General features: G+C 36.5%; 1 protein-coding gene across 1 annotated transcript; it reads left to right on the plus strand.

Moving 5' to 3' along the window:
- The first annotated feature begins 42,494 nt into the window (after positions 1–42,494).
- On the plus strand, positions 42,495–219,137 carry SGCZ (sarcoglycan zeta). The gene is made up of 7 exons (XM_087813731.1): positions 42,495–42,689; positions 125,694–125,795; positions 160,425–160,512; positions 180,036–180,158; positions 206,123–206,195; positions 210,653–210,776; positions 218,949–219,137. The coding sequence occupies exons 1-7, from the start codon at positions 42,495–42,497 to the stop codon at positions 219,135–219,137; spliced, it is 894 nt and encodes a 297-aa protein (XP_087669857.1).
- The last annotated feature ends 69,221 nt before the right edge of the window (positions 219,138–288,358 follow it).

A 288,358-nucleotide genomic window follows, 5' to 3' on the forward strand; every position in this document is an offset into this window, starting at 1 on the left:
GCTGCTGCTTGTTTGAGAGATTTTAGGAAAGTCCTAAGCATGAGGCTCGAGAGGCCACTTGCACAGAAAAGCCCCTGGAAACGGCCTGGATGAGCTGCAGGTGGGGAGGGCGGGGCCTCCGGGAATCACAGGGCGGGGCCAAAGGTGAGTCAGGTGCTGGCGACTCAAATATGGCGCCTGCCTGCGGGCTGTGTGCGGGGAGGACTCGCCACAGGAGCCATGGCCTCCGCCAGCCCTTCTGCCTGGAGGAAGCCGCCCTCCGCCTCTCGCCCGGATCTCAGGCAGGTCAGTTCCTCCCCGAGTGTCCCGGGTCCTTTCAGGCCGCTGCCCGGCGCTGGGCTCAGAGGGAGCGTCCGAGTGAGTCCGGGCCGGGCCCTTTAGAGGAGCTGCTGGGGCTCCCACAGCCTCCGTGACCCTCAGCCACAGTCCCCCTGGTTTCACAGCCCAGAGTTGTGGGGACGTCTCTTCCCGGCCTGGAGCCCTGGGCTGGGGGCCTGCTGTGGGGCTGGGACCCCTCCCTCCTCCAGGAAACCCCCGCCGCCAAGATTCCCTCCGGGTTTACCCCGCGGCACCGGGTGTGGGCCTGCGGCCGCGTCTCTGAGATTCAGCCCCAACCCCCCCACGTCTCCGCCCCTCCTCCCGCTCTCGGTGCTTCTTCAGGTCCCTGGTTGTGGGGCTTCTGTTCAGCCAGATGTCAGGAGGCTCTGAGTGACGGTGGTTCTGTATTTTGTAGTTTTGATGTGGTTGCGGGAGGTGGCAGGCTCAGCTGTTACCTATGCCGAATCTTGTTTTCGTCCTCTCCTCTTGTATTTTAAATTATCAAAACATTTGCATGATAATTTCCAAAGTATAAGGGGTAATTCCCATTTATAAAGATAAGTTATAATTGAAAATTTAAAGAACTTATTATAAAAATATTTTTACAGCCAAAATTTAGTATAATAAATTCAAAAATTATTTAAATATATTTTTTAACATTTTGTTGTTTAAATTGCAATTTCAACTGCATTTAAGAACTTTTAAAAGTCAGTGGTTTTCAAACTTTAGGGGCCATAAGAATACTCTAGGATGCTGGTAAAATAGATATGTTTTTAAGTTTCTTCTAGAAGGCTTGATTTAGTAAGGCTCAGATGCAGCCAAGGACCTGATCTTTAATAGATACTTCAGGTGATTCTGATGTGGATAATATACCAGGACTGTAGTTCATAGTCTAAGAAATACTGTTTGAGGTGTTTTTTTGTGCAATTATACAGTGACTTTATATGTATGTTGAAGTTTTATCATCTAAATCAGTGAGAAGGAGATGACCGGTGTTATTGGTCATCGACTCATTTGCCAAATATCTCCCTTACAGTAATCAACCAATTATCTGAATGAGTTTGCAAGTTCACTCAACAAGTAAAACTACTTTTGTTAGCTGCCCAAGAACACGGGATGAGAGGGAAGGAGAGATAGGAGAGAGATTTTAAGGAGTTAGCACACATGATTGTCGGGGTTGGCATGTGTGAAATCTTTGGGGCAGCCTGGCCAACAGTATACTCAGGTAAGAAGCCAGTTAGAAAAAGACAAGTACCACATGATGTCACCAATATGTGGAATCTAACCAACAAAAATAGGCCCAGAGTCCTGACGGATCTAAGAAGGAAGGGGGTGGGATGGGGAGCCAGAAGAGATTAACCAAAGAATTTATATGCGTATATGCATGACCCATGGACACAGACAATAGTGCAGTGAAGGCCTGGGGGTAGGGGGGAGGGCTAAAGAAACAGTGGGGAACATATGATATTATAGAACCTTATTCTGGACAGAGAATTAGATCTAAAGAGAGCCTACTAAGTTATGACACCTAGGAAGTTACTGGTAACTCTACTATGGTTTTCATGAGTGTGTGTGTAACATAATCTAGCACACATATATTGTTAGAGGGCCCTTCCTTTGCCAACATAAACTATTTAATCTAATGATAAGATTAAATCACTAGAACCTCCTGAAATCATGCCCATTTCAGATATCTTGTTTCTATTTGTGCTCCATGCATGCATTCTTTGGTTTATTTTTGTATGTACTCTGACTGAGTATTGAACCCATAACCTTGGCATGTTAACACAGTGCTCTAACCAACTGAGTTACCTGGTCAGGGCCTGGGAAAGTTTTGAAATGGAATGTTCATGATATTTTCTATTCCATTTCCTGGAACATTTCCCACAATCTCAAGATCCAATTGAACCTTGTATTTTCCTAACTGGCTTCCTAACCAAGATGTTATTCCAAAATCACTTATGTTTCTCTTGGAAGAAAGCCTATTTCATTAAAGTGATTGCAAATAAATTTTGGGTTCTAAATAATGTAATTGAGCTATTTTATTAATTACTCCTTAACCTTTGGAGCTATTTGCATTTATAACAATGACATTCGTGAACCTAAACAAATCTCTCTCAGACAGCATTTCAGGTACAGTGACAAAATAAAATATTATAGCCTGCATTAAATTTGAACAAATGATGCCACCTCTGAGGCCCACCAGCCCACAGGTGGAGCGACTGTCTATTCTGTTATATAATAGGGAACAGCTTTCTTAATTTCCTCTGCTTTCTTCCTTAGTCTATTTGCCACTCATTGTCTTTTCAAATTTATTCTTTTAGAAGAAGTGTATATGGAGAAAGGAGAAAAATTCAATTTAGTGCATTAGTATAGTGCCTTTTCTTTATAGAACAGAATATCAAAGTCAAAAATATATTTATTTAACAAATAATATTGAGCACCTTCTCTGTACAGGTAACTTTTCCAGGAGCTTAGAATACATCAATGAATGAAATAGAAATTTCTCACACTTGGTGTATACCAAATAATATAAGTCCGAGCAACTTACTGCTCTGCACTTTAAAGGCCATACAATTCCTCCTTTGTTTTATTAGAAAATCATGCTTCATTTTCTTAAACATGCCAAGTTACTTATTTTCTTAAAACTTATAAATTTCTAAATCTGGTCAAGAAATTCACTATTTAAAAAAAAAAAATAGACTAGTTCTCTGATGTCTGTATTGATTTTAAGTAAGAACAGCTTTGCAAATAAAAAAAAGAAGCTACTTATGAAAACTTGGGTAACAGTCGGAATAAAAATATTTACCACATAGACTTATAAATAACAACTGTCATTTTCATCTGGTTGAGTGTTAAACCAAGGTGTTAGAAGCAGCACATATGTGACATAACTAGTGACGCTCTGTGATAATCTCTTTAGAACAGAATCTTTCTAATCACCCAAAGGAAAGGGCTCTGTGTACAGGCAACAAGAATGGATGTGGCTCCTTTCAGGCTCATACCCCTTGAATAGGCGTGAAAGAGTGACAACTTACTCGGATTTCTCCCCTACAACTTTATACCCATCATAAAAACACAAATAACAGAAACAAAAGTGATGTTGTTGCATTTATTTTATCCACTTTTTAAATTATTTTATCCCATGGGAGTTTTTTCATTACGTTCTCACACTCTCGGAGATCAAGGGAACATTCGCGTTTGAGTGTTCTCATTGCCCGTGACTTAGATATTGGACTGAGCTGAAAGGCCAAACTCTCCGACTCCCAGTGCTTTTCCATTATTAAAAAAAACTACCAGGTGAATTGTACAAAGCAAAACAAAAACAGAAACAAAACCTTTCTTTCATTTTGTAAGTAGTAAAGCATCATAGCTAAATGGATTTATTGTATAGCAGTAAAATAGGAAAAATAGCAGACTATCTAGGTCAACTTTTAAGGCCCTCCATCCCTAGAGCGATGCACCCTTGGGAAGTAGTTAGCTTTTGTTTCAAAGTAATTTTGTACATCATTAGTACCTTTGTCAGCCTGTGTGATTTTGCCGGTTCTCGCTACCAGCCACTGAGAACAGTAGAATTGCACCAACACGGACTTCGTCTTTTGATTCCCATAGGGGTGAGTAAGCTAGAGTCGGGGGAAGGACTCCAGATTTTCTCCAGCTCTCAGCCTAGAGAGTAAGTTTACAGTTTCTTGAAATTTGTGTAATTTGAACTTCCTAGAATAGGTGATCATTCCAATATCCTTCAGGGATGAATAGAAAATATGTATTTATCAATGAAATGTGTTGTATTTTGAAGACTGTGATTAAATGATTCCTGAGTAACACTTATGTTACCTCATAGAGGATATATTGTTTTTCTTGTGTCTCTGAGCAAAGGATAAGTGGAATGGAAGACTGCTGCTGACTTGGAAACTCGAAACTGTTTTAAATATGGGTCTGGCATTTAGAAGTTGTGCAAAATCACACACTAATTTATATTAAGCTATAGTTATCTATGGTGATATGTCCTTTCTTGGAGCAGGTTCTCTACCTAAATTCCTTTTAGGCAGTTGGGGGATGGTCAAAGGTTTTTCCTGAGTCTTTTGTTTCTTAAAAAGAACCATTTTAAAATCAGTATTGCAAAGGGCATATTTTGGCCCCCCTCCTAGGCATCCTTGGTCGTGGTGCCCTGCACTGGCCCCTGGGCTCCTGAGTTGTTCTCTTACTCACATCGCACATACCCTCAGCAGAAGTCCCTTCTTATCCCAAGGGCCAAATTTCCAAACCTACCCTCTCCTGACAATTCTGCTGCAAGCCCAAGCTCATAGGACCAGTTTCCTGTTGTAGCTGCTGTTCCAAGTTCCTGTTATAATTATATGACTTTTCCTCATGTGGGAACTGGAGCCCTGACCTTCACCGCTGGCCCTGATCTCTATGCCTGGGGCTCTCTTTCTTTAAGACAAATGTCCAAGAGGCCACCTACATGGATTTGTGGATCGTTTTCTCCTAGATGTTTGAACTATAAGAGAAGTCAGGAACAGAATATACTTGCCTGTTTATAATTTCCTAATGGACTTCTCAATTTTATATTTCTGCATTGCATAAAGAAAGCTTTCACATCAATATTACCCTCCAAGAACAAAATAAATGAACAAACAAAATTGAAACAGATTCAGACACAGAGACCAGACTGGTGATTGCCAGAGGGGATGAATGTCGGGCGACTGGGTGAAAGAGGTGAAGGGATTAAGAAGTACAAATTGATAGTTACAGAACGGTCATGGGGATGTAAGGCACAGCATAGGGAATATAGTCAGTAATAGTGCAGTAGCTGCATGGTGACAGGTGGGAACAGGAAATACCGGGGGGGAGGGACACTTTGTGAAGTTTAAGATGGTCTAATCACTATGCTGTACACCTGAAACAACACAAAATAATACTGAAGGAAAATTGTACTTGAAATATTAATAAATAAATATATCGAAAAAACAGAAAACAATGAAATGGCTTTAAAAAATATTGCCCCTGTGGCCTTCAGTGATAAGGAATATATTGTAATGACTCCTAGTCATGTCTCCAGATCTTATCCTAGATATGACATTTGTCTTAGTTGGCTGGAGCTCTTAATTTTGTCTACCACACCCAAAGGGCTCAAAAGTTGCAGGGACTCTAAATATCAGTAGTGATGGGATGCGCTTGCCTCTCTGGATGGAGAATGAGCTATATGAGGGCTTCTCAGATTGGAAGATGCAGGATGACCTTGAACTTCAAGAGATTATCTAAGTAAAACTTTAAACTTAAGTGCAAAGTTATTTTAATTGTTTTTACTACTCTGCCCAGTTTCCTGTTTCTTAATATCATGATTTAAATTTAATCTTCCCCTAAAGTTAGATAGTAAATGTAAGTAATATGTGCTAAAAAGTAATAGTAACATTTTAATAGAGGACCTTTATTAAGAAACAATTTTAATGTAATACATAAGTATAGATGTTTTATTCTTAGTGTGCGTAAAGACTTGAGTAGACCAGGGACATTTATTTTTCTGCTCTAAGTTAAGTATTCTCTTTCATCTATCTGAATTTCTGGTACAGAATCTCTAAGAATAGCTGTATCAAGTCGGGCCTGCTGGAATCACGAAGCACAGAAACGCAGTTTCCTTGGAATTTCCCCTACTTCACCTAAAAAAATAGCCTTTTACCTGAAGTTGATTTTCTATCTCAGTATAATTTTAAAACATGTAGAAGTACTGCATGGCGAACATATTCATGTTAATAGGCCTTAAACATTATCCGATACTATATTAACAAATAGTACTACTGAGGCATTAGCTTTCTGTGTTAGATTTTGAAATCTGAGTTTCCTGGGGGGGAAAAAAAGTACAGTAACAGTGATTTGATTTATCCCCTTGGTAATTCCTAATATCATTATGAACTTCTCTATTCCCTTGTTAAAGAACATGACCCTTAAAAGCTTTTGCTCTTTGACTTTATGAGCTCATTACTAATGGAGGGAGCTTGAGGAAAGTCATTCTTAATGGCAGTTCTCAGGTGGCTGTTAGGAAGAACATACTAGCAGTGAGCCCTAACACAAGTGGATGGCTACGATGACTTTTAACAGAATTCTTCTGATTAGATTTTTACTGACTTTCATTATCTCTGGTCTCACTTTTTCGAAGCAGTATTCCTAAAGATACTTTTTCTGTATTCTAATATCATTGTCTTCCTTGTGGTGTAGTATCATTGGTGCAAGTGAATTACGAGATTTTTTTTTTATATGGAATATGTTTATTCTTTTACTATGTCAGCATATGTTGAGTGCCTAACATGATTTTGTAACTGTTCTAAATGTGGAAGATAAGAAATAAATTTAAAAATATTTGCATAAAATTCACAATGTAGCTCACACGAGATTCTCAGGTTAACTAAGCATTAAAATCTGTAACATCACAAAACAAGGAGTGCTTACCGCTTTGCGGGGAGTAGAAGGGCTGAGAGGTCTTTTAGGGGAGGTGACACTAAGTTGAGCCTGAGGAGAAATGAGTGCAGCAGGCTGGGAAGAGGGGAGTCTCATTCCAGAAGAGGCTAAGAGGGTGTTTGGGGGTAGCAGCGAGTGAGTTTGTCCAAGGGGGTAAACTAAGAACTAATGTGCTAAGGAGTTTAAATTTGTATTGTACGAGGTGAGGAGATGTTAATTTTAAGAAAGTGATTGAATTAATTAAATTTAAACTTACAAAAATTACGTTGGCTTCCATTTAAAGGATGAGTTGAGGAAGGAAATGATTTCTGCTGGGTGACTTACTGAGAACGCGCCCTCATAGAGTGAGGCAGGTTCTGCTCATGCCTCCAGCTTTGCGTGTCACTCGGTTTCGTCTCAGCTCCTGTCTTACCGCTGGATTTCCTTCAGTTCCTCAGACATCTCCCCTCTAGATCTTTGTATCTGGTGTTCCAATTACTTAATATCCCAATATTTTCACTTGATTAATATCTTCTCAATCTCCAGGCACCTTTTCTTCTGCAAGCCTTCCTTAGCTAAATTAATGTTGCCTCTGCTGTCTTCACACATCACCAGTCTTACGTTACCTTGCTTTCTTATACAGTATATAGAGCCCGTGTAAAATACAGTTTCTATAAGGTAGGAAATGTGCCCATTTTCTCTCCATTGTAGCCCCAGATTCATTAGAGTAGCTGGCAAATAATAATTGACCTATACATATTTTATGAATATATTAAATAAATGAGGGAGATATTATTATGATTTAATATGAAGAATAGGAAATTAAGAAAGATCTTGGGTGAAATGAGAGTGGCTTTAAACCCAAGTACCGTGGAAAGTATTTCTAAAGGTTGGAAAAGTGACCCAGGAATTAGGAAAGGAGAAAAATTTGAGCAAGTAAATTGAAATTGAGATATAATACTTAGTTTCTTAGATTGGGACAAGATGATTTGAGTTGGTTTACAATAAATATCTATTTTACTTCATAGGATTCCCTGACAGCTGTGCTAGGATAGCTTAATATGAGCAAAGTTTCATCTGAAAGTATATGTAAAGCTTCAGCCTTAACTATAAGATTTATACCTACATTTTTATCATAATATTTTAATTCAATATAATAATATTTAAATATAAAATTTAACTGTAATAATACTAACAAAAACTCAGGCGTAAATTTTAATTTTCCCTCCAAAAAGCCATTTAAATATCATGATGCTTTAACTAAATTTTTTTAACTAAATTTTTAAATACTTTACTCAGTACTTCTTTATGTAAATGTTTTATAATTAAATGAGTTTTATCATAGGTGATATACATAGAAGAAATATATTTATCAATGTAATATATCAACATTTAATTTCTTTCTGAATTATTAATTTAACAATTTTTTTTAATCCCCACCTGAGGATATTTTTTCCATTGCTTTTCAGAGAGAGTGGAAGGGAGAGAGAGAGAGAAACTTCGATGTGAGAGAGACACATGGATTGGTTGCCTCCTGCTCAAGCACCGGCCAGGGTCTGAGCCTTCAGCTGAGGTACATGCCCTGAGGTGTGTGCCCTTGGCCGGAGTTGAAACCAGGACCCTGCAGTCCCAGGGCCAGTGCTCTAACCACTGAGCAAACTGGCCAAGGCAGTAATTCTTTCTTGATTTCGGCATCAGTATTTATTCCTTGTTCTTAGTGATACCAGGAAAAGTTTATAAAATTTTACTTTTCCACATGTACCTGAGAGCCATTCATTCCTGTCAGGTTCCTCTTAATACCCAGAGGGAGTTCCAATGAAATTGAAAACCTCAGTGGTTTCACTCCTGCAGGGCATCTTCTTTTCATAGCCATTTCTCATGTAAGCTGCCCGGTTCCACTTAACTAAGTAAGGGTTCAGTCTGGTTGGTTTAACGTATTTCCACAAATATCATAAAGGAAATATATTTTTAGTGTTTTTCTGCAATAACTGCTATACCACGGCTTTAGGTATTTTTTAAATTTGTAATTGTTTAAAAAACAAAAATAAACATAAAAATGAAAACAATACCTCTTTAAAAATGACTATTATTTTGTTTTCTTAAACAACACAAACACTATTTCTCCTTCAACTCATTATTAAGTTTGATACTCTGGGACACAAATATATTCATTATAATGCATAAAAATATTTCTATGCCAACTTGATAAAAATTGGAGATTTGAAATAAAACTGTATTCAGGACTTTCAAAGTACTTCCTGAAAAAGAATGTGTCAGTAAAATAGCTATTTTTCTTTATTGAAAAATATATAAAATGTCAAACTGTATATCATCATGTCTAACTTAAATTGTGTCCTTTTTGTCAAAATTTCTGAAAAATGTATTAGAATTATTTATACTGGTAGTCTTTGATCACAGCTGACAGAATGAGCACTATTAGCATTCATCTCTTGACTGCCAAAATTGACCCTTGTCATTAAAAATTATTTTGTTTAATAATAAAATAATCAGAAGGCAAAGCATGTTTGTGAAGTTAAATGAATGTTAATTAAAGTGAACTAATGAATTTAGCTTTCATATTTAACTTTTAGCATTGGAACTTTTTTAAAAATGCAAGCTGTGCATTTCTGCTAGCCCTACTTCCCTTTGGGCTAATATTTTTTTGCTGAATCCACAGACCAAAAAAATAAAATAAGCCAAAAATGAGAGATATATGAGTAAGTCATAAATTTGTTATTATTGCCCTAACTAGATAAAAAACAGCTGCACATTGTGGGCAATGCATTTTCCTTTCCCCACACAAATGCGTGCAACTTCGTTCCTATGATCATTTGCCAGCTTGCATTTTTTGTGTTAAGAAACAAGAATGATAATAAATAATAAATGCTTCTGCTCACAAATGCAGTTATTTTGTTTTAATAATTTTTATTTCATGTTTGTTGTGTGTCATTATTTTATTTAATCAAAACATCTTATAAGTCATTATGTCCGTTTTAGATGAGAGAAAACTGTTTATAAAGCAAGAAACAGGGTGCAAGACAGGTGACTTGCCCACAGTCACAGCTAATATAGAGAGTGCTAGAATCCAAACTTCAGTATATCTCATTTCCAAAGATAACTTCTTATCCAAGGAACAGAAAAAATGAGAGCAAGAGAAGTAGAATAATCCCAGATGAATAATGTAGGCAGTAAATGTTAAAGGGTGCATTTGTTCATAAAATATTAATGCAATTCAATTCAACAGACATTCATTGTATTGCAAACATTTTGCAGACACCATCGTTATGACAGTTAGAAAGCAGGTACAGGGAGGGAATCCATGCTACTCCACCACTTCTTGGCAGTTTGGGAAACCAAATTATTAAACAAAAATTTCTTTTTAAATAGTATTATATATGATACATTTATTGATGACTTAAAGCCAACGCAAACGTTTTTATATGTGCTTTCTATTGAATTACTATTTGCTTACATAGTGGTCTTTTTTTATACAATCTAAAGAATTTAACTGAAGTATTATTCACCACATTTCCTTTTTCTCTGTGTAGAATGCTGTGTAACTCTGTTTTCATCCTTTAGAATGACCCATTTATTTGGACTTTAAATAAATATAGGGATAGTCTATTAGATCTCAAAAGCAAGCCAAGTTTTCTTGAACTCACACAAGGGAAATATGCCAAAGTGCAACAAAACATTGGACAGGAGCAGGGAATGAACAGAAAATGTCCCAGTTTTGAAACTTACCTATTAGATGTTCTTAATCTGCACCTATAAATGGGTTTGGGCAATTGGTGATTCCTCTGAATTGAAGGCACATTTAGGCAGATACAGCCCAGAGATGCTGCTGTTAATTTTAGTCCCAGAAAATGTACTAAATGAAGGTTTAGAGAGTTTTTCAGTAGAAAGACTAGACCAAAGTAGAGAATTTATGTTCAGCTTGCACATTCCAAGTAATCCATAAATTATTTTCAAATAACAGAGATTTTGCTAATAAGATTTATTGGTAACTTGTATTTTAATGTGAATGAATTCTTTTCTAAACATTATTACATTATTTTCCAAATGTTAGGTTCACGATTGGAAAAGTAGCTAAGAGAATGAGAACTATGATTTGGAGAGCAACGATTTTGTGTTTTACACCATGTTCCATTCTTTATAAACCTTATATAATTTAGCTTTTACAAGAACCTAAAACAGTAAGTCCTGCTATCACAATCTACAGATAAATAATATGAGCCAGTGCATTAATTTTCTAGGGCTACCATAACATAGTTTCAAAAACTAGAGAGATTAAGCCACAGAATTTTATTGTCTCACAATTTTGGTGGGTAGAAGTCCAAAAATCAAGGTATCGATAAGGCTTGGTTCTAGGAGGGAGAATCTGTTGAATGTCTCTCTCCTGGTGGATTGCCATCGAGTTTGGTGGTTCTTTGCTTGTGGTGGCACCAACTCCAGTCTTCACGTCTCACTCTCTTTGTGTCTCTGTCCTATGTCTAGATTTTTCCTTTCTCATGAGAACAATAATCATATTGTCTTAGGGGCCCAGCCTACTTCAGTGTGATCTCATCCTAACTTAACTAATTATATCTGTGATGTCCCTATTCTCAAATAAGTCCACATTCTAAGGTACTGGAGATTAGAATTTCAACAGAGAAATTGGTTGTGTGAGGAAAATTCAACCCATAACAGCCAGGAACAGGTATTAAATCTAAATCCTTCGTTATCTAAATTGAGAAGAAAGAAGAAAGTGTATTTTGAGGTCCTTTGAGATTTTTCAGGGGATGTGAGGAAGAGGGGGAGATAGCAAACAAGTTATACTCCTGAGCTATGCTAATCATTTGACATTTTGCAGACTTATATTTAGCCTTTTAGAATGTAAGCCGCTATTCTCAAAAGTCAATTATAGCAATAGTGTGTTACAGTCTTTTTATTTTTGTAAATTGACTTTGGCTTTGGGTGGAACATTGCTACCTAAATTCATTTCTTTAGCACCTCACCGTATTTTCTTACAGAGCTCAAAATGCTGTGAATTCTATTTTGACCTTTCAAGGTGATGGTAATTCTACTGCTTTCAGTGTCATCTTCAAATTTAATGAGCCAACTTTCAACCTTTTTCATCTCATGGCACCTATAAACTAATTACTAAAGTTTTGCAGCACACCCCAAAATATATTTTTTTGCTGATCTGAGAACAAAAATAGGTATAATTTTGATTCATTCACATCAGAAGGCCATTGTTGTGTTAGCTATTGTCATTTTTGTTATTTGACAATCTAAGGGAAAAGAGGTCAGTGGCCCTGGCTAGACAGTCGGGTAGTGCATGTTTTAAAAATTCTTGTGGTGCGCCAGTGTGCCGCGGCACTCCAGTTGAGAATCGCTGAGCTATGTCCTTAATACGGAGGCTATACATTATGATCCCCAGTATTGAAACTTGGGGAACTATTCTGAGTTTACCTTCAAGTAACGGTCAGTTATTGATAGAGAATCCTCTGGGTAGGAAGCCCCCTCCCCAGATCATCTTGTAGGACCATAAGAATACTATGCAGTAAAGCAAAGACAGCCAGGTGCTGATCATAAGTTGCAATAGAGCAGAGACTGTCTCTTTTCCTTGCCTGTTTGCCTGTCCTCTGCACCAAGTGGCCATGCATCAGCAGAAGCTGCTACTGTAAAATGTCACTGGATGATCCATGAAAGGAAAACAGTAATCAATTACAGAGATTTCAAAATACGCAGTTTAATCAAGACATATTGTAGTATGTTCAAAATATTTCAATTCTACTGAAAGAATAATAATTTATTCTTAAATTACTGAGCACTAAACAAAGTAAACACATTTAAACAGCCATGCGTTATATGGCAACAACATTGTGATCCGTTTAACTGTCGGATCAGGTGGCAAAATTTGTATGTTTACTAAACAATAGTATAAAACAAATAGTTTATACGCTTAAAAAATTGACGAATACATAGAAGACACATGTAAAATGAATGAAAATACCAGTGGAAGATACAAAGGAGGATTGCCTTTTGTGAAACTTCATTTTTATAAGAATTGATGTCGGGTATTTGATCATGATGGTGGTATTAATGTTTTCTTACAACTCCTTTTACTTTATCATGGATCTGCATAGGAAAAACTGCCGGCCTCACTGATACGTGTTTCCATTGAACACAATTATCTTTTATCAAGTCCTCTATTATTAATGTTATTTGCAGACTCGCTAATTTTCTATTTCCTACTACCAAATAATTTGATGTGTTTGCAATGAACTTGGCACAACAGACATTAGAACCCTACAGGGTCACTTCCTTGCCATGAAAAATATCTGTCACTGGGGAGTTCCTGAGGCTTTCAACAGAGATGAACATTCCCTTGAGGCCGATTTACTTCCGTTGTGAAGTCTGATAGTATAAGCAATTTAGGAAAAGAATGGTATTCAATATTTCTTCATCGGCCCTTTCAGAAGTTAAATATGCATATGTAAAAACTGCTCAAAAATGTAAGGGCTGATAAAGGTACTTAATAATCTGGTACATAGTAAATTTTGTTGAATATATAGTGAATAAAATGGAAAGTGGTGTGTCCTTTATGTGGGGAAAACTGTGCGAGGACCTGTCTGTGGACTGGTTAGGGTTATGCTAAGCACAGTGACAAAGAAACTACGAAAAGGCCTTGGCTGAATAGAACAGTTAATTTCTCCCTCATAGACAGACCAGAGGTGGGGGTGCCTTCCAGGGTGGGGAAGCTGCTCTGTTCCCCGTGACCTTTAGGAACTCGGGTTCCTGCCTGGGCTCTGCCTCTGCCATCCTGTAAGTTAGTGACACATTCTGCGTGTGAAAGCTGGCTCTCAGCACCTCCCGCCTCGCAACCCCGACCCCGAGAAGGTCGGGAGTGGGGGGCAATCAGCTTCCTCGCGGCAAAGGCCGTTCATCACTCACTGGCTGCGCGAAGGCGCTGAGAAGGCTGGAAAATACAACCTCTGGCTGACATTCTATGAAAGGAAAAAGACAAGAGTATTTTAGGTCAAATTTTGAAATGTCTATTTAAAGACACAGGAGGTGATTTTTTTTCTCCTGTGGTCCTCATAAGGTATATTAATTCTTATGATCCTGGGAGAGACGGAGGCCGGAGGAATCTGCTTCCTGAGGCTGCTGTGTTCTCAGCAGTGGGACGGCTGTTTGCTTCCAGGGCTGTTTTACCTCGTGCGAAGAGAGGCTCCTCTCGATCACAAAGATATTCTAGTATTATTTCTGTACTTTTCCTTATTAATTATGTTCTGGTGCAAACTGATGTGGTAAGAATGTTGCTTTCCAACGACTCGTTTTCAAGCTTGATTTGAATTTCTGGTTTTTGTTTGCGTTAATGTTATTTTCTTTGTCGTTGGCTATTGTTATTTTCCCTTCCTCTGTCTGCACTCTTTGCATTTTAAATGCCTGGGATACACATCGCCACGGCCAGACAGACTGAGCGGAGCTCTGAGCAGGCCCACGGGGGTGGTTCTTGCTCGCTGCGGTCAGGAGCCGGAGAGGGCAGGGCCCGTTCCAGTGCACCCACGATCTTCCGTTCCGGGACCGAGCTCAAGTGGACGCATGGGGTTCAGCCTGAGCACAGAAGGCCGCCCGCCACCTGCTCTGTTTCAGTTCTCCGCTTAGCTCACCGAGGCAAGAGAGGAAATGTCTCATTTTATTTAACTAACTTGATTTAAAATTTAGTATCAACTCGAAGGCATGAATTACATCCGTATAAGTGACTCTAATTTATTATTGGCACCATCAGTCTTCCTGTTTTCTAACGCTCACCTCTTACACTCCTCTCACATAGCATCCCTTCCTTGTCAAAGTGTTACCGCCGGCACTTGCCTCCTTTCAACAGTCATCTAAGTTTTTTCCCCTTCACATTTTTATTGGCTTTTAATCTGTCTTGAATAACTAAATATTTTATTTAAAAAGAACAGAAAAATAAGAGAACACAAATAAGAGCACACTTTCAGACGACACCTGTGTACTGTTACTTATCATAGAGAAATTGCAGGGTCCGACTGTTTGAGCAGTTCTGTATTCTGATAGCACGTACCTAGAGACTCAGTTTTTTTGATGGAGGGAGTCCCGCCCTTGGACTGTTGCAAACTCCACTGAATTACAGAGAGACAGACAGATAGATAAATAAACAAATAACTACAAACATAGTCTTGCCCTGAGCAAGCTCATAGGAGAGTCTCATGTTGTTAAACTCAGTGGTCAGTACTTAGTAAACATAGCTGCATCTGATGGTTGCTCACGGCCTTATGTGATACTTTATTTTGTTTTTGTTTTGAGAAAACACATATTCTGAGTTTTCTCCAAATTCAACAATGAATCCCTTTCGGTAGACTTTGCAGACTCCTGTCCTCCCAAACCTCTGAAAGGCCAGGAAGTTAGTTTATGATCGATCATTGAATAGATTATTCCCATGTTACTGAGAAAAAGTCAATGTCTCTAGACTGCACTCTTGTTCTTTGTAGAAGGGAATGATATCTGTTTTCTCTACTTTCTGTTTTGTGGTGGTGAATTAAGTGTGTGGTTATAGAAGTATTTTTACCCTTTGAAGTCCTACACACACAGAAGGAATTATACAGAATTACTGCCCCACACTCTTCGAGACGAACGGTCTCTAACCGGAAAGGTGTTCACAATATTTCTTTTCCCTTTTTCTTCTTCTATCACAGCGTCTTCTCTCTTGCCCCGGACACTTTGCTTCTCAACCTAGCTAAATACTACCTCTTCTCAAAGGCTCAGGAAAGCCATTCACATAATTTGCAGTTTCCCTGAATAATCCACTTCACATTCGTTTCTGTGCTCTTTGAACCTCAAGTGCATTTACAGTGAAGACTGAAAAGCTCGAAACAAGTATCCCTGGCTTTTTGCCAAAATTCATTTCTGGAAATTGCCTCATACAGTTCATCATTTTAAAGCTTAATGCTCTAAAGATATGATTTCTGGACCAAGGACACAACTTAAATAAATCACAACTATGATTAATGGGACAGCGTAAAAGTCCAAATAGAAGAGACGTGATAATTTAGAACAGTAAAATGACTCCAACTATACCCGTTCCATACCAATGGTATAAAATAGTCTACATATTGATTTTCCACTCATGCGCCGTATAGTTACAAATAACACATATGAATAGAACTTTCTTGTATCATAAATTTAGTATAAACAGATATAAGTATAAACATACCTGTTAAAAATAGAATTAATACTTCTTTTTACTTTCTTAGTGTTCAGAAAGGCTTTGGGGAATTAACAATAGCTATCAAGATAAGTTTAAACTGACACTTCCTTTCCTTACAATTTTCTGTTAATCAAAATTATTCCATCTTTTCTAGAACTCAGCTCCATCTTAGGATCCCTTCTTTCCATAAATATCTAGAGTCCCCCTTTCTTATTACTAAAAGGCACAATCATGCATAACCTTGTATTGAAGGAATGTGAAAATGGGGAAAAGGGAAATAAATGGCTGTTTAAAATAGTTGGGAGATAGGAAAGAACAAATGAATGGAATTGTGCTGTGTCTCTCCAATTAAAATTTTAAGTTCCTTGAGGACAGAGCTGAGTCACTTTAGAGTCCAGATGGCCTGCCTGCTTTTGTCACTGAGCCTACTCTTGAGCCATTTCTCCAGCTGGAAGAAACAGATCGTTTTATTAGTTTCTTGACAACACATTTAATCTAGATGCAAGTGAGGAAAACTGTACTTGATGACATAATTTAGTGCGATTTAATCTGGAAGACTAAGTCTATTACTAGTCACGTAACTCACTATGTTTTCCAACGAGGTTCAGGGAAGGACTCGCGTTCGCTGAAGGCACCAGCTGCGCTGACGTCATTGAAGCTCTAGTGACGTTAGTTAAATGTGAATTTCTCAGTGTCCTTAACAAGTCAGCCAGTTAGTTGTTTGACAGCAAGAGATTATGTGCTGGATTATGAAATTCTTCACTTTCTACTTTTTTTCATAACATCAATCAGTATAATGTAAGTGGTCACCATTTTGGTATCAGTTTTTCCTCCTAGCTATGGACGGCCAACTTCTTAAACTTCTTCTCAACCTTCACATCTTTTTCAAACCCTGTCTGAAATATATGCCTTCAAGTCTTTGTAAATTGCAAAGTGATTCAGCAGACTTGGTTCAGGTTTTTTCATCAATGTCTGATAGCTACTTTCTTATAGCCAATTACACAGTAAATGGCTTTACTTTCATCTCCCCGATCTCTCTCTGTGCTTGGCTTTTTTACAGAATGCTGGCTTTCTGTTTAGTATGTTGATTTAATATTAACTCCTTTATTCCTTTATGTTAGGGGGTAATTAAATAGTTACTTTTGTTTTTTCCTAAACTAAGTTTCATAATTATAATTAGGTTTTAAATTAGGAATTTAAATGTTTAAGAGTTGTTGCATTCCTTTTTGTTAATTACTCTTACACATTTAAACGTTATCTTTGCCTTGGAATGTAATTGTTTTAAGTGTGGTTTGCATATTGTTTACGCAACCTAATGGAATTTCACCTTTACAAATGTTCATGCATGAATGATTGGGATAGTGAGAAATAACTATCAGCTCCTGTCACACAGTGACAAACAAAATACTATTTGCAAGAGTATATCATTTTAAAATTGTTATTCAATACATCTCAATTCAAGCTTCCTGAATTCCGTGATTCCAAATGAGTGGGCTTTATAAACTTTCCCCAAAGAGACTCTAATATGACATGTTATTTTACCATTTCTTTTATTAATGATCCATCTAAGTATGGTTCCAATTACAAACCTGTGAACTTAGTTTCATTCAGTGCAAAGTGATTCAAGCAGACTTGAAAATGCACTAGAAAAGACAGATTATATGGTTATGAAAAATATCAATAGAGGGAAGTAACAATGTACATTAAATTCTAAACTTAGATTCTAGTTGAAACATTCTAGTTAAAACGGCCCTGGGGCTTCTGTGTAAGGTCGCCCAGGCTCTGCGGATGGCATCCGTCCTGTGCTACCTCTCGGCAGGGTCGCTCCTGGGAGCCAGGGGAGGGCTCAGGCGCTCTGCTTCTGCAGGCCTGGCCCCTGGGCAACTCCTCTCCCCATATGAGGAGGGCTCTTTCTTTCTCTCTCTCTCTCTCTCTCTCTCTTCTTTCTTTCTTTCTTTCTTTTCTTCCTTTCGCCTCTCTGTTGTGCTAAACTCACTGTCCTCATAAAAATCTGAACTCTTCCAAATCTGTGGCTTTTGGGGGGAAAACTGCACACACAAAAAACTAGGTTCTGACTAATGCAAGCTTAGTGGCTCTAAATCCTAAACCCTCTTTCCTATCATATAAAAACAAGAACAGCAACAAAAACTTTGCTCGTGCATGTGAAACCTCAGATTTTCATAGCTAATGCTTCCTGAAACCCTAACGTGGAGAAAAAGCTGAATACTATTTTGTTGTTGTGATTGCTGTTGTTCTTAACGGGTATTCCTTCTCTCTCTCGAAGAAATGATGCTGTGGCCTAGGCTAGAGCAGCAAGATACCAAGAATTAAAAAACATACCCCAAATGACTTTACCATATATATTTACATATCATGCTTACATATATTTTGCAAAGTGCATATGCCGTCTGTATTTACTACACTGACTCGTGAGTGAAAAACCTTTGCATCACGCAAATTTGTTTCTGGTTACTTAATGGCTACTTAATAATCTACTGTGTTGATAAGCCGTTACGTTATTAAACCAGTCTCCTAATATTGATTTAGGTTGTTTCCAGTTTATTGGTAGGATGGGTCACATTAGCACTTTAACTGCATAGTGAAATATTTCTCTGTAAACAATACTGCATCAATAAATTTCACGAACATTCTTTTCTGAATTGGAGATTCTACTCCAGAAATAATGTCCTCATTAGCATTTTACAGTTTTATGCTGAAGATATTTTTCAGCAAAGGACAAAGAAATCATCCCAAATCAATGTATAACTCTTTACTAATTCATGTTAATTTTATTTATTAGTGGCATTATTTGTTTGTATAAATTTTAACATAAAGACCGATAGAAACAGAATTTAAAAGAACTCTGAAATAACCTTATTCCCAGGAACAATTTTTGAAATCCAGTAACCCTTATATGTGCCTTTTTTTTCCCCAGAAAGAGTTCCTCAGTGCACCTCCTACTTGCACATGCGCAGAGATAAACACACACACTCCCTTAACCTACCCCCGTGGCATAGTAAACACTGTTTCCCAAAGAAAAAACAATAGACCTGTTAATGTGGAAGAGTCAGCGTTTAGATATTTCACATAAGTATCACTTTGAAGTCAAAGATTTTTAAGTGAGAAATTATTAAAATGTAGTAAAGATCATAAATAGGTATTTTAAGTGATTCTAATCCCTGGTTCTCTATTAAGCTGATGATGATTTTTGACTATTTTGAAACAAAAGATTCCTTCTCCAATTTTTGCTTATTTTATTAATTATTAAAAATGCATTTAAGTCTTTTGTGGCTGATGCTATCAAACAACTCAGCACATTTAATTTTTAAAGGAAATAATTGATTTGAGGTTTCGATGTATGTCATAAACATCGTTGGGTGGCTGTTCCGTTCATACCTGGATATTTAATTGTGACTATCTTGCTTTCTAATCCTCAGCTTTATAGTTTGGTTTCTGAAGACACGATTTGTGCCTTCCGGCTTGTGCCCCTGTGAACACTTACTTAACTCTCCAGTGATTCCTTCAAATTTGAATCTGCCCTCATTCATGGCAATGTCTGTGCACTGAAAGGTCTTACGACAGCTGTCTCTGATCTTTTATCTTTTATGAAACACATTTTCTGCCTTATATATAGTCATCTCTATGAGCCCTCCATCCCCACTTAAAAGAGTGGCCCTAACTTACCGTCTGCAATGTGTCTCACTCATTGCAGATTTTCCGCAGGGCCTGAGTCAGCGCCTTACACTGAGCAGGGCTCTAAGTTCCCAATATCATATTTTCTTATTTATCTTGAGTTTGTTTGGGGATTCATTAAACAAATCAGGGTGCTCAAATCTGTAATACTGATTATGTACAAAAGAGTAGGAATATGTATAAATGAGTAACTTTTCTTCCCCATGTTCCTTTCCTCCTGCAGATTATGTTTCTTATTTTAGTACCTAAAGAGAAATGAAAGTGGATATGAACCACTGCTCTTTGAGAAAGCACCCGGATCGCGCCTTAGACACTAATTTAGCTCTGGGTTCAGTTCTGGGTACCAGATGATGTATCAGAAATGTTGGTTTTTAAAGTGCTGAACAGTTCTCTTATCTAAACCTCATGCAGTCTTGATCTTGATCAGTGGATGAAATTTACCTCAATATATTCAATTACGATTTGGTTTTTCATGGTGTATTTCTCATTATGCCAGGAGGCTAATTAAGACTTTCTCAAAGACACTTACGGTATTGCTTACCTAGCATCTTCCTTCCAGGGATCTCAAAGTGACTTATAGACATCTGGTGACAAATATTACCAATTGAGAGCTTCTGTTGACATAATTTGGGACTGTTCCAAGGTAATTGCCAAGAAACTAATTTATTTTATTATAATTCCAGTCTTATTATTATATAACATTGAAATAAGAGAATAAATAAGTTAGTAAACTAAACATCCACACAGGTAAAAACCTGTTTGTTTTGAAATACTAATGAGTTCATCTCCATATTATTACAATCTCAAATGAAACCTATATTTAGCTAAAGGCAACCATTGAGATCTTTAAATTGTCTTTCCTAAAAATAAAAGGATACATAATTATTTAAAAGGTTTAAAAATAGTTCATAACAGAATGAAACATTTGCTCTCTTCATTATACGAAACAAATGAAACAATACCAGTAAAAATCCCTCCAGCATCTGTAATGAATTTTAAATGCGGAATTATTTGTTCCAGTTTTTTCCTACTATGTAGTCACATGAGTCTAATTGTATCAAAATTGTACAAAAAAAATCCATTTTCACCTTGGAGAATTAATGATCTTGGAAAAGTGGGATATTCTTTTTGATCTTTTTATCAAGATCGAAACTTTAAAATGATATGCTTGTATTTTCCACACTTTTTCCACAAAGTCTCAGGTAAAGCACACAAGTTGAAATGAACTGGAAGAAAGCTGTGTTTATAGGTCATTTTCATTACACCCTGAGTAGAGTTTTGGCACATCATTTTTGAAAAGCACCTTTTTAGAATCTTTGTATTGTAATTACCTTTTTGTTACGTTCCCAGTAATCAAGTGACAGAGGAGCAGGATGTACTTTTCCTGCTGACAATAACTGATCACACTACAACCTTAGTCTTCATTCTTAGGATCACATAACCTTTCTTATAAGTCATTGGAAACTCAGAAATCGGGTTTTGGTCCATTACAGCAGGAACAATTATTCCTTTACAAGTAGCCCAGTCAGCTTTCTAACTATAATTTTAAAAATATTCTAGAGTAATACTCTGAAATCTTTTTGACAATATTATGAAAATATATTTATGAGTTCACACAAGGCACATGTGTATAGTTTGTATATGTGCTCCCGTCTGTCAGTGTTAATATAATGGTCAAGAAAAGCCTGAAGTGCTTGTTCTCTTGGGCCCTTTTCATTTTCCATTTCTCTTCATCATGTAAATCCCACAAGTTGAGATAAAAAAATTTTTTTCTAGCTATTTGGTAATTTTCACTTTATTTCATTTTGCTAGGGCTCAGAGTTTGGATAGTGAGTTGAAATTGTTGTCAATTTGGGTGGCATTCAAAAGTGCATGCAGTTTAAAACTGCTGCCAAATTTTTTTGCATAAATGTTATAAAGAATCAGTGTACCATATTGGTAAGGAAATGTTTGAAAATGAATTGTTTTAAATGAGGACATTAACTGTTATTGAATTATCAAATTGAATGAATGACTAGCATAGGAGACAAATCCTGTCATAGACTTTGAAAGGTAAAGAGATTTCATACAGGTTATGTTTAAGCAATCTTGGTACAGAGATAAAAAGTATCAGTGCTGGAAATTTGCACTCTGAAGGACAGTTAACGCTTTGGCAACCAAACGCAACTAAATGTATGTTGATAATCATTGGGAAAGAGAAGAGAGAAACTCTAATTTAATTCTTGTTCTATGCCTGTGGCTTTATGCATATGGGCACGTTGGTCAATATCCAATAGAGGTCCATAAGGTAGAAGTTAATAAACCTAGTTTACAGAGAAGAAAACTGAGGATAAAGCACAATCAATGAACAGAGGAACCCAGGGTTTAAATCAAAGGCTGTTGGACTATCAACCAATGGTTTTCCCACTTCGGTATGCTCCCTGACTATATGACATACATGAAAATGGTATCGTGTACTGTTAGAAGCAACAGTATTGACTTTGGACAGTGAACTCTATCCTTGCTTCTTTACTTAATCCTTAAGAGCCTGAACTGTAAAATCTTTCCACAAATAAGCAAAGGACCCATCGCCATCACAGGACAGTAACACCACCAACCACGGCAACAGTGACAACCATCAGCCACACCACAGGATTCCTTGTTCATTCCTCCCACAAATAGGTATTTGTCACTCACCATATGTCGGACATTTGGCTGGATACTGTGTGTACTGTGGAAAATAAAATATCTCTGCCTCTTTCTATTCAGAATTTTAGTTTAGTGGAGGGAAATAGTGAACAAACTTTTGTGTGTTGTTTTGCTTGAAGGCCTGTGACAAATTAGATAGACTGATAGGAGAGACAAATGGGGCTAATTTAAGTGACACAGTCACATGCCATATGGCAGGTAAACTGATACCTGAAGATGTAGGAGGAAGAGAAGGAGCCATAATGCTGAGAAGTGGGGGTAGGAACATAACAGGCAATGGGAACAGCATCCGTTGGGGGGTTTAAAAACTAACTAAGGACCACAGCAGAAACCCCTTGGTGAGAGGCAAGAAAATGGCCTAATCAGACATAGTGATAGAAACAAGTCGTAAGTAATGATCTGAAGGTGATGGGACAATGCGTAAAAGAGGTGAAAATAAAGGGGTTATTTTAGCAATATTCATATGGCTTGATTTTATTTTATGTCTACATGGTAGGAGAAAAAAATTAGAGAAAAATAGGTATGTCAGTGATACATTTTAAAGGTGCAGTTGTCAAAACTTGTTGATAAATTAGGTGTAGTCCTCATGTAGAGGGAGAGATAAGGAATGATTCTGAGTTTTCTGGCAGATTATAAGAATGTTTATAGAAACTGTAATTGTTGACTTAATTGTAAATAAGGTGAATAAAATAGCAGAATTGCAGGATAACACTATATCTTTTAAACAAATATCCATCTAATTCATTTATTCTTTTTTAATTGCTACCTAAAATTCCAGGATGTTTTCTAACGTGAGCATGTTAATCTTGACACCTCAAAATGATGTTACACAATCCAGTCCCTACGGGAACATTGCCTGTATCTGCAGACAAGAAATTAACCGAGTTGTCTTTATGACTGCTTCTCTTTGATAAAAGCCATGAATGAGTAAAATTCTAGAATTTATGAAATATTTTTTTCAGTGGAAATAGGATTTGCTTGTTACTTATGGTTTGTTACATTTGAATGAAACATTTTTCTGGGTAAAGTGATTAGTGTTCTGTTGAATCTTTGTCAAGTTCATTGGAACCAGAGTATAGTCCAAAATCAAGACCCCGAAAAGCATCTAAAAAAAGTTAGAAATGGGAATTGGACTCATGTTACTAAGATTAGGTTGAAAATCAGAGAGCAAGATTGGGGTTAAAGCAGACAGTAAGTAATCATAAAATCATTAATTATTGCTTGTTTGGTACAAACAGCACTTTGACACTTATTATTGGTTTGTGTGATCTCCATGTTCACTGTTAATGAGTGGTCTGTTTGGAGATCTTACTCTGAAATAAGGGGACAGCAGAAGGCTGCGAAGTCAAACAGTTTTTTAATTTTCATTTTATAAAATAGAGAGTCCCATTTTGACATCAAAGAACATATCAGAATGCATATAAATAAAAGCAACAAATAATTCTCTTTTAGCTATATTAAAAAATGTTCTGGAAGACAATTATAACAATCTACCCTCCAAATGGCTTGACATTGGATACAATAGTGCAAACGATGACGTTCTATTACTTTGAAAATAGTATTCCGGGGCATGACGATCCTTTCAGAGGTCTATCATCACTTCACTGGAACATGTAGTAAACAAGGTTCCTAAAAGTCGGGGTACATTCTTAGAGTTTATTGTACCTGTCATGACATTCATCTGGCAAGATATGCCTATCTCTTAATAATGAAAATGACTACATATTTTAAGCTCTGCTGCACAGATAAGAAAATTTATGATTTATGCATTGTCATTCACTCTCCTGTATGCCACGGCAGACATCAGTAATTGATCTTGGCACGCTTTCCTGCTGAGCCTACACTAGGCCTCAGATTCCTCTGGAAGAAGGACACTCCAGGCAGCCTCTGACAGTCGATGGAGGCTGGCAATGGAATGAAAGCGATTTGTCATTCACCTTCTATAGGAGTCCATTCCTACCTTGCTTGATATAGAAAATGACGTCCACACATTCTGTTAACATTTTGACATATGTTTCATAGGTTAAAACAATAACATCAAATGAGACTGATATATTTTAAGTAAACAGTAATAATTTCTCTGGGAATAAATCATATCACTTTTGAGCTTTCGTGGGGCTGTATTTTAAAGAAAATTGAGTAATTGCTGGGATTTTTTTTAACTGTGGTAACAGTGTGAGATGCATTGTCATGCAGTCTTACTTTGACAACACAGTCAGCAAGTCATGAGTAGCTGAATGATTTCGTCATATAGTTTTTGAATAACTACAATGTACTCAGAAATTTCACTGGAGGAGAGCAGGTTTGGGGTCTGAGGTGCCAGGGTAGTATGGCGATTATCTCTGTGGATATTGAAATCATCAGGAATTAATAGAGTAGTGGTGAGAGAGACAGAGAGAAAGTGAGCCTAATGCTGAAGTCTTTAAGGCATGGTGGGAGGTGTGCATGGCCTGGAGTTCCCTAGGTGATTGCTTGCAACAAGGGGGGAGTCATAGTCTTTTTAAAAATTTTCTTTTACGAATAAAATGGTACCAAATTAGGAAAATACTAGCAATTAGAAAAACATTTTTAAAAATATGACAAAGTCTTGATAAACAGTATATAAATGGCATCTACAAACTGGTGGGGGGGGAACCCAAAACCATTAAATCCAATTTTTAAAATGAACAGAATTTAAAGTAATAATTCAAAGAGGCAGCACTAATTGATAATAAATATGTGAGAAAAATGCCTTACTTGAAATCAGATAACGTAAGTGTTATCACCTATAAAATTATCTAAACATTTAAAAGGATAACTCTCAACATTTTTGCATGTCCAATTGAAATGGGCGCTATCTTCTCAGACCTGCTATTGTATAACATTTTTGAATATCGGTTTAGTAATATAGAGCACAAACATTAAATAGATTTATGACTTTTGTCTTCTCTCCAATAATATTGCCTAAAAAAAATCAGCGGTTTCAGACAAAGATTTATGTTCATATGTATTCTTCCAAGGATTATTTGCAAAACAGAATCATTGGAAATAATGTAAATGTTCAGAGATATATGTACCTTGTTTTGAGCGTTTACTCTTTAGGCCACTAACGTCAGAGAAAACAAAATGTGACTCTGTACAGTTTTACTGGTATACAGTGTGATACTCCTAGCTGAGTCAACCTTGGAGAAGAAAGTGACATACAGAGAAAAGGAAATCACCTTTTTCCATTTTCCTGGGAAAAGGCTTGTATCTGTATAATCTATTGATCGAATTATTCATATCTGTTATTATTCTTAATACCTTTACTCTTGCACTTTAATTTTAAAATCCTTCAACTTGTTTTATGGCCTACAGATAGGACCTAGCACAGTGCTATGCACTAAAGATTCCTCAGGAAGCGCCTACTGAATACCTTGGTTGAAGAAATAAACTAGCAGCGCTCTCAGAAAGCCAAGTTTTGTTAGGAGCATTTTGTTCAATTAAAAGTCTTTTAACATATTCTAAATATAGTTAAAACTAAGAATGTATGTAAGCAGTTCATGGCTGCTTGTGGTTGAACTTTTGAAAATGCTGTAGTATTGAAAAATACCACATGACCTCAGGCATTTAACAGCAGCTCTGAGTTGTTCTGAATGCTCTAATCTATTACTATTCTCAGGTTTCAGGGTCTCCCTAAGGTTGATGACAGTTTTGTTTTTGTTTTTCTTTGTTTCAGGCTATTTATTTTTAACTAAAGCACTTCTAGGATATTCTGTACCAATTACTTAATATTTTCAAAGTTGATGCAGTTACTGTAGTCCAAGGAAACTGCTTCAATTTGCAAAGAATAAAAAAAAAATAAACAGTATTACCAAAAAAATTCTATAACCTTCATTGCTTTTAAAGCCATGTGAAAATGTCTATTTATGTAAAATTATGGTAAAATATATATTTGGTACATCAAAATGCTAATCATTCTAGTTAAAAGATCAAATTATTTTTATTATTGAATGATTAAAGTATTTTCTGCCAAATCTGCTTACATACGAATGACTTTACTGTTCAATCATACTTGTTCTGAAACATTTTTATGGTAGAGCTATCCTATGTGCTAAGTAGAAGGAGGTTAATGCAAAGTTTCTACTTCTGCCATGAATTCCTGGTCTAGTCGGGGAGGCTCTGTATAATATTTAGCTGGAAGCGAGTCATAAAGGACCACATCTGGGGCTCTCAATCCATTTAAATGAAAGGCTTACAAACACCACAGAGTATATTTTCACCCATCATCATGACAGATACTACATAAGATGAAGACTCCAACCTGTCCCAGGGATTCAAAGACCATCTGTCTGATGGTGGCAGGTTATATTCCTCTCATTATTTAACGTTGTAAACTGATGTGCCAGAGGGCCAAGGGCTGTTCGTTCCTGCGGTGTCTTCTTGAACACACAGTTTTCATTCCTTTTGAGTAGGTCTGCAATTTTTCCTACATACTAAACAACTTAAAAGTTTTTCTTTGGTCAAATTGTTATAGAGTTCAGGACATCTGCAATGTTAACATGACAGACCTGTATTTTTTAAAGTATAAAAATTATCAAAACAACTTAATTTACTGCTTACTGAGTGAGGTTCCACTCTTTGTTTTCTTCATAAGCTACTGTATAATTTTCTCCTGAAGACACTCTACCAAGACCAGATCACAGGATATTCAAAATGGAAAAGGCTCTAGAAGTTGAGCATTTTGATACTTTAATTGGTATAGAAGAGATAGGAGGTTGCAGACAGATGGGATTTGCTCAAGGCCAACCAGCTGCTCATTGGTGGAGCTCTGTTGGATCTGCGAGCAGCCACACTTACAACCCACTGTTATGTCATTAGAACATGCTGTGTCACTGCTGTTCTACCAATGGATCAATTCCTTTTCCCTTTCCAGCTGTCTATCAGTACAATGTGTGAGTGTGCACGTGTGTGCATGTTATATGTTTATATATGTGTGAGTACACACACATACACATAAAGACATAAATACACGGCTACTCATCTTGTATGTACTTGTTTTGAAGCTTGCCTTGTAGATGTAAAATACCTTGACTTCGACAAAATATTTAGTATATTCTAAAAAAAAAAATCACTGCTATTTTCAAATGATTTGTATTTAATTTTGCCTGAAGGGCTTAAACAAAGGGTAATGATGACAGGGTTCTTCAGGAGAAATAAGCCTGATCGGAAACATGAACGAGGAGTACTAATCCCAGCTGCATTCGTCATCATTAGTGATGTTGATAAAATTTTAAGATGATGATAAATTAGAAGGCAAAGCGCACAAAATAAAGACATATGATATAAAAAATTAAAATGAGATCCAGTATTATATAATAATTTATTATTGAAAAAGTCTAAAGTAAGTAAACTAGCGTTTTACTAATTAGGATAAATAAATATCTCCTTTTCTCCATAATGAGCTTCCATTGAGTGTTCAGCAGTGGACTATAACAGCTTAGTGTAGATATAGCAGTGTCACTTTAATAGTAGTAAACACAATTTATCAAGATCAACTAGAGAGCTTTTCTAAATACAGTTGGGCCTCACCCTCAGAATTTAGAGTGAGAGTCTAAGAATTTGCATTTTTAACAAGTTTTTGGATGATGTTAATTCTTCTGACCCAAAAACCAGAACTTAAGAAACCCCAAGGTAGCAAAAAATAAGAAACACATAAGATCTGAGTTCATATCTTTGTTACTTTCTAGCTATGAAGTTGCTTAACTCCAGTAACTTTCAGCTTCACTTTTTTGTCCAAACAATCTCATAGGTCTGTTGGGATGTAGGACTGCATCTCAGTCTTAATACTTTGGATGTAGTATTAATTTTACTTAATATTTTGGATGGTTTTCTCTGGCTGGATATAGTAAGTATCCACTTGCCATTTTTCATGCTCTTTGTATGTATGTTGGTTACTTTGAAGTTAGAAAATATGCATGAATGTTTGTATGTGTGCATGAATCTGTGTGCATGAGTGTGCATTGTGTGTGTTTGTGTAGATATTATAATAATTAGGTGGATTCGAATCATTCATTGTTTCCTGAAAACTGCTGTCTGTCAAATAATTAGCCACTATTGAAATTCAGCCTGTTCCTTGGCAGGCATAGGCTGTGACTCTGGGGATCCAATCAAGTGTAAAATGCTCCAATATATGACAGGTTCCAGTATAGGATCATTTCTCAGTAACAGTATAATATTTTTCATCATTTGTCTTCTGTAGCTTTTCTTTCACGTAGCAGGTGTCTCAATTATTTTGGAAACTCTTTTATTTTATTATAACCATGCTTTCCAAATTAAAAGTGAATACTTATAAGGCGAGGCCAAAAGAAAATAATTTTGCGATTTCTTGGTAAGCAGGTGTATTACCTCCCTGTGCTGCTGTAACAAATTACCACAGCCTTAGTGGCTGAACAACACAGATTTCTTTTCTTACCATCCTGGAAGTTAGCCATCTAACATCAAGATGCAGGCCATTCTATGTTCCTTCTGGGGGGCCTAAGGGGCAATGCATGTCCTTGCCTTTTCAGCTCCTTAAGTCTGCCCACGATCTTAGGCTGGTGGTCTTTTTCTCAAATCACTCAAATCACTTGTTTGTGGTAACATATCACATATCTCTTCCTAATAATGCTGATCTTCCCTCTTTCTTTATATAAGGAGCATTGTGATAATTCAGAATAACCTTTGTGTCCAAGATCCTTAATTTAATCCCTCTGCAAAATCTCTTCCATATCAGGCAGCATAGTCATAGACTGTAGGGATTGGAACATGGTCATCTTTGGGAATAGAGGGGGCCTATTCAGCCTACTGTATAGGGGCAGATGTAGTTGAAATTACTTATTTGGCAAAGGTAATCCAGTACCACCCTAGTCGGTGTTGTTCAGTGGTTATATCTTCGGCCTGTACACCTAAGGGTCATGGGTTCAATCCCCAGTCAAAGGAACATAAGTGGGTTGCAGGTTCAATCCCCAGCCTGGCCCGGGTGGGTGCGAGAAGCAACCAATTAATGTGTCTCTCTCACATCAATGTTTCTTTCTCTGTATCTATCTATCTATCTATCTATCTATCTATCTATCTATCTATCTATCTATCTATTCTATCATCTATCTATCTATCATCTATCTATCTATCTATCTAATCTATCATCTATCTATCTATCATCTATCTATCTATCTATCTATCTATCATCTATCTATCTATCTCTCTGTCTGTCTCTGTCTCTGTCTCTGTCTCTGTCTCTGTCTCTGTCTATCTCTCTATATCTCTATCTCTATCTCTCTCTATCTCCCTCCCTCCTGTTCTCCCCTCCACTCTCTCTAAAGGTGAGGATTAACAAACAACAATAAAAGCCAGCTCTCTGTCTGCAGGACTATGTCATAGGCAACATAAACAAACAAAAAATTCATTCGATTCACATATTATAGACCTCATACTTGGAGTAAATTTATCATTAAATTACCTAATGATAGCCCCAGCTGGTGTTGCTCAGTGGTTGAGTGTCAGCCCATGAACCAAGAGGTCATTGGTTCACTTCCCAGTCAGGGCAATGCCCCGGGTCGCAGGCTCAGTCCCCAGCAGGGGCGTGCAGGAGGCAGCCGATGGATGATATTTCTCTCTCATTGATGCTTTTACCTCTCTATCCCTCTCCCTTCCTCTCTCTCTAAAAATCAATGAAAACATATTTCTGAAAATTACTCAGTAATAAATGATTCATGTTGTTGTGTAGGGAGTGCAGGAAGACTGCACTACACTGTCATTATCTCTCTCCTGGTCTAACTCAGCTCTGAGCACCTGTAAGGGACAAGCCCATTTCCTTCAGTAATTCTGAGCTCGCTGAGCCCATCTCAGTGCCTGACATGTAGCCAGCAGTAAAATTAGTGAAATTGAGTTGAATATCGATGTAACATAAAAATAAAGTTTTGTAGCAAAACAGTCTTGACTTTTGCTAGAGAAGTTGCATGACTGTTAATCTTTGACTTGTCTGTTAGAAAGAGCTTTTTTTAACCCTCATTCTTGCTTTTGAGAATAAGTAAAGTAGTAAAATATGCCAGCTTTTTAAGGCTCAGTCATGTGCATGAGATACATTGTACCAAGGCAGATGGCAGGAAGTAGAGCTTAAAACTCTGAAGAGATAAACCTTCCATAATTAAGGAAGGAATCAACTAGTATGCCAACTGAAAGTAGAATTATGAATAGGAATCCTTACATGTATAGTTTAAAACTATGGTGCTAAGAAAAAATACTGGGCCGCATGAGCATACAATGTAAGCTTCAGTTCTAAAATTGGTATTGTTGTGAGCAAACAGCAATCTAATCAAGAAGAATCGTCTCATTATGCTTCATTGTTACACATTTATTTGGAGGCATATCAGATATCCATAAATTCTAGGTCTCCCTAACTTCACACTAGGAATCCACGGTCTGGAGATAATATACAATCTGAATTATGTTTAAATGAATAAATGAGAAACAACCGCTCCGCAGTACCCTTCCTAAATCAGAATAATGCTAAAAGCAAAATTTCCATTGCCTAAACATTTTTAAAGTGTTGCTTATCTTTTGTCAGATGATATAATGGCATAACAATATTTAAGACAGCAGCTTTTATTGCCCCTGTGCAGGCCGTCATTCCAATCGCTGTTTAGTAGTGCTGGCATCATAGGAGGAAAACTGTGTACCTCAGCTGCTGCCTCCCTGTGCCTGTAATGAAGTCCCTGTGGTAATATAATTGTATCGACTTAGCAAGAAAGTGGGATTATAATTGACAATATAAAGCCAAGCAAATTGCACTATCAGAAGAGACATGCTGACTTAAGTCCTGTTGACATGAATGTCAAAAGTACTTTTTTATCATGGCTAAAGTTTGCTTTCTCTAAATTACCCAGCTTCAGACATTAAAATTGTGCAAGAGACTCGATGTTTTGAGTTAAAACTTTGAGTTTTATGACTCACTGCCAAACTTCGATGATTTAGAAAATGTTGATGGACTTTATCAATATCCATTTAGGCTAACATCTTACAAGATCCATAAAATATGAATTCAAGGATAAAAAATAATCATGGAAATGTTTGCATCACAGATTCTGATTCCATTTGTATATTATTTCCCTTTGAGGGATAATACATCTTTTCTATATTTTGAATATATATTCTGTATATTTCTATTTCTTGCACTTTTTGAATTAAGCTTATATACCTCAATTAATAGCTAGGCGGAACTATATAAAATCTCTGGAAATCAGCATTTTGAAATGAAATATAAGAAAAATAACATATAAGTGGTTACTTCAAGGGGGACTGGATGGTTAAAGATAGGAATTTCCTTAAAACATGTTTATTTTGTAAGTAGACCTGCTTTGCAATTTTTTTTTTTTTTAATATGTTTTTAGTGATTTCAGGAGAGGAAGGGAAAGGGAGAGAGAGATAAAAACATCAATGATGAGAGTCATTGATCAGCTGCCTCCTGCACACCCCCTACTGGGGACCAAGCCAGGAAACCCGGCATGTGCCCTGCCCAGGAATCCGAGGGTGACCTCCTGGGTCATAGGTTGATGCTCAGCCACTGAGCCACCACACCGGCCAGGCTGCTTTGCAATCTTCAGAGGAATTAGAGAACCAGCTAAAGCTCAAAAATAAAAAAGGGGGGGGGGGTCATGGAGCTCCAATTTGATAGATAATTTACTTGATATTATTAAAATAATTGTACTCCTCTCAATGATTTGGCCATTGTTTACAAAGAAAGAAAATATAAAGCATTGAAATAATGCATAAACTTCGTCAGATACTTTGGCCTGTGGTTTCTATTTCTCATTTAATATTGCACAACTTTGAACAAATCTCTTGAAATCTCAGTCTGGAAATAATGATGGCACAACTTTTATATAAAGCAAATAGTGTTACATAAAGCTGTGTGTGTGTGTGTGTGTGTGTGTGTGTGTGTGTGTGTGTGAATATCTCTCCAAAGAAAACACATAACTCAGTCAAAGATTGCATTGGCTTTGCCCTATGTTCTATTTTCATAAATTAAATTTTAAAACAAATCCTGGTCCACTATTTGAATTAAGAATATAATTGAGCCCTGCCAGGCGTGGCTCAGCAGTTGAACATCGACCTAGGATCCAGGAGATCGAGGTTTGATTCCTGGTCAGGGCACATGCCCGGGTTGCGGGCACAATCCTCAGTCTGGGGCGTGCAGGAGGCAGCCAATCAATGACTCTCTCATCAATGATGTTTCTCTCTCTCTGTCCCTCTCCCTCTCTTTCTGAAATCAATAAAGATATATCAAAATAAAAAAATATATAATTGAAAAAATAAATCATAGAATAAAGTATAAAATAAAAACTAAAAAATAATTTTAGCCCGGCCGGGCGTGGCTCAGCGGTTGAGCATCGACCTGGGATCCAGGCAATCAGGGTTCGATTCCCGGTCAGGGCACATGCCCAGGTTGCGGGCTGCAGCCGATCAATTACTCTCTCATCATTGATGTTTCTGTCTCTCTCTCTCCCTCTCCTTTCCTCTCTCTGAAATCAATAAAGATACATTAAAAAATAATTTTAAAGGATAAGTGTGATAATGTATCTGAGAAAAATAGTAATTTCTTGATTTTAATTAACCTTTATAATGTGCATTACAGTGCTGTGCATAAAATGGACCACAGAAAACAACATTTCTTGTCCACTGAAAATGCATTCCTTACTTCATTTAGGAAACCCTTCCTGATCATTGAATATGGGTGATAAGCATGCTTATTGATGAATAGCTGAACTTTTTCCTCTAAAAATATTAAACAAATTAATCACAGAATATTTTTTATCTCTTCTGGGATTATTAAAGAGGGTAGTGACTTCCAGGAGAGTTTTATCTGAATGACAGACCCTAAAATATATGCGTATATATCAATATATATGTATATGTGTCTGTGTCTATATAGGTATATACACACTTCTTTGGCAATTATGTATATGAAAAGCAGTTGGACTAAAGTTTTTTTGGAAGTAGTTTACTCTAGTTTTGCTTTTTGCTCACTAATTTTTCCTTATTTGCTCATTTACCTTCCTTTATTCTCTTTAGAGTGCTCTGGCAGACTTGACAGCTTGGAGAATTGTAGGAAGTACCTTGTAATTTTTCTTAACAAAGACTAATAACTCTTGATAAAGCCATTTAAACTCTGAAGCAACATTATACAAAACTTTAGTGATTCTGTTCTGTTTCCAAAAACTAGTGTAGTTCACTCTATGCTTTTCCCATGAGCTTATTGCCTCAAGATGTGGGCTTGGAAGTTAATTATGGACTCAGATTCTGAAGTATTCAGTCATTAATGCGCTCGGAGCACTGTGAAAAAAACATTATAACGAACGTATGAGACAGTGCTTTCCCTAGCCTTGAAATGTTACTATTTGAGAGGAGAGTATCTCAGGGAACCTGTGTCAGGGTGGGACAGTAGATATGATTCTCAAGACAGGCATTTACTTCTGAAATTACAGTGCCAGTGTCCGACTTACGTCTTCCAAAGACAGAAAGGACCATAAGTATGAGCAAATTGTGTTTAAATGAGTCAGCCTGCTGTACAGTGATTAAGCATTGCACTCCTTCCCCTGCAAAGGCCCTTCCAACCCATCTCTCCAGCAGCTACTACCAACTGATCAGAATGAGCACATGTGATGTAACCAATCCCTGTGTCAAACAACTCATGCAGCTTGTTTAAAGTATCTCTTTTTGACCCAAAAGATAGTTACCAATTAATTACCCAAAGTTGTTAAAATTTTTATTATTTTATTCTAGTCCATGTATTGATATATGTACCTGATTTCTGATATATCAAGTGATACTACTTAATTTTTTTTCTCTGTGTAAATGTGGTTTTATTTATACAGCCATTTATTTTTTATTTGTCAGTTTATTTGTCTATTTATGTACTTAATCATTTATACTATCATTATCCTCTAAATATTTCTGTTAAAGGTTTTCTTCAAATAATGGTTTTAAGAATGATTTTAATAACAACGAGTAGACTTACACTCTTATTTATACACTAACTTCCAGTGCTTTTGAAAGTTTCTATTATAAGGATCCTTCCATTTAAAGTATTATTTTTTAAAATTTTCAAAATAGTTTTCTTGACACTTGTTCAGATACATGAAAATCGTCATTGAAATCAGCCCTAAGTCTACGACGTATTTTAGTATGGGATAATATTTCTAATTTTGTATACTGATGCCCTTCAAACCCTGTCCGACTCTTGGCCCCGTTTTTGGTTTGGCTGCTCTTGCCTTTTTCTTCCACAGCTTACTGAGCATTCTGTGTGTGATTTTTATTAGATCTGTTCTTCTACAGGACCTTTTCTTCACGCTGTCTTTGTGATGGGTGGTGGTAAGACAGGCTGCGCATGAGTAAATCTTCAACCAGGTAGCCCTGCGGTGCTTCGGAAGCGCTGCCAGCGGGCGGCACCGTCATCACCTTGTTTCACAAGCACAGAACTAGATGGAACAAAAATGCACAGCTTAACCCGTATCGCTCTCTGGCATGTATATATAACATCCGCTTAGACTCGGGGGCACTTAGGAGGATTTTTCAGTCTGTCTAGATGCAGATACCTAAACAAGATATACAAATGAATCCTATTTTATTCACCTTAATTAATGAAACTTTTTGGAGAAAATTATTAAAATTAGAAGTTGTCTACCTCTTCATTTGTTGCTGGATTTACCTAAATGGAGCTCATTGTGAGAATTTTTTTTCAATATTATTTGAACGTGGTTTGTAATATCAGGGTTTCTGTAGTATACAGAGGGAAATTCTAGGATACAGGGCAGTGCATCTTCAGCTTAACAGATTTTTTTAAATAGCTCTCTAAAGTGAGATACAAATTCATTCTCCTATTAGTGTTTTTGAGAATTGCTATTTCACCATATTTTTCCCAGCAGATTACTTGGTAATCTCAGTAACTTCAAATTAACCATATCTGTGGGTCCACTTCTGGAATTTCTGTTACACTCCAGTGGTTTCTTTTACTACCCCTGAATCCGCATCGTGCTGGTTGAATGTAGCTTTATAATAAATCTTGGTATAGGGCAAGGCAAACAATGCTCTTACTCTTTCAAACATTTCCCCTACCCTTCATTCATCGATGTGAATTCACTTCCATTTCAAAGCAGAAAATAAGTTTACTGTAATTCAAAATTAGAAAAATAATTCGGTGGACAGATATGGGTGCAATCTTATCAAAATTATTTTCTATAAAGCTACAAACCATCCTCTCTTATTTTTAATTTTTAATTTCTCATGTGTTCGATATGTTGGTTCTCAAGAGGTCACTGTCATATTTTCTTTCTCACACAGCTCAAGATTCTTCAAATATGCATTACAAGTTTTGCCCTGTTATCTTGCTATTTCTTTGCCTAAAATGCCACCTGGCTTATTCATTGATCAAAATTTTAAAGGTTATAGGATGCCTGCATCAAATGCTCCTATAAAGCCACCTGATGTCCCATCCAGAGAGTGATTATTTTCTCCATCAAATTTCTAGAGCACCTGTCACTCACATGGAGTTGATGAAAAGTGCCTGGGCTGCTGCCAGAAGGCCTTTAAGAACTAAGCACCTGCCTCGTGCCCCCTGCAGTTCCTGCTGGGTGTTCTGTGTTCATTTCCATCCAGACGTCTAGTGTCTCCTCTGTTCCTGTAGTTCTAGAGGCCTCACTTCTCAGAGTTAGCCCCTCTAATCTGCAGACAGCCTAGTTAGAAAACTCTTCTGTTTCTTATTTATGGTGTTTGGGGAACATTCACCACTTCCTACAAGCTTTGGTTTTTCCCCATGTTCGTATGGCAGGTGTGCTATTTCTGGAATCTTACGCTTTAAATAAACTCACTGCCTCTACTTAAATGAGCCCATAGTTAAAGGAAATTTTAGATCAATGTAGTAAATTGGAATGAGTTCTCTCTGCCAGAAGGTAACAGGGGAGATATGGCCACTTTCACCTGCCAGAAGGTAACAGGAAAAATAAATAGAATGTAAACAAAACAAAGCTAGTACATCTCAACTAGACAGGGAATGTTTGCCTGAAAACATTTCCAATAGTGTTGTTTTTTCTTGGGAGGGGGTTGGCAGGGGGAGGGTGGATGGAATTTAGGAATGTGTTTACTAGCATAAAAATTACTTTCTATGTGACATACTAAGAAAACTTGGAAACAAATATAAAAGAATAGATTTATCTTTATATGAACCAAAGATGTTCAATGTCATGTTTCACTATTTGCAGTGATTACCCTTGTCACTTAAAACAGTTTCTCTACCATCAATAATACAAATCTCACATTAGGAGAAGCATGGACTATACCATTTGCCTGTTTGTGGATTTTGGAGGCAGTGTAGCATATATTTAAATATATGTAAAGCACTGTGTACTAGGTATTTAGTAAATATTTGTTTGGAAAGTAGTTTGGCTTAGTTAAGGAAATTAAAACATCAGCAATAACTCCCATGTTAATCTACAGACCTGAATCTAAAAATGATTTACTCATTTGTGAGACTTTAGTATGTTGACTTTGCGGAGTTTTAGATTGTTAATTACTAGAATGGGGCGTTTAAGACTCACTTTTATAGTGTGGTGTTGATGAATGAACTAGATAACCTATGAGAATGGCCTGCTCTGTGTTTGGCCCATAGACAGGGTAGGGTCTGGCTAAGAAAGTGAGTTCAGGGATCAGAAGGTGACTTAACATTTCTTGCCCTCACGAGCTCTTGCCCCTAGTAGCTCTTGGAGAAATCTTCTAACCTCTTCAGGCTTATTTTCTTTATCTTATAAAAACTGATCACAACAGCTTCCCTCTCTGGGTTGTGATTAGGACTAAATGAGTTAACACTGCTGGGCATTAGTGTCTCACACATGAAGATCTCTACATAATCGTTTGTTGTTGTTGTTATCATTTTTATTAACCCCCCCCCGTTTTCCTCTTTTGAATGAAGGATCAGTCCGTGTTAAATGTGCTATTCCTTTTTAACCGAAAATAATTCTTTCTCGTTTTGTTGTAGAAAATAATTTGAGTGGCTATGAATAAAAATGAATTACTCCGTTTCTCGTTTTCAGATTAAGTAGGAATACTTAGGCTTTTCGTGTAGGAATATAATCAAGCAGGGCTGGCCACAAACATCTCCGGTCGGCAGCACTGATGCCCTGCAAACCCCGCAGATGGCACAGAACACGCGTTGAGGGATCTCACCTCAGTACCGAATCATGGACATAACCGAGCGAGTAAGCGCTGTGTAGTTACTCATGAAATCTGCGTGATATTTCAAATGAATTTTAATATGTGAGTTTTTCTTTATTCAAAAAAGAGTTTTAAGTGTTTTAAGCAATTAGGTGACTTTATTTTTTTAATTTTTTTTTAAATATATCTTTATTGATTTCAGAGAGAGGAAAGGAGAGGGAGAGAGAGATAGAAACATCAGTGATGAGAAAGTCATTGATCGGCTGCCTCCTGCACGCCCCCTACTGGGGATCCAGCCCGCAACCCGGGCATGTGCCCTGACCAGGAATCGAACCCTGATCCCCTGGATCCCAGGTCGACGCTCAACCGCTGGGCCACATGGGCCGGGCCAATTAGGTGACTTTAATTTTTGTTCCTTTTCCTGTACATTCCAACCTATTTTTTCTAAAGTACTATGTGCAGAACATAAGTAAATAAATAAATACGTGTGTATGTAAATGCATAAATATATATATACATAAGTGAAGGATAATATTGGCTACTAATATTGTCAGTTATTCTTAGAACCAGCAATTGACATGTTTTTGTACTTTTGCTTTCGTCTAAACTCCCTATTGGTGCTGTTTTTGGATTGTAGCATAACTAGTTTTAAACCAGTTACATGCAATTTACAAAGATCACCAATTTGTAATATGACCAAGGCCTTCTCAAATCAACAGGTCGAAGCCTAAATTAGGTACTGTGGCCTGGAATAAGCTTTCCAAAACTTTGGTGAGAATGCATTTTAAAAAAATAAATGATTTTGTACAATGCAATGAGAAAGCAATTTATACATTCAGAGAATCTGCAAACAAGTCTTTAAAAAAAAAGTTTTTATTAATCTCAGAGAGAGGAAGGGAGAGGGAGAGAGACTAGAAACATCAATGATGAGAGTCATTGATTGGCTGCCTCCTGTATGACCCCATTGGGGATCAAGCCCGAACCTGGGCATGTGCCCTGACTGGGAATCGAACTGTGACCTCCTAGTTCATAGGCTGACACTCAGCTACTGAGCCAAGCCAGCCAGGCATGCAAACGAGTCTTGATACAAGCTTCGGAGAAAGCACTTTGTTCACCTCACAGAGGGGATGTTCGGATGGAGGCACAGCTACCCTTCTTAAGCTAATACAAGAAACAATCCCAGCCAGGCTGGCGTGGCTCAGTGGTTGAACATCCACCTAGGACCCACGAAATCACAGTTCAATTCCCAGTCAGGGCACATGCCCAGGTTTCAGGCTTTGATCCCCAGCAGGGGGGTGCAGGAGGCAGCCGGCCAATGACTCATCACTGATCTTTCTCTCTCTCTCCTCCTTTCTATCTCTGAAATAAATAAACTTTAAAAAAAAAAATTAAAAAAAATCACAAATAGCAGGAAGGAATAGAAGGAAGGGGTTAACATATACATTCTCCAGAAAGCTCCTCAGCTTACAAGGACAATCAGTTCATGTTTAGTTTCTTGACACTAGCATTGAAAAGAAGATGGTTTGTGTTACGTAAAACAAGAGAGAAAAGTGTCATCAGTCCTTTCCCTTTTTGTTTTGCTCCTCTGGTGGAAAGGCCGCTTACACTCACGACCTTGGTGTGTCCAACGAGGCAAGTAAGAGAATGATAGGTGGGGAATTCACCTCTTCTCCTGGCTCCTGTTCTTACGTGCAGCCGCTGCTGAGCCACAACAGGGACGAGTCAAAGGATCAGGGCCCTCTGCGATGACTCTTCATTCAGCTTCTCACATCCTGTCTTCCCGCCACTGGGTGCTGGACTGGTCTGCATTTCCCCTTTTCCTTTAACTTATTACATCTTTTTTATCCCTTTTGAAACCTGAACAACTCAAGAGAGTTGAAGTCTAATTCCTGGCCCAGCGGCTCTGCCTTCAGCCAGGTAGTCAGCAACTTAGTAATGCGAAGAGTGAAAGCTTGTTTTGGCTACATGACGTTGCTCTTTCCAAGTTCATCTTTGTTTAGTTCATTGAAAGCAGAACATTCTAGATTACAACATATTCTTTATGAATCTTCCCTTTTTCTTTATTCCTCAAAAATAAGACAACAAAAAACAGAACACATTTCTTAAGAGTTCATTTACATGACAGCAAATTTGACTACACTATAAATAAATTAATCTGGCAAAATGTAACTAAGGGTGTTCATGTGGGGACACAATGAATTTCAATAGAATATTTTGAAATTTGTTTGTAAAATTTTTCACCAACTGTGACTCTTTCCACTTAATCCTCAAGGCTGTGGAAGCTGTACTCTACCTCCCTTTTTCTCCTTGAGCTTTTCTGCTGGCTCTTAAAAGCCAATAAACCTTAGACTTTCTGTGATTCTCTTTGTTACCATTTTCCTTTAAACATGTTTTGCTGTTGCTCTTTATTGCTTTAGATGGTGTGGGCCTTCCACTTGCCCAGTTAAACTTTCCAGCTGTGTTCCTGGCAAATTTGTTTTTCCTTAAAGATTTTTCTTTTCGCCTGCTCCACATGTGTAGCGGTGCTTCCAACCCAACGGGCCCCTCATGCTTGTAATCTTAGTGCACGTGGTGCTCATGACTGTCTATGTGGTTCTGTTTCTTAGTGCTAATATACCTGAGCCGACAAAGACCTGCCAGCCTCCTTCAAATTTGCTTTAATAGCTAAGTTTCTCTGTTAATATTACATGAGAGGATCTGAGAATTGAATTCCTTCCGTGTTAGGACCCTAAATCTAGGTCTGTGCCTTAATGAAGGCCAGAAACTGTGATTGAGTTTCATTCCATTAAATACTGAGGAATTACTCCCTAAATAACTGCTTAAATTTAGAGTGCATGAGGTATATAAAATAAGAATGACTGTGGCATCACTGAAAAATCTCTCTTTAAATATCCACATTTTTATAAAACTTTCATTCATCTGAGGATATGTTTCCCTTTTAACGCCCATTCCACTTTCTTTTCTCTGCCACTCTTCCACTTCCTATCTCAAGAGGCTGCGCATTTGACTCAGATCACATTTTTCCTCATTGTTGAAATTCAGTGGCTAGGCTCCCTCTTTTCTAGGCTGTAAAACCTGACTACAGCATTTTCATAAACCAACTGGAAAAAAATCCATTCCCAATAGACATTTTTCTTAAACAGCAAACATTAACTCCCATCAAGTTGGAATGTACCTTTGAGAATTCAGTATCATGATAGGGGAAGTTTATGTCGCATGGTAAGTGGACTTCACCGTATTATTTTCAGTCTCTCTCCACGCTAGTAGCTGTTTAGAGACTTGTTTTTTGGGAACAGAAAAAAATGCCTTTCTGCTGTATAAACTTCACACAATATAATTTGGACACTTTAAACATTTTGTTTTTAAAGTTATATTTCAATAATTTAAAATAATCCCGATAGACATACTTTGCACTTAAGTAAAAAACCTTTAGCTAAGGGGTGGATAATAAATTTTAAAACAAGTATTTTTACCATTTAAAATGAAAAGGGCACGTTAGCATCTGCTTTTCTACTCCCATATTGCTCTCATATAAGTCAATGTAGTATTCATTTGAGAGCTGAGAAAAATAGGGCACGAAAAGCTACGTGAGTTGCCATAGGAGCACAGAACAGAATGGCGAGGCTGGGCTTGCAACTCGGCACGTAAATCAGGGACTGCATTTAGTACATGGTGCTCCATCCCTTGTCTGAACAAATAACAGACAACTGTAGTGTTGAATCTACCCGATCAACACCTAATGGACAGTGACACCAACGGGGTATTTACCACCTCATCTAGAGGATGGCTACTCTCAGGAGGTCAAGGGGTTTTGGAGCTGAGATCCAATTTTTATGGTCACAGAGATGTTTGCATGCGCCACGTGCTAGCTCCTGATCAGAAATGAAAGTTTTGCGAATTGTCGAGTTTATTTTCCAGAAGACACATGCTTCCTTTTATATTCTTATTTCCCATAATAGAGAACACAAGGAACCTGTCTATGCAGAAATTAGATGCTCAACTTATATTTTAATATTAAGGAATCAAATTAGTGAGTGAGATAAACAAATACTTTACTCTTTCCTTCCAGTCTTTGTGCTTACATCTCTGCGTTACACCAGTGTTTATGTGAGTAGTATTGTAAAATGGTTAAGTGAGATATTTAAGAAAACAATTATGTTGATTATATCACTTGCAATATAAAATTAGCTTCTCTTAATAGCTTTATCATCAGCTTGGTAATTTAGTGGTAAACCTGGACTGTAGATAATAGGCTCTCAATACCTGTAGTATAGGGTAATATAGCATACTGTTTCATTTTTTTAGAGATCATTCTGATAACTCGTTGAACTACAACTAAAATAACCAACAAAGTTCTAAAGAAAGTTTTCAATAAATAGCTGTGTCTATATAATTCTAAATAAAAGCATATTTTCTTTCCATAGGTTCTTGCAAATACACTGTTGTTTTATTAAATCATATACACTGAGCTACTTTTATCCTAAGTTTTAGATAAAGGCACATAAATTCCTTGTGATACAGTTGGTCTCTGTCTATCCCAAAGAATAGGTTTTCCTATTCCAACGGTATCTTGAATGTGCATCGAGTTGTTGGGTTTGGACAACTGAAAGTAGAACTGAGAGTCTTCAGAGACTCCTAGAGAAAGGGCTGCTGTTGGGATTAAGCGAACCTGACTGAGAAAAAGAAAAATGTACCTTAGAAATATAACAATTAGTGAAATAGCTCTAAAAAGCAACACTAATGCTAATGAGTGGAGGGGATTTGTAACATTCAAACACTTTAAATTAAATAAATGAATAAGGAATTTTAACTACATAGCAATAATTACTTGACTACTCACTACCCATTACTCTTAGGTAGATTGTGCCCTTTGATTAAAAAACAAACAGCAACACAACATTGGTTTTCATTTTGAATGCCTCCCTCTTCTCTTTTTGTTTTCCAGATGACACGAGAACAATACATACTAGCCACACAGCAGAACAGCCTGCCGCGGGCGGAGAACGCACAGCTGTACCCCGTGGGGATTTATGGGTGGCGCAAGAGGTGCTTATACTTCTTTGTCCTTCTCCTCTTGGTTACCATGATAGTTAACTTAGCCATGACAATATGGATATTGAAAGTTATGAATTTCACTGTGGTAAGTACCACCATGATTTTATTTCACATCTATTGCTTTTGGTTCACAGACAATACAACTGTTATTTCTTTTTTAATTGAAAGTGACTCATCGTAATCTTTACATGTAGGTGTCTTGAAATTCCAGAGGCTGTCATATATTGTTTTAAGGCTGCATTCGATATGTGTATTCATGAACCCCATCTGGTATTGCTACCTGCATTTAAGTTTGGGAAATTTAGTTAATGAGACAGCGGAGCGCATTGATTCACTAGAGACTTAGAAAACTTTTAACCAATACACAAGAACTATTGCTTGCTCTACCTGGGAATCTAAGAAATGAGTCTGATATTTCACAATAAAATTAGATGATATTTCACAATAAAACTAACATCAGATTACAAGTACCTTTGGGATACTTCATATAGAATATTTGCCTCTCCATATCTGCTTTCTATGTAACATACCTCATGATCAAATACAAACCTTGGGATTTTGCCTGGGCTGCATGAGCTTATGTCTATAATTGTGGTCAGATGGTAATCTAATTTTTTAGTGCAGATATGGTAAATAGAAGATAAACCAGAAATTAAATCCAATTTTTATGAAAATTAATAACAATAGTAAAATAATTTTATAATTCATTGATGAATTTAGAATGTGTACAATAGACCTATAACATGGCTTAACTGGAAAAAATAGCTACTTCAGCAAAGTCTAGCTTAGCTCATTTTATATTTTCTGGCTAACCTTTAAACCTTTTGGCTTTTGCTTAGAGACCACAGATATCTTCACATCCAAGCAGGTATCTTTCACTTGCTGGCAGTGTTCTTCAGAACTCTGCATCCTCAGGGCAAGTGTAAAGCTGGCATTTGACTTCACTAATCTTCCTATATTGGATATCATTGGGAAAAAAATGAAAAAAGCCCCACCTCTGCTATGTATTGATTTAGCAAGAGTAGTTTCTGACTTCACTTACATCTAACTTTAAGTCAAAAGAAATCTCAAAAGGAAAAATAAGCCAGATCTGTCCATAGCGTGGGCACTGCGGTTGGATGCAGAGGGAGCCTGAGAGGACAGGTGGCCTAACTTTTCAGAGAGAAAAAAAACATGACTGTGCAAATCATGATAAAACAGCATATGCTCAAAGAGAAAAATAAGTTGAAAAAAATGAACAAGGGTTCCATTTTGTCCGGTTCAGTGCAAATTTGAAAGGGTGTTTATCAAAAAAGAAATGGAAATCAGAGAAAGGATGGGCAGGAATCAGTATGTTCTAGGATTTGAGAAATTACCTCTATCCTTAACATGGATACATGTTCAAGGTCACGTGTCTAGGCCTGTGAGCCTGTGGGTGGCTGAAGGTGGAATTGAGGGCTACTAGGCCAGTTATTGCTTTCTGAGACTCTCTGGTAATACATTGACCGTTCCTTTGTCTCAAGAGTTGGCTCAATCAGTCCTCTCCTCCCCTCTTCCCTCTACACACACTTGGAAATGTTTTGGCGCAAATGTCACTAATTCTACCCCTAGACTTTCTGTTCCCCTGAGCTCTGCTCCTACCTTCTCTTGCTCGTGTCTGGGTTTCATTAATGATTTATTTATCACATTAGTAGGGGCAGTGTGTTTACCTCTGCGAATTCTTCTATGCTGTCCTAAGCATCAGTCAAACTTGCAGTTGCTGACAGCAGCTTTCTCAACTTCATTTTCTTAACTAAAAAAAAAAATTAAAAAATTAAAAAGAGATAAAGAGTAGCATTTTCTCCAAGTTTTGAAATTCTGAGCCTTCAATTTCCTGTACCAAAAGGCATCTTTCAAAAGCTCATGAAAGATGTGATCAGTTCTCACGCCAGGGAGCCTTGATTCTATCCAGTGACCAGGCCCTGGGAATTTTCAGATTCCAGCATGTAAGCTTCTCAAGCATATTTAAATTAATTAGGAAAATTGACTTAAATGCATAATTACATGGCTGCATGCATCAGCCTCCCAATACCTTGCCCCATGCTGAGGCCACTGCTAGATAAGCCATTCAAGGAAAATAATTGAAACAATCACCTTTGTCCTCAGGATCCACACAGGCCTCAGGGTGTCTGTTGCGTATGGAGTTATCTAATTTGAACCTCAGCTGGCAAAATGGGAAATGTCATCATATTCCTGGGCATAATGAGAAGGAGTCTATTTCCATAGGAGGCTTGATATATATATATATAAAAATAAAAATTTGGATATATCTTACTTATTTTGAAATTAAAATTTTAGTGTTTTATCATCAAAATAGAAGACATTCCTTCCTTCAGCCATGTAAGCTCTTTGTATGTAGCTAAAAGAAAAAGATGAAATTGTAATTACTGCGTCAAGATCATCTTTGTAAGGTAACATACAAAGTTTCCCTATCTCAATACAGTAATTTATAATTGTTCGGAGAAATTTCAAATTACTTAAGTAGTTGCAGAATTTGGCAGTCCTGAGTTGTACGCCTCAGATTAAGTTGTATGTACTCGAAAAGTGTAAAATAATTTGTAATCCTCTTACATTAGAGCAGTACCAAAAAAAATCAATTTTATATTTTCCCTGGTACATTACCATTGTATCTGTCTCCAGAGTAAATGCCAAAACCACTTGCCACAATACAGTAAGAAGTCGTAACTGATGTGTAAATTGTTTGGGGATTATTATTGATCTGCACAAAATGTGTATCTCTTTTATTTTAACTGTTGCCATCCAACACATAAAAAATATGTGACTGGGAATATCTTTTATTTGAGGAAACTGGGCATGTTAATGCTATCAAAATATTGGGTTTTTGGCACAGCAAAAGTAGCTGCCAACCTGTTCTATGGTACCTCTTGGAGCCCATCATTACGATCAGTATTATACATGATCTGTACGGTTGATGTGATTTCATTCTGTTTCTCATTTTGTGGAAAATAAAATCTCTCTGCTATTGAGATATTCAGCTGCAGACAGTCAAGAGAAAGGAAATGAGTTTATACTACAGGGCGAAAGAAGAGATAGATATAAACAATAATTTCCTGACTATGAAAATTGATAAATATAGGGATAAGTTAAAGAAAGAGATTTTAAAAGCCCATTCTCCCTCAGACAGCATAACCCCATCACCCGTTGTTGCTGTTGCTGTTGCTGTTGCTGTTGCGCGGTTGGTCGGCATATTTCTGTGGTTGAAATTAAAAGGACTAGTCCAGGAGAGCTATCAAAACCCGGCATTCTGTGAGACAATATCCTTTTCTTGGTTCAAGCGCTCCTTCTAAGTAAATATGTTCTATATTTTAAAAGCGAAAATTAATATAATGTTAAAGCATTCTTTTTAATCACAAGAATACCAAGTAAAAGGCATGGCATTTAACTGCAACTTAACTTGATTAGATATGTTAACTAGCCATCAAAAGAAAGAATGGAAATTTAAGTGCCATCTATTTACCAAATAGAAAGAGAAAATTTCTGAGTGTTGTGACTGAGCAGTTGGGAATACCCATGCAGGTAATAATTAAAACAATCAGTTAATTGAACAAATTGGGAAAAATTCTTAGAGATTTGTATGATCAGTAGAATGAATGTTGGCTGAAAGGCGATCCCACAAGAAGTAGGGTCAAATATCATAGTCTCTTAGGGATTGTACAGGAACTGGATAATTTTTATTTCAACCTTTCACATATTGCTGGAGGTCACTCTACAATATTTCCTCCATTCGATCAATCAGCATCTGCTTAAATATTCCTTTGGATGATACACGAACAATCTTATTAAATCACTACACAGTTTTATTCTTGTTAAATATTTTGTTATTTGTTACAGTCTCCTTGTATATGATTCTAATCAGGGATCCTAGTTACATTCTTTCAATTTGACATGAATTTATTAATTAGTTTATCAAGTCCACAGTATGTCCTAATACACATATAGATAAACACATATACAAACATATATATATATATATATATATATGTATATATGCAAATACACATACACATCAAGGATATATATTTTTCTTTTATGTCTAAAAATCAGAATATGTAAGAGAGATTCTTATGCAATCACTTTGGTTTCTTTACTTGCCACTTGCTTTTCTTCATTTTTAAATATTATCTGTACTACATAATTACAATTCTATGTTTACAATACTGTCAACCCTTTTAAGATATTTTTCTGTTTATAGCTGTTGACCATAGAGTCATTGATATTTTTTATCATATTTTCTTTCCTTTTCATGTACCTTTCTAAAGTTGAGAGTATATACATTATATTCAGTTTCTGCTTTCTAACTTTTTAAGCTAAAATTTTAAAAAGTTAATTTGGGGGGAATGTAGAACAAACATTTTCTGAGTCTTAAATCCTGTGTTCTTTCTAATATGTTGGTTAATGAAGTATCACATAGCCCTATCTCACTCTTGTGACTATTACTTCTTTATAATCTTCATCATTAACCCAGTGAAGATTATCCGTAGCCATTTCAATCTACCTAAGGTGTGTAAAGCATATTCTCGGTGTGCTATCATTTATTAGTGCGTCTATCCAAAAACTGCTATGGCCACAGCTTTCTCCATTTTACACTAATTGGACCATTCCTTTGGAATGCACTTTCATCTCTGTGTATCCAGCCAGTTCTCAAAGCTGAGTCTTCATCCCAAGTGCATTTTATTTCTTACTCAGATTCTATGGATATACACAGACCTATATGAAGCTTAAATATCAAATAACTATAATTTGTAACTTTTAATTACTTTGCGATCTTGTTTATTGCCTTTCCCCCCTTCCCACAGATAGCATGTAAGCTCCACAAGGCCCAGAGTTTTGATACTTTTCGCACCACTGTATTTAATGGCTCTGTGGCCTATGCAGTGGCCTTTATTAACTTCTAAACTGAAAATACTGTTCTGTGTTCTAACATTAACATTATGTTTAATAATCTCTAGCAGCCCCTGCATTTGAGACCTAACACATTCCAGGGAGACAGGCCCAGTCTTGATTACCCATATCAGTAGTGAAGAGAGCTGCCGTTAATAACACTTTAATTTATTTATTATCCTACGAAAAAATGTATATATACTATATATTTAAGGCATATATAATACCAATAATAATCAATAAAATGAACACTTGTGCCACCATCACCCAGATGGAAAAATAAACTTTATCAAAATCTCCCAATTCTATTTAGAGAGAACCACAATCCTAAATGTTTTCCATGCTTTTATTTCATTTTATTTGTGTATATGTGTGTATAAACCTCAACAGTATACTGTTTTTAGTTCCTCAATATGTTTGTGAGATATATCCCTGTTAATGTGTGGCTGAAATTTATTTATTTACTGCTGTAAATTTTATTGAATGAACATACCTTATTTATTTATCAATTCTCTTTTTTATTTGTTTCCAATGTACTGTTGTTGTTGTTGCTTAAATTGCTCTCACAAACAATAATTCTATGAACTTTCTTGTATATTGATAATTGTAGTTGCACATGTACAAGAGTTTCTCTAGGTTCTAAAGTCTAAAGTGTATGTCCAGAAATATTGACTTTCGATATTAATTATTCCCCAAAGTGACTGAATCAATTTTTACTACTGCCAGCAACCTGTATGAGTCCCTAATGCTCTCTTTAACTCTTAACAGAGAATTGCCAGCTAAAATAAATGTCTGCCTCTTAAGCCACAAATCTGACAGCCAGCTGTCTCATGAAGATCCCCTTATTTATTGGTTTGTTTGTTTAGGTGTCCCTTTATGACAAATTTATTCTTACATCTATTTTTATTCATATGTCATATCTCTGTGATAGGACTTACTATGTTGTGTTAGTTAAATAATTATGGTTCCTCTAAATGTATGCTCTTCCCACCCCCCCAACTTTCCCTTAGTCTCATTAACGTGGAAATTCCTAAAAGATTAGGAGCCAGTCTTATTGTCTTGTTATCTTGATTACTTGTCCAAGCATGTCATAGATGCAGCATTATTTTTAGTTGACTTTATCATTTTAAATGATCTAGATTCACTTTTAGTAGAGGAAGCCTCAAATTTGATGTCTTAAATTTTCTACCTGTTTGTAAAACTGCTTTGGGTTCCAATTGGTTTCCATTTTTATGATGTGGGCATTTGTTTGTAGCTGAAATCTCCCCCTCTGCCATTAATAGAGTGACATTCCTCAAGGCCTTCCGCTGTCTCAGCAAGGCCACCTGCTGCCCCGTCAGGAAGACAAGCATAGAGCTCTCTCCCAGGATCCCAGAGCACTTAGGTCAGGTAGGTTTTCAGTGAGAAAGCATAATCCTTTGATGCTCCAACTTCCAACTCTGATGGACTCCTCAGTAATAACTACAATACAATCCCAGTGTGTTTTCTCTCTCTCTCTTTCTCTCTCTCTCTCTCTTTCTCTCTCTCACACACACACCCCTTGGATTTTATGTAAAAATATTCCTTTCTTATACCATCCTGCTTCATTTTCCTTGAGCAAGATCAGTTGGTAATCAAGAGGGGCCATAAACTGCCAATTACTTGGAAATAACCACCAAACTTCAACTCCTCTGTGCCATCTCTGTCTCACAGTCCCTCTAGAATAACTATGGGGCCCTTGAGAGTGAGAGAAATAGCTGCGTTCCTGGCTCCCAGTCTCTGTTGGGAGGGCACCTTCTCCTTGGCACTCCAGCCTGCCCACGGCCATCACACAGAACTTCCCCAATGCCTCCTCGGTTAACAACTGAAACCAGTGAAACATTGAGATTTTCTGTAGAAATTTGTTGACCTAACTCAGTCTCTTGTTTGGCATATTTGTGATTTTCTGAATTTACTTTAATAATAAATAAATAAAAGATACACACACAGGACAGCCAAAATAAGCCCCCACTAATATTAACCTCATGCCCAGTGACTGGAGAAAGGATGGAAGGGATCCGAAACGGCAGGAACTAGAAAGGGAGAGGGATCTCATTCGAGTAGCCCACAAGGACAAAATAAGGGGTGAGGGTTTTAAAATTGCATTTCTTATAGAATGATTATAAAACATGAACTCAAACTTATACTTTAAGAACATTCTGAGCCTCTTTCTAATAAGCATTCATTCTTCTCAAAAACCCAGAAACGTATCCGCTGTACTTTGTGCATGCAACAGTTTACAAACATAAAATGAATTCACTTTATGTTCAGAAGTATTATATTACCAGGGGAAATGCTTGGGTCTCCACTGCCTGCCGTTGAGGTGTCTTCCCACACTGTACAAAATAGTTGTCCGTGGAAAGCTTTCCTGAGATGGCTGGTGCGGCCCAAACCACCTCTCGTCAGCCAGCTAGCTTGGTTCAAAGGACCCACCCTGGCACCGCACCCCTGGGGCTAAGTCCTCCTTTTGATGTTTATTTAGCTCTGTTACCTCCGGCAAGTTATTTAAACTGTGGCTGTTCACTGCTCTGTAGAATGGGTGCAGTGTTATTATTTATTTCATTAGATTGCTGTAGAAATCAAAATTAAAATACTGAAAATTCTTCAGAAGTGTCTGGCATAGCCTAACAGCCACCTGAGAGTTTGCTATTATTACTCCTGTTCATTTTCTGTTGTTCCAACTTCACAGTTATTCCAACTTCACAGTTGTTCCAAGCGTCGTGTGAATTAACGAATCTTCTATTGAAGTTGAGTATAAAACAGTCCGAGACACAAAAGGGTCTTAATACATTTATTAAGCAATAAATTGTAAATAAATGAGGGTGTTTAGAGGCGTGTTCATCCTAATGACATACTTAAAGATTAAAAGTGTGAGCGTTGGATGCACATTCTGGCTCAGTGACGGCCCCTTAGCAACATGACTTTGTGTGAGTTACTTAACCTCTCTAACTCCAGCCACTTTCTTCATCTGTAAAATGGTCAAAGGCTTTGACCCGTAAAGATATTAGAAGTATTAAGTGACTGAATGCTTGTAAAAGCACTTAAAATTGAGCCTCAGCGTAAGCACTCAGTTGGTGCCAGCTACGCATAATGACAAATATGATTTCCACTCATTATTAGCTGTTCGTAATTAAAGTTTTCTTATATGACACATTTTATCGCAGGAAATGTATTATCTCCTCGGGATGATGAAAGAATCATTAAGATTTCTTTTGAAATTCTAATTTAATGCTGCGATACAGAAGAGTTTACCTACAACTTCTAAGAGGAATGTTCAGCTATCAGAATCACCATTCTTTTGATAACCCTAAGCTGTTTCTTTTCAGAACCCACATTACTTGAAAGTGAACCTACTGGCCTGTCTGAATGAGAGCTCATTTGCCAGAAAGTGCTAATCTCTTCTTTGAACCATTTTGAAACATGTAGCACTTAGAATATGACCCATGGTAAAGTGGGATTTCCGTTCTTAAGCCTGAATATTCTGAGATTCTTTAATGTCCAGAGTTTTAAATTATTACTGGATTGAGATACTGTAATCTGAATTATGTTTCTATCAGCCTAAATTATAACCCTTAGGCTATAGCTCTTCAGTTATGAGATTGCAGTTTATGATGCCTGGGATCCCATTTTTATTTAGCATGTAGTTTATATTTGGCAAGATCATGTGCTTGAAAGACAAGGCCTTATAGACTTTCACAACAACCTTCAAAGTAACTAGTATATCCCTGTGGCAATTGACAGCACAGAGATGTAGGGAAATTAAATAAACTTAGCTGGGTCACAGTGATGAGCAGCATCAGATGCAAGGGCTGTATGATTTTAAAACTCATGCTTTTCCCGTCACATTTTATTACATTAATATCAGTAAACTTAAATGTAAATTTGTTCAATTTTTTTCATCAATGACTTACTTCCCTGCATTGGTCAGTGCATTTAAACGCCACCATTAAATATCTACCTATGACATCACTAATTTTTAAATATACTTTGAATTTGTTGGACAAAAGATACCTCAATCCCCTCAGCTATTATTAGTGTAATGAAGGAATTTTCCCCAACTCTCATAGTCAGTGAGCAATTAGAACAGAACAATGAATACTCTGTAAGTTCCAGGCATGACTACACTTTTGAGTTTGGCAGAGCAGACATTGGGCTTTGATTTCTGGATGGAGCCATGAGACTTATTAATGGCACCTTTATAAAATGGCCAATGATTTTCATAAAGGCTATTTTTCCCTATGATTCCCATCTATTTATTGCCCTGGTTAAATTATATTTTACTGAGGAGTAACTAATTGGCCATAATAACAGACCAATCGGAGGGTGATCTAGGATCAGAGGTTTTGTCCCCTCTCCTGGGCTGTCGCTTCCACCTTCCCAGTGAACTCCTCAGCGCATGAATCACGCTGCCGAGTCCACACCAAGTGAGACGCTACCTTCTGTGGCCATGGCCACCCTGCAAGAGAGTGCCAGGAGCGGGAGCCTGCCTGCTGGAGAACCATCAGGCCTGCACCACCCCTCAGTGTGGTGTGTGTGGATTTATTACAGAATTTATGAGAGTCAATGATATAGTTAATGTTGCAAGACCACTTCCATTATAACTCTCTGTTTGCACCTCCTCATAATTTTCTGACAAATTGCCCCTCTCAGATGAAATCTTTCATGCTTAGTCTTAGACCAGCAGTACATTTTCTTTCCTTGAGTTTATAAAGAAAAATTTAGTCATTTTTCTCCAGGTTCAAACCAGTACCAAGTGGTGGTTTGTTTTACTGAAATAAATTACAAAAACAGTGGCATAAGATAAATCACAAACGGTATGTAGCGTGTGTAAAATGAAGTACTTTAGAATCCCAGATATTCTGAAGGGTTAATAAAATTGGCCATTGAATAAGTTACAGACTTGTTAGTTCATGTTTATAAATATTTTTATTTATTTTTCAAATAGTTGACATACAGTATTATATTAGTTTCAGGTGCACAGCACAGTGATTAGAAATGGATCCACCTTATGAAGAGATCACCCCAATTGACCTAGTACCCACCTGACATCATACATAGTTATTACAATATTATTAACTAGGTTCCCTGTGCTGTACTTAACATCCTCGTGGCTGTTCTGTAACAACCAGTTTGGACTTCTTAATCCCTTCACCTTTTCACCCAGCCCCCCAGCCCCCCTCCCATCTGGCAACCACAGAAATGTTCCCTGTATCTATGAGTTTGTTTCAGTTTTGTTTGTTCATTTATTTTGTTTTTAGATTCCACATATAAGTGAAATCATATGGCATTTGTCTCTCTCTGTCTGACTGATTTCACTCAGCACAATATCCTCTGGGCCCATCCATGCGGCAGATGGCAAGATTTCATTCTTTTTATGCTGAGTCACACGTTTAATAGATTGTATACGTTCGGGAGCTAGGAAGGATTAATTCAGTGGCCCCATTTTCCATAGTAAAAATGGAAGTCCGGGAGACAAAATTATTTGCCCGTGTGGGTGACTTACAGGGAGAACATAAAATATTTTGTTAGATCACATTGACCCTAACGAAGGTAATATCTGCATGTGGCCTTATTCTCACGATGATAGCATTTGCTGTGTCTTACATAGTTTGTCTATTTTAGTAGGAAATTGGGGGGGGAATTTTAAGCTTTAAATTGATATAATAGTAATTATATCAAGAGAGGTTGTTAATGTTTTGCTATTTTGTAAAAATAAGGTAACCATTTGATTTTTAAAAACATAGTTTAAATGTCATATTTGTTATTTCTAAGTAAAGATACTATTTTAACAAAAATAATCTTATTGGGCAAGAATTTATATGAATTTATTAATTTAAATGATAATATAATTATAAACCTTATTATTGTTAGTTTTCAAGCATATCTCATTTTTATAGGGGCATGACATTGAATATTTTCTACTTAATTTCGGAATGAAGTGAGGTTATTAATTTAATCTCTGTTAATATTAATTTATATTCTGTTGCTGTATTTTTCTTTTGATTCACTATCACATTTATAGCATATTAATTGCAACAAAACTACAGAATAATGATACTTTAACTTTTTCTGTCATTTGTGCAAATAAAAAGTGGTCTCTTATCTGAGCACAGTTTTAATCTTATAAGAAATTATAGGCATATTTTAACTTTTTATGTTCTAACAGACATTTTAAACATGCACAATGTATTGGTGATCTGTTGCCACAAAAATGTTATACAGACAGAAATTCAATAATTTAAAACAATAAACATTCACTTAATTTAGGTACCTGTGGGTCGACTGCATTTCCCATATCCAGTGTTGGCAGGCCTTCCTCATGTCAGCTGTCTAGTCATCTTGTAGCTGTCTAGTTTAGGATGCTTCATTCCCATATTTGACAGATATTGGACTGTTGACTGGAGCTACTACACCATGTCTTTCATCCTCAGTACACAAGCCAATTTAAGCGGGTAAGAAGTTACAAGGAAGAGTGTTGATAGATGCAAGACCCCTGGATGCCCAGCATTCAAAACTGGTTGACAATCATTGCTCAAGTCTGAGAGCTCTGTTCACCAAAGAAAGTGACAAGTGCAGTTAAGATTCATAGAATGAAAAGAGTTAGATGTTTATACATTTTGATGTTAAGATCCTGAGTTTAGTAGCTTTGAAAAATAGCTAAGTCACTAGTATCAACAGGATATGTCTTTTGTTATGTGGGCATTGCCTGCACACATGCATTTGATTATTAGCATTGATTATAAACTCAGGTATTGAGGCACTAAGCTTTGATGATTACTGCAATAGAAAATTTATGCCGAAAACCGAAACTTTCTGATATTCCTGGTACAGTTGATATTATAGTGTGTGTGTGTGTGTGTGTGTGTGTGTGTGTGTGTGTGTGTGTGTGTGTGTGTGTGTGTGTTGCATCAGTCTAGGGGGAAAAAATGTTTGGATGCCTCCCTAGTGATTTCACAAAATAGTATTTGTTATTTCATAAATTTACCTCAGTCTAAGCTATAGTCTTCAAAGTTGTAAACTTAAAAAACTGATTATATTATCACACCTTCAGGGGATCCATTACTCAGTGTTAAACTCACATTCCCTATCTTTTGACCCTGATGCTTAAACTTAGAATGCAAACTTATTAACAGAAGAAAAATATAACTGTCTTGGGTACCAGAAGACTCAATGTCTACTTGTATTTCTCCCCCTAGGCAAATATACAAATCAGACTCAAAAAGTTATATAATGAAATAGAATCGGAGCTAGGGGAGTAAAATGAATTCTCTGTTTAAGGTCATCAGGATAAATGTACCTGAAATTTTCACTGACCAAGGCTAATGCTCCCCTCTATGGGTTGGGATTGCCAATTTTACCTTGGGGCTTTTCCATAGCAGGGCAAAGTGGTTTCTGATTGACCCAGTCTTCTGTTACATAGTTAATATGTTCAGTCTGGTAAATGGTAAATCTTGGAGGAGAGAAATTTCTGTGGGCAGTATTGCTAAATGTTTAAAATCACCAGCTTTGAGTCGATGCCCTGACTTCATTAGCTGGCCTTGACATTTCTAAGATATTTGACATGGTACAAATCCTTTTCAAATCTTAGTTTCCTTTCATGTAAATCAGTGTGATGATAATAAGAGCAGCATTAAGTGGCTAGAGCAAATGAATAAAGGAGCAGGAGTCAGGATTCATTTATCAGAGGACTTCACTGCAATAAAAGAGTTTGGTGTCAGTAAATTGCTAGCCATTGCTTCATCCCAATAAAAGAAAGAAACTCTAATCTGCTGATTCTGGGTTTTTTTTAATATATCTTTATTGATTTCAGAGAGAGGAAGGGAGAGGGAGAGAGAGATAGAAATGTCAACGATGAGACAGTCGTCATTGATCGGCTGCCTCCTGCACGGCCCCAGACTGGGAGACTGAGGATCGAGCCCGCAAACCGGGTGTGTGCCCTGACTGGGAATCGAGCCTCCATCTCCTGGATCCTGGGTTGATGCTCAACCGCTGAGCCATGCCTGGCTGTGCCTGCTATGATCCTTAAAAAAACAAACAAACAAACAAACAAAACTGCAAGAAAAATAAGATTAGTGTTGTGCAGCTTAGACTCTTAAGGAAATCTATAATCAATTTACATATATTATCTTTTTAGTTTAATCAATATTAATGCATTCTGATTTTAGAATGGCCAGTTATTAAACAGGTGCTTAACAATTCATAAGTAAAGTGAAAACCATATAATGATGGCATTTAAAATCTCATTCTATAATCATTTTATATTTTTAAATGAAAAATATTAAGAAAGATGTTATCTCTATGTTTCCAATGGGTTTTTATACTCCTTAAAACTACTTATAATTAGATTGGAATATCCAAAGGGCAGCCCAGGAAGAGCAAATTTTGATGACAAATAATCAACAATAATGAACTTAAAAGTCAGTTAAAACAATTGGCAAAAAATGTAGAATATTATTCTCAATAAACTAACTTACAATAAGTAGCAAATGACTAGAAGTTTTCAACTTCTGTATTATAAATAGGTCATTTAAAAATATTTTGTATGTAGTGACACAAATTATAATAAAGATGGTACTGTCTTGCAGATGTTTGTACATCTTTTTGCTCCATGCTTACATGGGTTTCATTCCCTTTTTAATGTAAATAAATGGTCTGTTCTTGATCAAGTGTATAAATCAAAGCACATTTATTTTAATAATCCATGAGAGTGGATTTGAATTGCTATTGCCTAAAATGGTTTTATTTAGACTGATTATAGTGGAAGCTTGAATGTTTGGGAAGGAAGGAAGGAAGGAAGGAAGGAAGGAAGGAAGGAAGGAAGGAAGGAAGGAAGGAAGGAAGGAAGGAAGGAGGGAGGGAGGGAGGGAGGGAGGGAGGGAGGGAGGGAGGGAGGGAGGGAGGGGGGAGGGAGGGAGGGAGGATGCATGGATGGATGGATCTCCTGCTCACACTCGTAGCTTCTCCATTTAATTCTTGCTTTTCTCTAAATGTCTATTGCTGTTGTTATTTCTTAATTCCAGTGAGCAGATAAATGGGCAAACCCTCAGAGTGCCACATTTTGTTGCAAAATTAGGAGTTTAAAAGTTAGGCCAGTGACTAAAGGTGACAGAAGGAACAGCCTTAGAGTAATGATTGAGAGATGAAGCATCTTCTTTACAACCTATGAGCTGAAATTATCCACGTGATCCAACCAAATCCAGTGAGGTCTGTCCAACCACCTTTGTGGAAGATTTCCCCAAGGTGATGCAATTTTGCAGAGGATATTGTCATTTAAAAACATTTGCAAATGTCCACTTTTAAACAACAGCAAATAGAGATGTAGTCAAAGATGTCTGGGTAATTAAGCCTAAATATCTCTGCAACTTGAATATTGAACATTAGAAATTGCAATGGAGGTTCCAAAGACTCTGAAGTTAGTACTGATACCTGGAAGTAGTGAGCCTGAAACACAGAAAGAGACCAAGATTTAAGATGAAGACATAGCCACAGCTGTCTAAAGGTTTCGAGAAAGCCCCGGGGAAGAGACAGCAATCACGTGAAGCACACCCATTTGTCATTATATACATATGTAAATACCTGTGAAGTGTCTTACCTCAGGGAGCGAACAAGCCCTCTTTTACAGGACTTCTAACTGGTTAAGTCATGCACACTAAGGATAATCTTCCTTTTGATTTATTTAAAACCAAATGTTTAGAGAGTCTAATTACAATTGAAGCACCTAGATTAAGGTTTGATTGAATAAAAGAGAGAAATGGCCACTGCCTCTATTTTTTCTCCACCTATGTCAGAGCATATTCCTCTAGCTTACCTTAACCAGAAACATATGGAAAGAGAATTATGAGGGAGAGAGTTCAGCTTAACCAAGTTGACATATCACAGAGCCATTACATTGAGCTTATGTTAATGGTTTCAGTTATTTCAGATTTCACTGGTATCATACACAGCCTTTAATTAAACAAATATCATTAGATTCTATGTCAAAGCAACCTAGAACTAAGTGATTGAATTGTCATTTACAGTAGTCATTCTGGGATTAGAATGGGCCTACCTAGAAATGCAGTAATGCTCATGGACTCCTGCCCTATTCCTACCTAAATCTTTATTTAAAAAACTGAAAATTATTTCCAGACATGTGTAGAATTACCAGTAGTACTAATAATAGAGACATAAAATGATTGTTCCAAATCCTATACATTTTCATGATATTTTGATGATATATCTGAGCACTTCTGGTTTTTCTTTGAGGCATTCTCTACTTCCAAGTGCTTTTTCGAATAGCTGCTTTAGGGTTTGGTCCTGTAAGAAACAGACCTGAGTTCAAATTTTGTTTTCACAACCACTTACAAATGTAAATGTGAGTAGGTTACTTAGCCTCTCTGAATCCAGGTTATTGCCTAACTAATAGAACTATTGTGAATATTAAATGAATATTAAAAGAAATATTAATTGAAAGGGTTTCTCCCAGTGCTTGGCAAATTGCAGATTCCCACTAAGTCTTATTAAGCTTTAGTTATTGATACCTAATGAGCAGGCACACATTACAATCTTCAACCATTGCCCCATCAATGCTCCTATTGTTTTGGAAGGTCATACCTTCACAGTTCAATGGGCATATTTTGAATTTCCTTTCATAGGATTTTGGCTTATGACCTACATGATAATGTTTATAGCTTCCCAATAACTGAAATGCTTTATAAAAGTCACGTCTCTGGTCACCAGTGGATACTGAGGAACAGTAAAAAAATCACTCCTACTTTCTTATGGCTTTTGTATCTTTCCATCAAACTATGATGGCATTAAAATTGAATGGGAACAATATCCAAAGTTCTTGCTTTGTTAAAATGTTCATTATGATCTTGCGCGCGCGCACACACACACACACACACACACACACACACTGCTTTGAACATATACTAGGGTCAAAGAAATGATATTTAAGTGCTTCTATTTCCCAAGCAGTATTTTAGCAAAGGGAAAAAGATCTTCTGTTCAAACCTTTGAGAGAATTTTACTTTTTTATTAAAAAACTTTGTTTAGTGACTGCCATATGCCAGGGAGTCAATTGTGTTCAACCATGGCCATAGAGCATTAGATGTAGATCTTGTCTTCAAATAGTAGACCCTTGCTTTTCGATCAAACTTGGCAGTATTTGATTTTTATATGTTATGTTTATACTATGATACAGAAGGACCCTCCATAAAAAATCAACATTTTTTAGGGTTTTTTTTTGTTTGTTTTTTTACTTTATAGCAGTTTTGAGCCTAATTCAATAACATTTATACTTAGTGCGTGAGCATATTTTCTTATTGACATATGTGATGAATTGGGGCTGTTACTATTTAAAGATAATGAGGAAACACTGAAGTTTAACTGTATTTCACCAGTTTTGTTAATTTTAACTAATATTTTTAAAAGTATCCCCTACTTTAGTTTATTGTGTAATCATTTTGTTTATTGTAAATTTTTACTTTGAAATAGTTCAAGACTTACAAGAATTTTTTAAAATAATACAAAATCCTCATGTATCTGTCACACAGCTTCCCGAACAATAAGATTTTCATAACCATCTTACTGCTTTATTTTAGTTCATGAATGTTTCTCTCCCCTAGATTATTGTAATCTTATCTAATCTACCACATTAAAATGTTTATGTCCCTAGACCATCCCTTAAATGTCCCAAGAAGTATGTTGAAATTCCATTGTTGATGTAGACTCTTCTTAAAGGAATTTGGAGTAATCCTGAAAACACTGAATAATCCAATGATAGTTATAAATGAAAAATATTAAGTGAGTTATATATTTTAATAAATTGCATTTCCTTTTCAGTAAAGTGATTATTACTTAACACTACAAAACAAGCTTAGTTATAGTAAGACTTCTTCTGTTCATGTTTAAATAATATTTTTTGGTAGATGGAATAATATTAATTACAGATCATGTGGAGAGAGAATATAGCAGACAATGTCATTGTTAATCAAATGATAACCAGGATTCATTTTTCTACCAGATGTATTCTTTTTTTATTTTGAGCCACTGCATTGATGTTACTAAAATTATTATTAGGTATGTGCTAACTTAATTACATAGTATTTGTTGAAGAAAGAAAACAGATCTTTTTCTTGCTCATTAAAATATATTAAACTTTGTTCAACTCACAGAGATTGCTTAAAATTAAAAAAATTTTAAAGCATTAGTTTTCTTTTTGTTCAAACACAACATTGAAATGTATCATAATAACTCTAATGAAATTAAGATAAGATGTTATTTTAATAATGTCACTTGAGCCCTAAACAATGGTTTATACTGCTTTAGGTGAATCAGTTGTTTCAGTTTACAGTCACCAACAGCACGGTTACTGAACAGGCAGATTCCTCAGGTCAGGTACAAATTACTGAATGATGTTTAGATGCCGAACTCCAACAAAAATCACCAAATGCTACTGAGTTAACCTAAAGGGTCACAAAGACTTTAATTAAGAGTTATTCTTATTTTATTGATTTAACTGTAAGAGTAAAATAACTAAAGAAAAGAATGCTGATCTCAGAAGCTACATTCCTTCCCTGTGCTTATTTATAAAAGGGTTAAGTGATAGATGGCTGAGAAAACATTTCAAAATTGCAGTGGCTCTCAGTAATATCAGCCTAAAATATTCAATATTCTATGATAAGCACTGGATATTGGAAAAGACATAAAAGTTGTACTTTCTTTCAATGAGTTTATACTCTGTTTCTAGATGGCAGAATTGCATGCATTGACCCTTAATACCCTCCTCCCTCCCACCAAGGCAGCTGGTCACTTTTACATCATGGGTATTACTCCCTTGTGTGTCGTAATTAGCTCTTTGCTGACCAATCGGTACGAGAAGGGTGAACGCCTCAGAAATAAAACTCTGTGCTTATTTCCCCATTCCTACACAGCGCCCTTCATGTATGAGATGATTGATAAGTATTTAGTTATTGATTGGATGAAAGAAGAACACAGGAAGGAAGACAACTAATGTAAGATGACAATTCTAAAAGTGGAATGCATGGTTGTTCAACTTAAGAACTTTTAAGTATGGGAGAAGTCACTCAGCTCATCTCAGATATTAAAAATTCCAGAGCAGTTAGGCAGCCAGGAATGAAACAGCTCTGGTAGACAGCTTCTCTCCCATCTTTTTCATGAGCATCTGCTACCTCACAACTTCAGCTTTCATCTGGCACTTCAAGACTTCTCTTGTTTCAACATCTGCACTACAGTTTCCAACTAAGCGGCCAGAGTCCAGCATGTATCTGGATCTGTGTAGCTCAGCTTACATTTTTCTGACTACACTATTGAATGTGCTGCTGCAGGGCTCATGGATTCACACACGCACACGCAAACACACACACACACACACGCACATGCACAGCAAATGTGCACTGTAAGTCAGCTCCTGGCTGGTTTCCTCTTATATTTTTCTATATCCCCATTGCCTATGAGAAGGGGATGCTTTTCCACTTGCTCTCGTAGAGTTTAACAGCTGTTAGCTCACCTCGTCTTATCTCAGATTCTTCTTACACAATGGGCCAATTTTAAAATTCTCAGCCAATTCAAGGTCTGTCTCATTCACCCAGTGAGGTAACATTTAGCATTATTGTGGAGGTAACAGGTGATTATTCTGTTGGTGCCTGTTTTCTACTAACCTCTCTACTAAAAATTGCTAATATTCCAGTTAGCTTAACTTAAAAGTTTACTCTAGCAATCTTCTGCTGCTTAAAAGTAAATATACTCTTACAATGAAAATTTTAGTTTTTTTCAGATTCTGGGCCACAGATAATTCCTTTCTCCATGATCTTGGACACCTCTGTGATTTTTAATGCTGTATCTTGGCATACAGGCATTTCTGGGTCTCCATGGTCCTTATATAATGACATTCAGGTACTTCAACAATATTTTCAATATACATATTTTTAATTTTAAATAAAACATTTATCTATTGAAGCTATCAATTTTTTTTCTTTTCTTTTTAAATATATCTTTACTGATTTCAGAGAGAGGAAGGGAGAAGGAAAGAGAGAGAGAAACGGAAACATCAATAATGAGAGAGTCATTGATCGGCTGCCTCCTGCACGCCCCCGACTGGGGATTGAGCCCACAACCTGGGCATGTGCCCTGACTGGGAATCGAACCGCGATCTCCTGGATTGTAGGTCAGTGCTCAACTGCCGAGCCACACCAGCTGAGCATATTAATTACTTTTATATTTGTTTATAAATATAAAATTTATATTTATATGAAATTAACTGTTTTAAATCAAGTTTTATACCTGAAATTTTAATTTCAATGTCTGTTTTATTAAGGCTGGTTTCATGAAATTAACTGTTTTAAATCAAGTTTTACACCTGAAATTTTAATTTCAATGTCTGTTTTATTAAGGCTGGTTTCAAAAGGCCTAGTAAGTTTTTCTTTAAGGATCCAAATACCTTCTAAGATTATTTAACCTTTAGCTATTTCACGTATGATGGTAATAAATGCATTAATGAAATTACAATGTAGTAGCTATAAGTTATAGTGCTTAGAAATTTGGAAATGACTAGTACATGAGTAGGAGAGGAAATAAACTAGTAAGAAAGGAGGCAGTAGTTGGGATTGGGAAATAGAATTAAAAGAGAGGCAAACTATTAATTGACATACATTAGATTCCTTCTGATTATATTTGTGTCCATCCTTTCCACCCTCTTCATGACTCTTAGGGTTATTGCAGGGTTCTTATATTCTTGGGAGTCTAGATTCTTGTGGAATCTCAGGTCTCATCTGTACACATATAATAAAATTTCACGTATTCTTATGGTCAAAAAATTAATTTTTCTATATAAGTGAATTTTCTTGATAATGTTGTTACCACTCAGGAAACACTAAAAATAATTCATGATAAAAATATTTTTTCCTACAGAGTTTTAAAGTAGTTTACTTTTTGACAACTCATTTTTACTATTAAATATTCAGTAGTGAACCATACAACATTACATTTGTGCGCTGATCTCCTTGCCCCTTCAAAGAATTCACAGGAGCACTTTTGTATTTGATACATTAAATGATATCTCCTAAATGCCAGTCATTTAAGAATGCCCTGAACTGTGAATTATGCTGCCGAGATGCTCAGAAAATATTTGGTCGGTCAACTTAAACTGTTAATAAATATAAATATGGTCAAACAGTCAGATGGTTCTTCTTTTCAAAAAGGAGAATAAATGAATATGTATATTTGAAATAATAGTGCTATCATTCATTTGTTGAATGATCTGTGAGCAGGTCATATGTTATAATTAATATATATTATATTACTTATATTTGGGGACTGATTGGAATAAGAAAAGGCATTACTGTGTTTTGAAGTTAATAAAATATTTTATCTTCACAATTATTTTTTTCTTAGATATTTTAAGAGCAGGCATGTAATTTTTATGACTTCAAATAACTGTAATAGCACAATATGCAAATGAATGTTTTTGCATACTGGAGAATGTGAGGATATTTATTTAGTATCTTTCAGATTAAGCCTTTGGCAGATTAAAGACGTTTAAATATTTAAGTGTGTCTGTGTGTAGAAAGCCTAAAATCAGGCATTGCCTGTCATGCAGCACTTCTGCATTCCTAATTGATAAAGGAATTTTTCTTTAATTACCATCCCTGATAGGAAGCCCATAGATCCAATTTCAAAGTGCACTACAAATTTTAGAAATGTGTTTCTACAAATGGGCACTAATATATTTAAATTTTATTATTGTCTGCAGTGAAGACGAGATTAAGGGAATGCTGCAGGAGTTGAAGTCAAAAGTGTTTTTCAAAGCCTACAGAGAAGCATTTCCAAAAAAAGATAGACATACGATAGTTGCCAAAATTGTGCTACTTGTCCCAGGAGATATACTTAATATTCAGATCTCATGAAACACTTAGAAATATTAGAGCAAAAGCTAGGAAATTTCTCTTTTGGTGATATGGGCATCTTAACAGTAAGCCTCTCCGTTGTGGACCCAAGCGCCTCGTGTGTGGGCCTGATCATGTAAAGAGCAATCCGAGATGAAGCCTAATGCATCTTAGTGAAGTTCTCTACCGAGCTGATGGAAGCTGACAGGCCTGTGCTATTTGCAAAGAAAACTTCATGGAGAGTTAGGAACAGATGCTGAACAATATGGCACATTTGATTTCACGCTGCTCACGCAGGCCAGCTCCTGGCAGCCTTGACGAGGTCAGAGGCTTAGTGAAATTGCAGTCAGCGGGAAAACGGGGCGCGGTGGAAGGAGCGCAGGTGCTGAAGGAGCTGGGTGCGGCCTTCCCCGGGGCCGCTCACTCGCCCTTCAGCATCTGGCCTCAGAGTCGGAGGGGAAAAGCTAATGCTCAAATAATTCAATCCAAATAAGGCAACTAGTTAAGCCTTTATCCATGCTGAATATGAAGAGTGCATACTGGGCTAAACATATGTTGCTCTTAATTTTAATGTTTCTTTAAAAATCTAAATTTTGATGTTCATTTATAAAAATACATCAATATATAAAATAGGAAAATATGTTGATGACAAATAATTCAATTAAGATTATAAGCCATTTGGGGTTCCGATGGCTTGGTCTCTTAGTCTCAGTTTATTCTATTTATCTCTATTAAAGTAAGTTCGTGCCTAGTTTTTTTCTCTCAACCATAAGCGATTGTACTCTTTTACAAACATGAATGATGAGCCATACTCCCTCATGACTATTTATGTGCATACTGTTTTAGATTTTATTGAACAGGTCCCAAAGAACTAATGGCTAGAGTTTTATTATATGATGATAAAGGATTTATAATATCCAGACTCCTGACATATTTTAAAAATTCAATTCTGTATGGGTCAAGACTTAACTGTCACAGATACATGATTCATTCAAATGCAGTCTCCAAGATGAGCTGCTAAAACGAAACACCAGTGAGTTTCCCAAGCCAGCAACTTCTAATCTGAATTGTAGTACTTGGTTATTAGACTGAGTAAGGAGGAGTACTTTTTTTCTTGACTTCTTTTCCCTAAGATGTTTCTTACTGGCAGTAACCGACAAAATGTATATTTGAAGCAAAGTAAAATGAACAAAAATAGGTATAAAGTTAAAAGATGTCCCTATTGATATCACCTTTGCTTTATCTATCAAAGGATGTAACAAACTTGTGTTTTGGGGGCTTCTTATAACTCCTTTTTTGTGGGAAACTGCATAAATTCTTTAAAGAACACTTTTTAGTGTATGACTAAAATCATGTCCTGCCATTAGTTCCAGAACTTAGCTCTCAAACAACTTTAAAAATCTCTATACGCGCCTCAATTGAACACTCCTAGTAACTTACAGGAGCATGTTGTGCACTAAAAAATTTATGGTTCTTTTCCATTAAATGTACTTACCTTTTGATCCCGTGGAGTGTGTGTGTGTCTGTGTATCTCTTTGTGTGCATGTGTGTGTGTGTATGCACGTGTGGATCATAGACTGTGAACTTCCTTACATGCCACCTATAAGAAAAAGTGGTCAAAAAATGTTAAACTGAGTAAACAAAATTGATTATTAATTAATTTAATGATGGACAGACATCTTCAAGGTCAAGTAAAATGAAGAAATATAACCAAAGAAATGTGATAGGTTTAAAAAATGATGAGTAGAATAAATGAAGAATATTTTTAAAAGTTTAATTTCTTATGAATGTGATATAAAAATAGGAATTATGAGGTTGTCAATTGATTGAGAACAGTGCCTAAAGTCTGTACTAGTAGCACAGGCCTGAGTAAGCTCCTAAGTCCCCTATCCTGTCTCAGCAGTGACCTGGTAAAAGGAATATTATTGTTTCTTTTTGCTGCTAGCCTCAGAAGACCTTAACAGAGTCTATGTGAGAATCTGGAACATTGAAGTAAGAGGTCAGGTTTTTTAAAAAAATGCTATGCATGTGTTTCTGTTACTGCATGGGTGAATAAAAATCCGTTGATTTCCCAAGCTGGTCTCTAGAAAAGAGCCCGGCTGTAGCAGTCACTCAATTAACGGTTGTTGAATGATCGAATTAATACCTTGAGTCCATGCATTTTTATTTCATGTGAAAACTACTTAGTTTATGCATTCATCAGAGACTGGTGGGAGAGAAGAGAGGAAAGGAGGTGAGGAAGGAAGGTTAGGAGGAGAGAGGGGGGAAGAGGCTGATGCTGAGGAGAATCAGCAGGCCTCATTTGGCAGTATATTTCCTACTCTACCACTGAGCTCCACTTCCGAGTCAAGTAAGCCTAGGCTTTGAAGCACTTAGCATCATGCTAAGAAAAATCGGTGTGTCTTAAACAATATGGAAGGTTAAAGATATTCTGTCTTTCCATACTATAATAAATGGCATTATGATGTACAGAAGTCATATAACTTTACAAACCATTCCATTTATATAAACAAGATGTGAGACAAAGGTCAACAATCAAGTGGGTGTGGCTCTGAGATCCAGTCAAATGTATTTGTTACCTTTTAAAGTCTCATAAAATGCCAATTTCAAGTATTTTCTCTAGTTTCTAATACTTTGTTATTACCACACCATTGTTCCTTAGTACATATGTTTTGTGTGTAGTAAAAATGCAGCTAAGTCAACCCAGTCCCCCCCTTTCTTCCTTCCAGATCCAGTCCTTACTGCCATTTACACACCCGCGTACACACACACACACACACACACACACACACACAACCGACTAAAGTTAATTCAGATGGACAAATGGAGTCTTTCCGGCAAACAACTAATTTAGATTTTTAAAAGTGCCAAGCCTGTTTGAATTATATGTGTAGTCCTTTTAATAAGAATGATCTTACTTAATTTTTTGCAGACATTATTTTGTATCCATTTCATAATTTTGTGGCCACTGAAACAGATTCGTCTACCCACAGGCACAGTGAATATTATAAGTAATAAAGTATTGGAGTCTTACATGCTATTGTTCTCATTCTAATTTTTTAATGCAACCATAACCCCCTACAAAATTGCCTTGTTTAATCTAATTCACTGACAATGAATATTTACACAAAATCGTAATTCTGCATAAGGAGCCAAGTTGGTAATTGAGAGGGAGAGAGAGAGAATACAGATCCACATAGTGAAGAAATATGGGGAATGACAAATTTAGGGAGGCAAATTAAGAGGATCCGGCAAAGGCAGGTGACAAGGATTATTCAAGGGGCAGGAGAAACACTGAGAGTATGGTGTCTGAAGAAAAAATTAAAAATATTGCAAGAATTAGCGATCATGCCTCTCAAATTCTTTGGTGAGACCAGTATAATGCAACAGGAGAACTGGTCATTAGATGTAGAAATAAAGTTGTTAATCACCTTGAAAACAGCAGTTTGGGTGAAGAAGTTGAAAACAGTAAACTTGGGTAAAATAGGCCCAAGAGAGAATGGGAGAGACGTTGGGGACAGATGAGAAGAAATAATTATGTCACGCAGCTCTTCTGCGAAGGAAAAGGGGGACTGGAGTGGTGGGTGGAGACCAAGGGGGGTAAAGAGATATTTTTTTTAGATGGAGTGAAAAAACTTTATGTGTTTCTGTTGATGAGAACGAGCTACTAGAGGAAGAGAAATTGCTGATGCAGGAAGAAAAACAAAAAATTTTGTGGAATAAATTCCTTAATTAGATGAGAGGAGGCAAGACCTAATGACAGCAGAGGGGTTGACAATGACAATTTATCCATATTAAAAGAAGAGATAACAGCAAATGTGGGTAGAGATATATGTAGGTGAGCAGATACAGTGACAGGAAATTTTAAGTCTTGTCTGATTGCTCCTGTTTTATAGGTGAGATAGCAGTTATTACACAAAAATTTATGAATGATCTGAATTAATAATTAAGCCACAGTCTTCTTCAAGCAGAAGCACATTATTAAAAAATATATAGAATCGATAAGAGGGTGAAGATGCTGCATTATAGTAGCAAAAGAAGCAAGTGGCCTAAAGAAATAGAACAAGAGAATAGATGGATATATTTCTAGCTCAGATACTGAAGGGACAATTTAAGAACTCTTTCCTTTTTTCTTGGATTTCTAATTTTGGAGACCTGAAAATATAATACTTTAATTTTTACCCTTTCGTGTGTGTTTTTTATAAACTTCATATGTTAGAGCAGATTTGGTTCACAACCAAATTAAGTGGAAATACAGAGAATTCCAGTATATCCCCAACCTCCCACCCATGCTCAGCCTCCCCACTGTCAGCATCCCCCACCAGAGTGGCACCTTCGTTGCGATCAGTGAACCTACCTACCCTTTACCCAAAGTCTGTAGCTTACAGTAGGGTTCCCGCTTTGGTCTTATACATCTTTACATTTGGACAATCATAAAATGACATGTATCCACCATTATACTATCATACAGAAGAGTTCCACTGACCAAAAATCCTCGTGCACGGTGCGTTCATTCCTTCCCCTTCCCTCGGCACTGGGAAGCACAAAAATGTAGACTGTCTTTATAGTTAGATGTCATATAGTTGTAATTCTATATGTATGTATTTAGCCTTTGTAGATTGGCTTCTTTTACTTAGTAAGATGCATTTAAGTTTCCTCTTTGTCTTTTGATGGCTTGATGCTCGTTTCTTTTTAGCACAGATTATAGTCCATTGTCTGGATGAACCGCAGTTTATTTACCCACTCACCTCCTGAAGAGCAACTAGGTTACTTCCAAATGTGGGCAGTTACCAATAAAGCTGCCATAAACATCATGTGCAGCTTTTGTGTGGATATAAGTTCTCAGTTCCTTTGGGTAAATACCAAGGAGCACAATTGCTGGGTCGTATGGTAAAAGTATGTTTAGTTCTGTAAGAAACTGACAAACTGTCTCCCAGAGTGGCTGCCCCCCCCACCCCCCCGGCGGTGGCTGAGGGTCTCTGTGGTTGCCTCACCTCCCTCCCCAGCGTTTGGTGTCGGCCCTTCACTCTCATCAGGCTCCATGTCAATCACTTTTATTCACATATTCGTAACATGAATGTCTTCAACTCATCCCCTAACCTTCTTTTGTGAACAACTTTGAGTGAGGTTCCTTGAAATGTAAAAAATTCCCGGAATAAAAGACAAAAAAGGAAAAAGTGTTAACCATATATTAAGAGCTATACATTTCAGAATAAAGAAATGATACTAAATTCATAATGATATGCAACCTACAGGATATAGTCCTGTAGCTGAAGAAGAGGTATGATACCTCAATATATATTTTCTACATTTTCTTCTGTTTTAAATTTTTTAAATATAAGATAGTCTAAAATCTTGTGTGTTGTGCTGGAAATCAAAGCAGTTCAAAAAATTACTTGCATATTTAAAAACTTAGGCCAGGCATTTTTTTGGTTATTAAACCAGAGTAGATTTAGCTAAATAGAACCATTTATTCGATGTTATTTTAGACAGGTTTCGTAGATGACAAACTACTGAAGGACAATAATTTAGTGTAAAACTACGATGAGGAGGTATCTAATAAAACTGAGATAATTGTGTCATTTCTACTACCCAAGCTCAATTTACAATACTAATGGGGTAATGAAAATCACTAGTATGTAAAACAACTCAGTAGTAAAAAGCACAAAAATATAGGTAGTAAATGTCAGTGAAGAATATTAACATTCATTAATGAGCTTTTAAAAATCAAATGCTTGAAACCAAAGTACTTCAGTATCTCAAAGTTTGTTGTAAAGGCTTTGCCAGCAGGTTTAACCTTTTTCTTATTGATGACATGCAAAAGTAGATGTCAGTGGAAATTCATGTAATTTTATAGAGAAATATCTTATGAAGTTAAATATCAATAAGTTTATAATTATTACTGTAAATTATTTACAGAAATGAAAAGAAATGAAAGGTGAACGTAAAAGGAAGGACATATCTTGTAAAGTAGAATGAACTGAATATGCCCAAGTTATAAATTAGAGGAGGAACATTTGTCACTAGCAACAGCTCTTCAGAGATTTCCCAAAGGGAACAAATATGTGTGTTCTGCGGCTCTTAAGTAGGATCACAGTCTGTTTATAGATATATTTTGAAAAGCACAATTAGGGGAAAATAAGTTTGTTAAAGAAAAGATGAGTTTCTGCCTCTTTGGAAGAGCATAGAGGAGTTTGGGGACCGATTCTTTAAGACAATGAGGCACAATGCAAAAAGTCTAATTGTGGGAGTCCAGGCTAGAGTTTCCTTCTTGCTTGGTCATTTAACTATGTAAGACTCTGGCAAGTCATTTAACTTGTTACAGCTCCATCCTGTCATCTGAAAGTGGGAATATTAATGGCTGCTTCACTGAGTTGTTGTAAGAATCAGTGCATTAGCATTCATAATGCTACTTGTTCAAGGTTTAGAATATAGAAAATATATTCAATAAATGGAAGCATATTATTCCTATTCAACTCTGATTAGCCATTGAGAAGTAGAAGTTCTCTCAAAAGTTAGAAAGAAAGATTTGGCATCTGTAGGTTTTGTTGTAACTATTAATTTATTCAATAAGTAATTTTCTGTTTTCAAAATAAAGTATGCATGCACACACACACACACACACACACACATATATCCAATACTGCACAATTTATACTAACACATTTTTGTATATATGTCACCCACATGGAACATGTCATATGCTTCCCTAACCTGAATTTATTCCTATTTATAACATCCTGGAATGCTGGGATAGGGATTTTTTTAAAAATTTATCTTTATTGTTGAAAGATTTACAGATGTCCCCTTCTTCCCCAACCCCCCATTGACCCCTCCACCCTCCACCTGCCCCCTCCCCAGGCTTTCACAACACTTTTGCCTGTGTCAATGAGTTATGCATATATGCATATAAATTCTTTGGTTAATCTCCCCCCTCCTCCCCCCTGCTATATGTCAGTCTGTTGCATGTTTTAATGTCTCTGGGTCTATGTTGTTCGATAGGGATTTTGGTTTTTTTGTAGTTCCAACAAATTCTAGCACATTTTCTTGTAAATAGAAAGCAACCAAAGAAGATATGAAAAAGTTAAATATTAGCTTTATTGAGCCATCAATGAAAATTTAATCTTAGTACATTTTCATGTATTATATTCTGTTTGAAAAACAATTACTATCATTAACATGAACCATATATGGGACTGTCAGTTTAAATAACAAGAGAAAGGAATTTCTTTACAAAAGTAATTACTTAATAATGCTAATGTTTTTTACTTTATTTTTCATTTTTATTATTTTTGAAATTATCAGTTGTTTCAATTGTACTCTGGCACTGTTCCCACAGTTATTTTATTGTGAATTAGAATTCATAGAGCTCCCTATAAAGTAAAAATGTGCCTACATTAAAAGAGAATTATGATGACTATTACTGTAAAATGTATTCTGATATAAAAATGGGTTTAAGAACTAATTTTTAGCATTTCTGCATGAGCAGATGAGTTTATATGTGTATTCATATGTCAGTGTGCCTGTTGATTCATATAAAGGGATAATACTTAGACACTGATATGTACATGGAATAAAAATAAAATAAAACTTTCTGCATCAGCATCATATTAAAATATAATTCTTTTGTTCTTTAGTGCCACAAAATTAAGTATAAGTCAGTTTGTAATATAAGACATACAATTGTACCATGGTTTTCTTTTATTATTTGAAATATTTCATTTTCTAAAACAACATAGTAACTCATTAAATAAGTCCACGTTATGATGTCAGATTGGTGAGGAAATAATATATTTCTGAATATGCAGCTCTTCAGACATTCAACATAGACTTTTGGCAGCTTCCACTGCAAAGAGATCCAAATAATAGCTTTAATTATAGCAGAGTTGACCTTTTTGAATTTATCTCACACATTTTGGAGTGATGCGCTTACAAGATTAAAGCTGTCGGTGACTTAAAATTTTCAATATCTCTTCAGTGGCTAAATTCATCTGGATATAATAAGAGGTTTTGTCAAGGACGAGTAATTGATTTTTCAAACTATAACAGTAAATTTAAGTATTTTAGCTTCTGAGGATAGTTTCAGAGTTCTTTGGAGGAGACTGTCTACTATATATAATTAAGAAAAGTATTTTTTCTTTCAAGTGGACAGATATATTTTAACTTTTTGTGAAAGGTGACCTAGTATGATTTGTCTATTTCATTCTTGAAATTAATTCATAGAGCTTCCTATAAAGTAAAAATGTGCCTACATTAAAAGAGAATTATGATGACTGTTACTGTAAAATGTATTCTGATATAAAAATGGGTTTAAGAACTAATTTCTAGCATTTCTGCATGAACAGATGAATTTATATGTGTATTCATATGTCAGTGTGCCTATTGATTTAGAAGTACATATACCCTTCTACTCTTCCCAAAGCATCTTAATCATCTACGCTAAATTTGCAAGACCTGAAAAATAATTCAGAAGTTTAGATATTTACATGTGCAGGAAGTAGATTAGGTACTATTGTAGTCCAAATTGAAACAATTTGCGCATCTGACCCATGTGTTTTACGGTATATCTTTACTACTTCAGTTTTGAGTGCAAAATGGATTTCTTAGAAAATGTTAAATTATGTTGTTGCAAGTAACTCTTCCCAGTAGCAGGTTCCCTTCATAATATAAAGGTTCTATTCTGTTCAATAGGGATTTCTTATTCTGTCTGTAAACTTTCTCCCCACACAATGACTTAATCAAATTTTTACTTTGAATGCTACTACAGATGGAAAAATAATTTTAAAACATTATTTTTATAGAAGCTATTTTTTTCTGTTGAAATATAGTATGAACAGTTCATTCTGTTCATTTATGTATTTTTATCAAATGTTTTCACTAACGCCTATGTAGTTGAAAATACTTGTGGAAAATTAATATTATTTTTTGGTAGAATTATTTGTTAATGTAATGAATTCATTATTTTCATGTTTTATACACTTCCTTTCCTAATGTTTATTCATTCCAGGGTTGAGGGTAGGAAATTACTGATGTTTTTAATCAGGTTATCTCATATGTATAATGTTATAATAAAATTTAAAAACTTTGTTTTAACATGAGTGCAATAGCAGATGTAAGAGAAAGTTTATTCATCCTTAATTATCTAACACATAAAAATATAATTTGAAAATAGTTATGATTTAAGCTATTATCTTAGCGAAATACAACTTTATTTTTGTAATAAGACATAAAGAGAGTACATAAACCATTATAATGTATTTCAATATGTATGAGAGCAGGTGTAGATTTTATTATAGATTGTAATTCATTCTAAATTACCTATGTAATATTTAGTGACCTAGCTTGATTTATTTTAACTGAGCATTTATCTTAGATATCTTTCAGAATTAGAAAAACCTATAAAATGTAAATGCTATTTATTTTTTGCAAACACATTGATTATTACTTCACAAAGGTTGTGAAGTACATATTTGGTTATATTTAAAACCAAATATAAATTGTTATGCTACATTTTCATTGCAACATATAAAATTGAGAGCATTTCCAAAGAAGTTATTGATTGGGTTTATTGAAAGTAAGACGTGTGGTAATTTCTCTTTTCAAGAAGTTTACATCCTAAAGGAATTAAATTCATTTTATATTAAAACTGTGTTTTTGGTAAAGAAATATCTCAATTCAAGTTTTATCCGGTGACCGGATGATCCTCTCTCGATGTTGTTTTCACACTGCTCTAACAGATTGCAAAAGGTCACTTTCCTTAGTTCAGCCTGAATCATTGTAGGCCCTACAAAAAAGTGTAGGGCCCTTAAAATAAAGATAGTCCAACATTTCTATTTTTACGTAGTGAAGTTGATCCACATTTATTGGTGAATTCCATATTTGTGGGTTTGCCTATTTGCAAAAGTAGTTTGTACCTCTCAGATCAGTATTATCAGTGCGTTTGCAGTCCTTCATTCACAGACATGTGCAGCGGGCGAGAATTCGAATCACCTCCTTGCACATTGCGAGTTGAGGTGGGACTAGAATCTGCATTTGTGTCTCACCTCTCGTGCTGTAAATGTTTCCCTTTTGCAATCTATTTAGTGCCAGTTTTTTGCACGTTGGTGCTTTTTTAAATCAGTATTTTTCAAGGTCCGTTTCTCATTAAGAAGAATAAATTGTTCCCTTTAACAAATGTGTACTGGTTAGAGGCAGAGCCTACAGGGGATGAAAATCCCTTCCTCCTTGATTTCTGCAAACAGCTCATCACGCCACTAGGCAGGGATAATCCTTGGCACCTGTAAACCTCTGCAGAGGATGCTTTGTAAAAGGTCCTCTGTCTTAATCATCTCATCTTCTGAGATTTTCAAAAGTCATTTTGGATTCTAAAGGTACCACAAAAAAATGAAAATAAAATATCTCTTTGCAAGTTCATTATAATACCACCTCTGTCATAAAAAACAAACAAACTTTTTTTCCTAACAAATGATAGGTTAAGAATTTGCCTGAAGTAGGAGTTGCTCAGTAGTTTCTGGATTTTTTTTCCCCCCAGAAGCAATTGTTTTTATATGTAACTGTAGATTCACTGTATCCATGGCGTAGGTAAGTTCAGGAGCTTCCTCTGTGACCTTCTTCAACCAGAACAACTCTAGATATCTTTATTTTGAAGTTTAAAAATAGAACAAATTGTTTGTTCTATCTGAGCAACCTTCATATTTATCTGGGCATTCTACCATAAATTCAGTATGTCTTTGTCTGATATCATGCAGATGACTTAGCTTGATAGTACATGTTCAGTAATTTTAAATCTGGGCACTGGAATAAAAATGTCCTAAAGATGGCACTGATATTACATGGTTGTATTTGCTCTGGGACCCCAAGTCCAGGTATATAAGCATAGTATGAGCCAGTGAATAAATTGGATTTTTGTTATTGGTGGGATGTCCTTTGTGTCCCCACCTGTTACTGGCCCAAGTGGAATTCTAGGGATGCCACAGAAACAATAATTTCCTGAGGCCTTCCCCCAAGGATGGAGTATTGTGGAAAGCTTTATTGATGATGTTACATAAAGGGAGATCCCTTCCAAGGTCCCATCTCCTTCCATTCCACCATGGGAAAAGTCACATTTTATTTTCAACAGAGCTAAGATCAAAGGCAGTGCCCAGAGTCTTTGCTGCATATTAAAGCACTGTCCAGTTCAGCATCAGGCTAGTTTAGCTTGTGTTCCCAGCTGCAGTTCATTGCATGTGGGGTTCACATGGCCATGGGCCATGCACCTTCCAGGGCCACAGGGAAGGCTAGCATGGGTCACAGAGCAAGGGAGTACAAGAGCAGCAAGAGGAACAATTGAGAGAATTCTTTGTCTCTGGATTATCACTGGAAGTTTATCCAATTAACGTTTCAGATTTGGGGTTCTTGCAGTGGCTCTACCCTCCTAGCCAATGATCTCTGTTCCCAGGTTAGACTGACAGGCAAGCACCATCCTTAAGTCACCCTCGCTTCACTGCCCATGTGCCCGTCTCCCTTCCCCCAGTGACCTGCAGGAGATGGACCAGTGGTTCCCCGGGGAGTGTAAAGTTGCAGCTTCCTGGTGAAGCTGCTCAGACGACCATGCTGATAATGTCTGGCCTCCTCTTTGCTCCTTTCCTATTATTAACATTAATAACTAGCTAATTACAATGGTAACACTATTAGAGAGAAAAAAGTGACCTTTCTGCATCACTAGGGAATTCTAGTAAAACTTTAGAAAACATTACAAATTACTTGATATTGTTCTGTATGGTAAATGGTAGGAAGACAGAACAAGGAGCAATGCCATTCAAAAAGACAGTCATGTTGACCTGTGGCATTGTGACAGGAGAGGGAAAGGAGGCGTGGGATTAGTATTCTAAGCCTTTTGGTGTTTATGATACTATTTCAAATAAGAGGATGTTAGACTGTTCCCATGAAAGTGTCCTGACAAAATTATGTGACATTTTTAAAGATACATTTTTTATTAATTTAATGAGGAAAGAATGGTCAGGAAATCACAATTCAGACTAATTTAGAATAAAGCCATCTTATTCAAGTTAGTGCACCTTTATTTCAAAAACTTTAAAGTACTATACAAACTTCTTTTGAAATAGTGTGATCTGCCTCTAAAAGACAAATGTTGAAGCGGGAAAAGTTATCAGGAACATCTACAAGCCTGGAAAGTATTAAATCTGGAAAATATCCTCTACAAATATAAAACAATCGCTTCTTTCTATGATAGACTTACAAAAAATACTCAGAATATTTTGACAAGAAAAATAGAATAAAAGAAGCATATTCACTAGGGGAAAGGAGGAAACTTTAATGCGCTGTGCGAACGTACTCCAGCTAGGGCCCTGGGAGGAAGTTTGCACTTGTTAGTGTCCACATGCCAATCACATGTTTTCTGTGGTTCCGCTAAGTGGGGCCTGACCTCTGCGTGTTGGGCAAACAGGTTTCTGGGGTCAGAACTTCAGGGCTGTCAATCATTTTGGTACCTGTCGGGCAATTGAACAAGGGGAGGAATTGTGAAATTCAAGAAGGTAAGAAAAATATTGGAGAAAACATTAGAGCTTCTGAAAAATAGTGAGTACGGAATGCAAAACTGAAATACATTGAAGCCAAAATTAAGCAAAAATTTAATTAACACCAAGACACAAAGCCAAGAGAGTAAGTGTGGAGATGTAAGCAAAGATCTGCTGTGAATAGCACTGGGGTGATTGCGAATGGCAATAGTAACTGTTACTCATCTCTTTTTGTGCTGAGGTCTAATATAATATGTGACTCTAACAATTTCTTTTTTGTGTGTATTATTTTAGCCATCTTTGAGAGAACTCTGAGTACAAAATGAAAAATGATTGAAAAATTAGAGTCAAATTAGTGGATAATACAGGATAATAAAAAAGATAAAATTATTATAGGTTCAAAATCATAAGACCTTCTATACAGTTTAACAGGCTGGATTATAATGTAGAATGGAAATGCGAATGCAATAAATACAGTGAGGTTAATATGATTTCTATAGCAGTGATACTGGAAAGAATTTTTAACAGCAAGTGAAGAAAATATACTTCCAGCGAATCACATGTGCTGCTCTGTCCTATGAATTTTGTAGCAACAGTTAAACCATTGTTTCGTAATCATACCACTATGGAAACAAATGCTTGTCATTTCAGTGTGACAGTACACTGCAAATCCAATAAATTCAATATTCAGTATTCTTAATTCTAATAATTTTATGTCACATACTACTAAAGCCTCAATTGGAAGTTTAACAAATGGAGGTTGAACACACAATACACAAAGGCAAATTTACCTTTTTGTTGTAAACTGGGGGGATACAGGAGTGGGTGGTTGAGATTTTGTGTTCATCAGCACTATAGCTGGCATTATATTAAGAAATAATTAAAAATGTGCAGTTTCTGTATCACTGAAGAAGCAAGGGTCTAAATAATTGAAAATGCTATTTTTATGCTGATTAGATTCATAAAGGTGAAATAGCTTATTAAACTAATAGCCAAAGTATTATGAGACAAAAAACTTATATGGGATAAAAATTGAAAAAGAGCAACTGATAAGTAGGCGGAGGGAAAATTATAGCAACGACTCTAAATGAGGAAGGACTTACAAGACATTACATCTTATTTCTCAGCAGTCAGGGCAATGAGTGGAAGAAGATGAGTCACATAACTCATGTTCTCCAACCAACAGGGTGTTTTTCTCTATCCAAGAACTCAGATAGATGTTGACACTTTAACTTGCTAAACCTTCTGGGTTAATCTGGGTAAATTTTAGTTATCTTTATTTTATTAATTTGGCAATATACTAAATATGTTTAGTATACTTTTCTCAAGCCTCAAAGTATTTGTTCTTGGTCTATTTATGAGCTGCTCAAGTTGCCGTGTGGTTGAAACCAAACATGCCAGTAGATACTTAGTATTAAATCTAGATGATGTTGTAAAGCAGTTGAATCCAAAGCGCTTAGTAGGTGATTAACATTGAGATACAGCTGACTTTATTCCCACTAGAGTTATGACGTCTGCATTTGAGGCATCATGGATGTCTTCATGATAGATTTCTGATTGAAGTGTTTTGAACCTACAAAACTTTTGATTATATTCACAACCAATTTCAGTATTTTCTTGGTTATATACGGCAGAAATGGTCTGCTACCCAATCTCTCTGTGATGAAGAGGGGTTCTTATTTGTGGTTTTTAAAATTTTATTTCTAGTTCTTCATAGATACTTTTATAAAATACAATAACTTTGGCGTGGCAAAGTCAAGTTTTATAGTAGGAGCTACCCTCATTTTCATAGTAGAAGCTCAGAAACAGGTTGAGTGTGGAGTAAGTTCTCTCCTCCTGGCCTCATCGCCTTCACTGTCTTCTTGAGGGAATCCAAGCAGCTAGTTTGTTTATGAGAAGAAAAAGAAACACAGAACTGAATCCCCATACTCTTTTTATGACCATCACTTATGTTGGACCTCATTGGTGACATGAAAATAGTGTCATCAGATGCAATTTTTTTTCTTAATACTTTATGCATAGGATACAAGCACATTTACATCCATTATTCTATTAAACTCCCAGTAAGCTATGAGATGGGTATTACACTCACCAATTTATAAGAGAAAATCAAGACCCAGACAAACTAAATGACATGCTTATGCCACCAAGCTGATGAATTGGCCAACTGTGCTGCGAAATTTTGCTCACAATTGAATGTTTCTTCTACAACATCAGTGGTCTCTTTCAATAATGATGAAAAAATACCTATTATAAGAATGTAACAGAAAATTATTAGGTATAATTTTGATACATAAAATCATGGAATTTGATGTTAAATGCAACTGAGGGGGTCATTAGCATCAATTTAAAATTTACCATTTTTGACCAATACCAATGGGCAAATGGTGAACTTCTTGTCTCAACCTTTCTCTGCCACAGTCATCGAGAGCCTTACCCTGCTTCCTGGCTCCTCAGGATCCGACTGTTCACAGGAGCCACTGTGGGCTCTAGATGATTTTAAGTATTCCCCCATTCTCTAGAACTTGTTTTTACTATGTTCTTGTCTATTGTTCTAATATAATGAGATTATTAGTCAGAGTATGGGAATTCTATGTTGAAATGAAAGACTAAATAGAAACTTGGTATAGTTTATTTATATAGGACAATGGTTAAACTTATAAATGCATTAATCTTTAATTTCTAGATATTCTAATTGCCACAGGAAATATCCATCTTGAAAGAGGCCTTCTGGAAATAATGTGTTTCCTCATGTTGGTAAAAATGGTGTGTGTGTGTATGTGTGTGTGTGTGTGTCTGTGTTTTAATGAGAAGGTCTAGTCTAGGGCCAACTCCTATGTGCACTCTATGGACATGCTATGTAATCTCTCCAAATAGTATTAGAATATTAACTGAAATTGCCTTCCCTAGCTCACAGTCTTTTTTAGTGGTAATATTAAATTGCATATTGGAAAGTTCCTTGCAAACTGTAAAATAAATAAGCATGCTTCCATTATTGCAAAAAGTGATTGTAATGATTAGTTTTCTTATATTGAAGCAAGTCAGGAAAGGATATAGATTTTTGCAACCAGGGCAACTCCAATTCCCCTGATCCACACTGGCCAGTTATACTCACTCAACCCACCGAGTCTCTGTGCAGTGCAAGTGAGCAAATTCATGCTCTCGTTCATTTCTTTCAAAGATCAAAAGTGGTTTACCTGAGCCTTTTTTTAAAAACTGCAAGGTATTCTCTTACCCATTCCCCAAGGAAAAATCTAAACAAACAAAATATATCTGTAGTAAATCTACTTTCTTCTTAAGGAACTATTCACAAGTGCTAATCTTGAACCTGAGTCAAAGGAAGTAAAATTCCATGGAAGATGTCAGCTAGTTTATTCACATTAATTTTCTTGTTCAGTAGAGTGATATGGCAGCATGCATACTTTCTTGACTCAATAATGTCTTATGTCATCTTTGCTGTTTTCAGGAGCTAGCAGAGCTTAATATTTTATTCAAATATATATATTCAAAAATATTCCGTATCGAAATCATTATTTCATTGGCTTATTTCTTTTTCTCAGTATTTTTTCTGTATATTTTTACAGTTAAAAAAGTGTAATATACTCATGGTATTTCTGAAAACACTGATTTTGTTGTAATAAACTGAATTATTTTATTAATTTAAGGATGGCAAATATAATGTAATTTTGATTCTTATATGGCTGAAAACATATTTAAATGAATTATGAACACTTTTCATTAGTAGCAAAGGACCAATGAATTAAGTGTAACTTCTTTGAAATTCACTATAATTATAGAATGTTCCTACTTTGGGCATTGTAAAAATGCTCTTCTATTAATAAAAAAATAAAAAGTAAATATAAGCAGTAGGATAATTTTGTAAAATCTTCAAGTGCCTCACTAAGCACAATTTTTCAAAACATTGTTAAACGAGCTAAGAAATGAATAACAGTGATTTTCTTGAAGTGCATTCCCAATTTTAAGTGTCTAACTTAATCAGCATTTTCTGAAACAATAATTTTGAAATAGCTTGTCAATTATATTAAATCTTCCAATTTCAACTTTACAATCACAATTTCATAAGTGTTTTACTGTCACATTTGTTATAAAACATTTCAAATACTAACGTATGTCTATATTCACCTACATCTTCACATACTAACTAGAACGCACTCCCTCTTTTTCCAAAAAGTACCTTATGATGTACTAGTGAGCACGGCTGGCAAAACTTACTGTTACGCTGTCACAGTAGGTTATTATGTTTCATGCTTTTGTCCGTATCATTGATTTGAGGTGGCATATCACGTGCTTTTTTTCTGTTTGTAAACTAAATTCTTTTTTAATTCCATACCTCATTAATACACTTAAGGTGGTTTATAACTTTATCATATAATATATGAAGTAATGATGGCCTTTTTATTTGCCTAATTTTATCTCAAGCAGGTTTCAAAGCATAACAATTAAAAACCCTCAGACCCCATCCTAGACTTACACAATCAGAATCTCTGAGGATGGGGCCCAGGAATTCAAACTGAACTCTTTAGGGAGGTCTTATGCACATTCAAATGTGAGAAGCATGGATTTAAAAGCATGAGGGCTGGAGTGTCACAATTATATGACATTTCTAAGCTAAATAATAGCAAAATAAGAAGCTGATAATAGGAATTAAAAAGCACATTTTGGTGTAAGAGATTTGTGTGTGTGTGTGTGTATTTCTCTCTGTTCTGCTTTTTGGTATATTTTTTTCTTTTGACTCTTAAAATTCATATATAAGCACTACTAAATAGCTAAGATTGCAAATATTTATTTGATATTAAAATAACTTGTATAACATATACATTAAAATCATGTTAATTTATTTTCATGGGTTACGAATTGAGAAAAAAGACTAGATTAAATATCTGATTAACAATAGTGATAGGAACCAGTCTTACTAAAGAGTAGATGATGTGTTTACTCATTTCTCACACTTTTATCCTAAATTTGAAAGTGCTAGGAGTCTATATATATCAGAGAACAAAATAGAACAAAGAAAAGACTCTTTCCTAGGATTTATGATCCATCTAGAAGGTAGACATGTGAATGGATGTATATATAAGACCCGTCCTATGTTTAGTATGCAGGTGTTCTTAAAGGGTTGCAAAGAACAATTAAACAGAGAAATTTGATTTTATTGTTCTAGGGAAAAAAAGGAGATGGGCAGAGAGAGGTATAGTGAGCATTATCTTTAGAGTATTTAGCAATTCAAAAACTGTGTGAAATCTAAGGACTCAACATCACCAGCATGAATTTAAAAAAAAATACTTTACCTGGAATCATAAATAATGGCATCTAAAGATCTAACACGTTTTACTGTGTACTCATGCAGTATCCATTTAGCTTGAACCAGATTGTTGCACTCAACAGGATCCATTAGAACAAGGCGAAGGCCTGAGGAGTGGGGAGAGGTGGGGAGGAGGGGGTCAATGGAGGGGGGACATAAAAGAGACATCTGTAATACTTTCAACAACAAAGATAGATTTAAAAAATAAGTACAATGAAAATAAATAAATATAAATAAGTAAATGTAAGAGTAACTGAGATATGAGAGGTGAGCTAATCTTGCCTACACAGAAAGCGTTTTGAACTTCCTTCAAATTATCTGTACCCTTTGTGGATTGGTAACAAAGTAATAATTCCTAAGAGATTATCAAAGCAATATTATAGAAGCATATTTTTATGTCGTTATGTTGCTCTGGCCAATGCTACTATCTCATGCTACCTTATCAATTCGAGGAAACTTAAGAATGCCAAAGTTAAAATGGTAAGTGATTAATAGTAAGAATTTGTTATTAACAGAATTTGGTCAATTTTTTGTTGTATTGATTTTATGCAAAGCATAATAATTCCAAAATTATCTTAAAATTCTGAAATAAAGTTTGACTTGTGTAGTTCATAGTAAGAGTTTAACGTATAAATTATAAATGCTATTTTTTGTTGTGGTTTAACTTTTCCAATGTAATAAACCTGATTAAATACTGCTCAAATAATAATTCACATGATGAAAGTAATATTTATTTGTAGTCCATGTCCATCATTTCAAATATCAAATAGTCTTTGAAGTAACATATTTTAATTAAAATTATGTTATCCTCATAGTTGCACCCAAGTATTTTGATACCTTATCATGTGTGCATCCTTAGTGAGCTTGTTAATATGCTTCATAGCTGTGCATTGACTACATTAGCCCCTGCGAGAGATGGCCACCAAGGTTGGTTGTAATATTTCATTAGACTGAGTAAAAGGTTAGATTACTAATTAAGATGCTCACTGCTGTGCACTTCTTTAAAGTCAGTGCCAAGTATGTGTTTTTACCTGATGACTAGGTGAATTATTTAAACAGAACAGTTGCAAAAGGCAAGGCCTGGCAGCATTTGTGCCGAGATTATCTATCTATATTTGAAATGCAATTCATTTGAATATATTACCACATTTTTTATCCATATCAATTAGGCACCCGATTGTACAGCCATCCAAGAAACAGACATAATTATAATAGCTGCTGTTTATTGGATATGAGCTATGTGCCAGATTCTCTCCTACATACTTCCCACATATTATTTTTAACCCTAAAACAACCCTGAGGAGCTGAGCTATTGTTTGAATTTTAGAGAAGAGGAAACTGAGGCTCAGTTTCTCAGTATTAAGAGTCAGGATTTGAGTCAGGTCTGTGAAACTGGTGGTATTCTTTTCATCACTACCCCTTAGTGTTAATCAGGGCATGGTAACATATGTCCTCTTATTCTGTAAATCAATTTTTGAATGTCAACTCTGAGCCCAACACCTGCTTGGTGACAAGGACCGGTACAGGGTTGTGAGCAGGAGCTGTGTCCCTGCCTCCCCACGTGTGCGCCTCCTTCAGGGGGCCCGCGCTGCAGACCCCAACACCTGCCCTCTCTCCTTCCCTTAGGTCGTGTGGAATGTTAGGGGAGTTTATACCGGGGAGAGACCACATTTCTAAGACTTTGTTGAATGAGTGCGTTTCACAGATGACTAATACTGAGTGTCATTGAATGTCTTTATGTATAATCATGTAGTTCTGAAATGCAATGCAGCTGTTCATGAACAAATATTTAATGAGGATTATATGCGAGACATTTTATTAGGTGGTGGGTATACAACGGTCCATAATAAGAAATATATATGGCCCATAACCTCGGAAAGTTTAGATTTGGAGGGAAATAGTTTAAGAAATATATGGTTATTCTTTTTTAAAAAATTGATCTTAGAGAGAGGAAGGAAGGGGGAGAGAGAGAGAGAGAGAGAGAGAGAAACATGGATCAGTTGCCTCCTGCACATACCCTGACCAGGGATCGAATGCACAAGCTGGGTATGTGCTCTGAACAGGAATGGAACTTGCCACCTTTTGGTGTGCAGGACAATGCTCCAACCAACTGAGCCACACCAGCCAGGACTAATTATTCTTATGTTAGCTTGGACCTTGTATATTGTAGGCAACAAAGTGAAGTATTAAATTCTTCATCTTCCCTTGGTTATGCCATTAGAGACTTGATATTGGTTTCAGTATAATTAGGTATTATGTGTAATAAACCAAAAGTTTTCTTAATTGAAATAGACATGGACTTCAGAGTTTCCCTAAGTAACAGAAGAATGCTAATTCATTTTATATGTCGTATAGCTAAAAATGATGGTGTCTATGAAAATATTTATGCTAAAAAAAAATTTTTTTAATTTTATTATTGTTTAAAATAATACAGATGTCCCTTTTTCTCCCCAATGACCTGTTCCACCCCATTCCTTCCCCCTCCCCAGTCCCTCTCCCCACCATTGTCCATGTCCTTGGGTTGTGCATATATGCACATAAATTCTTTGGTTACTATCTCCCCCTCCACCCACCTGCCCTCCTCCATATGCTAAAAAATTTTAATTTTTGTCTTTTTTTAAGGGCACAAATATACTTTTAAGATAGTTATTTATGCTATTTAAGAATCGAGGAGTTATTTCTAAGGGGGAAATGTTTATGTTCTTTAAATAAATATTATAAATACAGTATTTCCAGTTTGTAAAATAAATCTAAAGGATAGCAAAACACAAAACCCATTAGTTGGCACAATAATAATGCTATTTTAGTTGCATGATGCAATGGTTTACAACTTAAATGTTCTTTAGCTTTTTAAAACATTTTCACCAGCTGTTATAATTGCTTTGAAGCACACAGGAACTTTCTGACTCTGTTTTCAAAATTGCTTTTGGATGAAAGGGGAGAAAACCTTGAAGAAAAAGTCAGCACCATCAATTGATTTAAACTGACAAACTGTAGATTTCTATTTGTTTTAACTTTTTCCTTAGAGAACAGCAGTGTTCAGCTTGAAAAGGAGTGTGCTAGAAATGAAAACTTAATTGAAACTGTTAAAATTTCTGTTTATTTTTATATTAAGTTAGAATTACACAGAATACTCATGTGATAATCCCCAAATAGAATTTTGGTTTTTTACAAATTTTTATATAGAACAATTATACTTGGAAATTCATTTGGGTCTTTAAAAATCAACCTCTTCTATTTTTTTCTGATATTGTTGCAAATAGAAGTTAATTTGCCTTTGAGAGTCATCAAACCAATATACTCAAAGCCTGGATATCTAAGCAAGTGTATTCTAGTTAATGCATTGATTTTACTTTATCTCTTGTGAGAGCTATAAGCTCACTTTCAAAGTGAGTCATCTTTTTTTGCCCTTCGCATATATTGAGTCATTTTTTATGATTAGTGACATTGAGGGTTTTTCCATATGTCTATTGGCCGTCTATATGTCCTCTTTGGAGACGTGTCTATTCAGATCCTTTGCCCATTTTTTAATTGAATTATTTGGGTTTTGGTGTTGAGTTTTCTAAGTTCCTTATAAATTTTGGATATTAGCCCCTTATCTGATGTACTGATGAATATGTTCTCCCATTCAGTGGGTTGTCTTTTTATTTTGTTGATAGTTTCCTTTGCTGTACAAAACTTTTTAGGTTGATATAGTCCCATTTCTTTTGTTTTGTTTTTCCCTTGCCTGAGGAGATATATTAGAAATAATATTGCTCCAGGAAATGTCCAAGGTTTTACTGCCTATGTTTTCTTTTATGATTTTTATGTTTTCAAGTCTAACATCTAAGTCTTTAATCCATTTTGAGTTTATCCTTGTGTGTGGTGTAAGAAGGTGGCATAGCTTCATTTTTTGCATATTTCTATCCAATTTTTCTGACATCATTTATTGAGTAGACTGTCTTTAGCCCAGTGTATGTTTTTGCCTCCTTTGTCAAATATTAATTGACTATAAGGGTGTAGGTTTATTTCTGGGTTCTTTATTCTGTTCCATTGATCTATATGTCTATTTTTATGCTGATACCATGCTGTTTTGATTGCTGTGGCCTTGTAATATAGTTTCGTATTAGGTAGCATGAGTCCTCCAACTTTGTTCTTATCTCTCAAAATTGCTGTTGCTATTTGGAGTCTTTTGTGGTTCCATATAAATTTTTGGAATATTTTTTCTAGTCCTGTGAAATATGCCATTGGTATCTCGATAGGGATTGCACTGAATCAGCCTTTCTCAGTTCTTGACATTGAAACAATATTATGTTTAACTCAATATTTAGTAGCAATAGCATGTGATAGGTGTGAATTATATTTTTATATATTGTAGGCCTATGTTGTGATACCTAAATGCCTCTTTGATTCATATTTATACTCTAATGACAATTACCATGATGCTAAAGAGAGATGTTATATTACAGGTGAAAACAAAGAACTGGTTGTATGGGTATCTTTGTCCTAATCCTGAATTCACTACTACATAGTTGGGTAATGGTTCACAACCATCTTAAATTTTCTGAATCTCAATGTTCTTATCTATAAATATGGCATACAATATGCTAAAAGTGTTTTTTAATTAGCTATGGCAAATGACTAGGAAATGTCTAACAACACATTGAATTGGCCCTATCGTTATTTACATGATGCTAAGTCATAGGTCATGTTCACTCAATTTTTCAACTCGTTTTTAAGGAGTTGGCCCTACAACAATGAACGAGATAAACAGGGTCCTTCTTCTCATGGAATTTATATCCTACAGGCAGAAAATAAGAGATATAAATTTCTAGAAAATAATTACAGTGATTGGTGTTATATTGGGGGAGTTGGGGGCGGGGGGGGGGGGCGGAACCTGGTAATGAGTGACCAGCACAGGGTGTTTGAGGATCCCATTTAGATTGGGTAGTCAAGGATCCTCTGCGAGACAGAGCTGAGTTCCATGTCAGAAGAAGAAACAAGTTTTGTAAAGACATACAGAGTGAAATGCAGAGACTGAGACAAAGCTTTCTCTGCAGAAGACACAAGTTTGCTCTGTTCAAGGATGAGAGGAAAGATGAGAGGCTATAGCTTACATAGCAATGGGGCTCTGTTGTGGGAGATGAGGTGACACAAAGGTCTGATGGGTTATTTGCCATGACTTAACAAACAGACAACTATTTGCACAAATGCAAATTTCACAGAGGTGATACAGGCTGCTTTTTATGCAAAATTGTCTGCACCCAAAGTTACTTGCTTAGCTCCATTGAGAACAAAATTTTTACTGAAATGCTGGTAACTGAGATATTGTTCTAAAGGTAATATTGAAAATGTTCTAATGTATTAAGAAATAAATTATTTGCCAACGTAATACTTATAAGTAGCAAATTGCTTGACAAACTCCACAGCTGTGCAGTACAATAGAGTTGGAAATCACAGACTTAAAATTCAGTCATCTTAAGGCTTTGATATGGTCACATATATAATATCTTAAAGCAAAATTATTTCATCATTTTTATAACACTTAATTCTATACTTTATCTGATTTTAAGTATACAAATCAGCCAGAAGATAGACAAGCTTGATTCTCAATATAAAGGTATATTAAAAGCAAATTAGTCTGCTGGCCACATTCACATTTGATATTCTGTGTAAGAAGGTAGGTTAGTTAAATAATCAAAAGCATGCACATTGAAGTAGATAAAAACAGTTCACAAGTCAAAAAAATTATTTTCTTATCTGATCGTATTGAATTTTACGTGTGCATTTCAGTTTGAATCTTAATGCAATGGGTGAGAAAAACAGTTTCATGGCGAGGATGTGCAGAGAAATAATAACTCACATCATAGACTTAAAATAGGGGAATAATTTATAATGCTTACATATTCAGCCAAACTGCATTTTAGCTGTCAGTCTCCAGTCAGAAAAATTGAATCCATATCATGTAATTCAACGGAGAAAATTTAACATGGGGAATTAATAACATAGGAGTTAGGAGCAGATGAGAACTGAGTTAACTCTTGAAGGCAGCTCACATCACATCCAGGGCTTGCAGAAGGAAAGCCGGCGGTACTGCCAGAGTTCGGGAACCAGTGCCATTCAGAAAATGGACAGAGGAAGAATATACTTGAGGATTTAGGTTGCTGGGTCCACCAGGCTGGGCCTTGAACCGTGGACCGTAAAGCACCTGGCCAGGGCTGCTGTCCCGAGGATTTAAAGCCACGGCCAAATGTGCCACATAGCACCTAGGAAGGTAGGGTAGATACACTTTGCTTTCCCTATGTCCCCCAGTCTCACTCACATCAGTGCCTCCCAGTTGGTCAAAACTAGCTGAAAATACTGCAGGCAAAGAAACTTAGACAGTGTCATTTGCAGGTTTCAGATCCTTGAAGCAGGGGCAGAGTGCGGTGAAAGCCAGGCCTGGGTCGGAGAGCGCACAGGAAAATGACTGGTGCTGTGTCAGTTACAACGACTTTAACGCAGGGCTGGAGAAAGGGCCAGCCCGAAAATCTGCACTTCCTTTCATAAGCAAAAGTCACATATCCTCATGAATTCTCAGTGTGCCACACCAGAAAGGTCTTTTCTGATGATGAAAGAAGCATCGTACACCATCTAATTTGAAATGACAGCCCGAGGTCTGTTTTCTCACCTAATTTGAAAACCTAAATGTCATTTTAATCATTTATTATTATTTCTGAGTATGAAAAGAACTTCTAAAATTATTTGAATTTCCTTCTAACTTTCTCCCCCCACCTCTTTCAATGTTCCTAAATGCCTACATACTTTGAAAGACAGTCTCCTTTTAAGAGGATGTGTTGCTGTTACATTAATGCTTATATTTCATGAAGTGAATGTTTTCTTAGCATTTACAAGGTAATTTATTTAGTGCAGTATAATGTTAAAGATTTTATACCACAGTGTACACACACTGAGCACTGAGGAAGTTTTATGTTATTAAAAAAAAGAAAATTGCACTAGATGAATGTAGATAGTTGGGGTGTTTACAGCTAGGTCTAAGTGTATGACTGTGATAACATGAGAGTGAAGTTTTAAATTGAGTGACAAGTAATGCATCTGCTCCCCTGGCATCATCCCTCCTCTGATCTCTTGCAGTTTATTCTCTCTCCTTCATGGTACTCAAGTATGTCATTTATTAGTCTCCCCACCCACCTTCTCAAGTCTCCTTCTGGGTCTTTCTCTTGGAGCCTTCTGCATGGCACGTGTCCAGTTACCAGAATCCTCATTCCTCTTCCTCTAAATTCCTATCAAAATACTTCTCCCAACTGAAACCTAGACTTTCCTGATATGCCTGATGATTTTAAAGCACAAAGGATTAAAAAGCATATAACTGATGGGTGTAGCTCCAGTTAAAACAGCCTTTAAACATATAGTTTATATTAATATTGTATGTATATTTCTTCTGAAACTTGAGTAATGGACAGACTTCCTTTGGGGACTAAAGAATAGCAGTTTAAAAATATTGACTTACCAAACGAAACTATTCTATAGACACTTAGATAAATAATTTACAATTATGATATATCACTGCAAAGACAGTTTTATTTTATAACTATAAATATATTTTTAAGATAATCATTCCCAGGATAGCAGAATTTTAAAAAAATATAGAAATTCTCAGACGCCAAAGAACATGTTTCTGCCAGCTCCAAATATTGTCTCCCTCTCTCTCTCTCACACACACACTCACACACACACACACACACACACACACACACACACACATCAGTATAAGAATATAACCTTTGCTTAAGAACAAAAACACTTTTCATAAGATTTGCATTTTTTGACACATGTTGCTTTCAACCTGTTGAAAAAAATAAGACAATATTAGAAGAAAAATCAGTATGCTTCTCATTAGTGTTTTATTGATATGATGGATCATGAAAAGAAATTTAAGAAATAATACAAGCTGTTGCATGATTATGGGCAAAGGCAATCTGGGAAAGCTACTTGTAGGTGTGAAATGAGCTGTCTCTTGAATGACTAGAATTGGTGGAGTAGAAGGAATACTTATGCAAGGGCTGTTAACAATAGAGAGAAATAAGTGTATAGGGTGGGACTGGCTTGCTTGTGGTGAATCACTGGTTTTCAAAGCATGTTCCTCTGACTGCCAAGACTTCAGGTATTATGCAATATGTGGTTAGACTATCATTGTTAGAAACATATTTAACATAACAAAACAAATATAATTGCCACATATATTTAACTACAGATATTATTTTGAACTCTTTGAAGATCGACAAACAAATTAACTTGTGCAGCCAGGCTAACTCATTGTTGAGTATGCTATGAGTACAATACTTTTTTCATCTCTGTGGATATAATTTACTTTCCTGAACATAAGCTATTGATTAGGAAATTGTAACTTTTACAGTTTGAAAAATACAAATGTGAAGATCAGCACTCATAAATAATTACACCCAAGATAGCACAAGCATAACATTTTGATTAAGACATGCAAGGTTCATGTCTCCAGAACATGGTCTGGTTGCATAATAATATAATAGTCATGATATAAAACAGTGCATATGATAATTTAAATAACATTTTACACATTATAGATAATATTTGCTTGAAATGGAGGACCCAATATGAACCAGAAATTCTACCTGTAGATATCTACAAAAAGATAAATTTAAACACAAAACTTGTACATGCTAGTTCATAGCAGAATTATTTATAATAGCCAAAATATGGAAACAGTTGAAATGTTCATTAATTGATGAATGGATACACAAAATATTGTATGTTCATACAATGGAATATTATTTTACAGTAAAAGGGAATGAAGTGCTAATACATGCCATTGCATGGATATAATACCTCTAAAGAAGCTAGTCACAAAAGATCCCATATTATATGGTATCATTTTTAGGAAATGCCAGGAATAGGAAAATATAGAGAAATATAAAGTAGATTCGTGATTTCCTTGGCTGGTTGGTAGATGAAGGATGAGGCGTACACCAGGCAGGGAGAGGAATTGGGAGCTAATCGCCAAGGGCACCGTTCTGCATGGGGTGACGGCAATATTCAAAATTTTGATTATGTTGGTAGTTGCACAACTCTGTAAGTATGCTAAAAATGTTAAATTGCCTAAAGAGGTAAATTTTATGGCATGTGAATTAAAGCTCCAAGAAGCTATTAAATTAAATTGTAGATGAATATTATCAGCTATTTGGCTGTTAGTACTTGAAAGAGCCTGATTAAGAAGTGTGAAACGTATCACCAATTAATTGAATAATATTGATTAGGCTCAAAGAATGATGATAGATTCTGAATGGGTTAAAAGCAGCTAATAAGATAAGCTTTTCTATTCAGATGGCTCGTTATACAGTAAAAATAAGGATATATAATTTTAAATTTGCGAAGTTCTGAAAAACTTATTGCAAAATGTCTCTCTAAAAGGTCATTCCAACTTCCAGCTAGAAAGACTAAGAAAAATGTCCTTCATATTAATAAATCATCCATTATGTGGGAAAGAACTTATGTATCCAGAGCATTAGCCCATGAGAAAGATGTTTAAAAAATCTGGCCTGTCGAGTTCAATCAAGCATCACTGAACAAATGCACTGTAGGCACTATTTAGAAGTAGGTGGATAGCAAGGCCCATGAAATTCTACCAGTAAAGTAAAAAATTGGTAAGAAGTAAATTCTAATTTACCAATCATCTAAACAGTTATAATCATGCATTACTTTGTAATAAACAATAAGTATTATATAAAAATCTCAACAAAAAGGGCACCCAAAGAAGTCTGATACATAACTAGTAAAAAAAAATGAGACATTTATAGTCAACACAGTTTTAAATTCTGAAATACCATCATTCTCCCCCAAAAGTAATGATAGTGTCACATTCTTCTCATATCTCGAAACAGTAATGATCAAGTCCAGTTTCTGACCCCAACAGGCCCGGGAGACTGGAGCTTAGAGACAGAAATGTTCTTGCTGGAAGTAGTTAATAATCATGAGTAAATACTGCAGTTTCATAGAAATACATGTTCAAATTTATAATCTAAATTGGTTATTTATTTCAATAGACACTTATGCTTGTTGGAATGAAGCTCCATAATTGATGGTCAATGCCTAGTATATATACTAAACGGTCCTAAACTAGATCTTTGGTGGTAAAAGTGAAAAGAACGGTACTGGGTTCCCATCTAGGAGAAAAAATGTGTCAGTGACAGAGACCTAATCAATAATTGGGGCACTTTAAAGATATAACTTTATGTAATTCAAAAGCAATTTTAAAGGGTAGCTAATGCTAATCTCATTTAAAAGCTGAGAAAATTAAGTCTTAGAACATTCAAGTAACTTGTGCACCTTCGTCCAACTAAGAGAAGCAGGTCTGTCTACAGCACTTGTCCTTTGGCTTTACTCATGACATCAACTGAGGGTCACGAAAAACTCCTACTTGAGTTGATGATGGGAAGCATTGGCTTACACAGACATTCTTCAAGAAAGATGATTTCTTAGATCTAAGTAGTTTATCTGATTATGTGCAGTAGTCAGAGAGCAGGGCTCAGGGGATTGAAATACAGGTGAGAATGTTTTGATAAAGAGGAGGAGGGACATAAGTATCCAAGGCCCTACTCAGGGTTGAAAATCCTAAAGGAAGTGCCCCTCTAAAAGATCTTTGATGATCCAGAAATTCAGTTGAAGGAGCTGATAACAGGAAACGGGGTCACGGGTAAGCTTCTGTGATGTGTGAAGGATTTCTTTGGATACCAAATACTTTTGTGCATTCTTCATATTTAGTCACCAGGAGAAAATATGAGAATGACATGATGCTCATCTTGACTGCCTAAATTTTAAAAAGTGTTATATTTTATATGTTAAAATAAAAAATTGCTACAATATTTAATAGGTATAATAATGCAGGTTTTCAATGTAATGAAACAGGTATTTATTTTCATTCTTTACATTAAATTAAATAGGTACTTTCACACCTTGATTAGAAATATTACCTGTCAATGCAAAGGAAAAGAAAATAATTATTCCTGTGAAGTAATTACTTCCACTATTTGCAGCAGTGAGTGCCTATTAGGGGCAGTAATAACTATTTTAATTGGGAATAAAAACAGTAAAAACAGAAAGTGATTTATGAAGTTTGACCTACTTATAAATGATCTAATTTTAGTTCTCATGCTTTCTGGTGCACCAGAAATGTTATGATATTCTAATATTAATAGCTTCCATTATCAACTTCAAAAATATTATGGCCTTTCCTATTTCTGACATGTCTTAATAGAAAGTTAAGAATAAACATCTCTCAAGGAGAAATGAAGTCAGTTAAAATTTCATACCTCCTGTAGCAGAATACACCAGAGCCCAGAAATTTAATCTGCAAAAGGAAAGGTGATATTCTCATTTTAAAGATGAAGAGGGTTTTCCAAAGTTTAAATAAATTTGTTAATATTTACCAGCAACTTCCCTTGGGCCCCTTTCATATACTGACATTAATTCCCAACAGCCTTGTAATGAAGGATGAATGTGTCCACGTTACAAATGAGAGAACTGCTTCTCAAAGTGATTAAACAAATTTCCCTTGGTTAAAGTTTGAGCTCCCTGCAATACACCAGTCTGTTCCTGTGGCTTCCTTCAAACAACACTGTATTGCTGTTTATTCCCTTCCAAATGTTCCTTAGGGGTTGTGATTTACATTGAGTATAAGGCAAGAGACAGGATGACTAGTGTCACCATCTTGTAACTCCACTCATCTGAGCTCAAAAATAAGCCTCTAAGTAGCCTGACAATGAAAATTGCTGTTAGGAAACCCTGAGCAATTTGAAAGGAAGGTATATCAGTAAAGCATTGCATTAGCTATAAGCTGCTCTCAGTGCGATATGCAGCGAGACTAGAGGCCTTGTCTACCTTGTCCACTTCAGTATCGTGGGCACCCAGATAAGAGCCTAGGCAAGAGGAAGTTCTCAATACATGTGCATAGAATACTCAGTAATGGATAACTATGACGACATCAGGATGCAGAAGTGATAGGTTGAATAATATTCCAAGTCCTCCAAACCTAACTGGCCTAATTCTCACCGTTGTCCATGACTTGCTATCTGATAAGGATTTCATTGACTTCATTGCCCAGTTATCACTCCCATTTCCTTGGGGGTTGTCAAAGGTTAGAAACAATAACAGGAAGACAGAGCAATTAAGGGAAACATTTCAGGAACATCTACTTTTCTTGTTTAGAAAATATGTCTGTTAGAGATCTCACCTTACACTCAATTGAAAGTCTGTTGCCCAGGATCTAAAAGAAGCAGAGATTAAAGTTGTTGATGGGTGACTGAAGTCATCTTTCCACCTAAACCTGAAAAGTAAACGAGCAGATATCAGCAGGTGTAGGAACCTGTGATGGAGGTGTGAAAAATGGCAGGGAAAAAAAGCAAATGATACCTCTATCCTGGTATTACCTTTAAAAAATATTCCCCTCTCCCTTATCTTAAATATATATAAAATGAAGATACATTGAATGTAAGACATAAATCTATTTTAACTCTTACTTTTGAGCCTTTGAAACTGGAAGTATTGTCCAATACAAGGCACCAGAATTTATTGAGAAGCCTGCGGTTACATTTTGTAATTGTCTTACCTGATGGTTCTACCTGAGCTAATAGCCTCTCATCTGGACATTAGGTGCCGGCCATGGTGCATCTGTCCTTGCACATTTACTCCCCACCCTTCTCCCTGATGTTTGCTTTGGGCTCCTTGCCCTCTGATCTTTGGTTGTGCTCACTCAACAGGTAGCCCTGTTAGGATAAACGGGGAAGTGAGGAAATGAGGTCAGGATATCTTGCAGTATTTATTCCCTTGGCTCTCTCCTGGTGGCCACTGACGGGCTGTGCCCTTTGCTGAAGATTGATGATCGTCTAAACATCCCCCTTTCTAGTCAGTGCTCTCCTTCTGAATCAGTGTAACCACCACGTCCCCACGTCCCTGTGGACCTGAGGGCTCCACACGTATGAGCACTGGTACACTGCACTCCTCCTTGTGTTAGGGGAAACAGCCCTTTGGAAAATGCCCTCCCTTTGCAACAGGCCCTGTTTTCAATTGTCCTCAAACATCTTAACCTGAGAGTGCCATCTGTTTTCTCCGCTAGCCTGACGGATGAACTCCGAGTCTTCTTTGAGAACCCTACTCTTTGCTTTCTTCCCTCTGTCATTCTCATGACACTACCTTCTAGCTGAGTGAGTAATTCTGAACCACAAGGCAAAGTCTGTTCCATACAGAGATTTCTGAGTCATCGAGTGACATTGGAAACTATTATAGTAGATAAAATGACCTAGAGGAAGTGTACAGACTGACAGAGTGACTAAGGGCAGAGTAATTATAGCTAGCATTTACTGAGCACAGGGACGTGTTCTATCTCCCTTACATTTTTCTAAGGACTTTTCCTATTTCGATTTAATCCTCAGAATTCTTGGAGGTAAATACTACTAGTATGCCAATTTTGCAAGTTAGAAAATGAAAGTGCCACGTGATTAAGCAACTTGTCCATGTCACCATCTGGTAAATAGTAGAACCAAGATAAAAACCCAAGCAGCCTGACAGCTTTGTTCTCGATACCTGCACCATTCCGTCCATACACTGATGGAGCACTTGGGAACACGGGAGCTCTAACCTGTTTATTCAGCCTTCTCTGTCTTTATTCTGTAGTATTTAAATTGGTACCTCCACCCAGTCACCAAAACTAAAACCAAGATCCCTCTTTTCCTTCATTTTATCCATTTTGCCACGGCTAATTTAGGCCCTTGTCGTTTCACCCACAGATGGCTATCGCTGAGAGGACTGAAATCCATGTGAGTGAATGGATCACACTCTTAGAAAAGCCACATAAGCCAGACATGACCTCAAGTATTTGAGTGTGACTCATGTTATATGGGGCATCTTAAATGCGGTTTTTAAAACATTAGTATGTGTTTTGAGGATATTGGAAGTAAGAAAGTACATAAACTAGTTTAGGATATTATTGCTCAGTTATTTTTTATTTTTTTTCTATTAAACATGTAAAATACTTTAAAATAAAACAGCAGTTACGGATACATTAATATTTGCTTTAAAGAGAAGGCACTTTCTAGTTAAAGTTCACACATTATTAAAGCATGAGGCCAGGAAATTAATGCACATAAAAAGATGGCCAGATTTGAAAGTTAATTCATACAGAAGAGGTATTAGAAAGTTCTCGCCTAAAATTTTATGGTTTGTAGAATGTTCAGAGTTCATTAGGATCTATAAATCAATGCACTTATTGGAGTAATTTCTGGAAGCATCCCAGGCATAAGAGATATTTGCCCTTCTGGTTTATAAATATAGGATACAGCAACACTTTATCATTTAAGCATAAGAGACACTTATATCAGACTCTAAGAAGACAAAGATAATAAAATTTAGAAAGGCAACCAAATGAATATAATGCAGAGGTATTTCGCTATTCCTCCCTGCTATTGGGCCCCCACAGAAGTCACTATGTAGAATTATTTTGAGATTATTACAAATATTGTTTGAGTTTTGTTTTTAAATGTAGATCTCTTAATAAAACACCAAGTATAAAGTATAATAAAAAGTAAATTAAGTATATTTTTTCCTAATTTAAAGGACACAAATAATAAATGTAAATTTAAAAAATTAAAGCATGACAATAATTCACAAAGGTAGAGCCCCAAAACTGTCACAAACATTTTTATTGTAGAGTTTGACCTTTTAAGATTGAAGTTATTATATGTCTATGTATTACTTAAAAAAAATCATGATTAATATGCATGATATTAAGTTACATATAATTTTATTAATTTCCTAAATTCAAAATAATTGTACTCGCTTATATATGTGCTTAGAGTACTCTTTTTTATTGTAATTTAAGTAATCATATTCTATCTACTTATGTTATTAAACTAATAAAAATAGACCTGATATCAGTGTGCAAACCAGGATTAATCTAAAGTGTGGGCCCACGTGAGCTCTTAGATCTAAAATAAATACAGCACAATTTGCTTTGGGACCTCTGGTCACTCCAGTTTTCCAAATCAGCAAACATCTTATTACCACTCTTATCCTATTGTGACAATAACGGATCTTAAACTCTTCCACATCATTCTGATTACCATCTACGTCCTCAGCTCAGTTAGAATGATTGCTTGGTCTGCTATCTAGAGAATCTTACTAGAATTGAAAATCAATTCTTCATACCGTCTGAGAGCTAGAAGGCTAGGCAGCTGTTTAGCTAGAGTGAGAGAAAATGATTCCAAAGTAAACTTGTGGTAGAAGATTGGTTCTAATATGAACCAAGAAACAGAAATATCAGTAAAGAGAATAACTATGCAATAAATTAGGTCTGTTATTGCTTTAATATTACTGGTAATTATGTTGTTTATGATTTATCTAAAATATTAAATTTATGAGATTAAATAAAGCCAGAACCCTGGGAATCATTTAAAATTTCTCTCCCTTGTATTCCTCTCAATAGTTCTAAATTAAATTAATTACAAAATACGGTTCACTCTGTCTCTCACTGCACTAATTCATACCCATCTCTTTGTAGCACTGGAGTGGTCTCCTAAATGGTTCCCAACAGTAGACTAGCTCTTTCCTATTCTCCCTTCCCAGTACTGGCACTAAGCATAGTACTCCTTGCGTGGAATACGTCAGTAGATCCCCAGGTGCCATAATACGAATCTGGCATTTTTGGATACATACAGCATCGCTTAGTATATATGTGTAAGACATAGACCAAAGTCTTGACAATGATTATTTCTACACTTTGGGGTTATGCATGATTTTTTTTTTTTTGTATTTTGTTGTTGTTGTTTTTTAATATCTACAATAATTATATGCTACTTTGTAAAAGAAGAAAACAAAGTTTAAATTAAAGAGGTTTTTTTAAGTTTTCTTTCATGAGACTGGCCATATTAGGGAAAAAATGTTTTCAAAGTTGATGACAGGAGATCATTTTGCTTGGTCACTTACTGTTTCCAGTCTCAAACCAGGCATTGTATCAATCTATTTGCAGATTACCCCAGAGCCTCAATTAAGGACGTATATCCTTGGGTTCCTTAGCCCTAGAGACTTGTTATTGGGTAGTGTTGGAGATGGGGGCACATGTTTTATTTAGTTCTATGCATCTGGAAGTAGGTCAGAAGTTTATTTTATTTGTCATGCCTTTTCTTTTCTTTGCAGGTTTCCCCTACATTATCTTCCATCTAATTTGAATGTGTTAACTTTATTCTTCTGATTTTTTATTAGTGGTTTGGAAGTTGGATTCTGCATTATTATTTTAATAGCTGCCCTTAAGAAGTTTAAAGTTAATGAATATCTCTATCTTCTACAAAACTATAGACTTTAGAACAGTGTTCAACAATTTTTTTTCTAATATACTGCTAAGAAAATGGTTATTGTATTTCTAGCATATTAAGTGAACATCTAAATATTTTCACATAATTTTAAATAGCTTCAAAAGATGCACTTTATGTAAACACAAAATGACTACAAACCTATTTTAAATATATATAATGGAATCTACATGCCATACTGTCAAATATATAAAAATATATAAATTTAATTTTAAAATATTTAATATTTTGTTAACATAAGGCTCTAAATATTTCCTTGATTTATTATTACATTTATAATTAATATAGTATGTACATATATTTTTTAAATGATTGAACAAAATATTTTATTAGATAGAAACAAGTTTTAGTGAGATTATATTGTTGTCCCTACAATGTGCCATATATCCAAGAATAGAATATAATAAATTTCTATTTTATTCCATTATTTGTTTTTATGGCTCCTGTGCTGCCTAAATTCTAAACAAATAGATGGGGATAAAATTTTAATAGTAACGACATTTATAGTGATTTATCTATCATCAAAGTCATTTTTAGTGTTCTACAAACTTACCTCCCAGTTTGGTCTTTCTTTAATTTTGTTCAAAGGAAAGAATTGAAACTATCTCAGCTGTAAAAATCATTAGTCTTTCAGCTTCTCAGAAATGACACTCATTGCAACTTGTCATTTGCTTGATGTCTTATTGGGCCTTATGCCCTTGAGAATACTTTAGGATCACTTTCAGTATAAATGGGTAGATTGTTTTTGGTAAGCTAAGACACTAGACAAAAATAACAACTAAAACATTGTCATAAATTAGTCATACTTATTATTATTTTTACATTCAATACATACTCAATTTTAGCCAGATGTTTACCAGTTACTTTGATTTGCCTTGATTTTAAGAGGAAATTCCTTCTTTCATCTTTTTTTAAAATTTTATTTATTTATTTATTTATTTATTTATTTCTCTTTAAACTATTACAGATGTCCCTTTTTTCCCCATTGACCCATTCCACCCCATTCCACGCCCTCCCCAATTCCTCTCCACACCATTGTCTGTGTCCTTGAGTTGTGCATATATGCATATAAATTCTTTGGTTAATCTCTCCCCTCTTTCATCTTACACTTTCTTCCTGGATATATTCTTCTTACTTAAGCATATTCTTATCTGTTTCTTTACGGGTCTCTGGAGACAAATTCTCTAAGCCTTTGTCTAAAAATTTGTGTATTTTCCAATATCAATGGAGTTTCATTTTAATGGATCTAGAATTCTGAGTTTAATATTATCTTGTATTAACTCTTTGAAATTTGCATTCCATTGTGTTTGTCATCAAAAAAGTCTTTTTCTGTGGAATTATGGTAATATTTGTTAATCTGTTTTTACCAGGTTAATTTTAATTTTTCTATCTTCAAAGTTCAGCAGTTTTATCATGACATCTACTTTGAATGTGCTTCTATTATTCCTAGACTGGACATGATTTGTTATTTTAATCTGAGCACTTATATTTTTTATTAAATCTGAAAAATTCTGTTATTTTTGAAATATTGCTTTTCTTCCATATTTTCTATTTTCTTCTTATCAGGATTCCTTCTATTATATTCTCCATTAATTTACCTGGTCAGTTATATTTATATGTTTTTATATTTCTCTACTACATCCTGGGTGATTTCCCCAAGTGTATTTTCTAGTTTTCTATTTCTCTATGTAATCTGCCATATTTCTGGTCCACAGAGTTTTTAATATAAATATGTACATTTTAAATTGGATCCACTTAATTTCTCATGTTATACTTCAGTATTTCATATATTTCAGAGGCTTTATATTTCATAGTTTTAAAGATTTTTATTATGCTTGTGTTAATTTTTTATCTATGAAATATAATGTCATTCAGGTAATTTAAAAAATATTCTATTATTTAAAATATTTTGAATACTATCTTCTTGTTACCAACTCAATCTCTTTCATTTTGCTCCGTTCTTCTCATGTAGTTTGTAACTACTTTATTGTTAATCTATTTTCAGTAGAGATTTGCCGCGGCCCACTGGCAACCCAACTTCGGAGGGCTGAAATTGGAGGTTATTATTTCTGAACTCTAGGGCCTTTATGCTCCTGGCCTAGCTTTGATGTTCATTTTTCAACTTAAAATTCTTACTCTATAGAAAATCAAATCTTTCACTCATTCATTGTTGAAACTAGTGGTTTCTAGCCTTCAGTGTGTGTGTATGTGTGCGTGCGTACATGTGTGAATGTGTATTTATTTTTAATGTAAAGCTACCAGATAGGTAGGAAGATTTGTCACCATTTTCCAGACCAATAAGAAAAGTGTTGCTTTTCTCTTTCCCAATCAAGTGCTTGCTTTCACCAGTCTCTTTGCCTGCAATGCTTTTTACCTAATTTTACCTTTCAATGTTTAGTTCCAGTGAAAATGTGTTAGCATGAAAGTATCTTTCCCTCCAGTAACTCCCTTAATGGATAACCCTCATTTTCTTTTTGGTATTTACCGTCTCCAGTTGCTAGCATTATTAGCATACATGTCCTTTATCTGGAAGACCAAATAATTTAATATCTAGAGTGGAGACTTTTTGCAAGTGAAATGGAGTGCTCCAACTGATTAGCCAAGAACATAGTGTGTAACCTGGAAATATACAGAGCATATCAGGCCATATTGTCACTCTGTCTTTAGGCCTGTTCCTCATAGTGATAAAATCAGAGAGGAGAAATTTGATACATATTTATGGAATGGTGATTTAGCAAAAAGCCTCATATTATGTCAATTTTCTTCAAAATTAGAGCTTTTTATTTTGTCATTGTAATTAACTGATTTTATAACTAATTTTGATATGGGAAAGACATAAAAGAGACTTCAGCTTGGTTTATAGCCTACTGACATCTACTGCAGGGTTTATATTTGCAGAATGGTTAGACTAGACCCAAGAGATACAATTTTTCATAAGGTTGGAGAAAACTCTGGGAATTAAACGTAGCTGTATATTTTTGGGACTATATTAAGGTATATGAAATGGTGGGATGATTCCACATAAGTTTCCTCTCAGGGGACAGAGCAGCTTTCTGGGACAGAAGTGATCCCAGAGAAGAAAGAACCAGATATGATGAGTTATGGCCAGTATAAAAAAATTGAGTCCCTAGAGGACAGCAATCCATCTTAGTACAGGAATCTAACTGTTTGATTTGAATTTAGTCTCTGGTAAAGACTCCTGGACACTCCTGTGTGTTCCAAGGAAAGAGAGGGACATAAGTAAACATTACAAAATCGCTTCATTAAGCTCACTTAAGTATTCAATACTTTGCCCACTGGTGTGTGCTAATATGTGACATTTATAAATCTTGATCCTCTGAGCACTTCTCTTTTCACCCAGCAAAAGGTTTGTTTGTATTTTTTGGGGGGGACCTCCTCCACAAATATTCTTGAATATTCCTAATAATGACTGTTTGTCAGATATATCTCATCACTTTAAGGGTCTTATGTGTGCCGACATATGCACAGGAGATCCAGGAGGCAGAGGACCTGACTAATACATGATTACCTCACATCCCAAGAGTACCTGTTCTAAGCCAGGATGGTCTGTGCGCCGTGATATTATTGTATTTCTCCTTAGTTGGTGACTGTCAGGCAGGTCCATGTATTTCTGAGCCTGGTGTCTCGATCTAAGTTCTTTTCTACAGATCATGGTCCTCACTCAGAATAGTTGATATTTAAACAGACAGATACCACTTGGATGTAAAGAAATTCTGCAAATATTCAAATTTCCTAGAGATAGAGGAAGGGAGAGAGATAGCAAACATCAATGGGCTGTTTCCTGCACGAGTCCTCCTGGGAACTGAACCTGCAACCCGGGCATGTGCCCTGGAACTGGGAAACTTTGGGCACAAGGGGTGATGTCCAACTAACTGAGTCGTACTGACCAGGGCTGTAAATATTCTTAAATTAGGATACTTTTCTGCTTTGACTACATACAGACCCTCAAGAGGTAGTGATATCTACTCTATTGTCAATGTAGCTGAAACCTAGCTCTGGGTTAGCAGGAGCAATCTGTTACACAAACAAGGCATCCCTGTGGTCCCTTTAGTCAGTGTGCAAGAGGAAAAGGTGGAGGGAGCATTCGTCCTTCCTGTCACTTATACTCAATACCCCTTATGACAATTTCTCCAGGAGTTAGCGCGGTTAAGCTCAGGAAATGATAAAACTGTGTAATGAGCACATGTGACCAGGAGGAACAAGTCTCCCTGGAGGTGATAAGGCTTAGTGAGGTGTCAGCAGAAACCAGAACGCTTGGCAGAGGGGTAGGAGCATTTTTCAGGGAATAACTGACTAGTGAAACCATAACATTGATGTGGGTAAAGTCTGGTACCTCAATATGTTTAGGGAGGGCTGTTGGAGGACAGGGAATCCTGTGGGACCAATGGAGCGAGACATGGTATAATGTGGGTTATTATTCATAATGTGACCTCGTCAGAGTGATCAGGGTGGCTAGTCTTGAGACATTTTTCTGATTGCAGAAGATTACCTCTTCTTACACTCAGAATTTTTAACTCTTTCTTTGAATCTTCATAGTCTTGTGTGTTTCTTCTGAGAATGAATTATTTGTGTACATATATAGTTCAAGAAGTTTGCAGTGGCTTCAGCTTAAAACGTTAGCTGAAACCATCCATATATCTAAATCCTATGGATCTGGTTCAGATTTTTATCAAATATTCCAAGATATATTTTTTACCTCTTTTGCAGATCACCAGGCCAGATTAAAAAAAATAGTGTGGTTCAGAACCGACTAGTTATGAGACTAAAAAAATTACATGCATTAAAAAATGTGTCAAGAATCATTGACAACACACAGTAAAATGTTTAAGATGGTTACCTCTGGGGACTGGAATTGAGAGCATGCAGGGTAGTTTTACATGTTACGTTATACAGTTCTTTATTGTTTGATTTTTCATGGATGTATTTCTTCAACTAAAGTAAAATGCAAACAAAATCAATAAAGAATTGATAAATCATTTAATACATTGAATTGGAAAGATTGACTAGCTACTTGGAAAATATATTTTGGTAACAGTTCATCATATTATACTCCAAAAATAAATTCTAGATGGATTAGAGTTAAAGTTAAAAAGATGACATCCAAATGTCATAGAAAAATATAGCTGATTATCTAATATTGATTGAAGAAAGCCTTTTAACAAAACATGAGAGCAATGGGAGAAAGTAAAGGTCAATTTGCCAATGTCATCGACATAATAACTGCAACCCACAGACTGGGAAAATATTCGCAGTAAGTTGGCACATAAAAGGTTAAAGTAATATATAAAGCTTGCAAATATTATGAGAGAAATTCTCATGCCCCCAATTAAAGAACGTGACAGACTTATGGAAGAAAAAATTCAAATGGACGATAAGATGAGAAATATTCAACATATTTGAGTTGAAGGTTGAAACAACATTCTAATTATAATATTTTAATATCTGGTAGAGCAAGACAATTCCCCCCTTGTAGCTTTTCTCTTTCAGTGTTTGCCTAGCTATTAATACATGCTTAGTATTTCATATAAATGTAACATCAAATTGATTAGGTCTCAAATGCTGTATTGTTATTAGGATTTTATAAATTTTATAAATTTTCATAAGACCATTCATCATCTTCATGATGTTCAGTTATTCTATCTGAGAACAGAGGATGTCTTTCCATTTGCTCAACATATACTTGTGACTTAGAGGAGTACATTAAAGTTTTCCTATGTAGATTTTGAAATTTTTAAGCCTATTTTTAAGTATTTGATATGGGTTGCTATTGCAAATAGGTTTTCTCTACCATTGTTTGTGTAACCTACGAAGACTATTGATGTCTGTAAGCTAATTTTATCTTTTCTTTTATTGTGAAGTTAAAATGATAAGTTGTTTTCATTGATTCTGCAAGATTTCCTAGGTATATAATCATATCTATGGCAAAGAGAAATAGGTTTAGTATTTAGCTTCCAGCTCTTAAGATTGTAATCGATTTTTTTCTGCTTGCACTTGCTGCAGCTTCTGAGGAATTATAAATGGTAGTGGAAATGCGTGCATACTTGCCTTTTTCCTTTTATTAATGGGAAGTCTTTAGTTATTTTCCATTAACTAAATGCTGGGCTAAGAATTAAGGTAAATAGATTATATCTTTTAATAAAAACATCCATCAATTTTTATTTTTAAGTGATTTTAAGGAAACAAATGGGCTTGTCAAAGGCTTTTAAAGCCTATAAAAATAATCATGTTTTTAAAATCTATTAATATGGTATACCAATGGTTTTAAAATACTTAACCAACAGTGCATTTCTAAATAAATCCTACCTGCTTATGTTCTTAATGTGATACTGAATTCTGCTTGGGAAAATTTCATTTAGAATGTTCACCTGATATTCACAGGTAATATTGTTTTGTAATTTTCTTTCTTTTTAGGGGGCACAGAGGTGATACCTTTATCTGAGTTAGGTATTCATATTACACTTTTGGCTAAAAAGAATTTGGAAATTGTTTTTTAATTTCCATGGGACAATATGTGTACCACTAGGGGCAAACTGTTTTAGAAGTCTGGGAAGATTCTCTTATAAAACTAATCTGGGCATTTTATCTTTATTTCTTCTGTGGAAATTAGTCTGTTTTCTATAGCTAATGGAGTTAATTTTCATAAACTGTGCTTTTTGAGGAAATCATACATTTCACCTAACTTTTCAAATTTATTTACTTAAAAGTATTCAAAATAATCTCTTCATAAGTTTGTGGTTGTTTCAATAGTTTTTTTTTCCCTTGTCATTTCTTATTTTGTCTCTTGGTGAAATAATCATGCTTTCTTTCCTTGGAAGTTTTACCTATACCAGCTGTTTATAATCCATCTCATCTCATTCTCTCTTGATGTCATCATTACCTTTTACCCCCATAGTTACACTAAAATTGGTCTTTTCAAATCATTTAGAGGTTATGCAAAGTTCGACGGTCACTTTTTAGCCCTCACTAACTCATTTCTCGCTTCAAATGTATTTTTCACTTTGATTTCCCAAATACTACACTTCCATGGTTTTACCTCCTTGAGCCTAATAACATTTGGTCCCTGGGGCAGGGTCCTGAGGTTTCATTGTTTTACTACTTCTCTGAATGTCATGGGTTTCATTGCTTGCAATGCGACATACGTGCTGAGTGCTCACGAATTATTATCTCTAACCCAGAGCACCTGCAGGAATTCTAGAATTGTATATCCAAGTTGGACTCAACCACTTAGCAGCCATACACAAATTTCAAATTTAACATGAACAAAGTGGAGCTCATAATCTTCCGTCACGTTCCAGTAAATCCTTAGTTACCATTTCAGTACAGGTCAGTTGTCTTTCACTTGCTTAAGCTGAAAATCTGGGTATCATCCGTCTCTCTCTTGCTTAACCTCATGCAAGATCAGCAAGTCCGAAGCAGTAGAATGTGATTTCTTTTCAAATCTACTACTACCATCCTTTGATAGGCCACCTTTTTTTCTCCTCTAGATTATTGCAATAGCTTCTTGACTGATCTTGATGTTTCCATTCTTTGCCAATCAAAGCTTGTTCTCAACTCCAGTGAGTTGCACCCTCTGTTTGATAAGTCATATAATACCGTGATGCCACTCCCCTGCTCAAAATCGCGTAGCGGCTCTCTGCCTGATTAGAATGAAAGTAACAGCCTTTGCATTAACTCTTAGGTCTCCTATGAACTGCCCCTACGCCACTTCAGTACCTCGCTGGCCTCCTTTTCAGCTCTATGTCCTGCGGGCTTTTGGCTCAATCCCCACCAGCCCCCCTGCTGTCCCTCTGATATTCTAAACAGGTTTCTGTACCCTGGCCTTTGCATTTCCTGTTCCTCTGCCTTAATGCTTTTATTTCCTCCATTTATCTCCAAAATTTCCCTAGGAGATCCACTCTTCTGTCTCCTTCAGGTAGTATTTGCCCAAAATGCTACCGATTCAATGTAGCTCTTCTTCCCAACCTGCTGAACGGTGCACCCCACCAGCTGTGCTTCCTTTCCATGCTTCGTGTTACTCCGTAGCACTGTTTACCAGCCCATGGTAAACAGTGATGTTAACTTACTTATATGTTTTATGAGTTTTCTGTCTCATCAGACCAAAGTGGAAACTCTATGAAACCATCTCTCTTGCTTCCTCCTCTATTCCTAGGAGGTAGATTATCTAGCACAGAATAGACAGTAAATATTTGTTTACCCCAAGGATGAATAATGCAATTAATTTTCTGATATTTCTTTAAAACAGATGCCCATAAGTAAGACAGACATAGTCACCATAAAATCTTCAACCTCAGGCAGACGGGTTACTGTGGACAGACCCCCTTTCATGATTTTAGTCTTCATATAATTCTCGATACTCATCCTGGAACGATTTACTTTTAGAGATTCTACAAATACTTTCCTCGGGACCTGTAAGCTGGTGTCTGAGTCTCATTTCCTTTCTTGTGCTGTACCCTAAAATCCCTGAAAGGTTTTTGAGTTTTTTTCTCCATTTATTTCGCCCATATTATTTCAGTCCATGTTGATCTCTCTCTGTTCCCATTGAATTCTCGTTCATGGCATATAAGGATCATCTTATAAATTCAGATTTTTATTTCTTCTTTACAGGTAAGCTTAATTTACGCAGATGTACAACAAATAATATGAGTGTAAAGACAGGAGTTCCTAATTTGTACATATTACCTTGTCATTCTAGTTGGAAATGTTAAAATTTAAATACCTGATTTTAATGATTATATTTATAAAACACAGGTTTTAAATAGTTTTTACAGCAAAGGATTTTTTTCTAAAATTAGGAATTTTTATCACTTAACTGAAGTGACTTACGTACAAAAAAGCCTTAAAGATACTCATGATAATTTTTCCTGATCTCTTATTCAGGAGACTTAGTCACTAATTGTCCCATGAATATGTTATAGTAAATTATACACTTTTGTAGACATCTGGATTCTTTGAAGGCAGAATTAACTTTTAATCTCAAATTTGATAAATGCCAGAGATTTCCTGAAGGTGTCTGCCATCTGGGAGGAATCTTATTATTTCTTTGACTATTTTAAACATTTTCATATGAAACAAAACAATAAGAAGAAGAATTTTATTGGCTCCCAAAATGTAAAAGTACATCTCCTTTTCAATGCTAAGTTATTAATTTGTGTGTTCTTTTTATAACCTCTATGGAATGATATATTCATGATTGTGAGTAGCAAAAATGCTTAGCTATGTACTCTGAAGTTCCTCAGTCTATGGGGCTTCCATATTTCATTTGTATCATATGCCTGATATGACAAAGGCAAACTATATTTGTATTAGCTAATTTCAAATTTTTATCAATAAATATTACTTTTATTAATTTAGTTATATGATACATATATTTATTTGGTGGATACTATATGCTAATCTTTGAGCTAAGCGTTTATTCCTTAATCAGCAGAAAAAAATCAAGATGTCTACTTGTATAACTAGTATGTCTAATTGAGTTTCCAAGATGTTTTTGTTAATTATTCAGTATTAATAAATAAATTCTCATTTTAAATATACACATAATTAGAGGTTATTTTAGATTAGTCATGAAAAGAGAACCAGTAAAACTATTCAGATATATTTAAATATGTTTACTCTCTATTATCTTAATTGAATTATATAAATCTCAGAAGTATATATATTTCATATTTATAATTTTGTCAATTATATACAATCCTTTTGCTCCAGGAACTTTATATAGCTTAATGAATTTTTGGCTTGTGCTTGTCAGAATATCTTTTTGATAGTCATTATATTTATGAAAGTTTAATAAAGACTGTTGAAACAATATATATTAAGTGTGCTATCTAATTCGAGGAGTATCAGAGACTGGCCTAACCGACCACTTCCTGCATTCAGTAGCCACTTGATCAAGAGTGCCTTTGTCTACTAAGCTCTAGGATTTTTTTGACTCACAGAGAACTGAGAAGTTTGTGTTTCTAGGCCAGTTTACTCTTTGCCATTTAAAACCCTCCTTTCTCCTCTTTTGTGCTAGCTCTTGTGTCAAACTTGTCACCTCATTAGAACTAAAGGTCTTTTTAACTCCCTGCAGAGCTCTGAAATGAGTATTTTGGCCACAACTGTGGGAGCTGAACCCCCTCTGAATTGCTCTGTAATGTTCCTTAATTGTGTATGAAGACAAAGATATGTCAGCAGTTTGGACTCAAAACCTGACCTGAATCCCTGTATCGTCAGAAATATTTCCTGAACTTGGCTTTATGTGTTTTACCTTTTAGTTGTCTTTTTTATTCATTTCAAACATCATAACGCATTTTGAACAGATCAGAACTCCTTGAGTCCCAAAGTAAACTTTCTTCTTGTAATAGAAGTTATAAAATATTTAAACATATTTAGTTTAATGCACTACTCATATTATAAATTTCACCCATACTCATGCAGGTCTAAATTTAAAAACAAACACACAAAAACAAATTAATTCAATCAGTCCAATAATTTTTGAAATTTATCACTTTGCCTTGTTTTTTTCCTATAACTACAGTGTTTTCAGGGTTTGCACATGTATTAAATCCAAATAAATCTAAATGTCTTTGGACAGGAAATGTTCATAAACGAGAATAAGCAAAGCTCGTGGGACATTTGCAATGAGTCCTGTGCACCCGTAATATCTGGTGCAGCAGCTGCCACCAGACAGTTGTGCAATAACTGTTAGCTGAATAAAAATGCATAAATAATTTAATGTGGTGTTCTTTTTGTTCGCCAGTTGGTAAGGTAAAATTCTTTAAAGCACCAAATTATCAGATCTTCTTTATTGTTACAAGTAAATTGTTGCTTGGGGGGGAAAAAAACAGAAAAAAAAAAAGAATGATGCTCTCAGACCACAAATACCCTTCTGTCTCTAACTGCGCACCTGTGATAGTTTCCTGTGGGTAGAAAACAAAATGCCTGAGTGCTGCTTGCAACTGATCCAAAATTAAAAGGTGCCCTATTTGTAGCTTCTGGATGTGAAAGATGTCACCTCTAGATTGTAACTGTAGTTTAGTCTCAGCCTGAAAGTCAATATTTTCTCCCTTCTTACCTAGCTCTGGACATTCACAGTGTATAGGCTGCCAGTGAATAAAGAATGAGAGAGAACTAGTGTGGTGTGAACGCTCTCACGTTTCATGCTGTCTTTATAGAACCATTCCACCCCAAAGGCAAAATATGTCGACTGGTAGTCACGTTGATGTTTTCAGATGTCTTTAGTCCTCTGGAGGCAGAAGGGTAATCAAGAAATGCTTCTGCATTTAGACTCCAGATTAGAAATACTTTATCACATTCTCTCCTTTCTCCACACTGTCACCTTGAAAGAAGCCTTGAAGATAACATGCAGAATTGACATCCACAAATTGAGCTATTTAAGAAATTTATTCAAAGGACCTGTACAATTATTTCAAAAATTCACATTGTACCATGCTGAGTTATAGCAAAGTATTTTTAAAGTTTCTTAATGTGATAGTACTATATTTGTATACGTATATTGATAAAATTTGCAGGTTTAAGGAATTGTGTCTATCTCTTAAGTTATTTTTTGAAATAAGAAAATCTAAATAGTCAATGGGAAAAGAGGTTTGATCTCTAAAAGTCTGACTGCAAAGGGACATAAACTTAAGAAATAAAACAACAGTTTAGCAAAATAAACAGCTGTTTAGCTAAATGAAGAGCAAGCTCAGAACAGGGATATTCAAAATAATAAAGCTAGGAAATAAACTCAATAGACTCAGAAGTTAATTCTCACTGAGAAAGAATGATTTCATGAAATTAAGTCTGTGTCCATATGGCGTTTCTTTAGTTATAAGGATTACAAGATGTATACTGGAGATTTTGAGTTCGGCCTTTGAACCCCTCGGAAGCAGAGGAGCACAGTGCCTCTCTTGGAGACTCTGTGGGAATGAAGATGCTCCCTTGGTAACCATAAAACGTCAGAAAACAGCCTATATAAAGACTGTAGCTAAGGTATTATAGCAGACATGTAACCAAAGCCGTAATATATATAAACATATTTATATATACATATATATATACACACATATATATACACATTAAAAGGAATTGCATTGAATTGTTGAGTTGTCATATCTCTCCTGAGCAAGCTGTCTGATCTATATATAGGTCTAATGCAATTCCTGTGATAATCCCAGCAAGATTCTTTGCAAATATAGACTACCTTATCCTAAAATTTGGGTAGAAATGCGCAGGCCCTGGAAGAGCTAAAGCGATGGTAAAGTTAGAGTGGGAGAGAGCGCCTTACTCGATACCGTCTCACTCCGTGACTCCAGTGCTCAAGAGAAGCAGAGACCAATGGGGCAGATACAGAGCCCTACAGCGGTTTAGCTAAAGGAAGGGCCAGCTCAGAACAGATATAGAGGCCCACAGACAGGGGGGACTGATGACGGATATGGAGGCCCACAAACAGGGGGGACTGATGACGGATATGGAGGCCCACAAACAGGGGGGACTGATGACGGATATGGAGGCCCACAAACAGGGGGGACTGATGACGGATATGGAGGCCCACAAACAGGCGGGACTGATGACAGATATAGAGGCCCACAAACAGGGGGGACTGATGACGGATATGGAGGCCCACAAACAGGCGGGACTGATGACGGATATGGAGGCCCACAAACAGGCGGGACTGATGACGGATATGGAGGCCCACAAACAGGCGGGACTGATGACGGATATGGAGGCCCACAAACAGGCGGGACTGATGACGGATATAGAGGCCCACAAACGGGGGGGACTGATGACGGGTATAGAGGCCCACAAACAGGCGGGACTGATGACGGATATAGAGGCCCACAAACGGGGGGGACTGATGACGGGTATAGAGGCCCACAAACAGGCGGACTGATGACGGATATAGAGGCCCACAAACAGGCGGGACTGATGACGGGTATAGAGGCCCACAAACAGGCGGGACTGATGACGGATATAGAGGCCCACAAACGGGGGGGACTGATGACGGGTATAGAGGCCCACAAACAGGCGGACTGATGACGGATATAGAGGCCCACAAACGGGGGGGACTGATGACGGGTATAGAGGCCCACAAACAGGCGGGACTGATGACGGATATAGAGGCCCACAAACGGGGGGGACTGATGACGGGTATAGAGGCCCACAAACAGGCGGGACTGATGACGGATATAGAGGCCCACAAACAGGGGGGACTGATGACGGATATGGAGGCCCACAAACGGGGGACTGATGACGGATATGGAGGCCCACAAACGGGGGACTGATGACGGATATGGAGGCCCACAAACAGGAGGGACTGATGACGGATATAGAGGCCCACAAACAGGCGGGACTGATGATGGATATAGAGGCCCACAAACAGGCGGGGCTGATTTTGACAAAGCTAAAAAAGCAATTCAGTGGAGAAAGGACAGCCTGTTCAAAAAACGTGCCAGAACAATTGGACATCCATAGGCATAGAAACAAACTTCTACCTAAGTCTCAAATTATATGCCAAATAGACCAATATGGATCATGGACTTAAATGTTAAATGTACAATTATAAAATGTTAGGAAAGAAAAACAGTATCTTTGGGATACGGGGCTAGACGTGGTATTAAAGACATCTATAAAAGAAAAAACAATGCTAAATTGGATTTTATCAAATTTGGAAACTTTTGCCCTGTTAAAAGAATGATACGAAAAATGACAGAATGAGCTAAAATATATTGAAACTACATTTTATTAAAGACTAGTATAAAGAATATATAAAGAATTCTCAGAACAATTAATTCCGTTAGAAAACAGAAAAAATAAATGAAGAGACATTGTATCAAAGAGAACATGCAAATGTAAATAGCACATGAAGAAAATTTTCAACATCATTAGCTACCAGGGTGATGCAAATTAAAGTCACAATGAGTTATGACTATACAGCTATCAGAATGGTTAACATAAAAAAATCAATCAATAAATAAAACTGGATTAATGTGAATAATATCAGTGGGCTGTATAAATGTCAATATGCTGGTTGTGATATTTTACCATAATTTTGCAGGATGTTAATATTGGGGGAGTCTGGGGAAAGGATACATGAAATTGATGATCACATGTGAGTCTATAATCATCTCAAATTAAAATTTTTAATTAAAAATAAATAGTAATACAGAGTTGAAACCAAGCATATTTGTCTTCTCAGTAGATGTGAATGTACTTTACTCACATATTTTGTTCTTAAGCAAAGACTTGCTCTCTTTTCCCAGTTGTCCCTTTGGAAGATTACAATTTTAAAAATTCAGAAATTCTGAAAATAAGGTGGTAAAAAATTAAAAGCAGACTTTATAACATGGAAATACAGATTCCATCTAGCTAGTTTCCTATCCATCAGTTTAAATCTATTTCCTCATGTTGCTAGAAATGATTTTTTTAAACAAATTTAAATGGTCCCCTATTACTTCCTTGGTAGGTTACTTTTCCAGAGAGATTATCATTACCACACTTTTGCAAGTAGTTTCTATTAACAGTATTTTAACTTGAATAGGCTTAGCAATTCAATTTCATTTTCTTTAATTCCTACTGACACCAAACTTTTTTTTTAATCTATAAAGGCCATTTCTTTTCTGTGTATCTGTGAATATTTTCCTGACTTCTCATTTTAGTGGGTTTTCATAGGATTGTTAAAGTTTTAAAAAATGTTGTAGGTTTAAAGTAGATTTGGTGGAGATGCATTTGACGTATGGATAATGAGTGTGTCTCCCTCTCCCTCTCCTCTCTCTCAGCCTCTCTCCAACAGTCCAGGGGAACTGAGGGTCCTGAGGGCTTAAAATCACCTCCTCTGTCCCCACCAGTGTCAGAAAGTTGGAAATGTCAGATCGTCAAATACAGGCTTTAAGTTCCCTCTTCTACAATGGATGATGAACCTCTGCATACGTAAATTTTTTCCCCAAATACATGTTAACTAAAAATAAAAATGTGATTTAAATCATAGTTCTAAATTTCTTCTAGAGGAAAACATAGATTCAAAACATTTTCAGATTCTTTTGCTAATTACTTATCCACACTACCTCATATTGCATAAGGGAATAAAACTTCATATATATATGTATTTCTTGCCCATAATTTACCTGGCCCATTTGACAACAGTAAGCATTTATTGTGCCTTGAAGTTATGCATGTAAGTTGGTTAATTAGAGCACAAGCTATTTTATACAAAGTATATTAATGTCTCAGGAGACAAAATATTTGTATAATTATACAAAGCACACAATTTTCTGATTAATGAGACAACTAAGCCCAAAGTATTCATTACTTAATTAGAATGTGATTTATCCCAGAAAAAATAGCTATAATATGTAAGATACACATTTTGGGGTTATATATGCATATGCTTTGTAATACATTTTTATGTTTTTACCTCACTATATATTGTTTTAAAGAATTAGTGAAGTGAGGTAGTTCTATAAATACATTTAGCAGTGAAGCAATATTCTGTGCCCTTGGTGAGACTTTTATTTTTGTGTATTAAATAATGAAATATATCAGATCACCCTTTCGGTAGCGTAATTCTATTTTTGGTATAGCTGAATTCATATAAATCTATTAGACAATTATAAATATCTCTTCCTTGTCAAGAATCTGTTCAGACACTTTATTTGAAACTTAGTAATGAGTAGAGGGTTTTTATTTTTGTTAACCATAATAGAATAAATTATTAAATTCCTACTGAATACTAAATAGGTTGCTTATTATTTTATGAAACACTCAAGTGGAGTATTCCCTTTCTCTTACATATGTCCACGCATATTACTGTTTGGTTTATTCTTAGTTGTGAAATAAATTTTATTTTCCAATGGTCTGTATAGTTAATGGGAAAGAAATTATCCTGGTAAATATTTCATTGCCTCTGCCATACTATGAATTTGTACTTCCGGTTACAGCAACATTCTTCTAGGGTATAATCAGAGGAAATCATGAAGTACATATAGTTACCTAACTAAGCACATGCCTCATTTTGCAAAGCTCTCAGATCACATTGCAGCCGTACTGCATAGAATGGATGCTGTGTAAGGTTGGGCAGGATACTGTGCCTCATGAAATAGTTTAGTAGGATGCAAAACACTGACATGTTTTGATAAAAGATAAAGAAAGGATAGATCCTCAAAGATTTGTCCATGAGCATGGTTTAGACATTTCTCTTACGACATTCTACTCTGTTATTTGAGAGTTAGGTTACCATACAAATACATATTGTAGTATGTAGCTTAGATCACCCTGTAAACTGTAGGGTAGATTATAATTAATTTCTTGTATTGTTTTTGGTAAAAATGTTTAGGATCTATGACTTCATTTGCCATCTCATTTTGGTATGCTGTATCTAAAGTAAATAAGTTATTGAAGTATTGTCAATGATAAAATGTATCAGGTACAAATATATTCAGTTATATACAAATATATTTATTAGGTACAAATATATATATGAATATTATCATTACAAGTAGGTGTCAATACACTTTGTGATAACAAATAATGAAATTTTAAGAAGAAAAATCCTCATTAAATGAAAGATACATTTCAGAATTAAATTAATTTTCTCAAAGGATAGGTAAAAAAATTGGTTTTCATATAAAAACATCATTCTTAATTTCTCCTAACAGATACTTTTATTTTACATGATGATTTTCTAACCCAATTAACTTTTTTCCATGTAATATCTATATTTATAATACTCTACTTTAAATATAAAATAACCAGCTTCTTTGGACAGATACTATATTCCCTATAGTAGCTGCTAAAGTTTAGTTGCACACTGCAATACCATCTGGTGACAATGACTTTTTACATAATCATTAGCAGTAAAGAGCTAAGCACCTATTTTCATGGTCTCAAAGCAGCAAAACAAACTTCTATATTTAGTGTGGTGTTTTTTGTTTGTTTGAATGTTGACTCTTTATTATAAAAGAAACAAGCAAGTACATAAGTATTAGAACTCGATGATAACATTTAGAACTATGCGTGAGGTTGAGTGTGGTGTTTTATTTATGTCCTTGAGCCAACAAAGATAATATTCTATTTATACAACTTGCATACAAAGGAGAGCTTTAGAAAGATGATAGGTGATAAGGTATTGGAAAGACTTGAGATTTGGATATTGATAACAAAGACCTGATACCCAGTTTTGCTAGTTATTAGTTATGTGACACAACTCATTAAATCTCTGTACTGGCTGGTTACCCATTTCAGAATGAAACTAATCTAAATATAAACTCGTTAGTATAAAATGTGACAATATATTTATTGCTTATGGATCCACTTATCTGGCACACTTATTGAATGTGTGGTCCAGTGTGTGGTCAGGCTCATGACCACTATACTGTGGCTCATGACATGGAGATAAAAACATACACCAAAATAAAGGATGCCTTTATGGAACTTGTAGTCTGGTGGGGCACAGAAGTGGATGAATAAGTGAGTTAACGAATGAATATGTGCACGAACATGGGCCAGTGTCAAGCTACGGGCTATTAATGCATTCACTGTAAAGGTTGGAAGGGCATTGACCTCATGATTATTTTCTTCTGTGATCCAGAAAACACTCTTTATGATCACTGAGGAAAATTAAGCTAACATTGAGCTGTTTGTTAGTCACTGTTTACAGAGGGCAGTGGCTGACCAAGTTTTGGGTAATAGCGAGAAGTGGATACTACTAGCTCCCCCGCTTTATAACATACGGCTTGGAACATGTTCCACACCTTCCCTCAGCTTTAATTTTCTCAAATGCAAATTAGGGATAATAATAGTGCCTATTTGCTAGAGTTGTAAGGGTTGAATAAGACAATACATATAAAGTGTTTGGCCCATAATTAACGCTCAGTGCATGTGACCTTGACCTACTTTGTCCAGTTCAAACTACATAGGTCTGCATACTACAGTAGCTTTCTACTCTTAAGTGATGAAATACATGAAAAATCTGAAGCAATACTGATTATTGCCAGTGTTATACTTATTGTCATTGATCCAGAATTTTATATTTTCACAACCATAGTCTTCTTATTTTGAAGATAAAAAATATTTGAGATATTTAGCAAATTATGATACTTATCAAAATATGCTTTGGTAAGTGGTGAAATGTGACTAGAACATATATCTTCTTAATGGTATTTATATTGCTATAAATTTTTAAGTATTAACATATCAAGACATATAACGTCACTAATGTTTTGTTCATTTAAAATATATTTTTATAATTTCATATTTGACTTGTACATAATATTTTTCTTATTATAAATGATTTCATTACTTCTAACTCATCACTTCTGTAGGCATATTTTGCCATGATATTTCTGAATGTTCTTCTCAAAATATTACTCCATTTTAAAGAATTGATATGGTTATGCCAAAATTATGGCACTCATTCTAAAATAATTTATAGTTTTATTTCTATTAGTTTGATAACTATTAAATATTAAAAAGTACTACAATTATTTTTATTTTAAATCAACCTGGTATTTTCTTTTATCACTGAATAGGATGACCTCTGTGAATATTTTTCACTCAGGAAAAATATGATACAAAGATAAAAATTAAATAAATTAGTATTATGTAATTTTTTTATCACAGAGACTTTCAATTTATTAGTAAAAATATAAATTTTCTTTAGCAAATAACAATAATTTAACACTGGAAAATGTGCTCATTTAACTTATCATGTTCTACCTAATATCATATATCTTGATGTGATTTTCTTTGTGCTGACCTTGCATGGGGTTTGTTGAGTTTCTAGAACATCTAGATTTATGTAGTTCAAAAAAATGAAATTTTACAACTTTGTTTTCAAATATTTGTTTCTCTTCACTTCTTGGTACCCTGTTTTACGCATTGGATCACATGCAGTACCCCACGAACTGGAACCTCCCTCTATCCATTTTTTATTTTATTTTTTCGTTCATATCACTATCTGCTTACCATCCAGTAAATATTTTCCTTAAGCATTTTTTCACTTAAAGAATTTACAGTTTTTCTTCCATTTCATCTATTTCTGTATCACGTTTCCTCTTTGTGTGCTCCTGAAGTCCACGTTCCCCTTAACTCCTTGAGTGTATTTGTAACTGCTGCTTCAGAGTGTGTGTTTCTTAACCCACCACGGTGTGAGTACTGGGTCACGCTTGCCTGCTCCTTCACATCGACATTTGCAGACTCTACTGTGGATTGTCTGGATATTATTCTTTTCCTTATTAGACTGTCTGTGTTTCTTTAGATAGCAGTTAATTTACATATATACGCGCAGATCAGTTGAATCCTTTCAAGGCTTTTGTTGTTGTTGTTTTGTGTGTGTGTTTTGTTTGTTTTTATTATTTATTTTTAATGTGTCTAGAAAATTTACTTTCCTGGAGTCTGTACTGATTGTCATGGTATCTAATACTGTGTCTCCACTCTGACCGATGGAAACTCAGTCCTTCATGATTTTCGATAGCCACTTAATGTGTAACACCCTGTAGTTTGCCTCTCCCTGGAAATTGCACTTAGGCCTCAAGGAGCCTTGGCCTACAAGTGTACAGCTTAGTATTCAGTTACAAACTCAAGAGGGTATTAATGCTAATTCTAGGATCTTCCCTGTTGTCAACTATCTCATATTTTCATATATTTTTCTTAGTTCTGTAGTTCTTGATGGCTATCTCTTCATCATAGCAAGAAGAAGCCCCTTGTTGGTCTCTCCTTCAAGAAGATTAATTTTTTTTCCTGAATCTTAGTATCAAAGATCTATTCCTATTTCTGTTATTGCTTGTGTGTTTTTTTGAGGGTTTATAATGCTTTTTTTCCAACATACTTTATTGACTCCTAGCTCATTAATTTTATCGTTTATGGGACTTGAATGGGTTGTGATTATTCTATGAGTTTATATTTTTTTCTCCTTCTATAAGCAATGGAGGTAAGGCTTGAAACCAGGATGTCCTTCTTTGTAGTCACTTAGCTCTTAGATTGCTAGGTTTAATTTCGGAAGCGTGGTTTCAGCGGTTGCCAAGTCGGATCTCATAGGATACAAAACATTTCTCAGAATTTGGCGTTGCTCCAGTAGCTCCAGTAGCTTGTTGTCTTCTCAGGGGTAGAACTCCGTGGCTTCCTATTCAGCTCCCTGCCCGCGTAGATATCTGGCTAGCCTGTCTCTCTCACTCCATTTTGACTTGCTAAACTATCTTTATTCTCTCTGATTTCTCTCTTTTTATTTCTGCTGGCTCACTGTTTCCCTTCGCTGATGGCTTCTGCTTCCTTCCTGTCATTCATCTCCATATTTTTCTGCTTTTTACACTTGCTCTCACTCTTTGTTAACTTTCTTTATAGATGCTGCATTTAAACTCCCCATTAGAAATGATTTTATTGCGTTAAAAGACCATGATTCAGGACCAGTTACCCCTAGTGAGAATTCTTGTGGCGGTGCAACCTGCAGGGCTCTGGAAAACCATACCTTTCTGTCACTGAGTCCCTGGTTTAGGCTGGTTAAACTAGTATAGTGAGGTAACATGATACCTGTCATGGGAATGCTTTGTAAGGAACTGCCTTGTCAACTTGGTAGAAACGGGTTTGTGGTTGTGAAGTTTCACCAGAGTATTATATCCAATAGAGGCACAAAAGCCATCATCCATCGTCCAACTCTTTTTATTCATGTTAGCTTTCCCTTTAAATGAACAATATAGATTTATGTGGGTAATTCTGTGTTTATGTATGTGTCTGTGTGTGTAAAATCCTCCTTTGTTTCTCAAATGCTTAAATTGACAATCTAGCCCAACACATTTAAGAAATAATGAGATCTTAAACCAGATTCTAATTCAAATATTATCTCTTCCAATTTTTAACTTTATTATTTAGGTATCATTTAAATGTTTTCAGTTTAATTTGACTTTTATATTCTTTAAACTATTAAATTATATAGTACATACTAATACAGTTAATAACAGGCCCTAGGTTCCTATGAATTGAATTAAGCATCTATTTTTATTATTATTAATTTCTGTTACAATCCCTCTTAGTGAGACTAAGGAAGAAACAAAGTGGTAATCAAGCAGCTAATACCAAGAGTTACGCTAATGCAATTATGTTCATTTTAATTGAGAATAACTGTCTTTTTTAAAGTATAGACATTAGTTGACTAAATGTATTAAATGCCATCACTAGTATAGCTGCTCAGCTTAGCCAAAGGATAAAGTTGCCAAGATTACTTTCAAAGTCATTAGTGTCATGTGGGAAGTGACATATCTATGTATTCTAGCACTAGAACAATTGTAACGAAAGCCACTTACCCAACATCATAAAATTTAACTGTAGCTACTTGGAAAACAGTTTGGGCTTGTGGGAGAAATGAAAAGTCCTCAGTGATTTGAGAAAACTGGGTCAGTTATGTTATCTCAGGGATTACACAAAGAGATAGTCTAGGACTTTGTAAACCTTCACTGACTTTCATCTTCTTGTAAACTCAAATCATATCCTGAGTAAAGTAATTAATTTGTTTAGCTTTAAGTAACATGTATTTTCTCCTTCAGTACTGATATCACAAATCTGCATTTCATTTTAAGAAGGTTAAATATTAAACAAGTTTAACTGATATCTTCTTTCCTAAATAAAATAATCTCATTGAATACATGAACAGAGGAATTAAAAATAATATATCTGTACAGGCACAAAAGCAGTGACCTAACCTATAATTTCTAGAGCTAAGACAGGGATTAGGTTAAAGTCTGGAATCATCATTCTGAGGTTCTACTAAGACTACCAGTCTGAGAATAATGAATATAAATGTAGATTATGGCCCTCATTTGGAAATTTCTCCTGTATCCTTTACTAGTGAGAAGACCATAGGTTTAATAAAAATGTCATATTTCTAATATTGCCACAATGTAATTATATTATTTTTAAAGGGAGGTATTGCTAGCACAATGTTATATTACAGACCTCAGGAAGCTATAAAACAGATTAATTTTATCTGACATATCTTCGGTGTTATATTTTCAAACTAATGCTAAAATATAGTAGAGGAACCATTAACTCTTATTTTGTACTTACTCCATTGTGTGAGTGGTAGCAAACATAATAATTTAAATTCAAAAATAGTGGTTAACTACAAAATGTTTGTACTTGGAATTTAAAGTAAACTGTATTGAAAACAGAGCATACTAAAATTATTTGTATATGTGGTAAATATTAGGATTATAATGGTTTCTTCCATATTGTGTACTATATCTTTAAAAAGTTCAGGAAATGAACATAATGTTGTGAATATGTCCAAAATATTTATATTGTCTATGTCTCTTTGAACATAGAAGTGGTTTTTAAGACACCTTAAGTTTAATTCTTGAAACTAACTGGAACCAACATCATAAACCATCCGTCAATGTCCTGGAGCCCCTGGGTAACAACCAGGGCATCGATGAAATAAAAATGGCCCGTTTCCCTTTCCCACCAATGCCCCAGTTCCAATCACTAGAGATAACTACTTTTAATTGCTTTTTTATTCATAGTTTTTAAAAGTATTTATCACTCTAATTTTAACAAATAGTTATGTATTTTCTGTGTTATCAAACATATATTGACTATATTGACTGTGAAAGATGAGGAATTTAATTGACATACATGGCCTTCTATCTCCTTTTACTGCCTATATTTCTACTTTAGACAATTATTTTTAAAATTCTAGGACTAGCCCTCATAACTTTAAGTTGTATATTTATTTCTTGATTCATCAACTTTAAACAGTACTTTATTTCCTACCATGCAATATGAAGAAATCACTAAGATTTTTAAATGTATTTCTCTATTTATTCTCCATCTCCCAACTTCTGTTGAATATTGCATTACTTATATATTGCCAGGGTTTTCAGTAATTACACTTTTTTTTTTTTTTAACATTGTCTCTGGATCAAATCTAAGTATTCAACTGCAGTATAGAGGAAACTCTTATATAGTTAATTTTTATTCAAAATCAAGTGATTTGGGGCCTACAGAGTAGTATTAACAGTGCTATTTTATTAAAATTATGCCTTTAAAGAGACAATATTTAAATTATTATAAGCAAAGAAGTTTTACTTTCACAAACTCTAGCAAATGCTCAGACTTATGCCTTAAGTTAGTTTGCTTTATATGTGTACAAATATGTTCTTACAGATTCTCTTTATTCCTGTGAGAGAAAAACAACCTAAAACATTTGGTTATATCTCATTGAAAATCTGAAACATCCAGATTTTTAATATCACATGCTTTGTTAATGAAGTGTTGTTTTTTCTGGAATGCATTGCAGTTAGCCCTCTAATTTAATTAACTCTTTGGATTCAAGGACAGTGTTCTCACAAATGCTTTATTTGTAACAATGGAATGCTAGCTTGCCAAATTAAAATTGAAATATACCTATATTTTTTGAAAATATTCATCGAATATTTTTGTTACCAATGTTGTACTACAGAAAATTGCTTGGGACTAAATCCAGATGCTTACAGCTCATTTATGTCAGCTTTTGAGAAAAATAAGTTTTATCATTTGGATATGACATTGTATAACATTTATATTGTTTCACTAACAAAATATTTGAATATGTAAGTGCTAAGAATTGGTCAATAAATAGAAGTTAAATGAGAATTTAGAGTATGTCCTTTAGATTCAGAATTTCATTGCAATATATTTTTTATAAATTTTAAAGGAGAATATCAATATACAGGGTGGGGCAAAATTAGGTTTACTCAGTTATGAGTACTAAAAACAGTTTACTCTTGTATTGTTATTTATTAATTATTGCATTGTTTTCCATATGATCAACTGTAAACCTATTTTTGCTCCACCCTGTATTTGATGTGCTATACATATATTCGGGATACATAAATGATATGTATGCATTTATTTATTTAACAAGGGTACTCACACCCTTAGGAATCTGATACCACATAGATACTATCATAGATTGTTTTACTTATTTGGTTTATGTTTCCTCCTCTCTGATTGACTCCTGCAGTATGTTTATGTCTTCTTAGTATGTGGCAAATATTAGCATGTTATATAAATATTAGAATATCAGTGTGTCAGAAGATTATCTCATACGGAGAAGCGTTCTGAACTTGTATGGGAAGATGCCTTCATAAAGATATGTTTGAATTGCTATACGAAGAATGAGACAGAGATAACCAAATAGAGGGAGGAGGGGGTAGGAGAGAGAGAAGAGGAAAGAATCAAGGAGCTTGTTTTAACTAAAGAATTTTCGCCACGGAGTGGATGTGGTCACCAGGTTGGAGTATGAATACATAAAGCAGGCAGCCTGTTAAAATGGATTTAACTGTTCTCTTATTAAATTAGTAAGTAGGAGAGAGAGAATGTGTGGGATCATGACACTGAAGGAAGTGTTGAAAGGAACAACAGGACATGATTTGGGAAACATAGTTAAGCATATGTGTTTCAGAAAGAACTAGAAACAGGGATATGTTTGGTAAGTAGAATTAGCCTCCGTTATCCCCTCTGCCATCTCTCATCCTAGGCATATTCTGGTTTTCTCCATTAACTTCAGTTTTACAATCAAAGATAAATTGTCTAATTGGCTGTTCTTAATTTTGAGTTCAAGTTATATTAATAAGAGTGTCTGATTGACTGACCTGGGATTAGTTACGAACTCTTGCTTGTCTGTATTGTAAGCATGTCAGAACCATTAAACTAGTACTTAGGAGAGAGAGAATGTGTGGAATGTAAGGAAATGGCAGTTTCTGGGGGAACCACATTGCTGAAAAGGGGTTGGCGGAGCGGGAAGGAGGCAGTTCCCACAAGAAGGATTCCAGTACAGGCTGAGAACTGTGCTTGATATGACAGACAAAAAAGCTTGGAAAAGAAGCCGTTTGGAACTATAACAAAGTGTGAAAGCTAAAATGTAGAAAAACATGTCATCTTAAATATTTTCCAAATGGTTTTTACTGGTACCTAAAATGGAACTTAAAGAAGAGATGTTAGACTACATGTTTTTTTGTTTTTTTTTAATCCATCCTCAAACTTCCAGGGTGAAATAGATGGAAATCTATAGTATCCTTCAAGGAAACTTATAGGATCTTTTAAAATTTGGCTGAGAGATGACCCATTGCATTTCCGCATAAAAGGTTCTCCTTGATGATGAGAAGAATCTTCAGATATTAAAAACCTAAGAGGCTACTTTAGTTTAAGAGGCCAAATGCTACAGCTTTATAAACTCAATACTGTACACTCCAAAACGCTGTGGAGATTAGATCTGTGAACCATAAAATGATCCAAAGTGAGAAACCTTATCAACAACCCCACTGCCTCAACCCCTAGAGAGAATCAGCTTGCTCATCTGTGTCTTCATGGTGTTTCTGTCCTGTTACTAATGACATTTACCTAACATTCCCTCAGTTCCTGGTTAGTAGGATACGTATACAATTTTAAGTTCAACAAGTTAATTTTACCTGCCCCTCCTGTGCAACTCACCTCTTCTAAATACACACATACATTAAAGTATACACACCCACCCACACACAACTTAGTTTTATAGGATGAGGGTAATTGCAAAACAGTTCATAAAAAGAATATGAAATGCTGAATTTTTTATTTACAGAAACCCTTGTTTTGAGATTCCTTATGATGGTTCCTAAATGTACAAATATCAATAATTTTTTCTGAGAGCTTCATTTCTAGGGTGAACTTTATAATCATTTGAAACTAGAGATTTTTGTTACCAGAAAACTTTTTTCATAATACCATGATGCAGATCTGAGCCCAAAGAGATATATTATGCTCTAGATTATAAAAGCTTTCTTATTAAACGATCTATAAAGATATTTCTATTTAAGCTGAATCAGAGGTCACATGTGTAGGTCTGTCAATTATCATTCTTTGACCTTGTGCTATTTTTGCAGCAGCCCAACAGTGCTGTTCTGACTTGACTTATCTCTATCTGACAAGAAAAATAATGGCCAGATATTTGAGGGGCGTCATGTTTGCTCCTTTAGAACGTCACGTCCATATGACCCTGCCATTCCAGGTGGCCTGTGCTCAGTTTTGAGTCTCTAACTTAATTCTGCCTCTGTCTGCTTCTAGATAGGTAGAATGGTGCAAGACTACACTAAATGGAGTCAGGATACCGGTGGCCATGTAATTAATCTCTAAATCAGAGACCCTTTCACTTTTGAAAGTGATAGAGGCTATTAAAAAACTGATATAAGCAGGTGTCTCAGAGAAACCAGGGTGTGCCATCATCCCAACAAAAGTAGACCATTTTCTCATCATAATTTGTCTTTAATGATGCTTAAAATTCTCAAAATTCTACCAGATTATTATTATTATTATTTATTTTTAACCAGTTCCCTATTTGGCATTTCCAGTGTCAGCTTTAAGTCAGAGCCTCAAGAAATGGATTCCCCCTTCCTATTCCCAGTTTAATTCAACAAAAATTTATTTATTTCTCCTTTGATGAGAAGATTGAAACCTTATCACATAAAAATGTATCTCCCTTAATAGCCATCTTCCTTGTCTAACTTAAAAGTCTTTTAATTCTTACTCAAAATTGTATTTATACTACTTCATTGGTTTTCTTTTGGGGTGGGGAGTTGCAAGGGGAAGACACTGGGCCATAATAATCTCTTGCTTTCCTCTTATATTACTGATCATAGCCTCCCAGAATGTATAAAATATTCTTTTCCATTCCACAGACCTAAGTCATTATCTAAAAGTCTCTCCTTGGTTTTAATTATATCTTTCCACAAATTACTTTCTCATCCATCATGATAGATTCAGGCATGCCTTAAGTAATTGTCATCCCCCAACCCACTTTCTACAGATGTGATGGTTTATGAATAAATATCTGAATTTTTCAATGATGCCTCAAAGTTAGGAAGTCCAAAGCTGAATTTATTTTCACTATCCAGCCTACAAATTTCAAGATTGAGTGTAAAAACCACTGCATTTCCTTATTTAGTCATGGTGGTGAAGTCTGGGATTAATGTAAATGCTCCCTATTTCAGTGTCTCCAGATAGAGTTAGTGGTGAGGTCTTGCAGGCTGTCCTTCCACCACACTCCTCACACTTATGCCAAGTGGTGCATCATGAGCTGATACTCTGCCAGCTCCACGTAGTATCCCTACCACATTAATCTAGAGCCTAAACACTGATCGCTTGAGTTATTGAAGAACTTTCTGTGTTTCTTCTCTTGGACGCTGAAGTGAGTGCACACGCCTTCGCTTGGCCTTCGGAGCTTGCTTTTCTCTGGCCTCAAACTCTACTCCCGTTTCATTCTCTGACCATGTTTCATACACTGTCCAGATCGGATGACACTGCTGTTTCCTGTGTTTCACCAGAATGTTCACTTGGCTCCTCCGTCTACAGACATCTGTTGAAATTCCATATTCTTACAGCTCTGTCATGGTCAATCTCGTCCATGAGATACGATGTACTCTATCGCCAGCTTTGAAATCTCCTTTTTAAATTCGCATCAGCATTCTGTTCTTATTTATTTTACTGTCTCATAGCGTTATTTGAGTACTTGTTCTACCCGCCCCATAGAGTGCTATTTTCAAAAGGAGAGGACACACACTTTACTCGTGGTTTGAATACTGAAACACCAGGGTTGCTTACGCTAGTCAATTATGAATTACTCACTGAAATTATTATTCAGATGTGACTTTTGAATATTGTAGAAATATGTGTATAACTGTAATGTAAAAATGTTGTTAGATATTTGCAAATACAGTGTTCCTAATAGGTAGCAAGTATCATTATACCTAATAAATAGTTAAACTGGTTGATGCATGAAGAAAGTACAGGACTTATTCATAGATAAATTCTAGTCTCTAAGAGAGCTGAGAGAAGATAGCAGGTCCTTTACACTTCTCTTATCCTGTTCATTTTAAACAGAGCCCTTTATATGCATGCAAAATGCTGCAATCATTCATTAAATAGATTCAGTCTCTCATTTTCCTTAAATCATCACTGACTGAGCTTACTGTTTTCTCAATTTAGGCCTAAGAAAATTATGGCCAGTTATTCATTCTCTAATTAACCTAAAAGTGAACTATATTTCATTGCTTGTAGGATGGTATGGGAAATCTGAGAGTCACCAAGAAGGGAATCCGACTTGAAGGTATATCTGAGTTTCTACTTCCATTGTATGTGAAAGAAATTCATTCCAGAAAGGTATGTGATACTGGCTTTGGCTTACTGTAAAAGATAACTTAGAGGTTATGTGTTAGCTTGAAATAGGAAGATAGAACCCCCTTATCTCTGCAGTATGTAATTAAGTTTCCTTAAGCTAAAGACTTTCTTGAAGAAATCAAAACAATGAAAAAACTGGAAAACTAGGGAAGGTTAGTTTCAGACTAACAGATTAGAAAACCATTTCGAATTAAATTGCAGTGTTGTGTTTGTTAGTCTATAAAATGGGCCCCTCTATTTTCAATGGAAGTTAAAAATGCACAGTTATAGTAAATTTCAAATGGGGCATTTGCTATATCTTGAGTAATTTTTGCTGAAAACATTAACTTGAATAAATTATTTTAGTTTAATATATTATAGATCTTTTTCATTTTAATGAACATGCATTTTCTAAGAGATGACAAAGAGTCTTAGCATAGAAATTAATTTCTGAATGTACATTATTTAAACCAAGTAAGAATATTCTCCTTTCACCTGTGTGTGTGTGCTGTGTGTGTTTTATCACTTAGCAGCATGTTAAAATTCAGATTATAACTTAGACATTGTTCATTTTGGTTTAAGTGTGTTACCTCTCAGAAGTCAGTAAGTGTTCTTGAGTACATCAAAATCTAACTAGAATCTTTCTATTGGACATTCCCCTGGGATAAATGTGTGGGTGTGGAAATAAATTTAAGACAGAAAAACTAGAAATAATATTATATAAAATATGGAAAGACTGCTAAACTTATTTTTTAAACTAGAATTATGTTTCAGTATTACTGATATATCTTAGCAAACAAAATTTGATAATTTGCTTCAAGGCCATTTTTCCCCTTAAATATCAAAGTGAAAACAGAACAGAGCATTGTTTCATATAAAACTTTTAATTAGGATAATTATATTAACTTTAAATTTTATTTTGTTATATATGAGCCTGCAGAGTTTCACTAATATACTATATTGACTACTACTCTAGGTACCAGAAAAATTAGACTGAGATTACCTTATTTTCTGGATTTTGATCAGATATGTGTGGATACCTAATCTTACATGATTAACTATAAAAATAATTGAACTTAAAATTGATTGGTGTTTTTGTTTTATTTTTATGAAAACTGAAAAAGGGGACATGTCAGTGTCCCCTCTAACTGGAAGTCACCACCACTCACAGGTAGTTACTGCTTTTCTGTTGTATTTGGCACTATTGAACAATTTAATATTTGAAGAAATGAAAACTTATACATGGAAATCAAGAAATTACTTAACATGGGGAGGTGAGAGTAATCATAGGAAAATGCATCCATTTTAGACCAAATTGAAGTGGCAGGCTGGAATACAATTTAGAGAAAGATAGCATTTACCTCTCAGCCAGAACATTTTGGAAAGTACAACCACAGGTGTAAACTGGGATTCTCCTAGGTTAAATTGGATGAACATTTACTCCCTCTGTTGACCTAATAAGAAAGAATCCACTGATTATATAGCATTCGAGTACGAGGTGGTGGCAGTCAGGCTCCTAACCTTTGTCCCTGGAAAGTTTGCACCCCAGTTCACCAGCATTTCTAAAATTGACTGTATTAGACTGAAAGCCGTGTGTGCCTTTCACGCCTCCAGCCCCGTTGCTTGTCCTTCACACATGTCCTCTCATCACCCCGGCCTCTAGGTAAGTGCGACGCTTGTGGCACGTCACAAGCTGGAGGCCTGTTCCATCAGCAGTCAGGCAGGGGCGCTTGAGAACAGAAAAGGAAGGAGACCCGCTTACTCCCTGAAAATTTCTCTATACATACACTACAAAAATAGATATTTAAAGTAAAGAGAAAACTCTCTCTTCCATAATAGTTCCCACATCAGGACCTCTACCATAAAGCCCCTTCACTGATTTAGAAAGCCAGCCACAATTTCCTTGAGCCTCAGTTCTCTCATTAATAAAGGGAGTTTTGTAGCAACTTCTCAAAATACTTAATTCTTGGATTAAGAAAGAATACAGAGAAATTCAGCAGTACTAGTAGACGGGAGATTTAAATTTTAAAAATTCTGTTGTACATGTCAGTCTTTTCACACATTTTTATTCATTCACATATTTTTATGATAAGATGTCAAAGTTCCTATAGGTCTAAGATAAGCAAGTCTATTAAATTCTAAAGGTACTTATAAAGACTCAGTTATGCTGAGGAGAATACTACTATGTACAACGATTTTGATTTGTACAGACTTTTCTCCCTGAAATTTTGATTTGTGTGTGTGTGTGTGTGCACGTGAGTTTGTGTGTTTTCTTGTACTGATGCTAGCAGGTTGCCTTCTTTGTATTTAGCCAGTATTCCGCTCTGTAATAAAGAATTTTCTTACTTGAACCTTCTGATTACATAGATAGTTCATCCTACACATGGAAAGGTAATAGATTTCTATTTATCAGAAAGTGCAGTTGCCCACAGACACATACTTCTAGTCTCTTAACCTCATAAACCAGGGGCTCTTTCTACTGTCTACAAGCTAACTAGCCTCCTTCCCCCACTACTACACTTCTGTAGGAATTTGGGGTTCTATTATTACCTATCACAGTCTACTCTCTTCTTTATACTTTAAAAAAAATCAATGTTTTCTAAGTGGCCCGTCATATCATTCACAGGAAAACATATCTGTTTTCAGAGAGTAAGCACTCATTGAACATTTGTGAAATTAAGTGTACAGTTTTCTTCAAAGAGGAAGTATACTGAAGGATGTGAAATCGGGGGCTACCTTAAATAGACGATGGCATTCTGAATCAATCTTCAGTGCACATGGTCGAACATTATGTTAGAATTTTTGAAACAGTACGAAATTCGGATATGTAATCACCAGACTTTTTTTGTTTTTTAATGTAACTGGAGTTTGTTTCCCGAGATTTCATGAGTCCAGAGTACTAACGGGGTTAAATTTGCTGCATTTCACTGATTCTTACCAGTAATTTCGCATCATACAGGCCCCTAGAACTTCTTCCAGCGTTACCTAACTTCGTCTGATACTAGCCAAGCAGCTTTCTTACTTGCTTTTTCGGTTGAGATGGTGCCTCCGCACGGCCCTCCATCCCAGCACCCTGCGTGGGAGATTGCCCCTGTGCCAGGAGCCACAGCAGATCCTTCCAGCTTCAGCAGCGCCGCAGCAAAGCAAAGGCCCGTCTGCCTTACGGTTCCTGCGTTAGCGAAGCTGGGGTGGCCTGCTCCCCGCTCCGTGCCCACTCATTTCACCCGGCATCAGAGCTCCGAAGCTAACTTGGGTCGTGGTTACAACCAGTTTCTTGCCTTGTGTAATCAGTACTTCTTCAGAGAGTTCAGACCCAAAACCATGGGGTCAGGCAAGCTCAGCAAAACTCGCTCCTGGTTACACAGCATGCTCATCTCCCAGCCCTGTCCTTTTTAGGTATCTTTTTCCCATATAACTCTTTTTTCAGGTTTCTTTCTCTCACACAAACCAATTCATGCAAAGAGAAACCTGCAAGCTTCTATAATCATTTCATCATGATCATTATCATATTGCATTTAGGTGTTTAATTCAGGTGAAATGATTATTTTACCGCAGTGTCGTTACTCAAGTTAAAAAGAAAAACCTACAAAGCATCCCAAAATCTTTAACTCAGAAAAAAAATCTGTTAATATACGTTGACTATCATCACAGTTATACGTTTCTACATCTGCACAAATAAAAAGATAAGTAGAAAGAGAGACATATACATGCTATTTATAATATATCATATGAATTTTGTAGAAGAAATACAATCTGAAATAAAAAGAATTACTGAACTTAAATTTTTCTTCACAACAACTATTTTCTAAAGCTTGTCTTTATGGTAAGATGGAAGTTTATGAATAGCATTTAGAAGCTGGATGCCTTCGCCCCATGTGTCACTTTCAGGCAGTGTTCATTAACTTCCTGCAGTGCAATTTGAGGTGATTAGCTCCTCTCCAATTTGTCCTCACACTTTTTCATTTTCAGTTTTTCGGACAATTATATTATTTTAACTTTGCCGGAGTTCATAGTAATTGCATTCTGTTCTGCAACATTAATTGCCTTGCCACTTTGATCTTAATTCTATATATAGGTGGCTGCAGAATTCGCCACCAGTGTGATATTATTATGGCTTCTCTGTGACTGAGTCTATTATGCAAATCATGCCTCCTTACTTGTATTTCACTGCTAATTAGTTTTGTTTGTTTGCTTACTTGCCTGCTTGTTTGTTAACCCTTGAAATATTTCATGCTAAAGATGTCTGCTTTCTTTATTTTTTTTCTGGGACTATTATTAACGGTCCATCCCTTCTCTTCCTGTTAACTCGTTGCTCTATTAAATGATAGCACTGAATATGGCCATTAATTGTCTGAAGACAGCTAGATACCTCTCTCTTGTTGATGACATGAATAGTCTGTCCAGGTGACTGAGACACTGGTGCCCTCTCACTTCTTCACTTCAGGGAAGGTTTCTCTATTGCATCACTCGCTATCTTTCACATTCATATGTTGAGTCTTTACCTGAGAGAAAGCAATAACTCTTATGTTGGATCATCTTTTCCTGCACAGCTATCATAATTTATCTAATTATTTTAAACTCTGTATTTTTCCTCTGAATACAAGTAACTGTCATTATCTAGAGTCTTTCTCCCTTGACATTAGTTTGAATTTTGAAAATATGAATCTTGCCCTTGTTCTCTCTAATTCATGTATTTTATATATAAGGATGGCAATGTGTTGATTCTCAGACATTTTCCTTAAGTCCACAGTCTCCTTTTAAATCTTTTTATTTTAGTGCCTTTGAGCTATGGTTTTATTAAATTTCTTTTAATTCTCAAACTTGAAACACATGCCTTACCTAGCTTGAATTATCCCTGATGTGTCACAATTTGAGGAAAAGGTATTAAGGTCTAGCTACTGTGTTTATTGTACTATGGAGACTGTTGGTGGGAATGGGGGACACAGACTGTGACTGTTTTCTCTCATCTGACTGCTACTAAATGGCTTCTGCCAACCAGACGTGGACTGTTTTAAACCTGTGGGTCTTAGCGGCTCTTTCTGCTTCTGTAGAATCCTTCCAGAGGTACAGACAGTCCTAAATTCTTGGTAGATTTGTCCAGTGCTATCTACTTTACCACAATCTTTCCTCTATCCAGGTTAGTTTATTTGGGTTAGATTTCTCAGAAATATATTAACACTTTTATTTCTTCCTGGGGTATGGATGGAAGTAGTATATGGATACATGTTATTTGCTGCTATATAATAATCTCTTTTCATGGCTTCTACTTTTTCAAGTTTATATCACAAGCTTGAATCAAGAAATTGTTGGTTGTCCCAAGAAAAATTTGATTTTTAAAAGAAGTAATGTGGTTTAATTTGTTAAGTAGTAAGTTTTTGAAAACTTTTCTATTTTGAAGTATAGTATTAAATAGGATCCCTTCCATCCTTTTCTCCTTCCTTCCTTCCTTTTCTCCTTCCTTCCCTCCCTCCCTCCCTCCCTCCCTCCCTCCCTCCCTCCCTCCCTCCCTCCTTCCTTCCTTCCTTCCTTCCTTCCTTCCTTCCTTCCTTCCTTCCTTCCTTCCTTCCTTCCTTCCTTCCTTCCTTCCTTTTATTCTTTTTAAAGAGCTTTTGCCTATTGTGCATTTTATTTTCCAAATAAACTTAATGATCAGCTGTCAAGTTTCATAAAACTTCCTGTTGGGAGTTAATTGTGGTTATATTTAATTCGTGGAGAATTGACATCTTTATAGTTTTGAGTTTTATATCTAAGAACATGGCTTCTCCCTTGATTTTTAGAACTTATTTTGTGTTGTTCAGGAACATTTCTTAACATTCTTATTCATATAAGCATTACAAATTTCTTGTCAATCATTTTACGATTCTTAATGTTTATGGGAATGAGTTTTCCACTCATTTTTCTCATCAGTCTTTGTGATTGTGAAGAAAAGCTGTTCTTTTTGGTGTTGCACATGTAATCTGCCCAATTTCTTGAAGTTTTGTTGTTTGAGTATGTTGCAAATCATTTTTGTGGCTATTCAGAGAGGGATTTTTAAATAATGTTAGCTAACATTCAGCATACGCTGGATCTCTGGAATCCAATTCCTGGTTTTAAATCCTAGCTCTGTCACTTAGCAGCTACTAGTTACCCTATTGAACCTCTCTGTGTCTTTTATCATCTGCAGAATCAAGTGCATAGTGTCCCCTAATATTTTTAAGGACTGCAGTATTATGGTAGGTATTAGATTAGGTCAGAAAGATTAAACCCTTACCACAGTGTCCAACCAAAGAAACATTTTTGCTTGTTATTTTTAATGAAAGCCAAATATTATACTAAATGTTTTGTATATTTTAACTCATTTTAGTCTTACTATGTGATGGTTATTATTATCATAGACAGTATATATTGAAGGTAGAGTACAAGGATTTGCTACCACCTTGTAAATAGGATGTGAGAGTAACAGGGAAGTCTGAACAAAATGCATGGTTCCATAGGAAAAAAATTCATGTGAGTCATGTTGAGGTTGAATAAGAGAAACCAATCTTTATAGAAAAATTAGAAAATTAGTCAAAGATTTTGCATCAGAAGAGTCACAATGACTAGACAATTTCACGGTAGACTTCAACCATACCTCTAAGAACAAGCAATCCCATGCTATTAAAATTGATTTAGTGCATAGAAAAAATAAGAGAGAGCTTCTCAGTGAATTCTGTTTGGCTGGTAAAATATTGAAGCAAGAAAGCAAAGTAAACAAAATGAAATATATATAGAAAAAACAGTAAAAGTTAATATATGCAAATATACAAAATGAAAAATGTTTATAAACTTAATTCACCAGTTTATTAAAAGGTTGCCACCTTACTAACAAGAAAAGTTTGTCCCACTAATAAAAGGATGCTTTGTTTGACATTTGGATATTTTTTTGTGGAATTCATTCAATATTAAAAAAGAAAAAGATGGAGTAAATTATATTAAAAAATATGATATCTTAAAATGTGAAAAAATTGATATTTCTGACTAAACCATAATCAAATTAATGATAGAGGGAAGAATTTTTAGTTTTTAGGTTACTTGACGTATTAGAAACAGTGTTTTGCTCTATCAACCTGGAAACACTTTCTTCTCTGTGCTTCCAGGATACGAAACTCTTGGTTTCCTCTTACCTCACTCACTTTTCCTTCTGCGTCTGTGATTGATTTTTATGCTTCTTTCCAAAACCTTCAAAAAATCTTCAATATTAGAGTGTCCAAGGATTCATTAAGTAGGCTTCTTATATTTCCTATCTGCGTGCACTTACCTTCCCCTTCAGAATACACACACACGTACACAAACACACGCAGGTACACACACAGCCCTCCAAGTATTCCTCGCCCAGAAAACAGGTGAGACAATGAGAAGCAAACTTGGCACGAAAGGGAGGTACTGTTTGCTCAGGCTGCTATCCTGTGCTGTATCAGAGACTTTTTTTGACATCCTATTGCAGAGAAACTGAAACAAGGATATATTTAATTAGCATAGAAATGGAGGTGCTAGTGTATATTACATATCTGTTTATGCCCTGCAATTATCTGATATAACAAAAGAATTCAGTGTTAAGAATGATATGCCCTGAAGCACAAACCATTAAGTGCTGAATACCTGTTCACTCATCTTGAATAGCGGCTGCTACCGATTAGTAAGTACTTTCCATCTGTTAGCTGCTGTGTGAAGGGCCTGACATGCACGCGTGCTCGTCTGATTCTCGGAGCGGCCCGCCCGAAGTAGGCTGGATTCCTTTCACTTACACACGAGAAAAAGCACGTCGCTCGAGAACTCATGTAACTTAGCTGGCCCAGCGCAGGGCCCGGACCAGACCCAGGCCGTCAGGCTCCTCCCGGCCCTCAGCCCGGGGAAGTCTCACCAGCGAGTGGGATAAGCAAGGACTTGCCAGAGGAGGTGGAGGGCGTTTCTTTGGATTTCTAGTATGATTCTTATTCTATGAAACCTTCTGTACTTTATACAAATTTTTTTTTTTTTAATACATGCTATGGATTTTATTTTAAATGAGAACGCAAGCCCTGTAAAGTTTTTTCTTGCAGCTGGTAAAAAAATGAACGCTCATTATACTAACTACCATTCTCCAGTGAATGGAGTTTGAATGACACATCAATGTCTTTATTTGTAATGGAGCTGAAAGAAATTGTCCCCCCCAAAGTGGCTTTCTTCTCTGCCCCGCGCTTACCTACCCACGTGAACGTGTGGGCTTCACATCGCTGTATAGGCTCACCTCTGTCCAAGACGCTGGGGGCGGCCACGCGCATTAGCTCAGGGCTTCTCAAACTCTTTTGAATCTGGGCCACTGGAAAACAGATTACACATTGTACATGTGATACACTCTGAGTTTTCTAATGCACCATGGTACAGAAAGATGGCCCTATTTTAATTCACATATATTAAAAATATGTATTTTATATATTTATAATGGACATATATGACATGTATATATTGTTGCAACCCACTAAGTTGATTTAATGACCCCATTATGTGTTTGATTTGAAAAACACTGCCCTAGCTATTAGCTACTCAAATAGCATGTTCAATAAATTTGTAGCCAAATATTTTCTCTTCTCTCAGGTGTCGTAAGAATAATGGATTTTTTAGTGGGGAATGTGAAACACTTTATTTGAATTTCAAAGGACAAAGGGCAAAAGGTTTAAATTTCATGAAAACAGCGTTTATGTCTCTTGACCGCTTTCTACATATAATTGTGCCTGATAGATGAAAGGCCGCTGAAAAATTTTAAACTCTTTATTCCGATGTAAGTGCATACACCTTAGTGTGTTTTTACTTTACTGAGAGAATGAATGGTTGGTGTGCTCAAAAATATAAATTAAAACCACACAAAGAGATGCTTCTCTACTACATTAGACAAACAGAATAGGTGACCCTATTACTCCTGAGCTTTTATATTTGTTTCACTAGTTTTTAGCAATATCAGATCCTAGAACTGCCTTATATTACATAAGAAAAAGCAGTCATATTAATTTCATACTTATAAAGAGACATAGTAGTTCTCACCTGCATGCCTTAAAAATAATTGAAGAGAACAGAGGAGCTAACTTTGAATTTCCATAGCTTTATGATTTGTTATGATCTTTCCTGTATAAATGTAACATCCCCAGGTTTGTCACAGATACTAAAAGTAACAGAAATTGGGCATACCAGAGTGGGTCTTGAGCCACAGAATGATGTGCCTTATGTTTCTTATGACTGTAATGTTGCTTGATGAAATCTATTTTATTAGTTTATGCATTAATATTTTTAAATTTATGTTTATTTATTTATTTAGAAGTTTATTGTCCTTAGAAGTCAGGCCTGGGAACTGGGCAGAGTAACAATATTAGTGACTGTATTTTGACTTTAGATTGGGTCTTCCACACTAAATAAGAAGCCATGGATGCCTCCATATGAAAGAATTTCAGCTGGGCTTTGAAGAATAATTGGGATTTAAATTTCAAATTAGATCATATTTGTGAGCAAGAAAATAGTTTATAAAAATCATTGTTTATTTAGAAAACAGAGAATAGAACAGTTTGGTTTGATTTGAGGAATCCAATAAAGCAACAGCCTAAAACCCAGGAGTGTTGCAAGACTTTTCAGGTATTACTGAGGTATTTTTCTCATGGACAGTAAAGCTCCTTTTACTGATAACTCAGGTTACATGGCAGACATGTTCTATCATTTGACTAAGCTCGATTTGAGCTCCAAAAAATTGCACAAAATACATTTGAAATACATAATACAATATTTAGCATCAGATATTTTGTCTCTTACAAACATTAAAATTTTATACCAAAATATTGCAAGTATCAGCTCCAAGTATTTGAGAGGACATAGTTTTAAAAATATTTTAGGAGATGAGTGAGCAAAAATATATTTGAAGAACAAAGATATAGAGGAACAGAGAAACATTGATTTGAAAAGCAGCTTAGGGCTTCACACATGCAGATGTTAAGGAATTTAGAATTTATCCTCAAGGCATTGAAACTTTAAAGGGCCTGTGGTATCTTAAAATTCTTACTCTACTATATTTCAAGTTAGTAAAAACACATTTCTTTAAATATAATAAACAGATATTTCATTAACTGAAAAAGCTATTTATTCTCTCCCATTATTTTTGGTAACTGTATTTTAATGTGTTAGACAATCATTCTTTTTAATATTTCTAAGACAGACTGCTAGAAATTTTATAAAAGGCACAATACTAGGCCACAGATAAGGTGGAAGAGGGTACAGGGGGGATAAATGGTGATGGAAGGAGACTTGACTTGGAGTGGTAAACAAACAATACAGTAAATAGATGATGTATTATAGAATTGTACACCTGAAACCTATATAATTTCATTAACCAATATCACCCCAATAAATGTGAGAAATAAATAAAATAATAAAAAATAAGCAAGTAAAGGGAAATTTTAAAAATAGAAATATTCAGTATCTTAAAACTAAAAATTGCTCTTAATTATTACAAATTATAGTTTTATTTGCTGGATTGGTAGTTTATAAATAACTTTTAGATGTGACAGTCTTCCTTCAGGTGAAATCTTAATAAAAACCAAAATCAATGTAAATCAAATGGCCGTGAAGATCTACCCCACCCATGACAGGAATCTGTTGGACCTTTGGTATTCTTGCATTATAGCTTGAAAAACACTGGTTTTGACCAATATTTCTAGTGTTGCTCTATACTTTTCTTATTGTAAAAAATTAAATTAATCACAAATACTCTAACTACTTTTTATTAATATTTTATCATAATAAGCTTCCTCTTCACTGTAAAGGCACAAAATCATAGTCATGATTTTGCCTGTCACTGTTGAATTCATACATTATATGAAAGTTATTTTCTTTCTTATGACATCTACCCAAATTTGAATCTTTATCAATCCTTGGATTTCCCTACTTTCACCCCCTAAAAGGCACACATATATTTGCAGGTAATTTTTATTTTTATTTTGTAGAGATAAAATAAAGCATTAAAGAGATCTAGGGTTACCACAATACTGAGTCATTCTTACCCTCTTGTCTATTCTCTTTTAACCTTTCCCTCTTTTTTAAGAGCAACAACCAAAACCTCTCATCATTGACATGTTTATGTTATACATTAAAATTATAGAATACAGGTTCCTGTATTTTTCTATAAAAAAGGAAAATGTAATAGAAAAATGCCCAACAATTTGTTAACAGAATTTACATCAGATAATGGAATTAAATATGAGGACAGAAGACCATTTTAATTTACACACTTGTATCTGTAAATGATTACAGCAAGTATATATCATAGAACAATAATCTTAACTCAGTTCAGGGCTCTAGTTTGAATGCTCTGTCACTCAGGGCCAAGAGAATCTTGTAATTTCCCTTTTACATACCCAAAGAGGAAAGAGTCCTTTTGCCAAAGAAAGGTTAGATTGACCTATACAATTTAGGAAGAAAAAAAAAGAGTGGAGAAAGGGAGAGAAAATCTGGGAAATACCAAAGATATTTGTCAGCTTTTATAAAAGTGGATAGTAACAAAAAAAATTATATTTACATATTTTTCATTGATTTTAAGATATGCAAATACATGTTCTGAACTGATAAAATTTACTTTGTGCTGCTGAATTGGGTCTTTGACCCTAACACTGTTATTGGTGGGGTGCTCTCCTTGTTCCCATCTGTTGCCAGTGGAAGTGGGCTTCTTGCAATGTCAGGAGAAATGTAATTTTCTGAGACTTGCTTGAGAGAATTAGTGATATTTATTTGTGTGGAATGAAACCTCTGAGTTTCCAAGGTCCCATCTCCCTCTGTCCGCTGAGGAAGAAGCTGAGCTGTGTGTGCAGCAGAGCCCAGTTTCCACTCCGTTTGCACCGCCCAGTCCAGCACCTGACTAGCTTGGCTTGTGTTCCCAGCTGCAGTCCATTGCGTGTGGGGTCCGCATGGCCATGGGCCTGGTAGCTTCTAGGGCCACATGGCTGTGGAGGGAGCATGGGCGAGTACAGGGAAAGGAGAGCAAAGCTAGAGGAAGGAGAGAGAGCATTCCTTTGCCTGCAGATTTTAACTAGGAGCATAACCAATTAAGCCTTCAGGATTTTGTGTGCTTGTCGTGGCTCTGCCCACCCCCTTCCCAGCCAATTATCTTTGTTTCCAGGTTGGACCGACAGGCAAGTACTTTCCCTACAGCACGTCACCCCAGCTCACTGTGCATAAGCCCCTCTCCCTCTTTGCTGCACCCCTTCCCCCAGCGATCTGTGGGGAATGGACCAGTGGTTCCCTGAGGCATATGAAATTGCAGCTCCCTGGTGAAGCTGCCCAGGTGGCCATGCTTCTAATGTCTGGCCTTTTCTTTGCTTCCTTCTTATTATTAATAACTAGCTAATTATAGCAGTAACACCACCACTCTGGAGCTTAATTACATTGTTCCAATCTTTAACCAGGTCACTAAAGCATTAGCTTGGAAACCTAAATGACTGGGAAGTAAGGAAGGAGACAGTAAGAAGAATATTGATTTAAATCTCGTATCTTGTGTGTCTTATGTTCACTGTTTCATTTATAGCTATGCTCCGGTTTCATTTCGTTCATTGAAAGTTATTTAGCTGTATTATTTTTTTCCGATATTTAAGTTAAAAATATTTTCTCTTTTTATTCTCTTTTCATCTTTCTCTCATTTCTTAAAATGTAAACCAGCGCATATATTGCCCTTCAAAAAATTTTAGGTGTAATTAGTAATTGTCTGCCATTTCATTCCTTGGTAGGAACTATTTATGAAATGAATTGCTAAAACAAACTGCTATAAACCAGCATCTTCTTCCTGTCTTTTACCCTCTGGTACTTGTGCAAGATAAAAAAAAAGCAGGCTTTTAACACTTTTTTTTAAAAATTTTTTCTATTTCCCCTTTACTCTTTTTTTAAGTTTCATTTAGATCTGATACTTCAAATTACCATTTCCTTATGTTATTCTTAATTACAAAAGAGGAACTTAACGTAAATGTCTCAACTTACTGTTTGTCTTCTGAATCAGTGCCTATAGAACACCGTTCCAGCCTTGCCCTCTTCACTTATCTGTGATTTGCAATCAGCATCTCAGGTTGCATTTCGATCAACTTACTCCACTTACACCATGTTGTCATCTTATTTTGCTCATCAAAATTGAACTGGAAAGATATGCTCAAAATACTCCTGGCCATGCCAGATAACAGAGCTTATCAAAGAGGGATTGTAGGAGATCATCCAATACAGGAAAAGGCTTTTGCAGAGAAACTAATTCTAATATTTTCCCAGTGCTTTACATTTTATATGGAATAATGTTTGATAAGCTGAACAGTCAAGTAAACATCTAACCTTGCTCGTTACTTCAAAATTTTTTAAATTAATGAACATAGTTTCTATGGGGAAGTATATAAAGTATTATTTTTGATCAATTAAGACTTCTATGTTATACTATAATGTTATCACATTTAACCTACCATTTTCCTTTAGTCCTGTTGTTATCTAGGCTATTTTTGTTGTTATGATAGTTATGAAAATTGTTTAGTTCCTTAAAAGCATTATATGAAGATTGGTTTAACTATCTTTTGCTGCCAAAAAAAAAAAGCTATTTCGCCCAAAACTTAAAACCATAAACATTAATTATTTCTCCCAATTTTGTGCATTAGCCAGGTGATGTACTAACTGGTCTGGAGCTAAATAATCTGAAAGATCCTCACAGGCATGTCTCCCTGGCTATAAAGGCTGAGATAGCCTTCCACGTAACCCTGAATCCTGCAGGAGGTTGGTCCCAGCTTGAGGACATGGTGACAAAATGGTTCCCAGCAGCAAGACGAGTGTGCAAATGCTGCTCAAGCCTCTGCTTATGGCAAATTTGTTAATGGCCCATTAGCCAATACAAGTCACAGGCTAAGCCTCAATTCAAGGGACAGAGAAATTGATTCTGCCTCCTGAAGTTTGAAGAGTAGTCATTTTGCAAAGGGGCATAGAGTAACGGAGGAATCTGTGGCCACCATGCAGGCTGTCAGAAAAGCTTTCATTTCTTGTCTTAATAATTTTATAGCACTTTTCCATTTTATAGTTGACTAGTAGCACTTTCTATGAAAGATTAAATTGTGTACTCAGGCCTCTGTTTAAAAAGGGGTAAACATTTGTTAATTAAACTTAATAAGATGCATATTACTTTTTCACTTAAAATCAGGTAAAGTGCCTAGATTTTCTATTTTATTTTTATAGCAGAACTTTGTTTTAAGCAACTCAAAAACAATGGCTTTTGAAGAGATGAAAAATCTGCTTTTGAGTTGTTTGAGAGTTTTGGTATTGCAGCATTGAATCTTTCTTACAATTTTAAAATAAACAATATAAATATGAGAAATATTGGGTGCGGTGACCATATCAACAAGTGTAATTTATGTGGAATTACTATGACTTATGAGGCATCTATCATGCTAAACATTACTCATCTCTTTGAATTTATGTGATTATGTTGTTCTTCTGATAGCAATATTGGTAGATTAGTTGTTGGTATTGGTTGCCCTATGAAGACTTATAGCTTGGCTTTATATTATATTAAAATAAATACCAGTGAAAATAAGATATGTGTTCAATCTATTTTATCTAGAATCTTTACACAATAAAGCACCCTAAGCTAGGATAGATTGCTGTAATGCTTTGTAAGTGCTATTTGTCTCAATACTTGATTTAGTGAATTATAGATTTTGATGTAATCACCATGGTCTATCTTCTCTAAGTTGTTATTAACTGATCATTTTAGTAAGACTACAAATCCCTGAAACTCAATTCTATTAATTTTCTATATCAGAAAATTTCTTACTACTATAATATAACCAAATTATATCCATAATTAATGTGAAATAGGTGTGCTACTCTAGAATTATAATAAAATGGATGCAGTATTCATGTGATACAGTTAAAACAACCCTAAAGTTTAAAATTGTAGCTGTAGAGAACATGTATTAAACAGGTTAGCCATTTTTTCAAGGAGTGAAATAAATCACAAGAGGTGATGCATCATTATAGCAATGGGATGTAGGGCCATGTGTGATATGTGCAGTTTAGTTTTTTCTGGTACACAAATGCCCTCATTAGTACCATTTGAAAATGAGATTGTGGTACTATACATGGGTGCTCTTATGATTTTATTATTCCTTTGAACACGTGAAGCCATGTTAAAACGTATACGAATCATTTGTATTATAGCATTTTCAGAGAAATACTAATAATAAATTGGGCAAAGGATAAATGATAATTGGAGTGGAAATGAGATTTTTGCTGTCTTAGAAATGTCTTTATTCTAGAAAAAACACTTGTAACTATTTGGCCCACTAAGGGAATAATTTCTTTCTAACTCATATAGATAAAATGCAATGCCATTATTATTCTAGTGATAAAAAATTAAGATCTCTAACATTATCATAATTATTAAAAGTGATTGAGTTGATAATGGAGTGAACGGGATGCAATGTTTTTTTTAATTTTTGGAATGAAAAATATATTAATACCTTGCTACTTAATTTAATGGGTTATCCATCATTTCTACTGACAATCAAAAGGCTTATGTTTCAAGATGTCATTGTTGATGTGTTTTGCTTCCCTGGAAATTTTTTAGTCATTCAGTTGTAACAAAAATATATATTTGTGGCATGTAATTTTAGTTTGGCACCTCAATGACTCCACCAACTCATTGTGCATTGAAGCAGGTTTCCTATGTAGTATTTTGAGTTTATTATCATAGGACGTCTAGCCTATGAATACCCAGCTCCTGTGTGTGTGTGTGTGTGTGTGTGTGAGAGAGAGAGAGAGAGAGAGAGAGAGAGAGAGAGAAAGGGAAACAGAGAAAGAGAGAGAGATTGGTTTTTTAATAAATCCATGTTCTTTTTGATATTTAAATTTTCTAATCTTGATATTTTATTTTTGGGGAGATAAGTGAAAGTTATGTTTTATTTTTAAAGTAACTCTGTTCTCTGTATTTATGCTGTTCATAGCTGTTTTAGCTAAGTTTAATTAGTTTCCCTTATATAATTTTTTTATTATGGTTTTGCTCTTTAGCTACTTTGAGAATACACTGAGGTATATTACTCCTTGTAGAAACTGGTTCTAAAATACAGGGTGCCCCAGAAACATGCATACACACTTTAACAGCTGCTACCTCAATTGATGTTTCATTCTTTTCAGTCAAACTAAGCTTTGAACAAAGAAAATTTATTCACTAGACTTTTTTGAGGGGATACATAAAAGATAACATTTATAGTACACAACCAGCAACAGTTGATGAATTGAGGTATGCACAAGTGCTAAACAAAATGATTCTTGATGTTTGCGATTCCATTGCTTCACGATATCAGCAGATGGACCAGAACGGTCATCAGTTTGAAACCAGGCATTGACAAAAATATAGATATAGATATATATTCATTTCTGTAGATTCTTTTAAATTTTGAAAATGAACAGTATGTTAATAAACACTGACTTTATAATCATTCAAAGTGTGTATATATTTTTTCAGGGGACACCTATATATATCCCCAGTTCACACAGTGATTATTTCCAGGGGCAGGGATTTAGGGTACCTTTTAGTTAGTTTCTTGTTGTTCTCTGGTTTTCTAATATTTCTATGGTAAACATGTTATCGTATTTATTATTGGGAAAATAAGACCATTTAAGTCTGGAGCAAAACACTGAACTCTATTTAATACTTTTTTTTTTTCCTTTTTTTCCTAATGTATATCAAGTAGTCACCAGTATTTATAACAGAGTTTGAGAGAGAAGTGGAACATAGTTTGAAGATGTATTTCAGACTAATGCATCTCAGAATTAGCCAGTCAGAAAATGTTTGGGTTATTTAGCACTCATCTGTAATACATTTTAAAAGAATAAAACATACCCACATCTGTTTTCTTTCTTTTTTCTCTAAAACTATACTCTACAAACAGTCAGGTTCTTGACTTTGCATTTTCAAAAATGAATTGGGTAGCTGTGGTTTGACAATGAGACGCTAAAAGAAAAACACATGTTCCTATTTAGTTAGTGGGCTAGACAAGCACCTCTTCAGATTAAAACCTCAGAGTTCTGCACATTTATATACAGGAGTCTCAGTTCCATTAGTGACCCTGATGTGAGTTCTTCAGCATCACTCTCCTTCACACCAAACACCCTCAGGATGGTACATAATCTCCTAGAAATGCTGGCACTGATTTCCCCAAAGCTAACAATTACTAATCACAGCAACCATTTGTCACTAACAAAAGAAAATTTATTAGTTTGACTAAAAAGATATTCATAACAGACAAATACCATAGACATTAGGAAACATGGTCTCCTTTTGCAGTGGTTCATGAGATTGTTATAGTTTACTTTCCACCACTCTCCCTTTGCCATTACAGACACCCGGCTGTTTTTAGTCTACTAACGATCCCTGACTAGAGGCAGGTAAGAAGCTCTAGGCCAGTGCCCTGATGATGAGATGACACGCTTCCATACCCTCTCCAACTCCAGTGACTAATTTCGCTTGTTTCTTTGTTTGAAGCCATTCAAGGGATTTTGCTTTTTGTTTGTTTGTTTGTTTTTAAACTGAAAGCTGACCACCTGTTTACTCTTGTTTGGTCAACTCAAAAATGTATACAACTGCTTGCTCTGCAGCAAGCACACAAAAATAAGTCAATAAATAAACCAGCCATCTGAGGTAGGTAGATAGCTCTCAGGCAAAACTGGCTTTTACACATTGGTGTCATGAAAAGGCACGAGATGTAGGTAAAGGATTCTGTTTGTGCTTGCCCGTGGCTCCATGCACTTGCCTGGCTCGCTGGCCGGACACCCCTTAGTAACTGGCTGAATTAGTTTCCAGCTACGCAGCCTGTATCTACTGCTGCTGCTACAGTTAATCCCGTAAGACGTCATAAAACCCCATGCTTGACACTGACTGAAAAAAGATGACTGAGAACTTGAATGACCAGGTTCCATTGGAACTCTGGCTTCCTAAACAGCTCCCTAAGGAGACCTGGTATCAGACCTGGCGTGGGGAGGGGGAGTTATAAACTCTCGCTGCTTTTGATCAGGAAGGGATTGGGAACCAGATAAGTACTGCCCCTGACAGATGATTGTTCTCATGTATCATTATTCGTAAGGCTTCTCTGGCGATGGATGATTATCAGTGGCCATCTAGGTAACTCTCCTCATTACATGTCTTTTTCCTTAATCCACGCCTCACTGCTTTTTCTCCCCTCTCTCTTAATCACCGAGGACTGATTGGACTCTTTAATAAAATGCTAGCACATAATCTTTTATGCAGGCTCTGATTTTTAGGCAATTCAACCTAAGATAAGTAATTAAGATTAAATTGCACACCAAGAACAAAAGTGAAGCAGTATATTCCTATTATTTCATTTTAAAGAGGCATGTCTCCATTAAATGTCTAGACTGAGAATTAGAGCCATTTCCTTAAAACGTCAATTTATCAGGGGAGAGACGTGGCATTCTAAGAGTTTATGAGAGCAATTTCCATATTTTCGTGGGCTGAGAATTTAAAGCTACCTTGTGGATTATTAAAGATGTTTCTCAGATATTCTGAGTGCATCACAAACACAGTGTCTCATGTGGAGATAGATCACAACAGAATACCAGCCTGTTTATTAAGATGTCTTAACCAGGGTTGGTTATTAGGTTACTAATAGTAACCTGTATTTAGGAGGGGATTCAGCTTCATACCTGGAAGATTATACCAATAGATGCCTAGCTCATTTGCAGAGTACATGCTAATTGAAAAACAACAATCTAGAAAATACAGAAACCTCTGTGAGTTTGTTATCACTATTTCACAATATTTCATTATCTTTTAAGACCCATTCAACTTGACATGAATTGCCCAATAGCTATGAGTAGTTAATCAGGAGAATCTTAACACACTCAAAATACTGATTCTATGCATACTTTTACCATTGAGGTCACTTTGCCCACTGTAGTGTTAGTTTGACTAAACTATTTGCAGGTCTAAGTAGGGAGAATCAGACCACTTTGATGTTGTAATAGTCTAGTGACTATTAAACTGTATGAAAATAAATGGAGCTAATAAGTACTATATAATTTACACAGCTAATCCTTCCATTGCATTCTCCCCATTTGTATTCCAGATGCTATGCTTATGATGCATATTTCTCCTACCAACACCCTAGCAGCTTAACAATTTTTTAAATTTATTGATTTTTGCAATCATATATTTGCTGATTATAGTAAAGAAACTACTCTTCAGTCAAGTTGAAAAGACAGATATATAAACAAAAAACATAGAGTAATATATACATTAATAGCATAAGGTCTGGAGTTAGCAGAAATAAGGAAATAGTTCTGAATGGAGTTGTAAAATATCATTTGCACTGGCCCTTGAAGTTCACCAGATAAACAAGAGAGGAAAGTATTCCTTGAAAAGGAAATACATTTGCAAAAGTTGGGAATTAGGAAAGAACATGGCCCAATCCATAATCTCTTTGTGGTTGAATATTATTGAAATTCAGTAGGGTAAAAGTGGTGAATGATATAAGCCAGTAATGGGGAGTTAGACAGATGTCACATTGCAAAAGGTGGTCATGTCTTTCTGGATAATTTGGACTCTCTTCAGTGTGTGAGAGGAAAACAGAAGTGGGTTAAACAGAAGGCAGAGTAATGGGATAGAGTAAATGATCAAATTTGAATTTTTAGAGTAATATCCTTGAAGACAGTATAAAATATTGATTATAAGGAAAAGGAAGTACTATAGAGAAATAGGAATGTTTACAACAGTCCAGGTGAGAGGCGAACACCTAAATTAAGTCAGTGGATAAAGAAAAAGTGTGGAGTGGGGCAAAGATTTCAGTGATAGGAAAGATATAAAATCAACACTTGGTGAAAAATTTGTTGTTGGACTCATGGGAGAAAATAAATCAAAAATCACTTACACTTTTGTTTTTCTGAGAACACATGCTGCAGGGTCTAAATTAACAATCACTTCAATCAGTTTTAAAAAGCACAGTTATTGAATACCTGCTATGTTTCAATCACTGTGATAAGCACTGGGAATGCAAAAAAAATGAATGCTACATGTTCTTTATGAATCTATGACAAGATGATTAAATGGAATTGTGGAATTGTTTTAATCACAGTCTCAGTTGAGACCCCAAGAAAGTGCTCACTGATTCCAAAGCGATGTGTGGACTATCACATCGGACTTGCCAAGGAGCATGGGAAAGTAGTGTGTACTACACATCACACCCACCAAACTGAGGGTCCGGGGGTATCAGATTTTGTATAAAGAAGAGAAATTCTGGAGCTTTTCATGTATGTGTCCTCTGCTGTTCCCCGAGGGAAAAACGTGTCCCCTCGAGCACAAGGGTGGCTCCCATTGGAGGATGAAATATACGACCATAGAACTTGGGACACATAGTGGACCAGTTTGACTCAGGCCTGAGAGATTTTAAAGGTGATATGTTGGCACCTTGGAATGACTTTCAGTCCCAGAATGTGGCAGACAAAGAATACTGAAGGTTCACCCCAGACCAGATGCCGGTCCTCTGTGAGTGAGAGCCAGCTTGGGGTTGTCTTACATCGTCAACAGGGATAAAGTAACCTGTACAGAGGTGGGTCCCAGGATTCCCAGGTATAAGAAAACAGTCTTAAATTGAACAGCTGAAGAAAAAGCATTCCACTTCCTACTGGACCCTGCAGGGGAGAGATCCCTAGCAGTTGGGATGTCTCTCCACTGGATCAAAGAAACAAGTGTTCCAGAAAAGGGTGAGGAAGATGCCTCTAAGCACCTGCCATGGGCCTAAAGTGCCAACTCCAGCCCAGAGCAGTATCAGTAAAGTAATGTTTCCTCTTTATTTATTTATCTTTCTGTTCTCACCCTTGTTCTGAAACTGAGGAGAAGGAAGGGGAAGCAAAGAAGTTCTGAGTAGTCGGAAAGGAAGGAGATACATCTCTCCTTCCGTTGAAGGCAGTGAGTTCAGCAGGCCCCAGCTGAGGAAGTAGAGGGAGGTCTGAGGCTTGAGTAGTACAGCGGATCATGTACATTAATTGTTACAAAGAAAACTTCTAATTTTCTGAGAGTATTCTGAAAATTCATTGGATTTTGACTCAGTTTCATCCAATGGGACAGAGAAGAGGTTGTTCTACTGAGTGGGTTAGAACATGCCATGGGGAAAACCAAGCTGGGAATCTGACTTTACTGTGTGGGTTTACATTTGCTTTTCATAATGATTAGAAATTCTGCAGTTTAAAATGTTCCCATATTTGACGTTGGTTAATTAGCTGAATTTTACTGTGAGTCGGGAGACCTAGGTTAGCTCTGACCTGTGTTCTGTGGGCCCATAATCACACCACTCCATGTTCCCTGCGTTCTCATATGTACAGGAAGGATTTAAACTATTTGGTCTCTGTGATGTCTCACATTCAATTCTAGAATTCTGAGTTCAGAAAATGAATAGCGTGGCTCAGATATACTCATTTGTTTATAAGATACCAACGAATGTGTAAATCTGAAATAAGGGTATGAGCTGCCAAAGTCTAGGAGCAAATGAATTAGGGGCCTCAGTTTTTACTTTACACAATGCTCAGAGTATTATTATTATTATTATTATTATTATTATTGCCTAACTGCAGTTTATATACCAATATATGTCTTATGGGAGTACCTGAGAAGCATAAATAGAAAAACACAAACAGTACATTTTTGTGAAAAGAAAATAAAAGGCATAAAGAAAGAACACATTTGAGGTTGTTGAAATAAATGTTTAGTAGGTCTCCAAAATGAACATCACTTAACCTAAAAGTGTATTTGGAATATATCTTGAAGGAGATTGCCATTTATAGTAACATGTTCTGATACTAAGACTAGATGAAGTCTTGATAACACTAGAAAAAACAGCAGAACAGTAGTGTACAGAGGTTTTAATTTTTTATAACTTAAACATGGGCTCTAAAAACAAATTCTATTTGGTCTTACCAAACATTTCTAAAGTTCATCAGGAGTGAAAATGAACACTTGTGCATAAACTAGTATGACAAAATATTTATATAAACAACTGTCTCCTGTGCAGAATTAACCATAAACTTTAAAATGCTGAAAGATAATCAGGTGTTGAATTCACTTGAAATTTCTAGTGAACTCCTCCCGTTATTTTTAATGCTTCATGTTTTTCTGTCAAATGTTTAAAATAAGATTTACTTTATTACAATTTAAAACAATAGCTTAAGAAATTGTGTGCTTAAAATTCTATGTCAACATATGCAAATAAAATCTCATAAAAGCAACTAAATATTAAAATATTAGAGTATATTTAAAAGTGGATTTAATACCCTAAAATACCCTGAAGAAGCTTCCCTTGACACCTGTTTCTAACAAATGGCATCAGGAGACAAGGCCATCTGTCTCTGTGTTTGCTTGTTAGAAATGTGTGGGTATGTTTGCTAAAAATCATCCCATCTTTCTTGTAAAATAAAAAGAATTTGACAACTTTCAAATTTCTAAGTTATAGGGTCATGAACTTGCTACATTTTGGAGCTGAGATAAAATATTAAATATAGTGTTTTGTTATACATCCCTTGAGAGGTTATTACAATGCTCATTAATTTTACATTTAGTATTCAGGTTGCATTTGATATTGCCTGTATTTCTATTCTTTGTTAAGAACAAATACTGAAATAGTCTACTGACACACACGATCGTAAATTATAATGTATGTTATCTCATATCTTTGGACTTTCTTGGTTGAAGATTCAAGATAGAATATCTGAATCTTTAAACATAAGGACTGGCAGTAGTGTGGTAGTGTAGTTTGACATTATGATTGATAATTGTTAAAATTCACATTTAAATGTCATTATGTGGATTGGGAATGCTCACTAGGAGTTTCCATGATCACTAATTTCTTGGAATGCCCTGGAAGAGTGCAAGGAATTGAATTGGATGCCCATCTCAGGGCTCTTCGTGTGTAAGAAATGTGAGGCACATGAGCATCATTTCAGAAAGTATGAGAGAGGACTTCTTTAGTTCAAAACCAGAGACATTTTACTGAAATATAAAGGACGGAAATATTAAGGGATTTTCAAGGTGCAATATAATTTGTTGTAATTAAAATATAATCCCTAAGCCTAGGACTAAGCAACTAAGAAGAACAATACAGAAAAGGAAACACTTTCTATTACTTTTATTTTAATTATTATTTACTTCTTTATAAATATATTGTACCTATTTAAAGTAGCAGCCTTAATGAATTATTGTCATTGGGGAAAAGTTTTTCATTATGAGACTTAGATGATAAAAACATTCCACAAATAAAATTGGAAGATGTTATAGCCCTCTTATTTTACTTAAATGTAAACTTCATTTATTTTTAATTTGACATTCACACTGATATATTTAAATTGCTGTAGAGAGGAAGAAATACATTGTAATCATCCTCTCTACTTAACTGCTTATCCAAGTGATTTCTGTAACAAAAATTGGTACATATCACCTTAGTTTTCAAATAAAGTTATAACTATTCATGTGTAAAATTTGATTTTTACTGTAGTTTCTTCTATCTAACACAGGTCAAAGCTAAGGTTATAGCAAGCTCTTAACTAATATATGTGTGTGTGTGTGTATACACATATATATATATAATATATTTGATGATGACTATATATATATTTATATATTTTACATATATATTTTTGAATTCATTCATCTACTCAGACATCAGGTGTTTTGCTCTCAGTTGCTTTGACCACAGGCAGCTGGAAGGCTTTCAGTGACTCATTATTTTTATTTAGAAGATCCAAGCTCATGAAAATGGTTTATCAGCCAATGCACCCCACCCCCACCTAGCGATTTCCCCACTCGCCCTTCTCTACAGTTTCCTGTCATGATCTTCTCTATAATAGCTTCTCTGAAGCCAAGTTTATTTCATTGCTCTACTTTTCTCTCTGTTTCTCTATTTGATTGGTCTCTTCTCGCTACCAGAAATTTTCTTAATTTCTTTTTGAGTCCCTGCCTTCTCCTGGCTACACAATATTGAGCATTTTGTGCAAATGTCACGTCTTGAAGGAAACCCTCCCCAACTGTGCCGGTGTATGAGTGAGTGCTTGGGGCCCCCGCGGAGCCCCATAAAGCACAGCGTTACATTTCCCACTCTACCGCATTAATGCCGCACCCACGACGCAGAAGACTGCTGACCACCAGGACCGTGCCTACTGTGTTTGTATTGCTGTCGTCCCTGCCCCGTGCTAGCGGATCCTTACATTCTGGCTTAGTTCATATGAACTGGCAGTATTTTTGACTTCGGGGTTTTCTTTAGTCTTTCTCAAGAAGAGTTAGAGGGCCAACAAGAAGAGATGCTTCCAGCGCTGGCCATAAAATATGTAGGACGCTTGGGTATTAGGATTTCAGCCACTTCTAGGAAAGAACCAACTTGAATCTTCCTTACAAAAGTGAATGAGGCAGGACTTGAATTCTATCTATTAAGTGCTGGCTTTATGAGTGCTATAAACATAGTATAAACCCCTCCTGAACAAGACTTTAGAAAGTGCCTTTTGTTTTCAGAGTTGTGGGCAGTGCGCAAGGTTGGGGCCCAAAGGAGTCGGGCGAGGGAGCCTGGACCCGGGGTTGAGACAGACGTGCAGTGGTCCAGCTTCACGTAAGCAGGCTTTTGCTCACCTGTGGAAGCCTTCCCGTGCGAGAGCTGCCGTCTTTAAGAAGAGGGCCCCCTGCCCGGCCCGGCCCGTGTGACAGCTGGCTCAGCACTGTCCCGTGCAGCCCGAGGCCGCGGGCTCAGGTCCCGTCGGGGCTAATGCCCGGTTGCCTGCTCAGTGCCGAGCAGGCCGTGTGCGGGAGGCAGCCGACCCATGTTTCTGTGTCTCTCTCTTCCTTCCTCTCTCTGAAATCAATAAAAACATACACTAAAAAAAGAAGAGTGCTACTTGAAATGAGACTCTTTAATATGGACTAAATTTTAAAAATGGACAGTTTTTTAGATTTTGAGTAAGGAAGAAATGTTTGGGCTTATCTTAAATTCCCAGCCCTTAGAAGTTAACATGAAAAGAAAAATCCTTTTCTTGTCTTGGCAACATTGTCAGAAATAGGACACAGACTTGTCAAAATACAGATCTTCACAATGGTATTTTTAATGATTTTTGAATTTTTTCATAGATGTGAAATAGAGTACCAGACTCTTCTGGGTTATTTTCTCTCATAAACTGCTATACTTTCATTTGCATTCTACCATTAGTTTAAGAAAAGTTTTAAAATGTTATCTTTTACTAGGTGGTATTTAAGAATGCCCCTACTTTCATTATTCACAAAAACATAACAATGAAATCAAAACTAAAGCAAAAAAGTCATGTTTTAATATGAAGCAATTCCAAAAGTAATTATCTTAGCATTCTTTCCAAAATGCATACTTAATTTAAAATTTAAGAAGAAAAAAAAACCCATATAAATACACAGATGCATACATGTGATAGTATAAAATATCTTCAGTAAAAATATATATATATATTTATTTTCCTTCTTTGAATCTAGGTGTTTAGAAAAGGACCTTCTTTTTAAAATTTTACCAAGGATCAGTCTACTAGTTTCAGGTACCAGCTCAGTTGCCTTTATGTTAAAGAGAAGCGGGGCAATATAATTTTGCTTGGGCATAACTTCTGATGGCTTAAGAATTCCATGGAGTAATTTCATCATACAAAAATGTGATTTTGTTTTCAAGAGGAACATAATTGGCCTTTTTCTCCAATGTTTCTCTAGAGCCACTTCCATTCATGAGTCCTTTTTAATAAACCCAGTAAATATTTTATACAGGGTATGATTGGAACAGCCTTTGACAAATTGAAAATTGCATTTGCATTGTAAAATATAGTATTTCAAACCCTTATACTAGAGGTCACCAAGGCTAAATGTATTTCCGTAAGATAAATGACTCAAGTATAGAAGGTAAGGTTTTAGCACACTCTGGAATCAAACGCAACGTTGCAGCCAAGTATGTGTCATGTTCGTGTGTAAGCTGCTTATTGAACATTTTGTAAGGTTAAAAGCTCTCTGCCTTTGCATTATGCTACATTATTTAGAACGTCCATTGATTTCTAGAAGTTAGGCTGCCAGCATGAATAAGCCAACGCCATGTTGCAATAATATTTATAAACTGACCTATTTTTCATTTATTTCTACCATGCTGCACATAATTCTCACCCTTGAAGATCATAAAAGTTTTTCTAAAGTATCTTAAGATGTTCAACCTGTAGTTTAATTAGTGTCTGTTTTCCCCACTTGCAGGTAAATTGATCATAAGACTATCACATTAACCCAGTGAAATGTTTATATTATCATATGTTATGTTGAATGCAGCCTCTTGTAGCTCACTACCACAATATGTAGATGAATTCTGAAGGCTGTTTTTAGTAATTGATATAATTTTAACACTTATTTTATTTGGAGAAAGAGGTTAGTCTTCTGTTACATTTCTTCCTATCCTGTCTGTTAACGCACTGTACCTATAACCTATGAACCTAGTATTAACCTGTCACCTGTTAACCTTGGCTCATTCAAAATGTCAAGTGGATTTCTAGAGCTGCTCTGAGGTTCTGAATTATCTTTTCAATGTGATTTTGACTGTTTCTAATGCATAATCAGAGGATTTCCAGGATAGTTAGTTGGTTTCTGATTAACTGTTTATTGCAAAATTGAAGATGTGCCGAATTGAGTTACTATCAGGCATTACAAATTCCTCTTACAGATAAAAAGATTAAATTATATCTTTCACTTTCTAAAGTGGTAAGAATTCAGTCATTCTACTTCTAATATGTTCAGCTTTAGAAAGGATGAAATATAAAAAGGTTTTTCTATTGTATATTATTAATATAAATCATTACTTGGAATCAGCAATGATTTATATAATTATAATTATAATAATTATAATATAATTATAATAATAATATAAATTATTATTATTACATACAAATAGTGGGAGATGAAACAAAATTTAACAGCTGTATTCAGTTTTTAAAATCTGTTTTTTAACATTGTTCATTGATTCACTCATTTATGAACAGCTTCACTTGCTTTTTGACAAGAGCAGAAACTCTGACTCCTTCCTTAGTATTCAACATTTGGCTCTCAAAAGCATTGGGTCCCGCAGGCCTCAGGGCAGACAGAGCAGTGAACCCCTTCCTTTGCCTGAATTTGGCAACAAATGTTTAAATGAGTGTATTTAAACTTCTCAGAAAGAAGATTAAATGTTAGTATTAGGGAAAAATGTTTTTTCCTATAAATTTTTTTGTTTGCTTTTATCAGGCAATGAAAATTTTATAGCATAGCATTTTTATTTTGCCTTAACTTCCAGGAATATCAAAGTAGAATTTGGAGTTCAACTCTAACAACAAGATTCTTGCAATAAGCAAGATTTTATGTGTTTAGACACATTTATTTCTCATAGTTAAAAGGCCTTTAGTTCTGTTTATAGATTTTAGTGCCCAATTTAACATCATGTTTAAGTTTATAAACACACTTAATATCTTTTTGGAAGAAGTACTGTTTTAATAAAAGCATAAATATTTTATGTTTTTCTCCTCTGTGTATTTGCTCTTCAGATGGCATCTGTCTTTTATTTTTTATGGAAAACAGAACAATTGAGAAACACTGTAATACTTTTTATGTGTAAAAAAGATCTCAAATATCCTGTGATAATTTATTGGCTAGGAAAGCATTCCTGATTTCTCATATATTACTACTTCTGTGTTTTAATAGAAAGATCCCTTATATCCAACATTTACAAATATTAAAATTAGAAATCCCTAGCTGTCTCTACTTTTTTAATATAGATAACTTGTTTTGTAAAATAACTGATTTTTTCTCTGTGAAAAAAACATTTTTTGAAAACAGTGGATCGGCTCTGGAAACATATAAAGATTACTTTCTTCATATATTAATTTCACTAGTCTTTCTGGGAATTCTAGTAATTAAATCTATTTTTAAGGATAACAATAAATAGTAACCAAACATAACAATTAAGTGCTATGCAGTTGTCATACAGCAATATCACAGAGTTGTTTATGAATTCACCTGTTCTCTAGCAATTTATACACACACACACACACACACACACACACACACACTTTTTTAGAAGGATATGATCATTTGTTTCTAGGTACCAACTTATTCTCTAAGTTAAAGTTACTTAAACTATAATGAGCATAGTTGATTTTACATTTAATTCTTCTCAAGCTTCATATCTACACTTCAATCTCCTTTTACATATTTTTTAAGAATAAGTTTACTTTTTATGTTAAAATAAAAAATAAATGAGGCCTTTGACTTCTAGTAGATTTATACACTATTTATTCTGAAAATCCCACAGAAGACGCAGATGTGCCATAAATTACAAAAGGCTGTATTTAATTGGATGTTTAAATTTGCAAAAGGTAATGGATAAACCATAAGACCAAAATAAATTTAAAAAATAGAGAGTTGAAGAAATAGCAGGATGTGAAAGTTGAAGTCAGAATTTCCCTTAGTGACAATTAACAGCACCCATCACCTGAAGCAATGGGGACTCGTAGCCAGCTTAAGCACAGGGAACATCAGGTCTCTGCAGTTAAAAACACCGTGTCCTTTGAGAATCTGTGAACTCTGGCCTGCCCTCTTGTATTCCTGTTTTTTTCCCAGATTTGCACGGTCTTGCAGTGCCTCGCAGGAGCCAATGCAAAGCCTCTCTTCCTCAGTCTTGGCTTCTGGAAAGTAACTGGGATAAGTAGAGCCTCAGGAGGAGTACATCTAGACTTCTGTGTTTACTATACGGCTCGAAAGGCCCAGGAAGAGCCAAAGGTCAATTAGAAGTCCGAACATCCTTAGAACATACTCCTATCAGAGACTTCCGTGACCAGATCATTCATAACAGAAAATGCACCAAAGTAAGGAAATTCTCGAAAAAAGTGTTGGGAGTAGAAATAGAGAAAAGTTGATTCATTGATTGATGAATAAAGGCTCTTTCTCCTGCTCTCTTTCCTATTCAAGTTAAAATGTGAACACTAGTAATTTGAGGATATCAGTCTAACAGCTCTAGATATATTCCTTCTCATAATCAACACTGATGCCTTTGAAATACATATTTCAACAGTTAAATAATTTGCATTCTGAAGGAAACAAAATTTCAAGTAGTCGTTTTATTAACCAAAGAGTTAAAAAATTACCTGTTTCGCAGCTTCTTAAGTGGGTCAAATACTTAAGGAAAGAAATGAAGTGCCTGTCATGGGCAGCAAGAGATGTTGAATATAAATCAAATCATAATGTGATATGACTTGTTCCACTTAAACATGTTTTTTAAAAAAAAAATAGGAGCAAGGTAAGTCGTGTGTGATCTGAACACAAATCCAGTTGAACACATGCAGCCTGAGTGCACTGTGTTGTCAACGTGTAAGGATCAGTTCATTCCCTCAATAGACATTTATTGAATATGAACTAGATGCCAAGCATGATATAAGCTATACTTTCAGAAGTCTGTATGTTTAAAAGAAAATGACAACACACCATGCTTTGGGGCCATTCTAATCTAAAGGAAGATACAAACGAAGGAATGATCAAAACAAGACAAGGCAAAAAATCCTGTGACGAGCACTGTCATCAACCCTGACTGAGGCACTCGAGGGTGGGAGGTGAATTTTAACTCGGGAGGAGCAGGGAAGCTTCACAGAGGACATAACTATCACCTGAGATGTTAAAAATATCTCTAGTTTGGCCAGTTGATGGAGAAGTACGTAAGAATTTCAGGCGTAGGGAACAGAAGATGATAACGCACAGAATCCGCCTATTTTTGGAAAGTGTAAATATGAGTAGCTCTTGCATGGTGAGTGGGGGGGAAGTAGAGCCATACCGGTAGAATTGATCACATTAGAAAGTACCTGGCATGTTAAGAATGTGAATTACTTTCATACTGGGAATGAGGAATCAATAAATGTTTTATTTTGTTTTGCTTTAATTTAAGCATGCCAATACTTATTCTAAAATGTGCAGCTATAAAAATGAAGGATCCCTTAGCCTTTGAGATGGCATGTTGGGACCTGGAGAGTATTATGCTGAGCGAAATAAGCCAGCCAGAGAAAGACAAGTGTCACATGATCTTACTCATATGTGGAATCTAGTGAACAAAATAAACTGATAAACAAAATAGATCCAGAGACATAGAAGCATGGAACAGACTGAGGGATCTCAGAGGGAAGGCGGGGGTGGGTGGGGAGACATTATCATAAGAATTTATATACATATATACATAACCCATGGACAAAAACAATAGTGGAGTGACGGCCTGGGGGGAAGGGTACAGGGTGGAGGGGATCAATGGGGTAAAAAAGGGGCATTTGTAATGCTTTCAACAATAAAGATAAATTTTTAAAAAATTAAAAATAAAATAAAAATAGAACAGGGTCTGGCACTGATTAAGTACCAGCAAGTGCTAACTTCTGCTTCTACTGCTCTTTCTATTACAATTGAATAGTTAATCTTGAGAGAATGAATATAGGAATCTGAAGTGCCTTATATACATACAACACCTTATACACATATATTCACATCATCAGTATAACTTGTATGTTTTTAGAGAAATATCTATCACAGCAGCTTGTGAGTATAACATTCTCTGTTCTGTTTTCTTTTTTATTTTCTGGCTTATTGTCTATCTGCTGACTATATTATGAACTGCAAAAGAGAGGAAGTTTTGTCTCTTTGTTTCTGCTCTACACCCACTGACTAGCAACGAGCTGGACACGTCACAGGTACTCAGTAAATATTTATGATAAGCAAAGGTGAACACAATAGAAATACAAAGAAAAGAACCCTCTTTCCTCCTTAGTCAGTTGCACAGCCTATCACAAAGCCACTGCAATGAGAAAAACATTTTGCATTACTTTTCTATAACCACGGGCCAGATCCTCAGCTGAAGAATGTGTGCATGAAAGAAATGTGAGCAGGGTTCTCAGGCCCATCCTGTGGGACCACTGCCTTTCTCCCTGGACCTCCTACTGGCTTCGTCTCAGGAGTAGCATGGGAAGGCAAATGTATTTCTGAGAGTTACAGCCAAGATGCAGATCAGCTCCAGAAAACTGAAATACCTGAAAATGGAGCATTTCTTGGTTTGGAGGAAAGATACTGGAATCTAAACATGAAGTTTGTCTTCCTCCAAGGAAAAAATAGATATTTATACTCATACAAGATGTCACCTACTCACCCTTACTATGTTTTATTCCTACTCCGTGAGGTGATACCACCAAATGATTTTCTCCCAGCTATGTTCTCAGCAAAAATAAGCTAGAAAGGAATACTGCTATCTCTATTTTAATATCTGAAAATAGACTAGCTTTCCAAATTTTGGAACAAAGAAATATAAAGTAAAGGAGCATGAAGAGAGAATATAAAGAAGAGAGTGGAAAGCTATGATTTATGAGTGGAAGTGGTTTTCTTATATAGAGACCTTTTGAGAAATGAACTCAAGAAAAAAGACAGAAAACCTTCTTAAATGTCAGTCTTCTTTGGTAAGAGGTAGTTTCTCAGTTCCGATTGTCACTGTAAAATGTCTTTGTTAGCATATTTACAAATAGCTTAGGATTGTGTCCTCTTTAGATGACTGAAAGAGTTGCTATCACTTTTATCATATATATATTTTAACATATCGTTATTGATTTCAGAGAGAGGCAGGGAGAAGGAGAGAGAGAGAAACATCCATGATGAGTCAATGATCGGCTGCCTCCTGCACGCCCCCGCTGGGGATCGAGCCCGCAGCCCGGGCCTGTGCCCTGACCGGGAATCGATCCACGATCTCCTGGGTCATAGGTCGGTGCTCAACCGCTGACCCATGCTGGCCGGGCATCATATATATTTTTATGACACTTATATTTTTAAAGTAGTGCTGAGGGGATATTGTGTAACAGGTCATGTGTTGGACTAAGATGAATAGACCGTGGCTTTAACCGCTCCAGATGTTACTGTGCTGGTACATGATGAGGGAGTGATGGTGGGGTTTGCTAATGAAATCATGTTCTTACCTCATTACATTTTGTTTACCAAAAATAGTTACTTGATCTTTTCACGTCACCTGATCACATTTTACCTTATCTGTAAACATAGTAACATATTGATCAATGTCCACATGAACATAGTGTAGAGAATCGTTCATTACCTCTGATAGCTGTATGGTTATCATTTTAATCTGTAAAAAATTGCCATTTTAATTACAGGAAAATTTTAATCTAGATATAATTCTTCATTTCCGAGGGGAAATTTAGTGGAATCATGTGAAAGAAGGGAGGAATGCCAGGGATAGAAGCACAATAGAGCCCTATGTTAGAGTGAGAGAAAAAACTGGATTGATATGTTGTAACACAAACATATAATAATTAAACTTCAATTCTAACCCATCTCTTTCTCTATGAAATAAGAAAAAATTCTAATTGACTTTTTAAAATTGACTTTTCTCTCATCTTAATATATTTAAGGACTACTTACCTAGTCCTTAAATTATATACACTAACTGTTATGCTTTTTTTAAATGCTACAGTTCACAAAAATTTAGTAATGCAAATGAAAGCATATAGTGTCATTTATTTTAAAGCATCTAAACAACAGTCATACATGTTATATCATAAAAATATTGAAAGATATCATAAAAATATTGAAAGAACGTGAATGAAAATTCTAATTTTTTTTATGATGTTTTGAACTGTGAGGTGTTCTATAGGTTTCTACTGTTTCTTACATTCAAATTAATGTTATTTAATTCATGGTTCCTCTTTTAAATACATAGGTAACATGTATTTAATTTTGTCAACATAAAATGTAATCTTTTTTTTTTTTTTTGCTTTTATGAGCCATTTTCTTTGTGCAGTATCCTTACTGGGCATAATTCTTTGCAAAAAGTCCTTAGTCTTGATCTATATTGTAAAAATAATTTGAACATATTACTCGAAACAAATATTGAAATTAACTTAAAATTACTTCAGATATCTTAAAAGATGAATACTTGAAGCACAGAAACATCTATGGGAAAAAATAAGATTTTTTTTAATTGTAAAGAATGACACTTGATGTGTTGCAAAAAGAAATGAGTTGTGATGAGGGACAGGAAGGGAATGAAATTTTATTATAGTGGTTTTTATGAAACTGTGCCTCACTTTACAAACTAAATATAATCTTCAGAATGTGGAGCATTATTTTTAATAATCAAGTCTTAGGTTAGATATATTAGCAAAGAACACTTTGAAGAAAAAGTGTACATATGTATGCTTGTGTGTATATGTTCAGCGCTTTGTACCTAGCCACGAGGGGCTCAAAACAGCTTTAGAAAAAAACCTATAAAGTCTTTCTATGTATATCCAAGTCACAAATTCCAAACCCTAACCTAGAAAGAGTTTTTATATGACTTATATATGAAAGCACGTGTATATTTACATTGACATGGAAGTGATATACAATCGTGACGGTGAAGGTAGTGTTGGGAGATAATTTCATCGAATTTCAATATCTAGACTACAAGCTACATAAAGGCAGGTATTGTTTTATGTTCTGATTACTGAAATGCTTCAAGCCTCTAGAACATTATGTCATGCATAGTGAGACTTAGTAAATATTTGCTGAATGAATGAATGAATGGACAATTTATAAATAATCACCCTGCTTATGTTTTAGGTCATAAAAATGATAATGTGATCAGTTGTAAGTTAATTGTCTGAGACAGCTAGTGGCAAAAAGCTCATATATTAGTTCCTTAGAAAGTGATAATATCCTTCAATAAATTATTTTACTATTAAGTGCTGAGTCAGGGAGAGCAGGAAACATCAGCAAAGGGTCTGTAAACTAAAGGAGGGTTTCCAGACAAGCACCTTATATTCTATATGCCCCCTTACTTAAATCATTCTGTGATTTACAGTGAATTTCTATGTGGGGCAGATAAGTTAATATTTGTTATGAAGATTTATTTATCCACTCAGTAAGCACTTAGGAAATGCTTTCCCTCAGCAGTAGTGGGGATATAATTGTGTACCCGTGACTGCCATGGCCCCTGTCCCGTGGACTGTTTCTCTTGTGACAGAAATAAATATAAAACCAAGTAAACACATAAATAAGCAAAATAAATATATCATATGTTAAGTACTTTGAACAAAATAAATGGAGACTGGGAATTTGGGGACTGAATTGTTATGGTTTTCAGGAGAAGCAGTTTTGAGGAGATAATATTTAAGCTGAGATCTGTAAGTTGCAAGTTCAGCCTAAAAAGAGACTTTCTCTGTTGAATAAGCTCTAAAATATCTCCAAAGGCAGGTATGCGCACCACTGGGAGGAAAGAGGAGAGAGACTACTCTACCTAGACGCACAGCACTCGGTGATGTTGGAAACGCTTGCCTCCAGGGTTAATGCCCATGCGCCAATGGAGACACATTCCTGTTCTGCACAGTAGTCATTATGAAGCTCCCATATTTTTATATTGTTCACTCTGTGTTTGGGATGTTAAAATAACCACCAATATAAAACAAAGAAATACAATTTTGATGATACCCCAACAAATGGAGTCTAATTTTATGTATTAAGCTTTGACTATATTTCTATTTTTTATTTGATTTCTTTATTTTATACATGTTTCCCAGGATAGTCCACTGGTCTTACAGTCTGACAGGAATGTAACAGTGAATGCAAGAAATCACATGGGGCAGTTAACTGGACAGCTGACAGTAGGTGAGTGTTTTGGGGTAAAATCTCTTGTACCATCTTACTCCATTTGAAACTCTGGGGTTGTTTAAATTGGGTAAAGCAAAAGTATATCATTTCTCTAATATATAACTAGACATCCCATGCAGCCCAGTTATCTTGCACATGATTTGATTTGTCGTGAGGCTAGTCATGCTTTCCTGTTTGGTAGTTATTCTTGTCAATGTGTTGTTTTGGGACTGAATTATATATATGTATTGCTGTTATTACGCTTGAATTATAAAATGCACAATTTTCTTAACAAATATCTCCCTAATATATGTTAAGTTATAGTAAATAGGCTTGAACAAACATGTCTATGTATCCTTTATTTTAGGCAAGTTTACCAATAAACATTATTATCAGCTTATATAAATTAGAAATGACATACTAATTGAATATAATAAATCTTAACGTTTATGAATTACTTATAAATTTGATGCTGAATTATCTAAACTTTAAGGCTTATAGGTTTTAGCAGTGATAAATATGTTAATGATAAAATATTATGTGTTTTATCATATTGTCAAAAATTTCAGAGATTCACATTACATGGCATTATAATTTGAGTCAATTTTTGTAAGAAGAAAGGCAAATTAAAAGTCAGTTGTAAAATAATACAAAGATTTAATTTGTGTGTAAATACTAAAATATTTTTACAATACTACATTTTTCTGTGGGAAAATTGCCTATCACTTACTGATATTTTGTGTGTTGTGTGTGTTTGAAAGTATATTACAAATGGTAAATTACAATTTTGAGGATTAAGTTATTCTTATGTTAATGATAAGTTCATCATTTTAATGCACATGTATGTTCTCAGTATTTCTAATTAAAATACAGGAAGTTATATTATTTAAAATGTAAGATTTATAAACGTGAGTTTGGTTCTGTCCACTTTCCTTGTAGGTATATGAAATACTTTTGTTTGTTTATTTATTTTTGTTTAAAATATTACAGATGTCCCTTTTTCTCCCCAATGACCCATTTCACCCCATCTGAAATACTTTTGGATATGCTGTTCATTTTAATGAAACTAAAAGTGACATATTTTATCATGAATTTCCAAAGATATAATTGAATTTTATTTATAATAATTAAATTTTATTTTACATATTTTTAAAGTGTAAGAGTTGGTCAGTAGGTATCTATTAATTACCATAACTGGATAGTACTTTGTGATACACAGAAATATATCAATTATGTGGGAAGGGGGCCCGATAGACAGTGTAAATGACCTGCCAATACATTCTTGTTACAATGTCGGAACTGCAGAAACAGGCCTAAACTGGCAGATTTTCCATGTCATAATTTTCTTAATGTTGAGAACACTTTAGATAGATAAAACTTTCTTTTATATGCTGTTCTTGATTAAAAAAAGAAAAGGCCCTTAGTGGAAATGCCTAAATGTACATTAAACTCCAAAGGGCACATCCCAGAGTCCACCGCAGTACAATAGCTACCTAACTATCTCTAGGAGAGCGGAGCAGCTGCTTGATTACATGGGGAGTAATCAGATGCCATTTGCATTTTGCTGCATGCTTCCTGCAGGAAATATGAAGAAAGATAGTATCGTGACCGCATTTTCAACCACTGTCCCAAACTGATTTTAATATAGTCTAAGTGTTTGTCAGTGGAGGGAAAGGAGAATGAAGAGACAGAGAGGAAGGGTGGGTGGAGGGAGGAAGGTTATTTTTCATTTTAACTGAAGCAAATCCGTAAGTTATTGATGTAGCAGCTTATACCTGTGGATGGAAATATACTCAGTCCATTGAGCCTTAAACTAAAATCTTTTTTAGCATACTGGCCATTGGAGTCTACCATTGGCGACCTCCGTCTTTTCTTTGCTTTGTATTTTTCAATAAACCTAAAGAGGAAAAAGGAAGACTTAGAAAAAGGGGGGCATGGAGGGAGGGATCAAGTGTTCACATTTGAAATCAAAGCATCTGGGACTCCAAAAAAATAACTTATCTCTTGGTGACTCGGTTTTTTCATCTCTAAAACAGAGATAAGAATATATATTTAGAATAATATTATAAGAATCGGCAATTTCAGTATCTCAAATAGTAGACAATTATATTTTAAATCTTTTATTATTTTGATGATAATTGTAATAATCGTACCACTTAGAAATACATTACTATTACTTGAGAAACCTTATGATGATTTCCTATCCAATGAATCTCTGTGATAGTTGTTGAGGAATGTAGGCCCGATTACAATACTGTTGCAAGGATATACTCCAAACATCACAGTAAGTGTATCTGATGTGTGGAAAATTTTTTAATCATATCAGAATTAAATTATCTTTAGGTAGAATTTGAAGAAACAATAGGATGAATTTAAGCAATGTATTTAATCAGTATTCCTTTCAAAATACTTTAGTTTTAGTTGTATTGATATAAAACAGCTGTTTAAACTTTTCATGCTGCTTTTTTTTTCTTTGTTTCAGTTTTTGTTTAGTGGCACAGTCTTGGTTATAGTATAAACATGTTACTATTTTTCAATATTTAAAAATATACTTCCAAAAAATGGACTAATATTTATGGAAAATAAATTTGTTCTTTGTTTTCTACATAAAACAATTTTAATTATTTCTACCCTAAATCTGTCCCTTTCTATTAGAAAAGTTTGACAGTCTGAATTATTTTTCTACATTTTATTCCTATTATAGAAGGGAAAATAAAATGCCTCTTATCAGTAGCTACCTGTATCATATTTTCCCAAAATTCTATGTACAATTGGCCAGCAAAGCAAATATCCATTCCCCTTATATATATAAATGTTAACATATAAGTGTCAATTTCATGAAATTAACTGCTCTCCAGTATCTCTTAGCCAACTTGAGTAAGGTATTGAATTATATGTTACTTATTCTTACATTACATTATAAAGTATTGGGGGTTTTTTGATCAATCAGTGGCTAAAAAGAATATTTTTTCCCTCTTGTATGTCTTTTGTTATCAGTCAATAGCAGGAAAATAAAAATAAAAGGAAGGTAGACAAAAAATTGAACATGGAATAATATTAATGAAAAAGGTCATTTTGTTTGAATTGAATTATTTTTGTTTAATAGTATCATTCATTTAAATTTCAGTCACAAACAATGTCTTTTGAGGAGCCCAGAATGGTTGCTATGTGGTCCTGTGTGTAAATATAATAAGCTCTAGGATGCCCCATCTGTATCATTAGCCCAGTAAAACATTAAGACTAATTGGGTATTAAATATAATTAGAATGTCATTGCTCTGAAATTTTAGTTTTGAAATGTGCCTAAAGTCACAATCTTATGCTTCAAATGGGATCTCGCATTTCACCACGATGCTCCTTGTTTAGGGCTCAACAAATTTGGGGAAATGAATTAACCCCTAGGAACTGCTAGCTGTTATGGTCAGGATCATTGATTCATCACTGGTATTCTCATCTTCATTAATCAAAAAGCAGGGCATATCAAATTATGTAAAAACCTCCATTACAATCTGTAATCCTCATATTCTGTCTTTCTTGAAAATTGTTATTTTAAATCCTCACCTGAGGGTATGAGTTTATTGCTTTTAGAGCGAAGGGGAGCTTGGTGGGGAGAGAGAGAGGTTGATGTGAGAGAGAAACATCCATCAGTGGCCTCCCATTGGCACCCTGCCCAGGTATGAGCCCGCAGCCCGGGCGTGTGCCTGACCTGGAACTGAACCTGCAACTCTCTGGTGCACAGGACGAAACTCCAGCCACAGCAGCCAGGGCTTTTTTTCATCTTGTTTTGCTTGTTTTGATGTCTCTCTTCACTAATTCTTCAATGCTTCCAACTTCTTCAAGGCAATTCTTAAAGAAATCTACCTGTAAGAAAGGATGCCATTGGCAAGAAATGATACGCAGTGCCGTCCACATTTAGAACCAGCTTTCTTTACACTGGTGACATGTGGAGGACCAACCACATCACACTGCAGGCAAGTTCAGGCAGCTCTGCAGGAGCCGGCGCCTGGTTCCTCCTGAGGCCCGAGGAGCCTGCGTCCCCCCAGGGCCCGGGACCTGCCCGGGGGTGCGCAGGGAGTCGGGCGGCAGGTGGGCCCAGGCAGATGTGGCTGGGCCGGCCCTCTGGCTTTCCCAGGGACTGTCAGTCCAGCACACACTGAAAAATCATGACCAGAGAAGATGTGCTTGATAAGAAAAAAAGCACACGTTAGGATTTTGTAAGGAGAATATTTTTCTTCGATTCAGTTTCTTCTGATTTTGAGTCAATAGGCATGAATAATAGTTCATAGGGTGAAACATTTTTCAAACACAGTAAGTTTACAAGGAGATAAAAATGTACAAATGTATAAAATTACATTAACATTAGTACACTGTTTATCTATATAAAAGCTCTTTGTAACCTATAGAGTAATTAGTTAAACTACATTGACCTTCCTGGGAGTAAAGTTGTAAAGGGAATTGTGACTAATGGCATCATCTCATTATATTTAAGGAAAAAACATATGAGCTTCTTATGGGAAACCAAAGATTTTTCCCCAAAATTGTACTGAATAAAATGTACATATTGGTTAATAGAGAGAAAACTGGATGACACAGCGTATGCTGTTTTTAGCAAGTGTGCCTCCAGAGAAGCATTGGGCCTGCTAATACCCTGGCAAGGAGCTTTAAAGAATGCTGAGAACACGGCAATAGAGTGCAGTTAGATAGAAATAATTGTGGGTGGCAGAAAGATAGCCTGCTTACTGCTTCAGCTTAATTCAAGGGTAAAACCTAGACCTACCTGCAAGAGATGATGTGTGTGACCATTTCTTAAGTGATACAGACTTTCACCTGGGCTTGTCATCGACTGGATGAAGTAAGGGCTCAGAAAGTAGTGATCGTTGTGGCTGGATCTTTTCATGTTGGAAGTCAAGCAACCTGATGGTGAAATCACAGCCTTTAGTAAAAACTGAAGACCCTAACTAAGTCTCCTAACTGTGTCGGTGGCTCTCTGCCACCTCAGGACGTATCCCAGTTGCCAAGATAGACAGATACACACTCACACGCACAAACACACGCACACACACCACAAGCTTCCCCACAGAGCTGGTATAAGGAAAGCAAAGCCAGCACAGCTTTAAAGAAACATTTTCGAGTCTACTACTGCACATGGCAGGATTGATGGAGACATCAGCATTTTACTTCATTTAATATGCTACAAGATAATTTGTTTTGGGAGCTTTTTCAAAAAAATTACTAGCCACCCATCATGGCAAAATAAAACCTCTGTAAAGTAAGAAGTAACATCAAATCACATAATTTTAAAGATTAATCATGCCATTAATCACAAAAGTTTAATAGTTACTATGTTACAATTAAGAATTTAATATACATTAATGCTTATTAGATTGTTTAAACAACTGAGCATTTTTAATGCTCCACAAATTTAATTCATGTCTTAATATTTTACAATATTAGACACAAAATATGCTAGAAAGACATTTTGATTAATGACTAATTGTTAACCAAAAAATCAGAACATAAGTTCAGTGAAAATTATTTTTAAAATATAAGCATATATCAATTTTAAATAATAATATTATGAGGACTTGTTTAATATGATTTATATATCAAAATGTTGTAGAATAATATGTTCACCTAGAATTCATAATTGCTTCAGAAACTAGTTTTAGGAAGGAGTTACATTTTAATAATTGTTAATAGCATTGGTTCTAGAATAGCTAAATCCCAGATCTGTCACTTCCCAGTTCTGTGTCCTTATGTGAGTCATTCTGGGCATCTTCTCCAGTATTCATCTCATATAGTAGATGTGAGAATTAAGTAAGTGGATATACGTGAGATTTTGAGACTACTTCCTGAAGCATACTATGTATTATGCATATGTTAGTAATTATAATTTTTATTAGATTTCCATGTAAATAATTCTGTACACTTGACCAAGCCTCTGGGTTTTACTTTGCTCATCTATGAAATGAGTATTATGCTATGTTGTCTCCACGGTTCTCTCCTGTTCCAGATCTTACAGTGAAAACCTATTTTTTACCTTTAGAGAATGAAATTAGTTGATAAATAACTTAGTCCATTAAATTCCCCGCTATATAGTAGTCCTGACAAAATGGCATCTTACTTGAGTGTTTGAAATCTTAGCCACAAATTATTAGTACATATTTTAGATTTAGAATGAAGAGTGTGAGTAAACACAACTAAATCAACACCGTTATGTTTTTATACTTTCATCAAATTTCATAATGAAATTTAATGCACAAAATAATTCAGCAAGCCCAATCAGCTTATTTTTGTAAGTACTAAACATCAAATGTTTTGTCCCTAAATAAATGGAGAAAAATGTAGATGAGGATTTTATAATAAATATTTAAAGACCCCTAAAGTGACATCTAATCGTGCGTTGATGCAATTACTACTGTGAACACCTGGGAATTGCTTAATTGACTGCAGATGGTGTAGGACATATAAAAAGTAGAAGGTTACAGATTATTCTCACGTACCAGATTTATGTTTTTTTCATTGACTCATATTTTTTTAACTTAGAGAATGCTGTAGTAACCTGGGACAACTTAATAAGAATGAATATTTTATGCAAAATAGGCTGCAAATCTTGGAGAACAGAGAAACAAAGCACTTAGGTTTAATGTTACACATACATGTAAATGATTAAATGCATCATTGGTTTTTAAGGGCTCATTGTTAGCATCAGTCAATTAATTCATTATATTATTAAACTATTAATTCATTTAATATTAATTAATCTGTTTGGGAAAACACTGCATTGAAGCAGATGCCTGTGATTGTAGAACAAGGGATGGCATTCTTAGAAATTAGGACCCTTGGTGTAACTCAGGTACAATGAGAATTACAGTGTCTGAAGAAAGACAGTGTGCATGTGTTCAAAACTTTTATCACAGGAAATTTTTTATGTCACTGTCTTAACATCCTGAGCCATTACACTATCTTTTTGGTGTTAGTTACTGTTTGTTATTACTTTAGAAACAAAACAAATGCTTTGTCTCAAATATTTAATTAAATTCTCATACACATGCAGGGCTAGGAGTGAGAGATCAGGGAATACTCAGGCTTGTTCTTCCTGGAGGACCTAGACCAGATTTGGAAGTATGTGACTGGGCTCAGTCATTTCTAGCCTTTGCCTGCCTCTGTTGTTTTCAGGTTCCCCATGCCTTAGTCTGGGACCAATCACTGCAGTTCTTTGAGGCCAGTGCCACATAACAGTGCTTTGTTTTGTGGTCCTAAAGACCATCCCTGCAAGGTCTTGGCCTCTACATGTCAAGACCATGGGTAGCTAATACGCTAAAATTGTCAGGGATACTAATGCTTTGAATAATAGAAAAATGTCTTTGACATGAGAAACTGTGGGGACCATTACTTATGATGGTCTTGTTCTAAGTCACTACATTAGCTTTTTTCTCAAATTTCACTTTGGAGTAGCTGTCTATTCTTAGGGGTCATTTTGGAGAAATTCCAAGTCAGATAATGCATACATCAGAAAAATAAGCACAGTGGGAATAGAAAATTGAGTATAGGAAGAGGGGGAAATGAACCAGAGCCATTCTTGATTCCAAGTTACCTGCCAGACTCCTGACAGTATGCACCCTAACAGTATTACCAGCTCTCCCTAAGACTTCCTCAAAATTGCTATCAGTCCCTTCATCTGAGTTATTTGGTTAAAGTATTTAATCAGCTCTGAGTTTACTCGCAAACTTTTCCCACCATATTATTCTTTCTGGGCAAAATATGTGTTTCAAAATATAGTCTTTGGTAATAATGCCTCTAGTTGTCAAAGAAATAAATCTAGTCTTGAGTATTTAGGAATGAGGGTGTAGGATAAGATGAGAAATGGTGGTTTTTTTAAGATGTATTGTAAAGGTGCCAAACTCCACCATCTTAGCATTACCTAGGCCAGTCCATCTCTTTACATGGTGATAAAAGGAGATAATATGGCTTTTTTCAATAAACATAATGCAAGAGCTTGCTACATACTTCTAACATTATAATACTAAGGAAAGCACTAAAGAGATGAATATTTTATTAATTCTGTGATTACATACAACTATTAAAAATATGCTGTGACTATAGATTAGTGATTAAGTTTTAATGGTAAGAAGAATGTATGAAATAAAAATGATAAAAGTAAAGTAAGCATAATAGCATAAGTGGTTTTTTACTTCATATTTTAGATGTTTAGTTAGCACTGTAGCTATATACTGATCTGAAATTAATGAGTCTATAGTTTATACACTAAACCAAGCTTTGTTTTTAATGAGGCTCCATTTGTGGGACCTCAGAATTGCAGGTGCCTTTGAGTTTCATATATAATTGACTTATTGAACATGCAAATTTTTGTTGGCCTCAGTAAGAAACGTGTCTTTGGAAATTTGCTTAATGGGGCGTACTGTTCACAAATGTAAGGTTATGGGACTAATTATCTGAAAACATCTGGTGGTAGGAAGCTGAATAAAGCTCAGGGGTCCATATGTACACAGAAGGCTCTTTACCTCTGCTCTAGGGGCCCTGGATGAGGTGGCAGTGGAGCCCAAACCACTGAAGAGCATTACCAATGGCCTGGGCATGGAGTTCAGGGCAGAAACTGTGGGGGCCGTTACTTATGACGGTCTCGTTCTACTCACTGCATTAGCTTTTTTCTCAAATTTCACTTTGGAGTAGGTATCTATTCTTATGGGTCATTTTGGAGAAATTCCAAGTCAGATAATGCATACATCAGAAAAATAAGCACAGTGGGAATAGAAAAATGAATATAGCCCTCACAATATTACCAGCTCTCCCTAAGGCTACTTCAAAATTGCTATCAGTCCCTTAATCTGAGTTATTTGGTTAAAGTATTTAATCAGCTCTGAGTTTACTTGCAACCTTTCCCCACAATATTATTCTTAGATAGGTTGTCATATATTTGCCTAAAATCAAGAATATTGAATCCCATACGTTCCCTCATATATAGACCCAATTTGGGCACAGCTTCTTTTAAATCTTTCAGCTGAGGTCACCCGCCTGCTGTTTTCTTTGCTAAATGCTCACAAACACATCAGACTGATGCAGATTTCATGTTCAATCCCCTCCAAGGAAGTAATGCATGTTGACTCATAATATTTAAAACCTACCCCCTCTCATGTCACAATACTTAGAAAAAGTCTCTCATTTCTAGTTTTATATCGCTTTTGCCATTTTGTATTATTCTACAGAGATTACTGAAAATAACTTGCAGCCACGATACAAGTAATTTTGGGAGGCCAGGGGTGTATGTGGTTCTAGAAAATAAGCCCACTTTCCCAGTACTGCGTCGTCCCGCATCTCCACGATGGGATCGCCTTTTCCCTCCCCTGCGGCCTCATCCCTGCCTGTTTTCACCTTTGACTGAATCACTAGGTGTATCCGCCGTCTAAGCCACAGCGGAGAATTTGGGGAAAGCAAGCCTTCGATATTATATCTGGAGAGTGAAGTCTTCAGTAGCGTACACTAAGACATCAGTTTTACACATTTTCACATTACAGGCTCTGAGAAATCATACACTGTAGTCATTGCAATTGCTAAAATAAAAGATGCCGGGAACACGGGGCGCTGGGCGGGTGAGGGCTGCGGGGCCCTGCGCACGCCGCGGGGACCCAGGCAGCAGCCGCTCCGACCAAGCTCGCCTCTCCGGCGAAGCTGACAGCATCACACCGAGGCTCAAAAAAATTTAAACACTCAGTGGAGCTAGTTAGCTCCCCTTCAAAACAGAGCTCCTGTTTCTGTCTTCTCCCCCATAGTCAACGGATCACTTAGAAAAGCCCATTTTCAAGTGCAACTTTCAAAAGGCCTCCTCTACTTCTGAATCACCTCTTAAAGCTCAGGGAAACAGACATGAACTTTGGTAGTCACCTGTTGAAATCACATCGCTAACGAAGGGAACAAGATGAATGCAAACAATGTAAAACTATTGGAGATTAAACAGACTCCATTGAACAAAGTTTACGGCCCTTAGGATTAAGTCGTTTCAAAGGAGAGTGTGTTTAGAATGTAGAAGGAAGAGGTGCTGCAAGGCTGGTTTAGTGTCAAACGTGATGAACATCAAATGTCCCTTTTCAAAATACACCAAGAATTTTCTTATGTGTAGAAAATTTAACAGATTAAGGAAAGTGTTAGTGGGGTCATAGTGTAAGTAACAAGAGTAAACAGTTTTGAGATTCTAATAAGGGTTTCAAAGCAAGAACATCATGTGATATTAGAAATGATTTAATAATGATTGTGATCTTTAATGGGTTCTTTGGCCTCCTTCCAATCTCTCTTTTATCATGCCTCTTTCCCCTGGGTCATTTTATAATTTTTATGGAACATAATAAAAGCTTTTTCATGTCAGAATATCAATAGATCTGAATTTACTGTGTGTTTTTTTCCTTTTTGTGGAGTGGACACATTCAAAGTAATCAAAATAAAGAAATCTTATTTAGCATAACTGAGCTTTCACTTACGGATATATTTCAAGAAGCACAAAGCTATGGAGCATATACTAAATAGTGATGGTGCGTTTTGGTGCAAAGCCATGGGAGGCACGATTAGAAAGTTTAAATTCCCTTCCAGTTCCCTGGTTCTGCATCCCTTTAGCTTCAGAGCTGGAGCTGTTTCCTCTGCACCGGTCACTTGGTTTATACCCACCATAATCCCCGGTGCTATCTTATCTGCTGACAAGGAGAACAGTAAAACAGATAAACTTATTGCAGTGTTACCAAGGCTCTCTTTTCACCCTTGGTATTTATATCCCCTTGTAAATGTATTTCTGGATATATTAAAGGAACAATCTACTTTATTCAATTTAATAGTCTACTTTGTTAAGACAGATAGTTTGCATATGCAAACTAGGTTTAAACTTGAAAAACTAGTTGGGTCCATATTGTATCACTTTCAATGTAAGTTCAAAAACTTTGAACATTCTTTGTTACGAAGAGTCGCTTTAAAAGCCTGAGCTTAGAGTGGCACAGTGGTATGAAAGATATGCTTGGTGATGTAAATTAGAAATAAACCTGCCTAGCCGGGCGTGGCTCAGCGGTTGAGCATCAACCTGGGATCCAGGCGACTGGGGTTCGATTCCCGGTCAGGGCACATGCCTGGGTTGCGGGCTCGATCAATGACTCTCATCATTGATATTTCTCTCTCTCTCTCCCTCTCCTTTCCTCTCTCTGAGATCAATAAAGATATATTTTTTTAAAAAATCTTAAAAAAAAAAGAAATAAACCAGTGAGTGGGTGCAAGTAGAATATGTCTAGAGGAGGAAAGTGTATTTGAAAAGCCTTCCTTTGGGATTCCTGGAAAGAGCTGACCAGCTGGGTGCAGAAAGTATATAGGAGCGAGCTTTGGAGAGGTACACAGATAAGAGAGTGCAGCAGATATGAGGACAGGACTGTGGAAGGTAGGAACTGATCCTTAATGCCCTGCAATTGAGACCTCAGTTTGTCCTACTAGGAAGATCTCAGGGACCTCGCTGCTGCTGGGTGTTCGGTTTTAGTTCAAAGTGTCCTGGGTAGCAGAAAACACCCGAGCCAAGAGCAAGGATTTGAGCAAGCAAGTTAACCTCTCTGTGCCTGAGTTTCCTGAGTGTAAAATGGGTGTGATGTAATACTTGCCTCGTTGGATCGCTTTGATCATTAAGTGAGTTGATTTAAGTGACCTTCTTAGCACATACTAAGCACTGCAGATGTGCTAACTGCTGCTATCATTAGTAATAGTAGTATTACTGTCTTAATGGGAGAAACACCAGAAGAGATTTATTCAGACTTACCATAAATTTTATTGGATGGTGATCACTCAAGGTAACATTTAATTCTAGCATCTTAAGGTTATTAAGTGTTATCACTTGATTTATTGGCACGGGCAGGTGCTCTCACATGTCATGACATTCACAAGACTGCTGCTGGGCGATAAGCACAATTAAATTACCCATAGCATCTGTCCCTTTAACCAGCCACTGACAGGACATTAAGGTTTTATATTTGTTCTCTCTCAGTTTTCTGACATTCCAACAGCTCATTAATTCTGGTCATAATAAACTATCTTAGATGTGAATGTTTCATATGAACATAAAGGTGAATAGTAAGTAATGCTTCCTATTAATTGTAATATTTTGCATTGTTACTTATTGAAAATATACATGAAAAAATTGAACTCTAGAATATACATCTTTATTAAAGTTATCAGTTTTCCCTCAAATTAACTTCCAAATGTAAAGCAATTTAAATGAACATACTAATTGATATTTTATAACTTCATAAAATATTTCCAAAGTAATATAGTGAAAAGCCAAGAGAATTTTAATATGTGTAACATCAATGATTACAGGCACAATAACTAATACAATTTGGGATTAAAAGGATCAAAAGCAATAAATAGAACAGGATAGAAAACCAAGAAAGCTACCATGTATCTACAGTAATTCAATGTAAGATAAAAGTATCCTTTCAAATCAATAGGGAAGTGAGAGGGGGAATTACTAAATAAATGAGGTTGACTTCACTGTGGAACCGTTTACCAGCAAGAGTTAAATCTCTATATCTTTATGCATTAAAACAATAAATTGACCTTAGAGTAATGGAGTGGTTTTATTCGAAATTTGAAACAAATAATGGAAAAAGTATATATTAGAAGAGGCATCTAATCTTGTATGGAGAAGACCTCCCAGAGGATACTGTACACCAAAAGCTACAGAAGAAAAGATTTAGTGATTTCCATGCACGAAAGTTAAAATTCTTCTGAAAAATCAATACTCCCATAAATAAAACTGAATACTAATATCTAAATATTAACAAAAGTACCATCTCATTGAGTGTGGTCTCTAAAGAAAGTTTCCTTTAGGTGGCATCTGTCCTCAGTCTGCCTGAGGACCGCTGTCTTTGGCACACATGTTCCTCAGTCCCCTGTGGTGTTGAGCCCCACTCCCACTTGGGATTGGAATCCACACTGCGATAGACTGACTGTGGGCAATATTGTAAAAATTTTATCGTAGCATTTGCCCCCTTCTATTTAACTGTAATTATTGGTACCTTTCCATTTAAATATACCACCTTGCCGTTTCTTTTCTCTTTACTTCCTCGATTTTTTGTTTTTTATTTTCTAATCCTGCCCTGTTGTGTCAGCTGAGTGCTTTTTAGTATTCCATTTTATCTCCTCTGTTCATTTTTAGCTAATCTCCTCTCGTCACTGAAGCACTCATTAATTCCACTCTGATATAATAATTCTATCGGATATTTGTTCGCTGCATGGAGATGCCTTCTTTCTTTCTTTCTGTTTTACCTTTATGAATGGAAAGAGCATGACTGCCTATGAGATGTCAACAGTTTTTACAGAATAGTACTTCACCCACCAAATAGTACTTCACCCACCATTTGTGCCATCTGAGATTTTGAAATGCTGTAATTTTATGCTTGTGTACTATGTAAAAACCAGAATGTTTTGCACACATGTTGTTTGATTGGGGCCCTAACACAGAATAATGGGTCAAGGCATTCGCTTCTACCTCTCTTAGAAAACATGGTCAATAGAAGTGGGATAAAGAGACAGATTTTACCTGTTTCTCTCAAAGTTCATAGAGGCCAGGCCCAGGAAAATATACCACAGTAGTTTATGAAATGATTGGCTAGGTAGTCTATAAGTATTATTATTATTATTAACCACATAAAAAACAAGAATACTCACGTAAAGGATTATATTTATACCATTAAGGCCAGGTTTAAAAATTCTAAATAGAAATCTAGTTTGCCCAATACAAAAGAAAATTTGCCTCAGTATATGATAGTACCCTTCCTGACAGCATCAGTTCAGAAAATATATATATATATATATATATATATATATATATATATATATATATATACACACACACTTTTTTTAATTAGACACAGATTTTTTGGTGGAGCAAGCAGTGATTTTTAAGAGAGAGAGAGAGAGAGAGAGAATGAATGACTGCATAGAAACATAAAGAAGAAAAAAATAAAGAGTAACAGAAAATGCAACTAAAAGAAAGCCAAATCAAAATGTATGCACTATTCAACATGGGTGTGTTAACTTATTGATTCATATAGTTAGAAAGTCCAGGGGTAGATTAGTTTGGCTCTGATGCATCCAGTGGCGTAAGCAGTTACGCAGGACTGTCTCTCTTTCCTTGTCTCTTTCTGCTCCTTTCTTGGGGATTGAACGAGTTCTCAGGCAGACTTTTTCCACAGGGGAGCTAGATTTAAAAGCTTCAAGTTTATATCACGGTCAGTGTCTGTGATCTGAAAAGAAGAATGTGCCTCTTTCAAAATTTAGTGCAAAAGTCAGGAGAGAGTGTGAGTCATGTGCTTATGCGTGAGTTCGTTGCTTTGGTCAGAGGAGATGCTCCCACCCTAAGGAGCAGACCACTTCCAGGGAGAGTGGCTCCCACTTGCCCCCGTGGACTGACCGTGAGGAGCCTGTTGTCAGTAAGACTGAAGAGCAGTGCGTATAAAAGATGTTTATTCCAACAGTAATCATGGTAGCATATCTCTTACACGCTCAGATTGGCAAAAATTATGAAGTCTGACAACGCGGAGTGTTTGCAAAGATGCGGAGCTGCAGGAACTCTCATACTTTGTTAGGAATGTGAATTGATGCGACCAGTTTAGAAAGCAATTTTTTATTATCTACTAAATTTGAAGTGTATTCTGTATTATGTCCCACCCGAATATAAGCTCTAGAAAATTCTGGCCAGAGTATAGAAGCAGTCTTGTATAAAAACATGTACAGCATCGTTGTTACTGATTCTCATATCCCAGAAACAACCTGAAAGATTATCCCTGGAAAATGGATCGCTGACTTGCGGTATATCCATATGCTAGGATAGCATGGTGAAGGTGAGAAAAGCAGAGCCACATGGATTTTTGAAATAGATTAACCTAACAAATGTCATATTATGGGGGAAAACCTAGTCACCAAAAAATACAAATAATTTAAAGAAGTGTGTGTATACGTGTATATAATTCAAAACATGCCAAAACTCTAAAAATGTCTTAAGGATACATATATAAGTAGTAAAGGTATAAAATGGGAGTGATTAAAAACTCATTTCAAGATAATGTTGACATTGGAGCTCCCCCAAGGGGGAAAGGACATGTGATTAAGGAAAGGTTGCCCTGAAGATTTCATCTATTTTGGTGATAATAGCTATTGATTTGTCTGGATGGTTGGTGCCACTATTTATATACTCTTTATATGTGTAAGCTTTTCATAACTTTTGAAAAAGGAGGGACACCAATAGTAATGTGACCATAGGGATAGTATAGATGAGCAAGAGAGCGATAAACATGGCACAAAAGTACAGATGTGGGAAGGAAGTGGAGTTCGTGTCTGTTTAAAAACAAACCTTTATTGAGGAATTATTGTGCATTGGCCTAGACACAGGGTGGAAGCCTCAGGTAGGGATACGATGGAGAATGTAACCTCAGAGTTCCTGTGGCCACCTCACTTGCTGGAGGAATTCCAAAGCAGAATATAGTGTGTGTGTGTGTGTGTGTGTGTGTGTGTGTGTGTGTGTGTGTGTGTGTGTGTGTGTGTGTTGACGGGGGGGGGGGGCAGGGGGTAAAACTGACCTCTGGCAGGATCCTGTGAGAAGTGCACATTCCAGACAGCCTCACTCTGACCCCTCCTTTCCCCAAGTACACTCAGAGTACGTCCCGTGCCAGTTCTTAATGACACACATAGTGTGAAATAAAATAAAGCATAGGGCCTATGTCTATCTATATTTCATGAAAGCAGCTTCTTTTTTTGTTTCCAATTTTGCTTTGGCTTTTTGGCCCATGATAATCCTAAATGAGGAATCTCAGATGGCTGGATTTGGTTGTGTGCATTGAATCTTGTTTTGGTTTTTCTCATGGGAATTTCTAATCATTTAGTAATACTCATCTTCAAGACCTAGAAAGTATTGGCAGACATATAAAATTGGGTTTATATGGACAAAAAGTCCACCATGATATGCTTGAGGAAAACAGATGAGATAAGCAGACATACTCATTTTGATCTTTGCCTTATTTTCTTTAAATCAGCACTAAATTGTACCAAAAGGCCCAATGGTAATATATTGTTTTAGCCCCTTTGGAGGTTTTTATTGAAGAAAATTTTCCAATTCAAGTGTTTCACTGATTTAAGGTAGAAAATTCAAAGTCAGTGGATAAATTATTAAAGCCTCTCTGCTTGTCGTCAAAACATGCCTTTGGCTGCTGATGACAACTATAGAAATGCTGATGTTTTATAAAAGGCAGTGGAACAGTCTCCAAGGGAACAAGAAGTAGCTTAGTGGTTATTTTGGTTTGTCCCCTTGCGGAGAATTTAAAGAATACTACGTGAACTAGAGAAGATATTTGGATATGGATTGAACCCTTCAGTCCTTGAATAGAACCTACTATTTTGCTTACATATTTTCTCTCCTTTTCCTGCCAGTTCTCACTTCTTCTATCCCTGGCTGCTCTTTGTTTGATTTTGTAGTTACTGAAATAAATTTTCTCAGAGATGTACCTAAAGAAACATTTCGTCTTGATACTTTAGTCAGCGAGTTGATGTTTAAGATAACTAATAAAATATAGAGCTGCCTTAATAACCCCGTCTCTCATGATCTATTTAAGGAAACAGACCCCTTACCCAGAGTCATCAGGCACATTGCTCTCTGGCAACGCTGGAGGCCTCACTGGCTGACACACAATTGGCCTGGACATGACCTCCCCTCCGTACAACTGGATCTTAAGCTGCCCTAGCCCAGGGAATATGTGATGCCAGGAACATGCCAAACAGAATAAGACAACACAAAGCATGTCAGGATATAATAAATTAGATTCATGTAGCCTAATATGCCAAATTTAAGCATAAAGATTCACAACAATACAATAGATGCTCAATTACATATATTTACTGTTTTCCATTTGCAAAAAAGAAAAGCAATATACAGAAGCACACGATATTCAAAATTATTTTCTGATTTAAAATGTTTATTTACTATCAATGCAGTGCTAATTGCTTGCAATTTTGTCTTCCCTAATTACACTAATATGTTGAATAAAGTGTAGTTTACGTAATAATTGATGTATATATTTTTAATTAGATGATTCTGCATGCATTTATTTATGACCTAGATGCATCTCTTCTATTCCAAGTGCATTTTCTTATTTATTTGCTTTGCTTATTTAAATTTAATGAATTACAATTTTGACTCACCTTACCATACCCAGATACTTTTTGCTTTACATTTATAATAGTTTATTACACACAGTATAGAACTTTTATGTTAATAAAGTATCTCTTATATAATTACATTAAGTATTATGCCAAGAAAAGTTTTGCTAGTGTGTGTATAATAGATTGCTTATGTATATGTGCATGTATGTATGTATGTATGTATGTGTATGTAGTGTGTAGTGATCTAATGTACTTCAATATCATTAAAGTCAGTGATATATTGTGTGGATCAATTCACCCAATAATTAAGTATATGTGAAGGAAGCAACATAATATATAAGTTAAGGTTTTATGTATATGATAGATATAATATCTTTCAGGCAGTTCGGATTTAAAATATGCCTGAGTTCCTTGAGGAGAGATTAAAACACAGAGGTCTCAAAATTCAGAATTCACATTTATGAACACATCAGCCTCACACAGTTTTTTGAGCATCACCCAGTTGCATTACTATGTTCAAAGATTAAAAGAACAGTATGGCAGGGTTGGACTATAATTAAAAGAAAACACACTCAACTGAATGCAAGTTGCTGACATAACTCTTGCCAGGCCACAGGCAATGACTGTTACCAAGGACAGTAGGTCTTTCATGGTTTTTCCAATATTGTCACTAAATTCCATAAGGAAAGTTCTTTGCTTAAAAAAAAAAGAAAAAATGATTTTAAAATATAACTCATGCTGTTTTATACTTGAGAGCCCATGAGGCTAACACTAGTTTTATCTTACTTAACAGTGTCCTACCAGCTTTTCAAATTTTCTATGTTGTCCTGGAAACATGTATTTAGTTACAGAATATAAGAAAACTGTACATCTTATTTTCAGAGAATTATCCCACACGTTATCAGGGTTTGGAATTAACGTCTGCCTCTTGTTAGGTGCTCCTCGGAAGCTATGATGATGGCAAGGTGTAAGGTTCCGAAGCCGGGGGGCTAGGGTTGGAAGTAGGGCTGCGGTGGAGTGAGGGTAAGGAAAGGAAAGAAGGCTTAAGTCTAGAATTTAGTCACCTAACTTCTACTCAGTGCCCACTAGAGACCAGACACAATTTTAAATTTGGAGGATATTTTGGAATGCAAAGATGATCTCATATTTTGAATTCCAGAGGGTCGAACATTTAACTAATCAAGGCAGTACATTTTCTTAGTTCAGGCTGCTATAACAAAATACCATAGGCTGGGTGGCTTAAACAACAAAAATGTATTTCTCACAGTTCTGGAGACTGGGAAATCCAACATCAAGGTGCCAACGGATCCAGTGTCTGGTGAGAGGGTTCTTGCTGTCTCACAGAGAGCCAGCTTGTCATTGTGTCCTCACTTGGCGGATTGCAGAGGGAGAGAGAGCGAGCGTAGGTGTGGACTTTCATAAGGGCACTAATCCCATTCACGGAGGATCCACCCCTGTGACCAAATTACCTTCTAAACGCCCAGCCTCCTAACATCATCACATTGAGGGTTAAAATTTCAATGTATGGATTTTGGGCAGACACAAACATTACGTTTATAGAATATGCTAAAATAAATGGAGAGAAGTGTGCACAGAGTGTTATATGCCTAGGTCCCTGACTAGGCTGGATTGTACCTTGCAAAAGTTTCTGATGTACGTAGATAGCAGAGGAAGGATGTTCCTCACTCCGTGACCTGGTTTATCTTCTTCCTGAAGCCCTCCAAATCTCAAATTAATTATGTTTTCCAAATATGGGAGCTGACTTTGTCATTTGTGAATGGATCAATACATATAAAATTATTCAATAAATTAGAAATAGATTTCAATTCGATACTATAATTATATTTGGTTAATATTATATTTAACAAATCAAGAAATTACTGATTAGAAGACACATTGGGAAGCACTAAAATACAAATATATACACATGTACCTATTTTCTGCTTGTAGAGAGGAAACACGAGAGTCATTCAGGCCACAAATATTTATTAAGCGTGGAACAGGTGCCAGGTATAATGCCCCATCTTCAGGTTGTAGCCAAGAACAAAGCAGATATTGTCTCTCCTTATGTGTATACAGAGTTTTGAACTGGCTAAAACCATAAGCATTTTTAGGACTAAGTCAGACATTTAGATGTCAGATATATGCCCAACCATCCTAGCCCAGCAGTATTACACCAAATCAGACAGCCTACTGAAAAGTATAACAATTAAAAGTATTAATTCAGGTGTAAAACATACTGCAGAGATAAACTAAATAATATATGTATTTCTCTTACCTTTCTAAAAAATACATATTAATGGTTTCCTGCATACCAGTTTCATTTTTAAACCTTTCCTCTGACCATAGGAGCTGATGCTGTGGAAGCTCAGTGTAAAAGATTTGAAGTGAGAGCCAGTGAAGATGGCAGGGTGCTGTTCTCTGCAGATGAAGATGAGATTACCATTGGGGCTGAAAAGCTGAAAGTTACAGGTACTGTAGATTGAGGCCTTGGAACATTGTTTACTTCTTGAAAGAATATACGACTGGGAAAAAAAGCTACTTTATAAGATGTGTGATCCCCATGTCCAAAACTGAGTCTCACATAATATCATGATATCATGACGTTTGATTTTCCAACAGTCTTCAAATAAAAGGCACCGATTGTGGATGCTGAACCAAATGTAAACAGTAGCCTTGATGTATAAGTAAAGCTGTGAGTCTCAGGGAGGGATAGGTGGGGGAAAGTGAGTATGAATAGTGGAAAATAAAGGGTAGGTCACACACTAAGTAAAGCTATCTATAGGTGATAAACAAATAAAACTTAAAGATAGTATCTATTTTATTTATTTTTAATTTTTTAAAATTTATCTTTATTGTTGAAAGTATTACAGATGTCCCCTTTTAAGATACACAAAAGAAGAACGAAAATGTAAATATCAACTTTAAAATGAAGTAGGGAAATGGTTATAAGAAAACTAAATTATTGTTCTTTAGGGCTCATAATTATCTTAAAAAGTATATAAATCAAGAAATAGTGCCCATCGCATTATTTAGAAGTCATTAAAATCATTATTCTAATACTAGGGTCGTAAGTCAATCAACAACTGAAATTCAAAAGCAAGAACAAAAACAAAACAGGAGGTTAAAGGGATGACTGGCAGCAGGGAAGAATTTTTAAAGACGAATTTAAGCATAATTTCTATTGAGTTATTTGATTCACAACAATAATACATAGTTATTAAAATATTTTTAAAATAGCCAAAGAGGACTACATTTTTAAAAAAGTAAAAAAAAAAAAAAAAAAGGTGACATATGTTTGACTTAGTGTTTCCCAAATCTGAGCTTGGGAACAGCTCATGGCATATCTGTCATATCTAGTTAGGTCCGACTGAGTCCTCTGGGCCATGTGAGAGCAGTTGCATGGTAATTGGCCTCTGCTTTCCATGGCTCTTTGGGTTGAATCCTACCTCTACTATTCAATATTTTAAAAAAATTCTCTATACCTCCAATTTTCTTTCATCTAAATGATAATGATAAATTGGGTGTCCGATTACATTAGTGTGCGTGTGTGCGCACCTGCATGCCTATGTGTGCATGTCTATAAGGTTTGCTGCACATAATGTAGACATTGTAAAGGTTAGCTCTTTATTCTTATTAAGAAAGATAAAAATAATATTGTCATGTCCTAGATGATTGCCTGAGTGGATTTCAAGAAAGAACATACTATTAAATAGTGAAATTCAACAAGGGTTGCTGAATGGGGATCCTCATTGGGCACCCCTGGGCTTAGTCACAACCCACTTCCACCATCCCTACTGACCCCATGTTCTCCAATCTTTTGTGAGAATGTCCTGCTGAGTAAGTGGAGCCTGTAACATTGGGTTGGCTTCTGGGGGTGACCCTCATGACTATCCATCTGCCTCATTTCCCCTGTTTTCTTTAAACTCTTTAGAAAGGTCAGGAAAAGAGTTATGCATGTGAGGCAAACATTGACCAAGTTCACCTTTCTAAGTCCTCATATGGGAGGAAGGGAGACTAAAAAAAACATGAGGATTATGGTTGGTGTAGAACACAGACAAATCAGAAAGGACATTGACTTTAGGGTCCTTTGTGCTAACATTTGAGTTGCTGGTTGGTGAAACAGTAGGGGATGTGGGTAGAAATACACTCAGGGGCATCAGGCAGATATGATTTCAATATTTAACAATCTTTGAACCTTGGTAGTACCTACTGGTTATCAGCTTTGATCCCAACATAATCCTGAGATAGCATTTAGGATATTACACAATTACCCCAAATTAGTTTGTCAATATTCAGGTAGTCCCATGGGGTACTTTGTATTCATAAGTAAAGGGAAGTTTTAGAGGTCTTGACAGCTTTTAGGATTGATGGAATTTTAATTTTCTCTGATCTTTATATACCTTGACTTGTCTCATAACAATTGCAGTAAAATACTGTCTTCACAAAATTAGACACATTAACTAGTCTTTTAAATTTTTTCTTTGAGGTAGGTGGATACTCAACTTTATTTTCCTCCTTTCTTTGGTATCCTTGGACTGTAATTTGGGCTATTAAATCAAGGGAGAATGTGTCCCTGAAAAATCTTAAGTTTTTCTGCTTTTCAGTTAACTGCCTTGGGACAGTCATGTCTGCTAATTCATTCATTTTTTGTCTCTGTGTGTGTATGTGTGAATGTGTGTGTGACATATGCATAGTATATATGTATATATGTACATATAGATGGGTAAACACATTTATCTCTTTCTGGCTCTCTTTTTTCCATTTCTTTATCTAAAAATATACACATAGCTTTGAGTTTATTCTTCATATACTCTTGATTGATCTATATTTTCCAGTTATCTCAGAAAATCAATCAGTTTTACAACAGGGTTACGTACCATGTGATTCCAGAAGATCCCAAATAATAAAATAATATAATTAAGAGGCCATAATTATTGAATCCACTATATTTTTGTAAGGAGTTGAAGTATAGCACTTAGGATGAAGGAATGAGAGTGTCTTTCCACATTGTTAGCAGATGCTTGCTTAATTGGGAGCATTTTAACTGATTAGAATCACCCCCCAAGTACAGTCACATTTCTGTTTCTACAGACACAAGCATACACATCCACCTCACATTCCTGCCAGGTTCTTACTCCTTTACCAGAATATTGCATATTAACTTTCGAGTAGCTCTGTTCCTTCCTATGACACTTCTAAAATAAAGAAAAGCAAAGATATCAAAGGCAAATATAATTTAAAATTTCACATGCTTAGAGGAGAAAATTGTGCAGAGTGTAGCATGCAATTTAGGTGAATGAGAATTGATTAGTAACCCCACATATACTTTAAAGCAGTGCTTGAATCATTTGACACATAACACTGCAAAGAAACACTACTCCAGGGGGCTTCGTATAATTAGTTAGCTGTGTTGACAAGACTTCAAAGTTGCATGTGACAAGAGATCTGTGTGAGGTTTCTTCTAGAATTTTAAATTTGTGACACAAAAATGTTCTATTTAAAGAAGATTCATAGGAATTAAAATGGATTCTTCCAATCTGTATAACTTACGAACAATGGCGCGTTGTACATGGACTTCTCTTCAGGGTAACAGAAGCAGATGCATTTATTTAGAGCGCGCCTATACATCTGAGGCAAAACCATTCATTGGCCTAGTATCACTCAGGATATTTACATTTACCCTACCTAAAAAGTAGCAGGAATTTTCCTGATACATGCACATACTCCTAGTATTCAGGTGGATAGAAGTAAAATGATGACTGATTACCTGAACACCACCACCCCTTAATCCCCCATCACCATGATAAGCAATCACATGCTTAAAATTTTTAATTTTTTACTCTTCATATTGCTTGACTTGCTCAGTAATTGTTTGCTTAAATCTCAATTTGAATACACTTATTTGATTTGACCTTAACATGCCCTCTCTGTATCATTGGGTATATGGGAGTTTTACACATTAGCTCACATATGCACACTTCAAAACTTCATTTGCATTTTGTATCCCCTAATATTGGCCAATGATACCACTTAATGCAATTATCTTTTAGACCAGATAAACAAATAAAAGATAGAAACCTTTGCACTCAGGAGACTCTTAAATTTAGTGCTTTCAGGTCGAATCTATCAACTTCAATTTGTACTTTCATTTGTATTCCACGTAGTATATTCACTTTGAAACAAGGTGCATGTATAATCGTTTGACTTGATAAAGTGAAAGGCCTTAGCCCTATAGAATGCCTTCATGTTAAATTAAAAGCTATTCATTGGGCTTAGACTTCTCATTTTCCCTTCGAGAGAAAAGGAAAGAGTAGCAAAATGTACGAGGAGAAAGGCTCTCTCTTTTATTTTCAGAGAGTAGGAATGAAAACTGGCAATCAGAGAAAAAGAATCCCAGCCATGCGCCCACCCTGTGCCCTCGCGTTGCCTGAAAACCGAGAGCATCGCTCCTTTGTCCCTGCTCCGGCTGAGTGATCGGAAAGATAGGCAAGTTCTAATGCTTGTTTGACAACAGGAGAAAGGATTTGCTGAAGAGCTGTCCTTTAAATTAAACACCATGTTTCTGGGTCGAAATCAATACCCGCTGGTTTGTTTTTATTAGTTAGCCTTCTGCACCCTGTTCTTGTCTGTGACATTGGCACACGGTGGAGGGGTCAGCTTCGGAACCCAGCCTTCTCTTACGTGGACCATTGTTCCTCCCGCCTGCCCAAATGCCTAGACTGGGCGACCCAGCCGGCAGGATGGATGGGGCTCCTGGGCCCAAACGGCACTTGAAGGACTGTGATTAGGTCAGGTGCTGAGGAAAGTTCTGTGCAATCATTCATTTACTCTAGGGCGGCATTCATAGGTCACAGACTAGGGTAAATTATTCAACTCACTCAACTGGCTTTCCAATTGCTTTATAAACTTACCCAGGATAAAGATTTTGGAGACACTAACGATTACCACTCTCCTTCCCCCCAAATCTCCAGGTAAAACCTTTGGAAGACATTGAAGTGTCTAAATAATGAACTAGGCCTTACTGGCAGTTCTCTCCATGACATATTTTTCCAAGCTATCATTTAAATGTTTCTTACTTTTGTTAAAGCAAAACTTGAAAAGATAATTTTATAATGAATTAACATGCCTGTGTAGTGGTTTTAAATTTTTCCATTGACGTTTAAAATTTTTCTTATAGCTATGGGCCTTAAATCCAAAAATATCTCAAAGATATAATTTATCCTGCCATCATATAAATAAATGAATTGTCTGATTTCTTTATATCATGATGAAGTTTAAAAAAATATGTTACTTGTAGAATGTGGTGTCTGAAATTGCATACAATTTCTCTGTTGGCTTGCTGGCTATCAGCCAGGAGCTGGTGTTTGCTCCTGGGGGCTACACATATTTCTTCTGAGGTTTTCCAGGTGTCTCACCTCCAGGAACACTTGGTTGAGTCCCTCTCATGATTCAGATCTCTCCAGTATCCTCTTCTGATGCATCACTTTTATTTCCTTTTCTGCCCATAGCTGGAAAAATGCTATCTGCTTTCAATAACTTGTATTATTACATTGCCTTATTACACTATCCAGATATCTAGATAATCCAGGATAATGCCCCTATTTTAAGGTCAATTGATTAATAGCCCTAATTACATCTGTGAAATCCCTTTTGTCATGTAGCATATTCACAGTCTCCAGGATTTAGGGAGTGACCACCTTGGGGGGAAGGGGGGTCATTTGTCTGTCTTCGATACTTTACAAATTACTGAATCTCTCTAAGTCTTTGTTTTTCTTCTTTAAAGGAGCATTAGAAGAAACACCACATAGGATTTTGTTGAAGGTAAAAGACATATGAATATCACTTAGGAAGAACTCTGGTACAAATTTGGCATTTAATAAATACCACATCATAACTTTAAATACCATTAATGTTCTCCTGGTTTGTTTGATATTTTTAAGGTAAATACTTGTAACGGAAAATAAAAGACATTGCACAATGGATGAAAGAAAAAAACAAAATAAGAGAGTCAAAAATACGTGACATGGAAATTGTATATTCAGTAGTAGAACTGGAAAGTTGTACACTTTACTAGATACTTAGGGGTAGTTGAAAAGCTCTTGAGAAAATGTCAACAGAAGGATAGAAGATGGATAAATAATCCTAGTTATTTTCCCAAAATACAGGAGCTCAAACAATATAAATTTTCTTTTTCTCTCATATTAGAGTTCAGACATAGGCAGATACTGAGACAGCCAGTGAAAATAGGTTCCTTAAAACTTCCAAATCAGCAACGCCTGAGACCACATTGCTGCCCCTTTCCATCAGCCTGAGGCTGTCACACACGCTCACCTCTGCATTTCAGCACCGGAGGAAGCAGAAGAAAGAACTTTTCTTAGAATATCACAATCTGGAAACAGCGCTCATCACTGATACACTGGCCGAAAGGTAGTCATGTGCTTATGTGTTACTGCAAGGCGAGCAGGGGAATGGTAGCTCTAGCTGCTGGTTCTTTGCTAAAACTTGAGGTGGGAACTTCTACTAATAAAGGAAGAATGGACTAAATGATAAAATGAACCACTTCTGCTACAGGAAGTGATTTAATAATATAGAAACCTAATAAGTAGCTTCAAAGGGAAAGAAAAAGCAACAACATTATTTTAATATATTATGTTAGAGAATATCAGCCTTCAAAACGGCTCTTAAATTTGCCCTATTTTCATTCCACAGAAAACCTCCCTTATCTGATTTTACCTATTGCAGGAGACCCCTCCCCGCGTAAGTGCTATCCTGTCATACAGAAATGCAAAGGGAGCCAAAAATATGGTAAAGGAAGATGATTTGACTTTGGATGGTAGGAACACAGATATAGAAACATACACTTGAAACCTATATGATTATATTAACCAATGTCACCCCAATAAATTTAATTTTAAAAAAACCAAGAAATACCTTCACTCCCTATTGTCATCTTCATCAAAGTGAAACCTTACTTCCAGTATCAGGATTCTCAAAAGGTTTAATACGGCACTTTTTAAATTTCTTTTCAACATGTACACTCCAGTTATATCAGTCAACTCACTCATTTTCCCATCCCTTTGTAACTCTGAATGGTTGACGTCAAGAACTGAGTTCTAGGGAGTTAAAGTGGAAAATTACTTTTAGGCAACTCAGAATGTGTAGAGCTGAATGAAGGGAGTCAAGTCAAAATCAATACAGGAATTCTGACATTGAAATACCCAGGAAATAGCAAGCAAACATCAAGTCCAGAAGATTAATGGCCGAGGTGAATTTGGAGATTGAGACAATATCTCAGAGCTAGATAGATTTAAAAGTCTGTGTGAACTAAGTAAAAAACAAATAATTGTGTTATATTGTATTGAGGGTAGAAACCAGTCTTGAGTATTTGCATCTCCATTTATGGGTCAAAGGGCTATAACTATAGATGCAGAAGGATGACCCAAGAGGCTGATGGTAGATTAATAGGTAACTTTTTTTTCCTCCCCCCCCTCCCTCCCTCCCTCCCTCCCTCCCTCCCTCCCTCCCTCCCTTCCTTCCTTCCTTCCTTCCTTCCTTCCTTCCTTCCTTCCTTCCTTCCTTCCTTCCTTCCTTCCTTCCTTCCTTCCTTCCTTTGTAGGCAGGCAGTCAAGAGAAAAGATAGACCAGTAGAAGCAGAATCGAGCATGTGGAAGGTGAAAACATAGGGGAGTGGCACTTTAGCTTCGGAAAAAAGCATGGCAAGGGCAAGGGCTCAAGTGAAGAGGGCATCAGAGATGGGTAGAGAAGGTCTATCGGGTTGATAACATGGGTTACATGTGGGGGATTAAGGAAATACAGAAAGACTCCATGCAACATTTACCCAGTTTCCCACAGGATAATATCTCACAAAACAATATCATAAACAGGATATTGGCAATGGCACAGTCAAGATACAGAACACTCTCATCACCACAGGGATCTATTGTTGACCTGTTGAAACCACACCCACAACCTTTTGGGATTATATTTTTCACTCAGCATAAGTCCCTGGGGATTCATGTAAATTGTATACGTCAATGGTTTCTTCCTTTTTGTTACTGAGCATAATTCCTCAGTATGTATCTAGCACAGTTTATTTAACCATTCATCCAGTGAAGAGCATCTGGGTTGTTTACATTTTGGCTGTTATGAATGAAGTTACTGTGAAAATCTGTGCCCAAATTTTTGTGTGACATAAGTTTCACTTACCTAAGATAAATGTCCAAACAGTGCGATTACTAGGTGATATATATATATATATTTTTTATAAGAAACTCCCAAACTTTTACAGAGTATATAACATTTTATAATTTTTCTAGCCATGTGGAGGTAATTCAGCTTCTCTGCATCCTCTCCAGCTTTGCTGGTGTCATTATTTTTAAATAAGATGTAAATTTTTGGTCAATGTTATTTTCCGTGTGTGTATGTGTGTGTGTGTTTGTGTGTTGCCTATGAATATTTAATTGTTCCACTGCATTCCCCTCCTTAACTGAATTCCTCTTAAAACCTTGGTCAAAAATCGGGCATATTTGTGTCTCTTTCTGAATTCTCTATCCTTTTACATTGTTTGGGGGACTATCTGCCTGACAATATCACAATATCTTGATTACTGTAGTTATAAAGTAGGCCTTAATATTGGGTAAAGAGACTCCTCCAAACTTATTCTTTATTTTTAAGATGGGTTTTTTATTCTAGAGCCTTTGCCTTTACATATAAATTTCACAATATGTATTTCTATGTTTAAAAGTATCTTGATTGGATTTTGCTAGAAATTGCATTAAACCCACACATAAGTTTTAGGAGAATTGACATCTTTACTATAATTGAGTCTAAGGTTCTGGCCAGTCTACTCCAAGACTAAAGATTGTTTATGTTGTTTCCTTTTAAGTAATATTTACTGTTGGTTATATGTGTTTTCTGATAGAATAAGCATATTGAAAACCATCAAAGTCATGAATTTCCACAGAACATATGGAGTCTGCAATTACTTAGATTGATCATGAATCAAATAAAAATTCAAACAAGGAGAAGTACTAATTATTATTTCAAAGTGATATAAATGGTTATACCTTCTAGAGGTTATGATGAAAAGTGGCATTCTTCAAATAATAAAATTGTCAATAGTCAAAACTGTTTTAAAATAACAGAAAGCAGAGGAAAATGTACAAAATAAAGTTCTAAGCCAAATTAATTATATACCAATACTTGCAGTATTACAGATTCAATCCCCAATTTGAAAAGTAATGACTAGTTAGCAATTATTTTTTTGATACTGTTATGGTGAAAAATACTAAGAAAAAAATTTTAATTTTGGCCTACTAAAACTAGCTATAAGAGATTTATTCAACAAAATAAGTTCAGGGCCATGATAACCTGTCACTGGATACAAATTGTTCAGTTTTGTGACAATCTGGCTGTTTTGAAGGCTCCGCTGGAGGGTTTGGAGGGGAACGGGCTGGACAGTAATTGCTGGAGGGTTCAAGGTGTAGCGATTGCAAACATTGCCTCTGGCATTACGACTCTTCTGCTTTCTAGAAGAATAACTATGGGCAACTTAATTAATAGGTTTCAAAGTCACCAGCTCCTCATCTATAAAATGAAAATATAAGGAATATCATTTATTTAATTTGAACTGATCCATGTAAAGCCTGATACCTGACACATACTAAGTGGCCCATAAATGTAGGAAATAATTATTGTTAATATAAAAGTCATAAAGACATTTCGTTAGCATTATGTATGAATGAAATGACATCCTTCCTCTTGCAGCACTTACAGTAAAGTCCTCCTAAATTTAATTGTTTATCATTTGTCTCTGATATGCACATAATAACATACAAGATAATAGTCAATCCAATGTAGGTCTTTCAGAGGTATTAAGTGAAAAATGATATAAGATCAGAAGAAGGGAAATTAAAACAAAAAAATGAATATAGAAAGCCCATTAAATTTTAGAACAAAGTAGTAAAGCATCACAACTAATCAAAATTAGGAAATTAATAACATACATAGGCATAAGTTTGCCATTGACAAACTATGGTCATTTACATGAACTCATTTACTCCTCTGTACTTAAGGAGATGTGTGTTATTGGCTTAATTTTGCAAACTGAGTCTCCAATTGCGTGATTCGCACAAAATGCCGGCTCTGACTGAGGCCGGAGGGTAGATCTGTATCTCCTCACTCTAGCCCAGTCTCACATCTGCTTTCTCTGTGTCGCTACATGCATGTGTATATAACACATTCAGATCCCGAATAAGAATTTCTGTAACAAGAAGTAGAGCCTCTGGGATCTGATTTATTTAGTAGCCGGGTCATTATTTCAAGCAGATTTATTTAGCAGGCTGGGCAAAGTTGGAGGTGAAGAGAAACGAGCATACTTAAATGCTATTTCTCTGACTTTCTCCACTAAATCACAGAGAGCTCCTGGAGTAACCTCTCTGCTTCGTGGAGCTATGTAAATTGAAAGCTTAAGATATGCCTAATAATGTCAAGGGGAAAGATTGAGATAAATGATTGATGTTATAATCACTTTGGAAAAACAGTGGTATAATCTTTTTCTGTAATTTTAAAGGCCTATTGAAATTTGAGGGAGAAGAAATTTTAGTTTTAAATCCACTGAGTATTCATTCATCAAGCTGACCTTTGTCTTCAAAAGGATCATGCTAAAGTATGTCAAAATAAATTTTATTTCTAATTTCATTGTGGAGGTTTCTGTGAGTGTGCTTTGCAGAAGTAGATAAATTATGTGTTCATATATGTGATAACCAGGGTAATCTTTCATTTCACAGTAAAGCCGGGGAGGGAAGAAGAGAGACTGGGAAGGAGAAAGGCAAAAGATATTACAGGTTTGAATGGGTTGCCTACATTTTCCAATTACTAACTAGTTGCATTAATTTATTATGCTGCTATGATAATTACCCCAAACTTAGTGGCTTAAGGCAACAAAAATTTATTATCTATAGATCTGGAGGTTGAAGTCTGAAAAGGTTCTCTTTTGGCTAAAATCAAGGTGTTTGCGAGGCTGTGCTCTTTTCTAGGAGAATCTATTCTCTTGCCTTTTCTAGAAGGATGTTCTAGAATCCCTTGACAATCCTTGGTTCCTGGTCCCGTACTTCATCTTCGAAGCCAGCAATAAAAGGCCAAGTCTTCCTCATGCTATCCTGTCTCTGATTCTCCTCTTCTGCCATCCTCTTTTATTTTTAATGATCGTTGCTTTTTGTTTTTTGGTTGGTGGTTTTTTGGTATGTTTTTTTTTACCTTCCAGAATCACTTGAGATGATTTCCCTATTTTAAAGTAATCAAAGTAGCAATCTTACTTCCATTTGCCCCCTAAATTCTCCTTTGCTTTTAAGGTGACATATTTACAGACTTCAGAGATTAAAATGTGGCTTTTGGGGTGTGGGGGGCAGGACAGGAAGACAATTGTTCTGCTACCACTCTCATTGATAACTGAGCTATTTCATCAAATATTTTTACTCAACTAAATTGAGAGTTCCTGGAAGATCGGAACAATGAGCACAGGTTTCCTAATTTCTTGAATTCAGAACTAGTAGTGAAAAAAAACTGAACTAGGAATGAGCATATTTCTACTCAGCGTATTTAGTTTATACCTTTTCTAACTCTTTGAGTCATCTAAATGCTGACTGCCTTTGGACAAGTTAGTTATCCCATCTGTGCTTTTGTTTCCTCAGCTGTAAAATGGGGGTATTCTTGTTTAAATTGCTCTGAGTTTTATGGTGAAAATGATATTATTTGACATTATTTTGCAGAGCTTAATCCATGCCTGAAGTAGCTGAAGTGTTCAAAACACGTCAGCCGTGGTAATCATTATCTCTAGGGGGCAGGTAGAAGGACCAGTGTTACCAGTCTCTTCCTCTGTTAGTTTCTCACCTCACGAGGTTAGTGTAAGAAGCAGGGATATTATGGATGGGAGAAGACTATACAAATGACTTGAAATTCGGGCTAAGCAGTTTCCTTTTCAAAATGCGGCCAACCCCGCCCCCCCAAATTTCCCAAATGCCACTCATAATTGCCCAACGGGAAGGCATGAGGCTGGAGCATGTATTCCTCAGCTCCTGGCCTCATTGGTTGAAGGTAGCCTCCGGGTGTTAACCCCCTGGCAAGGCATTTTGGGGGTGATTCTTGAGTGCTGCTTGTGCTGAGCATGTGTCCCGGGGTTCTGAGAAGCAGAGAGAGGCTCGGCATATGCTTGAAGTGGGATATAGGAGCCCAAGGTGCCCTGCAACTGCCCTCTGAATCTGGGGCTGAGATCTGATGTGGGCCAAGGAGATTTGCCCATTTTACTCAGAAAAGAAAAGATATTGATTTTGATCATGGCTCTGGACATGAGCTATTAATCCGGTGATGTGCATAGAAAACTGGGAAGAAAGATGTTTAAGGATAATGTCATTATAATATAAATGCTGCTAACTGATCCTTCTTTATCAAGTATAACACTCACTTGTAGGACCAGTTTCTTATTTAACCTATAAGTCTTTAGCATCACTACTTTCCCCACGTACCTATACAAAACCCATATAAACTTGGCGAATAACTTATATTTCATTGCATGGCCTCTTTAAAGTTTATAACTGAGAAATCAAGTGAAGTATTAGTTGGTAATTATTGATAATTATCCTGGTTGTTTTGGTCTTTAAAACAAGTGGATCAGAATAACCTTTCAGCAGCCATTCTATTTATTCATCAGTCCTTTACTGCACAGGGTGGGCAAAGTAGGTTTACAGTTGAGTACATGAAACAGTTTATTCTTGTCTTATTATTTCTTAATTATTTTAATATTTATTTGTATTACACTGTAAGCTTACTTTTGCCCACCCTTGTATAACAAGTGAAATAAAGACCATGTAATCTCAGCTTGAAAAGTATCTTCAATTTTAATTATTCCATTTTCCAACCACGTGTACATGATCTCTATTCTATCTTCGTAATGCGGCCTGTCATTCTCTCTTCCAACTCTTAGTGACTGAAATCTCATAACCTCTCAAGAGAGTCTGATTGATCTTTAGATAATACTAACTTAAAAAGTCACTTCATCTTAAAGTAGATAACAAAATACTTTTATGTAAGATAACATCTCATTGAGATGTTGCTACTTTTTAAGAAGAACTGTGTACGTTTTGTTCAGCTACTTGGCTTACTTTCTAGTAAAAGATCTTTTATATGTTAAAATAGAAACCTTTAAGATGAGATCATGTTTCCTGAATATTTCTGCATATTAAGCATTAACTTTGAGATTCTAATGGGGGTGAAGGAGAAAGAAAAGGGTCTAAAAAGAAGGGGAGAGGAAATAAAGGTGACTGCAACTTGAAAAGAAGGCCGTCACATGGTATTTGGACCAGCGAAGAAGTGATGAGACTCTTTAACAACATAGATATAAATGCATATCTTAATGGTATCTAATATTAAGTTTTAATTTATGCCATTTAGTAGTGTTCTGTAATATTTTAAAGGGCTAAAAGTATTCCATTTTATTAAACCACAACCACTTATTAATTAATTCTGTATTGTGGGACATTTGGGTTATATCTGATAAACCTGAACAGGGCTGTTATCAACTTCTTTGTAGCTATTAAATTTGGGGGCATATAAATAACTACCCCTTTAGGACAGTTTACTTGAAATCAGATTACTTGTACAAAATATAAGGACTCCAGAAAATATTTTTGTCCTCTTACCAGAAGTGAATGAAAATTCCCATATTGCTGAACTACCACAGATCACTGTCTTTAAATTGACTTTATATGTCAGTAATGCTAAACAATTGTGAAGTACACATTATAGTGTAATATATAGATAATATAGATACAGATGATAGCTATAAATAGTAATGGTTTTTTAAATCTTAGTCCTATTAAAAGAAGAGAAAACATAGATTTTAATTCTACATATAAGAAAATTAAGATTTCAAATAATTAAATGACTTCTCCAATGCCGCACTGTTAGCAAGATGACAAATTGACCTGGAACTCAAGTTTCCTATTATATAATGTGTCCTCTCTAATGTTACTCTAATAGTTAAACTACATACTTTGATACTCTGTGTAGTGAACTGTAGAAGTAAATATTTTTACACAATAATTTAACTCAATAGAAAACGTTAAATATTCTAACTTTGAGCCTGAATTCTATTTTCTTATTTCATGTAGGATTTTAGTTACTTTAATAGTAAAAAACCAAAATCTTTGTATTTTAAAACAAGCATGGAGATTTGGTAAGACATAACATGTTATTTTAAAACAGCTGTCTAAAACAGCTGACTAGATTGAAATTTTGATTTTTTTATTTAGTGAAAAATGATCTTTTTATAAGTTTCACGATACTTTAAATTAGTAGCTTTCAAAACTCCCACTAATGACACCTAAAGTGCAAGATAGTGAATAGAACTTTATCTCAGCCATGAACCAACATGATGGATTCACCTTTCTAATATGCTTATCACTAGAAAAGATCAGGATAAAAATTAAATGTGCTTTGTGTTTGTTTTATTTGTAATGCCCTGGTTTGTAGTGATGTAGAAGTTTTTTTATTATTATTATTATTATACTGACTATTCAGGTTTCTTTTTCTGTGAATTACCCACTCGCTTCTTTTGTCTTTTTTAAATGAGTTGTTTGTGGTTTTCTTATTGATTTGTAGGAATTCCTTATTGTTTGTAGATGGCGTTTGTCAGTTACATTTTCTGTAGACCATGTGTACATACTAGGGTTTTGTTCTTAACTTTGCTTATGGTGTCTTTTATAGTTAAGAAAATTTTTATATTAATAGTCAAATTTATCAATTGTTTTCTTAAAGTTTTGTATAGTTTTTATCTTAAGAAGTTATCCTTACCTATCCATAAGAAATATGGTTTTGATATTAAAGTTCTGCAAAACCAGAGTGTTCAACTTGGTACCACATTGGGAGTTTCAATTTGCTTTCTTTTGACTACTACTAAGTTGAGCTAAATTGAGCTTTTTTTTCAGATGATTATTGGCTAGTTTCCATATCAATGCAAGTCTGTTGGTCTGTTTCTGGGAACTTATTTTACTCTATCATGGTCCTTCTTTTGTGAGGTGTATCTTGAAGTTCTTAATTATTTTTTTATTTATTTTCTTTTTCTTGTTACCTTTAAGAGTTCTTTATGTATTTGGAAATCAGTCTTTGTCAGTTATGTGTTGCAAATATCTTCTTCAAAATCGAGGTTTTTGCTTTTTAACTTACGTTGTCCTTGAGCAAAAATTCTTGTTTTCTGTATATCAAAGTTACCTTTCTTTTACTATATGAGAACTCCCCTAATTTGAAGTGAACAAATATATTGTCTTGTACATATTTTATAGTTTTACTCACCACATTTTTAATGCAGTTGAAATTAATTTTTGTACAGTGGTAAGTACAACTTGATTTTCCCCATCATTTATTGAATAGTTACCTGTTTGCCACTTATATTCAATAGTGACTGTCAAAAATCTAGTTTCCATATCAATGCAAGTCTGTTGGTCTGTTTCTGGGAACTTATTTTACTCTAAGAGTCTATTTCACTATCTCACAGCCGCACTGACTTAGTAACTAGGACTTTATAAGTTTTGTTATCTGGTAAGGAAAATTTGCCCACTTGGATTTTGGGAAGGATCTGGAATTGCCTTATTATTCTTGGTCTAGTACTCTTCTGTATAGAATTATAATCAGCTTGTCAATTTCCATGAAAATATTATTGATTATCTGAGATTACATTATTCTATTCAAGGTTTTCAAAAATTAACAACTTTTAGGTTAGATCTTCTTATTTACAATGGCATTATACTCCCCTTACATTTAAAATTGCTTTAATGTGTTTCGATTAAAATTAATAATTCAATCTAGAAAGAGCTCACAGAACTTTTACTTAATTTAAGTAATTATGTTACACTGATTTTATTAAATTATCTGTAAGTTCTTTTAGGTTTTCTATTAAGAAAACCATATTACATATGGAGAGCATGAGAATTTTGTTACTACTTTCCTAAAGAATCTTTTTTTCATGTGTTTGCATTTTTTCTTTCCTTACTACCCTCTAGTAAGACAAAAACTATAGTAGAGAGTTGAAGTAGTCATTCTAGCCAAAAGCTAAACCACATAACATCTTTGTACTTTTGCTATTCCTACGTGAAATGTTTTAATAGGTCACCAACAAGTTTGAGGATGCTGTAGGTTTTGGTGTAGATCATGGGATCAGTGGGAGGAAATTCACTTCCATTCTTCTTTTTCTAAAAGGTGATAATTAATGTTGCTCTTGTTAATCATGAACAGCCTTGAACTTCTGGAACAATTTTTCTACATCTTTTGTTATGACTTTGTAATGTTCTTATTAATATCTTACTATGGAGAATTCATTAATTTTCTGCTGTTAAAACAGATTTATATGCCTGAGATAAATCCTAAACAAATGGCCTCAATATTTCTTAAATTTTTTTTGGTTGAATCATAGTAATATTTTCTTTAGGATTTTGGTACCTATACCCATGAATATATGTAAGCCTTTAAAATCCTGTCTTGTGTAGTCCCTGTCTAATTTGGCATTGAAAATATCCTTGATATATTAGAGCATCATCTTCCCTCTTTCTTAGTGCTCTAGATAAGTTTATATTAGATTGGAATTTGGGGGAAGAATATCGTCAGTACTCACAAACACATCTGAATCTGGTACTCCCAAGTGAGGTACCATCGTCTACATTCACACACACATTCATAGACGTATATGTTTATGTCACAACTTCTGCGTTCTAGGAAAGAAATGAACAATTTATATTGGAAATACTGCATACCTGTTTAGCCAGCCCATGGGGAGATATCTGCTGAGTATATAGGGGTTTCAGAAATGTGAAAGTACAACCTTGATCACTCTGTTACACATTACCAGTCATTTACCAGCATAGAGCCATTTATATCAAAAGGTTAATGTAAACTCTGAAGCATTATTTTTGTAGCTCAGAGGGCCACCATCTTTAAAGATAGTTGGGTGGCTCATAAACAGACCACACACATAAACTACAGGGTGACATAACAGCACAAGAGTTCTGAAGATTCCTGGACTTGCCTGAAAACTGGGGATGCTTAGGCCAGCTATGATTTGTACAAAGCTTTAACGGCTTACTCTGCTTAGAACTGCTCTAAAGATAATGCGAAGGTGTTCGTGACGGTCACAGCTGGTAATGCCATGAGCATTCTTGGTAAAGAAATTTCATTATAGAAGAAAACAGGGGTTCGTTCTAGTGAAAACCAGCCATTTCTTTCCCTTGGTTAAAAGTAATACCAGTCCTCTTGTGGGTAGAAAACAAACAAACACTATTAAATGGATGGAGCTCGCTTTGTTTATTTATTGGAACCCAGTGAATTCACAGGAACAATGTGGAACATCAAGAGGTTAAAAAAAAGAAGATCTCATAGAAACAAAAAGTTGAAGGGAAGTTATTTTGGCATTAGCACATGCTCTCTGATGTCTGGGTACCTGGCCTTGACCTCTGTCTGTGGATGCCGTACTATCCCGTTACTAGAAGATAGGCTTTGGACACTTATCGTTTGCCTGAATTTTTGTAAACCTCAGTTAATACCAAATGAGTGAAAGCATACATATTAAGTTGAATGTACAAAGATTTCAGATTCTAACTTTGTCCATACCTGCAGAGATACTCCAAAAATGACAGGTGAAACATAAATGTTTTAGAATCAGTTAGTTACCTTGAAATGAGAAGAAAAGTTGAACTGAGTTGTGTTTAATGAGATACTGTGTTAAAAGTCTTAGCTGTATTCACATGTCAATTTGTATAGATTCATCGTGTAGCTCAGACTTATAAAACTACTCATATAATTAACATCTTTTGAGCATGCAAATTTTTATTGTTTTACAATGAAAAAATATTATAGAAAGTCTCAGAGAAATCAATAAACAAACATAATATCTGAAACTACTTTCGAGCATCGAAAGTGGACATCTTATCTCTTTGGACATCCTCCCTACTGATTTTTATTCCCACAGAAAGCATTTTGATGGCAATGAATCAAAAGCCCTAACAGGACAATCATTAAGAAAAGAAAGTGCTGTGAGATGAGTTCCTACTCCTGCGCACCCCACTTGGCGAGGGGCGGCATCGGGGGCCCCTGGAGACGCGGTCCTCCCGCCTGTGACTCACAGCAGTGCCAAGCCCGTCTCACCTCTCCTCGGAAACCTAAATAGGGGTGAAGAACGGCACAATAAAATAAGACAAAAAAGGCAAGATTAAGGTATTCATTTAGTTTCCCAAATAAATCTGAGTTCATGCACAACCATCAGATTTTTAGATAACTAAATTTCCACAAGCATCAGGAAAGTTTATGTTGCATATGGATTCAGTAATGATGGTGTTTATAAAGGAACGGACTGTACAGAAAATGTGCCTGCAAAGCAATGAATGCAGCCGTATAGAAGCAAAGCGAATGTGAGCTACACTGTCCATGTATTAGGCACCATGTCCAAGCCTCAAAGCAAAATATACCACTGCTTTAAGTGCATCAGGGCTTAAAAAGACTGTTTAAACATGGTAAGAAGATAATTCATCTAGGGACCCAGTCGTATTAACTTTCTAAATTTCACCATACATTAATCTCTTACGAAGTCTCCTGTAAAAAACAATTAACTGTATAGTTACTTTATCAAGTTATTTCATATTTTCATATTTCAATTTCTGTTAGAATGTTTACAATGTAATGATATGTCCACTCAAACATACCTGCCTTTTAATAAATTTGTGATAATGGAATTGCATGGTTATGTTTGCCTGAGGTAAGTTCTTGGTAGCACTTTTTCGTTTAGGATTTACTAATGTCATGGTGATTATAGGCCTTAGTGATTATAGACATTAGATTTACGTATTATTCCCTGAAAACATATATCTTCTTAGTGAAGAAAGCTCTGCTTAACCATTAGAATTTATTTGGAGGTGGGAATTGGAAAGAGGAGTTATTTATATATCTTTCCTAGATGTAGTTTCTATCAAGCCACATATTTATTCCATTGGAAAATAATTTATTTTCACTTATTTTTGTTTTACTAAAAGACATGAAACATTAACAAGTGAAGAGCTGCTTTTCCTCTAAAAATCAGAGAAATAAATGTGAGTGAAATATAAGCTACTTGGAAGTTTAAAATTATAAGCAAGAAGGGACTCTCATCATTTCTAATACTGATGAATTTAAGTCTGATTTCCTTTATTAGTTACAATTCATTTATTTTTGAAATATACTTCATCTTGAAGAAAATAGATTTATTCTAATGTATTTTCAATATGATCACCGAGTATCTTTTCCATTATCTCTTTTTATCTTCTGAAACATCAGGAAGTGAAGGACACAACATGATCTGGCATCTGTGGATAAAGTCCTTGAGATGTTGTTATGATTATGAAAAATGTTAAATGAAAAGTAAAAGCAGATTTTGAAATAATTTCTTTTCAGAAATCTTGGCAGCTTATTCTCCAGTCTCAAATGAACAACACGGTGTTTTGTTTTTCCCCAACAGAAAGAACAATTTAATAACATTGTTTTCGTATTTTACTGGAAAAATTAACATTGGCTAGGCTTTCAATAAACTCACATCATCTCCCTAGGATATTAGTGAGCGGATTTGTGTTAAAGTATTAAACAAAGAAATATACTAGGAAACAGAAACATGTTTGACATATAAATTATAAAATAGAATACTTTTAAACTAATTCTTTTTTTATTCTTTCATTCCCATTCTTCCTTCCTTCCTTCCTTCCTTCCTTCCTTCCTTCCTTCCTTCCTTCCTTCCTTCCTTTTCCTTTCCTTTCCTTTCCTTTCCTTTCCTTTCCTTTCCTTTCCTTTCCTTTCCTTTCCTTTCCTTTCCTTTCCTTTCCTTTCCCTTTCCCTTTCCCTTTCCCTTTCCCTTTCCCTTTCCCTTTCCCTTTCCTCTTTTCTTTCCCTTCCCTTCCCTTCCCTTCCCTTCCCTTCCCTTCCCTTCCCTTCCCTTCCCTTCCCTTCCCTTCCCTTCCCTTCCCTTCCCTTCCCTTCCCTTCCCTTCCCTTCCCTTCCCTTCCCTTCCCTTCCCTTTTCTTTACTAATCCTCAACTATATATCAGAATCCAAGAGTAGTACTAAGTATACATAATCAATGAAGACAAAATCCTTGAGCTCTAGGAACTCATATTTACTAGGGATGAGTTAAAGCGTATCACCAAGCTTTATCATATCATATTGTGCTAAGTGCTGTGCCAAGGAGCTGGGGAAGCTGAGCAAGGGCAGGAAGAGCAGCAAGGACACAACATGTTTCACAGAGAAAATAATCTAGAACCAGATCCGGAGGAAGGAGTAGAGATTACCATCAAAAGGGAGGACAGGAGTACGTCGGGAAAAAGTAATATTCAAGACAATCCTTAAACATTTCAGAATCTGTAAGATTTTATTGTCACTGAAGCATAAATGCATAGAACTGCTAAGAGGTAAGTCCTGGGGCTTGACTTCTTTAGGCAACTGGATGCACCGGGTATTGTAAGTGAGAACTGCACAGTCAGCGTTGTGTTTTGGAACATTATTTGGCAGTGGTCTGGAGGAGTAACTGGGAGAAAAGAAAAGCGATACAGAAGTAGGAAGAAGTGAACTAATTAGGAAGCTGAACAAGAAAGAGCATCTCAGTATATCCCCAATTTCTCACTTGAGTGTTTAGGACATGAGTGCTTCATTACTCAAACAAGGATCAGAAACAGGAGAAAAGCTTTCCAAGACAAGGTCCTTCAAAATATTGATTCTTATCAATATTTATTAATTATCTCACCTATGGAAGACACCACATTGTGCACAAGGACACAACGGGGTAGAAGGGCTGTGCCTTTGTTTTTGTTTTGTTTTTCAGTCTAGGAATAACACATAAATTTTAAATGTAAAATTTCTGGATAGGATGGGTTTCAAATGAGTGTTACAGGTAGTAAACCCTAAATATGCTCAGAGAATGAACAGATTACATTTACCTTAACAGGTGGCAAAAGAAGTAAAGAGATTTCATAGATGAGTAGAGGCGATGTCTGAGTAGATGGATGGGGTCAGATTACAGAAGACTTGCGTGCTGAACAAAGGCAGGAGCCAAAATAATTACAGCTTTTTGTCCAGATGAGCTAGCAACAGCTTTGGTAGGGTTAATCTGGCAATGTGTAGGCTGTAATTTGTGAAGTTAGCTGGAAGCAGGAACACCATTTACATTATTAAAATAACACAAGAAGGCTTTTCTTCTCTTCAAAGATAATGATGCTTTCAGAATTCAGAAGAACTCATTTTAATGGGGTAAAAGAAATGACAGTTACTACTTTACTTTTGCCAGTATGATTACTCCATTCCTTCCCCAAAATGATCTTTGGATATGTAGGGGAAATCTCGTTTCCACTTGTATTTAAGAATTGAGAAAGTTATAGTATACATGCTTTGACATGTTTTTAAAAAATCATATAACTGTGACAGTTAGAAATTGAAGCACCTAAGCCATCATGTTATTTTGAGCTTAATTTTACAAATAATACCCAGAGGGCTTTAAATACTTGTCAGAGATCAACGTGTGAATTCGCAGCAGATACGGCAATAGAATGAAAGTGTTCCCTGTCCAACCTTTGACTTGACCAATTTAAATTTGGGGAGAAAGGAATGGCAAATAAAGGAAAAAGAAAACAGTAGCAAAGGTTCAAATCTGAAAATAATGAATAAATAGGACCCTTTCTGGCCCTTGAACCTAGAGGGATCTGCCCTTGGACCTTATCTGTGCTCTAGTGTAGGAATTTAAAACTCCCCCGAATCGTCATGGCCAGAGGGCAGGGCCCGTAAAGGCTCCTCGGGCGCTTGGATTCCTCCACTGTTCTCTCTTCTGTTCCTGTTGATCTGTATGTAAGGCTCATTCCCTTCCTTGTCCCCCTTCAAACAAACAAAAACCCCTCGGAAATATAATTGATCCTGGTAGATTTTATTGAAAACCTGAAGACAGCAGGAAACCTCCTTTGACAAACATCAAGACACATAACTTAAAACAGAATTTAGAGATTTCCACTCCTTTCTAGCTTCCTTTCCCACAGTGAGAGGTGTCCCAGTCTTTCTTGGTGTCTTTTCCCCTTCGGTTTTGGCTTGTCTCTCTCGGGTCTTCTCTCTAGCTCTCCAGGACAGCCAGCATTCTGTGCCAGGCCTTCCCCCCCTTGGAAGCAGCATACACTGAGACCCGGTGAAGCCTGAGGACTGCTCCCTTCCCAGGCAGCGTCCTACTGCTGTGTCCTTCATCTCACTTCCACATGATGAAAACAACATCAGACAGACATATTAGTGAATGTCTGTATTATGCTAGATAAAATGCTAGAAAATGCACCTACAGAGTGAAAAAGGTCCCTGATATCAAAAAGAATAATAAAAAATATTTATAATTTATAAAGTGACTTTCAATTTAATATACCAAAGAATTTGTATGTGTTCAGTAGCACAGGATCAAACTTGGAGATAGTGAAAAAATAGAAATATTTTTGCTCCTGACATCTAGATGTATTTGCCCTGGACTCAGCCCTATTTCAGGGTAAGAATTTAAAATGCTATCTAAGGTTAGTTGGATTTTGATTATTTAGGTCTTCCAACAATCTTATGGGTTGGATATGGGAGGTGGTGTGGCTAATAATTACTCAGATTTCTCCCCCTGAAGTTCTTAGAGCTAATTGCTTTGTTGGAATGTTTACCAATTCAATCAATGACTAAGATTTCACATTGAAAAGGGAAATAGTTCAAGGAATGGTGTCCTGTCCTACTCTTTCCTTAACTCTTTCTTTCATTTTTAAAAGGAAAGTAAAACACTGGTAGAGTTAAAGACTGCTTCACCTACTCCAGTTATTCAAATGATGCATTTCTATTACATCCTGCACAGAGAACTAATCAATATAAAACAGAAAAGTCAGAGAATTTTTTCATACTTTCTCAATGTTTTAAACATTAGGATAAAGCTCAATTAGGAAGTGAGATTATACCAGATACAATATCTTATTTAGAAGTCTGTCTTCACAGAGCTTATTTGAGCACTGATTGATCTTATCTGACACCTGAGCAGCTGCACTGGGGAATTCCTTGATCTACTGCATAGAGTTTGGTTTTATAAAATACATTTACTAGTTGACATTTAAGAATCTCTTTACAGTGTCTAAATTTAAGATTTCAAAATTCAGCATGAGGCCGTGACATTTTGGGAATAGAGCTTTCATGTATTAATGAGTGACCCGTGTTGGGCCATTAACTCTACACTCGCAATGTGTACACCTTCTGTGGCTGATTGTCATAAAAGAAAGTGATGGAGAGGGGGCATTAAGGAATACTGAATTCTTACGATGGACCAGGATACATTTATATCCTATTTAAGCAAAATCTACCTTAAACTGTAGGCCGGCACTACTGTTTTTATTTATGTCTAAGGAAATTGACGTTTGGAGATATTAAATAACTTCTCAGGGTCACTTAGGTAGGAATGAAGAAGCTGGGGTTGCTTCCCAAGTCTGCTCAGTTCCAAGTGTGCAGTGTTCACGTAGAGAAAACCCGAAGGCCGAGACTCTAGCCTCATCAATGAGGTATTTCATTTCCCTGCTTAGAGCTTTCTCATTTTTGAGGTGTAAACAATACATTATCTACTTTTATTAAAAAGGTCTGTGAGCAAATGAGGTAATTTATGTAAAACTAATATTTCAAAGCACAGCAGGAAACAGTATCTGCTTGGCTTCATGTGCATTACTGATCTTTAGTCTCCCACACAAAGCCAATAATATCATAAAATTATATCTGAAATTAACTGCAGTAGAGTTCATGCAGCTGGTGGCTGGAGAGATGCTACATTTCACAGAACTTTCCTTTTTTCAGTTACTATAAAGTTAAGGAAGGACCTGGGAATACCAAGTGTTTCTGATTTCCATTTCTTATGCTGCCTGTTTGGAGGCAAATGACTTCCCCAAGGACATATGGATGCCAACAGGTTCATAACGAGTAGCTTTGAGGATAGCATTTACGGTACACATAGCCACATGAGGAAGGATACACACATTTCATTTTAATGATTTCTTTTCCATTTTTTGTGGGGTGACATTTTGTGTTGAACATTTGTGAGTAACATCCTAGCTTATGTCTTAAACTGTCTCTAAATATAAAGCAGAAGCACAGTCTGTATACACTGATCCTTTGCAGCAAAGCATTCTGTGCCATCCTTAGTGTTGTATTTTGAAGCCATAAAGTATCATAGGAATGAAATCCAGTACGTTTTCACCCTGAAGTTTGCTTGGCTCATTTTTCCTGAGCATCAGGATGGTTAACAGTCTACGTTTTTCTTAAATCTTGCAACATCACGTCCACTTTAAGGTCTCTGAAATATCCCTTAGCATCCATGCAGTCAATCAAAAGTGTACATTGTATCCTTTTAAACAGCCCTTTACGACAGCAATAAACAACAAATGTTTAGTCAATAAGCTTAAATCTACCTATGAGTAAATGGCTATTCTTTGTTCCTTCTGCCCTTTTCCCCTCTTGCGTTGTTTCCCATGGTTTCTATAACTTGCAATGTGAGGGTCATCACACCTTCTTTCTTTTCCTAAAGTGAGAATAAGTCGGATCTGTACCCTTTGTGCCAAATAAATGTTGACTAATGATTAAGTTCATTTCGAATTTCAGAGGAACAACAAATTATTTTTAGTATAAGCGTACCCTCTTCAGATATTGTGTCTATGCTTAAAATGGTTTAATGTTTAGCTGGAATGAAAATTTAATTGGGTGCCCTGTATTTTAGTGGCTAAGCCCACCCTGTTAGCCAGCATTTCTGAGCTCATGGGGATGCATCTTCCTCCTCTTGGCCTTTGTGCCTGGCTCAGACGGCCTTCCCGCCCCCACGGGCTTCCCCTGAGCTCCTCATCGCTGCCCAGTACTCTTGCCCCTTTGGCTCGTTCTGGGAGAAAACTGGAAAAGATGAGAGTCATTTTCTCTCTATCTGGAGGCCCAACCTTAGCTAATTATTTGCTGTTTTATTTGCTTTTCAACTTCGCCCCTTGGGTGGTACAGCTATACATTTAGTTCCTTAAGAATTATTTTTTTAAGTCATCAATAATTGTCTGCAGTGATACTAGGAACTGAGGCCTTTATCAGTTGCGAATCCTCTTTGGAAACTGCACCTTCGATAGCGTCCCACTTCCCCTTTCACTGATATATCCTGTGCTAAATCACCAGGTGCCATTCTGTTTGAAAATGCACGTGACTGCTGTTCTTTAGTTATATTTCTGCTATCTTGTCTCGGAGGTTTTCCAAATCATAGAACAGTGGAAATGAATCTTTGAACTTTACTCATGGATACTATATCCCTTTTAGAAGTTGTATCTTATTTTTTTTAATGCCGAAGAGGTCTCTCCTTGAGATGTGAAAATTTATATCTTGGAATGTTTTTTCAAATGCTACCCTACCACAATCACAAAATTAAAGTTTTACCTAAAGTTGTCACTTTATTTCAAAGACCTATCACTAAGAATTTTTTTTTATTTTCCAATGGCATTGTATTACTAAGCTAGTGTTGAGGCCACCGATGGAGCAGCCATAACCTTCTTACTCAAAGAAATTTGAGAAAGAATAAGCCAAAAGAAAATAAAGTTTATCCTGAAAGAAATGATATAAAACATTTATGTGAAATTACAAAAAACAGAGGTTTTGTCTTCATGATCCTCTTTGAAAACTGTGTTCTGCATTTAATTTTGAAAAGGAAAGTCATTCTGTTTTGCTCAGTGAAATTCTGGGAAAGCTCTGGGAACCTGGAAAAGCAAGCAGTCAATAAACGAAAGCTTCAGTTGTTAGAGGGCATGGCCTCGTCAGATAGCTCTGACCCTATCCAGGAGTTCTCGTCTTAGATGGAGCCTTTCTCCCAGTGAGGTCACAGGAGGGTGCCCAGTTCTCTGCCTTTGGATGGTCACTCTCACCAAGGTGGGAGCTGAATGTGGGAGATGCTCAAGGCCCCGTGGACCTATGCCTTCGAACACTTAATAATATACTGCCCTGGAGGCACCCTTCACGTTTTCATTCATGTTCTGCTGTTTGTAGAAAGAACTGCATATTGTGACCTATTCGTCCCCCAGGAGGCTCACTCACCTGGGAAATGAAAGAGGGGAAGGAGATGCGTCTTTCGTCTTTGGTGAAACGGTACAAATTCTCACCCAGTCTGCACTATCAATAGGATCACCTTAGAAGTGGTCAGCACAGTGACATTTAGCTTTGTCTCCGGCCCTGCACTACCTCGAACTCTTTTTCCAATTTTTCTCTTATTTCCTGTGTTCCTGTTTTCAGTCGTCCCATTTTTAGAAGCACGTTTGAGCCATGAAACAGAAATGAAAGCCAGTGTACGCGTCCCCTTGCTTACACTGACGGGTCCGTGTCGCCCGCAGGCACCGAAGGCGCCGTGTTCGGACACTCTGTGGAGACGCCTCACATCCGAGCAGAGCCGTCCCAAGACCTCAGGTAGGTCCCGGCCCGCCCCCTGCGCACTGTTTCCATCACCGTGACCCTCCTTGACACAAAGAACTCACGCAGAAAATGCGCTACCTACCTGCATGAAGAATTGACACTTTCTGCTCATGGTAAATAGTCAAGTATTGGATGAAGGACAAGAAAATGTGTTTTATTCTAAAAATAGCTTTCTGTATTTTACCCCCAAGCATAAGCTTTTAGTATATTATTATAATTATACGGCTAACTCAATAATAAAGAAGGGAAAATCTAATGATGTTTTGCAATGGTTACAATATTCTATTTTTAAGATGCTTTGTGATTTTATTTATTAGGTAACTGAGCCTCGGAGAGATTAACTGGATTTGAAATTTAAAGTAAAAGTCATGTAGAACCTGTGAGCTTCTTAACTCAAATCCTACGTTTAGTTCTTCCATTAGGTTGATGTCACTTTTGAGCATAGTAATTAAATGTCAGTGACTTTATGCCTCAGTCTCCAGGATTTCTTCTTGGAAGTAACATCCATTATTTTAAGGTCTGCAGTCACACTTTCAACATCAGTAAAGCTTTTCTATTATCCTGAAATTCCTAATATCCTAGAAACACTCACCTTCTAGTAAAGGCCTGGGGAAAATTTTATAAAATGGTCAACGAGGTACTTTAATTCACAATCAGCAAACCATTTTGATAAGCTGATAGGTCTAGTAATATATGATGCCTACTTTTATTTCTTTTTCTTTTTGTTAATTTTATCTCAATCTGTCTTATGTGGTTTTGAATAGATGATATCATAGTCATATGCCTACCTAATTTCAAAGCTTTTTAGAAGGCCTGAATGTGCTTAAATGCAAAGATTACCCTCTCATTGTTAGACTGCGTGGAGTTTAGCACTTGACCTTTAGATAGAGGTGCAGAGCAAAGTTTGCATACCACTTGTGGAGAAATATCTTTTTTTCCCCTATTTAGCATGTGATAAACCTAGAGACAATGACCAGCTCTAGGTAAGTAATGTGAGCACATATATGTAAATGTATGTATATAAGTAATTACAGATACTGATATAGATGATTCAGATATAATATATGCATCTATAAATGATCACAATGAATTCATGCTATTCACAACAGTGTCAATTTGAACTTTTAGGTCTTCATATATATCACAGTCCTGTTATGACTTTTTGCCCACAAAATACTTATTTGCTTATGCTAGTCAGGCAAGCATGTAAAAATAATTTGCAAACTTACTTTCATTTTTATGTTCATAGAAAATATTTGACTACCACAACTTGATCATTTAAAATAGAATTATGAAATCTCCCAAACATTCTAATAAGGTTTTACTGCATATTCTTTAACTGCACACTTTCCATAATTAATTTTAAGTTACTGGTATAATATTATTCTTCTGAATATTGGATACTATTTAAAACAAAGTGCTACTTTTAATAAAACATATTATTCCCTAATGGGCACTACATTTAACTTTATCAAGGTTAACAAAGCATACAATTGAGCCCGTTTAATTCAAAGTCTTAATCATGTCAAAACTTGAAAGATTTAGCAACACTATAAAAATTTTATCAGTTGTTATGTACCTTTTGATAATATATATATGTTATATATATACTTATAATATAGAAGGTGTCTGCTGAAGTCACAAAATTAGCTGCACAAGAAATCGAAATATTCCTCTTGTACAACTTAATTGATATGTTTGGCCTCCATTACACTGATTATCTGAAACTAAGTCCTAGTCTGTTCAGTTCCCTTCTTTCCCTGGGGTTGCACCATTGTATCAAGGTGTTTATACTGTTCCAAAGCATTTGGGGGTGACACTTGGTCATTGGTAGCCTCGTGATTTAAGTTTGCATTTGCCAAAAGCATCTCATTCTCTACCCCACTTAGGCTTCATTCGCCACATGCCACTCCTCCGAACCCCTTTGAGAATCTTTTGGCTCCTCGTCCTCAGTTATCCTGAGACACCCCTACTCTTCTCAGACCTCTAACACCCAAAGAATAAAGGTCTGACAACCTAGGGCTTGGCCTCAGGCAGACAACACAGCGGCCGACCCACTGAAGACCAATTCTATTGATTTCCCTCCAAACCTTTTCTGTCCTGTGAATCAAGAAAATAGGTCTCTAGTGGATTGGAACAAACAATACATTCTCACTGATTTTGGTTTTCTTCTGATGTTTATGTGCTGGATCATTCTCAACACATTAAATGGCTAGCATTTTTTTAAAGCTCAAAATATCTATTAGATTCAGAAACTCTGCTCTATCATCCACCATTTGTGGCAAAGGATCAGTGCATGGGAATGGGAATGGGAGTGGGAATGGGAATGGGAGTGGGAGTGAGAGTGGGAGCAGGAGTGGGAGTGGGAGTGGGAGTGGGAGTGGGAATGGGAAAGGGGAGGCAGAAGCAAAGAAATGGGACTGGAGAGAAAATTCCACTAATGCTTCCAATTATTATTCCACCATGTACTGATGTCCATAATTCTTTTAAGAAATTTCTTACAAATCTTGTAAGAAAACACTATACTTGTCAATTTAGAGACAGTAAAACTGAGGCTTATGGCTGCTGGCTAACTTTCCTGAACCCAGGTCCAGCCAGCTCTCACCCTTTACCGCCCCTCAGCCAGTTAGCAAAGCACTCTATTCTCTGGCTATGGTGGCGATGGATACCTGCATATCATGAGAAAAATATGATTAAATAAATATGAGAATGGAAAAACTCAGGAGCCCTGAAATCCTTAATATATTTTAATGCTCTAATCCCAAATGTCAAACATGGTAGAAATGTGGTACAAAAATGTACATATTTAATGTGGATATTTTACTGTTAAATATAGGAGTCAGAACCCCAACCCCTTATCCTCAGAAACAAACTAAATCATATCAATTATTTGATAAAGTAACTGTGCTTTTCCTCCCACTTTATAAAGTCACTGAGTTGCGTTGCCATGAATGTCAGATTCATAACCTGTTTTATAGATAATTACCAAATGGAAATAGTAGTGGTCACAGATACACTACTCAAGGTGGTGTAGATTTGGAGGTATATCTGGGGAAATTAATTAAAAATATACATTTTAACATTCAGATTTTGAAATTTAGATACTGTGTTCAAGTATAAGGATTATGAATGAAAAAATTATGAGTGGCTTTTTTAAGTTTCCAAATATTCTGTGAAAATGTGCTTTATTTATAAAAACAACAGCAAAATACAGAGATTTCTTTAAAGTATTTGTATTCAAAACATGACACACATGGATTTTAGGACGATGTCCATGAGGCCCCTAGAGATGAAAGTTTCAAAGTTGGTTTTGTGAACAGGGGAAAAAAAGAAAACAAAGCAGAACATTTGAACGTGTCCAAATCACTTTTTGCTAAATGCTGGTTTGTGTGCTTCAACATCACTTCCAACTTCACTGCTGAGGGAGCTGATCAAACTGTTTAATGTGGTTCTCTCTGCAAAACAGCTCTGGATCCACGGCCTCGGAGTAAACTAGTTGCTCTGAGTGATGGTGAATGCGAGCCTGGCGCGACTGGGCCTGAACTCCTGTGGCCAAGAAAGCCCAGGCCCTTGCAGCCCAGAGCAGAGCACTCCCCAAAAAGACCGATGCAGGGATGCAGCCTCTTCTCACCCCCGCGCTTCTTACGACCGCATTCTATCTTCTGTTTTCTGCCTTCTTTGGCTCTTTTCTCTAGTTTTACACTTCAAGATCATTTTGAAACTGCCTCCCACTGCCTTTTTTGGCAGGCACAACTGTCTTAAACACTTCTTTTCTGAAACATGATGTAGTCAAACTTGAATCACATTTGTGCTTGTGTATCACCCCTCGTTTAAGTTTTCTTCCTCAGACTAATGTCATTTATTCTGTGGAACATTTTCCTCGTCCAGTGGAAGTCAGTGGATGGAGGAACTACCTTATTTCTTCATTTTAATTAATTTCTGGAAGTGTAAGGAGGATTTTGAAAATTGTCAAGCTTACACAGTTTTTACTACGCATGCTTGGCAGTTCACAATATTCATGATTTCCATGAAAGCTCTCATCTTCACAAGATACTGACTCTTTCCTTGAGGGATAAATGCCCAATTTCCTGAAATTTACTTATTTAAATTTACTTATTTAAACTCCATCATTAATATTGATAATGTATAAAAGATTTAAACAAGTAAACTTATCATGACCTGCTTTTCATGTGCATTGTGAATGGAAACAATATAAGACACTTATTTTACAAATAAGAGTAAATAATTGATGCCAACAGTTTTATAACAAGACAAAAAATAAATAATCAAAAATCATTTTTAACCTCACTTTGGGTTGTTGTTTTTTAATAATGGCAGATTTTTATTTATGCTTACCTGCTTCTTTGTTTTTAGCTGACTAATGTTATCTTTTAGTCCATCATATCTTTTTTTAATTTTTACTATTAGAGATTCATTTGTTTTTCCTTTAGACTTGAATCACCAACCAGGTCCTTGATAATGGAAGCTCCTCGAGGGGTCCAGGTGCGTGCAGCTGCAGGAGACTTCAAGGCCACCTGCAGGAAGGAGCTCCATTTGCAGTCTACAGAGGGGGAGGTGAGTTCCCAGGGGTGGACAGTGGCTCTTTACTGGTAAGAGTCCTTCTTCTCAAAGTACGTGCATGCAGTTCCAGGTGAGACATAGAGAACTGCTTCATAAGAGAGTTTAAATGATGAACATACATATATTTTTTAAATCTTAGATTTTGTTTTGTTTTTGTTTTTTTAATTTATCTTGATTGTTGAAAGTATTTCAGGTGTCCCATTTCCCCCCCCAATTGACCCCCTCCGTGTCGCTCCCACCCCCTCTCCAGGCCTTCACCCCATTATTAACTGTGTCCATGGGTTATGCATATATGCATATAACTTCTTTGGTTAATCTCAGCCCACCCTCCACCCCCCTTTCACTCTTCCCTCTGAAATATGATCGTCTGTTACATGCATCAATGTCTCTGGATCTATTTAGTTCAGCAGATTGTTTTGTTCATTAGCTTCTTCTTGAAGAAGACCCTTCAACTTTTCCTATAGTGCTGGTCTGGTGGTGATGAACTCCTTTAGCTTTTTCTTATCTGTGAAGCTCTTTATCTGACCTTCAATTCTAAATGATAGCTTTGCTGAGTAGAGCAATCTTGGTTGTAGTTCCATGTTTTTCATTGTTTTGAATATTTCTTGCCCCTCCCTTCTGCCCTGCAAAGTTTCAGTGGAGAAATCAGCTGACAGTCATATGGGCGCTCCCTTGTAGGTAACTAATTGCTTTTCTCTTGCTGCTTTTAAGATTCTCTCTTTGTCTTTAACCTTTGGCATTTTAATATGGTGTGTCTTGCTGTGGGCCTCTTTGGGTTCCTCTTATTTGGGACCCTCTTTGCTTCCTGGACTTTTAAGTCGATTTCTTTACCCAGGTAGGGGAAGTTTTCTGTAATTATTTTTTCAAATAGGTTTTCAATTTCTTGGTCTGTTTTTTCCCCTTCTTGCACCCCAATAAGATGAATTTGGGCCTCTTGAAGTTGTCCCAGAGGCTCCTTACACTATCTTCATATTTCTGGATTCTTTTTTCTTTTTGCTCTTCTGGTTGGGTGTTTTTGTTTCCTCATGTTCCAAATTGCTGATTTGATTCTTAGCGTCCTCTACTCTACTGTTGATTTCCTGTAAATTATTCTTCATTGCAGTTCCTGTAGCCTTCATTTCAAATTGGTGCTTTATTATATCATCGATTTTCTCAGTTATTTCCCTAATAGTCTGCTTAAACATCCTTATAAACAAAATTCTGAACTCTGTATCTGCTAGCTTGCTTGGATCTATTTCATTTAGTTCCTCTTCTAGAGATTTCTTCTGTTCTTTCCTTTGTGACATGTTTCTTTGCCTCCCCATTTTGGCTGCTTCCAGGTGTTTGTTTCTATGTATCAGGTAGAGCTGCTGTGTCTCCTAGAATTGGTAGAGTGGCTTTGTGTAGTAGGTGTCCTATAGGGTCCAGTGGCTCAGCCTCCCCAGTCACCTGAGCTGGGCCTTCTAGGTGCTCCCCTGTGTGCTCTGACCTGTTGTAGTTGAGCTTTGGTTGCTGTTGGCATCACTGGGAGGAATTGACCCCCAGGCCAATCAGCTGTGAGGACCAGCTGCAACTACAGCCAGAGAGCTGCTGGGCTGGAGACACCCCCATGGAGCAGGATTTACTTCAGTGGGGCTTTGGTGTTCACCAAGTGCGCCCCTTGAGTGTGTCACTCGTGGATGTGGTAGGGTTGTAATCTAGTGTGGTCGAGCCTGACCACCAGGTGCACTGTCTCTGGGGCCTCCGGGGAGGTGCAAAGTCAGCCTGTGCCAGTGCCTTGCCCAGGGCCACCCAGCATGAGCTACACAGCAAACTGTAGTTGGCTGCTACTTGTGCTGGGCTTGGAGGTGCCCAGGAGAGGCCAAGCTATGAGCCAATGCAGCTGCCGCTAGTGCCAGGCCTGGGGCCACTTATCAAGCCGTATGGGGCCCGCTGCTGCTTGTTTGAGAGATTTTAGGAAAGTCCTAAGCATGAGGCTCGAGAGGCCACGTGCACAGAAAAGCCCATGGAAATGGCCTGGATGAGCTGCAGGTGGGGAGGGCGGGGCCTCCGGGAATCACGGGGCGGGGCCAGAGGTGGGAGTCAGGTGCTGGCGACTCAAACATGGCGCCTGCCTGCCGGCTGTGTGCGGGGAGGACTCGCCACAGGAGCCATGGCCTCCGCCAGCCCTTCTGCCCGGGAGGAAGCCGCCCTCCGCCTCTCGCCCGGATCTCAGGCAGGTTAGTTCCTCCCGAGTGTCCCGGGTCCTTTCAGGCTGCTCCCGGCGCTGGGCTCAGAGGGAGCGTCCGAGTGAGTCCGCGCCGGGCCCTTTAGAGGAGCTGCTGGGGCTCCCGCAGCCTCCGCGACCCTCAGGGACAGTCCCCGCTGGTTTCACAGCCGGGAGTTGTGGGGACGTCTCTTCCCGGCCTGGAGCCCTGGGCTGGGGGCCTGCCGTGGGGCTGGGACCCCTCCCTCCTCCGGGAAACCCCCACCGCCGCCGAGATTCCCTCCCGGGTTTACCCCCCCCACCGGGTGTGGGCCCTCCGCCGTGTCCCTGTGATTCAGCCCCGACCCGCCCGCGTCTGCGCCCCTCCTCCCGGTCTAGATGCTTCTTCAGGTCCCTGGTTGTGGGGCTTCTGTGCAGCCGGATCTCGGGAGGCTCTGAGTGAGGTGGTTCTGTGTCTTAGTTGTGATTTTGATGTGGCCGCGGCAGGCGGCGGGCGCCGCTGTTCCCTACGCCGCCATCTTGTTTCTGTAAAATGATGACATTAATACTTGCTCTTGAACATGAAATTTGGCAAGTCTAATGTTATTTTCTTAAGTCAGAGCTCTATTTATTCTCTTTGAAAGATATTCACTCAATGTTGAATGGGGCATCTAAATTCCTGTAGTTTCAAAATTGGCACATAAACATAATATCAAGATAATATAAATTTAATATTTTTTAAATTCCGTTTTGGTCTTGAAAACCTTCTTGCAGAAAGTACTCTGGGTGTTTGTGTCTATAGAAATAGTGCGTATACTTTTTTAAAAGGAAAACAAAACCAACGTTTATTTCCTGTTTAGCCCTATTGCTCCTTCCTGGATGTGGGGATGCTCGTTAATAGCGTGTCCCGTGCGCCTTATTCCCCCAAGAAACGCCTCCCAGCAGCCGTCACTCCGAGGCCCCCGCTGCGTCCCTGCCTCTGAGGAGCCTCCGGCCCGTCCTCCACTCGCTCTCCGCTGCGCGGACGCCCCTCGCTCCTCTGCCTTACCTGCTTATACCCTGGGATTGCTGGGTCTGCAGCTCACGTGTTTGTCAGTTCTGCAAACTAGCCGGCAGGTGTTACCTCTCCCCGTTTTCTCTGCGGCTTTTTTCTGTAGCTCTGAAGAAAGGCCAGGACTTTTCCTTGTTTTGTTCTCCAGAGCCCTTAGCCTCTCTTTCTACTTTCTATTTCTTTGTCTCCCGGTGCCTCACTCTGCTCATTTATTCAGATCTACATGCCCAGGTTCCTCTTCAGTATTTTTATCTCATTTTTAATCCCTACACTGAGCTTTTAATTTTAGTAATTATGTTGTTCATTCCTAGGATTCTCATTTCTTGTTCTTTTCAAATCTGTCTGGACATCTTTGTAGATGCTTTTTTGTTTGCTTGCTTGTTTTTAATTCTACCTTAATTATTTCAAAGCCTTATACATAATACATATTCTATTCCGTATATTTCTGCTGCAATTCCCAAAGTCCTTGAAGGGCTAAATCTGTTGTATTGCTGTTTATACCAATTAATTCCCTTAGCATTTTCTTCCTTTGTGTGCTTATTTGTTCTTTATTATGAGCTTACAAAGTTTAAATTGAGAAGAAAAAGAATGGGAGGCTGATTTAAGTGATGTCCCAGAGCACTTTATACCTCTTCAGATGTAAAGATGAGAGCGTAAATTAATGGAATCAAAGGGAGACATTCCTTTTTCACTTTTATGCCATTATCTCAGTTGTTGATTCAAGATAAAGTTGAATTATAGATTTTGCTTCATTTTTATAAACAAAGTCATTGTCGGAACCACTTTAGGATCTTATTACAACTTACGTTATCTAGAGATATGCTTTAGAATATTTTTAAAGTACATCCATATTATCTTTTAGGGTTTCTTTCCCCTACTATCATAGACTACAATACTTTGTCTTCCACAAGACAGAACTCGAAGTATCTCACATTCTTTTTAAAGAGTTGCTTTTATCATGCTAATCAGCTCATTCAAATGATTCACAGTGAATCATCCCCTAAGAAATATCGGTGGTTATTAATCTTTGTTCTGTTCTTACTCACACACCGCTTTCCTGATGTCCTTTTATTCAAAATACCAGCAGATTCCTTGGATTCAGTTACAGGTTGTCATTTAGTTGTGAATTGAGTATTATGCTATAAAGAAATCATCTCCAGAGGTTTTCAGTTGTAGATATTTTTATATTAATAAAACAAAGATGTAGAAAAGAACAGCACTTTACATTAGAATAAATAACATGTGTGAAATGATATAAAATCTTTCTCTTTGCTTCATTGACTATGTCACAGAAAGGCAGACTGATCATTTACTAAACAATATACAAAGATGTCAAGTCTACCTTTGGATAGTTTTTAAACTAGTTAAAATCACAGCAGGCATAACATTGAGGTAACCAAAATAATGGACAAAATGTATAAGAATGAAATTGTGTACAAAATCAGCTCTGCAGAAGATGCAGTTATTTCCGACATAGTGTTGCAAAGAATTTCAAATTCAGCTCTAAAGACAACATGAATCATAACTCTAAGGACACTGGTAGTATTACAATAGTATATGCAAAGCAACAATGTAATTACATATTACAAGATCACAGAGGAAGGAGAACACAATTTTTATTTTGCAAATTGACTAAGATTTTTCCTGCAGTGATAACTCTGATTTCAACAGGTAAGAGTGGGATAAATGAATTCTTAGTGGAGAGAACACAATGGGCCATGAGTTAAAACCTCAGAGGTGTAATTTTGAGTACTAGGAAGAGTTTCAAAACAAATGGATTACATGGTTTATAGGACATTATAGAATAGAAATATCAATTTTAGAAGTTGGAAAGTGAACAGTATTATAGTAGTAACTGCCTTAGTAGACAGAAAGAGATATGAGCAAGTGCATCCGTGCTGCAGGAGCCTAGAGAAGCTGAGCAATGTTGGGTTGGAAAGAATCAATATATATCACCCCTTTTACCTCATGACTTATTTTCCATCTCGAGCCAAGAAAATATTTTCTCTTTTCAAAGGCCCTGTTCATTTTAATTTATCAATTAATAAAATCCACCTCCCTTGTGGGGGTGAGGGTACATTTTGGATATCAGAAGTTTATGGGATTAAGTGTTGTCGTATAGCTAAATATTGTCTAGAGTAGCCCCTAAAAGTATAGGAGAGCTGGAGGGCCACACAGCATGAGGTTCAAGGCTAGCTCCGTCGATAAGGTCTCTACACCTGTGCTTGCTTTCCAAGGCTGCCACCTGCTTGCCCTGCCGGTATAAAAAGTCACTCTCTGCCGTCATTCCCTCAGGCTACACCAATAGAAAGACAATTCGTTTTAAACTATAAAAGCCAGTGATGCAGCTCGGTGTCAGCAAGCCTCTGTGAAGTACCAGGGTTAACCAGTAACACTTACTTCGGTGCTTATTAATAAATGAACCATTCACAATATCTTATAGTCATTTGATCAATCCAACATAAGCCTGTTGATCCACATGTTCTTTAGATTTCCATGTTTCAGTTTATCATCTAGGTCTCAAAGTTTGTTGGGCAAAACACCAGCACCTAATAATTCTTCAGAGAACTCACCTTCAAGTAATAGACCTAAAGCCCACAGTCCCAGAGCTTGCCCCTGTAATATTGTTGCAGCTTAAGAATATCCGCTGTCTGCAAGCATGCTAGCTCCTAAAAATAAGTGAAGAAAGGGGCATGAGCTCTGCAAGCCCAGTTCCTCTCTCAAACTCAGGCAGTAAGAGCAGACTTCTCTCCTCCCCTATGGAGAAATGAGCCCAGAGTGTGTAACAATGTGCTACAGTCGCTGATGTCCCTCTGAAAGAAATGAGGCCCAGCACCTCTACCAAAACATGCACTGTCATTTTCTTTTGCTGGTGTTGCATACTTCTAACTTTTACATCAGCAAAACAAATCTTTTTAAAATAATTAAAAGAGAAGGCTTTTTTTCTCTCTTTACTTTCCTCTTATTTAACCAGAGTAATGATGCTGTCTTAGCTTTGACTACTATTGGTAAATATAATCATTCACTTATTTTATAATCTATTCATTTATTCAACAACTGTATAATGTGGACGCTACAGACAGGATCAAACACTATGGGATTATAAAAATATTCAGGTGTGATTCTACCTTCAAGGAAATAATTTAGTAGGAAAAGTAACATAAATATAACTAAAATAACATATTAGCATCAACAAAATAAAAGATTAATAACAAAGTGCTACAGGAGAACCCAATAAGTAGTCTTTCCATCTTGGAGCACCAGGGAAGGTCTACGGAGGATTAAAACACATGAGCAGGACTTTGTTCTGTGGAGGGCAGAGGGTGACATTTGTACCCAAGAGTGGAGACACGGCCAAGGTGAAGGAAGGACGTTATTTCACACGCGTGTACTGCCACAATTCTATGAGCTGTTCCATAACTGTGAACTACAGGCAGATTCTCTTACTTTGAGTAAGAGAAGCACAGTAAATGAATACAATAAATGTTAAGAAGGGATGGCTATTATCAAGAAATGTAAAACTGTCAAGGAGAAATTAATGATGGATGTGTTATTTTAGTAAGGTGGCTAGGAAATTCCTTTCTGAGAGGGTGACCATAGAGCAGACATTTGAACAAACGTCATTACATCCGATCTAAAATATACATGTCCATAATATATGAATCCTTTCTCTGGCTCATTTGAAAAGACAGTCACTGTGTTTCAAATTTTTTAAAAAATTAAAGAGGCTAATAGTGGGAATCTCCCACCTCTGTTCTCCAACCACCCAGTTAATATCTACCCCCACTTGTATATGTCTGCAGAAAAGTACTTCAGGCAAAAGAAATAGGGAATAAAAATGCCCTGAGGTCAGAGTTCTTTTGCTATATTAGAGAAAATGTAAGAGCTGGAGCAAGAAGAATGGTAGGAAATGATGTTAGAGAGATAGGCCAGATCATGTAGGGCTTGTGGGTCATGGGAAGTAATCAAGGTTCATGGTAAGTAAGTGTGGTGGAGGTCATCAGGGAATTTTCAGCACTGGGGTGCGGTGATTTGGTTTGCATTTCTTAGAAGTTTCCTCTAGCACTATGTAAAATAGACTGAGAACTGCGATGGCAGCTGGGTGGGCCAGTCAGGTGGCTATTTCAAGAGTCCTAGTAAGAAATGAATCAAGCTTCGGGAAGGACACATCGGTAGGAATGGTGTATCCTCCGGTTCTCCTGTCAATTTAAAGATGTCCTTGGGCAGTAATTTATTCATCACAATAGAATGAAAGACAAGCTAGAGATTTTTCTTTGCTCGTTCAAGTTCAGGCTTCGTTTTTTCTTTTTTTAGAACTTTCCCCATGCATGCCAGAACCAGGCGTCACTGTCCCTGAAAGTGCTCAGTTGAGGGTTTGCAACACGGGAAGTAACCTTCCCATGAGCAGATACAGCAGAGTAGGTGTTGGGCACAAGTCCTGTGTCACGGGTACTTCCAACCAGAGTCTCTCTAACAATCACCTGCTGTCAGTCCTGCCGATTGTCTACTTAGTGTATCTTTTAGACAGTCTGCCGACACGATCCTGTATTTCTAAAATACTACGCCAGAGTAATTGTTGAAACTGATGTCCGGTCTCTTCAGTTGTGCCATCTCCATGAAGACCCTCTGCTGCCCCCGTGCGCACGGGGCAGGTGTGGGCGCCTCGGGGGTCCGTGGCTGCAGAGACCGGAGCTCTTTGCATGATGGAGAAGTTAGACCGAGAAAGTGTCCAAATCGCTCAGCGCCTGTGGCGTCCGCACAGGCGGGCGGGCTCCTAAGCCGACTGCACGGCCCCCTTTCCCACGGAGACCCCCAGAGGCGCCGGTCGGGGTGGGGGGGCTGCGGCGCGGGGCGGAGCCGCGGGGGCCTGCCCGCAGCCTCTCCTCGGCCTCGCGGTAGAGCCCCGGGGGCGGGGCCGCCGAGGTGAATTAAAACGCAGTTTCCCCCGTAGATCTTTTTGGACGCGGACACCATCCGGCTGGGCAACGTGCCGACGGGCTCGGCGCCGGCGCCGCGCGGCTCCGCGGGCGCCCCGGGCGTGTTCGAGGTGTGCGTGTGCCCCAGCGGCAGGCTCTACCTGGCGCCCGCGGCCCCGGGCTCCGCCTGCCAGGCCAGCAGCGGCGCCTGCCCCTGGAGCTGAGCCCGCCCCGGCCTCCGCCGTCTGTCGGCTCCGGCCCCGCGCCCCCCCCCCCCCCCCGCGGTCGGGGCGGGGCCTCCCCGGGGCGGGGCGCACCCTCGGCCCGCGCGAGCGGGGTTCGCGCCCCCGGCTGCTGCGCTGCGGGCGCGGGGCGCGGGGGGCAGCTCGCCCGCAGCGCGGAGCCCGGACCCCGGACCCGCGTTTGCTCGGGAGGGAGCGCGACACAGGTGCCTTTGCGACGCGAAGTGAAGCACAGCTCCGCCTTCCCGCAGGACCTGGCTGCGAACTACGCCCGTTTCCCAGGTGGCATTCCCAGCGCCCGTGGCGACAGGAGGTGGCTCGCCCTGTGAGAAAACGACCACCAGTCCGAAAGCACAATTTCCCAGTCATCTTTTTGGATGTAAACTCTACCCCCCCCCCCCGAGTTTTAAAATTTTAAAGCATAATGTAATGCTCGCTTTACTAAAAATGAAATTCAATACATGGTTTTTAACAAAACGAAACAGAACAAGAGAGAATCCCACCCTGAGTTTTATTCGTTTCTTCACATCCAGTGTGTTGTTACTCTTTGTCTACGGCGTTTAGAATTTTGTACGTTAGGTGATTTTGAAAGCGCTCAGCAATATCATCTTTACGGAATTAACAAAATGCCATCATGTCATCTGTCAAATCTGAATGGCCTTACGTAGTAGTATTTACTTGGCTATTGCATGTGAAGTATTTATTTTTAGCAAAACATCTAATTTGTTGCAATATAAGACAGGATTGCGAGAGGCACACAGGCGGTTACACTTAGTTCTAACAGTCCAACGTTTGTTTTTGCCGTTCACTTTATGCTTGACTCTGACTGCTAAAATTCAAACACCCTCGAGATAAACACGACGGTGATGCGTAATGCTGAGGATGGATTCACTGTCCATTGGAATATCATCTTCAGAATTATATCTCTCTATTTTTTTACTGGAGGTTAAGATTTAAGGACGGTAGAAATTAAATTCAAAATTCCCGCTCAAACAGTAAAAAAAAAAAAAAAATACAAACATTGAAAATGTGTTTTCATTATTAGGTTCATATTTTAAGGAATTTGTTTTCTTTCGGCTCTTAACATTTACTTACTTTCATCAGACTGTTAAGCTACCCTACTACCAGGAATCATAGTTCTTTCCATTCTCCACTGCTTATTTTTGTAAATTAGCTTCTAATAAATAACTCCAGAATGCCATAGATTCATTTATCATAACGCCCCTTAACTCAGACTTTTGAAACTTACAGAATCCAGGAATGTAAAATTGTATTGAACATTTTCTATTATGGGAAAATGACTTGATTACTATGAGGTAAGTCCTTAATTTTGACCTGTCAATCAATCTTCCCCTGCCCTCCCCTGCACAGTGTTACAGGTGCATGGAAGCTTCAGTCTGCGGGTCCCTGACTATAGAAACTCTCTACAGCACAGAGTCAAGTGGGAGATTGGAACTTGAAGTTATTTAGGTAGTAGAAGTTGGAAAGTTGGGTAACGTAAGCAACAAAGTGAACCATTTAGCCAGAATTATCTTGTTTGGGTAATCCATCATAATGAATAATTGAAAAAGCTCCATTTCAGTAAATGCATTATGTACTCAGCAGAAGAGTCAGAAAGCTAATTCAGTTTTATTACTTTTAAAATAAAATTTGACCTGTGTTTGGGGCTTATTCCAATACTGATTTAAAGTTTTACATAATAAGAATTAAGATATGCATTTGCTTAAAAGTTGTATCATAACTCGAGTTCAATTTATTTAAGACATCAGAATTTAACATGAGAAATTCTCATTGTTTTTTGCAAAATATTAATGCAAAGCGTAACACAAGACATTTCGAGAAATTATGGATGGTAATCACTGTTATGGACTTTTTAGGAAAACACTGTATATTCATTTGAATCATAGTTAAGCCAAAACATCCCTAAACTGAAACAATTAGAAAATTTCTTAATCAAATGGGAACTTTTTTTAGTAGTAATTAGCTGTGTTTCTAATCTCAGCTCTGTCTTCTACTAATCAGTGAGCTAATTTAGGCAGTCTGGGAATATCTCCAAACTTCAGTTTACTCAACTTTGCAAAAAAGTGTTGAATCAAAGGATATCTTGATATTTCTCCCACCTCCAACATATTCTAATTCCAAGAACAAATATAGGAGATGGAAGGGGTGATTGAAAATTTAAATTTTATATCATAAGAGGAGAAAAGATGAAAAGAGTGAGGAGACAAAACTGTGTAAAAAACAAATCTAGTGAGGGACTGTCAAGTTTTGAATTCAAATATATTCTGAAACAGAGAAAATTAAAAGGAAATATATGTTATGATATTGAGACTATGTCTAGATGATGTAAAAATATCTGTTCAATTTAGTAGGAAAAAAATGTGATGCAGATGCCTTTCCTACCCAACACGAAATAATTGATTAATTGATTTAAATTACCCGACTGGCTGTTTTAGATACCTTAGCATCGAAGCATAGGCTCAGGCTCAGGTTTCAAGCTTCTGTTGAAGACAGAAGATTACTCCTTAAAGTCCTTAATTTTCTCATAAAAGGTTTGATTCTTAATACAGTGTTCCCTTCATGGCAGACTACTCAAGCATGTTCATTATCTGTTTTTCCTGTACTATTTTTTTAAAAAATATATGTCTTTACTGATTTCAGAGAGAGGGAGAGAGAGAAACATCGAGAGAGAGTCATAGATCAGCTGCCTCCTGCTCGCCCCCTGCTGGGGATGGAGCCCACAACCGGGGCCTGTGCCCTGACCGGGAATCGAACCTCATTCTCCTAGATCCTAGGTCGATGCTCAGTGGGCTCCAGTACCATTTTAAGTCACAACATATATAAATATAGTGAAGATTATTTAGATGCAAATTTCATCTTTCCTAAATCAAACTCAGAAAAAAATGATTTTTCAAGGGTAGTACATGAACCCTGAATTTGGCGTTCAGTTGAGCTGGAGAAGGGAAGAAGGCAGGCAGGATAGGAAAGAGGGAAGGGAACGCACTCCTCTTAGCATTTAGAATGAACCAACGGAGTAGCTGAGTTCAGATGATGGGGTTAAAAGGAGGGAAGCAAAGATGACACTTTTTTCTTTCGGAATATTTCAGTAAGATACTTCTGAAAAAATACACTTCTAAATGTCATGTTTCTTTTGCTCAATGTCGCTAAAATGTCTACCCTGTACTTCTTTGTACTATTATTTTATTTTATGAACCATAAGCTTTATAACCTGGTACAAAATTATCAAAGGATTTAAAATAATGCTTTAAATTTTACATTAACCCAAAAATCTTAAGAGTTCAGGACCCCAAATCTCTGAACATGGAGGCAGGAGTTCCAATTCTAGTTCTGCCCCTACCTCTCATGTGACTTGAAGAAATATAATTACCTTGGCCAGAGCTTATTTATCTGTGAGAGGGGGTGTATCAAACTAGAAGTTTTTTGGTTACTTTCATTTCTAAATTTCAGTGGTTCATTTAAGACTCAGCAATCTTGAGTTTAGCAGCCCAGTCTGAACTAGCATTAATATCCTTCTACACCTTCCTTAACATGTCGCTTATAAATGCTGAAATGAAAATCTTCCCAGCGTCCTACTCCCTGCTTTTTCTGTACTCCTTTCCTTGCGCCTACCATTTGAACGTTAGTGTCCCTTTTAGAAAATAATGCTTTGGTGACAGGTTTCAGTAATTTGGTTGACATTAAAAAGGAAAAGATTATATTTAGGTCTTATTAAAAATAACTGTTTGGGAAATTAATAGAAATATTTACCAACTGTTAATACTGTTGGTTATTCTATTATTTATTCCATCAAACTAAAAAGTATTGTTTTTTAAAGAAAAGATAATTTGATCACAAAGGTCAATTGCTGAATTTTTTATAACAGGTTATGCTACTGAAAATTCCTACATATTCTAGCATCTGAATTACTCAATTGGATAGGGCCTCATTTTATAAAATTGGCATTTGATATAATAAAACCTAATGAATTCTGCCATTGCAAGAGGCAGCAATAGGTAGAGGGCTGGAGAGTGTTTAATGCATTTAAGTGGCTAAATTTTAAAGCAGATTGTGTCAAGATCATAATATTAAATTATTGTAGTTGAAGATACTTAATGGCCAAATCCTCTATACAGTCATCAAAGCAAAACTCACATTTGAGTTTCATTAGAGAAGTCTTGTCACTTTTTTTCTTCCAATAGCTTTGGTCTAATTCGAGCTGCTCATGTGACCATATTTAAGGATACTTGGAGAAATTATTTTCTCTCTGTACTCTTGTATATTAGAGTAATGAATATTGAAAAACATCATTATCACAAAGTAAAACAGTATTGTGTTTTTATCCTTTTAAAACAATCATAAACTAATGAATGTCCTCACTGAACACTGTTATTCATATTGTTTTTATGCTGGTTCATTAGTTGTTTAAATGTCAAAGACCAAAGACTGGGATTTCTATTGTATTTCGCTCTAAAACACTGCTGCTTCTACTAATTTATTCAAATGAACAGGAGGGCTTATCATTATAACATGGGGTGGTAAACATCCTCCCTGCCAGATTCTGAGCTGTAGATGATTAATTAATGCTTTTGCTTTAGAAGGAAATCTTTCGTGTGGTCCACTTGCCTTTTATACATGCGTAACGAAATCCTTGATATTCACAAAACCAGTATGTAAAGACTATATCCCCAAATGGGCCCAGGATGGATTTACTCAGCTGAGTGTACACTTTCATTGCTTGCTAAAAATTCTTTGGAGACTATAAATAATTTGAAATACTTTTAGAACCACAGGGCTATTTTTTATGTGTTAATAGAAGCGGTTCCAATCTTTGAGAAAGTCAATGAAAAACATTAAAGGAAATGAGGTATAATGAACTGTGATTCTTTTTGTTTTCTGCAGTCTTAATATCTCATTTGTTTGAATATTTATAAATAAAAGCCAAACAGGGTTAATGTTGTGCAAGGACATTCACTGACAATGGAGATGTGTAATTTTGTGTTTCGGTGTCTTGTTATTTATACAATTCTTTAAACCAGGTCCACTACTCATTTATTTTGTTTTGTAATTTTCATGTAAATGTTTTCTTGTGTATATATATATATATGACAAATGGAACTATTTTCTTACACATACTATGCAATATGTTTGTAAAATTACAATATTACCAAAATTACAAAAGCTGTGCTTTTGTACTCGATCTTGCTTTATGTAAAATCTATCTTTTTCTATTTAAATGGACTATCAGTTCCATAAACTGTAGATAACATATCTATTCAAAAATCAGTCTATTGTATCTTTTGTTTAGTTTAGGGTGGAATGGGCTATATTTCTTTTGGGAGAAAATGCACAAAATTCGGTAGTTGGAAACTTCTTTTCCTCAGAAAATGAAATCCTTAAAGCATGCAATGAGCGCACATAATTTAAGATCTCTCCTGTAATTCTTGTATTTTGTCCTGATTTTGGTGCTACTGTGTAACCATGATTAAATGTGATAGTCAACAAAGAGGATCAGAACTCACATGCTATCATTTCATTTATTGAGAAAAGTTGGTAGAGGAGGGAAATGAGTATGAGTAGTGACTAGAGACCTTCTTCAATTATGTTTTAAATATCAGTTCTATTACGATATATACTTCTAAAATTTTAATTTATAAATTTATACTTGGTAAAGATGCTTCTCTTATGAGAAACTGAACATATGTTCCTCTTAAATATACGACCAATGAAACTAAAGGATTCAAGTTGATTTAAAAGTAACGGTGACTACATTTTACTAGATGATCAGCTGATAGTTTCACTGTGACTTTATTTGGGGGAACAACACTAGGCAGATGCCATCTGCTCAAACACGGCCCTCTACACAGACACATAAATGCACACTGACCTGCAGCGGTGAATACAGACACATACTAATTGGCATTTACTTACATGGCGTTGCACTGCTTCATTTCCTTGTTGCATTCAAAATACAAGCACCAGCGCAGTTCAAGACTATAACTCTAAGCTGTGCTTTATTACCTTTTGGAGATAGAATTCCCAGCGCAATATCTTACAGACTTTGAGAGTGATATTATTCCTCAGAGGTTCCAAAGGAGCAACAATTTCCACTGGAAGTGTGTGTGTGTGTGTCCATGTCAGTATTACTGTTCTTTCTTTACTGCCCAAAGACCTATATACACTGGTCCAGACATTAGGGGAAAAGCAACAAAATCACAATCTTTTACACTCCTTACAAAACCTTTCAAATTTGATTCTAAACAGAAAATAAATGAGTGCATTATTTTGGGAAATCATATATAGTCTATGGCTATGGCTTTAATCTCCAAAAGAGTTTTGGATGGTTCTAATAAGCAGCCAGACACATGCATACTTATTTCCAGCAGATCCTCAGACCATTTACCAACCACTGTAATGCCTGCTTTCTGGCAAACTCTTTTCTCATTAAGTTTGGGTATTGGAGAGTGAAGGTTGGGGTGGGTACAAGCCAGAAAATTCCAATTATATTAGTGTTTTCAGAGCTTTGGCTACTTACTGAAAGAACAGAAAAAGGCACTTACGTGAACTGCAAATGTTGCTGTAGCTTCTTCTAATTGTCAGGTAGAAGATTACCCTCTTTTTGTCACATGACAAATTTTAGAGGGAAACACATTTTTCTGACATTTTTATATCACTCAATAAGAAGTAATACTTGCCATGAAAGTAAGATTTATGGTAATGGAAAAATCTTGCTTTATAGTATTTACTAGCGATTTTCAAAACCAAATATACTCTGTTAGTAAAAAAAACAAAAATAAAAAACAGGAATCACTTGAAATTATTGAAAATATAAATTGCTGCCCTGATTTTTCATCAGATAAATTGATACTAAAAGGCGAAAGACTGTAATAAAAGATTTAATTGCATCTTAAAAATATATATGAAACTTTTTCTCAGAACCATCTAATCCACTCATTTTATTCCAGTAGTGGATATAAATTTTGAAAATAAAATGAATACATTGGCTCTGTTCAAAAATAATGTTTAGTATCTTATATGTTATAGTTAAATATAAGATTAAGTTACTTTTGCAGATATGGTTTTAGCTGATCCAATTAGGTTTTCTAGGTACTAATCATTTATTTTTAATATATCACCTGTTTCCAGAAAGAATATTAGATTTTCATACACTATAGAGTAACCCTTAAAACAGAAAAAAAATTAAATTCCTAGAGAAGAAGGAATCAACAATTTTAGCACTAAAGTAAAACTAATATGTTAAATATTAAAGGTACATTTATGTTTCCTGAGAGCCAGATATTTAAAGGGAAATGGCAAAAGCTACATTATTTGTGAAAAAAATATATACCACTTCATAGTATATAAATATTTTGATGTTAAATCTAAAGTATTTATTGCTTAAATATTTATCTATGGATCAGTAAACAAAATACAGTGCAGTGCCTTAAAGAATAATTTCATTTAAAAATGCTTTTTTCTATTAATAATTATAGATGATGTTTGAATTGCTTAGTGTGTTGCAATATATGAGAATCTCAATTGATCCATAACTATAAACCATTAAAATATTCATAAATTATCTCAAATGTCTAAAAACTACCCCAAATGTGTAATATGTCAAACATAAATAGACCTAAAGTTTTGAGACTTTGCCAGATGTTTTCCAAATATATAGTACACTTAGTATGTAATACATAAGTTTTTCTTATACAATTTTTGTGTTTTATATAACAGTATCTATAGGTGAATTTAGCAAGTAATGTAGGAGAATAAAAATTTGGAAAGTATTGTAGATGAAACATCTTGGTAAAACCCTACAGCATTTAAATTTTAATGACAGGATGAACTCAGTGTTTTCTTTCTGTTTATAACTTGGTAGAAGATTCTGAATTCACTGGTCACCAGAATGAAAGGCTTTGGAACATCCTGAAGCAAGTTATCTATTGCTCTCAAAATTAATTAAAGAAATATAAAGCCAAAGAAAGACCTAGCCAAAAACCTAGAAAGTTATAATATCATTTTTATTGGGTTAATCTATTTATCCAATTTGGTATTATAAGTTTTGAATTTATAACTGGCAATGCACTGACTGTTTTGAATGAATAGCACATTATATAAAGTCACTGTTTAAAGCCCAGAAAAATTAAACTTAAGTTGTAGCTTCAAAGAGCACTAATATAAAAATGTAAATTCATTAATAATTGAAACTTCAAAGTAAAATATTAACATAAATTTCCTTTTGCATTTCATTATTTGACATTTATAATTACTTTCACTGTGATCCATTATCCATCTTGAATATAATTCCAATAAGTAAAATGGATTTGATTCTTTAAAAGGGGCATCCGTAAACTAGAAGTCAAAAAATCAGATTCTAATTCCTGAGTTGCTCTGAATGTGAGAAGTTGCGTCTCACGTGGATTTCACCTCGCAAGCCAACTCTAGCCAGTAGGAAAGGGCTCCCAATATGAAACACTGCATTGAGGGTGATTCTAGAACTAAATGCGGTCTCTCCAGGAAGAGCGGCATGTCATGAACAATAACAATTCTGGAGCGAATGATTAATTGCAATGCATGTGCTCTATTGTAGCAATGAGTTGATCTCGAGGACTTTCAACTCAATAATGGGGCTTAGTTTCCTGAGTTGTACAATATTGCTATTAAATACAAAATATTTTAAAATGAGTGCCAGTGTTATCTTATTCTTTAAAATTTTAGTGTTCAATTCTGTGCTATATAGAATTTACTTTTACTCTAATGTGGACTATAACATATAGAGCAATGTACTGAAATGAAGGAAAAGGAATAAAGGTGGCAAGTTGTTAAGCATTTAATAAATTATGGTCCATTGTGTAATTTAAAAAAACACAATGGGATTATCTGAGTTATGTAAATTATCTGAGCCCTGGGTAACAATTTTACTTGATGTCTACTTTTCAAAGGTAGAAGTAAATGAACTAATATGGGCTAACCATATATTGTTTATTCTGTACTGAATTAAAACAACTTATATTACTTTTTAATTATAATCTCACTCTCGGATTAAATTTAATTAGTCCCTGTTTTAAAACGAGAAAGCTATGTTTTGGAGAGGTTAAGTAAATCAAACTCTTATACTTTTTAAATTACATTGTAATACATTCATTTGCTCATCTATTTAATAAATAGCATCAAGTATCTCTGTCAGTCATTATCCTACTACTCTAGTCACTGGTAAACAGACCTAGAAGGCCATGGCTCTAGTAGAGCTTCTGGGCTGGCTGGGGAATGCAGAACACTAATAATGTAAATATAAATAAATAAGATGTCATAATGTGAAAGTTCTCTGAAGAAAATAAGCAATGAGATAGTGACAGGGTGAGTCTCCCTCACTAAGGTAAGCGCTTTAAGAAGAGAATCTTACCACTGCAAGTGGAAAAAGGCTTGTTTAGTACATTTTCTGATGTTGTGCAGTAGGATGTGTGTCAGTTAGGAAAATATTCCTGGGAACAGTGACTAGGAAAGTGATATTAGGTTCCAATAATATAAACAATGCTGTAAAAGAAGAAACATAAACCAAGGATAAACGTTCACCGCAATGCAACCTACAGCTGAATTCTTAGGCAGAAATCGGTACCACGGCTTTCACCTTCCTCACATGCGAGGCTCCACCTGGGGCTCTGGCAGGCTGCCCCTCGGCGCCTGCCTTCATTCCCGCTGGCGTCCTCTCCTGCCTGCGTGGGGAGAACTGAGCTTGCTCGACTGTTAATAAGATCATTACCCAGCATCGACAAAAGCATTTTTACTATGAAATGCCTTCCTCCTAAACACAAGTCTCAGAGTGGTACTCTTGTAAGAAGTATGAGCCTTGACGTTGGGGGGGTGGAGAAAAGACTGCTGATATCACATTGTGCACTCACACTGTGCAACCACATTCTCTAGGAAGGCATGTTTATCCTGGATCTTGACCCTTCCAAAATGCTTGCAACCTCAGTGTTATTCACGTTATGTCAAATGACTTATAAGTTGCTTTACCTCTTGGTGTGTCTATTAGAATGAGTTAGCTATAAATTAACCAGAGTATTCTTACATGAGAAATTTGTAAAACCTAAAAAACAAAAAAGGAAAGAAGTTTTACTTCCCTCTGGGATGAATTTGTTAAGTCAGTGTTCTCACATTATTCTGGAATATTTTAGGTGCGGTCTTATCGTGAATTTGGTAGATGATCCTGGTTAGTTAGAAGAGATTCTTTCCATCCTGCCAATCTATAATAATTCAAGAATAAATTATCAATCTTAGTATCTTGAGTTGCTCTGAGGCATTTTAAAAACATTTACTACTGAACACACTAAATTATGAACTCATACCTTGGTCATGTTCCTCTAAGAAAAAGTGGAATCATCTAGGTGGGGTAAGAATTTGGATAAAGTATTCTTTTAAAATTAAGCATCTTATTGTTGGAATATCCCCAGAGTACAGTCTGATAAATCTTCATGGTCAAACATATTGATTGGCCTAAATACAATATAATATTTGGAAGTTCCAATATTCAGCTTTAAATGTACTCAACAAATTATATAGAGATTATTGCTCCAGATAATTTTCCAACTCAAAAACTTTAGGTTTTGTGACTTTTAAAAGAGTGCACAGCCACCTCATTTCCTTGAATACATCTTGTTAGTATATTACATCATTATCTTGGCATAGTTACCATAGAAAAATGCATGGTGATAAATACCTATTAATATGAACAATTACAACAGAAAAACAATTGAATCAGAGGACCAGTATCCAATATTATTAGAGTTAACAACCATTTGCAGTACAATAACTCTCTGGTTTTGAAAAGTGAATTAGTTCAGTTTGGAGCTATACCTATTGTCAATGACACTCAAAATAGATTCCCAGCCTCTCAGTACTAGACTGATGCAGGAAGTTCACATAGTACTCTAAGAAAAAATTGACCTACCATATTTTTACCGCTCCCTGAAATGGGTACAACCAAATAAACACACATATCCTCTAGATTTCCAAAAAAACATACAGATTTCTTCTAGGAACTGATGCTTAAGTATTATTTGCTAATTTAAGCTAAAGTCATTTTGTTAATAGTCTCCCAGGATAATCACCTGTCCATATTCAGACCACGATCACAAAGGTTGAAAGGTCATTTATCCACTTGAAAATCAGGAAGTGGAAATAAAACTAATTTAACTTGTTTTCCCACTTTACCTTTCTCTGTTTTTGTTTGGTGTTATGTTCAAAATATTCTCATTTAGCAAATGCCCATATATGGTTGCTGAAGTAAGATTGATCTAATTTTATTAATGTGATAATAATAAAAACTGTTAAAAGTTTCTCCCAGCATAAAACAGTTATTGGAATAAACTCTAGAAGACCATACCCAAGATAAGTTAGAGCCATATTTGAATGTGGTGACTAATTTGTCTAAAATGTATGGTCCTTCTTATACAGTTTAGCCACATACTTTCAAATTTAAGATTAAAAAAAATTATCTACAACATTGTTAAATTGTTCTGCTGGAGTGGGGAAAATATACTTAATTCATCCTGTGCAATGGCAAAGACTTGATCTTGAATTGTAGGAAAATGGGTTTAGCTTTTGTCTTACCCTGCCTCTAAGTTCTGTAATGGGGTCCAAATGGACAGGCAAAGGGAGTTCAGATGACTACTGACCTCAGAACAGTGATCAGTCATTGTCCATAAAACACAGTCGGTGTTCAAAAACGGAAATAAGTTATAGGACCTATATTATATTTTGAAAACTAAAGGGCAATGAGTGACCAAAAAATGTCAAGGATTAAAGGTAATTATTCTCACTAAAATGCATAATTTGTTTTAAACTCAAAGCCATCATTTGTAAATATGATGCCTTCAACAAACTGAAGACTCATGAACGGACATAAATTGTAATTTGGGGACATGAAAACGACTGAATAAATCATGTGGCCTACTTTTTTAAAAGCACAAATTAATTATAACAGGCAGATGACATCCTTCAAAGTAATACAATCTCCACAGCTTACCTTCTCATTTCATAGTGTCTGGATTAGTCTGGTTTTTCATGACCTCAGAAAAGAAGAATCATCTCAAAAATCAATAAACAGAAAGAAAAGTAGATGACTGAGAGTTTAATCATTCACTGTTTGAATGGGTTGGCATTTCTGAATCTGAAGATGTATTTAAGCTAATAATAATCTGGTACTAAAAGTTTTCATTTAATTCTCTGTACTTTTCCTCAAATACATTTATCAAATAAATTAAGGTATAATTGGGATGCTTTTCTTTACCCAGGGAAATCCAAGAAAAGGGTCCTAACCTAAAACACTCAGATTTACTATTTGCAAACAATCACAACTGCAACAAAACAAAGCTGCTTTCTAAAGCAAAAGACTGTATTTTTTGAATAGTTATTGGAATAAATTTTAAGTAGAATTCCCTGAGTAACTGCTTCAGTGTAGAAAATACAATTAGTTGCATCTTATTTTTATCCTACACTAATAAAAACATGCTCTATTTGTATTTGAAAATGGGACCACTCGAATGAGCTCAAATATATGGCTTTTCCAGAAATTACTTTGTGACTATTTAAAATATACAGGAAACTCTTTAGAATATAATTATGCTTACCCCAAATTAACATGAGCTAACACACACACCCTTAGTTTCTTTTGGGGAAGTTAGAAGCAGTATGTTAACTCTTCACAAAGTTCAGTGAAAGTCTGTGAAACTCATGACCACAAGCCTTGTTTGAAGAAAACATGTTGCCTATATAAAGTGTGTGCTCGAATCATGTCACATTTTTTTTCTTAGTAATTGGGTTTTGTTTTGTTTTTAACCTCCTGTTTCAAAACCTTACAAATTCTTTAAGCATAATGCATTTTTAATTTCTCAGTGTACCAAGTACCTTGTAATAAACTGAAACTTTTGTATCTAAATAAAAAAACTTAATAATTACCATATATTTTGGATAACAAGAAAAAATAAATTTTGACTACATAACTCCACTTTCTAAGACAACATAATTTTTATCTGTTTAGTTAATGTCCTCATATAATTTTAAGATGGATAAGCATATGTTCCAAAAATATAATATTGTACGGTTTAATTTAAAATATCACTTTAAATTATTGTTATAATAAAATTTTACATTCTATTAATATTTCTAAATAGTGTTACTATATATTCTTTCAGAAATATGTTGTTAGTTTCATTAGAGAAATATATACATGTAATATATTGCAAAATTTTGAAATGTACATTACATTGACATTTTTTAAGTAAATATAAATAAAAAAATTTAGTACAAATTAGAGTCAAATGTGATAACTTTGTCTCTCATACTAAATAGAAGGTTTTGCCACTGTAATAACATCATTTTATTTTAGGAAGAAAAATATTCCCTGGGAAAACAGTGGTAAATAAATTATATTTTAAAGCATCAAAACACTTACCGAAGTGACCACCAGACTGAAATAGTCACTCAGATGGTGAACCGACCCTTTATTTCTTCTATAATAATATGCTTTTTAGTTTTCATAAGTGAAAACGTTCTGCAAATATGCATTTTCTTCAATTTTTCTGTAAGGAACCAGCCTGCAGAAGAAGATAATATTCACTTGTAATCAGACTGGAATATAAGTTTCTTAATGCAAATTAATATTACATTGAATCGGTGTTTCCAAATGTATGTTTCATCGAATGCTATTTCCACAAAATAGAAAAGAGTGAAAAAAAGTCATATGGACAAAAAAACAAAACAAAACTGAACGACAACAACAACAAAAATCACAAAGACTGTATGAGAAAAGCTGTACCAGTTTCTTTCCTTGTTAAAGCTTTCATTACATATTGAGTAACTTCAAGACAGACACGTTTTCCAGGGCCTCTCAGTTCCTTCACCAGAGAAGCGTTTCCTACAGAAAGCATCGCACTGGAGAACAGCTCGGGAAGTGCCACTATAACTTCTCAGCAGTGCCTGAGACTATGGAAGTTTTGTTACATAAATCACCCACATTACTGTGCAAAGAAATGCTCTCAAGCCACTGTCCAGGGAATTCTCAGATAACTTAATATTTTTTTAAATAAAAGACTTTCTAATTTAACCTAAGAGTTTTCCATTTGTTGTACTTACCCTGCCAGTTTGAATGCCGGTTCTCTCCTCTTGCTGCCTTTTTGATATTTACGAAGCCTTCTATGTCTGCCTATAAATATTTGACAGATGTTACTTATGACAAGTATATAAAATTACATATTATATAAAAATTGTTTTAAAACTGGATCATCATTTCCCTGTTACAAGAGTTCAGACTGCATCTGGGCTAAAGCTGGAGAACTGGAGAATCTGGAGAAATGTGACAGTTTTATATTTAGTAATAACATACAGAACTAGCACTGCTATCATTTTATTGTAATTTCATAATACTTTCCTTATATAGTGTGTTTAAAGTATCACTTTTTGCCTGAGCATCCTTTACTTTATTTTCCTTTAATTTAGATCTTGAAAGCCTTTTGTTAAAGATTTATGGGAATAAGAATGCACAGTCTTTGATCAAAATATTCTCTTGTTAAAAGGTAAATGAAGATAAACCCACTTTGAAGATAAGGAAAGCCAGTAGTCAGATAATCTGTTATGCACTGATTCAAATCTCTGTCTTTTTCCCCCCATTATTTTTAAGCATGAATAACACGATTTTATTACTGCTAGACCATACCTAATAAATCAGAATGCCTGATGCCCTCGCAAAGGGATACCTATATAAGTTTTATTTTAGAAAGACTTTTCTATATTTTTAAAAACCATTTATTTATATTATTATGACATCCAAGAAGTACTACTTCAAGCAAAAGATACAGAATAAAAGCCACAATTCCGAGGACTATATAAAGCCCAACATGCTGATAAAGTATTAAATACATTTTTATTCCTTGCTTTAAAAATAAATTTTTGTTCCTCGTAATTGTACATTGTTATAAATATGCACTCCATCAAATTACATTTAGAAAGAAGGAAAATTCACTCCAGTAATTCCTGAAAGTTACTGGTTGATGAAGGATTTGAAGGACAAGCCTTCTTGCGTCAAATTGAAACAACTCCAACTGGCCTCCCAGCTTCAGAGCTGCCGACGATCTGCGGAGGTCGCTGCGACTGCTCCACAGCTAACCCTCTCTGTCCAGCCCCGGCCTCCTTCACCACATGCTGAAAGCAATTCTAAGAATCCACATGTGCTCCTCTTCCTATCAAAGCCTACTTTCCAGGGACTGCAACCTGCAACAAGCAGCAGACCACTCGTAAAAACCAAAGACAAGACTAACCGGGGCAGGGGACAGAGGTGGGGCCATTGCAGGAATGTCGAAAGTAGAAACAGGGCTGCAGTGTGTCTGTTTCCCTCTCCAGGAGAGAAGGGAGACGCATTGTTTCCTATTATCTTGAAGCCATGCAAGAAGGGCCCAAGATAAAGAACTAGGATAAAAAGATAAGATATAAAAGAGCTTGAGAAATTGTGTGTGCCTTCTAGAAAAGCACAGGGGCTCCAGCTTTCTCCCTGGCCCACACCTGTCGAGCTATTCTGAAGAGCAGAATGAGAAGAGAGAGGAGGAGGGATAGCCAGCTGTCATTTGCCTTCTGGTGGTCAAGGGAGTGGAATTCCCGTGGGCCACAAGGAAGATGTGAGATGTGGCTAAGCTGGTCATCTGTAAAGGGCTTCCTGCTGGCACAAGTAGATGCTAGAAAAGAAATGTTATATCCTAATATCAAAGACGGAAAGGTAAAAATCGTAACACAAAATAAATACAAATCAAAGATTTTAGCTCAATTGCTAATGAGGGAGAATCAGTAAGTAGTCACACTGGTTTAAAAAAGAACCCAAAGAACAAATGTGTAAGCCCATCAGGAACGTTGAAATTAATTTGCTTAATAGATGCAAAACTGGCAGCAATCCACCGGACGATGATTAATTGCATTGTACTGGGCACAATTTGTATTTCAATGGACATGAATCATTTGCATTGCTATCAACTTTCTATAACTTCCAGTTGTCAAATAGAGGAAAAGATAACTCAGATGAGTGACCTATTTGAAAAGCCATGGTATTCTGACATCACCAAAGGACAGAAGCTGAAGGACATCTCAGAACAGCAGCAGAAGAGTCCACAGTCCATCCCCACGAACAGCCCACAAATGAGTGATCATTTTGGATGTTTGCCATGACAGAGCATTTCTCAGTCAAGCAAGGGCAAGAAACAAAGCTGACTTTTTTGTTGTTGGTGCTCTGATTACTTTCATTCATACCCCTCAGGACCTGCCCCAGCCCACCGTGAAGCAGAGGCAGCCCAGCGGGTGCGGGAGGGAAGGAAAGGGCTGCACAGTGCGGCTGACGACAAACCGAGGGCCGCTGGGGCTGGAGGCGGAACACGCCCTGAGCTAAGAGTGAGTTCAGGCTGACCTGGGATTTTTACCTAGACAAGGAGACCCTTTCACCGCCTACAATTTACCGAAAAGCTATGTTCTGGCGGTGATTCTCCGCCTGCACCTTCGGATCCATTCTGTGCTATTTTCTGACCGCCTTCTCAGGGGGCTGACCCCTGGCATTTTCCTGGCCCCTGTGTCCTTTGGCCTCTGATAAGGTTTACCAAGTAGGGTGCCAGAAGGACACCAGAGAGGAGGGAGAGAGAATTCAAGGTACTTATTTCACTCCCACCTTCCGCACGGGCAATGGCTGGGTCATCCTGTGTTGCTTTCCCGTGGTGACAACGCCTGTGAATTCCAGGGCTGTGGTTTCCTGCCTCAGGGACTCGAGCAGCAGTTCCCTACCCTCGGCTCTGAAGGCACGCGGCTGGCGGCTGGCACTGGTGACGGCTGAGAACCGCTGAGCGCCTCGCCGTCTCTTCCTGGCTCCCTTCCTCTCATTACTATGCCTGTACTACCACCTTCTTCAATTCATTTTCACTTCAGGGTTCGGTGCGCCATCTGTCTCCTGATGTGACCCAGACTCTGCATGTGGGATCTGTCAAAAATACCACCCAAAGGCACTGAGTATCTGATGGAATGTGATTGAAACAGTGGCCTGAGGAAAACAAAGCAGTTTTCTTTTTGCATTTTACTATGTCAGGCTAGTCCAACGAAAAAGGCTTTATATGCATACATATAATTTTTATTTAAATACATATGTATAAAAATTGTTATATAAAATTTATACAACGTAAAAACATTAATTTTAATATGCTTAAATATTATTTAAGTGTAATATAATTCTTTATACAAGTGATATATTATAGCCCATGCTCTTGTAAATAATGTTTCCCAATGAAAATGTATCAGGGAGATCTTCCATATTCAGAATCCTTTATAATGACTCATAGTATCCCATTGTCTGATATACAACTAATGTATCCATATTCTCTAATCATAACTATTTCTTTCCAATTTGATGCTAGCATAAAAATTGGTTTGATGAAAGTCCTTAATACACACAGCTTGCTTGTAATTCTAACAATCCATTCTATATTGCTATCAGAGTATATTTTCAAAACAAATTATACCAATTTACATCTTTAACAGTATTGGATGTGAGCACAGATTGTTCATATGCCTTATTAATATTTCTATTGATATATAATTATTTTCTGTTTGTAAATATATTATGTGATGAAAATATTAATTCCTTGTGTGGCATATTTGTCTCAGAAAAATTCATCATCTTTTCCTTAGTCTTATTTGTTTTATTTTCATTTTTATAGCTCTGCCTCATATGAAAGGTTTCACTTATGAATTCCAATCTAAACATGATTTATTTATGACCTCCAAGTTACTTATAAAACTTGGTAAAACATTTCTGAAACCTGAAGATTATGAAAATATTTATCTATATTTTTCTCTATCATCTTTATGATTGAAATCTGACATTTAATATTTGATTCATTTATTATTTATCTTTTCTCTGGCATGTTTTATTTTCCCACAGGTGGCTAGCTAGATATTTCATCACTACTGATGCAATTCTCTTGAACCAAAATGATCAGCATATGGATCATCATCACTAAAAAGCTTATATGACCTGAATGAAATTTTAATGAGAAATTGTCATAGAAATTGGTGTCTAACATGGCAAGAAATTCCAAGGTGGATGTCTCTCCTGTAAATTTCCAGAACTGTTACACTCTCTAGGCAGCTGGTGACCAGGCAGGTCATCCAGGTAATAAGGGTAAGCCACAAATAAAAGGTCTGCCATCTATGTTTAAATGTAAAACTTTTGTCCCCATTAAAAAGAGAAAGACAAGCCAAAGTTTGGGTTATACATGGACAGAGTCTTATTTCACAAGAGTCTTGGAAGGGATACGTTTTGGCAACAAAATATACCACTTCTCATCCATCAAACAGACCAAAAAGAACATCTCTGACAATGTCAGAATTTTGAAAGGATGTGGGAAATGACAAGATAGTAAACCCTACTGAGGAGTGTGTAATTTATACAAACATGCCTAAGAGAAATTTAGTAATGCTAAGTTGCAGAGTTTATTCCCTACGACCAAGTAATTTGATTTCTAGGATCTACCAAAGCCAACAAATTGTGTCCTGAATAAGAGGGTTTAGCCAAGGGTAACTTGGAGAGCCAAACTCACCTTCTGCTGTGCACACCAAGTTACGCCCTGCAGGGAGGCGCCATGCCCCCGGTATGGAGCCGACTTCCACAAAAGTGTCTCCCCTGGAGAAACGGTCACGTGTGTGCAAAGGCAGATACGACAACACACCCACTGCACACTAAGGCTAAGGGCAAAAATGTGCAGGCAACACACTGTCCAGTAAGGAAAAGACTGATTACGTACAGTTTTCCCTAATATTCATATATAGGTAGACATATAAATAAACAAAATCTGCATTAGTCAATAACTTGTTAAAATAGTGAGTTAAAGAGAAAAATGCAGAAGAGTAAAACTATCACACCATTTATGAGCATAAAACATTCATAACAATAAAATGTATTGGGATAGGCGCATGCACATGTCGCCTGGCACATGTGTATGTGTTGTAACAGCCCACACGAGAAGGACACGGCAAATGCACGTCAGCTTCAGGGTGGTGGGGTGGGCGGTGGAGGGCTGGGCCTCAGCGCTATCATTTCAGTTTGCAAAAGACGTTTAAAGCACAAAGGTGAGAAATAAAAGCAAAGGAAAGGGAAAATGTTAGGTGGAAGTGAGTGATTTTAAAAGGATGAGTAGATGAGGAATCTCGTTTCTTTTACCTTCAATATCACTAAATTTCTCCAGTTAGGAGTAGCTGTATAATTTATATTGCTTCATTTATACCCCTAAAACACCTCCCAGTAGTCAAATATTATGATTTTTTCCTGACTGCTCTTCAAAGTAATAAAATATATTTTGTCTAGGGCTAAGACTTAAGCAAAATGTTTTAGAATCACCTTAATATTTCACTTCACAAATTGTTAATAAATAATTATGGACCTAAGCATTTTTGCATATTATAATTAACTGAATTAATACAGGATCCATTCCTTCGATGATATTATATGTCTCTCATAAAAAAATGTTGAATTTGTAATAATGAAAAAGGTATGGCTATGGAAGCGGCATCTAACAGTTAGTTATAAAGTAAACTCACCTGTGTCCCCTCGCAGCCCAGGCACATGGGAAAGCCAGTCCACAGAGCCACTCGGTGATTTTCTGCATCCAGATGAGAATAGCTGCCGCCGGAACAGACACATCCTCTGACTGATGGTCACCTGTAGCGAGTCACAGGCGCTTCCTGAGCAGCTGAAACGTAGTGTGCTCTTTTCTCACAGGCCATATGTTCAACACATCAATTCCTAAAAGCATCCCAACTTGCACCTGTACATTTTGTAACTGTGAGAGTTGCTTTAAGTACCGTATTAAACTATCTGTTATTGGAAAGTGAAAGGTATCCAGGGAAAGGACTGCCTAAAAATGAAAAATTCTGATTCTTGGTGTTGTTTAACCACCTAAAATGGTGATCTGTGGATTAAGTCATTGAACTCTGATGCCCAGTTCGTACTTGAAATGGCAAGCGTGAGTGAGCTTGTACATGCTGAATTCTATAAACACACACAGAATGGATAAAAGAGTGCCAAGGATGGGAAGTGAAAACCAACCTCACTTACACTGTGCTCTTCCTAAACTACGACAAAAGTCTCCGGAATTCCGAGATACATAGTAATTCTCTGGTCTCCAGCTTACACCTTCAGACTCATTGCTCACCTTCAATATACTGTTTCTTTAATATAATTGGCAACTCATATCCTATTAGTGTTAGGTATACATCAACTGATTCAATATTTATGTGCATTAAATGGTCATCACACAGTCTAGTTACCACATGGCACCATGCAGAGGTATTACGATATTATTGACTACATTCCCTATGCTGTATGCTAACCTATTACTTATTTTCAGTACCCTACAATCCAGCAATTCTACATGTGGGTGTTGATTTGAAGAAAACAAAAATACTAATTTTAAGAAATATATTGCAGCCCGGCCAAGTGTGGCTCAGCGGTTGAGTATTGACCTAGGATCCAGGCGATCGGGGTTCGATTCCCGGTCAGGGCACATGCCGGGGTTGCGGGCTCGATCCCCAGTCAGGGGCGCGCAGGAGGCAGCCGATCAATGACTCTCTCATCACTGATGTTTCTCTTTCTGTCTCCCTCTCCTTTCCTCTCTCTGAAATCAATATATATTTTTTTAAAAAGTATATTGCAGCACTATTTACAATAGCCAAGATATGCAAGCAATGTAGGTGTCCATTGATGTATAAAGGGATAAAGGAGGTATGAGATATATGCACTATTACTCTCAGCCATAGATCTTGCCATTTTTTACAACACGAGTGGACCTGGAGGAGATTATGCAAAGTGAAATAGATCGGTCAAAGACACACACCATATAATTTCATATATATGTGCAATCAAAACAAAACTAAACAAAGCAAAACAGAAACAAACTCAGATACAGGAAACAAACTGGTGGCTGCCAGAGGCAAGAAGGGTTAACGGGTCAGTGAAATAGGCGGAGGGATTAAAACTTCCAATATATGAAGTCTCAAAAATAGCCCTGCTCTGTGGATTTCCACACATGCTGCTCCAGATGACACTTCTCTCCTCTCCTAGCTAATTCCTGCTTATCGTCGGAGGCTCATTTCACATGATCCCTCTTCTGAGAAGCCTTCCTTGATCATAAAAATCAGTGCTTCTTTTATTGCTCCCATATACCAACATACAAACCTTTATAACACATACCATTCCTCCAGTTATTGAATTTATCTTGTTTGAATTCATAAAGGCTTAGCTGCCTTATTCATTTCTGTATCTTTATAGAGCCTTTTAGAATTCCTGCTACACAGTGGCCATTTGATAAATATCCTTTGAACAAATGTACGGAGAAAAGTCATGTCAGATCCAATCCCTTCAAGCAACTTATATCATCTTAGTTTGAAAATAATTACATTTTATGTAAGTTTACTAATACTTGCAATTGTTTTATCTTTCTTAGTGGAAGTGTGTGGGTTAGAGCTAGTAGCTCAGACATTAAATTAACATATCTCGAACCCCAGCAGGGGGTGTGCAGGAGGCAGCAGATCAATGGCTCTCTCATTGATGTTTCTCTCTCTCTCTCTCTCCCTTCCTCTCTCTGAAATCAATAATAAATAAATAAAAAATTTAGAACAAGTGCCCTAAACCAGATCCAAAAGCTCTGGGTCCCTTCCACAAACTCTCCTAGTTGGTAGGTTCTCAACTATACAGACTTGCAACTTATCACAGAATGTAACTGACCACAGCGACCTGTTCTTCCTAAGCCCCAGTCACTACCAAAACCAATCAAACAAACGAAAACAAAAAACTCTAAGCAGGAAAGGCTCGCTCTTCAAACTCTTCCTTGAACTATTTCGGAGTAAATTTGCCTTCTATGATTATGATTTTGCTTGTGTGTTTATAAGGGTCATGAGGGTTGCTGAGAATTGAATTTCTATATAAAACCAGATTGAGCACCTGAAGACTCATTCTCTGCAACAGATAATTATTCAGATTTTTCTATGAGCCTGGCAACATAACCTTTGTAGGGACCCTATGAAATAGGTATCATTATTATTAATCCCATTATAACGTCATGATAACTCATGTATACATATAACTTACCTGAAGTTTAGTGAGTGCAGGTGACTTGTCCAGGCCCATAGATTCAATAAATGGCAGTTCCTGGACTCAATCAAGCCCTATTTGGATATAAAGTTGCTGTTCTTAACCACTCTGCAAACTTTCCTTTTCCATCTCTGTGGATTTTCATATGTTCTAACATAGATGTAGGCACACCGTTTCTGTAAATGGCTAGAGAGTAAATATTTTAAACTTGGAACCAATAGGCAAAATCGAGGCTATTATATAAGTATTTATATAAAAAGAGATAATTTTTTTACAATTTTTACCAATTTGTATTGCTAAAAGTTAAAATACAGTTATACTAATTAAGAACGTTTTTGTAATACAGGTCTACTTATGAGAAGAATGGAATTCATTTCTGGCAGGGAGACAAAATTTTATTTGAGGCTTAAAGTTGGTGTTCCTTACCATCAGGTCTATTATAAACGTTTAGCTGTAAAAAGCATTCTTAGCCTTACAGAAACAGGCAGGACCTGATTTGTCCCAGGGGCTGTAGTTTGCTTTAACATCATTGCATTCAAAGGAGCTGGGGATCTGTTTATTTTCAAATTAGAATGCACCACGGTTTTCCTAACAGTTGCACACAGAGGGCTATTTCTTGGTGCAGTCCTAGTATTTTTTATGCATACACTTTCCCTGAAATGGACTCAGGCCTGTCATCTACTCAGCACACAGAGAACTATTCTTTGGAGGTCACATCATAATTGCCAGAATTTGCTAGATACTTTTTTAAACTCCTGCATTATTGATAATACAAAATTTAAACATGTGAGCCACACTCCACTCAAAGCAAAGTGTATTTTATCAACTTGTAAAACGTACCAAAAACCTAAGGGAAAGTTAAACAACTCTAATTACATATAAACTCTCGATGGAAGAAAATCCTCTTAAAAGCTGAGGATAACTCAAATATTTGTGGAACTGGGGCTAGAGAAATAATCTAACTCAAAAAGTTTCTTAATTTCAAGTGTACTTTAATAAGTTTTCCTTTATGAAGATCCAGAAGTTTCGATCCCCCAAAGAGATACATGCTAATAGTATTATAATCTTATGATTATATAAGTCAGATTAACGGATTTAAAACCCAAATAAACATTATGTTCAGCTCATAGAAAAAAAAAACACGAATCACATTCTATTTGAGATCTATCCTTAACAGAGGCTTTTCCTTTATTTTTTTATAATGTATTTATTAGGAAAATGAAATGCTCAAGTTTCAGATTCATTATTCTTTCTTTAATGTTATCTTTATTGTTGAAAGTATTACAGATGTCCCCTACTTTTTTCTTAATTTAAGCTGATTGTTTTCAAAGAGCAGCGAGATGTCAATGATGCAATTAGAGATTCTTAACAAGCCTTTTAACACTATTTTCTTAACCCCAGGACCTGACTCTGATTTGCTTCTCATGTAGCATGCTGATAGGGGTGTTTTCTTAAGAATACTTCATAATTTTAGGTTTTAGTCACAATTAACAAGATGAAAATGAACACACTGGAAAACTGGACGAGCGGATGCCTGTCAGGCTGCCTTTTCTGGGGGTCTGAGATTTCAAGTGCACTTAGGACCTTCCATCAAAGTGTTAGGCGGTGTGAAGACAGAGTTGAGCAACACTTTTCCACTCTTTTCTTAGCATCTTTCAGTTATACTCTTGGCCTTAAGCCTGGCAGTCCTCTCTGTAGGAGCTGAGTGGGGAACCCAAGGCTCCGCGCTAGGTCAGTGGTACCCATTGTGCTTTCAAGTTCATCAAATGAAAACCGGATGATGTACCCAACATTATTTTTAAGACAAGCATGAAATGAAGTTCTCGCCCCCGTGACTAGGCCCAGAAAGCCAGACCTCAGGGAAATCAGCTAGTGGCCTAATGAACGCCGATCTCCACCAATGGCTGGTTTACAATCAGCCAGGGGACAGGAAAACCTCTTCAGAGCCGAAAGAGAAATCAGTGGTGCCGAAGGGCTGCAGAGGCGGCCTTACGGCTAACCTGTCACAGATTAGTTTCTTCCGAAGTTAAAACTGTCAGATTGTCCCCTTGGAAAAGCATACGTCACCATCTATCACTGGAAGAGCGTGGCGAGCATTTAGTGGGACAGCTGATAAGTCCCTTCCGGCTGGGGAAATAGATCTTGTGGCGCCGCTGCGTCAGGATCTATTCCCCGCGTCTCCCCTGCCTGGTGGCCAGCAGCTGAGCAGGAAGATGATTTATAGGGCCACTTACCAGGTGTCAGGCGGGTGGGTAGTGTCCATGCGATGTGTCCATGGAGCAGAAAAGAAAATCAATTCTGAAATGAAATATTTGCCTGTAGTTGGCAAAAGATACACTTCAGACAAGGAGTCGCCCTGAGGAAGCACAGTGGGGAATGGGGGCCCCGGGGCCTTTTAGATCAGGGGGAAGGCGCACTTCTCGCTGACATCCTAGATCGCTGGCTGAAGGAGCACCTGTTAGGTTTCACTAAGGCCCACTGTGCAGAAGCCGAACAAAATAAACACAGAAAACCCCAACCACAGCGGCGATAGAAATAGTGCCTCCCGCCCCGAGTCTTAAAGTCCCTTCTTATCTCTCCTGATTGGAACGCAAACTTTAAATCCTCCAGATCAGTTCACTGTAGTCATCAGATCACACAACAGATTGTTTAGTTCTTCATTCTGTTCATTTCTGTGTGTGTGTGGACACAGCTATAGAGTTCAACTATTTCTTTTGAACTATTATTGGTATTTCCTGTAATTGTGTCTCTCTATTTTATAAATACCATTCTATGAATCACTGCAAAAGTAATCATGCTCAGCAGATTTTAGTGGAGGATTTTAACTTTGCTTGGAATGTTTTTAGACACAGCAGAGGGTTTATCCTGCATCATTCCCGAACTATATGACAAAAAGGAATCTGCTCTTAGGAAAAGCACAGTGGTTAGCTGGAGTGGTGGAAGTGCCAATGAACACGAAGGTCTGTGGCCAGCATATGCCTCCCTGAGCACAAAGACAGGCATGTTTCAGCAGCCAGAGGCCAACAGCCCGAATAAACAGACCAAAGCAGGCATGTTTCTCGTGTGTTAAGGCTGTATTTATTTAAATTGCCTCTTGGATAACCCCTGCTCTCAATATCTGCATAACAGTCATGACAAAATTATCTCATCTACACTCCGAAGAACTTTATGCCACATAATATAAGAGTCAAAACTTCAATTAACATGAAATATCTTTCATGTTTTCTTCCCTCAATGTTATACTCCCTTTTGTCTGAAGGTATACTGGGACCATTCTTTTCAAATGTAATCTAAATATTCTTTTACATGTTTGTTTTGTCTTTACTCTTACTCCCCTGCTCTCAAAATGCATACGAACACATATATTGCCTTTTGAATATATTAGCCCATTTTAGTTTATTTCTTCAAAAGGGAACAACTTTGAAAATTTTGGAATACTTTCTTGCCCTCTATTGATTTTCCAACATAGTTAACACATGAAAATGCTTAATTCTAGATATAAAGTGGTATTTTATAAAAAGCTTAGAGGGGCATTAAAAAGCATTGGGTTGCCATAACCAAATAAAAAATAAAGTATTCTTTCATATTTATTTTTTAAAGTATTAAACACAAAAGACTTAGTATTTATCATCGCATATTTTCCCCATGAACATCTAGTCATACATAGATATAATATAAACTCATTTTCATCTATAAATATAGCATTTTTCTTTGTTTTACAATTATCCCATTATATCTATATTTGAATTCTGTGTGTTTTTTAGAACAACATCGTTTCAGAAAGGATTACGCCTTTTCCATTTGGGCCATGAGGCATCTTGACCCCACATCTATACCAGGAACGGTGTTATTCTTTCCTATATTATTTCCCATCCTGATAGATGCAAAGTCATAGCTTATTGTTACTTGAATTTGAATTTCTCTGACTACCAACGAGGTGAGCATTTTTGTTTGTTAGGAGGATTTGCTCTTCTGACAGTTGCCACATCATGTTTTTATTCACTGTCTCTTTGTTCAAGACATCTGATGGTGCCTGAAAGGTCCACGGAGACCTTTGGTCTGACCCATCCCCTCACCTCATGTGCCACGACCAACGGGGCGACCAAGGCTAGAAGGGTTATTACTGACCACACAGCCACAGTGCAATCACTGGACCAAGAAAACATGAGTCTTTTTAATGTATTAATCCCATCAACCCAAAGTAGAAATCAGCATCCCTGGTGATCTGAACGCTTTCTAAGTGTGGATGTTGGGACAGGCCTGAATTTCAAGGTCCTTTCAGCAGGGACCAAATGGCTGCTGATCATTTCATTTATCCCATTCCTGTTCCTTCTAAAGAGTTTTTATACAATAACGATTAGCCTTCTTTTTATTATGTGTATTAAAATGTTTCCAAATCTAGTTTGTCTATTGATCTTGTTTTTGATATCTGTTAGCTGTTTATTTCCCTCCTCCCTGCACCCTCAGCTTCCATGTTTCTGGTTCTTTAGAATGATTCCCCCAAGGCATTTAATTTCTTCTGAAAACCTTTTTACAAACTCCATGCTGATCTTCTTCTGATTACTGATGTTTAGACGGCGGAGAATCATTTCCTTCCTGCTATTTCCTTAAAGCCGAGCCTTCCAGTTGCCGCTGACCCTGTTCTCTAAGCCCTGAGTGCCGCTGTGAGACCCGTCACGGTGGCCGTGTGACAGGCTGGGATTCTGAAGCCCATGTGTCTCTGCTGGACTCAAGCACAACGCCTAGCTCACTGTCGCTTTCAAGCTTTGTTTGTTGGACCAGAGCGTATCTGGACCCCATTACACGTAACAGTTGATGATGCCTTATGTCCAAGGACTTGCCTGGGATGAGAGCTGCACCTTCCTACACACACACACACACACAGACACACACACACACACACACACACACTCTCTCTCTCTCTCTTTCCCCCCTTCTCACCCTCTCTCCATTCCTTTTTGCATTTTCTTTATACTTTGACAAAATGATTTTGGCGATAAAGACAGTAAAACAGTACTGCAGGTGGCACAAAAATCAGTAGCCACGTAGTTTTCATCTTTGGGAGAGATTGCGTTGCTGGAAGAAGTCAGACGGCCAACAGTGGGGCAGAGGCGGGGCCTTTCCACCGCGTGCGCTTCCCCGCGGACGCGCTCCTGCCACCTCGGGAACAGCAGGGGGCTCGTGGGTCACTCAGCTGCCCCGAGAGCGGACGCTCTCCCTGCGGGTCACTCCCAGCCCTCGTTCCCAGCATTGCTGTGAGTTTTTATTTTTTAATGTTCTGCAATCATTTCAGTAGCAAGCTATAACAGGTCACCTTTGGAGCTTCCAGGCAAACCCCTTTTAAAAAATGAGAGAAGCGTATATGTTCTCAGAACTCTAAAGCATGTTACCCCAATCTGGTCATTTAGTTTCATTCATAAAACACATATCTTACGTGTTTCTCCAGATATGGCTGCGGTCATGGGAAACCTAAGGAAGGAGAAGCCGCCTCTATTACAAACAAGTGAGGGCAAAAGATGTGAGGCCACGGGGACCCCTCGTAAGTTTGTTGTTCTACAGACACATTAAGTAAGGAAGTAGACAGTGTATTAGGCCAACGCTTTCTGAAACTCCCGCAGAACTCATACTCCAGACTTCAGAGAGTCACCTATGAAAGCACACGCTGCCATCGAGACACATTCACCTTCAGCATCACTGCGGGGGACAGAAATATGAACGGGTCCCTAAGATTCTCACCCCTTGGTGGACACTCGCTGCATAACCCTCCCCCTGGAGTGTGGGCAGAACTTGTAGACATAATGGGATTTTATTTCCATGATTAGGTTACACTCTAGGAGAAAGATGTAATTAAAGTACCTAATTAGTTAACTTTTAAATGGGCCTGACCTAATTGCATGAGGCCTTCAAATCTGGGTCAGAGACAGACAGAGTCTGCTGGCCTAGAAGAAAGCAATCAGCTGTGGCGTGAACTGCTTATGGGGGGGCATGTGGCTGGCACCTCTAGTTAGTGAGAGGGGCCCTTGACCAGCAGCCAGCAACAAAACAAAACAGAACAGAACACAAGGGTATCAGTTCAGTAACTGCCAACAACCAGAATGAGCTGGAAAGAGCTCGCTGAGCCTCAGATAAGAACAATGCAGACAACACCCGGGGCCTTCTGCTTTGTGACCCTGAGCAGAGCACCCCGCTAAGCCAGGCCCGACTACTGACCCAGGGGAACAGATAATAAATTCCAGTTGCTTTAAGCCATTAAGCTGTGGTAACTTGTTATGCAAACATAGAAAATACATACAGTACTAATGCTGACGCTTTGTAGTTAAATGAGCTAAAATGTAAACCATGTAAAGTCTCCTAGCACAGAGACCGGTGCAGAGTAGCTACTTATTAAACAATTACTCTTCTATCCATTCGCGTTGCCACCTTTCCCGGGCCGTACGCAATAAACATGGTAAAAGGCCTCTGCGGCAGTATCGGCAGGAACATAAATACAGATGACCAACTCCGAAGGACTTCCTATCGAATGTCCCCAACACTGTATCCCATGGTCTTTGTAATGTAGAGTGTGGTGCTATTATAAATGATAAAAATTTATAATTTTTCCAGTTTAATTACAAGGAAGAAGGGACGTACTTATCGAAGGAGGGGGCAGGTTTCATGGTAAAGACCTCTAATGAGCATAATGAATAAGATGGTTTTATTTTTCTGTTTCTTTTATTGTACTAATTTTCAGGTCATTGGTATTGATATTTCTTTCTATAATGTATTAGCTTCCTAGAAGTTCCATAATATATCACCACAAACTGGGTGGCTTCTAACAACAGAAATGTATTATCTCATAGTTCAGGAGGCTGGAGGTCCCAAATCAAGGTGACACCAAGGTTCGTTCCTTCTGGAGTCTCTGAGCTCAGAGGAAACAGTCCCATGCCTCCCTTCGAGTTTCTGGTGGTTGTTGGCCATCCCTGGCATTCCTTGGCTTGTAGACTTATTCCAGTCTCTGCCTCTACAGTCACATCGCCTTCCCTGTGTGCCTGTGGGTCCTTTTATTTATTTTTCTGTCATAAAGATATTCTCGGTGGATTCACAGCTCACTCTAATTCAGTATGATCTTATGTTTCTCTTTCATTAATTATATCTGTAAAGATCTTATTTCCATATAAGGTTATATTCTGAGGCTCTGGGAGGAGATGAATTTTGGGGATATAGCATTTAACTGACCACATGCAGTAATAGCCATTGGACATGTATTGGTTGCTTAATTAATATGCAAACAAATTCACAATTAAATAATGTGGGTAATTGTATAATCAAATAATAATTCGTTATATAATTAAAGGGAAAGAGCAGCATTAAAGTCATAAGAAACAGACTGTGATAAGTGGAAGGGACACCAGGCTAATTGTAAAGTGGTCTTTAATTAGGTTCATTAAGATATAAGATTATTAGCAAATTTCTTAACTTTTGGTGTCTCAGTTTTATGATTTTTGAATTAAATGAATTATGCATGATGCTCTCAAAGATGCTTTCCAGTTTCAACATTCTGCGATTCTATTACTCATATCTGTCAGTCAGTTAATTGTGATAGTAAAATGGCGTACATGCCAGTTGGAAGATATTAGCGTAATTTTTCACACTATTTTTTCTGTTTATATTTAAAGGAAAGGGAAAATAGCTAGCTCTCCCTGAGGACCTGTAAGGTCATGCGAAGTGAGCTGAAGGAATCCTTCACTGTTGGCACATTCTGTGTAAAGTATCGTACAAGAAGGAACTGGAATTTGGATCAGTACCTAACGACTAATTAAAATTCACCAGTATTTCATTCATTTACATATATTTCATACCAATACAAGTTTGGAAACAAAAATTCATAGGTTTAAATGGGTGAATGGTGCTCATAATTCTTTTAGGACCGCTCTGGAAAATAAGCATCCTAACTAAATGCATACTGTGCTTATTTATCTGGACAAAGGCTTCATTAAGAGAATGGTACAGGAGTAGAACAAGCTTGGCTGGAATTGTTTTCTTCCTCTCCTCCTCACAGCCCTAACAAACAAATAAAACTTCTAGCTCTGATAATTATTGCAGGTGTTACCTGCCCGGCAATCCTACCTCACTTTCAAGTCCATTCGCACGTCCACTGTCCTAGCTCATTAGTCCCTATTTTCACTTTCTGCTCAAATCTTTAGCAACTCCCCAATTGCACCAACAAATAATGTTTTTCTCTTCCACTGAGAAAATAGCAATGATGAAAAATAAAAATCAGAGGAAATGAGGAAAGGTGGTCAAAAGTTACAAACTTCCACTTATAAAATAAATAAGGCCTGGGGAGTCGCTCTTAAAAGTTCTCAGTTCACACACAAAATTGCAATTATGTGAGTTGATCAATTTTAACTAAACCTATTATGGTAATTATTTCACAATATACACATGTATCAAATCATTTTGTTCACATTAGACAAATTCAAAGTTATACATCAATTATATTTCAATAAAACCGGGGTGAACAAGAAGAAAAGGAACATCGGCCTGTGCTCAGCTGCATCCCCTAGCAGGTGCCTCGGCATCGCCGGGCTCCCGTCACTGCGAGCAAACCGTCTGAGCAACTGCCTGTCACAAAGGCGCGCGGGCTCTCACTTGAGGTCCTCACGAAACGACACCCGCGATTCTCTGCTCCCTCTTGAAGTACTTTTCTCTTTAGTATTTAAACATGGTATTTCTTCCACTTAGATTTCAAAAGCTTCTAAATAACAACTGCGGGCCGCCAGGGCCGCCTGCGGCTGTCGCCTCCCCCCTGCTGCCAGCGGCAGTGACTGTCCCTGCGTGTCCCAGCTCCTCCCCGCACTGTCCTGGGCCGTCGGGGCCATCCTTACAAAGCAACTGTGACCTGCGCGGCCGGCAGCAGGTTCAGCCCCTCCGTGGCCCCTGGGCAGCATCTGGGACAGCGGCTCCCCTCGCCTCTGGCGCCGTCGGCGGGCCCTCTCCTCACGCGCTGCCCCGAAGCCACTGGCTGGCCTCAGCCGCGCGCTCGGCCTCCCCTCCTCTGGGGCCGTGAGCTCACTCGCCCCTCACCTCTTCAATTCCTGCGTCTCCTCTGAAGCCCTGACCGAAACGTCCAGCTTCTCTCCCCTTGGGTGACTAGTGACAGCACAAACGTGAAGCCCCCCAGACGTGCCACTGCTCCCCCGTCCCCAGGACGGCCCTCCAGAGCCCAGCTGGAAACCCTCTTGCCCAGGCCGCTGCAATAACCGCCCAGCCCCTCTTCCTGTCTCTTCCCCGCCCGTCTACTCCCCACAGGGGCCCCAAAGGACGCTCCAGGGTGACACGGGTGGTCACCCTCCGAGAGTGAGGAAAAGCCAAGTCCTGTTCCAGCCAAGCCCCGGCTCCCCTCCTGTCTCCCCGACACACACCCCCCCGCTCCCTACACGCGGGTCACACGGGCCTGTCGCTGGGTCTCGGCCGCTTCCTTCAGCCTCGGGACGTCACAGTCCGAGTTCCTTCCTCCCGAAATGTTCTTCTCCCTCAGCTCCTCCATGTCTCCGTTCCAACGTATGTGATTATAGGGGCCTTTCCTGAAGCCTCTAAGTAAAAGTCGGAAGGCTCCTCACAGGAGCCTCCCCCCCACTGAGTGCATGTACTACTCGTTTACTTGTTTATTAATTGGTTTTCTCCCATTAGAATGCAAGCTTCATAGGGGCAGTTATATCATTTTCTTTCCTGTTACGTCATTAATTTCCAGCTCAGAATCTGGCACACAGTAGGTGCTCTACAAATGTTTGTTAAAAGAAGAAATGACACAAATAATAATAAATACATATAAGTTCTGCAATATAATTTCAAAATGACTTTAATTTATAACCGTTATTTTTCTAATTTGCATTTTACATTATTGTGGGTGGACTCAATCTATGATGGAAAGATTGATGCCCTTGAGAATATTGTTGAAGAGAGTAGAGGTTTTTATAGCTGAATGAAAGCAATTTTTTCTCCTTTTCAGTATTTGGAGAGTCAAATAAAGGACATTAATTAACTTCTGTTCAATTAGTTTTTAAAATATGCCTTACAAATTAAACAGCTGACAGACACTGAAGATAAATCCAATAGCTTTATCTAATCTTGACAAAATAAATTTAGAAAAGCACAATTAACAATCAAGCCAATGTCTGTGCCTGGATAAAGCATGTTGACCTGCCAGAGGAGAATGAGCTTTCGGGATAGATCTGGGTTCAAATCTCAGTGCTGCCACCTACTAATGATGACCTTGTCTGGATTCTTCAATCTTTCCAAGCCCCATTGTCCTCAGATATAGGGATTTTCCTTCATATATAGGAGGTGCTTAATGCATGTTAGCTTGTCCGTATGTTGTTAAGAATATATAGCTTTGGCATTTCACTTAATCAAAAGAAAATATGTTTGAGCTCTAGCTGCCTTACTCAGATGTGGCTCCTTTTAATATCTCACCAGAATAAAGTGTTCTAGCATATAATTATTTTTCCCTTTCAAAGAGCTCTTGCAAAATCTCTATATTTTTAAATGTAGATAATATTTTCCTACTGTGTACAATTTATATAACTTTTATTACACAAGTACTTTGAATATTATATAAGGAAAACATTAATTATTAAATTATTAAGAATAAGGTAACTTGCAGAATATCTAACCCATTTTATGGCTAATAAATAATCACCAATATGTGTCTGCTAAAAATTGAAATACCAATTCACTTATTATAATGAAATACTCCCCTAATTACATACAACAAGATAATTAATGTTACAGACTACTACCAGTATGGAATCCTATAGAAATTGTGAATCTTCTTTCAGTTTTCCCTAAGCAATACAGATAGTCTCCACTTTGCATACCTGCTGTATTAACAGGCACACATGCATATCAGAAAAATGTTTCACTTTGAAAGAATCCATCAGCGCAGTGCTGTGTAGTGGTTAAAAGTGCAGGCTCCGGGGCCAAGCGCTCAATGCCCACCACCTAGCTGTGTGCCCTCAGGAAGCTGACCCCTGTTCCGCGTAGTCCACCCAGGTATAAGATGAGGGCAGTAATACCTCCTCAGGTGTTGTTGTGAGATTTAAATTAATAAAGCAAAGTTTTTTGAACAGAGCCTGGCACTTTGCAACCATCTATACACATTAGTGACTTATTTTATTCTTGCTATTAGTGACACCAGTTCTTTGTTGAGATGCTTGGGTTTATGCAGAGATTGACTACCAAGAAATATTACAGTATTTCTTTAAAGTCAGCATCTGTTCTCTATCAATAGGAGGTCTCATTTGGGCAGAAAGTGAGCTTTCTTAATGACAGTTTTTCCAGGCTACCTCTTAACATTTACAGAAAAGGTAGATGTGAGTTGATTTGTTGGGTTTGTGATTTACTAGCTTTGCAATTTTTAATCTAACACTGAGATTCTAACAGAACCAAGCTTCATGAGGCTATTGTGAGCACTCAAAATATTAATATGTATTCAATAAATTTTATCTGCTATTACCTATGAAAAACCAAATGAGAGATTTTTCTAAGAATCATCTGCTCAAAACACTAATATAACCAGCTATGGAATTCTAAGGACTGAGTTATTAGACACTGTAGTCTCTTTAATCTTTTCCAGTGCTGTGAGCTACTATGTTGCTTAACAGGTAGACAATCATCCCTATAACTGATGCTTTTTTAATTACAGTGTATTGAGTTATAATATGCATTTAATAAAATACGCCCACACTCCGTTAGTGTGATTACTTGGAAGTTCAACAACTGGGAAATTTGAGCTACATAAACCTGTTCTTTTTTTTTTAAAAACTCTCCCACCTTCATAAAAATTACCTAGAGAGTTAATAAGTACGTGCAATTTTAAAAACTCTAATTTTTGCATATCTTAAAATGCTTTCTCACATTTATAGTCTCCTAGTAGAAGGCGGTGATTCACTATTTTGTTCTCGGGTCCCCTCATCGCTTTAGTGAGTTGAGTTCCCTCATCTTACTCACCCAAAGCTCTTTTCTTTCTCTCTCTCTTTCTCTCTCTCTTTCTTCTTTCCTTCCTTTCCTTTTCTTTTTCTTTTTGAAATTTAGATTTTAGAAAGATACTGCGTCACATATGCTATATACCTTAACAGGTTTTTGAAGCAGCATCTGTAACAACCTCACTAAAATTTCTGCCCCCAAATGTATAAATACTCATACAAAGTGGCATAAATAGATACTATGAATAAATAAGTAAATAAATAAATATCAATTTCTTTTTGAGCTAAATTATTTCACACTAGGTGTTATTATTTTATGGCTTTTGGAAACATTTTTTATTTTCAGAGCTTCTGAGGCTTTGGAATTTCAGATAAGCAATTGTGAAACTGCGTTGCCTTCTGTAGTGCGAGTTTGCTTTTGAAATAGCTGCACACTGAGAGAGAGAGAGGGCTGAGGGCTACTTTATAATTGCTCTCATCTTCCCAGGCTTCAGTGTGAAGCAGATAATCACACATTGTCCATGGAATGAAGAGCACCTCTATCCTCTCCCTGTATCCCTGCCCCTGGGAGCTTCTTGTAGGAAATAACAACTGACTCCAGTACACAGTTTTATTGAATAGGTACTATGTGCAGCTTTGCATTTTAATTTAAAGGCTCACCTTCTATCATTATTGTCATAACAACTGTAACATGTACAGGAATGTATCAAATAATAGAAAATAGTACTGTATTACTCAATTGTAACACTTTGGACTATGAAATGGTGTAGTGTTTCAGGGAAGAGAGGGGTTAATGGGAAGTGGGATTATTCCATAAGATTTAGCTGAGGAAGTAAGTCTTCTATAGGTTTTTCGGACCTAAGAGAGGCAGACCATCAAATAAGCTCATGAAAATAAACAAAGGAAGAAAAACAGTATTTACTGAGCAACTACTCTGTGTCAGACAACCTATTAAATTTTTTTAATGCATTATCATTTTAGAAACAATTTACACGTAACATAAAAGTTCAAATATGTGCTGGTGAAAAAATATGCATAAGGATTGATAGACAAAGAAGTACCAATAATTTGCTAACATTGTCCTCTGATATAACAGACAAAATTAGTGATGTGCCTTCATATCTCATATATAAACAAAAACTGTATTAGTGGGATGCTTCTTTTACTTCTGTTTTTCACTAAGTTGTTTAGCAATAAGGTTGGCCGAGTGGCCAAATGTAACTTGGACAAAGTTAGACTAATAGAAACTCCCCTTGAACGTGTGTGCTGTACAGAATCCTGCCCCCACCAAAGATGTCCTAATCCCTGGGACCTGTGAATGCTGTGTTACATGGCGAAAAGGACTTTGCAAATGTAATTAAACAGAGATGATCCTGCATTATCCCACTGGGCCCAACCTAGTCATAACGGCTCTGAAGAAGCTGAGAGCAGAAGGAGAGCTGGAAAGATGGGGCAGAGGGCAGATCAGAGAGATTCAAAACAGGGGACATGCCGATGCCGCCTGCGAAGATTACGGGGAACATGAGTCAGGACTGCAGGACGCCTCTAGGAGCTGCGGAGGATCCTCAGGAGGGTCCAGCAAGGACACAGGACCCTCAGTCCAGCTGTTCCACGGAACTGACTTTGGCCACAACCAGAAAGCAGGTTCCCCTGGCTGATTCCAGCCTTTCACGAGCAGGGCGCAGAAACCAGCCGCGCCCAGAGGAACTTCAGGAACAAGCAGAGAAGCGGACGGAGCTGTTGTTTTCATCATCTCAGTGTAGTTTTCATCATCTCAGAGCCTGATGACTTGTTACAGCGGCAACAGGAAACTAATACACTGGAGGACTGAGGGGCTGGACGCATTAACAGGTATATGCATTTATTAAAATGACTTTTTCTGGTCTAAGGTTCTTGATTTGGGGGTTTTTAAGAATCCTTTTCCAAGCTGCCCACCAAGGCATTCTTCCTCTCCAGAAGGCAAGGCTTTTTAGTTAAAGTGGTTTTAAAAGTCTTGAGGGGAAAAAAACGGTTTAAAATGCTGTCACAAAGCCAATTAATTTTCCATTTCATGAGTTAAAAATTAAGGAAAACTTGCAAAGAGCTTCATTTATTTCCAAAATCATGTTTTCCTTCTTTTCTCTGGGGCAAAATAGCGCCTACTTTAATTGGGTAAATCTTCCCCAGATTTGGTGCTGGGTAATAAATTCATATATCATAAGCTTACCCACTCTGCTTGGAGATCGTTTTTCACTCAGGGTGTAAGAGTGCCACATTCGTTCCCTCTGTTTGGCGGTGCTCATTACGATGGGTGCTAAAGTGTCTCAGACTTTTTTTCTCAATGTCATCTCATTAAACCTTTAAGACTCATGGCTAAAACATAATAAATATATATGTATATGTTAGTAGTATCACAGCCATAATCTCTAGATGGGTTAAAGTATTACTGGTTGTGAACACAAGGGCAGGAGCCATAGCTAATTTACCGGCGTCTCCACCAGTGTCTCTACTGGTAGTAGTGGGTCCTCAGCATTAAATCTCAGGTTGTAGAACTTAACTATTTACATTCAAGAATGTCCATAAAAATGTCTATTGTTTCTTTAGTTGTTCATAATACACAATATTAATTCAATGTCAAAGGTGTTGGTTTAATATCTTCTTAATGGTAACAAATAAATTTTGTATGGGCTCTGGCAGAACAGTAAAGTACGTGGAAGCCTATTTCTATCGCTTCTCTCGAAAATGACGGAGCAGCAGCATGCTGGCCTAAGCACATTCTAGAAGAAATTAAGAGATCAGAGGCTTAATCCTGACTAAACTAACAAATGGCTGCATGGCTCTAAGAAAGCCATAGGAAATTTACTATTTCCTAGGCTGTGAATTTGCTAGGAAATTTATTATTTCCAGGTGGCAATTTGTCCATCTCTGACAATAAGAATTTAGAGTAGGTTCCTCTGAAAGTCCATCCATATTTATGATTCTATCTGAATAAAGCATCTTGCTACAGCTGCTGCAGAAACCAGGATTCTGTCTGTTGAATGTGTGGCCCAGATAGATTGCTAACTGACCTTGAGAAATGGTTCTGTGCAAAAGCAAAGCTTTGTTCTATTATAAATGTTGTCTTTTTAGTCTCCTCATTATCATTTTAACATGATGGCCAGGCTCAGAGGCTCTGGAGGTTATCAACCCTGCAGCAAAAATCCTACTAAAAAATAAACAACTTAATGTTTGCATTTTTGCTTTAGGTTGGATGAACAGTTAAAATGGCTTTTTTTCGGGCTCGATTTTATTTTTGTAGTTATAAAATTCATTGTGAATATACTTTAGTTTGCTGCTAATATTTTCAATTTATAAAAGTCAATGGATAAATTATCTATTTCCTTTAGATCATCTTGAGCAAGAAAAGAGTTCATTTTCATGACTGTGATATGTATTTTGATATAACTGTATATTTCAAAATTTTTTTAGTCAACATTTCAAAACTAATTTTGAGTTGTTTTGTCTATTTACCATTTGGTGATCTCAGTAATAAGTATTGATATTTCTTTCTAAACTAAAAATAGCAATTTTTAATTGTAAGATTTATTATCATGGAGTCAATTTTTAAACTCCTATTAAAAAGATGATGATCTGTTAAAAGAAATACATGGAGAGGGGGAAGATGACAAAAGACACAGGGAGAAAACACCAACCATTCAAGGAAGCCAGCGTTTCATGCCATCTACAAATAAAGACTGTTTTAAATCTTCCTTTCTGATCTAGATGCCATTTATTTACTTGATTAACTATCTATTTTTAACTATCTATTAACTATCTGTTCATCTATGCATATATCTATCTATCATCTATCATCTATTTATTTATTATAAATATATATTGACTTCAGAGAGAGACAGGGAGAGGGGGAGAGAGAGAGAGAAACATCAATGATGAGAGTCACTGATCGGCTGCCTCCTGCACGCCCCCTGCTGGGGTCGAGTCTGAAACCCGGGCATGTGCCTGACTGGGAATCGAACCGTGATCTCCTGGATCCTAGGCCAACCTCTGAGCCACCCCAGCCGGACTCTAATTATTTATTTTATTATTAGTGTTTTATTAGGTGAGAAGCACAGGGACATGTACATTCAATTGTCTAAGAGAGAAGATGAACAGAAGATATGTCTTACGGTTTTTTTGTGCGTTTTTTTGTTTTAAGTTCTAAGGCTCCATAGTTGCTGATAATTTTCAGTAAATATACAGAGTGCCAACCACTGCACATTTTATGGGCTACTTATTTATTTTTGACTATTACACTAGCTAAAATATCCAGCTCAGCATTTAATAAAAGTGGTGAGAATTGATATCTTTGCCGCATTCCTGATCTTAAGGGGAATGATCTTAATCTTTTACCATTATGATAGTTGCTGTAAATTATTTACCAGGTTTATAAAGTTTAATAGTAATCTTAGTTTTCTGGGTATTTTATCCTAAGTCAATGTTGAAAGTTGTCAAAGATGTATTTAGAGTTATACATAAGCTTTTTTTCCCCAATTTTCAATTTTTAATTTGATAATGTGGTAAATTCCACTGATTGGTTTAAAAATGGTAAACCAATTTTGTATTCCTGGGATAAATCACATTAGGTCATGATGAGTTAGCTTTTTGTATACTGTTTAATTCAATTTGACAACTCAGAGGGTGAGTTGGGATGTATCCCCTCTTCTGAAGAGATTGCGTAGAATTGGTTAGACTTTTTGTCCTTAATTTTTATGAAATTCTAGTAGTAAATAACTAGTATTGGAGTTTTTTCTGTGGGGAGAAATTTAAAACTATTTTTAGTAGACATGTGGTTATCAAGATGTATATTTCTTCCTGGGTAATATTTGGTAGTTTGTATATTTAAAAAAAAAAATTGTCCTTTGCTTCTATGTGGTCAAATTTATTAGCCTAATGTTCATAATGTTACTATATTGCCCTTTAAATACTGTTTGATCCCCAAATGATGTCAATTTTATCATTCCCAATACTGGTGGTTTATGCCTTTTCTCTCTCATCTTTTTTGATTTGTAAGACTAGATGTTTATTGTTTTTGATCTGCTTAAAGAAACAACTTTTGGTTTCAGTGATCTACTCTATTGTAACCATTGGCTCAAAAGCCAGTTTTTCTGCATATGTCAAGATAAATGTAAACAATTATTTTTAAAAATTTCTTAATCTGTTTCTTAATGTTTCTTTTTCATGGATGTTTAATAAATGTATAAGTAACACAAAATGTATGTAATAATATTGATAGGTATAATAATACTTGTTTATAAGTCTATAGTTAATTTAAATAGTATTAGCAATATATTGATTATGGAAGTAAGTTAATAAAAAATGTAAACAACTTATAGTTCTAAATCTTTGCCCACTAGGACTTTTATACTTACTTTCCACTAAACAAAATCATAAGAAATAGATCAATAGATAGATTTGTGAAAGAATTAAGATATATGTGCAGATTTCTTTATATGTATATACACACACACGCATGTATATTCTTTAATTAAAGAATATATCCCATATATACCATTTATATTGTTAGAATTTACTCTGAGAATGCTCAATATTTCTTTATGGAAATAGCAAGACTGGGATCTGTCTACATATTTTAAATATTGCAAGTTGACATTTGTAAGGTGTGCAGAATTCTTAATAAAACTGGTTTTATTTACAAGTATACTTTCTGTGTCCTGAAATTCGGTTTACTATAAATAATAACATTAAAATATTCAATTACAGATAACAGTTTTTATTCTTCTGAAATATTACTGGATCAAAATTTAATCAAATGAACTTACTTATTATATCATTATAGGATTGACATTATACTGACTTGTAGCTATTTGACAAAGCCTGTGTATAAACTGCACTTTAGAAATCTTTCAGCTGTCTCTTAAATTAAGACACTGAATAAGCATAAATATCATAAAACATATGTGTAGTATGATTTAGAGCTATGAAAAGAGTTTAACTTTCTAGTCAACATCAGTTATAACCCAAACACACATTCATATGTATGTGGACTTTATGGTTAGGACGATGCCATGCCCCACCCATATCCCCTCAGCCTAATGTTTCAGTGTGTCTTCCATGCTTCTAGCTATTTCTCCTGTATTTCTCTGCCGGAGGACTTTCTTTGGTGTCTAAAGTTCCTGGCAGGCCAGTGAGTGAGGGAATGAATGTCTCTTGACATCATTTCTTAATCAATGTAAACAATCCAGTTCCCTTATGCTTTGAGTGAAATAACTGAATTGAGAGTTACACTACAGTGTCCCAGAGTCCCCAAGTTGGACTGAGTTTCAGTTTTTGTTTTTATTCTTTATATATCGTTAGCATGTTATTTTATAGTTTACTTAAAATATAGTTCTTTTATATCTATTTATTTCTGTGTATATCTATACAGTGTTGTCATTGTGGGAAAAGGAAAGAATAAATACCAACAGAAATTCACACTGCTACTAAGGGCTTTGTGATTTAAACCCAGTTGTTTCAGAAGATACTAAAATGAAATCCAGGCTCCCTGCACTTTTAAGAATTCCTTTAAAAGTTTTAATTTTAACACAAAATATTCAAGAAAATAAACCTAGAAAATACCTCAATTAAAATGATTCAAATGGTTTGCTCTGTTCCCACAGAAGTGAGTTATTTAATGGGTGAGATTATTGCCCTGGAACATCAGTCATTTATAATTATGTCTTGTTTATAGAATTAAGGAATGAAAACTGTTTTATTTTTTAGATTATCCAGTGATGTAGTAATCTTTTCTTTTTCAAAAAGATTAGTTTGCCTCCTAATGAAGACAAATAAAACATGAAATCCAGTTCAGATCGTGAGGAAGGCTGTGTTAGGCAGCTTGTCAGTGAATCTGATTGAACTCTGAATTCCCATCATTTTGAGATGTTTTCTCAGGAAATGGTACTAAAGACCATGTTCTCTCTTACAGAGGGGGCTAATAGACTGCAAGCTGTGGAAGTACCAACACTCAGCTCGTTCCTTCCTCAAGAAGGCCCTAGGGGTAAAAGCAGCTGTAGAGCATTATTTCTCCTTTTGTTTTAATTGCCTTTAATAGATGAACTAGAAAAAGCATTATAAATACTGCACCATAATGCTTTGCCTAAAGGTAGACAGAACAAATATGCCAGGTGACAAGTTTATAACAGTATATTTTACTAGTCAGGCTGCTCCTTGAATGATATTTCAGCTCTCTCTGTGTCACTCAGCTAGGAGCAAAGGGAACTGGAAAACAGACAAGGAAAACTGAACAGTAGAGTTGCTAAAACAGCATTAATAATGATTGGAGAACAAGAAAGTCAAGGCATGTCCAGTTGGTGTCTTAAATGGGGATTGTAAGAAAAAAAAATAGCATTAGTAATGAAGTTAGAAGATTTTATTTCCACACATTTTCATTGAAAAATTTATTTAATTTTAGGCACCAGGTTAGCCGCTGGTGTTGTGAGCATGATTACGTGATCGACCAAGTCCTTAAGAACTCACAGCTGAGCAGAGAAGGCAGGAGGCTCATCCTGTCCAACAAGACTGGGTGTAACATCCCTTCTCTGCACATACATTGAGAATCATGAGCACCTACACTAATGTATGTCTGTAGGTGCACGTACAAAAACACAACATACAGATATGTATATTTATATCTTATTTCATTCTGTTTACTTCTATTCTTTAGAAAATATTTACAAAACCCAGTATGACTTTATGCCATGCAGGCATTCTCTTCTCCAGAGTATGTGGTGCTACATGGAATGCTATTCTTTATCTTTGGCTCTCCAAAACTGTTACCTTTCATTCTAGGCTCGTTCTCTGTTGGCAGGATATGAGGTAAAGAAGTGATGCACTGTGGTTATAGACATTTGCTTCTATTTTACTTAACCTAAGGCATAGCTTAAATGTGAAATGATTTTTGTTTTGTTTGACCAACATGTAGATATAGTCATTTTCTATGGCTATTATAACAAATTAACACAAACTTAGTGGATTAAAACGGAGCAGATTCGTTACCTTCCAGTTCGGGAGACCCAAAGTCCAAAATGGATCTCACTGGGCCGCAACGGAAAGCACGCGTGGGAGCCCGAGGGGAACCCACTCCCTGCCCGCCCTGGGCTCCAGCGGCTGCCTCCCTCCCTCTCTCAAGCCAGCAGCAAGGCCTCTGCTCGTCTCGCTCCGACTGAGTCCCCGGCCGCCCGCCCTGTAAGACCCTCCTTATCACAGCGAGCCCCCCAGACAGTCCAGGGTCGCCTGTCATCTCAAAACCCCCACGGCAGCCACAGGTGCGAAACCCCTCTGCCGGGTCCAGGGACATAGTCGAGGTCAAGGGGTTAGGATGTGGACACTGTTCTTCCTACTAGAGCTTACGTAATGCAGCTTCATTTTATGAACAAATATGATTTAGCCCAAAAGCTCAAATACTTCTTGTGTATCGGATTCTTGCCAAACACCTTAATGGCAAAACAATAAAACAGCATCTGTTCACTGTAAAGGATAGCTGGCAATGAATTTCTTTTGTTTAAGTAAAAGGTTGTTTTGAAAAAGATGTTCTTTTTCCAACATTTTGGACTCCCCGCTATATACACATGAAATATTCTACAAGGTTAGGTCAACAAAGCCCGGATTTCGGAAGAGAACTTGGTAAAGCTGTGAGCCCTGGACATATTGCTGATCTAATGTCTGGAACAAATGGAAAATAACACCGAAGAAGAAATTTTCCAGAACTTCTGACATTTATTCTACTATGATGCAGTAAATCAGGGAATAATTGGTCACAATACTTCTCATCAGAACACAAAAGACGCAACAACGGTGACAACCTTCAGTATAGTCACTGGCTCCCCACACCTGCACGGAATGGCACTGAAAAATCACTTAAAGCTCTGAAATGCATTTTATCTACTAGCAGGCAACTTGTTAGTGAATCTGATTAAACTTTGAATTCCCATCATTTTGAGATGTTTTCTCAGGAAATGGTACTAAAGACAATGTTCTCCTCTCTTACACAAAACATACTTTTTCGGAGAACAATCTTTGAGTCATTTATTGCTAAATTTGAAAACAAATCTTTATTACTCCTTTTAAATAAAAAATATGATTTTGAAAAAAAATTGTCCATGGACAGTTTCATTAATGATTCACCAAAATTGATGGGCACTTTCTTAAGTGAGGTAAATCTTTAGGTTCAAGGTCACATAAACAGCTGCCCCCAAATCCCATGAGTTTATTGTGTTAATCTGCCATTTGGAAGAGGAGACTGGAAGAGACAACTTTGTAAAACTTTTTAGCACTTTAGAGGGTTGAGAGGCACAACACACATCAACTTGGCTGCAGACAGAAATCTTCTGCCACTTGGACACAAGGCAGAGTGCTTTCCAAGCAAGGTTATTTTTTATGTCAGCCAACCCTAACACTGAAACATGGCTTCATAATCGTTTTCTTGCTGACAAAGCCATCAATGGCAGAGACTGGCCAAACTGAACCTTACTCGCTTCGGGACAAAGTAAATGTTAGAATATAAATTCAATGTGGGATGGATTGGAGAATCCTGATTTTTTCTGACACAAGCTTGTCATCACAGAGCAGAGTCAGCAGTGGGAGCCCACAGTCCATTCTCTGTACCTGCCTTTGTGAATCAGGAACTTCACCACCATAGTGCCATTAAAGCCGAGTCAAATTGATTGGATTAAAAAAGACTAGTTCACTGTTATATCAGAGATCTTGTTACAATGTCAAAATTGCATTCATGCCAAATAGTAGCTTTATTATTTAAATTTACTTTAGGTTGAAATTAAAGGGCATTTTTCTGTTTGTTCAATTAAATCTATTTACTTTTTTAGGAGGAACAATGAAATGGTATGTGAAAAGCAATGAGAATCAGAAAAACATTTTTAAATACATTTGTATACAAAACATTGTATATATAAGGCCTACATTTCCACTTCAACCAAGTGAATTACATAGATATAACATAGGTCATCATATGCCATTTTCTGTAAAAGTTCAGAGTTCCATCAGACTCTCATAATGGTCCATGACCCCAACATATTTAAAAACTAGTTTAAGAAACGATCTTTATATCATGTACCAAGGAACATGAATACACTTATTGAAAACAAATATATTTATTTAAAATGCCTCCCCAAATGTTTTGTATATTAGGAAGTTAAGATACAATTAAATAAAACCTACATACAGGTGGGGTAAAAGTAGGTTTACAGTTGTTCTTATGGAAAATAATGCAATAATTAATAAATAATAATATAAGAATAAACTTTGTTTTGTGTAAACCTACCTTTGCCCCACCCATTAGAGAGAGACATGAACTATTAGTCTGTCTGCCACAAATCCTTATACCTCCCTCCAATCCCTTCACTCTATTGGAGAATTTAGTTCTTAACAACCCTGTTTGGGTCTTTTGTGATCAAGAATATGGAAAATGTCTAAAAAGGGAAAGATGAGAAAAGGCCAAAAAAAAAGCATAGTCAGAGAGAGACTAAGTCAGGCTACTTAAAAGTTATGATTTGAAAGGGACTTGAGAAAGAACAGTAGAGAAGGGAAAGGAAGAGAGAGACAGAGGGACAGAACCAGAACTTTATTGTGTTAAAAATTAAATAGGGTATCACATGTAAAGCACTTAGAACAGTATATGGTACAGAATAAACATCTAATAAATGTTACTTCATTATATTCATTCTCATTATTTTCATTGTCATCATCATCATCATCACCACCACTGAATGTTGGGGGGGAAAAATGTCAGAAGCTTCAGGGAAAAGGCAAGATGTCTGAGACTAAGAGATGAGTGTGTAGATAGCAAACTTTAAAAACTACTGTCTGTAGCATACTTTTAACTGCAGTTCTAGGATTACTTAGATATATCTCTGAGCAGGTACCAGGCCCTGGAAAATCCCCAGTTTTGGGATAGATTATATTTTGGATTTGGGGCCTACACTTCAATACACCGCTACAGTTCACAGTGACACTATCAAACTGTACTGAAGCCAGAGCTTCATGTTCAAACACAGAGGGAAAGTCAAGCAGGTGAAAGCCATTATGATTCTCAGAAACCAAGAGCCATGTTAAAGAAACATCCTGCAGACACACACAAGTAAAGCAGAGAATTAGATTTTCTCAACCTTATGAAAGTTTACCAAAATTCCCTTATGAAGTTTTAAAGTAGAATTCAATTTTTCCTTTTAGCTTCCCTGGAAATTCAGTTTCTTATAAAATCAGTATACGTTCTATACGCAGGAAGGCAATATCAGGTGTATGCTCTAAGGCTAGAGCTCTGGACACTGTGTCTCCTAGGAACCTGGCTGCTGCAGTAGGCTTTCAATTAAAAGGCTTTCTGACCACTGGCTGAAGTTATTTCTTTTCAGAAACTCCATGTGAGTGACAGGGATAGAAGATTTTGAATTGTGGTGACTCAAATGATTCAAGGATGGAAAGGTTCAGAACCTGAAAAATGCTACTGGACTTTATAAAATGCCAAAGCCACTCATATTTAATTTCTGTGGAAGAGTATCTTTTCGTTCTAGAGCCCACATAAAGCTTAGTGCATGATGTTTGAAATATTTATGTCAAATGTATAACCACAGCCAGTTTCACAAATATGTTGACTCTAAAAGAATTACCAGGCAGGTCACTTGCTAAGAGTAGAACAAGAGAGGCGAGATCTAAGATGGCAGCGAACTGACACTCTCCCGGGACCAATCTGGATTTACAACTAAAACACTGAAAAACCATCCTCAAAACCAACTGAAGACGAACTGGAGGGCACCCTCATCACCAAGGAGGAAGAGGGGAGACCACACAGAGACTGGTAGGAAGTGCGGACGCGAGAGGGCTGCCTGGGCTCCCGCAGGCCGCAGCTGAAGGGCCGGAGGGAGATCTCAGCTGGGGGGGATCCCACTGAGGACTCTGGGCCTAAACCCCAAGCTGGGCTCCCCAGCCCAGAGACCAGAACTGAGAAAGACACCCACATACCATCTGGCTGTGAAAAGCGGCCGGGTTTCTGTCTGCCAGGGAGAGGCGGCTGGAGCTGCAGGCACCCTCTTACAGAGCCAACGCACAGTTTCATGTGCAGCCACTCACCTTGGGCTCCGGCGGAGGGTGGCAGAGAGGAGCAGACTGGAGCTGTGTGGGGAGAGTCTGAGGCTGCGGGCCCTGGAGAGTGAGATCAGAGGGCACCCATCTGGATTCCTGTGCGGAGCCATTCCCCCAGACTGTGGAGGACATTCTTTCTTGGGTGGTGAATTTTCAGCTTTTGTGTGAGGGGGGAAGCAATTGCTCCGCCCAGCTGGAAAGCCTCCGCCTTCCCCAGAGAAGTTTCTACAGCCTGAGGCTTGTTAAGAGGCTGATAATAACCAGCTGCCCCACCTGTGGAGCTTCTACAGCCTGAGGCTCATTAAGAGAATCAGATTAATCAGTCTGCAGGAAGAGGCAGACCTCAGGGTGCTTTAAGTCTTTGCCTGATCTGCTTCTGAACCCAGGCCTTAGAAAAGCAGACTTTGCTGTGCATCTTGGTTCTGTCCAAACACACCCATCCCCAGCATTGGAGAACTAAAGCCTAGAGTTGCTGGTAGGCCCAAGCAGGGTACTCAGGGCCAGTCACAAACTACATCTGACATTGGCCTGGACCAGAAACCCTCCAAAAAGACTGAGAGTCCTCGCATATCTACCTAACACTTACAAACAAATCCAAAAAAGTAGCCAAAATGGGGAGACCAAAAAACAAGCCCCAAATGAAAGAACAAGAGAAGTCTTCGGAAAAAGTGCTAAATGAAATGGAGATAAGCACTCTCTCAGATGTAGAGTTCAGAATACTCATTGTAAGGATGCTCCATAGCATAAAAAAAGATATGGAAACTATGAAGGAAATGACCAGTCAGAAATGAAGAATGACATAGAAATAAAGAATACACTGGAAGGAATAAACAGCAGATTAGAGGAAGCTGAGGATTAGATCAGTAACTAGAAGACATGGTAGAAAAAAAAATCACTCAATCAGATACCCAAAACCAAAAAACAATTAAAAAACAGGAGGATAGTCTAAGGGAGCTTTGGGACAGCATGAAACGTAACAACATTCATATTACAGGAGTGCCAGAGGAGGTCAAAAGTAAGCAGGGGTTAGGAAAACCTGTTTGATGAAATAATGGCAGAGAATTTCCCTAACCTGGCCAAGGAAAAAGTAATACAAGTTCAGGAGGCACAGAGAGTCCCAAGCAATAAGAATCCCATGCCCAGACACAAAGAGGCCCACGCCCAGACTCATCATAATTAAAATGCCAAGAACCCAAGACAAAGAGAGAACCTTAAAGGAAGCAAGAGAAAAGCAATCTGTTACCTACAAAGGAGCCCCCATAAAGCTGTCATTTGACTTCTCATCAGAAACTCTACTGGCCAGAAAGGAATGGCATGAAGTAGTCAAGATAATGCAAAACAGGGATCTGAAACCAAGGCTATTCTATCCAGCAAGATTATCAATTAAGATAGATGGTGAAATAAAGAGCTTCCCAGACAAAAAAAAAAAAAAAGGCTAAAAGACTTTATCATTACAAAACCAGCATTGCAGGAAATGTTAAAGGGACTGCTATAATTAGAAGTAGAAATAGGGAGAATGAGAAACCTAGTCACAAAGCAACAAAATGGCAGTAGATAAGTATCTTTCAACAATAACCTTAAATGTAAATGTATTAAATGCCCCAATAAAAAGGTATAGGGTGGCTGAATGGATAAGAAAACATGGCCCAAATATATGCTGTATAGATGAGACCCACCTGAGAACAAAAGACTCACATGGGATGAGTGTGAAAGGATGGAAAAAAATTTTCCAGGCAAATGGAAATGAAAAAAAAGCTGGGGTAGCAATATTCATATCAGACAAAATAGACTTCAAAATGAAGACCATAACAAGAGACAACAAAGGTCATTAAATAATACTAAAGGGATCAATCCAACAAGAGGATATAACCCTGATGAACATATATGCACCAATTTAGGAGCACCTAAATTTATATAAAAAAACTTCTAGAGGAATTTAAAGGAGAGATCGACAGCAATGCATTCATACTAGGGGACTTTAACACCCCACTCACTTCACAGGATAGGTCTTCCAGACAAAAAATCAGCAAGGAAACAGTGACCCTAAATGACACACTAGATCAGATGGATTTAATTGACATTTACAGAACATTCTACCCCAAAGCTGCAGAATACACATTCTTCTCAAGTGCACATGGAACATTCTCAAAAATAGACCACATGTTAGGACACAAGTCTCTACAAGTTCAAGAAACTGAAATCATATCAGGAATCTTCTCGGACCACAGTGGCATGAGATTAGAAATCAACTACAATAAAAACACTAAAAGACATTTAAACACATGGAGGTTGAAGAGAATGTTTTTAAACAATGAATGGGTTACCAAAGAGATCAAGAAAGAAATAAAAAACTTCTTGAAAAAAATGAAAATGAACTCACAACTCAAAATCTATGGCACACAATGAAAACAGTCCTGAGAGGGTAGTTCATAGCACTACAAGCCTACCTCAAAAAACAAGAAAAACTTCTAATAGAGTCGCTTACACTACAACTTAAAAAGTTAGAAAGAGAACAAGAAAAGCCCAAAGTAGAAGGAAAGAAATAATAAAGATCAGAGCAGAAATAAATGCCATAGAGACTAAAAAAACAATACAAAAGATCAATGAAACCAAGAGCTGGTTCTTTAAAAGATAAACAAGATTGATGAAATCAGAAATGAAACAGGTGAAATAAGAACTGACCCAACAGTAATACAAAAGATTGTAAGAAAATACTATGAACAACTATATGCCACCAAGCTGGACAACCTGGATGAAATGGATAAATTCCTAGAAAAATACAACCTTCCAAAACTCAATCAGGAAGAGTCAGAAAGTCTAAATAGGACAATAACTGCTGATGAAGTTGAAGCAATAATCAAAGTGCTCCCAGTAAACAAACGCCCTAGCCCGGATGGCTTCACAGGGGAGTTTTACCAAACATTCAAGGAAGGATTAACACCTATCCTCCTCAACCTATTTCAAAAATTCCAAGAGGAAGGAACACTTCCAAACTCTTTTTATGAGGCCAGGTTTAGCCTAATTCCAAAGCCAGATAAAGACACTACACAGAAGAGAATTACAAGCCAATATCCCTGATGAACATAGATGCTAAAATCCTCAATAAAATAGTAGCAAATGGGATCCAGCAATATATTAAAAAGATCGTACACAATGACCAAGTGGGAATTTTTCCAGGGATGCAAGGCTGGTACAATATTCACAAATCAATAAACAAGACACATCACATAAACAAATTGAAAGACAAAAATCACATGATCATATTAATAGATGCAGAAAAAGCATTCCATAAAATCCAACACCCATTTCTGATAAAAACTCTCAGCAAAGTTGGAATAGAGGGATCATACCTCAACATAATAAAGCCATATATGACAAACCATAGCCGACATCATACTCAATGGGCAAAAACTAAAACCATTTCCCCTAAGAACAGTAACAAGACAGAGGTGTCCACTTTCACCACTCTTATTCAACCTAGTACTGGAAGTCCTAGCCACAGCAATCAGACAAGAAGAAAACATAAAAGGCATCCAAACTGGAAAGGAGGAAACAAAACTATCATTATTTGCAGATGACATGATATTGTACATAGAGAATCCTAAAGACTCCACCAAAAAACTACTAGATTTAATAAGTGAATTCAGCAAGGTAGCAAGATCCAAAATTAATGCCCAGAAATCAATGGCATTTTTATACACCAATAATGAACTCTCAGAAAGAGAACCTAAAAAATAAATCCCATTTACCATTGCAATTAAAAAAATAAGACATCTAGGAATAAACTTAACCAAAGATGTAAAAGACCTTTACTCAGAAAACTACAGGACACTGAAAAAAGAAATAGAGAAAGATATAAACAAATGGAAAAATATACCATGTTCATGGATTAGAAGAATTAACATCATTAAAATGTCCATATTACCCAAAGCAATCTATGAATTCAATGCAATCCTTATTAAAATACCAACAGCATATTTCACAGATCTAGAAAAAAAACACTTCAAAAATTTATATGGAACCAAAAAACACCTGAATAGCCACAGCAATCTTGAGAAAGAACAAAGTTGGAGGGATCACAATACCAGATATCAAGTTATATTACAAAGCCACTGTAATCAAAACAGCCTGGTACTGGCACAAGAACATACATATAGATCAGTGGAACAGAACAGAGACCCCAGAAATTAACCGATGCCATTATGGTCAATTAATATTTGATAAAGGAGGCAAGAACATACAATGGAGTAAAGGCAGTCTTTTCAATAACTGGTGTTGGGAAAATTGGACAGGTACATGCAAAAAAATGAAACTAGAGCACCAACTTACACCATACACAAAAGTAAATTCAAAATGGATAAAAGACTCAAGTGTAAGACATGAAACTATAAAAATCCTAGAGGAAAACATAGGCAGCAAAATCTCAGACAGCTCCCGTAGCAATATGTTTGCTGATACATCTCCTAGGGCAAGAGAAACCAAGGAGAAAATAAACAAATGAGGCTGCATCAAAATAAAAAGCTTCTGTACAGCAAAAGAAACCATCAACAAAACGGAAAGGGAGCCACTGTATGGGAGAACATATTTGCCAATGACACATCAGATAAACGGTTAATATCCAAAATATATAAGGAACTCATACAACTTAACAAAAGGAAGACAAACAATCCAATTAAAAAATGGGCAAAGGACCTAAATAGACACTTCTTCAAAGAGGACACACAAATGGCCAAGAGACATATGAAAAAATGCTCAACGTCGCTGATCATCAGAGAGATGCAAATTAAAACCACAATGAGGTATCACTTCATACCTGTCAGAATGGCTCCCATCAACAAGTCAATGAACTACAAGTGCTGGCGAGGGTGTGGAGAAAAGGGAACCCTAGTACATCACTGGTGGGAATGCAGACTGGTGCAGCCACTGTGGAAAACAGTATGGAGGTTCCTCAAAAGATTAAAAATTGACCTGCCATTTGACTCAGTGATCCCACTTCTAGGACTATATCCTAAGGAACCCGAAACACCAATCAGAAAGAACTTATGCACCCCTATGTTCATAGCAGCACAATTCACAATTTGTAAGATCTGGAAACAGCCCGAGTGCCCATCAGTAAATGAGTGGATAAAAAAAACGGTGGCACATTCACACCATGGAATACTATGCAGCTGTAAAAAAGAAGTATATTTTATCCTTTGGGATAGCATGGAGGGAACTAGAAAGTATTATGCTAAGTGAAATAAGCCAGTCAGAGAAATACAAGTACCACATGATCTAACAAAATAAACTGATACAAAAAGTGGATCCAGAGACATAGACGTGTGGAACAGACTGAGGGATCTCAGAGGGAAGGTGGGGAGGGGGGAGTGGGTGGGGAGAGGTTAATCAAAGAACTTACATGTTTATAAGCATAACCCATGGACACAGGCATTGGTATGGGGAAAGCTTGGGGTGGGATGGATGCGGATTAGAGGGGATCAAGGGGGATAAAAAGGGGACATCTGTAATATTCTCAACAATAAAGATAAAGAAACTAAAACACACACACACACCTACCAGGATTTTCAAAATTAAAAAAAAAAAAAAAAAGAGTGGAACAGAACAGTTGGCTTGATATGTTTTGCATAGGGGTAACAAAAGTAAAGTTTTAGTGTGTTCCAGAAGGATGCTACTGTACCTTCACAGAATCTTCACTGATGATAGAGCTATTTACCTTGAAAACAGAACTGTGAAATTATGGACTTGGGCAGTTGGAAGTGAGGCTAATATTCTTTTCCTTGTTGAAATCTGACCTAGTCAATGAGGTCTTGTGTGTGTGAGCAGGTGTGTTACCCACCACAGACCTCTCCCCATAAGGCAGCCCAGGATTGGGGTTGGAGACTGTTGCAACTGATCTGCTTTGTCGTGGTGGGTTGAGTTGCAAGTGATCAGCAAAAGCAGGTGCTCGTTTGTTCCTAGGATTTACAGACTTCAGACAAATCAAGTTCGCTCCCAGTCAGCTGAAAACTTTGGTGTCTACGTGTGTTATATTAGCAAGAGGGATAAAATGATTCACCTGCTCTCAGAAGGGAATGAATCCAGGACACAGACAAGAGTCTTTATTCAGCATTTTAGGAAACACCCAGCAAAAAATATCCTGATTCCCTATCCAAGTTCTAAATCAATTTAGAAATAAGACAAAAATATAAACATATAGGAGGCCAACGTATCACTTTAAGATAAAGCAGATATTAGAGAACAGAGCTTATATTTGCAGAGAGCTGGGCCTCCTAATACCTTATAGCTAAGGCTGCCAGCACTGTAAGCACCAAGGTCAGCTCCTCAGCCCTTCCTCCTTCCAGAGCAAAGCCTACCCTTGGAGGACTCCAGCACAGTGAGGGTTCCCTCCGGGAAAAACTCACTCTCAGAAACAAGGCAAGTAAAAACGGCTGACCGTTGGTAATTGGGTCTTCTTTCAAAGTTACTGATTGGAATAAGCAGATTTTTCTCTGTAAGAATGTAGTAAAAAACAGATAAAAAGAGACCAGCAGAATTAAACTATGGAAAAATATATACATGTATGCCACAGTGTTAGGGGACATCCCTACACTGCCCCTTTGATATCCTTACCTGCCAGAGACATAGATCTCAGAAAGGGAGTGGACTGAAATCCAAAACAGGTATTTCTTGCCCCAAAAATAACCCATTTACAAGACTCAAAGTATCTTCCAGAAACGCCCTTGACAGGCATGACTGACTGAGTTGAGATTAGCTGCAAAGATCTCTTAGTTGTATGTCTTTGCTGAGGTGCGCATGATTTAACCCTGTGGGAAATGGGATGGGATCATAATTTATTAACTTGGGAGTATGTCCTGTCTTCCCATGGGGAATGGGGTGCAGACAGATAACCTATTTTCAGCCGTCTACGGCTCAGGACACAACAAAGCAAATACTGATTTGAATATGTGTGGCTCCCATTTGCTTGTAATTATTATTTTTTCATTAAAATGATAGCTTTATCTATTTGGTTTAATTGTTTTCTCTGCCTGCCAAGTCACTCTGAGATAACCTGTATGGTAGCACAAGGCACCTAGATCCACCATCACATCTTACTGTTTGGAGAAATGGGAAATGAGGGGCAAATTAAATAGAGTTTGCAGTGACTTTTTGTCAGAGAGCAAGGAAAGAGAGTTCTTTGTATTGAAATGAATGCTCTGGGGTCCATATTAAATGACAAATAGAAATAAGTCTGTCAAAACCTGGAGTATAGTGTTCATACCTCTTTTGGAAGATCAGATAGCCTCAGCTGGGTGGTGTCGATTCAGCATACCATCTGTCAGAGGCAAGTAACTACATAGATTTTTTTTATTAAAAGATAATGATCTTACCTCCACTCATTTCATATTCACTATTCACATAAGCTAGGACAATTTTTCATATGTTTATTTGGGAAAATCTCTGACAAAGGCCATTTCCATTCCTTCCTCCATTATTGCTCTTGAAAGTCTAATTTCCCTTGATGAAAATCAGTTTTTCCAATGACAGAGAAAAGTAATTAAATATGTTCAGTTCATAGCTAACTTATCTCATTGCCAGCCATCTAAATAGCTGAATAATTGGGAGAGGAGAACAGCAATAACAGTGATACGAGTACAGGAAATTAGGAGCACATGATTTGTCTTTCTGGGATACAGCTTGGTATTGACTTTTATATGACCAGAATGGGTACAATGACTCATATTTACTGCCCTGTGCATTGTGCCCTTCGCTGTCACACATTAATGCGAGCATCGCTGGGATAATCAGAAGTAAGGTGTGTGACAGGACTACCTCCATCTGTTTAGACTCTACATCCAGAGATCAAAGAGATTGACAAATAAGGCTTCAAACATGCCTTTTGCATTTTGTTTTAGCTTTTAAGCTTTATTTTAAATGAATATTTTTCATTAAAGTTTTTATTTAAAACAACCACTGCTTACTTGTGCAATTTAATATAAAACTAAAAAAGAAAATGAGAATTCTCATAGTTTCTGACTATTGAACCAAAACTGGCTAATTATAGCGGGAAGTCTCAATCATCTAGTTTCACAATTGGATAGAGAACACAGCTCACAAGTGACAAACCTGTTCTAGAATAGACACCCTCTGAAAGTGACTCACATGGAGACTTGTGGCGCAGCTCACTGCGGCCAGCAGTGACCTCGAAGTCAGTGGGTGAACTTACATATACTTCTCTCTTCCTTACTTGGGTCATCGTCTCTCCAAGGATCAGATTAAAACTACGTGTTTTCTCTCCTCAAATAATCTAAGGCCTACATAATAAACAGATACCAATCACATAAAATGTTGTGCTGTTTACCATACTCTAAATCCAAAATAAATATATGAACCTTAGCTACTAATAGGAAAAAAATGAGACTTTTCAATCAGTAAGATGGCTTTTTGGGTAATTAGTCACAAATAGTTTTTTAAATACCCCTGCGGGCAACCCCAGAGGCTACAGCATTCAGGTGTGTACATACCTGGATGCTTTGTAATGTAGGCATGTCCTTCCTATTCTGGAAAGCGTGCCAGCATACAGGTAAGCAGGGTAGTATTGCTTTAAGTATAACAATATACATGATTTATTTTTAAACAAGGGCTTTGAAAATGTTAGCATATGAAATATTATCAAAGAAATTTCTTGCAGCACTTCTCACATCTCATAAAACATGATGATGTTTGTGTAAGGCTATCAAGGGTGCAATTTATCTTCTTGTCTGGTAAGTGTTAAGTATGTTCTCTTCTGTTAATTCTGCTTTGATAAATGTAAAACCTAAAAGAATGTTTCTATTCAATTTATACTGGATCACCCCTCTTCTACACTTGGAAAGTAACTATGCTAATGAGAATCCAGAACTACACATCTCTTAATCCTTTCTGTAAATCCCCTAACAATTTTGATGGCTGTCCTTTACTTCAAGCCCAACCCCAGGTGCAGAAAAAAATCTTAATAATATATTTAATGTGGGTAAGATGCAGATCCTGAGCTATGAGTGGGGAGAAATTATTACAACCAGGCCATGTTTGAGAATGAATGGGCCACTATTCTAATTTTAAGGGACAAGTGGCAAAACCTGGGGCTGTCTTAGACCCACCTTGTGACCTAACCATTAGTGTATCAAACTCCCACGTCTTTGGGGTTAATCTTGCATGAACAGCTTTACTGTGGGTTTCTTTCTCTCTCTCAGTTGTGCTTTTTCAGGGCCTGATTTCTTCCCCAGCTGCGCCATGGGCTCACAGCGTGTTAGGCTGTGCCTCTTACCTCTGACACGCATTTCTATTCATTATCTGCTTTAGTCCTCAGAGACAGAAAATCGCTACCAACATGTACTCCTCCGAGCTAACGAGAGACAACTTTCTTTCCTCGAAGCCGTAAGAACCAGGAAGGACTAAGTGAACCCACTTTGGTCTTACTCGCCGCTCTGAACCAATGAGGTTCATTGTCACCGCTGCGGGGGGGGGGGGGGGGGGCACAGAGTTGATGACCACATGAGGACCATAACGTCCGTTCTGGGCAAGTACGAAATCACAGTGTCCGCTTTCTTAGGCTCACATTAGTAAGTTATGTAGATGGGATTTAAACCTAGTTTCTGACAATAAAATCCTTGCTTTAAAAAAAAAAATACATCATGCTATCTGTTCGACACATAAAAATAATAAATGATGACGAGTTTCAGGCAACACATTTTTTTAACAGATTTCAATTTGTTCTGATCCAAGTGGCCTTATTGATGTGGTTTTCCATATGCTCTCTGACAGTGATGTATTGGTTTATTAAGACACCGGTTTTTGTCAGTTTCTTCTTTTCTGTGTTAATTATGGACTGTAGTCAAATCACCGGATATGATAACTTTGGCTGTCCATTAACTCTTCAAGTTGAGTGTACGGCCACACTTCTTTCTTACTGTGCTTTGCTTTACTGTGTTACACAGATATTGTGTCTTTTACGAATTGAAGGTTAGTGGCAACCCTTCATCCGTCTGTCAGTGCCATTTTTCCCAATAGCATTTGCTCGCCTGGGTTCCAGACCGCTGCAACAAAGTGAATATTTCAGTAAGTGAGTCACATGAATTTTTTTGTTTTCCAGAGCATAGAAAAGTTACATTTACAGTAGTCTATTAAGTCCACAATAGCATTACGTCTAAAAAATGTTTTTTAACTTTAAAAAAAAATACTTTCCCACAAAAATGTTAACCATCACCTGAGCCTTCAGTGAGTCATAACTTTTTTTCCTGGCAGAGAGTTTTGTTTTGACACTGGTGGTTGTTAAATGCTCAGGGTGGTGGCTGCTGAAGGTCGGGGTGACTGTGACAATTTCTTAAAATAAGACAAAAATTAAGTTTGCTGTATCAATCGACCCTTCCTTTCATGAACAATTTTTGTGTAGCCTGTGATGCTTTTTGATAGCATTATGCCCACAGTAGAAATTCCTTCAAAATTGGATTCAATCCTTTCAAAACTGGCCTCTGCTTTATCAACTAAGCTTATGTAATGCTCCAAATCCTTTGCTGTCGTTTCAACAGTCTTCGTAGCATCTTCACCAGGAGTAGATTCCTGAGATCTCAAGAAACCACTCTCCCTGCTCATCTGTAAGAGGCACCTCCTCATCGGTTCGAGTGGTTTCGTCTGCAGCAGTTCAGTCACGTCTTCAGGGTCAGCTTCTAATTCTATTTCTCATGCTGTTTTCCCCACATCTACAGTGACTTCCTCCACTGAAGCCTTAAATCCCTCAAAGTCACACACGACGACTGGAATTAACTCCTTTCAGACTCCTGTTAATATTGATGTTTGACTTCTTCCCATGAACTGTGAATATTTTTAATAGCACCTAAAATGGTGCAACCTTTTTAAAAGATGTTTAATTTCATTTGCCCAGATTCATCAGTGGAATCATTATCTGTGGCAGCTATAGACTTACAAAATGTATTTCTTAAATTACAGGACTTAAAAATCAAAATTATTTCTTTATCCCTAGGCTGCAGAGTAGATGCGAGTCAGCAGGCATGAAAACATTAATCTACTTGTGCGCCTCCATCAGAGCTCTTGGGTGACCAGGTGTATTGTCAATGAGCAGTAATATTTTGAAAGGGATCATTTTTTCTGAGCAGTGCGTCTCATCAGTGGCCTTAAAATATTCAGTAAGTCATGGTATAAAAAAAGTGCCATCATCTAGGCTTTTATATTCCCTTTATAGAGCACAGACAAAGTAGATTTTGAATAGTTTTTAAGGGCCCTAAGATTTTTGGAATGGTAAATGAGTGTGGCTTTAACTTAAAGTCACCAGTTGCATTAGCTATTAAACAGAGTCAGCCTGTGTTTTGAAGCTTTGAAACCAGAATTGACTTCTCTGTATCTATGAAAGTCCTAGATGGTAAATTCTTCCAGTAGAAGGCTGTTAGTCTGCGTTGAAAATCTATTGCGCAGTGTAGCGACCTTCTTAGTTGATCTTCCGGATAACTTGCTCACTTCTACGTCAGCCCTAGCTGCTTCGCCTTCACATGTACGTTCAGGAGATGGCTTCTTTCCTTAAGCCTCATTAACCAACCTTTGCTGGCTTCAAACTTTTCCTCTGCAGCTTCTCACCTCTTTCAACCGCCATAGAATTTAGAGAATTAGGGCCTTGGTCTGAATTAGGCATTGGCTTAAGGGTATGTTGTAGCTAGGCTGATCTTCTTCCTTTTTTTTTGTAGGCTGATCTTCTTTCCAAACCACTTAAACTTTCTCCGTATCGGCAAGAAGGCTGTTTGCTTTCTTGTTATCCCTGCGTACACTGGAGGGACACTTTTCATTGCCTAAGAACTTTTCCTTTGCTTTTACAACTTGGTTTAACTGGTGTAAGAGGCCTAACTTTCAGTCTACCTCAGTTTTTCACATGCTGTTCTCACTCAGCTTAATAATTTCTAGATTTTAATTTAAAGTGAGAGACATACAACTCTTCATTTGAACTTAGAGGCTATTGTAGTTATTAAAGAATAGCACTGGCCATATATGTGCTCAGATTGCCCAATGATAATTCACATAGCTAGAAACACTTTAAACATCCTGGGGAACAATGTTAGAAAGGTTTCTTGTCTTTTCATAACAGAGGCACTATCAGTGGTGTGTCATATACAAACAGGAAAAAAATAATACTAATATGGACAATTGTTTATCTATATAATCATTTGAAATATGAGGTATTTTCTTCTATTATCATAAGCTCTGCTAATATAAAGGTAGACATCAATTTCAAAAATGTTAAAATTCAACACATGCAACATTTCAAGTTCTTGGGTAATTAGTTATTTGTCTACGTGACATATAATATACTGGTCATGTCCTACTGTTCCACACTTAATTGCTGTAAATATATCATTTAAGTTTAACTATGGATACTCAAATTCTGAACACTGTAATAAAAACTTCAACTTCTACCATGATTTTAAAATTTTCAGTTTAATTTTTTTAATGTAGACTTAAGGGTAAAAAGTCAACACATGTTTTTTAAGGAGATTGTGAATGTCGCCCACTCTTTCTTTCTTTGAAATAATCACAAAGTAATTAAAATATTTGCTGGCAGGAAGTCATTTGCTTGAAAGAGGCATTAATAAGTCAATTTCTATTTAATGACAATAATAACTAGATTCTAATTTTCCTGACGTCAGTGAGAACCTTTCTCTTGTGTTCCCCAGCCCTCCCTTTATATCTTTACAATGTAAACTATTTTTCAGACCACTCGCTACCCTCTAGAAAGCTTGTTTTGCTTTTTGGTTTTGCTCACTGCAAACTTGGGGCAGCAAAGTTTCATACTAATATATCCATTTCATTGAATCAAAGTCATCCTTATGTTCCTAACAAAACAGATTTTGAATGATTTAGAATATGAAAGTATGTAAACTGAAAAGCATTTTATAAATATTATTAATTACTATAATTCATAATTCTTTTCTGGAACTGCAAAATATAGACTCCTAGATGTTATTTATAATTTAACTGGATACCAAGATGTATGTTTTTCTTGTTCAAACTGAGATACTGAATAACACTTAGTTTGTCCAAGTGCATCATATAAAGATGAGAAATAAGAAGATAACTTGCAAAGTACCTACAATATTATAATTATTGCATTATATGTTATTATTTTAAATATATAACATTTTGGAATATTATAATTATCCCATAATTAGTAAATCTTAGCAATGATTGGAAATATAATTAAAATCATCATCAAAATGGCACTTAGGTGGTTTTCTAGAATAAGTCTCACAGATTATAACTTTAAAGTATTCAAAAAACCAGATATTTACTGATGTAAATCCCCAATATTCTGCCAGGCACTGTAGGAGAGGGAAATGGATTAGATGAAGACATATTTTCCTCATGAAAGAACACTCTTCTTTGGAAGCCAAGACAAGCAGAAATAGCTTGCAAATGACACATATGCCAGGAACATATACCAGATTGGATTACCCATCTTCACATTGGTTAAGACCATTTCATAAAGGACTTAGCAGACAGCTGTAGCATTTGCAAGAGAAGCAGGTATTTCTAGATGAAGGACGTTTGATCAGGGAAGGTGGATACATCAAGGGCGCCATTGCTCCTGCCATGCCTACCGCCTGGGAAGACACTCAACATAGAATAAACACTTCTTTCATCCACAGCACATACTAAGACAAAGGAATTCTTCACTGAAGGGGAGATTCATATTGAATAATGACCTTCATTTATTAGCTCTTGATATTTACTCTGTAAAACTAATTTAGTGTAATTGAGGAAATGGTTATAATGAACACTTCCCTGTGTTTCAAGTAATTTAATGTCTGTAATAGAAATGAAAATTATGATAATAATGTGTTCTAACTTTATACTATGTACATTTTTAACAAATTCCAAGTTATTTAATACTTTATTTTGAATATAAAGAAAGAGTTAATAAGAATTTCTAGGTAGTAGCTAGCATATTCATGGAGAAACTCTAACCTGAGATAACTTAGTTCTGAGTTGGGGACAATTGAGTTAATAATGAGTCAATAATGGAGTTTATAGGCAACGCATTTACCACTACTGTCATAGCTAAAGAAAATATATGTAGATCTGTAGGCTATTGAAAAAGAAAGAGAACTTAAATAATGAAGATTTGATTTTACTGTAACAATAAAATAACTTCTATTTTTACAATAACCCTATGAAATTTTCAAACAACCTTTAGCATTGATCATAATTTTTCTAGTAAGCATCTGAGTAACAACATTTCAATCATTTTTATTCCTGACAATGTGTGCTTCAATGATTATAAAGAAAGTCCTAGTATTGCTGCTTCTATCATGCATTTTGACTTTCAAGTTTATTATTAATTTAATAGTAAATGAAGGTAAATATAAACCACAACTATAAATTAACCAACTCACTGCTAGTGTTGGGTCCTTCATATTTGTTTAACAATTTAGTAAAAAACAATTTGACACTGTTAACTCCTGCTTTCTTAATTTCTGAAAAGATATATATTTAATCAACTGAAATTCAGCAACATTTCCTACTATACCACATCTCTATAAAGAGAGAGGGGAGTGATGAATGTTTTATCTGCTATTAGGTTTCTTGAAGTTCCTAGAACATAGTAAATGTTAGATTAGTAAGTGTTGATTGAATGATTGACATGAGTTCCTCCAATCTGCCCTTCAGATCTTCTGCTACGTGGGGGCTGGAGGAGGGCTGTGTGTGGACATGTCCCTAACTGAAAATTTGCCAACATCTGCAATCATCCTTAACTCCCATCATCCATACAGAAGTCTTTTCCTCTTTAAATCTAGTTCCTTCACCAGGTTTCTTAATCCCAACTCCTACCACCTCCAGGGCCTGACTGAACTACCCAGGCACCCACCTCGCAGTCCGGATGCTTTGCTTCCTCTACCCCTTTAACTGATAAACATGCCCTTTTTTGGCCCAGTGTTTTCTTCCACGTCAGTCCTGATCTCTCCCCTTCCATTCCAACTCCCATGGCGTTGTCTCCTCGGGGGTAGTTTACTTCCTCACTTCTCTTCCTTATTCAAAAGCAACAGTGAGGACTTTGCGCTCACCACCCACTGGAAGATACGCTTCCCAAGTCACTCTACAAACTGGCGAGTTTCAAATTGAATGGATACTTTCTGGTGGTAAAGCACAGAGTGACTGCCCTCTTGAAGCTCCGTGTGTTCTTGTCTCACCCACAGTCTCCGAGTTCTCTGGCCAGTTTTTCTCTATTTAGGGGCTGTCACCATTTATTTGTGAATTGCCCGAGTGCTCTTTTTACACCCGCTCTTATCCCTCACGCGTTGGGGCGCCTTAAGCTTCCGTCCTTAATCCGTCCTATTTTCACCCTGTCTACCCTCCCTGCGTGGTCTCACCTACTCCTAATCGAACTCCTCCTTCTATGCCAATGAGACCTATTTTCTTCCCCATTAGTTTCCTCATTAACACTAAGATGGCCCTTGAATCTCCAAGCTGCTCATCCACACACCAGACATAAAGTAGAAGGGACCGGTAGGCATATAATTTCTGTCATTATTCTGAGGCTAGGACGGCATCACATGGTCACACTTATTGTCAAGGGCAATCCAGATGTGCAGGCCTTCACTGAGAAACCACTGCTCAGCCACAACCCTCCCCAAAGGACGGGTGGCCACATTTTTGTCAACAGTGTCCGCCTTAATGAGATTGTCCTGGCTTTAAAGCTTCAGAGCCTGGCATGTCTAACATTTTACTGTAGTTAAATTCTTACTTTAAAACTATGTCAGTCTATGGGCTCACTAAGGTTCTGAAACATCTTTACTAAAACCTCTCCTATGATGAATTTAGCCCAGATATGACTATATTTTTTGAATATGACTCATCCTACTTCGTTGCTATTCCTTCTTTCCTTTGCCCTTGAAAATACAGAAACTAAAATTGTTCCATTTTTCCAAAAGTAGTTTTATCTATTCTGTGGAATGGTTCTAGTCCTCGCTCTGTATTTGTTCCACCTGTCACGCTTCAAGGCTATGTTTTTAAAAATGTCTTTTTTTGCCTTTCTGTCTTAATGCTGAGAATAGTGTTGATCCGGTTCTCAGGTGTCCCCATGCTCGTCACGTCTGACCCCACGAACTTGAAAGATGTTGTCCACAGCTTGACAGAAACAAATTCAGCCCCATTTTGAGTGTGCCACTGCAGCCTGAAGGGTCTTGATGAGACAAATATTTGAGAACTGTGACAGTAGTGCTGAAATTAAGCTTGATATTGGATCTGAAATTACGAATCAGGTGTAACACCTTTCTGAATACACAGAGCCACGTGTGGGTGACAAGAGAATCTAAAATGCCAGAAAACCTGCCAGTGCTCTCTTTACTGCTCTTTCAAGTGAAGGGACTCTTTTTAAAATTCGCTTTTACTCTTAAGCAAATACATCTGCATATATTGTGAATGATTATTTAAAAATAATAATTAGCCTGTCCGGGTGTGGCTCAGAGGTTGAGCATCCACCTAGGATCCAGGAGATCACGGTTCGATTCCCGGTCAGGGCATGTGCCCGGGCTGCGGGCTCGATCCCCAGTCGGGGTCGTGCAGGAGGCAGCCGGTCCATGACTCATCATTGATGTTTCTATCTCTCTCCCTCTCCCTACCTCTCTCTGAAATCAATAAAGATATATTTAGAAGTAATAATAATAATAATTAGTCTCCCTTTGAGACTTTCAGTGGGAAAATATTTACTTATCAACTAGGACAAGTTCTACCTTCCCCTCTTCATCTTTCCTACCTACTCTCTCAGTGAATTTGTAAAAACTCTAGGGAGCTTTCATAACACTTTATTCCCAGATGTGGCCTTTCATCAAAAATTTAGCCACAAAATTATTTCTGAGAATTGAGCATCTCCTCTTGTGTATATATTGTCGCCATAGATGGTCATCTTTTTACATCCAAATGTGTCACTGTCCCCCGAATTCAATCTTTCTCACCTACTCAGTTTCTCCAGTGGCCCTTCTTTCTCTCAGTATCCAACTTTAATGACCAAGAATACTTTGCCCATGGACATAACATTGGGACTTCTCTTTTTATGATTTAATTGTTGGAGGTTAGTGTCATGCCAGACTTTTAGGATGCAGTATTACAGAAAGAACTTTCTAAGCAATATAAATATTGTTTTCGTGAAGAATAGAAGATGTAGGCATACAAATTCTCATTCCAACTCATGCTTTCACAGGTGTTATTAATATATAATGTCCACTCACATGCATACTCTTAATTCTTTGCTTTTTAAAATTCTACACTGAATATAAAAGTCCAACTTTTTGAGTGTTATGGCACCTCTCTACATATGTCAATGTCTGGTCATAGAGCAAGTAATCATTTTCCTAAATCCAAGAGTTATCCTCCGTGATTGTGAGTTTCCATCCCAAACACAAATATTCTAAACTGTTGAATCGTTCTACTCTGAACCAAATTTGCAATAATTGTAGTGATCCTAGCTTACAAAAGCACAAATCTCAGTGTGAACAGTGGAACTAGATCTTAGCCCCAATGGAGGTGGGGTATGACCCATTCCTAGGTTAACATTCTATTGCATTTAGTATCAGTTACAAGCATTTTACTATATTGTGTGTCTATTTAGGACAGAAGTCGTCATGAAAGATCAAGCTTATACAATGCTTGATTCTCCAGTCAAATAGTAATATTTGTCTCACAAAATGTCTCTGTTTCTAAAAACACAGGAAAAATTACAATAAATATTTACTGATATATTTATAAACTATAGTTAAGATTTGATAAATTTATGAACTAGAGTTAAGATATGGGTTGCTGATATTAAAAAGAAAGGAGCAGATCTGACTTGCAAACTCTTTAAGAACAGACTGGCTAATGGTCACTTTAGTATATTAAACATCAAACTGGAATAGAGTCTGAATTTTGTGTTGTCAGGAAACCAACCTTTATTTTTTCCCAAAGCCATGAACAAGGTGTTTACTCTCCCTGTCTTTGTCTCACTGACATTTCACTGTTAAATATTTTTCTTTCACCCCCTTACTGTGATTTTTAATATCTGTCAATATTTTTGAATTCCTTATATAAAAGTCTATGGGAACAAAAGAAGTATAGAGTTTATACTGAGGTTAATTTATACCTCAGCATCGAGGTATAAATTGTGTGCAGTTTGTCAAAAATCATGATCATAGTTTGTTTTGAAAAAGTACAGAGTAATTTGGCTTTTTTTAGGAGAATAAAAATGCTGGACAGCCTGATTCCAGGCAAGCTTACCTCAAGGTTGTGGAAACAGAATAACACATTTAGGATAACACTGTTTACTTTAAACACATCTCTAGGGGAAACGACTGTGCAATAACATTTAATAACGTATTTTTATAAGAATCAGAAAAAGTGAGGGACTAGACTTATAGTTTTCTTTCCAATTTTCTCCAAAGTGCTAAAGAATATCACTTTGTCCAGGTATTTGGCACAAACATAGAAAGTCCTCTATCTGTTTCTCTCTCCCTCTCTGAAAAAGTAAATGCTGCACCAAAGACCTGTAGTCTATGTTCTGCTGCTTCATCACTATTTTGACTTTTTACTTTGACAATTTTTTAATTTTGATTTTTTGGTTATTTTATATTCAGAAGTTAAATATATACTCTGTCAAAATCATTATCTTACCATTATTATTTTTAGAAACATTGTTATGAGAATAATTTGTAGTTTATTTAATTTTTCTAGATATTTTCATATCTGTCATCTGATTCCGTCTTGGGTGGGGGGATGGGAAACAGAGGAATATACTAAAATACTAAACGCATTGGGTATGGTCCCACAGCTAATTAGTAGTAGAAGTCAGGTCTCCTAATTCTATGCTTACATAAGTCCTTTGATTAGATGAGACTCCCCATATTGTGGAGGGTAATTTTCCTTCCTCAGAGTCTACTGATTTCAATATTAATCACCTCTAAATTAATACTTTCACCACAACAGCTAAGCTGATGTTTGATCAGAACAACTGAGCACCGTGGCTTGGCCAGGTTAACACATAAAATGAACCACCACAAACTGTAAATAGAAAAATGTAGAAAGGCCTATGAGACAGACGATAGTGTGGTAAAGGCCTGGTGTGGGGAGTGGGAGCGGGTGCAGGGTGGAGAGGGTCAATGGAAGGGGAAAGGGGACAGCTGTAATATTTTTTTTATTGGGTAAACATGCCAGCCACTACAATGTGTGCCATATTTTATGACCGTTCTGCTAGAATGGATTTTTCTCATGGAAAAATCTTTGAACGAAATATATAAAACCACGAGAAAGGATTCTCATTTTAGTCGAGTTTCATCATGTATGAAACAATCTGGGTATTGCAGGCTTGCTTTGCAGCACAGCAGGGGGATCGCAGCCAGTGCTGGACACTTGCAGATTTGTGGGAATAAGCAGTAAAGGCCCTTTAATCGGGCCTTAGGCTGCAGGTAGAAGTGGGGGTGCCCTTTGCTTTGTCTCCCAAGTGCATGAATTACCTATTCAAGTACGAAACAACTTCTATGTACATAATGAAGTGCCTCAATATGTAAAATGACTGAATAATGAATAAAAGGAGAGAAGTAAATAAGTTACAGAACCAAATAAATTAGAAGCAAAGCAACGAGGAAAAGAATAACATAATTTTATACGATCAAAACTTAGGCCGAAACACAGAAATGAAATAATGGATGAGCACGTGTACGTTCAGAAAAAACCTGACCATACAGAAGGAAATACTTGTTGAGAGCACTGCAGCTTCAAAATGCGTATGTAGTAAGAGGTGAAAATGTGCAACGGTCGCTTCCCTTAGATGTCCCAAGTAGGAACCCTCTACGGAGCACGAACAGCTGATGGCCTGCAGCCCCGGGCCTTGGGGCTCTGCCGTCGTGTCCATTCAGGTCAAGGACAGCTTCCTTGGCAGCTTCTGGCCAATGACCGAGGACAGTGGAGTGTTGGGGCCTGGCCATTCCTGCTCAGCCTTCGTGCGGAATCTCCCATCAGGCTGCTCTAGACATCCTCAGAGGGGCACCCCAGTCGCAGGCTCTTTCTACTCAATCCTTCTTCTCCCCCTTTTAGAGAATTCCTGAAAACTACTGTCCAACATCACAATTTTGCCCGAAGCTCTTCTGGGAAGTGACTGAGCGCAAGAAATAGGTACCACTAGTAACGTGCTGGTGTTGAAAACCTTAGAAAGCTGTAGTAAAAAGTCTGGTTCTGATCTCAACTATGAGGGACAGGGACTGACATGTGGAGAATATTCTGGTAATATCCACAGAATTTTATGTGTAGTGTAAAAAAGATATGTGGAGAATTTTGAGGTTGGAACTGGAATGGATATCAGTTAACTATTTTTTTGGAAAATTTAGTATTCTGCTTTTACTTAAAAATTAATCTTTTTCCTCTACTTTAATATGCCATTCTCCTATTAATATCTGTATATGCATGTCACCAGAAATATATTCAATATTTAAGTCCTATTCATATCAATTGAAAATTTTGGAGAGACCTTGAAAAATAAATGGCATTATATGCTCTTTTAATATATTCTAACTCCAAGGGAAAATGTCATACCAATTTTATCAGTCAAAATAATTTTATTTAAAAATATATTTATATTTCTGATCATTAACACATGTTAAACTTGTATTAATTTAACCACTTTTAAGTTCTTGTAAGAACAAAAAGTTGTTTATTTGTCAAGATGAAAAACTTTATGTAAGTCACAAATAACTCTATGACAGGAGCACCATTTTTAAATGAAAATAGCAAGCGGCCTCAGAAAATTATTGACTAAATTTATGCAGTAATCATCTTAATTATTTTTGCATTTTTTTTCTCTTGACAGTCACAGAATTAGACTGACAGCGTTTAAAGCAACAAATTAAATAAAATGTAGACTTTGTTATGCTGCAGAAGACATTTAGGGAAGCTTTCCAGGCTGCAAAAGGAAGATGGACACTACAATGATTGTAAATGTTGAGAGAGTCGAGATAGCACATGAAGCAAGAATTATTATGTCTTTGTTTATGATATCCATGGATATTTGCTGGTGCCCCTGCATGTCTTCCAGGCTCTAGAGGACACTGAGCATTGTGATTCTTTAGCAGATCCTCTGCTTGCAAGGCAATTTCTGGTCACTTGCCTTTTTGTTTGTTTTACTTATTTTTTTGCTTTGTTTTAGAATGAAATTTATTAATATTGGTTAATAAAATTATATAGGTTTCAGTGTATAATTCTATGGTACATCATCTGTATATTGTATTGTGTGCCCACCACCCAAAGTATTTTTGTAAGTTACTTAGGCATATTTTATAATTTTAGTTTAATTAACTACAGTGCTTTGGAGTATATTTCTTTGTAGAGATTCTTTTTTTAGATTATGTTTTAGTTTTTACATGATATATACATAAGTTACTAAAGTCTATGTGTTGATATTTTACTAGTTCAAGGGAGGTAGTACAATTTTACCTCCCTTTATTTTACCCTCCCCTATTTATAATATAAATGTCTTAAATATTTCCTCTACATATCTTGGGAACCACTTGGTAATGCTATAATATCTGCTTCAGCCATCAAACATTTAGAAAACTTAAAATGAGAAGAAAGTCTATTGTATTTACCCATATTTTTGCTCATTTTCTATTCTTTATTCTTTTCTGGTGGCCCAAGATTCTTTTCTTTATCATTTTGTTTGTGTTTAGAGAACTTTCTTTAGCCATTCATTTGGACAAGTTTGATAGTGAAAATTCCCTTAGTTTTCCTTTATCTGAGACCGTTTTGATTTTACCTCATTTAGAAAGGATAGTTTCACTGGATATAACATTCTAGATTGAAAGTTCTTTTCTTTCAGATGCTTCCTTATGACTAATTTCTAATGAGAAATCATGGAGTGATACAGCTGTAATCCACGGAGCACAACTCAGTGGCCACTACCAGAGACTAGGAAGAGACAAGGAAAGAACCTCTATTCCAAGTCTAATCGGGAGCATAGCCCTATTGACAACTTAATGTATCTTCACCCATTACTGCCAAGTTGTGGTAGAAATGCTATTTCTCCACTTGACCTCTGCCACCCAGAGGAATGGCAACTACAGCTGGGAGGCTGGGAGGTCCTGGCTGATATTGCCATGCTGTGAGGGGAAGTGGTGTCTCATTAGTCTTCCCCACGTAGACGCTACTGACCCAGTGGGAAGGTATGGCTTCGTTATTGCAGAACTGTAGTGAAAGGCTTAGGTTGACTATTTCCTTTTTAGTTATTCACTGGTAGTTTCTGCAAAGATGGTGGTTAGGGGAAAAAAAATCACTATTTTGGATATTTCAAAAAATAGGTTACACACCTTAAGGGAATAGCTGTCTAATTTTCTGTCAAACCGTTTTCTCAGGCATGAGGTACACTCGGTACCTTCCCATCTTTTCTTTTCTTTTCCTTTTTCTAGTGGTTTCTCTTTCATGAAGAAAATCTCCATGTCCTAAGGAAAGACTACATAGATTTTCTTCAATTGAACATTGTTTCCTAAGTAATTATTTGACCTGTCTTTCCCAATCCCTCCTCAAATTTCAATGTTCTAGTTTTGTACTGCGGTGTTAGTTTTTATCTTAGAAAGTTGGGTGAGACTGTGTCGAGTGCACTTACACATATGCCATTCAACAGCAGATATTGGAAAAAGGATTTTAACTGCAGAATATTTAAACCATGAAAATTTAGAATTCCACCTGACCACTAACATAATCACTATCCATATAACAAGTCTTTGTCATACATATTTTTACTCTAGGATTATAGTAGGCATAAAATAAGACTGCATGAGTTTAAAAATCTTGTTTTAGATACAAGATAGACAAGGAGCACCTAAAAAGAAACAAATACACAGGGAATAGCTTTATGTTGCTATAGAGGATTAGGAAACACATCAGAGCACATTCAAGCTCAGTCTACGGAATCCTTTGGCAGAAGACATGCT

The sequence above is a fragment of the Miniopterus natalensis genome, chromosome 2, assembly GCF_054644295.1.
Source record: "Miniopterus natalensis isolate mMinNat1 chromosome 2, mMinNat1.hap1, whole genome shotgun sequence".
NCBI lineage: Eukaryota > Metazoa > Chordata > Mammalia > Chiroptera > Miniopteridae > Miniopterus > Miniopterus natalensis.

Excerpts from the sequence above, each read along its gene's own strand:
- SGCZ (XM_087813731.1), top strand. The coding sequence starts at position 42,495 with ATGACACGAGAACAATACATACTAGCCACACAGCAGAACAGCCTGCCG. Across the intron at positions 42,690-125,693 it reads AAGTTATGAATTTCACTGTG|GATGGTATGGGAAATCTGAG; the intron begins GTAAGTACCACC and ends CATTGCTTGTAG. Across the intron at positions 125,796-160,424 it reads AAGAAATTCATTCCAGAAAG|GATAGTCCACTGGTCTTACA; the intron begins GTATGTGATACT and ends CATGTTTCCCAG.